This window comes from Phyllostomus hastatus, unplaced genomic scaffold, assembly GCF_019186645.2.
Source record: "Phyllostomus hastatus isolate PE091 unplaced genomic scaffold, TTU_PhHast_1.1 phas_scaffold_78, whole genome shotgun sequence".
In the NCBI taxonomy this organism is placed as follows: domain Eukaryota; kingdom Metazoa; phylum Chordata; class Mammalia; order Chiroptera; family Phyllostomidae; genus Phyllostomus; species Phyllostomus hastatus.
Genome location: NW_025334041.1, coordinates 70356940 through 70645297, shown reverse-complemented (window position 1 = coordinate 70645297; position 288358 = coordinate 70356940). Strand labels below are relative to the sequence as shown.

At 45.8% G+C, this 288358-nt stretch overlaps 2 protein-coding genes and 3 pseudogenes across 3 annotated transcripts; 3 read left to right on the top strand and 2 right to left on the bottom strand.

Annotated features, from left to right (window-relative positions):
- Positions 1-4133: 4133 nt before the first annotated feature.
- On the bottom strand, positions 4134-56123 carry TMEM87B (transmembrane protein 87B). 2 transcript variants are annotated; one of them, XM_045827650.1, is made up of 19 exons: positions 55871-56123; positions 52527-52587; positions 47061-47152; positions 42864-42995; positions 41942-41995; positions 40641-40731; positions 39122-39183; positions 38714-38897; positions 35636-35735; positions 32938-33031; positions 29786-29857; positions 23517-23625; positions 23371-23429; positions 21788-21891; positions 20323-20396; positions 19104-19177; positions 18590-18642; positions 9436-9466; positions 4134-7273 (listed from the first exon to the last, which is right to left on the bottom strand). In XM_045827650.1, the coding sequence occupies exons 1-19, from the start codon at positions 56000-56002 to the stop codon at positions 7214-7216; spliced, it is 1638 nt and encodes a 545-aa protein (XP_045683606.1). In that variant the 5' UTR covers positions 56003-56123; the 3' UTR covers positions 4134-7213. The 2 variants fall into 2 exon arrangements, with proteins under 2 accessions (XP_045683606.1, XP_045683607.1); XM_045827651.1 differs by lacking the exon at positions 29786-29857 and adding an exon at positions 25461-25532.
- A 22172-nt stretch (positions 56124-78295) lies between these two features.
- LOC123811278 lies at positions 78296-79603 on the top strand (annotated as a pseudogene).
- Positions 79604-89096: 9493 nt separating this feature from the next.
- MERTK (MER proto-oncogene, tyrosine kinase) lies at positions 89097-184997 on the bottom strand. Its single transcript, XM_045828689.1, has 19 exons — positions 184808-184997; positions 160453-160855; positions 151347-151447; positions 149271-149444; positions 136551-136637; positions 133819-133934; positions 130324-130507; positions 121459-121610; positions 111590-111743; positions 109075-109228; positions 106133-106218; positions 104544-104639; positions 103581-103661; positions 101705-101797; positions 100538-100656; positions 97778-97887; positions 96453-96612; positions 95701-95837; positions 89097-90148 (listed from the first exon to the last, which is right to left on the bottom strand). The coding sequence occupies exons 1-19, from the start codon at positions 184893-184895 to the stop codon at positions 89635-89637; spliced, it is 3009 nt and encodes a 1002-aa protein (XP_045684645.1). The 5' UTR covers positions 184896-184997; the 3' UTR covers positions 89097-89634.
- A 52020-nt stretch (positions 184998-237017) lies between these two features.
- On the top strand, positions 237018-238759 carry LOC123811277 (annotated as a pseudogene).
- Positions 238760-263849: 25090 nt separating this feature from the next.
- LOC123812134 lies at positions 263850-264333 on the top strand (annotated as a pseudogene).
- The last annotated feature ends 24025 nt before the right edge of the window (positions 264334-288358 follow it).

The following is a 288358-nucleotide window of genomic DNA, read 5'->3' as shown; positions in this document are numbered from 1 at the left end:
TGAAAACTGGACATTTTAAGAAATGTAACATGGAAACAATTGAAATCAGATCCCTTCCCCTTCCCAGGACTTTTCATTGTTGCTGCTCATTGATAATTGTTGATTTACCTGAATTAATTTTGTATTGTTTGTAATACATGGCTACCACAGTCTTGACTCAGTTTTCTACTGGTTGGCTAATTATCGATTTTCTTAAACTCTTGGAACCAGCAGATCTCCTGGTATTGGTCAATGTCCGAGTGTGTGCAGGGTGAGGCACACCCACGGCACTCATCCAGCTGGGTTGCGCCTCTGCCTTAGCCTTCACCTCCTGCTTTTTGCCGCCTTTGCTGAGCGAGCATAGGGTTCTCTGCACACTCGTGGCTTTTTGGATCCCTAGAAATGTGCTAGCGCTTTTCAATGTCTCTAAGTCATCACTTTCTTTAGTGTTTTCCTTTTAAGGTTTTTTTGTTGCTGGTCTACTGTTTGTCTCAATTTTTATTTATTGACTCTGGCAGCTCAACATTGAAACACTTGACTGCAAATGTTTTTAACAAACCCCACCAAGGAAAAGGGGTTTTAGTACTCTGCAGGCTCTCACCTGACATCAAATAAAGGCAAGCACTTTTAGTGGGGTTTCCAAGGAAGCACTAGGCAGTTTCCTTGGAGTTGAGGCTTTGAAAGATCTTCAGCTCCATTCTGCTCCCTTCAGTATTGGGAACGTGGGCTCCTAAGTTTGAAAGCCACTGCTGAGCCAGGGCTCCAGGAAGGGGAGTAGGACAAACTAAAACCAAGTTTGGTGTTCTTACTGAAATGCAGGCATTTTTCTTGAGTAAATGCCTCTTAGGTTGTTGCAAGACTGGTTCATTTCCAGAGTTCTAAAAAGGTTAATGCTGAAAGTTTTAATGAGTTTTTAATTATTTTTATGGAGGGACAAGCTTTCAGAGGTCCTTACTCCCCCTCCTCCCCCCATTTTCTGATGTTACCCTCAAATTATTTTTAAGCAGGAAGTTTACATGTTTAGATTCAAGCTAAACTTTTTCTCCTGTTAGCAGAAATCTTAGCTCTCTGTTTTCAGCTTTAGAAGGGAGAGTGGAGTCTGCACCACATATGCATGGTCCAGTGAACTGGGAGGTTATACACAGACGTGGTGTCTTTTTTCCTTGGTTCTCTCATTCAGGAATTCTTTCACTTTCTGGCCACTGTGGTTCTTCAAACCTCTGTCTTCAAGTTTAACAAAATAGCAGGCTTTATATCTGGGTTTAATTTCCCCATTTGACACAAACTCTGGCCTATCAGGTAAAAAGTCACAAAAATAGGAAATTCATTGAGTGCTGTTCCCTTCAACCAAGTGTTGAGTGTCTTCCAGTATGTTCCTGCTTTTTGTTTCTCTCGCATGTCTTTAAGTAGTGGTTATTTTAATTGTTTATAGTCTGTGGGGCAGGTTGGTCCAAGAGAAGGTACTTCTTCATTACCAGAACTTGAAATCCACAAGTGCATTTGATAATAATAAGTTCATTATTTAAAAAGCAACTCCATAGTTACTGAAAAGGCCAGCTTGTTCATTCTCCTCTTAAATGTCTAAAATAACTCTTTGGGAGCAGATCTATTAATGCCCAAAGTTGTTTTTTTTTTTTAAGGGAAGATAAAATATATGGAATATTTTATTTTCATTATGTTCATAGTGTCAAAAATAGACACCGTCCCTAACTTTCTGGACTCTACTCTGCCCCAGAGAAATCTCCACTTAGCAAATTAAGCAGTAGAGAATCAGAGGTAGGATTATTTACAGAGAAACAAGAATTTGGAGGCTAGACTGAAAGATGAGAAAGTCACATAAAATGATGTAGTAAGGACTAAAAAAGCATATAAAGTATTTTTCAAGCTGTGATGTACAGTTCAGCCAGCCCTCAAGGACCCAGAGGTGAGGAGAGCAACCTGGGAGACAGGCTTTAACTCTGGTGCGACGGACCTGGAGCGAAAGAAGGTTTGTGCTTCGCCATTTTCTCCTCTGTGAGACGATCTCAGAGGCCCCTTCCAGCTTTCAGGTTCAAATTCTGAGGGAGGCTGGAAATACACCAACACGATAAATGTTTTACCAGGTTGGTGGCACTCTGTGTGTACATTTTGGATATTTTGTTTCAACTCTAAATTTGTTTAATGGCATTTTAGTAAGTAAATGTAGATTTATGGTTTTTTTTTAAATGGAAGAATTAGAGACCAAAATTTTGAGTTAGATCCCTTCAGAAATGCCACTTTGGCACCATCTGCTGGGGAACTTTTAAAATATTTTCTGTATGTAACCTTTCTTACTACTTTACCGAAATGATTTAAAGGAAAAACTGTTGATCTTTACATCTAAATTGAGTACCCTGTCAGCTTGTGTTAGTAGAAATTTAGGTATAAATTCAGTATCACTTAAGGGGCACAGAACACATGTAAACAAATCTTAGAATGTATTTGAATTTTATGTGCATGCATCTGTTTCAGCTGAGTCTGACAATGTTTGCTGCACTTTTCATAATGACCTTGACTGTCTTTTGAAGGCCTGTGCACCAGGTACTTGATACACATTATGTTACTTGGTTCTCTAACAAGCAAACACTTTCTCCCAGGACATTGACGACTCAAGGATGCTTCACAGCAGTACTACACCAGCCTGTCACTTGCCAGGAGGGTGCTCTTGGGCAGGTTACTGAACACTGTTTTCTTATTGATAAACTCACTGGTGGACCTGCCACGGCACAATGAGACAATGGTTAGGAAAGCCTGGCCCTACGCACTCCACTCTCCCTAAATCACCGTCACTGCTATTCCAACTTGCTTTTCCTCTGGAAACACCCGCCTTGGCTGTCCCCAGGACCGGCAGCATTTCCATCCACTTGGGACAGGATGGGTTTCACTTACTAAAGGATTAAGCTGTGGTCTGAGACAACACTTATTTCTGGAGTTTCTGGTATCACATAGCCCAGTTATGGCACTATAACTGTCTACATAATTATTTCTCAATGTTTACCTGAAAAATTGGGACGGAACAGGCTTTTAAGTCTCCCTCAGTCTGTTGCCCCAAAGGAACCTGTGGTAGAAGCTCTTGGTTGTCTACCCAAATCCATCTACCCCTTGCGCAGCACTGGAGCAGCAGGCAGGCGCGGAGCTGCTGAATCCCCAGTGTGACTGGCAGTCTGCTGCAGCCAGGCTGGCTAAGCTTTTGCCAACAGAATACGCCGTGAAGTGATGTGCGCCACTGACAGTTTGCGCCCTACAAAACGTCCCAGGTTGGAGGAGTTGTCCCTGTCTGCTGGAGGATTGCGGTGACGGGCCCTGGAGATGGCGGCCCACAGACAGAAGTCAACCGTGGGTCCCCCGAGGGACTGGGGGGCAGGACTGCCCTGCCCACTTCTACACCCAACCTACAACCCCTACATAATTAAGAAATACCCTTTTCAGTCTTAACTACCGAAATGTTGTGATCAGGTTGCGACCATGGCCACGCTGAACCGAAACAGTGACCACAGGTGCCACTGTGAGGCATTTCCATTCAGCCCTTCCTATTACATGGAAAATAGTTCACGTGTGCCTGTGTACCGTACTTCTTACAGTAAGTATTTTTCTGTGTTACACATTCTTCATAATAATTTAATGGCTGCAGTGTTCTGTAAGTAGCTGGTTAAACTGTAGGTCACTTTTTACTCTATTGTTGACATTTGGTTTGTTTCTAATTTTGTCTCTAACTAATGCCATTATGAACATTTTTTGTGCAGAAGCCTTATTCTACATTTTGAATTACTTTAAAAACCATCATCAGAGTTGGCATTATTCCCAGGTTATAAACACACTGCTGAACTTCTTTCACAAAGACTGAATCAAATACATTGCCATCATTAATGTGCTAATTTCATCAGACTTTGAAAGCAAAAGGATTTTACAAATATGTAAGAGTGTACATTTAGGTCAAGTGGATTTTAAAAAATTTCCCAATCTTTTATTTTGCATTTCTTTGATCACCACTGAAGTTGAACACTTTTACGTGCTTGCTAATTAGCTGTACCTTCTCTTAAAAATTTTATGTCCTGCCATAAACTGGAGTCTACATTTTCTGTAGATTTACACAATCTAGCACTAATAGATATTATCAAGAATCAATAATCCAAAAATTCAGAAAGCAATTTATTAAAAGTCAGAACAAATATTAAGGCACAAAATACATCATCTTTTCAAACAAAAATCTTTGAAATAGCTTTGTCCTACATTCAAAGCAACTTCTTCCTTATACAATAATTTAACTTTTTTAAATAGAAAAATATAACTACTTAAGTCCCTAAATTTCTTCCCAAATACATTTTTCTATTTCTTAAGAAGTTTCTTAGTGCGTAGTTAAGCTTCAGTATTATAATGTACACTTTCTTGGAAGTCCTGTTTGCCATTTGCACAGCTGCTATGTTTAGGACTCTACTTGTCAGTATGAGACTGGTGTTCTGTGCTGCCGACTGCATGCTGTTGGCCGTACAAAGACACAAGCGCCAACACCAGGGACTTGGAAATAGCATAAGATCTCAACATTAAACCAGTCATGTGTAGCTTAGTGCAACAGACTCAAACCCCTTTTTTAAAAAGGATATAAAAAATCAACGGTATATGTACATTTTTATACTTTCAGCCTTGACATTCTAGTAGTGCAAACATAATGTACCATATTACAGGGGTAAAGCTGGTCTGCCCTACAGGATAGGGAAGATTAAAAAATTATTTTCTTTACAGAAAAAGTATGGAAACATCATCTCTCAGCCTTAAAAATTCATATTCATCTATTTTTCTAATTTTTGAAATAAACTTAATTATCCTTTAAAGTAGATACTAATACTAATCTAACCCAAATAGTGAAAATTCCCTTTTAAGCAAATTTCACACATCATGTAAATCTAACATGAACTGCAAAATGCTTTTCTAAGCCTTCTGTCTAGAAAAACATAAAACTGGACTATTATTCTCAGATCTCTTCATTAATATATTGGAAGACCCATCTGGATGGCATCCTAAGAATAAACTAATCTGACCTTGATGAGCAATTTCTGGAACCTTCACGCAGAAGCAGGATGACAGCTTCACAATGGCCCTGGGCGCTACTTGGCCATGTGTCCTTTCTATGAACAAGCAGTCCTAGGGCGCCCCCTCCTGTTCATAGGAGGAGGTTCAGAAGACCCTGCCCAAGAATTCTTGATTCGGGTCCCTGGACATCAGCAGAGGACACAGTAATCACTCACGGACAGTGACGGACACAGTGCAGGCCCTTTGAAAAATAGCATTTCTGACAGGCCATCGGGAGGAAACCCTACCTGCTTTGGATGGTGAGGGAAGCCTGCACTTCAGTCTACAGCTAAGCCACCTAGGTTCCAGCATTAATTTTTCTGGCCGCAGGAAGCAGCGTTTTTATAAACACTACTGAGATTACTAGGTCAGAGGCAGTTTGCTGCCTCACACTGACCATCAGCCCCCAATCTCACCCCACTAGCCGGCAGCTCCTACGGGCCAGACGCCCAGGATTCTACATTCAAAATTCAGCTATAGGAGTTGGGGTGAATCTTCCTTGAAATCCAGGCAGTGGTATTAGATAAAAATTGAGGAATGAGAGGGCAGTGGTCACCTCCTGATCTGAAACAACTTGGGCGGGGGGCGAAATACACCAAAACCAGAGAGGACATGAATGGTGGGACATGCACAGGGTGGGAGCCCCGGAGAGTGGGATACTGGGAAAGGACTGGAACCTACACCAGGAACTCGGACACTCTTCTAGGAAGGACACCCAAAGTGACAGCATCTTGACCAGCATGTCCTGTTCAGTACAACACCTAATGAAGGTCACTACTTTAAGTCACTACTGAAAATAAATTGGAAAGTATCTTTCAAGAGACTATTGGAAATAAATCCTTTTTTACTAGCCCTTGTGAAATAGGTAAATGAGAAACAAATTCCAAAGAAAAAATTTTGAAAAAATCTTTTGTGGCTTCACAATGAAATTAAAAAACAGAAAAGTTGTATTTAAGAGCTTATAGTGGGGAGGACTTCAATGCTTCTCAATCATAATTCCCTGGAGTCAGTCCTGATTTACAAGGTTAGATCTCCTTCCAAGAAAGACACACACGATCCCGACTTTCACTCCTGCTCTAAATGCCCGCCAGCCCTGCATCTCTGGTCACTAAAGCAGCAGGCAGCACATTTCCATCGCACTACTTTCAATGGCCTTTCACGTTTAGAATGTTCTGCATTAAAAATAATTAAAACAAAAAATTTCAAATCACACATTGCAATGTAACAAAATAATGTATAAACCATGGTTAAAGGTTAAGAAATTAGTTGCAAGATTAACAGTGATGTACTGTACAGTTAAACATATGTGATATCATGAAATCAAGTATGCCAAGGTTACACACAAGATAAGGTCCTAGCTTCCTCCAGGGTAACCCGGGAGGAAGAGCTCTGGCGAGCTGCGCGGCCAGGTGTCCACAGCCTGCCCCAGGCAGGTTCAGCAGCAGCACGTGCACATACAGCCTGAGTGAGGGGACAGTGGCAGAGCAAATCTTTGGAAGTGACCCTCAAGACCTCTCTCTCCATGTACTTGTGTCCACTGAGCTCAAAGAGAGAAGGTGTCCATGACTTGTGTGCACCGTGGTAATGAAAACCAGGTCTTTGTGCAAGCGTGCGCACTCTCACAGGACAGCCATGTAAATGTCCTATGTTCCAATGTAAACCAAATGTCACTTATTATCAAACTGCTTCAGTACAAAAGTAAAGGAAATTCTTACTGCACCCAGCTAAATATAAACCCAGGAGATGGAGGCAGTGTTTGACCACACTTCGTCTACCTCTAAAATCATGGAAAGAACAGTGGGAGTGTTTACGTTAAAAACAAACAAACAAACAGTTTAAAGCTGAAAGTGCCATATTTTCCAAGAAAAACATACAACCCAATCTACATATCTGCCACCCATTCGCTCAGGTCATTTGGGCATACACTGATCATAATACTTTTCTCACATTATTTCTAAGTCCAGGCAATTTAAAGGACAGGAACTGACATTCAAGAGCTGCTTAAAAAGGGTGTAGAACCCGTCCACCACTTAAATTCTTAATTTTAATACACAGATTTCAAGATAATGCAGTCAGAACTTGTCGCATGACTTCTTTGAGTCCTGGGGAGTCCTTCACTGGTAACTAGGTCTCATGCATATGGTTCCAATCACATTATCTTTTCTGAAGAGAACATTTTTTCTGCCATTTCAGATCTGGTCATGATTTCCTAAAAACAAACAAACAAACAAACAAACAAAGATACTCATCAAAGTGTAGATGCTTCTTCCAGAACCCACCAAATTCTCTAATCTTTCAATAGTCATGATTTTTGTGGGGACGTGAGTATATTCCACAGTATGCAAAGAAGTATTAGATACAGAAAATAAAACCATATAACCCATATTTCCTAGTGCATACAAGGGCGGGGACCCCCCAAACCCTGGAATTATCTTCTGGAGGGCAGGCCCCCTATAATACAGGCTTCCCCCACTAGGTGAGTGTTCTAAAGCCTGCGTTCAGCCTCAGTGAATTGTTTTTGAAGACTGTCAGTGTTTTTGCCCATTTCATGATGGGTGACTTTGAGTGCACCTGCCCACATCGCACTGAGTGGTCAGCAGTTTTTGACCAAAAACGGCATGACCCTTGTGCCCCATCCTCCCTATTCACCCAATCTTGCCACAAGTAGCCTTTTCCCCCCTCAAATGAAAAAAGTCCTGAAAGGGAAATGTTTTGCTGACATGGAAGAGGTGAAATAAGAAATGGTGGAAGCACTAAGAGGCATCAAAATTGACGAGTTCAAAAACTGTTTCAAGCAGTGGAAAAATGTTTTGATGGATGTACTGCATCAAATGGAGAGCACTTTGAAGGAGACTGAAGTTCAAACATGTAATAAACACACAATTTTTAATAAATAAATTCCAGGTTTTTGGGGGTCCACCCTCCCATATAGTCAATTAATTACCTGCTGAGTTCAGGAAGCATTAACGTCCCATTAGCTAGAGCACATTTTGAGCTCAGACTTACCAGGGAGCAGCAGGGACAGGAGTTTGTCTGGAGATTTGCTTCACTTTACCAACTAATGAACTTTTAAGTTATAAATCAATGATTTATCGTATGAATGCTATAAAGGCCCTTTTAAGAACAGTTTCACGGCAACGGCAGTTACAAATCCTGAGGCCTGGCTGCTTTTCACCCAGGCACAGGTGCGCTGTAGCCTCTCAGAACTCCCCACCCCAAGACAATCGGTCAGCAGGCTGACGCCAGAGCCACTGCCCTTGCCTCCAGGAACAAGCCGCGGCTCCCTCCTTGCAAGTCCCTGCTCAGCACCACTGACTGCCCTGGACTCTCTTTGCGGAAGCTGATGTTCCCGCAGCCCTCCTCGCAGCAATTCTTACACTTCAGACTCCCGCCTGTCTCGGGCCACTTTTCAATGTCCAGGTGATCCCTAACTAATTCCCTCCCCAAAGCCTTCCTACATCTGCATCCTCTATTCAAATGTCCTTAGTAAATGAAAATCAGTCAGAAATCCTAACACCCCAGCAAAATATCAGCAAGTATGAGATTATTTAGACCAAGCAGCCATCTTCTAAACTCTACCCATATATGAGATACTCAAAATTTCATAAAATAGTTCTCCCCTCTTTTAATGGGTTGGCCAAAAAGTTTGATTTTTTTCTGTAAGATGGCTCTAATAGCACTTAGTTGTTTTTAATGTCTTTCAAAACAATTTTGTTTATATTGTATTGTGACAGCTGTCATATCAGCCTGCATTTGAAAAAAATTTATCAAATTGATGAATTTTTGTGTAGCCGTTTTAATACTGAAGATGGAAGAAAATATACAACATTTTAGGCATGTTATACTTTATTATTTCATGAAAGGTAAAAATGCAACTGAAATGCTTAAAAAGATCTGTGCAGTACACGGAGAAGGTGCGGTGCTGATGGAACGTGTGAAAAGTGGTCTGTGCAGTGCTGTGCTGGAGAGTTCGCCCTGGGCGATGCTCCACCGTCAGGGAGACTGGTGGAAGCCGACAGCGATCAAATGGGGAATTGAGACGATCAACGCTGTACCACCTGGGAGACAGCCGATATACTCAAAATGCCAAATCAATAAAGTCCTCAGTGAAAATGAAAAACGTGTCTTTTATCTTACAGAAGAAACCACATGGACCTCTTGGCCAGCCCAGTCCACCAAAAAGCATTTATCTTGCTCCCATTTTACATGAAGATCCAGTTCCTTTAAGCTTTACCCACAAATCAACAGTGTCTTTTAGCCTGCTCAATCTGCACCTGTTTTAGAAAGTAACTTTCAGAATTTCTTTCTGAAATGCACTTCTACTTTGTGAAAAATAATAGCCCCAAGAAAGTTAGTGAAAATATATTTTACCTCATCTGAATCTACTAACACTGGAAGAGCTCTGAAAAAGAAAGAAAAAAATGTTGATGGTTACTGAAAGGCTGGTGTATCTATGGAAGATGAGTGGGACACACGTGGCTGCTCCACTACCCACCTCCCAGCCGGACGCAGCCAAGGAGCCGGTGGGGCTCCCCAGCTGCCATGGAGGACTTTTACTGCTGTTGTTTCTAAGAGCCCCAAAGGGGTGAACTGGCACATTCATATAGTGAAATGCTATGCAGCCCCCTAGAAGGTATGACTCCTCCAGGAACAAAAGTTTAAAAACTGATACGAGTCATCTACAGGTACATATTCAGGACAGCAGCACCTTTGAGAAAGCGAGGTCATGGCTTGGGAGGAAAACAAGGTGGTTCTTAGGACAGGCAGTGTTCTACTTTTTGATCTGGGTGCCGGTTACATGAGTGTGCTCGCATTAAAAATTTACTGAGCTACACACTCATTTAGAATGTGTACACTTTTACGAATGCGTGCTGTACCCCCACAAACTTCAGTAAAAAACTAACTGAAATGTGAAAATAATCATAACTTCAAAACGGAAACTACAGAGGCGGAGAGAAAGCGAGACCAGCAGCGCTGGAAGAGGCTGTGCTAGGGGGACGTCTGCGCCCGAGCTGCGCCAGCGAACGACCCCACACACGCGGCCCCAAACACTCGTTTGCCAGCCCTGCCGGTTTCTACCTCGACTGCACAGCCAGTGTCTGAGTGGCACTGTGCTGTCCAATTTGAGAACCCACGTGCTTCTGAGAGAACTCGGCAATGAATTAGGTGGACTTCAGTCATCACTTCACTATGTATGTACGTATCAAATCATTGCGATGTACACCTGATATGTACATAAGCCTTATTAAAATATACACATGCTTAAAAAAGAGGGATGAGCAAACATTATAAAAGGTGGGAAAATATTTATGGAATCAGGTGTTTGTTTAATTCCATGTCTTTATTGTCATTGACTGGGCGTAAGCTAACACAGTACACTGGAGAGAGAAAAAACTACCTAACAGAAGCTTTGCTTGGGAAAAATAATATGATAAAAAGACAAGTGTAGCCTCGATGTGTGAGAAAGCTTTGAGGGAGCACCTGAAGGGCACGTCTGTGCCAGGCCACAACCTGAAAGTCCCATCCACACTTAAGCCCAAGGGTGGATGCTACCTGCAGTGCAGTCCCTAGTGATGGAGGAACAGACACTGGGAGACAAACTGATGTGCGAACCTGACGTAATGAAAGGAGCTTGTTTGGAACAACATCACTAAGGAAAATCCAGGGGGAGACAGCTTCTGGGGAGACAGGAACCAGAACCCGAGAGTCTGAGCACAGTCATTGGGCACTTAGCTCCTTGTTCACAAATAAATACTAGCTGCCTCAAAAGTGGGTCTGCTAGGTAAGTAACTACCTAAAACTTATTCAGATGTATTCAGAGCCACGAAGAGGAAGGCAGATGATGCTAAGCTGAACTTTAAGGCTGGTCAGAGATAAGGAAAAGCCATAATGAACATGACCACATATGAGTAGCTCATGATACAGCAGATCACACGGTCATTCATCATCAGTTTAAACTTCCTATGACTTACAAAACTTTTGTTTTATTTTTACAGATGTATAAAAAAGGTTTCCCTGTGTATGAAGTCTAACTTCCACACATGCTATGTGAAGTGTACATTTATTTTGAGGAGCATTGCACTAAATTTCTTGTGTTAGTTTTCAGAAGTGAACAACACAGATTTCTAAGAATCTAAAACACTGGAAACTAATTTGGATTATACAGCTCTACTCATTTCACATAAACTGTTCATGAGAACATATGAGATCTCTAAGTCTTTTATAGTCCGAAAGAATTTTTGTAATCAAGCACATATTTCTATTTACAGGAAGAAGAATAAAGTGATGACTTCCCAAAACATGAAGAAAATTGCCAGGAGCCCTACTGCTTTCCAGGAAGTGGGGATTCTGCTGGGATAACTTCCTTCTGAAGTACTTAGGACCAAGTTACCAAATCTGGAAGACAACAGTTGTCACATAATCTGAATCTTTCCACACACCTTTGCTCAAAAACACCTGAAATCCCTAAAGATTGCAAATAAAGCCAAACACAATCTGTGGTTTTCAGCATTTCCAGCAGAGCACCACAAACTGGAAATTACATGTAAGCAGAGAAGTAAATGCCACTTCTAACAGATTCCCTGTTGTCACCACGAGCTCATGAGCACACAGTGGGAAAAGAGAAGTTTGAGGGATTGTGTGAAGAGTAGAGGGGAGGGAGGACAGCCAAAACAAAGACATAACCAACCTCAGCAAAAACCCCAACACTAAACACCAAAGCACTGAGTAAAGGCTGGTGACCTACTACAGGGACGGGGCTTACAGTGAGCAGAATCGAACGGAGTGGCTTGGACAGGCATCCAGGCTTCTGGTCAAGATGGAGGCGTAGGTAAACATGGCTCACTTCCTTGTACAACCATCAAAATTACAACTAAACTACAGAACCACCACCACTCAGAACCATCAGAAATCAAGCTGATGGAAGTCTCACAACTATAGAAAGAAACCACATCCATCTGGACTGGTAGGAGACACACAGACATGGAACGGGCAGGTGCTACACCCACATGTGGTGAATAAAAATTCAGGAGGGGATATCTCTGGAGTGAGAGAGCTCAGCTCAACACCAAACCTCCCAGCCCAGGGTTCCAGTGCCAGATGGATACATCCTGAGCACAGTTTGAGTAGGTGGGGCCCGCACATGAACTTACTCAGACTATGCCCTATAGCTCCACACTGGGGTAGCAGCTTGAAAGGCACCAGTGGCATATAGAGAGAAACCGAAGTGTCTGGCATTAAGGTGAGAACTGGGGGACAGCTTTCTCCCAGAAAGAAAGGCAGGCAGAGGCCACTGTTCCTTTTCTGAGCCTTCCCTGCACAAACCTTGAGGGCTGGCAGGCAGAGGCCATATCTGAGAATTCATCAACCTGGCTCACATGGTTTTCTCTGCCCTGGGGAATACCTGAAACTCTGACCCACCCAACTTATGACCCAGGCAAGCTGTTAACAGTGGCTTTTCCACACGAATGGCTGATCTCCACTCAACTTCACGTCTTTCTAAATGCACTCAAGCAACAACCAGCTTCAGTAAGTGCCCAATTCCTGTACCTCTGGCTAAGTGGCCTCAAGCCCAGCACTAGCAGCAGCCAGCTATGGATCAGTTTGGCATCGCCTGAGCTCCTCCAAGCTCATTACAAATAGCAGCTATCTGCAGATTGCTTTGTAGCTCGTGATGAGGGGCTCTAGGCAGAACACAGGCTGTGGCTGACCCTGGCCTGGACCACTCAAAGAACCCCAGAGCCTGTGGGCCCAGTGGATAGTTGCAGACCACATGGGAGCACCAGAACCCTGCCCCTACACAGCTGATCTTCCGTGGAGGTCAGAAGTTGGTGGTCAGTGGCCATAGCCAGTCCTTGCAGCTGACTGACCTGAGGAAATCCCTCCCATTGACCTGCCAACAGCAAGCCAGGCTCAGTTACAAGAGGAGGGTGTACTCAGACCACATGAAGGGCACACTTTGAGTTTCCAGCTTGGTTGATAGGGGAGGCTGTGCCACTGGACCCTATAGGATACCTACTGCATTAGGCCATGCTACCAAGATACAGAGTCACAGCAGCTCTACCTAATACATAGAAACAAACACAGGGATGCTGTCAAAATGAAGAGACAAAGAAACACAGCCCAAATGAAAGAACAGATCAAAGCTCCAGAAAAAGTACTAAACAAAATGAAAATGAGCAAATTATCAGATGTACAATTCAAAACACTGGACATAAGGATGCTCAAGGAACTTAGTGAGGTTCTCAACAGCATAAAAACAGATATAGTCAGAAACAAAGGATACACTAATTGAAATAAAGAACAATTTATAGAGAATCAAAAGTAGAATGGATGAAGCTGAGAATCAAAGCAACAATATGGAACATAAGGAAACAAAAAACAACCAATCAGAACAAGAAGAAGAAAAAAAATAAAAAAAACAAGGATAGTATAAGCAACCTCTGGGACAACTTTAAGAGTTCCAACATTTGCCTCATAGGGGTGCCAGAAGGAGAAGAGAAAGAGCAACAAATTGGAAATCTATTTGAAAAAATAATGAAAGAAAACTTCCCTCATTTGTTGAATGAAATAGACATGCAAATCCAAGGAGAAGAGAGAGTCCCAAATAAGGTGGATGCAAACAGGCCCAAACCGAGACACATCATAATTAAAATGCCAAAGGTTAAAGATAAAAAGAATCTGAAAAGCCGCAAGAGAAAAGCAGTTAGTGACCTATAGGGGAGTTCCCATCAGACTATCAGGTGATTTCTCAAGAGTCGTTGCAGGCTAGAAGGATTGGCAAGAAATATTCCAAGTCATGAAAAGGAGGGACCTTCAGGCAAGACTGTTCTACACAGCAAACCTATCATTTAGAACCAAAGAGTAGATAAGGAACTTCCCAGACAAGAAAAAAGTAAAAGAGTTAATCATCACCAAACCATTATTATACGAAATGTTAAAAGGGACTTATTTAAGAAAAAGAAGAAGATAAACTATGAACAATAAAATGGCAATAAACAACACACCTATTAACAACTGAATCTAATAAACTAAACAAACAAGAACAGAGAGAGAGAATCATGGATGCAGAGACTGTTTTGATAGTTGCCGGATGGGAAGGTGTTGGCGGGGAATGGGTGAAGAGGTGAGGGGATTAAGAAGTACATATTGGGCCCTAGCTGGTGTGGCTCAGTGGATTGAGTGCTGGCCTGTGAATCAAAGGGTCACTGGTTCGATTCTCAGTCTAGGGAACATGCCTAGGTTGCAGGACACGTCCCAGTTAGGGGGCACGCCTGAGGCAACCAGACACTGATGTTTCTTTCCCTCTCCCCTCCTCTCTCTAAAATAAATATATAAAATATTTTAAAAATAAAAAAAGAAGTACAAATTGGTAGTCAAAGAATAGCCAGAGGAATATAAAGTACAGTACAGGAAATAGAGTAGTCAAAGAACTTATATGCATGACCCATGGACATGAACAATGGTGTGGGGACTGCCTGAGGAAGTGTGGTATGCTGGGTGGGTGAGGGGAGGGGGAAAATTGGGACAATTGTATACTTTAAAAGAAAAAAAAACCAAATGTAGTAGCTTGAACAGTCATGGTTTTCAGGGGAAAGTCAAACACACAGAGGAGTGGTATTCCTCAGAAACATGACAGCACAGTGAATAAAAAAGGAAGAAAGCAAAGTTAAAGACTCTGCAAAAATAAAAGAAAAAATAAGATAACACCAACCTCTCTTCTCTCCAAACTTCCCATCTCAACCACATTACCCACAAATGAAACTATAATTTATGTAACTTGATGAAAGAAAGCACTCAAACTAGGCAGTCTCACCACAAAGTGCCTAGAAATAGGAAAAACAGAGAAAACCAACTCCATATAATGGTGGAGAAGAAAAAAACAAAAAGAAAAATCAAGACATTTTTCAGTGGAAGAGAGCTATAGCTATAATACAACTCTCCAAATTAAACAAATTAAAAAGAACATTTGGTGATATTAAAAACAATAATAAATTTAATTTTAAAAAAACAATAAATAAATTTAAATTTCTAGAGTAAGAAGTTTAAAAACCAAGAACAAAAATGGATAAAAACAAAAGAGGAAGAAAATAAAAGAATTAAACACCCGGAAATAATTAAAGGAAAAGACAAAATCATCCCTATAATGAAAAAATAGCAAGGTTGCTATGGAAGAATAAATATAAATAAAAATTTAATATGTGGTAAGGAGACAACTAAGAGAATGAGAATGATGAAAAGGAAGAAGTAAAAATAATCATAGAGAAACTGTTGAAAATGGAAGATAGTAGGTAAAGGTGAAAAGAAAAGATCAGATGATTCCTCCCACACAAAGATGTATATAAACATAGACAAAATTATTAAAAACAAGTAGTTGAAGGCACTGCAAAATAACCAAGGGGAGTGGGTATACTGATCCAAGTAGCTCAGCAAATTCCAAGGAGCATATGCAAAAAGAAAACCACATCTAAGCACATTACAAAGACACTGCAGGAAGCCAAATACTATAAAAAATCTGAAGAGCAGTAAAATAAATGACACATTACACACAAGAGAACAAAAATACAATACAACTGACTTCTCTACAAAAACTATACAAAGAGAAGGTACTGGAAGGACATGCTGCAAGTGTTCAAACAAAAGTCAACCAAGAATTTTGTATCCAGCAAAACTATCCTTCAAGAAAGGAGGGTAAAGAACCCTGGCTGGTGTGGCTCAGTGGACTGAGTGCCAACCTGAGAACCAAAGGGTCGCCAGTTCAATTCCCAGTCAGGGGACATGCCTGGGTTGCAGGCCAAGCCCCTGGTGGGGAGCATGCGAGAGGCAACTACACATTGATGTTTCTCTCCCTCTCTTTCTCTCTCCCTTCCCCTGTCTCTAAAAATAAGTAAATAAAATCTTTAAAAAAATTACTTTATAAACAAAGGAGGGCAAACAAATACATTTTCATATAAATAAAAGTGAGAAAATTTGTTTCTAGCAGAAATATATTATAAAAAATAATAAAGACCTATAGGAGATGGTGATAATTCAAGACATACAAGAAGGAAAGTACTAGTAAATGCATGGCTAAATATAAAGGAATATATATACACCTATTTTCCTTTTCTATCAAAAAATATAATAGTGTATTGTTAGTATAATATATATGTTGTCCCCACTTTGCATAAATCTGATGTGTGTGAATTTAAATTACTATAATTTAGTTAAGTAACACTGGTTCCTTAACAGGACAGTTCAAATTTCAGTTACTAAAAAGCACAAGATACCATAACCACTAAAAGAGCTAAAGCCAAAAAGGTGAGCAATAACAGGTGTTGATACAGATGTGGAGAAACGAAAAGCCTCATACATTACTATAGGAATAAAAACGGTTCAGCTGCTGGGAAAACAGCCTGGCACTTCTCCAAAATATTAAACATACACTCACCATATGATCTAACAATTCCATTTTTAGGTATATACCCAAGAGAAATGAAAATATATGTCCACACAATGCCAAGAATCACCATATTCACGGTGATGAAAACCAAAGATAAGGGAGAAAATCCTGAAGGCAGCCAAAAAACTAAACAAAACAAAAATTCCACAAATAGAACCCAGGTAATATATGGAGGAACAAAGAAGAACTAAACCAGACTTCTTTCTGAAATTATGAAAGCTGGAGGACATCAAGTAACAATCTTTGAAGTGTTAAGAGAAAAAAACTACGAATTCTATACCCAGCAAAAATACCTTTCAAAAAAGCTAAAACAGAGCCCTGGCTGGCGTAGCTCAGTGGATTGAGCGCGAGCTGCAAACCAAAGTGTCACAGGTTCGATTCCCAGCCAGGGTACATGCCTGGGTTACAGGCCATAACCCCCAGCAACTGCACATTGATGTTTCTCTCTCTATCTCCCTCCCTTCCCTCTCTAAAAAAAAAAAAAATCTTAAAAAAAAAAGCTAAAACAAAGACTTTTTCAGACAATAAAACCTGACAGATCATTGCCAGGATACCTGCACTGCCATGAAGGGTATTCTTCAGGCAATCAGAGTGCCATACTAACAGGAACTGTCTGAATAGGAAGCAAATGGGAACAGGAAAAGGAAGGAACAATAAGTGAAAACATCACATCTGTCTATCCTGACTACTTTCCACTGTGGAACTGGCTCTGGAATGCTAGGGTTAAACAGAACATTGATCAAGAAGACCCTGAATAGTTCAAAGTTCCCAAAGGGACTTCATCTGCACTCTATTTTTCCTGTGCTCACATTTTTCTTCCAAAAGCTTTCCTGCTATACGTGATTGTGTGGTTATGTGTTAAAGAAAAGTATTCTACATGTGTTTGAACTTTACCAAAATAAAAAAGTTAAAACAAAATAAAATGATTCAATCCTATAAACAAAGATCAGAAAAGGCTGGAGTTGGTAGTAGAGTACAAGTATTAAAATAGTTATTGTACAGTGGAAAAGAGTGAAGACAGACAATCCAATTAAAAAATGGGCAAAGGACCTGAATAGATATTCTCCAAACAGGACATACAGATGGTCAATAGACATATGGAAAGATGCTCAATGTCGCTAATCATCAGAGAGATGCAAATTAGAACTACAACAAGATATCACCTCACAACTGTCAGAATGGCTGTCATCAATAAATCAACAAACAACAAGTGCTGGTGAGGATTTGGAGAAAAGGGAACCCTTGTGCACTACTGGTGGGAATGCAGACTGATACAGTCACTGTGAAAGGCAGTAGGAGATACCTCAAAAAAATTAAAGATGAAACTGCCTTATGACCCAGTGACTCCATTTCTGGGAATTTATCCAAAGAAACCCGAAACATTAATTTGAAAGAATATGTGAATTCCTGAGTGCACTGCAGCATCATTTACACTAGCCAAGATCTGAAAGCAAGTGTCCATCAGTAGATGAGTGGATAAAACAATTATGGGACATTTACACGATGGAATACTACTTGGCCATGAAAAAAAGAAAATTTTACCCTTTGTGACAGCATGGATGCATCTGGAGAACATTATGCTAAGTGAAATAAACTAGTCAGAGAAAGACAAACACCGTACGATTTCACTCATCTGCAGTATGTAACGAACAAGCTGAACTAACAAGCAAAATAAAGACACACTCATAGAAAGAAAGCAGGACAACAGCTGACGGGTAGAGAGGTCACAGGGTGGGAGGACTGAGAAAAAAAGAAAAAGGACTCATGGACATGGACAGCACTGTGCTGGCTGTGAGGGGGAGAGAGGTGGGTGGATGGGGAAGAAGGTATAATGGGGATAAATGGTAATGGAAAAAACAGAATAAAAAACTAAATAATTTTTAAAAAGAAAAGGGGGAGAGAAAGACAGATCAAGGTAAGGGTGTGTTTTCTTTGCAATTCAACATGCACTAACTCGGTCATTTACTAATGAAAGGGGCTATAAAACCGTGGAGGTGTGAGGGCTTAAAAGCACGTGACAAAGTATGAACTTATTTCTTCACATTTGAGCCTAAATTTAGATTCAAACTCCAATAGGATATTTACACATCTGTGAATGAAGAGGGAATATTTTCTTCCACCCACTTCAAGTCTTCATCCTGTGGAAATATTTACATATTAATAAATATTTACACATTAATATTTATATATTATATAGATATTTGCATGTTGCTTAATATTACTTGAAAATGGAATTTTTAAATAGAATATATATAAAATTTAAGTATTTAAAATCAAATGCATGCCATTCTTTTAATTTCTATATATCCTAAGAAATTGTCACTCATGCCACAAAGAAATTATACCAGTATTTTCTTAAAGAGGCAAACAAACAAAAATTTGAATTTTTAATTTTTGTATTCTTGGTTTTAGTGAGATGCACAGTTGGTTTTGTCCTAGAAACAAAACAAAACAAAACATAAAAATACAAAGAATAGACCTATACAATAGAAAAATGCAAGAATATTGATTTGCATTGATTTTTTGCTCTCTGCATTCAGTCTGATACTCACATAAATTTCTGAATTATTAAAGACAATTAAATATGTACATTACTCACAAAGTTATCAGAAGTAGCAGGTTTAGCTGTTCCATTGGAAACAGTTTTGGAGGTTCTTAATTTTATTCCTTCAGCTATAATAAGAAATATTATAAAGATACATATATTAAAATTACAAAATATTTTCCTTCATGGCCTCATATTTAATAACTCCACAGGAGTAATATTATATATGTTTTTAAAGGAAGTGTTAATAGTATTTCTATTTGGTTCTCCTTCCTTCTCCTCGTTCTGGTCCTTCTCTTTTTTTTTAAAGTTTCCATGTTTCCTGAAATTTACCTTGTCTTCACCAATCTATCCCTGTTGAGTCTTTAATACATTTGTAATGCTTATTTTAAAGTTCCTTCCTTCTAAGTGTAATGTCTGTGCCACTTCCAGCTCCCTGCTGACTGGATGTTCCACTAACTACGGGTCACAGTGTCTGGTTCCATCCCCGTCTGTTACTTTGCCACTGCGCGCTGGGCACTGACAGTGGCGTCACACAGGTTCTGGGTTCTCTCACCTTCCTCTGGGAAGTGTTGTGTTGTGTCCTAGCAGGCATTCAAATAACTGATTAGAGTATTAAGGTAAAATTAATAAAATGATAAAATGCTTTGTAGGAATTAATAGAAAGATGAAATTAGCACCAAAAACATAGTAAGAAATGCTTTGGGTATGACCAGGAATTACAGATGTGCCTAATTTTAAAGAGCAAGAAGAGGTGACTGAAAGAAACTGAGTAATCACCAAGAAGATGAATATATACCAAACCATGCTTGTGAAAAGCAGTGTGCCTACCTCAATACTCAGAGCAAACCAGTAACAAAAAGCTCAAACTACATTAATCATCTTGAAAATTTCATTACTGACTTCTCTTCTTACAAGTATCTAGCATACATATAATAGTTTAAAAATATATATGTACCGCCCTGGCTGTCGTAGCTCAGTGGATTGAGTGCGGGCTGCGAACCAAAGTGTCGCAGTTCGATTCCTAGTCAGGGTACATGCCTGGGTTGCAGGCCATGACCCCCAGCAACCGCACATTGATGTTTCTCTCTCTCTCTCTTTCTCCCTCCCTTCCCTCTCTGAAAATAAATAAATAAAATCTTTAAAAAAAATAAAATAAAAATATATATGTTATAAGAAAAAAAGTATCTGACCTTGAGCATCACAGGTAAAGGTACAATAATTCTTTGTTATAATATATACATGGTCATTCAATAAGAAACACATCACTCACTTAAATTTTCCGATGTTACCGTAAATTCTTCAACTTCATCATCAGAATCATCTATTAAGGGCATGAAGGCATACCTATGTCATAAACAAGAAGTTGTTTTACTAGTGTGTTTAAGGTTGTTCAACCTTCAGTTTATGGCTAAAAGGGTTATTGCACACAAGCAAATCTAAAACTTTGAGTTTTTTCATAAATTAAAATAAAAATTTAATTATTTTACGCTCAAATAGAAAGGTTATTGTGAAGAATGGTGAACCTAAGCATCCGTAGCCCCGCTGGTAAGAGCAGAAATGAGAGGGATCAATCTGGAGAGCAGTTCTGCAACACATCCTGTTCAGGGAGGGGCCTGCCTGCCTGCGGTGCTCCTCCCCACCTCGGGTCTGCCTCCCTCCCTACACCTTTTAACTCATGCCCTAACAAAAGGGAAACTGCTAATCTGATAGGTGAGAATAAAGCACATGATTGAGCCACACTTACTAGGTCCAAGAGCACTCAGAAAGCATTGCTGATAGTAATAGCAGAAAAAAAAACCCCTAGAAACAAAGTGTCTAGTATTCAGGAACTGCTTAATAAATTATGCTACATTCATAACCTGGAATGCCATATAGCCATTAAGCCCTGGCCAGGTGGTTCAGTTGGTAGAAGTGCTGTCCCATACACCAAAAAGGCTGTGGGTTTGATCCCTAGTCTGGGTGTGTACAGGAGGCAACCAATTGATGTTTCTCTCTCACATCTATGTTTCTTTATCTCTCCCCTCCGACCTTTCCTCTCTCTCTGAAGTCAATAAACATATCCTCAGGTGAGATTTAAAGAAAAAAAGAAAAAAGTAATGTGGAAGATCTACATGGGATGATGTGGGTACATTCCAAAAAGGTGCAGAGTAGTGCATACATGTATGTGTGCATGTACTACTGTTATTATTGTATGACTGGTACATATTTGTACATTTTCCCCTCATAGTGCTTTTCTTGGGGAATAGGAATGAGGCGAGGGAAGGTGGGGTTCCCCATCACATGTGGTCTAAAGCACAATCTTCTGAACTTAGCATTCAAACTCTTCTTGATTATGGTCCCACCTTCCTTTGCAGTTTTACCTCTTTCCAGTGTAAGCATCATTAACCACACTGCATGCCTTGATGACCTCCAAAGCAGACCTCATTTCCCTACTACTCCAGAAGTGTACTTACACTCTTCCCCAGCCCTGTCTCTTACTGCCCTGCCCCTTTCCTTAAGGCGAAACATAAATGCTGCCTTTTGGAGTCTTCCTTACCCCACCTCTGTGTGCCCCCTGGACTCACTTTACACATTTCTGATTTCACCATCTTGCATCTGTTCTGTGTGCCTCCCTGCTGGACTATATACTCCCAGCAAGCATGGACTACTTCCCCACAGTCTCTATAAACATGGTGTTAAGTGTAGCAGGTGATCAACAAATGCTTGCCAAACTTGACTTTTCCTATGTTAGGTACCTTTGATTATTTGCTGATGGTCTCCACAAAAACATTATTACAATAAGGATAAGTGAAAAAAGGAAGCTCCAAAATGCACCATCAACCCAACTTTCCATCCAGTCCTATAAGGACAATTCAAACATGAAAAGTTAACTTTCTGATAAACATAAATACACAGATTTCTAATTCAAATAGTGTACAATCACAAGCACTAATGAAATTGTCCAATCAATTAAGTCTATATACATTTTTAAATGAAACATAAAAACTAAGAAATGTTATCTTTCTAAAATCAACATCAATTCGTGCTTCAGCTTCATAGCCAATCAGATGAATAAAATCCTAACATAAATTATATAGTATAGTATCATGAAAAGAGTAAGAGCTTAAAGGTACTTCAGAGATCATTTAATGTGTTTTCTATATGGGAACAGACACGGGACAGGTTAACAGCACAATGAGAATCAGGATGAGAACGGGTGCATAGTCCCCTCTCAGCTGCGCTTCTGCTTTCTATGGTTTTCATTACCTGTGGTCAATTGCAATCCGAAAAAAATAAAGTCCAGAAATAAACAATTCAAAAGAAATTTTAAGAGAAGATCATGTTCACATTACATATATTATAATTGTCCTATTTTATTACTAGTTATTGTTGTTAATCTCTTACTGTGCCTGATTTATAAATTAAACTTTATCACAGGTGTATATGTAGAGAAGAAAACATAGTGTATACAGAGGGTTTGGTACTATCCAGTTTCAGGTGTCCACTGGGGGGTCTTGGGATGTGTCCCCCACGGATAAAGAGGGCCTGCTGTATTTTTGACATTAGTCTCTCTGATGGAAAAATATCAATGCAGTATTTTTCCCAGTAGGTTGTTCTGCTTTTAGTGAGACAAGAAATTTTATCATATATGCTTGAAATGTTTCTAAAGGGCTGTTTAACATTATAAACATTCCCTTCCATAAACAGTTCGGGTTAACAGAAAGATCTAGAAAACAAAAATAAAAATCCAAAAGATATCCTTAGAACTCCAAGAGAAAAATACTGAGGTGAGGGAAGGAGAAAAAAGGAATTCTAAAAAGTCAGTCTCTTATCTCATTAACTCATCCCTAGGATAGCAGAGGTCCAGGACCCTCAGAGGGCTGTTTATAGCTGTTCATATGGAAGTGGAGACAAGCTCCTAATCAAGATGCCCTGAAAAGAGGGCCTTTTAGAGTTTTAGGCTAAGAAACAGATCTTCTTCTAACTTGAGAATTTGTGGCTTACAGTCCCATTAGATATAGAACAGTCCAAATTCATGGTTTGCAGGAAGAAAAGGATTTCCTGTTACCTTAAAATATACAGTAGAGAATCATCTTTCAACATCTACTTTGGAAGGTGAGAAAAGAGCATAGCTGGAAAAGCAGATTTAGGAGAAACTTTGCAGATTCATAGAAGGGGCAACAACAGTTTTTATAATTCTACATAAAATAATTCAAGGTAAACAGAAAATCTCCTCTAGAAGTACTTTAATTTACAAAGACAAACTAAATTCTTAAAAATGACACAAAACAAAATAGTATAATTAAAAACAAAAACCGTTTAAATAGATTATACTTACTGATCGACATTTTGCAAATCTAAATGTTTTAGTTGTCCACACCATAAACACTACAGAAGCTGAAACACACCAAAAAAGTCACATATGAAGGAAAAGAAAAGTCATCCTGAAATAATTTACTATAATAAGAAAAGTTCGATACTTACCCAGAACTGCAAAGATCAGAGTATTTGTAAAGTGCCTATACAAAGAAAATTTCACCATGTTCTTCCTTAGCCTCAGAGTCTTCATAGTTTGTGCTAAACTTATAAAAATGTGAAAAGGTTAAGGAAAAACATTTTAAATAGTAATAAACAGTTAAAATCAAAATCAAAATAAGAATCTTCTACATTTCCAAAACTGGTATCACTAAATATAGTTCCATTAACTTAACAGTAATAAAAACACAGAAAATGTCACCTGAGCCAATACTATATAATCATGATACTGATTTATTGCAATTTTGCTTTACTGTCTACTGCTGTCTGACCAGATAAACTCAGAGGAAAACACACGCAAGAAGCCCCACGAAGCCCCGCTCTTCCACGCGGAGCCCCTAGACCACAGGACAGAGCCACACAACCTGCCTGCCCCTCCAGCGAGGTTCTCTGATTTCCCACAGGGCTTGGGCTTTTCTGTCTCTTTCTTTTGTTTTCTTCTCGTCTATTCTATCTTTTCATGCCCATAATTAAGAAATCGGAACACCTATCAATTCCCTTTTATCAATTAAAATGGAAATATGTCAAATAAAACAAATCTGAACTTAGAAAAGGAGAGACTTCATTCAAGAGATGATTGCAAAAGGGAGAATGTTTGAACTGTAAGATCTTTAGAAGTGAAGTCCCAACCATCACACAGGAAAGGGCTTTTACAGGGAGAGGAAACAGGACTAGAAAGCTTAGGTGCGGGGAAGTGGGTGGCGTGAAGGACAATCAGTCAGGGAGTGACTTTCCTGAGATCTGCAGACTCTCGCAGGGCCTTTCCAGAGGGCTTGGGTAAACAAGAGCTCAGGAACCTGAGGGAAGGAGACAGCTCAGTTTGGTCCAGATTGGTCACTGGGTACATAGGTCTGAGCCTGGCCTTGTCACAGGTAAACCAGGGGCCTTGGGGAGTCTCACTAAGTCCTACAGAAGAAGGAGGTTCTTTGTAGTACGTTTTTTCCCAGAAGGCAAAAGGGTGGGGTCTTTCCTCACCACAGTGGTTCTCCAGGAGCACAGGCTCTGGTGAAGTTCGCTACTGTCAGGTACGAAGAAGTCAGAAGGGACTTCTTCACAGGCTCCTCAATAGCAAGCCTGGGCCGGAGCCAGAGCTCCGTCTGTCAGTGGGAGTTGCTCCTGGTGCACAGCACCAAGCTTTGATCATGAACCACACACAGAAATTACAGAGCACAGCAAAAGAATGCAAGGGGAAAATTTCCCATTTATGCCTCCTATTTGAAATTCCACATACTAGTCAAAAACTTCTCAGTACCTAAACCTACCAAAACTGCTTTTCAACTTTTCTGAATGAGCAAAATGCTGCAAAAGATCAATGTCTAAAATAACACAATCCAACCAATTATGGCTACTGTCAGAATTTACAAAAATGCAAATGTGCTATACATTCCTTAAACATTACCAAGACAAATACTTTTTAGAAATTCTTGATGAAAACCAATTTTCTATGTTAAAAATCTGGTGCCACTTTAAAATTCAGAAGTGCCCTGACTGGTGTGGCTCAGTGGATTGAGTGCCAGCCTGCAAACCGAAAGGTCGCCAGTTTGATTCCCAGTCACGGCACGTGCCTGGCTTGCGGGCCAGGTCCCCAGGCCCATAAGAAGCAACCAGTTGATGTGTCTTTCCCTCTCTTCCTCCCTTCCCCATTCTCTAAAAAATGTAAAATCTAAAAAAAAATATTAAAAAGTAAATAAAATTCAAAAGTGTTTTTAAAAGCCAAGGAATAAAAAGATCAAAAGCAAATTCAGAACTGCCTAAGCCTGCACTTACCAAGACACTGCTAATGCAGGGAAAGCTTAAACCATCTCTCACATTAGAGGGAAGTGGTTAGGAAAGCAGATGGCCCATCATCCTGAGTGAGCGTCCACAGGCCCCCGCTGCCGTACGAAAGGATATCCACCAGCACAAGCCAGAGTCAAGAAGAGACAGAGGGAGGCTGGCCAGAAGCACAAGATCAGAGTCATTTGCCTGCAGCAAAACAGCGAAAAAAATAAAGCAAGCAAAAAAAAGGAAGGGGGTTCATGAGAAAGGCTGTGCTTTGAACTTTTTAGGCTATTTCTGTTATCACTTTAGAAGTAGATTTGTACAGGATTAGCCTCAGTTAAGCTCACCAAAAGCAAAGGAAGCAAGGGTCCTTATGAGAGCTCTCACTTCTCTAAGGAGTCCTGCTTCTCTGCTTATCATTCGTGTCATTTAGGAAACCCACTCTCTTGTACAGACAGAGAAAGCAATTTTCAGTGCAGTAATGAAAATTACCAAACAGCAATCTAAAAGCAAGCACCAGGAATTCAGTTTTAAGCAGAAATAGATACTAAATTTCCTTCTCTCACCATGAAACACTAATGAAAATAATTTTAATTTCTGGATTTCTTCGTGACTTTTATCCCAAACATCTTTATTAAAAATATTAATAATTAGCCCTGGTTGGTGTAGCTCAATGGGTTGAGCATGGGCCTGTCAACCAGAGGGTCACCGGTTTGATTCCCCAGTCAGGGCACTTGCCTGGGTTGTGGGCAGGGTCCCCAGTTGGGGGCATGTGAGAGACAACCACACATTGTTGTTTCTCTCCCTCTCTTTCTCCTTCCTTTCCCCTCTCTCTAGAAATAAATAAGTAAAATCTTTAAAAATATATTAATAATCAATTCCATTTCTGGGATTATACCCTAAGAATCCTGAAACACCAATTCAAAAGAACCTATGCACCCCAATGTTCATAGCAGCATTATTTATAATAGCCAAGAGCTGGAAACAGCCTAAGTCCCCATCAGTAAATGAGTGGATCAAAAAACTATGGCACATTTATACAATGGCATACTATGCAGCAGAAAGAAAGGAGCTCCAGATGAAACTGGAGAGCATTATGCTAAGTGAAATAAGCCAGGCAAGAAAAGACAAATAGCATATGATCTCACCATTAAGTGGAAACTAATCAACAAAATAAACAAGCAAGCAAAACAGAACTAGAGATATGGAAATAAAGAACAGAGGGGAGGAGAGAGGGGAGTAACAGAGGGAAGGTAAGGGTTGTCAGGAACACGTATAAAGGACCCATGGACAAAGATAATGGGGGAGGGGAGAGGGCTGAAGACGGGAGGTGGGGGTGAGTAAGGCAGGGGAGAGTAATGGGGTGGAAATAGGGACAACTATAATTGAACAATAAAAAATTTTTAAAAATATATTAATAATCAACCCTGACAGATGTGGCTCAGTTGGCTGGGCATCATCTCCCAAGGTGAATGTTGCAAGTTCAATTCCCACTCAGGGCACATGCCTGGGCTGTGGGTTCAGTTCCACTGAGGCACGTGTGGGAAGCAACTGATGACGTTTCTCTCCCTCTTTTTCTCCCTCCCTTCCCCTCTCTCTAAAACTAAATAAGTACAATCTTTAAAAATGTTAAGAGTTGATATTGTTCCTTACTAATCTTTCACCTTGTTTTCCTTAACTTCCCACCCCAACCTGGCTCCTTCTGTGTTGGAACAGACAGAAGCCAATGCTGTCCATAAAGGAGAGAAATTACCCTCATTCGAATCCAGATGTAGCCAGAGCATCCGAGCTGCAGTCCTGCCCGCCTCCCAGGGCCGGGGAGCATCCCCTGCCGTGACGCACCTCTCAGAACAGGACCTGCGGCCCTTGGCCGGAACGTGGTTCATGTGTAGAACCAGGGATGGACTTCACCTTTTTAACAATCAAACGTCTTCAAATGTGTTTTAATGCAGAAAATATGAAAATTACTATGGTATTGTGTTTATAGCACTCTCAGAGAAGATCAGATTTATCTAATTTTATTCAATAAACTTGGATTCTAAACTAGTAGCTCTGGACAGAAGTAGAATGTGATTTTCATTCAAGTTTGGTCAGAAACAACTCTTTAAATCAAGTATTATGTCTTAGCTGGACACCCCTAGACACGAGGGGATCCACGAATATCTTCTGGGAGGTTTTTAAACGCCCCACTGCAGGCAAACACCTATGTGGGTGGGGAGCACGTCCACGGTCTGTGCAGAGAGGCTCTGGGCTTCCTTACACTTTCTAAGGTGTGTCTGATCCCAGGACCCAAGCAAGGCTGAGGACCACTGCTTTAGAGAATAAGGGTAACAAATTTAAAGGTTTCGTTTTGCTGTCACTTGGAAGCAAACTGAGAACCCACAAAGAGACGTTAAAGAACAGGTAGACCTGGCTTAGGGAAAACCGCCTACGAGGCCCTCAGAAAAGCCTTAGCGCCACGTTTGCTAGTGCAGCTGCTTCCTTGTAGAGAAAGGACACAGGCAAGTAGAGTCAATTCCCCTCGCCCTTCCCCTGAGGGACAGAGATGAGAAAATGAAAAAAAGTGCAAGGAACGCAAAAGAACATGCAATGTTCAAAGCTAAAATGCAAGTAGCAAAGACAATGGAAACAAAAACCTTGGTAAAAATAAAACCTGCCCTGACTGGTGTGACTCAGTGGACTGAACACAGGCCTTCAAACTGAAGAGTTGCCGGTTCAGTTCCCGGTTGGGGCACATGCCGGCCGGGGTTGCGAGCCAGGGGGCCATGCGAGAGCCAACCAATCAAGGTTTCCCTTACATACTGATATTTCTCTCCCACCCTTCCTGTCTCTCTAAAAAATTAAATAAGTAAAATCTTTACAAAAAGTAAACATAAAACCCATCTATAGGAAAGTTTCCGAGAGAACATAAATGTAGAAGAAATAAATGAAAATACTATTCTGGGATCTGCAAGACCCTACTTTCTGCTCTCACCAGGTCATAGAGTCTCTAGAATTCCTCCCATTTCCATGAGAGGCCCCAACAGGCAGAAATACACATTGGGGATCCCCAGGCTCAAATGAGTCCCGAATTAGTAAGGGGTCCTCAAGGATCAGCCCACACTGCCCTAGAACTTCTGCTGTACTATGATTTCTGCCCTCACCTTCGCCAGACCTGCTCTCCCACTGCCCCATTGCCACCTCTTCAATGACGGAAGCTGGTGTGCCTTGGGAATTCCTCTGTGGCACTGGCCACTGCTGACCACTCCTCCTTACTGAAGCTCTCCCCGCCCCCACTCTGTGACAATTCCTGGTTCTCCCACCTCCCTTCACCCTGGTGCACCTTCCATGAACGATCTGCCCACCCGGCCACCCGGCTCCTCTCCTCTCACTGGTCTACATGTTCTCCTTGGGCCACTACCATGGCCGCATCTTCTCCCGTACAAAGATGATCTCTAACCTGCGCCACCAGTTCTGACTCTTCCTCACACTAATTCGCCAGCAGCACAAATCTCATCCATTCCGGTCCCTTCTCCAAGATCACCACCTTGATAATAGCAGCGCTGCCTCCAGCCGCCCAAATAAGGCCCGTGAGACTTCTCTGGAGACTTTTCTCCTTCTTCTGCCACAGTTTCTAGCAAGTCTGTCACACGGAATTTTTTCTTCACTTCCTCTGCAATATTTCTAACCCTCACCATGTCTTCCTCGGACCACGGTAGATGACTTCTTACTAGACTTTCTGTATGTAATCTCTCCTTTTCCAAGCCATCTCTTTATGTCATCGCTGAATTCTTTCTCACAGAGATCCTGTGTTTTTCACCTGTGCAGCTTCAACTCCCTCTACTTCCTACCTTCAGAGGAAACTCTTAAACCCTTGAGCAAGTTGCTCTATCCTTCCCTCCGGCCCCACCTTCCTCGACTCTCCACACACGCTCCCCTACAGGCTGCTAGTCTGGGACATTCTACCACTGTCCCTGTATTTCACGCCTAACCAGAAGGCTTCTTCCCTGATTCTCAGTTCTCTTCCTTCTAGACCCCTATTTGTCCTCCCAGTCTCGATTTAAATGTCACCATCTCTATGAAGTCTTTCCTCATTTCACATCAGAATTATCTTTTCTCTTTCCTCTGCCTGCAAAACAACCCGCTAAAATGGAGATAACTATTTCCATGTTCCTTCTAGTTACGTGTTTGTCTCTTCTACCAGACTATGAATTCCTTAAATGCGGAGACTGTATCTTTTTCTTCCAAGCCTCCTCAGCACTGGGCACATAGTAAGTACTTAAGTTTGCTGAACTAAATAGAAAGAAACAAACATATTCTTTATTTGGGGAGTTGTTACTTTTTCACCTTCAACTAAAATTCCTGTGTTGAGGTAATAATAATGCAAAACTGTATTTCTTTCTATTATTATTACAAATAAAAGTAATATGATTTTAGTGCCATAATAAACTATTTTAGAAGGACACTGTAAAGGATATGAACCATACAAAAATGGAGTCAATAACTGCTAAAATAATGTCACCAAAAAGAACAGCTAAATGGTTAGAACCCTGAAAGATAAAAATGGGAAAAAATGCCGACAGTTTCATTATATTACAGGAATTATCTGATGAAGAAAAACAATTAAGGTCACAGCATCGCTTTACAAAGGCCATATAAAATACCTTTACTTACTCACAGAACTGTTTTTAGCACATAAAAATGATCTGTTTTGTCAACAACTTGTTTGGGGACAAGGTCAAAATGAATTCTGGAATGGCAGGTAACAAGCACCACGACCCAGCCCCACCAGGGCAACTGTGTGCACCTCTCCTCTCCACACCAGACCTACAGCCACAGATACTAGTGACTTGGACCCTCCTCTTTCCTACTGCATGCAAAGGATGTGGAAAAAGTAAAACAAGGAAAAGTAACTGAGTGGAAGGGAAAAACAAACTATAGGTTATTAGCCACTTATTTAAGAGCTGACAGAGAAGTGTATGTAAAACATTTATCTACAATGCTATGTAAAATTTTAAGGAAATACAATGTATACACTATATCTTACGTGTGAAATATTTATCTTTTCTGTTTTTTTCTGTAGATATTAGTTTCCTGTGAGTGACATGAAAATGCAGAGTTTTTCATTATTACGTAAAGATAAATACCGTATTTTGCTTTGTATAATGTGAACCCACATTTTCGGCCCAAACTTTAGGAAAAAAATCTTTCATTTTAATTTTTTTAATTCAATTTTTAATTTATTTATATTTAGATACTAGTTTTTTGTGTGTTATAAGGACTGTTAGCATTGAACATATGGTACAACAAATTTTATGTGACAGATAATTCCAAAACACAAAAACAGATATAAGGTACAAGAAATGTTATGTACTGGTGACAAATTTACGATATTTATGCATCATAGAAGGCCAAGAACTCTTCATCACTGTCCATATCAGAAGTATTGTCTTCTTCAATTTCTACATCATCAGTGTCTTCGGAAGAGTCACTTTCCTCATCCCGGTAAACTTCCTCAGTTCCCTTCGCAGCATTAGCAGATGCTGCATTTTTTAAACGATTTCACAACCACTTCCTTCTTGACACAGCTCCACAATCTTGAGATCTAATAACAAACATGGGTGACAAGATGCTTTCTTTACCCTGCCTGTAGGCATCAAATCATTACCAGCTGACGGCATCCAGGACGTCCACTCTTTCTTCATTAGGGCCTTAAAGGGCTCGTTTTCTGACACATCAAGGGGTTGCAGTTGGCTCGTTAGCCCAACAGGTATCACTGCAAGTTGGGTTTTCAAGTCTGCTGAGATTGTTTTGCACTTTCTGTAACATGGCTTTGAAGTGATCAAAAATAAACAAAGCTGGTTTTTCAAGTTAATTCTCCAGGCCTTTGTGACCAGGTTTTATTAACTAAGATTTTCACGCCTTCTTCATTCATCCATCCTTTTTCATGCACATGGACAATAACTCCACTTGGAGAATTTTCTTTTGGAAATGTTTTTCTTTTAAAGATGATCATAGGTGGCAGCTTTGTCCCATCTGCACGACAGGCTAGAACAACAGTGAAATGTTTTTTCTCCTGACCACTTGTTTTAACAGCCACGGCCTTAGTTCATTTGATGTCCACAGTTCTGCTGGCTTGCACATCAAATGTGAGTGGGACCTCATCCGTACTGGTGATCTGGGACAGCTCAAAGTTGTGAGTCTTTCGAAAGTTGGTCACATAAGAATGAAAGTTGATTCTAAACATTTCTAAAGTTGATTCTCATAGGCTGCTGGAAGTTTGGGGTAAGTTTCATTTGTGTCCTCGTGTTCAAACCTCTCTTCATAAAGTTAAAGCACCACGTAGGTGTCCCTGAGAGTCATCAATGTTTTTTCTCGTGCAATCCTTTTACCTTCTTCTTGTATCATGTTGGTCAAAACAGAGATCCCAGTTTGACGCTGCTCCCGAATCCTGGTCTTTGCCTTCTGCCCCACCTCCGGCCACTTCAGAGGCTTCCCTCTCGTTGCCTTCTTCTGTCCTGGCATCTGAAGGAGCTTTTCTTCCTGCTGCTCACAGTCTGATGACGCTCCCTGTGGGAGGAGGCCCGGTGCATCTCTCGGCAGCCCTGCTGCCATGCTTTTTAGCATACTAATACCTTTTAGCCTAAGGCTTACCGTGTATGAAAACTGTTTTGACATTTTCCAAGGGATTTTCCAATAATTTCTCCCACCTAAAGTGCATGAAGAGAAAAGCTGCACTGTTCACCCTATGGTAATAATGTCGCCATCACCTATCTCATCAAGTGGGTGACAATTGGCATTGTCTGTCTTACTCAGGATAACAATACATTGCTCTTTGTTTCATTTCTTTGACTCACTGGCCACAACTGCTTTCACTGCAAGTTGGTCACGAGTTCACCAAAACCGATTATTGCATTCCAGGGTATTATTTTGCATACAGATATTGTTATTGCTTTCTAGAGTTACACTTCCAATGCATAAGCATAAATTAAAGAATTAAAAATATTTATATACATATGGAATTAGTACTACCCATGTATAATGTGAAACCTTACTTTTCCCTCAAAAATTTGAGCATAAGTACACATTATACATGGCAAAATACGGTACCCCTTTCAAGAGTCAAAGACTTAAACAGCAGGTGCATCCAGCACAGAATGTAGGTGTAGTGAGACAACAGGAAGAAGAATGAGGCTTTCTAACACTATGCAACAAGTGTCCTGCTTCAGGGGACAGAGCAGACATGTGATGTGACCTCACAGGCAATATACAGATGAACCGCTCTGCGCAGTCATCTGATTTATAGATCTAAGCCATGACACTGTAGGCAAAAGTTACAATGTTCTTTAAACCAAGTAAAAAATAGTAAGTTCTTATACTATGAACATCTCTGAGGTGCAGCCAGGTCTGGGGCTGTTGGGAAGTGCTTCCTTCACAGTCAACCACATCACCTTAGGAAGTGCTCTGCCTTGCCTTTTACTTTCTGAAAGTATTAAGAATAAAAATATTCCATAGGAAATAAAGCTCAAATTGAGCCTTCTGTATCAATTTCCTGCCTTTAAAAATTCATCTTAGGAGATATTTGTTATCAACAACATAAGGGGTGGTGGTGGAATTATGCAGTTTTTACCCCAATGACTCTCATCACGCCTTCGACCACCGCGAAGATAAAGTAGAGAAGCCCCAGTCCGATCACCCGGTGCATGACTGTCCCTAAGCGCGGCCTGGAAGTGGGAAGAGAAAGCAGGAAACAAGAAAAAAAAAAGGCACAGTAAATCAGATGCATCTGAATAGTCACTGGCTCCATGTCCAACACCAGGGAGGCCACCACCTAATCAGGTCAGTCTGCTCCCACCCTGAGGTGCTTTATTTTAGGAAACACCACATTTCCTGGGAACCAGGCAGCAACAGGCCCAGAAAATGGGCCTCCTTCTCTGGCGCTGGAAGCAATAGAGGATTTTGCTGCTGAAATGTCAGGATATGATCCACCTTACCACACAGCCCAGGTGCGAGTTCACAGGAGGTAAGAGTAGACCAAAGAAACCCGGGAAGCTAAGGGCCAACTCCCCAGTGTCACTGGCAGAAATAATAATTTAACTCGTTTACTAACATTAATTAAAAAACAATTCTGGGATATGTTTTACTAGCCAGAATCTGCTGATTTATGACTTGGGCAGAGAAAGAGCAGGGATATGAAGAGACCAAATTCAATTACCTTCCTTCTCTCAATACCCCAAACCAGAAGAATTTAGTTTCCATTCTTTAAATTCAAAGGAATCAAAATAACAGTTTGAGTTTTCCAAAATATAAATGAGTGGGGAAAACACAAAGAGGGCAATTAACAATGCGAAAACAAGTGAAATTTCATGACACTTTCAAAGTCCAAATTTATTGCACATACATTTTAGCTCAATAATCCTCTTCTCAGAATTAATTAGAAGAAAATAGTGGTTTTGAAAAAATACTTAAGATTGTCATTTTAAAACAAAAATGTAAGTAAAAATTAAACTAGTATCCATAGCTCGTATTTCAGACCAGTTGCCTAATTCGGTTGATCTGAATTCTGACCCACAGCCTCTAACTGGACCCTCCAACAGCCAGAAGCATTACTGCCCTCCCTCTGGGGGAGCTGAAACCGCAGGCTGCAGTGAAGGGATGTGCTCCCTCCCTCTGGGGGAGCTGAAACCACAGGCCGCAGTGAAGGGATGTGCTCACAAAGGCTGTGCCCTTGCCACTGTACACCCACACCCAGGCACCTGACGTTCATAACTAGAACCGTGAGGTACATGAGATGCCACAAGAGGGGCTTGTGTTCTATATACTGTATCAAACCCCCGACCCCAGAGCAAAGCATTTGAGGAGGAATCTCAATAAAAGCCCAATGAAAATAAGGTCTCCTGGCTAAAATCTTCCTAAATATACCAACCCTGGGCTCACACGCATACATGTGTGCATTTGGTGCTATTTACTGGATGCCTGCTCTATACCAGGGACAGCACGGGGGCATCATGGCACACAGGAACAAAACAGGCAAAACTCCTACTCCACTCATATGGCAGGGGGAGGGCAACAAATACTAATGTATACATGGAGTAGTCTTGTAGAGAGGATGGGGGCTCTGTGCGGAGGGCGTGTACCATGCACCACAGTCGAGTCCTGGCAGGGGTCTCTTCCTGGGGAGATGACAGAGGAGCAGAGCTGACAGAAGTGAGGGGGTACAGCATGCTCAGGTCTGTAGAAGAGGCCTCCACTGCAAGGAAGTGTGTCGTGTTCAAGGAACAGCAACAGCAAGATAGCCAGAGGATGTGGCAGTGTTCAAAATGGAGAAGGTAGTAGAGGAGGTCAGCCATCAGAAAAGCCACAGAAGGAATTTTGGTTTGATTAAGTAAAATGAGCAAGAAAGTAAGGAGATCTGAGTTACATTTCAAAAGGATCACCTTAGCTGCTGCTGTCTGAACAGAATGACAGGAGACAAGGGCAGAGGCAGGGAAACCAGGCAAAGGGCCCCAGGTGTTCACAAGAATCCCTGCTGGATCAAGACTGTATGCTGACGGAAGAGGTGAGCACATGAGAGGGGAGGGCCAGTGGAAGGTGAGGATCAAAAAGCCAAAGGCCGCACCGGGTCCGGGTCCAAGGGCGACTGGAGCTGACAGATCAGAGTAAGTGAACAGGAAAGGGGTGGTGGCAGCTAAAAAGTGAATTGCTTAAAATTGTGATAAACAAGAGGGTGCAACTGTGCAGAGTAATAAAGTCTAGAAAATGGCCTTGTGTCTTATCTGAGGTGAGATAAAGGTGAAGAAAGCAGAGGTGATGAGGCGAGATCAGGTTCAACTGATCCTTCAACTGAAGGATCAACCCCAAGGATCCTGAATGCACAGGGAATGGAGGACCTGCTGAGGAAACAGGGAAGCAAGTGCTGAGGGAGCTAAGGGAGGAGAGGAGAAACCTGGGGCCCCAGTAAGAAGATGGAGCAGGTGGTCCAGCCAGGTGGCCTGAGGTCTAGGAGTCAGAGGGTTTTAGGAAGAAGGAAGAAGAATGGTCTAAAGAGGATAAACTCTTTCATATTCAGGCCCCATGATTCACAGGGGTGAGAGGAAAGACCTGCTCGAGAGAGCTGGGAAGCAGCCAGTGCTTATTCATGGAACTGTATAAAGCTGAGGACCATATCAAATAGTCAGTGTGTGGACACCCCTTCGGAACAGTTCCGCAGATACTTCCCCCGGGTGTTTGTATAATGCTACTGAGAAGCGCCCGCCTCACGGGTACCAGCAGAGAGGGGCGGATCACAGGACTGATGTCCAACATCTTTCCAGCACAGCAGGACTTACTTCACAATGCCGTATCCCAGGCTCATGATGATCACCAGGAGGCGGGCCAGCGTCCTCTTAACTGCAGATATCAACTCCGCAAATATCAACAAACCTTGGGCTGAGGAGAAAGAAAGAAATCCGCTCACTGTGTGTACATCTGGAGTCCTGCCACCAATCCTAAATATGTACCATGTATGACATCTAACCTCAGGCAGATTGGCCATATTTGATTTCAAAGGCATCTAATACAACTGATATTAAAAACCTCAGTTAAAGGGATTCATAACGTGCTAAAGAATTGACTCCATTTGTCTTTTTTTTAATCCTCACCCAAGGATATGTTTATTGCTTTTAGAGAGAGAAGAACGGAGGAAGAGGAGAAGGGGAGGGAGGGAGAGAGAAACGTCAACTGGTTGCCGCCTGTATCTGCCCAACCAGGGATCAAACCCACAATCTAGGTATGTGCCCTAACCAGGAATCGAACCTGGAACCTCTTCGTGTATGGGACAATGCTCCAACCAACTGAGCCACCTGGTCAGGGCCACTCCATATCTCATTAGCTCTATAGGGCACAGCTTTCTTGTATCAGCATAAAATCTGTCTACCTTAACTTCCCTCCATATTCAATCTTTCCCCTTGAGATGACAAAGAACAACATCCCTCTTTTTGTTCTATAAATATCTACCCACAATGTCCCCTAGAGTTCTCTGGATGTCACCATCATTTATTTATTTGTGCTCCTACAGTGTGGCTGTAACAGTAATAGACACATTATGATCCCTGCCTCCTAGAGCCTGTACTCTGGTTAGGACAGGCAACAGGCAACAGATGAAACCCAGCCTGGTAAGTGACAGAGGTAACACAATCTTGCCCCAGACTGTGAAGAAAGCCAACCTACTCCACACGTTGGGAGGTACATGAGGGTCCAGATAACTTTCTCAGTGGCAGTGACATCTAAATCAGGATCTGAAGGCAAAGCAAGAGTGAACTACCTGGGGGGAAGACAGGGGAAAACAGAAATAAATGGCACATGAGGGAGCACGGAGAAGACAAGAAGAAAAGCAAAATGTGCTCCAAGAAGTGGAGGGAGATTCAGCATGTCTGCAGCTGAGCTATAAGCGGAGTGCTTAGAAAAGAGGCTGGGACAGAGAAGGAACAATCACATGGGTTTGCAGGCCACATTCTGAGTCTAGACTTGAAGCTAAGGATTGTGGGTAGTCAAAGACAGTAAAGGGGGTAAAATGGAATCAATAAACCACAGCCCAGGCCCCAATCTGCCCCATACATGTTTCTGTAAATAAAGTTTTATTGGAACACAGCCATGTCCACTTGTTTGCAGCTGCTTTCATGTTACAAGAGCAGAGCTGATCAGCTGCAACAGAGGGTGTGTAGCCTGCAAAGTCTAAAATATTTACTATATGGCAGAAAGAGTTTCCAGACCCTTGAAATAAAACGGATAGCTTTATTTTACTTTGTAAATGCAGGACTGCTGTAGTTAATGGCTTAGACCGGAACTGGACCGCAGGTGAGGAAATGCCTAGGGGCTGTTCCAGAAATCTGGGAAGACAAGAGTGCTGGCAGTGAAGATGGAGAGAATCAGAAAGTACCCAGAAACCAGACATGAATCCACCTCATTACTCTTGTTTCAGCTCATGTTCTCCACCTTGTCTCCACCTTGAAGAGGTACAGACAGACGTACTTTACTCCACTTTCCCATGACCAATCCAGGGCACGAAGTCAACCTAATACACTTTTCATATGCTCCCTTTGGGTCTTAACAATCACCGCTCCCATCCCTTTAAAGTCTCTCCTTCCAGAAACAATACTGAGCAAGAGAGCCTAGGTGACAAATTCCCATCGGGGAAAATCACACATTAGCCCCTGCCTAGTGTCCTGGCACCTCTCCTCTTCCATGGGACTCCTCAGACACTGGTAGCAGTCTGGGGTCTGTCCCCAAGCCCTGCTGGGGTCATCCCAGACCAAGGGCTTGAAGCTCCTGAGGACAGCAGATGGATCACAGGCTTTGGTTGCCCTTGCCAGAGTCCACACCACCCTTGACCCTGTCACGTAAGGGACTGCCTCTAACAGCAGAGGGGCTTAGCTGCCCCTCCAGCATTCATGGGCACTTCAACCCCGGCCACCAGCAGCAGCCTCACCTTGCCTTCCTTATTTGGTTACAGCACAAACACAAAAAAGTCACTAAAACTCCTTGCAGAGTAGTAATACCTCTCATGGGCCTCCCTGGATCCTTGTCCTTTCTTTATTCTTTTGTACGAGTCCTTTCAAATTTTTTATTTGGTAAAATGAAAACATTCCCTAGCACAGAGAAGGTGGTAAATAAAATCCCATGTACCATCACTCGGCTTCAGTAATTATCAGCATTATGCCAGATTTGTTTCATCTGGATCAACTCCCTTTTCTTCCTCTAGAGTATTTTTAAAAATGCCCCAATAGACATAAGCTCACCCTTTGACAATCTGGGCCGAGCTCCTTATAACTAGACCCTCAGAAGCACATTCTTGAGTGCGTTTAGCCCTTCTGGGCTCTCTCCCTTCTGAGGTTAAGTGACTGCATCAACTGACTTCTCTAACTTCTTGACACCTACCTTCTAGAAGCCTGGGCACACAGTGCAGATGCCCAACCACACACCCTCCCTGCTAATCACACATAAATGTCACAGGAGGGCCTGCGTGTGAGAGAAGAGGTGGGACAATGAAAGAAGGCTGCGGGCACCACCCACTGTACTCCCTGTGGGCAAATTTTCTTTTTTGGAGGGGAAAGGAGAAGGGGGTAGGGGAAAAAAACCAGACATCTACTACAAACTGCACCTAAAGCTCCCCATCCAGCCTTTGTGTTGTTTTAACCCAGTTGCAGCAGCTGAACCTTACTTAGTGAACGGAATTTTCTTCTCCACAGGAGGAAAGGGAAGGTCAAGCAAGAAGAAAAATGAACAACGAAGAGGACACACGTGCTGGCCCAGGTCAGAGTTCCACCATGACAGTCTCTTCATGGCCTCCTTCCTCTTCACCCACAGCTTGGCTCAAACCCTGAGGACCCACAGATCACACTGTGTTTATGGAGAAAGTCACAACTTACTTGACAGCCCAGTGCTGTTGATGTTTTGGTATTCAGCATAAAAAACTGCTTTTTCGAGCATTCCCAGGAAAATGACAGCTGCAATCCAGAACTGGATTCTTAATATATCCTTCCAATAACAGGCAGACCACATCAGCCAGAGCACACCATAAAAAATATAGACAATGCACATCACCATGTAAAACTGTAGAGAGAGAAGCAATTTTAATCAGTTAAGTTTTTCTATTACTTGAAAAATCAACATTTGTACATTCAACTATCAATGCTTTATTTTCCAGTGACTCTGAAAATAGAGGGTTATATCAGGGCACTAGCTACTAAGGGATTACCATCACTGAGCTCTTAAAATTTTTAACTTTCCAATTAGGATACAAAATTCACTTTTAGAAAATGATGAAACATACTCACAATCATGAGAGGCCAATCTGAGGCAGAGAGATATCCTTTTGGTCCCATCATAGAGAGAGAAACTGATGAAAGTGAGGGTAGGATAAAGAAAGTAAAGAGTTAAATTTACAATCAGCTTCCTCTTAAGTTTTAAACATAAGCTCATTTCACAGAAGGCTCCAAGAATACAAACCAAGCTAACAAATGCTGAATTTTTACCTAGCACACACAGATACTGCATAGTTACCATTGTTTGATTATACCACCTCATCAAGATACCTAGTACACACTTGGTTATAAAACCTGGGCCAAATCTCACCTCATGAAGAGAGCAGACTTGCACTGGTCACGGTCTGACCCCTGCTGAGTCACCAACCTCCTGAGGACCTTGTCTCCCTTCATGTAATGGGTAAATGACTGACCTCAAGCATCTAATCTGGGTTGTCGTCTAAGTGATAATAAACAGAGTGTCCAGAACAGTGAAAAACTCACTTAGCAACTGTTCCAGTTTCTAACTAGCAGGAGCTCAACCCCGCCTGCTAGTGTTGGAGGGAGGCATACCACGTGGATGGAAGGGGGCAGCAGCGAGGTAGCAGAATGGCATCAAAGTCCCTGCTCCCTCCATGTGACATGGCCTGGCCCACATATCACCTCCAGAAGGAAGCTCTACTTCACATTACTCCAGATTGGCCACCGCCACCAGCTTCCCCCACAAGACACCAGCTCTTTGCCTATCTGCAGTGATGCCTGTTCATCCTACTGCTTTCTGCACCCTTCCCCAGGCTGGGTGCCTCTCAGAGGCGGAGCCTAGTTTCCTCACTGTGTCCCCAGTGGATGGGCCAGAGCAGAATGCAAATCCTCAGAACCCTCACATGCTGTTGGCTACTGTCAGCCCACCAGACGCCTGCTCTGGAAAATGACAGCCAAAGCAATTCCAGGACATGTGAGGCATTTGTTCCCTTGAAGCTGCTTATAGCGAGGATGCTCTTTCCCTGGGCTCTGAGAACCATGGCTTACTGAGCCACAGAGGGGCGACCCTGTTGGGGCTGGGGAGCTCACAGACTCCAGGAGCCACAGTTGCCAGCCATGCCACTTCTACTCCTTAGCTATACACTGATGTTTTAAAAAACTTTATTTATTTTTTATCCTCTTTTTCTTAAATAAGGCCCTTTAATATTTCACACAATAATGGTAAAAAAACCTTAAAGAACAACAATTTTTAAACCCTGATTATGGCCAGTTTCAAGAAACAATATAATCTACCTCATGAACAATTAAGATCTTGCCTGCCCCTTTGCTTTTTTCTAAAATCTGGAAGGATGAAGAATTTTCTATCCAACTATGAAGTTTAAAACTTTTCCATTTAACTTAAGATACCTAAGTATAAAGTTTTAAGTCCCCCAAATATATTCATTTTTGTGATGAACAGAAATGCATTTTTGAGTGATGTGTTTTTAACAGAGAATGGAGATTTGGGTCAAGACAAAAATACAAAATACAGTAAAAGCAGACAAAAAACATGCATGTAGTTTAACTGTACCATTCAAATTCCAGTTTGCATTGGTTTCTTCTGTTTTAAATGAAACGATAAGGAGATGAAACCCATCCCTCTGTGTTCTTGCAACAACATCCTGAGCACGAAAAAAACCCCTTTGTTATTTAATTGCTATATAAGATAGAGATAAATAATTATTTACCACATTTTAAAACAACTTTTAATAAGTAAACTGGGTTATTTTTTAAAAGCACAGATAACACAGAGAAAAGGAAGGGTGGGCAGTGAGAAGACCCTCCCCCTGCCATTTTTTACCATCCTCTTTTCAGACCTGAAGGGATGGAGGAGGAGAAAAGCCTTCTCCACTCTTTAATATTTTCTACTTCTTATATTTCTACAGACTTCCCCCTAATGTTACCATTCTGTGTTTTATTTAATACTGCCATTCAAATAGTTTCTCTTCCCTTATTTTATCCAAATATCATCAAGCATTCAGTTTTCAGTGTGTTTTTTAAACTGAACTGTGGGAGGAAGAAGTCAGATTAACACTGTGAGAAATGACTCATATTCCATACATAGCTAAATTATTTAAACCCTTCAAGGTACTAAGTTACTAGCAGTCCCACTGGTGACTCTAACTGCTGCTGTAATGTCTGTGACCCCTTCAATGACCCACATAACTGGATCAAACTTCTCACATTCCTTCTTGCTGAATATTTCCCCTTTCCCTTTTACTTCACCCTCCCCCACCTGTGCCAGTTTGTGCAGCGTCTGTGCCCCCCGACCCCACTGCAGGAATGCCTTTCTACTCTTGGGCTCTCTTTAAGACAGTGAAAGAAAACAAGAAATGTGAAGGCACAATATAAAAGCAAATATTAAGTTCTCCTAAATCTGTTCACCGTGCCTACACACAGCTCCTTCTAACCCTTTTGGCCTCTAGGTTTTCTGACTTTCAGTAATTCCCCAAAACACCAAATTTTCTCTCCCCTCCATGCTACATTCATGGTTTCTACCTATTTCTTTACATCCTTAATGACGATACATACCAGCCCATTGCTATGCTATCTTCAGCATTTGAAAGCAAATTTTATTTTGTGAAAGAAAAGGCTGCATATGAGTTAACCTTAAATTATAACTTTAAAGAGATTTTTAAACAAAGATGGAAATAAGGCTATACAAAATTCATATAGACATATTTATTATTTTAAATAAAGGTTCTTTTCTCTTTCCTAATTCTAATAACCCTACTTTACATCACTCTCCAAGTGGTCTATCCATTAGCAGATTCTTTTCAGTCTTTCTATAGCTTGTATACATTTGATTCAAAGACAAATAAAATGACTTACCATTGATTCTTCTTGGTTTGAAACATTTCTGATATTTGTAACTAGTTCTTTATTCTGGAAAGAATAAATTCTATTTAATATTACTGCATTTCTATGGGGATAATTTGAACAATTAAGAAAAAATGTGTTATGAAAAAAGTACAAAGGTGAACATCAGAGAACAAATTTCACTGTATCCCAAACATGAGTAACAAAATCCTGCTTCGGAAAAATTACTTCCTTAATCAGGAGAGTGGCTATGGTTGGTGGTGGCGGGGGGCGGGGGCGGGAGGCATGGGATACCAGGAACTAAAAGACAGCTCCAGGTGCTAAAATATTCATCAAGCTACATACTTGTGATATGCACACTTTGTTACATGTTCATTACAATATCATAAATTTTTAAGTAATCCCTTTAAAAATTCTACCAAAGATATATTTTCATTTCAGAATTTATAGAACAGAAAACAAGTTAAAATGACCCATAGGCTCACGACTCAGGAATGATTGCTGGTGACACTTTAGAATCTGACCTTCCACACTGGGAGGGAGCAAGTGCACACAGAAGGAGAGTGCCTTCCCGAGAGCTAAATGCTGACAGCCTGTGCTAAGAGCAGCAGACCACGGAGTGAGCGCCGTGGTCGCTGGTAACCCTGACTCGTGCTGCACTGGCAGAGCAATGGAGCTTAGAGAACAAGTGAGTTGACAGCAGGTCAGTGGAGGGACAGTGAAGGGACACTGCCACAGAGGGGTACAAAGAAATGGAACGATGGTGCCAACACCTTACTCCTTGGGCACTATGACATTCAGAAAGATTTAAGTCTAAAAACTAACAAATTAAGCACCTTAATGAAATGCCTGGTGAAACAGAATTTAAGCTGATATTTGTATACACTGGAAATAAAATAAATTCTGCTTTAACACGGCAAGACAAGGTACTCACGTATAATGAGGGAAACACCTGTAGGTTACTGTTGCAATCTAAGTTTTCATTTTTTGTTGTCCAACATTCGATGTTCTTGAAATAATTACCACAAAAGTCTTCACCAACACTTTCATGTTTTTGTGACAGCTCCTACCCAACGTAAAGTTTTGTTATAATGTATTTCCATACTTATCCAAGAAGATAAATAAAATTTAATATCTAAATAACACCTAAAATTTCTTCAGTTTGGACACTTGAAAATATGTAGAGCAAGGTACAGAAAAAAAGGTTTGAATATAATTTTAAGTAAAATTGAGAAACCATAACATTTTAGTCATTCCAATGTGCTCAGAGACAGTAATACATAATACAACCATAATCTTACAGTAAAAAGTGTTTAAGGTGTTTTGAAGTATACAATACTTTGTCCTGGGGCTACTTCCATCTTATACCAAGTATAAATGACCTTAGAGAGAAAGAAAGCAGCATTTAACAAGGAGGAAAGACAAACCAGATACTTGGCAACATGGAGCAAACGTGCAAACACAACTGAGGGCAGGGGACACATTCGTTCACACATGAGGACCTGGGGTTCTTCCTGCCTATATGCAGGAATAAAACCTAATGGCAACTCCCAGTCACCAAAAAAGGGTAGGTGGGCTTCTACCGGCCAACTATGGGACAACTTGAGCAAAATAAGTAAAAACAGTAATAGACTATAATTCACAATGAAGTAAAAACCAGTTGAGTCCATACTGATGACTGACTGCAAGGTAAGACTGAAGAAAAAAGAGAGAGGATCTCATAGCAGAATGCTAACACATGTAGGAGAAAGCAGATTAGAAAATCACCATGTAGCAAAGATCAGTGTAGAAACTGGAGAAAAATCAAAGGATGTGAAAATAAGAACTTATGAGGAACAGGATACATATTTACATACAAAGTATTTTTTTCCCAAATTACTGTTAATAACAAAGAGAAAAGCAGTCACTTTACAGTGGAGGAAACTGGCAGACACTTCCCCAACCAACTGACCAAACATGGGACAAACCTGAATTCTCTGGTCTGTCTGTCTGCTCAAAATATAACCTGAATCCAATCATGGGGAAACATCGGGAATACTCAAATTTAAGGACATTTTGTAAAACTAAATGGCTTGTACACTTCAAATATATCAATGTCATATCATGAAAGACAAAAACAAAACAAAAAAACAAAAAAACTACAGAAATGCAATGTGATTCTACATTGGTTCCTGTACCAAGAAAAAAAGAAAAGGGGGGGAAAAAAAAACCCCCTGCTAAAAGAGATGTTATTGGGACACTGGCAAAATTTTAATAAGGTCTATTTATTAGGTAATAGTACTGTTATCGATGCTAAATGTCCTGAATTTGACCACTATACTTTGTAATCTAACTGAATATTGTTGTTCCTAGGAAACACATAATATACACTGAAGTATTTAGTGTGAAGGGGTAAAATATTTGGGAATAAAATAAAAAAGGCAGTATTCAATGAAAATGACATTTTTCACCTCAAATGAAAAGATAATAGAAATGAAAGTATGGAAATCCACACATTATTCAAACTAGAAGCCAACAGACCCAGATCAGCTGAAAAGGAACCATGGGGAGCAGCACTGGGAGAAATGCTGGGGTGGAAACACTCGTGCCTGGGAAATACTGCAGGGCCCGGGCAGGACACACCCGGCTGCCCCTCTTCCCCTCTCTCACAGCTCCCCGCCTTCTCCCCACCCCCACCCCAAACTCCCTGATGGGTCCTTCCCTTCCTCACCTCTTTCTGAGACCTGCTCATACTAAATCTATGTATACTTAAGTAAGTTCTAGGTGTTATGTTACTAACTTTTTTAATAAAGTGAAACTTATACTTCTTTCCTAAATTAAGTTTATTTTGGTTTGTATGTGACCCACTGTCCTTTTATCAGTGGTTCCTACATGTCTGACTTAATAAACCTTTACTATCATTTTTTACAAATACAAGGAAACTAAAAGATTTGTATTCTAGCCCTGGTTGGGTAGTTCAGTTGGTTAGGCTGTTGTCCCAATATGTCAAGGTTGTATGTTTGATCTTTGATCAGGGCACACAAGAATCGTGTTGGGAACCGCCCTGCCTGGTTTCAGAAGCTGTAGGCCCCCATGGCTAAGGCTGAGTGAGAGACCTTGGGACCTTAAGCCACTGAGGAGACAAAGCTTGTTTCTGTGGCAGGGGCGCTGACTCTGCCCCCTTTACTTCACCCTGCTTGGCCTCTAGCCTGATCAGTTAGCCAATGACGGGTAAGAATCTTCAAGGGAGGGATGACCTAAGACAGGCATGGTCATGAAGGGGCCCCTAGGGAAGGATTTCGGGGACTATAGAAAAAAAGGGTGATGAATCCTTGCCCCTTGGCTTTGACATAGCCCGAGTCTTCATTCTGTCTGCGAGAAGTCTCCTTATCTCTTGGCTGCCTTACTTACCCTGCCTGACTTAAGTATGAAACAATGATAGAGGGTGGTGCAGCCCTGTGCTGGAAAGGGTGGGTTCTCCAGGCCATTAGACCTAAGAAAGAATGCATAAAATCCTATGAAACCTGCTTTGCTAAGAATGCCCTCAGTTTTTTCAAAAGGGTCTGAGCAGGAAATGAGTTTGTTTCCCAAAGTTTTATAGCCCTTTAGCTAACTGACCCTGACTCAGAATAAGCCCTCATAGTTCTTTGTATATTACCTATTGTTTGATCCTTACTGCCTTACAATGATTGATGAGCTTTACCTGTATTCCTGTATAAATTGAACCCAATAAAAGCCCATTGAGGAAAAGGCTCTTGGCCTTTCTCCTTTGAGAGATCGGCCACCTTTCTTCCCCAAGCACAGCATGTCTTGGTAGACTTATTCTCATCTGCGGAGGACTGGGGGCGGCAGGCAGAGCCCCCCCACAGAATCAACCAATGAACGATAAATAAGTGGAATAACAAATCAATGTTTCTCTCTCTCTCTCTCCCCCCTTCCTCTCTCTTTCTCTAAAATCAATAAAAATTTTTTTAAAAGATTTCTTAAAAAAAAAAAAAAGATTTGTATTCTTCTCAGAAAGCATATACTTTGATAGGATTACAGTACATATTATATAAGACCCAAAATATCTCTGTGGCACTATAATCTATATTTCTAGCCTCCTCACCAGATGAGCTAATAAATTTTTATACTTATAATTTTCCTTCATAGCTTTATATACACACATTAAAAATTTGTGTTAATGAGATATCATCTCACACCTATCAGAATGGCTATCATCAATAAATCAACAAACAACAAGTGTTGGCAAGCCTGTGGAGAAAAGGGAACACTCATGTACTGCTGGTGCAGTTAAATTGGGCAGCCACTGTGGGAAACAGTGTGGAGGTTCCGCAAAAAGTTAATAGGGCTACAGCATGACCCAGCAATTCCTCTTCTGAGTAATTTGTCCAAAAAATATGAAAACACTAATTCATGAATATATATGCACCCTTATGTTCACTGCATCGTTAACCATAATAGCCATGATATGGAAACAACCTAGTGTCTTTCAGTTGAAAGATTTGATGTGGCACATATATACAATGGAACATTAGCCATATAAAAGAATGAAACATTGCCATTTGTGATAACACAGATGAATCTTGACAATATTATGCTAGGTAAAATAAGTAGGACCAAAAACTGCGTGATTTCACTCACACTTGGAATAAGTAAGAAAAAGTAACAAATGAACTAACAAAACAAACAAAAACACACTAAAAAACAACAGTATGGTGGTTATCAGAGGGGAAGGAGGGATGGAGAAGGGCAAATGGGGTAAAGGGGGTCAAATATAAGGTGACAGAAGGAGACTAGACTTTGGGTGATGAACACGCTACAGAGTACACGGATATCAAATTATACTGTTGTATACCTGAAATTTATATAATGTCATTAACCAATATTACCTCAATATACTTTTTTATTTACTTTTAATGTTTTATTGATTTTTAGAGAGAAGAAGGGAGGAAAGTGGGAAGGGGAGGGGAGGGAAAGAAACATCCATTTGTTGTTCTGTTTATTTATGCATTCATTGATTGATTTTTGTGTGTACCCTGATCAGGGATTAAACCTGCAACCTTGGAGAATCAGGATGATGCTCTAACCAACTAAGCCTCCAGGCCAGGGTCTATAAATATAACTTTAAAAAAAACTGTGTTTTACTTACATTCAGCTGAGAATATTCATTTTGACAGGTATAATGCTTCAAATGCCACTCTATGGTAAACTTCACAGGCCCGGAACAATGGAATGACTTAACTGTTTAGGAAAAGAAAGTCTCAATTTTCAATAATAATATACATACTCCAATATAAACTTCAGGTTTCAAGAATGTCATTTAAAATAGGTTACCTCAATAAAAAAGTAAGTAAAACATACTTAATTTCTCTAAAAGTCACTGAAAAATGAGACAGGTAAATTCATCAAATTTAAATAGAATCAGTTAACCAAAAGTTGCTATACTACTATTGCATCTATATGTAAAGTCCAATGTCAAAAATCAACCGAGTGGCCAGACATGTTGACACTGCTTACCTCAGCCTAAAAGGTTCTCTTCACTGACTTACTCATTCAAAACATACTGAGCAAGCACCCCTTGTGCCAAGAAGGGACATAATGGGAATCTAGAACAGTCTCTGTCCTTTACATAAGAGGTATCAGGGGAACGGAGGGTTAACAATGAACAGGCCCCAGCATAAAGAATGGGGTGCTGCCAGGCTTGCTGGAGGAGGAGGCCTATAACTGAAGAAGGAGCAGGAGTTAGCAGGTGAGGAGGAGGGCGGAAGAGGACATGCGAATGCTCAGGGTAAGTGAGTGCCTGGCATGAGTACACCTGTCTGAAAACAGCGTGCTATGCTTAGAACACAGAGAAGGAGAGCTGGAGAAAAATTCATAAGGGTTATTATGCTCTGCTGGGGAGTTTTCCTTTTTTCTGAGTATTACAAAGGACCACCAAATGTTTCAGGTAGGAGAATAACAACACTACACAGACTGAAGAGAATTAAGTCTAGAATAAGACAAAACTCTTTTGAAAGTGCTGTTACAACATGGCAGCAAGTCATCAGAGAGAGGGCAAAGAAGCCACAGCATCTTTTATGACCTAGCATCTTAAGTGACATAGCACTACTTCTGCCATATTCCACCGGTCAGACCAACCTTGATATTATAACGCAGAGGACCACACGAAGTCATGAATACTAGGAGGCAGGGGCCATTGTGAGCCATTATGAAGGTAACCAAAGGGAACTCAAACTGAGACCAGAAACTGACTTCCAGGGGCTGTGACTGGTAGAATGTCAAAGGCACAGCACCCAAGAGTTGGGAGCTACATGGAGAAAAAGTAAATGAACTCTGCACAGATAGCCCGTTGAATGTCTGGCTGCATAGGAGCCTGCCCACGCACAGGGAGAAGCCCAACAATTCTGAGTAGTTCAGAGGCCTCACTGAATACATCAAGCCCTGGGGAGAGACACGGAAGGGTCACACCTGACAGGGTGCTAAGTCAGCCCTGGAATAAAGGCTGCTCCAGATTCATCCTAAAAGAATTTAAAATATAATTGGAAAGGATCTGATAGCATGTTAGATGACCTTTATCAGACTGAGGAAGTTTTTCTAGTTTTTTTGAAAGTTTTTATCATGAATGAGTATTAAGTTTTTCCTAATACTTTTCTATATATATATATAGAGAGAGAGAGAGAGAGAGAGTGATTATATAACATATTTTATTGTTAATATAATTACATTGAGAAATGTTCAACAGTAGCTCTATATGATGGCATCTTGAATGAGGCAGCAAATGAGTGGTCACCTAAGGGAAAGCCAGAAGACTAATCCACCAAACAATAAGGCCAGACACCAAACGACTCAATGCTTAGCTCGCAGGCACTAAAATCTGGCTCTGTGAGAACACTGAGACTCAGTCTCAGGCCTTCACCAAACCACCAGTGCAGATGTATAAACTAGAACATCCAATTACTCCCTTAAATGAACAGTAAATGAAAATGGAAGTATGACTTCTGGTCAAGATGGCAGCATAGGTAAATACGGTTCACACAACCACAAACAAATTACAACTAAAATATAAAACAACCATCACTCAGAACTATCAGAAATCAAGTTCAATGGAAGTCTGACAACTACAGAATTAAAGAAGCCACATCCACCCAGAGTAGTGGGAGGGGTGGAGATGTGGAATGGGCTGGTCCCACATCCATATGCAGTAGAAAAAACTCAGGAGGGACTTCTCAGTAGTGAGGAGTCCCAGCCCCACACTAGGCCCCCAGCCCAGGGTTCTAGTGCCAGGAAGATAAGTCCTCATAAGTTCTGGCTGCAAAAACCAGGGGAGGATTGAGTTAGTGGAAGAAACTTCTGGAGTCCCAAGCAGTTCCTCTTAAAGAACTCACACATGGACTCACACAGACACACACCTTCTGGCTGCAGCACCACTGGTGTAGTAGCTTGAAAGGCATACAGGGAGGAACTGAAGTGTCTGGCATCTAGGTGGGAGCTGGGGGACAGCTTTCTCCCAGAGAGAAATGTAGGCAGAGGCCATTGTTACTTTTCTGAGCCCTCCCCCGACAGATCCACAGAGCTATATCTGAGATTCCATCTACCTGTTGGCCCTGCCCTGGAGATCCCCTGGGAGTTTGTCCTACCCAAATTACTGGTCCACCAAGACTGTTAACCACAATTTTTCATACAAATGGCTGGTCTTGGCTCACGCTTCACAACTTCTTAAATCCTATCAAACAAGAAACAGCTAAGTGGCCCCAGGCCCAGCACTAGCAGCAGCCAGCCTAGATTCACAACTTGACTGTAGCTGGGAATCTCCAAGCCCAGCACAAATAGCAGACATCTCAGATTGCTTTATAGCTCAGGCAGGGTGGCCCTGAGCAGAACATAGGTGGGGGCTCACCTTGGCCTGCACACCAGGGAAACCCCATAGCTGGTGCACCCAGCAGACAGCTACAGACCACACTGGAGCACCATAACCTTGCCCCTGCACAGCTGACTCTCTAGATAGTGGAGGCTGGCGGCCAGTGGTTATAGGAAGTCCTTGCAGGTGACTGACCTGGGTTAATTCCCTCCCATTGTCTGCCAACAGCAAGCAAGGCTCAACTACAAGAGGGTGTACTCAGCCCACATGAAGGGCACACCTCGAGTGGCCAGCTTGGGTGAAAGGCGAGGCTGTGCCACTGGACCCTACAGGTCACCTACTGCATTAGGCCATGCTATCAAGGCAAGGGGGTTATAGCAGCTCTACCTAATACACAGAAACAAACACAGGGAGGCTGCCAAAATGAAGAGACAAAGAAACATAGTCCAAATGAAAGAACAGATCAACACTCCAGAAAAAGAACTAAACAAAAGGAGGTAAGCAATCTATCACATGCACAATTCAAAACACTGGATATAAGGATGTTCAAGGAACTTAGTGAGGACCTCAACAGCATAAAAACAGACACAGTCAGAAATGAAGGATACACTAATTGAAATAAAGAACAATTTACAAGGAAACAACGGTAGAGTAGATGAAGCTAAAAATCAAACCAATGATTTGGAACATAAGGTATTAAAAAATAACCAATCACAACAACAAGGAGGTAAAAGAATCCAAAAAAATGAGGATAGTTTAAGGAGCCTCTGGAACAACTTAAAGCATCTCAACATTCACATCATAGAAGTGCCAGAAGAAGTAGATAAAGAGCAAGAAATTGGAAATCTATCTGAAAAAACAGTGAAAGAAAACTTCCCTAAGTTGGTGAAAGAAATAGACATGAAGTCCAGGAAGTAGAGTCCCACACAAGACAGATGCAAAAAGGCCCACTCCAAGACACATCATAACTAAAATGCCAAAAGTTAAACAGAGAATGTTAAAAGTAGCAAGAGAAATGCAGTTGGTTATCTACAGTTGCTTACCATAAGATTGTCAGCTGATTTCTCAAAAGCAGCTTTGTAGGCTAGAAGGGATTAGCAAGAAGTATTCAAAGTCATGAAAAGCAGGGACTTACAGCCAAGATTGCTCTACCCAGCAAAGATATCATGTAGAATTGAAGGGCAGATAAAGAACTTCCCAGAGAAGAAAAGACTAAAGGAGTTCACCATCACCAAACCTAGATTGATTGAATGCAGAGACCTAAAAAAAAAATGGATGGGTAACAATGAACTAACTCTCTCCTGTTAGCATGCCACCCTGGATGACCAATGGTGATGAGAAGGCTGTTTGGTGAGCCTGGCACCAGAACCAAGAGGCTCAGGTGGATGCTACTTCCACACCTGCTAGCCACATGTCTTCACACTTTTGCTCCTAATTCCTGCTGCTCATTTTTTCTTCAGATGTCTTGACTGTGGTCTACTCTTAGGCTGATCTCTGACATTATGTATGGACTTTTTAAAAAAAGATTTTATTTATTTTTTAGAGAAGAAGGAAGGGAGAAAGAGATGGACAGAAACACTGATGTGTGGTTGCCTCTCGCAAGCCCCCTCCTGGGGACCTGGCCCACAACCCAGGCATGTGCCCTGACTAGGAATCGAACCCACAATCCTTTGGTTTGCAGGCTGGCACAGCCAGGCTGTGTTGACTTTTTTAAAAAAATCCAATTCTGTGTCTCACTGGTCTATATAACTTTTTTCCCCACATAACTTCTTTGCACCAGTCTTTTAAATCTTATTTGTCTAGATATTGAGACATAAATTCATTAAAGCAATCAGATGCCAAAGTTTTTTCTTCACCCACTTTGGACTTTAATTTCCTCTTAACCAGCTCCTATCAATGCTGATGATCTGATATCACCAGGCTGCTTTGAACCACCTCTGCTTTGTAGCTGATAGCTGGCCCACTTCCCTCAATAAAGACCCATGTATGGCAGACTTGACCAACAAATGACCAGAGCATGGAGTGACAGCAAAAGTACTCATGGCTTTGGATTCCCAGGAAGCCAATCTGTGTTACCACCCCCCAAAATTTCTCCTCAGCCCAAAACTTTAACCCTGGTAAACAAATTACCCAGTCAAGGTATGGAAACACAAAGAGGAAGTTGGACCACATTAAATATGATCCAATTTAAACTCATTAAAAACACTGAAAATCTCAAGATCCTCGCACAGCAGTGTTCACATGGACAACACAGTCCCTCACAAATATTTTCACTTTCATAAGCCCTAAAAGCCTAATGAAAATGTTAGCTTCTTGTACTTTTTATTTATACTATAATCAAATATATGTATTTTAAAAATTTTGAGGGGCAAAAAGGTTTTATCACAATTATGACATTTCATACACTTATAAAAGGAATTTATCTAGTTTTAAAAGCCGAGATCTAGAGTCAAATTTCACAGAAGTCAAATACTTTTTTGCTGAAGCCAACTTTATTGGACTTTAATTATAATTTTTAAAGAACGATCATATTACATGTTCTGAGACAGAAAAACCTATTCTTGAAAATAAGCAAGACTTGACGGAAACAAAAGAAACCCTTAAAATGTTAGAACCACTTAAAAACAAAATATTTGCCTAGCTTATAAAATACAATAGTATTATAAATGCTTACATTTATGTATTAGTTTATAACATATTTACATGTTACTTGTCTATAATAGAGTTATATTAGTATTGTTACTTTATAAAACTTACCAGAAAACTTGATATCAGTTGAGTTATACATAATTTTCCTAAATATCAAAGGCCCTGATTTCTAAAATGAAAAACAACATAGAAAAATCATGTTAAAATTTTCTTCCCTACTGTTTCCAAGAGTATAGCTTTACTCTGGAAAACATGTAGTTCTAATCCTTGCTGTCCTCCCTATGACCAGAGTGATTACTTTTAAAAAATATAAATCTGATCACATTACTCATTTGCTTAAACCCTTGCCCACATCTCACCTCCCTGCAGTTGGCAGGAGGCTCTGGAACACCCCTGCCTCCGCGTCCCAGTCAGGGGCCAGCAACACCTAGGAGGTGAGGGCTGCTGCCAGTGTACCACCATGTACCTGCAGTTGGTGTCTGTGTGACAGTACTTCTGATAAAATACCCAGCCCTTTCCCATACTGTGCATTTACAGCAGACCAGTGAGGAACTGCAGCTCATACAGCCCTCCATCATCAGGGCTACTCACTTCTCTAGGACCTTTCTTTCAGCTCCTCCAAAGTATGTACTCCTTCCACTCAAAAATGTACTTAAAAACCCTTCCCTGTCACTCTTTCTTCACCTCATCAATTCCTTCTTACCCTCCAAAGCCCAGTTCCAAAGTCCCTTCCTCAGGAAGTCTTCCACCATTCCCCACACCAGGCCAGGCCCTCCCTTACATGTTCTCTAGGACCCATTCTTCTTTACAACCCCTCCCACAACTAAAACTAGAAAATGTACGTGTTAGTTGTTAGATGTCTGCCCTCACCAAGAATAAAAATGCTGTGAGAAGGGACTGTGTTAAATCAACAAGTGGTTAGGAATGAAAGAAAAACAGAACAGGCAGCTCTTTCCTGAAAACCCCTCCACCTTCCCCAACATAGTTTCAACAGTAACTATAAATAACAGAATCCCCAGCCCCAGTCAACAATAAAACCCACAGCCCAGATCCCTCCTCTGAGTGCCAGATCCAGCTGCCTAAAGGTCATGTCCACTGGGATTTCCGACACCCATTCCATACCAACCTTCCCTAAACCATATACACTCCTCACCACCTCTTCCGGCACTGTTCATATTGGTTGTAGATGATGCCACCCAGTCACCAAGGCTCCTTCCAGTTACCTCACCTCCACTGCCCACCTCCCAAGACATGCCTATTTATCTCATAAACACTCCCCAAACTTAGCTCTTGCTCTCCATTCCTGCTACCACTGCCCTAACTCAGGCCCTCAACATTTTCTGCCTCCACTTCCATAATAAACTAACTCGTACCTTTGCCTCCAGATCTGATCCTGAGATACCAGCCACAGTGGAGCTCTCTTAAAGCTCGGGTTTACTAAATCCTTCAATGGCTCTCCCTCATTCACACCCAAAAGGTGCTACAAGTGGCCTGGGGGCATAACCCAACTTATAAATGGTTTTTTTTGGTTTTTTTTTTAGCAAACAAGGGGCCCTTTTTAAAAAAAGTCTTTAATTCATTCACATAATACAAATATGGATTCTGACTTTTAAAAAAGTAGACCTGGCAGTTCGTGCCTAGCCTGCCATATAGTATCCATCAGTGGGGCTGGATGGCAGTTACCCTTTTCATAAGGGGCATGCGACCTTAGTCCACTGCACACCCCCCACTGCTCCCCCCAGTCCTGAACCCAGCTCACTTCACTCACTAATACTATTTATCTCAGACCTCTCAGGTCCTTGAGTTTAGACCCCTGGCATCAGGTTCAAGGCCAAGCTACGACACAGAAGGCTTATCTTATGGTGGCCTGAGTCTCCTGTAACACTCCTGACAGAACAGCACTCAGCAGAAACAACAGCAATTTTTTTCAGTGCTGCTGCTCTACTCACTCCTTCTTTACCAAGGTGACACCTACTCATCTTTTAAGATCCAGCCAGCCACTGACTCCAGAAAGTGGGACTGGGTGCTCATGTAATATATCCCAAGAATGCCACCAGGTATGTAATTCCTACTCAGGAATCTGCTGTCCTTACTGTGTGGGCTTTGTGAGAAAAGGGACTGTTTTCTGAAACTCACCTTTGCAACAGCAATGGCCAGTGAAGTGCATGGCACACAGTAGGTGCTTAAACTATTTGCTGATCTTTACAATCAAAACCACCATTGGACAGATTTGTAGTACAAATGAAAGGAAGCTCTACTCTCAGGATCTGAAATTCTGAAAACTTGAAATAGGAAAAAATTCAGCCCATTCTTTGCAAAGAAGGGCTTTATGGGCTGCTCCTGACCTGAGTCACACAGGACTACAGATTATGTGGGACCAAGGAAAAGTGTCTCTTCTTCAGGCAGGAATCAAAGTCATTCTGTCTCCGTGGCCTTTGGAGTTTCGCCATTCAAAGTATCCTTGGCAAAGATCCTTATAGATATGGTTAAGTCATTTAGCAATCTGTATGCAGCTGATTCACTTCCAATATTGTTCACTGCCTTAGTTTAATGACACTGCCCATTCACTTCAGAAGCTGAGTATGGTTCTCCGAGCTTTGCTTCTTACTGATCAGAGAAACGCAACACACATGCGCAGGCTCTACCACTGCGGCACAAAAGAGGGCACTAACCCACTAGGATCCTGTTAGAAATGGTTGCCCTGGGTTGTAAAGATTCTTAAGATTGCTACTTTCGTTCTTATGTGCAGCTTTTATGTTGTGGGAAACATAGTTTCTGATACTACTTTTTCTGGTTGAGAACACCAAAATATGAGTTTTTGCCTTTATAACTTGGACATCATTTCCATGGGTGTGGGAAATGCGTCAAAGATAGTCGAGTCATCCCATCTAGAGATAACTCTTCGATTTCCGGTCCCTTTTTAACACGACTCTCCAAAATGCTACCTCCTGCGCTTGCCCACATCCACCCCCCATCCCACATCTGTCCCACACCCACTGGACGCCAAGTGCTGAGACGCCTATCCTGGAGGGAGAGTTCCCACAGACTGCGGCCTGCACACTAGCCCCCAGACGCTCTATCTGCACACCTAGGCTCCCAGCACTGCGGAACTCTGGGGCCCACTAACAGGGAACAGGGTGGGTGGCTCCGGCGGGTACCCCTCCCACAGGCAGAGAAAGCGGAAGCGGCATGCGCACTTTCTTCTTTCTGCCGGAACTGAACTGGAGTCTCCTGCGTGGCCTCACGGTGTGGCCTGCGAACAGCCTGGAGAGCGGTGCGGGATGTCGCTGAACACAGAGGCCAGGGTCGGTCCTCAAACGAGTCCTGAAAGGGCTACAGAGCAACCGACCCCCGCGCGGACGGACCCGTCACCCCCACTCCCCGCCTAGCAGAGGACGGGCGCCCGCGGGATGGAGCCTGCCTGGGCACGCGGGCCGAGTGGTACCACTTACGTCGCTGACCGTCATTGCCCAGAGCCCAGGCTCGGGGACGGCGCGCACTGCCACCGGGGCCCAGCAGAGCAGGCAGAGCGTGGCGCGCATCAGCAGAGCCCTCTCCGGCGGGCTGCGGCGCGCAGCGGCCATCTTGACGATGAGGCCACCAGGCTCCGCCGCAGCACCTGTGCCGCTCCGCCCCGAGGCAAGGGTGTTCGGTCCGGGAAGCCCGGGCCGGGTGGCAGTTGGAGGAGGAGCGGGAGCGTGGGAAGTAGGGCGGGCGTGCGGGGGGCGAGGCCATGGTGGGGGCGGGGCCAGGGTGAGGGCGGGGTCGGAAGGGAGCCTTGAGGCGGGGCTCTGGGCTGGTCTAAGTGAAGGCGGGTTCAGTAGGGAGCAGGTCTCTTGTCCCAGATTCCGCCTTGACACTGGGGTTCTCAGCCGTGAGAGTACGGGGTGGAGTTCCAAGTTAAAGTACTGTTCCGTGGGTCTCAGTTTCTTGTATCCGCTGCACATGCCCCTATCTGGGTCCTCTCAGCTTAGAGGAAACAGATGGCTCTGTAAATTCATGAAACGTACTTTGAGGTCGGGGTCAGCAGAACCCAAGGCATTGTGCTTTGAACAGAATAGTTAAAAAATTTCAGAACACATAAAATTGCCTTATCACTTTAAAGTTCAGAGGGGCAGGGGGTTGGGGTGCTTTGTCCAGCATTTTTGGCCATGAAGCTGAATAAATGTATTGTTGTCAAAGAGAACTATTTTTATTATTATTATCGAATGTAAATAATGTCAAGAGGGAGAATACAACCCTGGATTAACATTGTTATTAACGTACACTAGGATGGATTTATAGTTCAGAGTCCCTGGCTGTCTTATCAGTCACCCTGGCCACTTTCAGCAGGTAATTGAGGGTCTAGTGTGTACTGGAGATGACACGTTCTTCCGCCTTTCCCAGCAAGCAGTGCTGTGCCTGTGTCGGTGGGAGTAGCGGTGTCACAGGAACATCCATCACAATTTTAGAGGGTAGGTCAGGTGGGAAGAGAGGACATGAAATGACATTAGGATCTACAGAAATTAGAAGTGAGTTAGCTGTGGAAGTCAGGCGTAGGTTTGAAGGCGTTTTGGTTAAGCACAGCCTGTGCCAAGGCCTGGGGGAACTGTAAGACCTTCCAGATGACTAGATTTTGGTGTGAGATGGATATGGGAAAGACTGGGAATATTTAAACAGAACCAGAACATACAGGTCTTCTTAAGCCCCATTAGGAATATAGTGCTTTAGTCTAAGGACTTCAAACAGGCAATCATGGTTTTTAAGCAAGGTTGATGAGGTGACCAGAAACGTCATTTTTGTTGTCATATGAAAACTGTTAAGGTGGGCAATAGAATGACTAGTTAAATAATATTTCAAAAATTTTATAACCAGTTAAGAATAAGGTGCAGTAATTTAGAGTTGGTGATCTCAACCACAGAAGTAGCTGTGAAGATGGAGATTTGGAAGATTCTATAGACGTGGGGAGTGGAGAATTTAAATAAGAAAACCTGGTGATTGATTAGATATTGGGGCTTAGGAAGGAGAGGCTGGTATCATGGTTTCTGGCTGGAACAAGTGAGCTATGGAACTTCCAGAGGAGGAGAAAATGTGAACACATTAGGTCCAAGCTCTCCCTGGGAGCAATATAGTGAAAATGAATCTGATGTTGGGAAAAGCAATTGGGATTTTGTGGTCATCCTCATGTAGACAGAGTTTGAAGAGGGTGAGGCTGCCAAGGGAGACCAGAAGAGTGGGAGGAGAGGAGCAGTGGAGGCTGGATCCTGAGGAATAAAGGGTCATGAAAGGCATAATCAGCAATTGGGACTCAACCCCGGCCATGCAGGAAAGTCACTGAGGAGTTTTACAAAATACCCAGTTATCAATTCTAGAAAGATTGGAAGTGAATATAGTATAGTTTTTAGTCTACCTGGATATTCCCATAATCCTCCCCTAAGATAGCATAACCCAAAAACCACGGGCAATGTGCATAACACATCAAGACAAAGTATCCCTCATAAAGGTGCAAATACAAGTAGTTGTTATCAAGTAGGAAACAAGGGGAACAATGAGATATCCGATGGACCTGAGATAGGGAAATCCCAAATCCCCCCTAGGTACTCACTGGAAATCCAAGTTTGGAGGCAGAACAGAGGAGGAGCTCCCATACAATCTGATTTGCAAGTGAAGGCAAATGTTTGGAAGGTTCTGCAGAAGTCTGGGCCTTACACATTCTTGAATCTAACAAGTGTACACTTTCATACAGACATTGTTCCATGATGAAGAGAAACTTGGAAGCAGAATTCAAATTTAGCAGGACAGGGACAATATGAGAGAAAGAGAAGATTCTGATAAAAGTGGATGAGGTAAACAGAGCCAACAGATTGGAGCAAGTTCAAGGCCATTTTCTTAAAGTAGTTCATAAAAACAAGAGGCAGCTATAGAGGATGAAGCTAGAAATTGTATTCAGTACTTCCTAAAAGTTTAATAAAATTAATTTAATATAAGATGAGCAATAGTGAAATTTATGGAAATATAAAAGAGAATGTGGAGCAGAATATATCCCTTCTGGGAATGAAAGCATACCAGAAAGAAGTACCCACAAAAGAGCTGAAACTGCAAACTACTATTTCAAAATGAAATGAAAAATTAGTAAAATGAAAGGAGATAGGTGGTAGAATTCAGGAAAGAATTAGAAATGAAAACAGAGATAAAGACTGAGGTAGAAGGAACACGAAGGTGAATAAAAATCTTAAAAATATAGAGAGGTAAAAGTGAGATGAGTATTAAAATCCAAAATAAATGAAGATGTAAAAGTTTAAAACATTCAAATAAGAACTATGAGACTTTTTCTTCTTAATTCTCACCTGAGGAAATGTTTGTTGATCTTAGGGAGGAAGGAAGAGAGAGAGAGAGAGAGAGAGAAACATCAATTGCTTGCCTGCTGTACATACCCCAACTGATTAAACCTGCAACCTAGGTATGGGTCCTGACTAGGAATCGAACCTGCAAGCATTTTTTGGTGTAGGAACAAGTTCCAACAACTGAGCCACTGGCCAGGGCAAAATTAAGAATTTTTGAAAGAGAAGATCCTTTGTGCATTCAGGTAAAAAAAATGAAGAGTCTAAGAAAAACTCAGATTGTCATATAAAATTTTGATAATAATGCTTTGTACCAGAAGACAATGAAATAGCATCCTTAAGTTATGCTGTGAAAGAAAATGAGCTCTAAGGGCTTTTTTTTTAAAGTAAATACATTTTTTAAAGATTTTATTTACTTATTTGGAGAGAAGGGAAGGTAGGAAGAAAGAGAGGGAGAGAAACATCAATACGAGAGACAAACATTGCTCACTTGCCTCTGAGATCCCCAACCAGGGACCAGGCTGGCGACCCCAGCATGTGCCCTGGCTGGGAATTGAATTGGCAACCTTTTGCTTTGCAAGATGATGCCCAACCAATTGAACCATGCTGGCCAGGGTTCTAAGGGTTTTTTAAAATTCATCCACATGCCAGGTACAAAAATGTTGCCAATAGTATTATTTGTACTGGTCCCAAACTGGGAACAACCCAATTGTCCATCAGCACTAGAATGGATAAACTATTCTTCCAACTGAATTCAGCAATGAGTGAATGAACCTCAGCTATACAGAGTCACATGACTGAATCTCACAAAGCGCGACATTGGGCTGAAGAAGCCAAACACAAAAGGATACATATGGTATAGTTATGTTTTCATTTACAAAAAGTTCAGAAACAGGCAAAACTAACTTATGGTGTTAGAAGCCAGGATTATATACAGTGAGTTGGATTCTGCAGGGCCTCACCCAGTTTGAGCCATGGTTCTCATATTGGCCAGCAGTGCTTTCCAATGAGCAATGATGGGGACTTTGAGGTTCTGTAATTCTGATCTGTCAAATGCCCCTTGGTGGGGAATACTGACTGAAGAGGGATAAGAAGTTTTCTCCAGGGGCCAGCAATGTTTTTTCTCTTGATCTGAGTGCTGGTCTGTGGTGGATACTGGCCAGCAGTATTCATCCCTGCTGCGCATGCTCATCAAAACACGAGAAAAACATACCCAGAGACAACAGGGGCCTGTGGGGAAATAGGGACAAAAAGGCCACTCTCTCTAGGGGAGAGCATCCCCTCTTTCCACCCAAGCACGTTTTTATTAAGAATTACAGACACAGTTTGTGGATTCACAGTCTGGCAGGAAAGATCAAAAGGAATAGGTAATTTTCAAAGGGACTGACAGAACTCCTGCTGGGATTCTGGGCAGTTTGGAGTTTTATCATTTGAAAGGACTACAGGGCCCAAAAGTCTAGTTTTGTTTTCCTGTCTGTGCCTTCATATTTCTAATTTAATAACATTCTCCAGCAAGCAGATCTCACAGGATCTTGCATATTCTATGTTCCAGGCCTGATTACCCCGGGGGTCCCCAATTCTGATCTGGGCTGTTTCGCCCCTGCTATTTCTGCAGGCCTGAGTCAGGCAGAGGAGACAAAGGCAGCCAGGAGACTTGCAATACTCACAACTAAGAACAAGGACTCAGGCTTTGACAAACCCGAGGGGGCAGGGGTCGATGTCGATCACCCCTTCATTTCCACAGCCCAGAGTCTCTTCCCTGAGGCCTCCTCATGATCATACCTGTCTTAGGCAATTCCCCCCATGGGAAATCTTACCAGTCATTGGCTAACTGATCAAGCATAGGAGGCCAGGCACAGAACAGGCAGCGTTCATGCCAGGGAAGTAAGTTTTGTCTCCTTAGAGGCTCCTGGTCTGGAGGTCTCTCACTCAGCCTAAGTCATGGGGGGTTACAGCTTCCTGAGATCAGGCAGGGCGGACCCCAACACTGGTCACATAGGAGAGTTAGTTCAGTGTACCAATCTGTACACTTAGTTGTGTACTTTTCTAAATGTGTGTTAACCTTTAATTAAAATGTAAAAGAGAAGAGATAAAAGAAAATATATCCATATGCCTATTTTTGCAAAAATAAAGGAGAAATAAAACTGAAATAATGAAATGGGTTAGCTATAGATAGGATGGAAGGATTAGAAATAAGAGTCACTTCTATTATACTTTTTGTTGGTTTTGACTTTTGAATCTCATTAATGTTTTACATACTGAAAGAATTAGAATAAAGAGTTCTGGCCAACATGGAGGCATAGGTAGAAACACTTTGCTTCCTCGCACAATCAAAAGAGGATATCAAACAATCTAAAAACAATAAACAACCAGAAGTGCCAGAAAATCAAACTGCATGGAACTCCAGCAAACAAGGAGTTAAAGAAACATTCACTCAGACCTGTAGGAGGGGCGGAGGTGGGAGACCGACAACGAAGTGGAGACAACTCACAGCGAGGCAGTGGACCGCATGGGCCAGGCAGGGCTGACTGAATGGGAAACTAAGACTCAGAGTGGCTGTAAACTACTGTGGGGGTTACCATGGCGGGTGAAACCCTCAGTCTCACACAAGAGTTCATTGGAAAGTGGGGCTAGAGAGGAGCAAACAAGCTGCATTGTTCCCTCTCTCACCCTTCCCCCACAGAGACCACCACAAAGAAGCCAAGAGGGCTGCCCTGCCCTGCCCAATACCTAAGGCCCCGCCCCTTAAAACGTAACAGGCATGTGGAGACAAAGAAATATGGCCCAAATGAAAGAGCAGATCAAAGCTCGAGAAAAAGAGTTAAGTGACAGGGAGATAGCCAGCCTATATAATGCAGAGTTCAAAACACTGGTAATCAGGATACCCACAGAAATGATTGAACTTGGGGGTAAAATGAAGGATGAAATGAAGGCTACCCAAAGTGAAATAATGCAAAATATCCAGGGAACCAACAGTGAAGGGAAGGAAACCAGGACTTGACGATTTAGAACAAAAGGAAGAAATAAACATCCAGTCAGAACAGAATGAAGAAACAAGAATTCAAAAAAATGAGGAGGAACTTAGGAACCTCTGGGACAACTCTAAACATTCCAACATCAGAATCATAGGGGTGCCAGAAGGAGAAGAACGAGGGCAAGAAGTTGAAAACTTATTTGAACAGATAATGAAGGACAACTTCCCCAATCTGGTGAGGGAAAAAGAATTCCAGGAAATCTAGGAAGCCCAGGGAGTCCCAAAGAAATTGGACCCAAGGAGGAACATACAAAGACACATCATTATTACATTACCCAAGATTAAAGATAAAGAGAGAATCTTAAAAGCAGCAAGAGAAAAGGAGACAGTTACCTACAAAGGAGTGATCATAAGACTATCAGCTGGTTTCTCAAAAGAAACCTTACAGGCAAGAAGGGGCTGGAAAGAAGTATTTGAAGGCAAGGACCTCCATCCAAGATTACTCTATCCAGCAAAGCTATCATTTAGAATGGGAGGGCAGATGAAGTACTTCCCAGATAAGGTAAAGTTAAAAGACTTCGTCATTACCAAGCCCTTATTATATGAAATATTAAAGGGACTTATCTAAGAAACAGAAGAAGATCAAAAACTATGAACAGTAAAATGACAACCAACTCACAACTATGAACAACTGAACCTAAAAAACAAAAACTAAAAATAAGCAAACAACTAGAACAGGAACAGAATCAGAGAAATGGAGATCACATGGAGTGTTTTCAGTGGAGAGGGGGAGGGGAATAATGGAGGGAAAAGGTACAGGGAAGAAGAAGCATAATTGGTAGGCATAAAATAGATGGGGAGAGGTTAAGAATAGTATAGGAAACAGAGAAGTCAAAGAACTTACATGTATAAAAAATGGATATGAACTAAGGGGGGATACTGGAGGGCTGGGGGATGCAGGGTGGAGGGAGGATAAAGGGGAGAAAAAATTGGGAAAACTGTAATAGTATAATCAATAAAATATACTTTAAAAACCCCTATAAATAAAAATAAAAATTTAAGCCACTCTTCTGAAAAACAGAATTAAACTAAAATCAATAGAGGAGCTAAATGGAATAAAATTAGAAACAAGTGAACATACATAACTTTCAAATGAATAAACATAGCACAATGAAGGGAGAAAACAACTTTCTCAAGATTTTTTTTTATTTTTTTATTAAATTCATTGGGGTGACATTGGTTAGTAAAATTACATAGGTTTCAAAGTATACAATTTTAATATATTGTGTTGACCACCCTAACTCTCCTTCTATCACCATTTATCCCTCCTTTACCCTCGTCTACCTCCCTCCATACACCCTCTGGTAATCATCATACTGTTGTTTGTGTCTGAGTTGGGTTTTTTCTTCCTAATCCTGTCATCTTTCTCGCCCACCCCCACAATCCTCCTGGCCTCTGACAGCTATAAGTCTGGTCTCTATGAATCTGATTCTGTTTTGTTAGTTTATTTTGCTTGTTAGTTCCACATGAGTGAAATTATATGGAAATCATTGTCTTTCTCTGACTGGTTTATTTCACTTAGCATAATGCTCTCCTGGTTCATCCATGCTGTTGCAAAGAGTAAGATTTCCTTCTTTTTTATGGCTGAGTACTATTCCATTGTGTAAATGTCTTGGTTGCTCTGTCCACTCATCTAATAAGGGACACTTGGGTTGCTTCTAAATCTTGGCTTTTGTAAATAATGCTGCAGTGAACATAGGGGTACACATATTCTTTTGGATTAGCATGTTGGGTTTCTTTGGATATATTCCCATCAGTGAAATTGCTAGGTCATAAGGCAGTTCCATTTTTAATTTTTTTGAGGTAACTTCATACTGTTTTTACAGTGGCTACACCACTCTGCATTCCCACCCATAGTACACAGGGGTTCCCTTTTCTCCTCATCCTCACCAACACTTGTTTGTTGATTTATTCATGACCAACATTCTTACAGGTATGAGGTGATATCTCATTGTGGTTTTAATTAGCATTTCTCTGATGATTAGTGACATTGAGCATTTTTCATATGCTTATTGACCATCTATATGTCCTCTTTGGAGAAGTGTCTCTTCGTCCTTTGCCCATTTTTTAATTAGATTTCTTGTTTTTTTTTTGGTATTGAGTTTGGAAAAGGTCTTAATAAATTTTGGATATTAACCCCTTATCAGATGTATCATTAGCAAATATGTTCTCCTATTTAGTAGGCTGTCTTTCATTTTGTTGATGGTTTCTTTTGCTGTGCAAAAATTTTTTAGTTTGATGTAGTCCCATTTGTTTATTTTTCTTTTCTTTCCCTTGACTGAGGTGATGTATAAAAGCTGATGCAGACACTGGCCCGCAGTGTCCGAGTCATTATGGATGAAATGAGACATTCACATGGACTACTGAGTCCGGTGGAGGAAAAGAGACAGCATGCCTTTTCTCTCAAGGGGAGCAAAAGCCTTGGCCCTTGCCGTGACCTGCCTTTATTGGGTTTCTCAGCACATTACATGATGGTCCTCATTTACTGTGCACAGGTTCGCTTTAGGTGGTTACCTTTTACAGAAAACAAAGGAGCCAATGCTGCTAATCACATCACAGAAGAGGAATATTTGCAAATGAAAAGGCAAAAGTGGTTGAAGCAGTTACACTCATCCTTAGAAGGTTTCGCATGGATTTTAGGAAGTTACTTTGTAGTAAATGTCCTTAATTCAGGGTGAGGGAGTTTTTAGCAAAAAGCAAGACTCAAAGTGGCCTAGGCACATTGCAGGCCTGATTCCCCACAGGAGAACCTATCCATGGGCGTGGGTCCTGTGCATCTCTGAGTGGGAGCTGGGCCCACGCCACACAGAACAGTCTCCTACATGTTCTCCAATTTAGTAGATTGTCTTTTCATTTTGTTGATGGTTTCCTTTGCTGTGCAAAAAATTTTTAGTTTCATGTAATCCCATTTGTTTATTTTTCTTTTCTTTCCCTTGTCTGAGGTGATATATAAAAAATATATTGCTAAGAGAAATGGCTGAGATTTTACTGCCTATGTTTTCCTGTAGGATTTTATGGTTTCAAGTCTACCATTTAAGTCTTAAATCCATTTTGACTTTATTTTTGTGTATAGTGTAAAAAAGTGGTCTAGTTTCATTTTTTTTTGTGAGTACCTGTCCAATTCTCCCAATACCATTTACTGAATAGAGTATCATTACCCCATTGTATGTTTTTTCCTCCTTTGTAAAAAATCAATCATAAAGGTGTGGGTTTATTTCTGGGCCTTCTATTCTGGTTCGATTGATCTATGTGTCTGTTTTTATGCCAGTACCATACTGTTTTGATTACTATGGCCTTACAGTATAGTTTGATAATAAATAGTGTGATTCCTCCAACTTTGTTCTTCTTTTTCAAGATTGCTGTGGCTATTTGGGGTCTTTTGTGGTTCCACATAAATTTTTAGAATATATGTTCTAGTTCTGTGAAATATGCCACTGGTGTCTTGATAGAAATTGCATTGAATCTACAAATTGTTTTGGGTAATATGGACTTTTTAACTTTGTTAATTCTTCCTTACCATGAACATGGTATATGCTTCCACTTATTTGTATCTTCTACAGTTTCTCTCTTCAGTGTCATAATTTTCCAAGTGCACGTCTTTTACATCCTTGGTTAGGTTTATTCATAGGTATTTTATTTTATTTTATTTTTTGATGCAATTGTGAACGGGATTGTTTTCTTCCTAGTTCATTATTGGTGTATAAAATTCAAATGATTTCTGGATGTTTATTTTGTATCCTGCTACTTTACTGAATTCATTTATTCTAGTAGATTTTTGGTGGACTCTTTGGGGTTCTGTATATACATGTTGGGGACCATCACCTCTGGTTCTTGCAGCAATAACCCTCAGGCAGTATGGCCTGAGCCTGGGCGCAGCACCAGAAGTCAAACGTGGCTGGAGGGAAGTAGCAGCAGGTTCCCAGGGGAAGGCGTCCCAGAACATGATCCTTTGTACAAGGTAAACAAACCTATTAATCAACTTAGGCAATTGTATTCTGCTTATTGAAGCATTTAGCTTTGCAGCCAGGCTGACCTTTACATACGTAGTTTATGTTTAACTCACATCTTGCTTAGTAGTTATACATCACTTTGTTAGCTTTAGAGGACACTGTCTTTTTCTATAGGATAAGAAAATTGTGCAAAGATTTATGTGGCAACTGACACTCCCTGTTCTCTGTTTCACAAACTATGTATGCTTTTGTACTGAAAACCAATTTTCCAAGTTTAGGGGATGATTTACGGTGAATAAGAATCACAAGGTACCTGGGGAAAAGCGAATAAAAGCTCTGTGAGAAGATTGGTCAGGAGCACTCTCTCTCTACAGAGGGCTGCTCCCACTTTCTCTCTCCAGGTAAAAAAGTTCAAGTTGGGCCTGGATTGTCTTTCATATGCATCTCGGGAGACTGGCTGGACCAGAATCCGACATACATTCTTATGTCATCTGCAAATAATGACAATTCTACAGCTTCCTTTCCAATTTGGTAGTAGTTTTTGGTGAAATCTTTAGGATTCTCAATATATGTTATCATGTCATCTGCTAATAATGACAATTTTACCACCTCTTTTCCAATTTGGATGCCTTTTATTTATTCTTTTTGTCTGATTGCTGTGGCTAGGGCTTGTAGTACTATGTTGAGTAAGAGAGGTGAAAGCAAACACCCCTATCTGGTTCCCAATCTTAAGGGGAACGTTTGTAGTTTCTGACCACTGAGTGTGATGCTGGCAGTGGGTTTGCCTTTACTACATTGAGGTATGATCCCTCTGTTTCCACTTTGCTGAGAGTTTTCATCACAAATGGGTGCTGGATTGTATCGAATGCTTTTTCTGCATCTATTGATGTGATAACATGGTTTTTGTCTTTCATTTGGTTTATGTGGTATCACGTGTATTGATTTGTGAATATTGTACTAACCTTGCATTCACAGATAAATTTCATTTGACTATGGTGTATGATGCTTTTAATATGTTGCTGGATCCAGTTTGCTAATAGTTTGTTGAGGATTTTAGCATCTATGCTCACCAGTTACTGGTCTATAATTTTCTTTCTTTGAAGTATCTTTATCTGGGTTTAGAATTAGGATAATGCTGGCCTGGTAAAATGAGTTTGGGAGTCTTCCCTTCTCTTGCAATTTTGGAATAGTTTGAGAAGGATAGGTGTTAGCTCTTCTTGGAATATTTGGAAAAATTCATCTGTGAAGCCATCTGGTCCAGGAATTTTGTTTGTTGGTAGTTTTTTTGATCACTGCTTCAATTTCACTGGTTGTAATTGGTCTGTTCAGATTCTCTGATTCTTCCTGATTCAGTTTGGGAGATTGATTATTTCTAGGAATCTATGCATTTCATCTAGATTGTCCAATTTATTGGCATATAGTTGTTTGTAATATTTTCTTACAATCCTTTGTATTTCTTTGGTATCCATTGTTACTTCTCTTCTCATTTCTGACTTTATTTAATTGGGTCCTTTCTCTTTTTTTCTTAATGAGTCTGGTTACAGGTTCATCAATCTAGCTTATCTTTGCAAAGAACCAGCTCTTGGTTTCTCTGATCTTGTGTATGTTTTTAGACTCTATTTTATTTACTTGTCTGATGTTTATTATTTCCTTTACTCTACTCACTTTTGGGCTTTGTTTGTTGTTTTTTCTAGTTCCTTTAAGTATAAAGTTGGATTTTTTTATCTGAGATTTTTCTTGTTTCGGAGGTAGGCCTTAATGGTATAAATTTCCCTCTTTGTGCTGTTTTTGCCGTGTCCCGAAGAATTTGGTTGTTGTGTTCTTGTTTTCCTATGGCTCATGGTATCCTGTGATTTCTTCCTTGATCTCCTTGTTAACCCATTCATTGTGTAGTACCATGTTATTTAGCTTCCATGTCTTCGTGTATTTTCAGTTTTTTTTCTTGTAATTGATTTCCAGTTTCATACCATTAGGGTCAGAGAAGATGCTTGATCTGATTTCAATCTTTTTAAATTTATTGAGGCTTGTTTTGTGTCCTAACATGTGGTCTATCCAAGAAAATGTGCCATGTGTACTTGAAAGGCATGTATGTTCTGATATTTTGGTGAGAAATACCCCAGGAATATCAATTAAATGCATCTATCTAGTGTGTAATTTAAGGCCACTGTTTCCTTGTTGATTTTCTGTCTGGAAGATCTATCCTTTGATGTCTGTGGGGAGTTAAAACTCCCTACTGTGACTGCATTACTATCAATATCTCCCTTTATATCTATCAAGATTTGCTTTTCATATTTTGGTTGCTCCTGTGTTGGGTATGTTAGGTAGGATGGGTAGTAAACCAAGGCTGGGAGGAAGAGGGAGACATGTCTCATTCATTAACTCAGTAGTCTTAAGTCTGGTTTGAAGATTGCCAGGTGTTCTGAAAATCAGAAGAAAAACCATGATAGCACAGGAGGAGGGGAGCCCTTGAAATTCTGTATGTGTCATTTCCACTAGCTAAGACAGAAAGCCTTTGAAACTGTGTATTAATCTCAAGGTCTGGAGTGGGGATGAGAAGTAGGAACCTAGAAGCTGGTTGCAAGCACAAAACCCCTAAACTTTAATAGTCGGGACACTCAGACTTGCAGCTTTGTGTTAAAGTGTATAGTACAAACTTACTAACAAACTTCCTACCTTATTTCCAGTATACATGGGGCACTCAAACTAGCTGGGTGCTTGCTTACAGCTGCTTGCTCAATAAATTTGCTATCTCATTTCCACTATGTGTGTTGTCTCTCACCTGAATTCTCTTCTCTTGTGAGTGAGGCAAGAATTGAGGAGGCGGAGGCCCCTGATTTAGGTCTCCCTGGTAACAGGTACATAAATGTTTTCAAGAGTTATATCGTCTTGTTGGATTGCTCCCTTTGTCATTATGTAGTGACCTTCCTTGCCTCTTACTATATAACCTTTGTTTTAAAGTATATTTTTCAGATATACTATTGCTCCCCCAGCTTTTTTTCCTTTCTATTTTCGTGAAATATCTTTTTCTATCCCTTTACTTTTAATCTGTATGTATCCTTCCTTCTGAGGTGGGTCTTTTGTAGACAGCATATATATGGGTCTTGTTTACTTATCCATTCTGCTACAGTATGTCTTTTGATTGGAGCATTTAAGCCATTACATTTAAAGTGATCAATGATAGGCATATATTTATTGCCATTTTATTCTTTTAACTATGTTCCTTTCTCCTCCTCCTCAAAGACCCTTTAACATTTCTTATAATACTGGTTTGATGGTAATGAACTCCTTTAGCTTTGTCTTGTCTGGGAAGCTGTTTATTTCTCCTACAATTTTAAGTAATAACCTTGCTGGGTAGAGTAGTCTTTGTTGTAGTCCCTTGCTTTCACTTAAAATATTATGGGAGCTCCTTTGTAGGTAACTGTCTTTCTCTTGATTTTTTAAAAATTCTCTCTTTGTCTTTAATTTTTGCCAGTTTAATTACGTTGTGTGTTGGTGTGGGCTTCTTAGGGTTCATCTTGTTTGGGAATCTCTATGTTTTTCCTGGATTTGAGTGTCTTTCTCCTTCACAAGGTTAGGGAAGTTTTCAGTCATTATCTCTTCAAATAGGTTCTCAATCCCTTGCTCTGTCTCTTCTTCTGGTACACCTATGATGTGGATGTTGTTACACTTCAAGTTGTCCCAAGGTCCCTTAAACTATCCATATTTTTAAAAATTCCTTTTTATTTTTGCTATTTTTACTGTGTGTGTTTTGAACCTTGTCTTACAAATTGCTGATTTGATCCTCTGCTTTATTGAAACCCCTGTTTATTCCTTCCAGTGTACTCCTCATTTCCAATATTGTATTCTTCATTTCTTTTTTAAAAAAGACTTTATTTATTTGTTTTTATTGGGAGGAGAAGGGAAGGAGAAAGAGAGGGAGAGAAACACCAATGGATTGTAAATGGGCATCAGTTGCCAACCAAGGACCTGGCCTGCAACCTAAGCATATGCCCTGACCAGGAACTGAATTGGTGACCTTTTGGTCTGCAGGCTAGCACTGAATCCACTGTGAGCATCCTTATAATCATTGCTTTGAACTCTCTACCTGATAAATTGCTTGCCTCTACTTCATTCAGTTTTTTTTTCCTGGAGATTTATCCTGTTCTTTCACTGGTGGCATGTTTCTTTGTCTCTGCGTTTTGGGTGCCCCTTTTTGCTTACTTCTATATATTAGATAGATCACCAATGGCTCCCAGTCTTAGTGGGGTGGCCTTATGTAGTGGGTGTCCTATGGGGTTCAGTGGTGCAGTCTCCTTGATCACCTGAGCTGGGTGCTCCAGGAATGTCCCTTGTGTGGGTTATATGGACCCTCCTGTTGTAATTCAGTCTTGATTGCTATTGGCCCATTCATGCATGGGATCAACACTCAGAGTGGCTGATGGTGAGGCTGAACCCTGACCATGGCATGAGAGCTGCTGTGCTGCTGCTGACCACATGATGTGGAATTTGCCTCATTAGGGTCTATTCACTGCTGAGATCTCTCTTTGAATATGCTATTTATGAAGGCTATTGGATTCTGCTCTTACGCTGTCTGAAACTGGCCACTAGTCTTTATTATGGGCCTCTTGGAAGGGATTCTGGTGCAGACCAATGTCAAACATTGCCTGTGAATGGCCCTGGGCAACCCATTTTGAGCTATAAGCAATCCACAGTTTGTGGCTGCCTCTGCTATTCCTGGGTGCACAGGGGAAGGACCAAGCTGTGCGCCAAGGCTGACTTTTTACCAGCACTGGGCATGAAGGCAGATCAGCAAAAGTCCCAAGGCACCACAAGATCTGCCTCTGCCTGCCTCCACCTGCAAGCTACCTGTTAGGCCCAGTCACTGAAAGAGCCTCTGGCTGTACTCAAGTTGCATGAGGAAGGTTCTTGGTGAGTCACCAGGTTAGGGGCAAATGGTGTTCACCAGATTGATACAGGTTCAAACCTGGTGTCAGTGCTGGGTCTGGGGCCACATGGCTAATGTCCCAGGGTATACCAAGTCTATCTGCCACCTGTGGGTGCTCATACGCCTTTGGGTTTGGGTGAGGTCTCAGGGAGTCGTCAGGGTGAGGTCAACAGGGTTTATCAGTCCTAAACAGACCAAGGTTTGGCTGTGTGAAGGGAGGGCTCTGCTTCTGTTGGGCGTGTGAGGGGAAAAAATCAAGAAAATGTTTTGAACACAATGTTTTCAGCATAAAACCTCAGACTATGAAAATGATAAAAAGAAATATAAATAAATATTAAGCTCTAGATAGTGTATTTGTCTTTTACAGTGATATAGGATAGCAATTTTGAGACTCATTTCTATGTATCCCAGAAGTAATTATATGAAGGATGACGGGAACTAGGTTTCCCACTGACAAAGAAAATAGTTCAGATATGGAAATGAGAAAGACAAAAATGAACCCTGTAATACTGGCTTGTAACCGAAGCTGTATATGAATTCATCTTTTAGAATTAGATACATGAGTAGATGTAGATGTGTATGTACACTTATTTATATTTCCTTGCTTTGATTACTGAAGTGACCTAGTGACACCTCCGTGGCAGTGAGCACATCTAGCACTGTTCTGGTTCATAAATGCCCTTCTCCACTAAAATAAACAAGGGCTCCTTGGAGAAGTGGCTAATTGTGGAGATAGATAGAGAAGGTCACGATGAACTTGGAGCATCTTGTTTTGTTAGAAAGTAAGAACATGGTCAAAGAACAAGGAAAACATGTCAGAAGAACACAGGCACCAGTTTGAGGGGACTCCCACCCACTGACCAGATCTGGGACAATTTGAGCACCAAAACAAATAACGATAGCAGTAAATTGTAACTCATTGAATTGAGAAAGAATCCATGAGTCCATACTGATAGAAACAAGTAAATGACTAAGTATATAAATGGAAAGTAAGAAAATCTCTTCCATATAGTACACGGGTGTCAAACTGATTTTCACATCAACCTCGAAGTTGCCTTCAAAGGGCCGAATGTAATGTTAGGATTGTATACATGTAACTACTCCTTAATAATTAAGGGAGAGCTCAGCACTGCTGCAGGTAGAAACAAGGTGCTGGGCCGGATAAAACAAGGTGGAGGGCCAGATTCGGTCTGTAGGTCTTGTGTTTGCCACCTGTGGTATAGTACAATACCAACAAATAAATATAGAAGGAATGACAGCATTTGAAAATCATTTGGTAACTGTTATATAATTATCTGACAGTCCTAAAAATTGTCGAGGTCATGGAACAGACTTCAGGGAACACTTAGAGACCAAGGGTACTAAAGAAACAAGATCACTAAATGCGACTGTGATCTTAGATTGGATCCTGAATGAGAAAAATAAATTGTTTTGTTACAAAGGAAATTATTAGGACAATCGGTGAAATTTGAACAAACACTATACAACAGAAAATAGTTTTCCATCAATTTCCATTCCCTGAATGTGAAAACTATACCATTATCACCCTGTTAGAGAATGTTCTCATTCTTGGGAAATACACACTGCAGTGTTTAGGGGTAAAGGGGCATCTTGTCTGAACTTACCCTCCCGTGGTTCAGAAAGAAATGTCGGGGTCCAGCCTCAGCGGGTCTCAGGGTCTCCAAAGGAGGAACGGCTTGGTGAAGGAGACAGACACCAGATGGGGTGCTGGAGGACAGCCAGGCTCTTGGCCTGGCTGACTCTCGAGAAGAATCAATCTTTATTTTTATAGGGGAGGTTATACAACATTCAGTGGAGCAGGTGCATAGCGTGATTATTAAAACAAATGGTTACCATAGGAATAACTTCAAAAAGTCCAGAAGGTTTTACAGATCAATCATGTTAGACAAAGAAATAATCGAAAAGCACAGGAGGTCCCACAGACCAACAAAGGTTATTTCGACCAAGAGGGTTATCAATCAGATAGCCAACAAAGCTATTTGGGCACAACATTTCAGGTGCCAATTAATAACTAAATGTCTACTAAGGTTCTATAGATTGGGTTAAAAAGGGTGCAAGGGGTGATTTAAAAGTCAGCTATTATTTATTAAGGTTAGATTGTCTAAGTTAGATAAATGGTCTTTTGCCTAGGTTTGTTGACTTATACATCTTGGGGGGCGATGGTTTGTATTCGTTTCCATGTATTGAAATTACTATATTTAATTAAAACTCTTTCCTTCTTTACCCACCTGGTCCCATTAATAACCACTCCTGTCCAGAGTATGGAGGGGTAGTGGCTCTAATAAATCTTGAGCTTTTAAGTGGTGACTCCTTAAGGAGCATTCCTAGCAACAGCTTCCTTCAACGTTCTAGCAGCTGGTCTGCCCATAGTTTAATTTTGTCTTTAACTTTCCAGGTGGGGGAAGCAGGCAGCATTAGGGTTGCTAGGGGGCTCTATTCTGTGGTCAGCAAGTCATTTCATGCAGAATCAGAGGCATCATGCAGATTTTTTGTTATAAAGCACAGGTGTCCAAAAATCCTACCACCTATTGCTAGCAGGGACAGGCACACAGGAGGAGATAGACAGGAGATCCGGCCACAGTTGCCTCTGCTGTGCAGATGCGTCTCATCTGACCCGACTATGTCAAGTGTCGGCTCTTGGTCAGCTCCAGACAAAGAAACAATACACACACAGAGTAAGAGAATGACAAACCTGATGAGGTAAATATTAACCACTGAGAAATCTGGATCTTCTCCCTTCTTGCAACTTTTCCATAAGTTCGAAGTCATTTCAAATTAAAAGCTCACGTTTCCCAAACCCCATACAGGGACATTTACCTCAGTGTCCACATGAATGAAAGATTTGTGATTACTTGGTCAGAATGTATTGGCGATTGGTTTATTGCCAGTCTGCTTTGCTCATTCTCTTTTGAGTCTTATGGGGTATTTCTAAAGCTACAATATAGTTTCAGTTTATAATTCTAAATTATACAATATAATTTCCAAGGAACAACAAGTAATACAAAATTTATGAAGAGCTGACTGTAGGCTGGGGCTGAAAGATCCCCACCACCGGACACTGGACCAGCACCAGCTCTGGCAGAGTTTATTGCAACTGATGTAAAACATCATGGCCCAGTGACTGCCACAGGGGGAAACAAGGCAGCAGCTGAGGCCACGGGCATCCCTGAGCTCAAAATTCAATCCTGTTAATCAAATGTTTCTGGGTATGGTTAACAGCAAGAACAAATAGGTGCTATTTTTACATAAAACTGTACTTTTCTGTATTACTTTTACTTAAGATATTTGGATTATATGAGAAATATTAAAAGATTGTTACACAAAACCCCTTTTCACATACTTCCAGTTGTCTTTGACTATTTTCCTTAATCTATGTTCTCATAAATGACCTTAGTTTTGAGTCAAGGCTCACATATACATAAATGTGAAAATTGAAGCTCCGATAGTTCCTTTTCACAAGAAACTTGTAATCATATATCATATAAGTATTTTTGTGTCACATTTTCATTGTTTACTAAGGCTGTGCAGACCTCTCCTATGCCACCATTAAATTCATGGGCACTAAGAAACAGAATAATTTCTAAAACACTAGCCAGTTCTCACCAGCAGGTGGCAGTAGCAGACTGAACATATTTTATGTAAGAGAGTGTTTACACTAAATGTCTTTCTAACCCAGAATTTACTGTCTAGCTTCCATTGGTGATGCTATACCTGTATAGGCCTCTAATTTAAATCATTAAAACCTTAAAAAAAATTAACTCCAGTCATTGTTTCAGCCATGTTTTGCAGAATCATCCCCCATTCCCAAAGTTTATTGGGCAGATTACAGAATGCCTTGTTACTTTCAAATCTATGTGGTTTTAATCTTCAACCCCATCTTTACTGGAGCCATTTTTCCATCCTCAGACATCTGAAAATATCTTTGCTCCTCCACACTCAGGGGTGGAGAGACACGTCTGTCTCTGACAACATCCTCCCCTGACTCTTCTGCAGTGGGCTGGGGCTCATTGACAGCAGAGGGAAAGTTACATGCATTGTACATATGAAACTAATATAATATTTCCTGTCAACTGTAGTTGAAAAATAAATTTGGAAAAAGAAAAAAACCTTAATGCAGTCAACAAACAAGTGTGCCTTACGCAGTGCTGGGTACTGCACATTTGTGCATGTTGCCCATAATAGATTTAGCAGGAATAATACCTTATGAAAGAGCAATTATTTTCACTTCTTATTTAGGGAATTTTTCTATTCTATTATCACCTACTTTCCAAGGCAGATTAGAATTAACATCATCAACTGAACCAATCAAATAGAATTTGGTACCTGCTACATCCGAGGCACTTCCTGGATAGGGAGGGATAAGATGGACAAGTACAGGCCGTGCCATCACTACAAGGAGGTGCCTATCCACAGAGCTCGTGATGCAAGGCAGAATGGCTAAAGTCCTGAGTGTGGATATCAAAAGTGTGTTAGGCCTGAGCCTTCCGGTTAAGATGGCAGACATGGCTCACCTCTTGCACAATCACATCAGAATTACAACTAAAACATAGAACAACCATCACTCAGGAACATCAGAAATTGAGTTGAATAGAAGTCTGACAACTGTGGAATTGAAGACATCATATCTAGCCAGATACTGGCTAGAAGGGGCATGGATGCAGAAAGGGCTGTCCCCACACCCATGAAGATAAAAATTCGGGAGGGATATCTCAGGATCGAGGAGTCCCAGACCCACACCAGGCCCCCCAGTCCAGGATTACAATGCCAGGAAGATAAGTCCCCACAACTTCTGGCTGCGAAAACCAGTGGGGATTGAGTTGGTGGAGGAGGCTGCTGGAACCCCAAGCAGTTCCTCTTGGGGAACCCACACATGGACTCACCTACTCAGATGCACTCCCTCTGAGCTCCAGCACTGGGGTGGCAGCTGGAAGGGCACCAGTGGCACACAGGGAGAGGCTGAAGTGTCTGGCATCAGGGCGAGCAGAGGCAACTGTCCCTTTGCTGAGCCTTCCTGCCATAGAGCTGGTAGGCTGGTGCCATATCTGAGAAAATTACACTAAAGCACATCATGCGCAAATTGCACAAAATCAGTGGTAAAAACATCTTAAAAGCAGTCAGAGAAAAAAGACATGTTACATACAAAGGGAAAAATTATAAGGATGACATCTTTCTTGTCAGAAACAACGCAAGCAAGAAGACAATGGAGAAACACTTCAAATAGTACTCAAAGGAAAAAATCTTCTAACTTAAAATTCAACAGCCTGCAGAAACATCTTCAAAAACAAAGGAAAAATAAACATTTCAGATCTGTAAAAACTGAAAGAAGTCATCACGAGAAGGCCAGCCCTGGAGGTTATCAGTTCACAAGATGATTGCAGATGGAAAACTGGGGCACTGGGGATGGGGACAGTGTGTTGATACAGGGTGCGGCAAAAGGAGGTTTACAGCTGTGAGCACATGAAACATGGAGTTTATTCTTGTATTATCATTTATTAGTTATTATATTATTTTCCATATGAACAACTGTACACCTACTTTGCCCCACCCTATATATAAGATCTTTTCTTGTAATTGAAATATTTTAAGAAGATATTTTACTGTTTAAACACAAAAACACTATTCTGAGGTCTATAACATATAACAATATGTATATGGGGTGGACCCCCCCCCCCGACAAAAACACAATTATCTTCTGGAGGGTGGGCTCCTTGTAGTACAGGCTTCCCCTACTAGGTGAGGGTTCTAGAACCCATCTGTATCAGTGTAACAACTGGTGTTGTTGTGAGAGGCTGCATTCAGTTTCAGTGAATTTTTTTTGAAGATTCTTTCAAAGTGTTTATCCATTTCAGGATGGGTGACTTACGAGCGCACCTGCCCACACCACACTGAGTGTTCAGCAGTTTTGGACCAAAAGCAACATGACCCCCATGCCCCACCCTCCCTAGTCACCTGATCTCACCTCAAGTGACTTTTTCATGTTTCTCCAGATGAAAAAAGTCCTCAAAGGGAAACATTTTGCCAATGTGAAAGAGGTGAAGCAAAAAAACAGGGGAAGCACTAAAAGGCATCAAAATCTGAGTTAAAAAAACTGAGCAGTGGGAAAAGTCTCTATGGGTGTATTGCATCAAATGGAGAGTACTTTGAAGGTGACTGAAGTTTAAACATGTAAGAATAAATACACAGTATTTTATAAGTAAATTCCATTTTTGGGGTCCTTCTCATATATATATGTAAAACCCATGGCCCAGGGAAGGAGAAATGGAAATACACCATTGTAAAGTTTTTACATTATATTTGATGTGGTTTATCAATTGAATATAGACTGTGATAAGTTGAGCATATTTACTATTAATCATAAAGCAACCACTAGAAGAACAAAAGCAAAAAGTTGTCAGTAATGAACCAAGATAGGAGATAAAATAGAATCATAAAAAATATTTCATTTTTTTCAAAAAAGGCAGAAAACTGGATTAAGAGAATGAATAACAAATAGGACAAATAAAAAATAATTGCAAGATGACTGATTCAAAACCAACCATATCATAATCATATTAAAATGTAAACCATCTATCCTAATTTGAAAGCAGCAATGTCTGCCCTGGCTGAAGTGGCTCTTGATTGGTTGGAGCGTCATCCCATTCTGTAAACTGAAAGGTCTTGGGTTTGATTCCCAGTCAGGGCACATGCCTTGGTTGAGGGTTTGGTCCCTAGTCTGGGTGCATACAGGAAGCAACTGATCGATGTTTCTCTATCACATTGATGTTTCTCTCTCTCTCTCTTTCTTTCTCCTTCCCTTCCCCTTTTTCTAAAACCACTAAGATGTATTCGGGTGAGGATAAATAAATAAATAAAATGTCAGCAATGTCAGGCAGCAATGTCAGACTGGTTGAGAAAAAACAGTATCTCACTATATGCTACCTACAAAAAAGGTACTTTAAATATAAAGACACGAATAGGTTAAATGGAAAGAATGAAAAATGACATGACCTGCTAACAGTATAAAAAGGAAAGCTGGAATGACTATATTAACATCAAACTGGATTTCACAGCAGAGAATATTATGAAGGATTTAGGGAAAGCCATTTCATAATGAGACAGGAGTCACTTCATCAGAAAGACATAAAAATCCTATATATTTATGCTTCTAATAACAGAACCTAAGATGAATAAAGCAAAAACTGGCAGGAAATTTAGAAAAATCCACAATTATAGTCAGAGATATGAGTAGTCTTCCCTAAATAGCTAACAGAAAAAGTAAACCCAAAATCTGTAAGAATATAGTGGACTCGAACAACACTACTGACTGACTTGAACTAATTAATCATAATAGAATATTCCACTCCCATACAGCAAAGTACACACTCTTTCAAATTCACATAGAACATCTGCTAGATAGACCATACTCTGGGAAAATGTCCATATTGGTGAATTTGGAGCAGCGCATAAATGAGTGTTTGTGGGGGAGGAAAACAACTTTCTCCTCTATCTTCCTAGGTTCTCTAGCTGGGATCCTGTAAATTAGACTGACAAAAACAAGCAAACAAACAAACAAACAAACAAACATTAACAAGAGAAAAACAGGCAGCTTCAACCTGATTCTCAGCTTCTCATTTTCCTCTCTGAACAACATGAGCTTCAGCGCATGCTCCAACTTCTCCACAAGCTACTGGACACTGGGCTCCATGTAGTTGCCCAGCTACTGGATTTGGCTGGCCAGCAACGCAGCTAGCATCTATGCAGGCACTGGCAGCTCAGGCCCCCAGATCTCAATATCCCACTCCACCAGTGTGCAGGGCAGCTGGGGATCTGGGGGCCTGGCTGCAGGGATGACCAGGGGTCTGGTGGGCATAGGGGGCACCCAGAGTGAGAAGACTATGCAATGCCTGAAGGACCACCTGGCCTCCTACTGGAGAGGGTGAGAAGCCTGGAGGCTGATAATTGGAGACTGGAGAGCAAAATGTGGGAACACCTAGAGAAGAAGGGACTCTGGGCCAGAGACTGGGGGCATTATTTCAAGACCATCAAGGACCTGAGGGCTCAGATCTTTGCAAATCCTGTGGACAGTGCCCACATTGTTCTGCAGATTGACGATGCCCACCTTGCAGTTGATGACTTCAGAGTCAAGTGTGAGATGGAGTTGGCCATGCACCAGTCTGTGGAGAATGGCATCAATGGGCTCCGAAAGGTCACTGATGACCAATATCACTCGGCTGCAGCTGGAGACAGAGACCAAGGTTCTCAAGGAGGAGCTGCTCTTCATGAAGAAGAACCACGAGGAGGAAATAAATGGTTTACAAAACCAGATTGCAAATTCTGGGTTGACCGTTAAGTTGGATGCCCCCAAATCTCAGGACCTTGGCAAAATCATGGCAGACATCTGGGCCCAGTATGATAAGCTAGTTCGGAAGAACCAAGAGGAGCTAGACAAGTACTGGTCCCTTCAGACTGAAGAGAACACCACATTGGTCACCTTTCAGACTGCTGAGATAGATGCTGCTGAGATGACACTAATGGAACCGATACGTACGGTCCAGTCATTGGAGACTGACCTGGACTCAGTGAGGAATCTGAAGGTCAGTTTGGAGAACAGCCCAAGGGAGGTGGCAATGTACTATGCCATTGGATGGAACAACTCAATGGGATCCTGCTGCACCTGGAGTCAGAGTGGGGCCCAGACTCAGGCTGAGGGGCAGCGCCAGGCCCAGGAGTATGAAGCCCTGCTGAACATCAAGGTCAAGCTGGAGGCTGAGATTGCCACCTAGTGCAGCCTCCTGGAAGAAAGGGAGGACTTCAATCTTGTTGATGCTCTGGACAAAAGCACCTCCTTACAAACCATCCAAAAGACCAGGATTGTGGATGGCAAACTGGTGTCTGAGATCAACAACGGCAGAGTTTTGAGGCATGAAAGGCAGCAGAAGTCAGGCATCCCTTGTTAGGGCAAGAGGCCAATAAAAAGTTGAGACTTAAAAAAAAACAAACAAGAGAAAAACAAGTGGTTAATAAACATGTGTACATGTGGGAGAACTCAGTGATGAGTAACTCAAAAGGCTGGTTAGAACTTGGGCTTATACAGTTTCCTATCAAAGACCAGTACATTGTAGAGAGGTGACAATGACGAAAGAAGAGTGGTTTTAGTCTTCCACGGGGGCAAGCTGTGACACGGTAAATGCATGGGGGAAACTAATGGGATCAGATTTGTTTGTGAGGGTCCATCTTGGCTGACTTGCCATCTTCTTTATCATCATAAAATTTTCCCAGCAGAGAAAATTTATGTTAGTCTTCATTTGTCAGAAGTTTCTGCTTTGGGTCAGATAGGGGAAGCTTGGAGAAAGTTTCTTTCTGCATCTGTTGATTCTCAGTTGCCTCCAGCTCAAAATAATCCCTATGCCACAGTGGTATATCTAGAGGTGGCACACTCTAATGTCCTACATGATATTAATATGCACACTTTTCTATATATCTGAAATATGTCCTAATTTAAAACATTGTAAAAACCAAAAGTTTTGTCTAATTTTTTTCCAAGGTAATTACTCAGATTTAGTGTTTTATCTATTGAATATATTGAAGTAGAAATGAAGAATCATCTATTGATTATATTAGGAATCCTTAAGGGAGAGTTTACTTTTCACCATGTTCAGAAAGATACAAGATAAAGGAAGATTTCAGATATTTAAAGGGGAAAGTAATACTTTTTAAAAAGCAATTTTATTGTGGTATAACTTGCATACCATAAAAACCACCCATTGTAAGTTGAAAGTCAAGAATTTTTAGTAAATTTTACAGAATTCTGCAACTAACATGACAGTCTAGTTTTAGAACACTTCCTTTGCCCCTTTGTGACATTTCACAACATGAATGACACAATACAGTATGTAGTCTTTAGCATTTGCCTGCTTTCACTTAGCATCACATTTCTGAGACTCAATAGGTCATAGTACATACATATCAGTAGTTCTTCCCTTCTACTGCTAAATAGTGTTCCATTATGGGATATACCACGCTTTGTTTATGCACTCACCAGTTGATGGACGTCTGAGTTGTTTTCTGTTTTATATTGTTATAAATAATGCTGCTATGAGCATTCACATACATGTCTTTGTGTGGACATAAGTTTTTATTTGCTGGGTAGTTTCCAAGAAGTAGAAATCCTTTGGATTATGACAAGTTTGTTTTTAATTTTTTAAGAAACTTCCAGTCCTTTCCTGGCCAAGATGGAGGCATAGGTAGATATACTTTGCCTCCTTGAACAACCAAAAGAAGGACAACAGCAAATTTAAAAACAAAAAATAACCAGAACTTCCATAAAGCTGAACTGTAAAGAAGTCCAAAAACCATGGAGTTAAAGAAGAAACATTCATCCAGACCAGTAGGAGGGGTGGAGACAGGCAGCTGGGTTGGAGAGGACAAGCAGCAAGGAAGCCAGCTGGAGGACCAGGTGGGTGCGGTTGCTGGTGGACTGGGCAATGTCACATTTGTGGGCGGATAAACTGGGAGGAACAACTGTGGAGCAAGATAGACCATGCAACCCAGGGTTCCAATGCATGGAAATAAAGCCTAAAAACCTCTGGCTGTAAAACCTGTAGGGGTTGCAGTAGCAGGAGAAACTGCCAGCCTCACAGCAGAGTTTGTTGGAGAGACCCACAGGGTCCTAGAATGTACACAAATACACCAACCTGGGAATCGGCACCAGAAGGGCCCAGTTTGCTTGTGGGCGGTGGGGGAAGTGACTGAAAGCCATCTGAGAGCTGAGCAAGCAGCATGATTCTCTCTTGGACCCCTCCCCCACATACTACAGAGCCACAACACAGAGATGTGGGTTGCCCCGCCCTTGCAAATACTTAAGGATCTTCCCCTTACTATGTAACAGGCACACCCAGACAAAAAATATGGCCCAAATGAAAGAACAAATCAAAGCTCCAAAAACAGAACTAAGTGATGAAGAGCTAGCCAATCTATCCAATGCAGAATTCAAAATACTGGTAATCAGGATGCTCACAGAAATGGCTGAATATGGTCTCAAAATAGAGGAAAAAGTGAAGGCTATAAAAAGTGAAATAAAGGAAAATGTACAGAGAACCAACAGTGAAGGGAAGGAAATTGGGACTCAAATTAATGATCTGGAAAGAAGGAAGAAATAAACATTCAACTGGAAGAGAATGAAGAAATAAGAATTCACAAAAATGAGGACAGGCTTAATAACCTCTGGGACAACTTTAAACATTACAACATCCAAATCATAGGGGTGCCAGAAGGAAAAAAGGAAGAGCAAGAAATTGAAAACTTATTTCAAAACATAATGAAGAAGGACTTCCCCAATCTGGCAAAGGAAATAGACTTCCAGGAAGTCCAGGAAGCTCAGAGAGTCCCTAAGAAGTTGGACCCAAGGAAGCACATAGCAAGGCACATCATAATTACATTACCCAAGATTAAAGATGAGAAAATCTTAAAAGCAGCAAGAGAAAAGGAGATGGTTCCTTACAAAGGAGTTCCCATAAGGCTATCAGCTGATTTCTCAAAAGAAATCTTGCAGGCAAGAAGGGGCTGGAAAGAAGTATTCCAAGTCATGAAAGGCAAGGACCTCCATCCAAGATTACTCTATCCAGCAAAGCTTTCATTTAGAATGGAAGGGCAGATAAAGTGCTTCCCAGATAAGGTCAAGTTAAAGCAGTTCATCATCACCAAGCCCTTATTATATGAAATGTTAAAGGGACATATCTAAGGAAAAGAAAATTAAAACTATGAACAGTAAAATGACAACAAACTCACAATTATCAACAACTGAACCTAAAAAAACAAAAACAAACTAAACAAACAACTAGAACAGGAACAGAATCACAGAAATGGAGATCACATTGAGGGTTATCAGTGGTGAGAGGGAGGGGGAAATAGGGGAAAAGGTACAGGAAATAAAAAGCATAAATGGTAGGTACAAAATAGACAGGGGGATGCTAAGAATAGTATGGGAAATGGAGAAGCCAAAGAACTTATATGTATGACCCATGGACATGAACTCAGGGGGAGGGAATGCTGGTGGGAGGGTGGGTGCAGGGCAGAGGGGAATAAGTGGGGTGGGGGGAGTGGGACAATTGTAATAGTATAATCAATAAAATATATTTGAAAAGAAGAAACTGCCAAACTCTTTTCTAAAGTGACTCTGTTTTCTCCAATAGCAATGCACCAAGTGTCTCAGGCCTCCGTATCTTTGCCGACACCCGGTGTTTGTCTTCACTACAGCCATCCCAGCGTTCATGAAGTGGTGTCTCACTGTGTGGTTTCACTTTCATCTCCCAAATGGCTAATGACGTTGAGAATTATTGTCATTTCATTCTCTTAAGAGCATCTTTCACAGAACAATATTCTAAAATTTTGAAGAAGTCAAGTTTATCCATTTATCCTTTTATGGACTGTGCCTAACTCAAGGTCACAGAGATTTTCTCCTGTGCCTTCTTCTAGAAGTTTTAGCTGTTCCATTTAGGTCTATAATCCATTTTGAGTTAATTTCTGTGTATTTTTCTTTTTTCTTTTTGGCTGATGGATCTCCATTGTTACAACTACATTTCTTTAAAAGTTTTGAGTCTTTGTTCTTTTTCCAAAGTATTTTTGTTGCAGAAGATCCCTCCACCCCTGGTGGTCTTGTTACTCTGCTTCTTTTTGCCCACCACTGATTAAGAACTGTGGCTCTCAGTGCCAGCGTCTGGTGAAAAGGAAAGGAACTATTTATTCAAAAGTTCTACAGGTTCAGAATAATGGTGGGATGTCACCATTAAATCCCAAAGTCCCTTTAAAACACCCACAAACACAGTCCTGCCTCCCCTTGCCAAACCAGTCCAGTCCGGGGCACCATATCCCAGGAACGGAAATAGGAGGTCCATAGCTCAGCTAGGCTCCTGTTCTTAATCCAGAATCACGTGGCACTTCCTCACGGTATGCCAGTGGGAGTCCTGCATCCTTTTAAACCACGTGACCAAGACCCCCCAGGACTGCTACACGGTCAAGGGGCTTCTCCTTCCCCAGCCACATGGTCAAGAGCCCTGCACAGCTGCTACATTCTTCATTTCTGCTTCTTTCTAAGCTGTGTGGTCAAAAGAGTTCCCTGTGTGCTCCCAAACCACATGGCACAAAGCCCCAGATGGCTACCTTGCCTGGGTTTACGTCCTGGCACAAATCTTCCTCCATAACCTCATTTCCGACTCCTCCCACATTGGCTACACCTGCCAGTAGTCTGGTTTTTTCTGCCTTTCTCCCCGCCATTGTTAGTCTGGGCAAGCATGGCCCCTTGATGTAGGAGCTGCCTCCAAATCGCTCTTGCAGGCGCCAGATGCCCCTCCGACTATACCACATCACAGGTTAGAGTCACACCCACCTCTCTGGCTCTGAGTGCAGGCACAGCTTTTTAACGTTATTAAAACACTGGCCAAGGTTTACACACACAAAGCAGCTCTCAGTGGCCCTGCTTCCCTCATCCCCCAAGTGATAGCTGTGGGGGTTTTCTCTGTTTTAGGGGATCTGCAGCTCAGCACCCTTTTATGTTTTGGTTCTTTGCATTACTATATACATATTAGGGTCAGCTTCTCAATTTCTACAAAAAAACTGCAGGGATTTTTATTGCAATTATGTTGAAATTATAGATCAATTTGGGAAGAACTGTCAGCTTGGCAATTTGGGATGTTTCCATCCATGAACATGAAGTGTCTTCCCAGTTCTTCAGAGCTTCTTCATTTTCGTCAGCATTTTGTGTTTTTCAGTGCACATGTCTTGCACTTCAGATGTTAGATTTGTTTCCACATATTTTATTCTTTTAGATAGCATCGTGACTAGAATTTTTCTTCATTTCATATTTTCATTGTTCACACTACAAATGGCAATGATTTTTGCATGTCGATCTTACATCCTGTGACCTTTCTAAAATCACTGGTTACCTCTCATTTCTTTGTTCTGCGCATGGATTACTTGGGATTTTTCTACATACACAATTATCTTATCTGTGAGTAAAGAAAGCTTACTACCTCTTTTCCAACCTGGGCACCTTGCTTTGTTTTCTGTAATTTTATATCCTACGGGGCAGGACTGTGAGCACCTGATCTCTAGTGCTGGGGTTTGTCAGAGTCTCAGTAGCACTTGAGACTCAGCTGATCTGCTTGCCGTGGCACTGATGAACTTGGTGTGCAAGTCAGGGCATCCTGAAGATATTCTTTAAAAGAGAGGGTGCACTGGAGGCCGTCTGTTCCCTCCTCTGGGCTGTGACTCATGACAGCAAGGCCTTGATGGCTATTGTTGGAAAGCCCCGGAACAGAGCCTTCTTCTCTGTGAAATGTTGGGAGTGGGGGAGTTGATTACATGTCCTCATGCGACTTGTTCCCATAGAATTTATAATTGTGCAGTCTTAATAAACCCATGAATCAGTTTATGGTTATAGCATCCTTAAGGGGCATCTTTCAAATTTCTGTATGTACAACCTATTCTAGTAGAAGAATTGTACACGAAAATATCCTGAAGTAGTGGTCTTTGGGTTACAGTTTGTAGAAGCAATCATTACATTTAAATACAAAAGAGCTAAGTCATTTAGACATGCTTTTTAAAGCTGAAAATAAGGGAAGTTTTACTTCTGTTCTTAGAGCTTTAAAAGAGAGAAAATCCACATGTAGAAACACTTCATTACTGAAATGTTCATTAAAGAAAACAAAACTTCCTTTTTCCATTTGTCACCCAAGATTAATAAAAGGGCTTTAGAGAAGTTAAGTTGCTGTTGTAGCTGATTTACTTTGTGGTTAAGTTACTTTCCCGTTGACTCAGCAAATGCTCCAGCTTGTTTTGCTGATGACCAGAAGTTGCAAAGGTCAGGACTAGTCTGGCAAGAGTCAATCTGGTTTCTAAGATAAGAAACTGGTGTTTGGCCTGTTTCCTCAGCAGGGAACCTCTGCTTGGTGGGGAGGAGATGTGGAGGTGGAGGGAGAACCTCACCCTCCCCAGAGGGCACTGACTCCCCTCAGGTACCCAAGTCCTGTTGATGAAGCCATCACTGCTCGCCCTCACGCACATCTGGGGAGGGGCGGGCCCTGAGGCTGACAGTAACTGAACTCAGGGGGAGACTGACAGGAGGGCATCTTTGGGCATTGGCGTGTCCAGATCTGCCCACCTCTGAGCCCAACAGTCATTGGAGGTGAGCGATGGGGGCCAGTCCTCCCCGCTGCACCCCACCAATTGCCCAACTGTGAGCATCACTGGTAAAGATGAATTTTTTTCTTCTCCAGTCAGTTTGTATTATTTTGGAGTGAGTTGGTAACAGAATCAGGGTAAATATTTCTAATGTGACAAATGGTGAGTTTGTATGCCATAAGGAATGAAAATGTGAGAAGCCTCTAAGAAGTGTCAAGTTCTCTCAGCCAGCCTGCTGCCCACTTCCTACACAGCCACCCAGGGGTGCAGGGGAAAGCGTGGCCATGTTTACAGTGCACCCGTGGGAACTCAGGCTCCAGGCCAGTCAAGCAACCTGCCCTATTGCTCAAGGACGGTGTGTGGGACAGGGTCCTGTCCAGCCTTTGCCGCTGGCTATGTCCCTGATCCTGAGACCCTGCCCCTCACTTCTCCTTCCTATTCAGTAAAAAAAGTCAGGAAAACGAGGCAGGGTGGGGTGGAGGGAGAAGAGGGGAGAAAAGGAAAAAAAGCACAAAGAACCCTCACAAGGCACATCTAGTCTCCACCTGCAGGTCACGAGTGTTTCTGTATTTCTCCTGCCTTGTTGGCCGACCCCCTGGCCCTGGCCAAGCCTGGCTGAAGACAAAGACCCAGCCTGTTCCTCTGTTTTCTCTCCCCCATTGTTGGCCTGTAAGAGCCACTTACGAAAGCACTTAGAGTTTACACAAAAGAGAACTTGAAAGGCTATTTTTAGTTCATGCTCAGAAGACAGTACCCGAGTTTGCTAGCGTGGAGCCCCTGAACGTCCGTTCTTTCAAAACTTTCAGACATTCAAACATGGCTGAGAGGACACTGGGGTTGCAAAGTTCTGTGAGATTTCCAGTGTCTGAATGATGGAGATCCTGCTTGTTTTCCTCCTGGGAAAAGCACATGGGTTGTGAAGGGGCTGCTCCTCACACCCCGGGTGACGCAGGCCTCAGTGCATGGCTGCAGGTGGACGAAGGGCCTTTCTCTGTTTGCCGAGGTCTCAGGAAAAGCCAGAAGCCACCCCTGCCTCACTTCTCTACTTTCCTTGGCGGACCTGGTCCAGGCATCCCAGCCCTCCTCAGGCCACGCAGCACACACGCAGCAAACAGGACAGGGCCCGGGCCGCCGTGGGGATCTGATGAACTACTCATTATATATTTGTTGACATTAAATAACTAAAAGTGGAACTATGAAACAGAGTACAGTAAGCCCTCACTAAACAGCCTCGATAGGTCCTTGGAAACTGTGGCTTAAGCAAAGCGACATACGATGAAACTATCTTTACCAGAACTTTACCAGCTAAACAAGAACGAAGTTCCTACATCTTACAACCTTCTAAATAAAAGACCCAAAACACTCCTAATATTAAACACGGAATAAATGAGAGCTTTACATACATTTAAGAGAAAAGAATAAAAACATCTAAGATGACGATTTTCCAGCCCACTGATTCCAGTGGATGGACCCTTCCCCAGCTGCGCAGGGCACCAGGCGGGACCACCCTGGATGGGACCTGCTCCCTCGCAGGTCCACTCACCCACACTCCCTCCGCCTGGGACGGTGCAGCCCACAGACTCGCCTCACGTCCACATCTCTGTGATGCGATAGGAGACCAGGGTCCCTGGAGAAAACCCACACAGACCCGGGGAGACAGTGCCAACTCCACGCAGAGGGTGACCCTGGCCCCAAACCAATTTTATTCTCATTAATGTTACAATGAAATGATGTTATTCAAGGACCTGCTGTATATTAGCTGGTTAATATGAAATTTATATAAAGCTTCCAAATAAGTTTTTTTAATTTGTTCACAGACATGAACACGCCTTTAACGTTAGGCTTGTTTGTGTGTTTTTGCTTGAACTAACCAGGCAGCTCCTGATTGAGACTATAATGATGAGTTATTCACATTCTCCATAGTCACCGTCAACAAGAAACTTTGCTCAAGGAAAGAGCATAAAAAACAACTGATTTTGATTTTTTAAAAACAACTATTCAAAAATTTCTAACAGTAGAAATGATTTTCCTATTCTTTCACTGATAAAATGTGATGCTGGCATTTCTTGTAACAGTGCAGATTCTTTTTCTACCCTCAGAACTTTCTAGTATGGGCACTTCACAGTAACAGGGGAGCTGCTTACCCTGGAGTCAGGGACACCGGGGCTGGCAGTCAGGACCAGGATCCACGCTGGGAAGGCCACGGCCCCGGGCCTGGTGCAGAAGCTGATCCTCACAGGCTGCGGTGGCCTGCATGAGGCTCCGGCAGTAGTCCCAGGCCAGTCGTGCTGCCCCGAGGGCTGAGGAATCAACTGACCGCATCAGGCTGCTGCTCTTGTGAGCAGAGTAAGGTAGCCGCTGCCTGCCTCAGTCTGCCCGTCTGTGATGTAGAGCTAATAGTACCTGGTAGGGTTGTTGGGAGGACTGAGTGAGAGCTGTGCCTGGCACATAGTAAGTACCATCTCCGTTTTTTAATTACATTAAAAAGGTTTGCCCCTGGCTGGATAGCTCAGTTGGTTAAAGCGTGGTCCTGAAACACCAAGGCTGCAGGTTTGATCTGAGGTCAGGGCAAATACTAGAATCAACCAATGAATGCACCAATAAATGAAACAACAAATTGATGTCTCTCTCTCTCTCTTTCCCCCCTCCCCCCTTAAAAATCAATAAGTAAAAATACTGGAAAAAAAAAGGCCGAGAGGCCCTGGCACAGACCCTGCAGTCCCATGCTTGGAACCAGCCAGAAGCAGATGGTTTGGAATTGTCATTCCTGCCTCCTCTAGGTGTGGGCCACCACAGACCACTCTCATGAAGTGAGACCTTGGCAGCCTCACTTCATGACCCGCACAGGACAATGGCACTGGCACCGTGGTTGTGATGCAGATGCACAGGTTAGTCCTGTGAAGAGCTGGGAATGCGGCGGGTGCTCAGAGACAAGGCTGCTGCGAGGAAGGCCCGGGACGCGGGCGCAGGCGGTGGGGCACCAGGCCTGCCCCCTGCCGCGCCTGCCGCCCAGGCAGCAGAGTCCTCCCCTGTCCGACGCTCTCTGACAAGTCATCTGAAGTCCTCCCATTCACGCTGCACTTTTCAGCCTCTTCACATTTTCTGTTCTTCACCTTTGGTCTCTTCAGAATGTTTTTTCTGATTTTTAAGGAACACCCAAGAACTGCCAGAGCAAGTGCCTTAAGGGTCGGGCACCAAGGGAATGAATTCCTTCGCAAAGACACGAGGCTACCGGCGACCTGTCTCTCCAAGTCAACCAAGCACAACCCATCCTTCCTCATTCGTATTTTATTAGAGAGTTGTATCAAAGAATTAATCAGTTATGAAACTTTAAATATCAAAAGTCATTCTTATCAAACAGATGATTCACAAAAGAATATCAGATTTTTCTTAAGACCAGAAACTGTGTCAAATGTGACATTTCATTTTACAAATAGTTTTACATTTAATAGTCAGAAAAAAGATAGAGAACTTTAAAAAAAAACTTTGTGCAAATGTTAACATCAAGGAGCAGCTCTAGAGATGAAGCTGTTAAAGCTTAAATTTTAAAATCTGCAAGATAAGTGACATAAAATAAGTCTTCTCTTATTAAAATATAGTATCTATATCTCTTTCCACCATATACATACATATTTTTCTCTTTAAATAAATACTGTGTGTTTTTAACGACGACGCACTTAACAACAATCATCGGGTGCTTCCGGGCCGTGGCGTTCACTTGGCGAGGAAGACAGACACCAGAAACTCCGGGTGCAGGAGGGTCTCGGAGGCAGAGGAAGCTCTCTGGTTTGGGACTGTCAGTCGGATCTCCTTACACAAGGGCTTCTGAGGCTTCCAAGGAGTCGTCCGCAAACAGAAGTTCATCTGGCGGTGGGCTCCCCAAGGGTAGCGTGCTGCACTGGGACCAGGAGACCCCATTCCTTACAGGCCTGTCCTCCAGGAAAACACCGCTGGTGCCCACTGTCCCTGTTGCTGAGGCGGCAGAAGCCAGGTCTTCCCAGTTCTCGCTGCCCGCATTTAGAATGTACCTTCCCTCCTGAGGTCCATTCTCGTGCACCTGTGCCGTGACCACGCTGACTGCAGCTCGGGACGTGCAGGCAGCGATGATGGAGTCCGGGTCGATGTCCATGTCCAGCTGCGTGAGCGCGGGGCCCTCTGCCAGGCCCTCGCCGCTCTCTGGAAACTGGGTGTTGATGTAAACGACCTCAGCTTTGTCCTGCGCTTCTGGCAAACTTTCTAAGAGCTTTTCCAGATGCAGCCTCAACATAGAAAAGGTGGGCCGGTCCAAGGGCTCCGCCCTCCAGCAGGAGTGCATGATTCCATACCTACGAGCAGAGAGCACGAGTTACCTGAGTTACCTCAGCACTGAGCGTAGTCCACCCTGTTTCCCCCTCGTCTTGGGTTTTATCGCAGTTTAATCTACACTAAGTTTGCTTTTTGAAAATTACTGAAGTTCTCCTTGTGCCATAATATTTGGTTGGCTTGTATCAATGTTCCATGGTGTGTGATAGTACTCCTCTGTCTGCAGGAATACAGGACATACTATGGCCTATGGACCAAACCTGGCCCATGGTCTGTTTTGTGAATTAAGTTTTAGTGGACTACATACAGGTACATTGATTTGTTTCTGTGTGGCTGCTTCCACTGCAAAGGCAGAGTTAAGTAGTTGCCACAGAGACCATATGGACTCAAAATCAAAATTGTCTACTACTTGGCCCTTTACAGAAAAAGTGTGTTGCCCCCCGTTCTGCACCATCTGACTGGACTTGTCATCAGGAGAGCTGAGTAAGAAGGGCCTGGGGGGGGGGGGGATGAAGGAGTGTGTGCCTCACCAAGTGGGTGTTTGTGGGCACTGCTACACTTAATCTTTTCAACAGTCCTTGTTACGATGCAATGAGAAGGAGAGTGGGCTCAGGACGCTACAGAACATGCCATGGCTATGTGGGCAGCAGCGGGCAGTGGGGGAACTGGCTTCCGACCACCGGGGCTTGTCACCACACCCCTGCTGTGCTCAGCAGGGAAGGCTCCCTTCAGGGGCGTCCTCACTCCCTGTGAAACTAAGAATTATGGTGAAGGGACACTGACAGGAGCACCGCAAAACAGGGAGCTGACCGAATTGGGAAGACTGAGCTTCACCACCATTTCATTTGGATTCTTTTCTGTTTCCAGAAAATTGATATTCGTGGGTAAGGAAATGATCCAAATCTTAATCATCTGACACATGTAGTAGATTGCTGCTATCTTGTGAACCTAAATATGCAATTCCTATATTCACAAGTAATCACATCCTGTAGAACTTTGGCTAATTCTACTCACACACACGCACAGATAGATCTCATTCATGCAGATGCATGACAATCAATATCTGCACTTCTTACTTTTCAGCTTCTACCAACAAGGCATGGGCTTCTGGGAGGCGGTGAGCACAGGACCCTGAGCCACCAAACAGCAGGCCCGTGTCCCCGACAAGCCCAACTTGCTCCTGCATATCGGCTCAGCCTTCTGACTCTCCGTTTTACCTTCACAAGACAGATGCTAAGACTTGGCAAACAGCTTCTGTGTCCATGATTGAGGTTTTTATGGTGTAAATTGATTTGTATGGCTTCCTTGATTTCCACAGAGCCTTGACTGTTTGCAGTCTGAGATGAGCTTGGAGAAATTCTGTTCTTAGAGACACTTCCCTTTTATTAGGCCACGAAGGCACTGTTACTTAATTTATCATCATTTATTCCATGTCTTAGGAGAAAGTGTTTACACAGTCCAGCGATTTTCAACTGTGCGCTACAAGAATTTTTAAAACATGCAGTACCTGACTATTTAGTCAGGGGCACTGACCTCTTTTTCCTTAGGTTGTCAAATAAAAAAAATGACAACAGTCAACACAATAATAGGCATCTGATGTGAATGAATCAAAATTATGCCCATTTATTTTTGTAGGATTGGCAAAAATATATTTTTATGGTGCCACCAAGTTTTAGTAATTAGTTTGTGTGCCATGAGATGAAAAAGGTTGAAAATCGCTGACACAATCTAGATTCTTCTTCATACGACATTGTAACAATGTTACTTTCAAAGTTCTTTTCCTTTTCCTCTCAGCCCTTTATGAAACACATAACCACGTAAACACGACCTGCAGACACGGCAGCGCATGCGCTGCCTGAGCCACTCCCGCGGTGGTGGGCCTAGGGGGGCGGCAGCAGGGCCGTCCTTGGCCGGTAAGGGAGGCCTGAGATGGTCAGTGATTTCAACTTCAGATACGGGAAAAACCTGAAGTTTGGCAGGTGCCTTTGTAAATGGTCACGTTTGTTTTTCTAGTGCGACTTTTGTAAGAGATATAATCACAGAGGGTGCTGGGGCCGGGGGAGCAGAGGATGAGGTTATTGTGTCCCTGGGGACAGAGCTTCAGCTTCCTCAGATGAAAGGGCTCCGGAGCTGATGGTGGTGATGGCTGCACAGCAAGGCAAATGTACCTGCACTACTGAACTATGCATTTGAAAATCGTTAAGATGGTAAACAGTAGTTTTTTTTAAAAGGAGTTGAAAACATGCAATCATACAAATCTATACAATGTATGGACTTATGAATTTACCCACATTTGTCGGGCACCTGCTTTTCCCTGGCTCTGAGGGTGGCCGAATGTGTCACATCGGCTCAGAGAAGGGCCACCAGAGAGGCCGGCGTCCTGTTCGCAGCACATGTCTCTCTAGCGCTACTCGGGGTCTGAGCTCTGACAGCTGGTGCAGGGCAAGCCCCCCTGCCCTGCTTCCCGGGGCCTGAGATGCCACAGGTGGAAGCGGAGGGACTGATCAGTAAGTGCAGGAGGGTGTCCGGGAGGGGGAAGGCGGGTGCAAGCTGCGTGATGTCGACGTGCCACCATTTCCTCACGCACGGTGAGGGAGTGCAAGCACACGACGCCAGGCCCCGCCAGCCTGGGCTCCTCTGATTCCGTGGTGTTACTGGCAGGGCTGGAGGGCAGGGGCACTCTGAAGGATATCTGCCAGTTGATGTGGCGCAGTGGGATAAAGAAAGACCATGGTGGCTCCTGAGTGTCCCTGGAGGGTGAGGGCAGTGAGCGCCAATGCACGAACCACAGGGGTCAGCTGGTAGGGATGTCTGGCAGCAGGGAGGCCATGAGCTCAGCTGAGGAAATGCCCTACAGAGATGACGAGGGCATCGTACAGAGTGGCCTCTTGGGCCAGGGGAGAAGACCAGCCATCTGGTCAGTTGGAGGTGGGCGACACCCCGAGAAGAGGCAGCCTCGGAGGGCAGGATGGAGGAGCAGGGCACGGAGTGCGTTCTGTCACACCGTTACACTTCTTAGAGCTGGCCTCAAAAACACCGAGGGGCAAGGACCACAGGTGTGAACTCATCTCAGCTAAGGCTGGACAGCAAATGAAGGTGAGAAGCTCAGAAGTGTGTCTCATTTTTAAAAGAAAATGTCCCAGGTATGGAAAGAGAGGCCCCTTTGTTGGCCAGCATGCAGATAGGATGGGGGCCCAAGAAGGAGGCCTGGTTCCAGCCTGAGGTACAGGGCCAGCGGGAAGGGGGCGGCTCCCACGGGGCCACCCGACCCTCCTGACCACGTGGCGTGTGCCGACTCTGCAGCTCTCACCTAATTGCTCCTTCAGAAAACCGAGTCAGCGTTCTTCCTCTGGCTCTGCGCGAGGCCCCGAAAAACCACAGTGTGACACAGCCCAGACCTTGTTAAAGCCTCAGATAATCGCTGCGAATACTAACTGCTTGTGGTGCCAAACAGAAGCCAAGAAGGAAACAGCCACAAAACTCTTCATTCAGCATTGTTTGGGTAAAGCAGCTTCCCCCTTTTCAGAAGCAATATCTCATTCACGTGGCCTTTCAAAAACTACCACGAAACCCCAGATCTAACTTAATTAGGATTTCAGAATGTTTTTAAAGGGCTTCATGTTTTTTCTTTCTGTCGTTAACATTAGAGTTTACAACCTCAGTAACGACAGCCCCAGCCGCAAGGCAGGCTGAGGCCCTGACCAACGAAGCTCCCTTCTGGGAATGCCCACGCTCATGTGAGTTCTCCATGTGCATGTATTAAAATTTGATATCCTCCTGTTAAAAAAATAAAATAAAAGTAAAGCTTCCTTCTGTTTGGCTTGGATGAGGTCTGAGAGGCCTGCATGCCGCCTAACTTGGCGCTCCCCCGTGTGAGGGAGCAGGGCCAGAGTGGGGTGTGCGTGTGACCGTCGGGGGGGGGGTCCCACACATGCCCCCGCCCAGCAGTTCCGAGCCTGAGCCCACGCAGGCCTAAGGTCCTAAAATCTTGCCGAATATGGAGAAAATGTCTGTAACCCCTGTTATGTGGGGAAGGTACTCAACACTAGGAAGTTTTATATCACAAGCTGGAGGCAATGCCACAAGCAATTATTTTAAGAAGGTCAGCAAATGCTTTGGGCAGATGGGCCTGTAACGATGCTGTTACCAATCAGCACCACATGTGACTCGTGCTGTGTGCCTCCCGCAGGCTGAACACACCCTGCACGTTCTGGGACCCTCCCAACACCTCTGACGAATTCGATACTAGACTATAGGGAACCATTCCGAGTGGTGTGGCAATGTAGCCCAGCCCCCACTCAAGGCCAGTGGGGAGCGAGGTCCGGCACACCGGAGCCAGGCCCACAGATAGGTTCTCCCGTGGAGAATCCTAGGTACAGGCCTGCATTGTACCTAGGCTGCTATGAGACTTGATTTTGCTAAAACTCCCTCACCCTGGATTGAGGCAGCAATGTTTACTGCCTATCTCTAAAGTAACTTCCTAATGTCTGTGCTAAACCTGCCAAGTAAGGAGTGTAACCAGTTCAACCACCTTTCCCTTTGATCTGTAACATCCTTCTCTTTGAAGTAATCAGCAACATTCTTTCCTTTGTTTTCTGTAAAAGGTAATCACCTACAGCGAACCTGTGCATAGAAAATGAGGACCATCCTCAATGTAATGTATCCAGAAAAGCAATAAAAACCTGTCCAGGCAGGGGCTGGGGCCCTCTCTCTCACTTAGAGAGTGGCCATGCTGTCTCCTTTTCCCCACAGGACATCTGTAGTCCATGTGAATTTGTTCATTGTGGCCACAACACACGGATCCTGCCAGCCAGGGTCCGCATCACTACACTGTATCTGTGGCTAATAGTGAGGCACAGAGAGGTCAAGTCAGCTTCAAGGCCTCCTCCATGGGTAGCTGGAGGCAGCACCTGGCCCCTGCGCCTTGTGAGCCTGGGCCTGTCCCGCACTGCCCGCCCTGGAGAGGAGGGGCCTGTCAGGAACGGGCTGTGCACTGTGGGCCTGCACACCCAGAGCTGATGCTCTCGCACCGGGCTGAGAACCCGGTCTCCCGCAGAGTGCTTTAAGACATACACTCCTGGGCTCACTTTGCTCAAGCGGACTCTCAGTGCCCAGGCACAGAGCTGAGGAATCGCACAGTGAGGACACCCCTCGTGCGATTCTGACGGCCAGCCTGACCTCAGACCTCGGAGCCGTGGGCTTAGGTGTCTAGACTTCCTGAGCACAGACTTTACTGCAGTGTGTTTGTTTGGAACACTGCATACTCAGGGGGAGAAGCACGACAGCCGCTCAAGAGGGCAAGTGGCCATTCGGATTCCCACGTGCAGTACATCAGCCCATTCACCCAGGGAGTATTTCCTAGAGGTGCCTGCAGACCTGTGGGACGTGCTGGCCCACTGCACACGTGCACGCACCTCCTCTCCCACCAGGAGAGGCTCCAGCCTGGATGTGCCGCCTCTGTGCACACGGTCTGGCTGAAAATGGCCCCACTCCCTGTGGCTGTGTGTCCCCAGGTCTTCGAAGACCCACTGGCTGGCCCATAGAGGTGCCTGGTGACATGGAGAAGCTCACTCACAGTTCGTCCAGGCAGTCCTCTGGCTGCTTCAGCCTGTGGCCATGGAGAAGATAGTCGTATATCTCATGGTTCTGGATTCCGGGGTAGGGCATCATTCCCCGAGTTGCAATTTCCCACATGGTCACACCAAATGCCCACTGAGAACAAAGCAACAAGAAGTTCAGATGTGAGTCCTTTCAGAAAGGCTGAATGGACTTTTTCATTTGGAAAGGTCATTTCCGAAAGCCCTGATGACTGCACAAAGCTGACAATTGTGCCTGGGATGCTGCACTCCCAACACAGCAGCGACGTGGGGTTGGAGCGTCACAGCCCCTGTTTTCTGCTGAGGCTGCTCTGGGAACTCTGACAAAGCAGAGAGAGTCTCTTGAGTGCTTTCTTTCCTCATCTCTGGATGAAGGGGCAACCACACAGCACCTTTTCTATAGCATTTCGGTCCCACAGAGCCACTGCATGAACCTACTGAATTTAACATGAATATCTTAGTTGTGGGCAATACATCACTATATAGTAGCAAATGAAAATGGGACTACATTACGGGCTCATGTAAAGACAGATCTTTTGAATGTCAGGGGACATCACCAGAATCTAGGATTCCATCTGAATGAGTATCTAGCAATAAATATGAGAGATGTGAGCATGCCTCCAACAGTCGGTTTGTCAGAGTAAAATGTTTGGCAACACCAGCTAAGTCACTTCATTTAGCGTGGTTCACCTCTGAAACTCAAGGTCCTGAATCAAAATTTTGTACCTACCACGTCACTTTTACTGGTGTAGACTCGGTCCGCGAGGCTCTCTATTGCAATCCACTTCACAGGCATCTTAGCGATGCGGCCCTGGCGGTAGTAATCACCACTGTAAATCTTCTTAGAGAGGCCAAAGTCCGCAACACACACAGTCATGTCATCTCGCAACCTACAGAGAGGGAATTCGAGCCCTCAGACACGTCACAGGCAAAGCTTGAAAGCACAGGCCTGCATCACACACAGCTGAGAACAGGCATGCTAAGTGGCCCAAAGGCACAGACCCACCAGCCCGGGAGGGTCCTGCTTGGGGACCAAGGGCAGAGGGCCTGTGTGGGGATCTGGACCAGCAAGGCTGCCTGTGCACAAGGATGGAGATGCCCGGACGGGGGAGCGGAGCCACACAGGACGAGCAGAAGGAGCCCAGCTCAAATCCAAGCCTCTGTGACTTGAGTGCCTCAGCAGCCTTCCTGCCTGAACTTTGGAAGCGGCACTGGCTCTGTGGACCAAGGGAGCCTCCTGGCAGCTTGGGGAAAGTGGGGACGTACACTCCATGAGAGAGGACCCCGGACTCCCTGCAAACACGGCCAGGTGGTACTTGAGGAGTTACTTGAAAAAATTAAAGACATACAATCACATTTATAGCCCAACTTGTTAAAACACACCCTACACAAGAAGGAGAAGGAAGAGAAGAAATGAGTGGTCTGGAGGGAGGGCGGTGACTGTCCCTGCTTTCCCGACACTGACTTTTAAAACTAGATGTCCCACTCCCTGGGAGACCCTCAGTTCAGGGCAAACTGACAGCTGGTCACCCTATCTGGGAGGAAAAACATGTAGGAAATGTTAAGGGGAATAGAGATTTTCACAGGTCTCCCTCCACTGTAGAAAAACCATTTAAATAAAGAAAAACAAGACCCTTCCCGGCTTTCAAAAACTGGGGAACGTGTTTGGGGCTGGTCAGGAGGCGGGCAGGCCCCACTGCCATGGCTTCAACCACGAAGAGCGAATAAAAGCAACAAATTTCAGGAACATTCCCTCTCCTTGGAGCAGCAAATTAAAATCAAGACACAGCTATTCTCTTGGAGATTCACAGCAGACAGTGGCTCTGTTGGGGCAGGGTGAAGAGGGGAGAACATAAGCTCAAGGTCCTGCGTCCGTCCTGGTCGCCCTGGTCGGTGCAGAACAGAGCGTCTTCACGAGGCAGCACCACGAGAACTCAGGGACAGACCTTCCCGAGTTTCATTACTGACTGCAACAGCGACAGGCCACCCCTGCACCCCTGCCACAAACTCCAACACGGCGCAGCCCAACCCCCCAGGACGCAGCAGGACCCTTACATGCAGTTTCGAGCAGCTAAGTCTCGATGAAGGAAATTCCTGTTGCTCAGATACTCCATCCCCTGGGCGATGTCCACCATGAACTTCACCAGTGTCTGCACAGGAATATACTGGCAGATGGAGCAAGAAAGAAGATTACTTTTTAAAGAAAAACTTGCAAATTATCTCTGCCTGGGGGAAAACAGTGTTTTTACATCTTAAATATGTGGCTGTGAAACATGGAAACAAACCTTTCATTTCTGGATCACTAATAGCACAACTAAGGTTTTAAAAAAGGAATGAAAAAAAACAAGAAGACAAAAAACAAACACTAAAACTGATTGGCAGACATCACATTTTTTCCTCTCCCCACATTTAAAAGTACTGACAGTGAAGAACATTCGTTCCCAAGTTCTGAGATCCAGTGGGATCCTCTGTGTCCAGAGTGGCTGTGGACCAACCACGTGAGCCACACAGAGAGGGGACTCAAGGGTGGTCTGCTTTCATGGAGGGGGAATTTGTGTGGGGGCAGGGGGCAATGTTTTGAGGCAAAAAGTCCCCGTTAAAGGAGCTGTGCACCTGCATCTGCTATCACTTTAATTTGAAATGTTTTCAAAGATACTTTTCTATTAGAGAGAAATTAGGATGGTCTTTGCTCCTTATCATGGAAATTCACATTTTTGTTCCTCTAGGACCCTCCTGTAAGTTTCAGCAGTCTGGTGTTCCCTCCACGTGGTGGAAGTACACCAGGCTGCTGTGTTAGAAACCTCCCAGGTTGGAACTGATTCTAAGGGTCGCGACAAAAGAAGCTCTCTCTCGCCCTGACTGGCTTGGGCATTGTCCTGCAACTCTTAAGGTCGCTGGTTTGATTTCTGGTCAGGGCACATGCCTGGGTTGTGGGTTTGGTCCCCGGTCGGAGCACAAACAAGAGGCAACTGATCAATATTTCTCTCAAACATCAACATTTCTCTCCTTCTCTCTCTCCCTTGCTTCCCCTCTAAAAATAAGTAAATAAAATCTTAAAAAGAAGGAGCCCTCTCTGTAGTGATGCATGTGCGAATGCAGCCAGAGCCCAAGAGAGAAGGGTTTACAGGCTCCTGGCAACCACAAACGTATCCATCCATGACATCCCTTCCTCCACACACTGGATTTGTCATGTTTAGTCTGGGCGGCGTGAGTCCTCTGAGTGGCAGTAAGAAAGCCATTGAAGCCACATAAACACTTTAATGACTCATGTTTCCCAGCTAAGATCTGTGTCAATCACCCGTGGTCTATGCAGCCAAATGCTTTTGTTGTCCTTTACCTTTACATGATGAAGTTGTTAAAAAAAAGTACACAGGTCAGGAAGGAAAGTCATATGCCTGTGTTCTGTATATTCAGGGCTTTAATTTCCTGGGTGCTAATTTCCAGAGACAGATTTGGATACCAAGAAATATCAAATCTGCTCACATTCATGAAGGTATAATGAATATCAGGAACTACTCATTTGTGTATTTTTTCTTGCAACAATGATTTTATTCTTGCAAATTGTGACCACAAGTCATTTAAAAGATAATTGCGTGGTAGAACTAATAAATGAGTTCAACAAGGTTGCAGGACACTAGATTGATATACAAAGATCAACTGTACTTCTAGACACTAGCAGTGAACAATGTGAAAATGAAATCAAGAAAACAATTTTATCTGCATAAAAATGAAAAATGAAATCTTTAGGAATAAACTTAACAAAAGAATTGCAAAACTTATACTTTGACAACTACAACATGCAAGAAACTAAAGATCATCTGAACAAAGGAAACGACAACCTGGGTCCATGCACCGGAGCCCAGGGCAGAGGGGCACTGAGGCCCAGCTGCAGGGACACGGTGTGCAGCTGAGACCTCATCCTGGCCCACACAGGCAGGAACAGATGGTATTTATTCCCCCAAAATGGACGGAACCGATAGCAAGGAAAAAGTCTGAACAAAAGCTTGATTTTCCAGTTTCTCTGTGCACTTTGTGACTTTCAGCTCTATTTATGGCTATAAAAGTATTAAAATATGGAAATATATTCCTTTTTCATGTTAATAAGACATGGAGTCAGTTTCCAACATTGGAGATATACTTGTATTTTCGCAAATAGAAACTGTTCACTAGTCAGTGAAGCGCTGTGTGGTTGTTGCTCGTTACTTTGTTGTTCACAAGAATGGGAGATGACATCAGCATGTTTGGCCGGCACAGACAAGCCGCTTCTGAGATCGTGTGGAAGGGCAACAAAACTAGAAAAGCAGAAACAATTCTGGAAAGTAGAATGAATCTGGAGGAATCTCACTACGCGATTTTAAGAATTACAATAAAGCTGCAGCAACCAGCACGCAGATTCTGCCGCAGAGGGGCTCAGGAGGAAGAGAAAGATGGGTGGGGCAAGCTCGCCCGCTGTGTCTCCGTTAGACAGCTCAGGGCACCTCCCTCTGAAAACTGAGTGGGGCCCTACAGCCAGCCATCTCAGAGTGAACAAGTGAAAAAGAGGTGACTTCAAAAGAAGCAGGCCACTCTGATAGCGCTTCGATAGACCGTGCTCCCCGCTGCCCCTCCCCCCACAAATAGGACTAACAGGATCTGGGAGCAGGCCTGCTGTGAGGGAGGACACCCCATTTCAGCCTCTGGGGTGCACAGTGAGCACCAAACAAAGGCTAAAGTCCTGGCTTTCCCTCATTTATTTTCTGGGTTGGACTCCGAGGTCGTCCAGGCCTTGTCACGGCTGGGAAGTGCCCAGAGGCCATGCACCTGGTGATGAATTACCTTTGATCCCGCCTCCAGTCGGGAGTAGAGTAAATAGGTATGCAGGTCCCCGTACTTCATAAAGGGTAAAATCACCATGGGCTTTGGGCTGCCTTGAGAGCCCATTTCTATACAAACACCTGAAATTAAGAGCAGAGTTAGTTACAAAGAGCCCTTGTCAGCAGTGGCCAGAAAAAACACGGCAGCAGCTCGGGCCAAATCGAAACCACGTGCTGCTGAGTGAACAGCAAAGAAAACAAACGTGCTCAGACTCACACACCATGTTCCAGAACATGGAACTTGAACTGAGTCCACATCTTGGCGTTTTTTATCTCTCAGATTAGCGCCAATCTCTGCATGAGAGCTCTCAAAGATTAAGGTATAACAAGTTTGGCTGCCTAGAAACCTGGGTTTTCGTTGTGCTGAGTCCAAGTGAGAGGCAGTGACTGCATTAGAATTCAGGAGCAAAGCAGTTCCACGTGTGAGTTAAACACTGGCTCGTGTGAAGATGTGCACTGAAACCAAATGCTTAAAACTCCGAAAGGTATTCTGAGGGCCTTTAGATAAAATCCACCCTCCTGTTGTAACGGTGATACAGAGGGAAATCTGCAACCCCGTTTACCATGGAATTCCAGAACTAGAGCCTGCCTGTCACCTGACACCAAGCTTGAAAAGCCAGTCTGGCACATTTGGGTGCAATTACAAAGCATGATTGTTCTCAGTCTGCTGAAGACAATAGTTGCAAACGAGTAACAGTAGTTTCTTTGACAAAATATTGTATCCAGACATTAGTATTCACATCTCCCTTAAGTGTCAAAGACACTTTGAAAGTTCCCCAAAGAATTCAGTGCTTATTAAATTGCAGGAGAGCAAACATAAGTCGTCAGAATATCCCCTTATTTTTAGGCTGCTCGCCCTCCTGGAATGGTGTGTTGCTTACACAGCAGCCCCTGGAACCTGACCTCCCTTTTGTGCTTTTTAGCTAGTGGTGCTAACAGCCAAATTCTAACATTAAATCCTGTCCCATTTTTACCCATTTTGCCATCAGCCTCCAAAAGTGTGACTGTAAGGAGAAGCCGTTGGGGTGAAAAGCCCCACATTTTGAATCACTTTGGGTTACACCAGGTAGCCCCTGGGCACAGAGTGGATGAGCCAGCCCTGGCCCCAGCCCCGCCTCTCTTGAGGTACCTAGGAGCCGGATGACATTTGGGTGGCTGAAGTCTTTCATGCAGGCGGCCTCGCTGAGGAACTCCTCAATCTCTCGCTGAGAAAAGCTGTCCACTGAAAGGAGAAATGGGAAATCTCAGGCATGAATAATGTGCTCCATGAAGGGAAGGGGCAACAGCAATTTTGTTCTCTAAGAGTAGAATTGGTGAACACATGAGTGCTGGTCAGGGGCTGGGTGTGGGGACACAGGGTGTGAGACGTCTGCAGGACACTGTGACCGTGAGGTTAGGTACTTGTCAAACCCACAGGCTGTACATACAACACATGTGAACTAATGTAGCCCATGGACTTCAGTCACTAGTGTTTGAATGTGGGTCCGTCAACTGTAAAAAACACACCACGCTCGTGCAATGTGTTAACATAGGAGGGCTGTGTATGGGGGGTACACGGGGACTCTGTACTGACTGCCCAGTTGTTCTATAAACCCAACACTGCTCTAAAAATTAAAGTGTATTAGTTTAAAAAAATCTTAAGCAAATCCAATTGATCTGTTGCAATCCGTTTGGCCTTAAAAAAAGAAGGAACATATGCCCTCTCTCTCTGTGCCATGCAAGCCTGCTTGCTCAGTCCTGCGTTGGGAGCTGGATACACTTTCACACTAAGTTTCTGGAATTAATCCAACTTAAGAGGCACATTTAAAAGGCTACACTAAGGGACATAAGTCAGTGACAAGAGGACACACAGTGTGGGGCCCCACTTGTACGAGGCAGGCAGACGAGTCACATTCACAGACAGAAATGGAAGGGGCCGTGCTGGGGGCCGGGGGCTGAGAGTTGTATAAGGAACCAAGTTTCAGTTCTGCAAGATGAAGAGGTTCGGGAGATGATGGTGGTGGTGGTGGTTGCACAACAACAAGAATGCACTTAAAGCCACTGGAGTTAGAAATGTTTAGTTTACCACAATGAAAACTAAACAAAAACACACCTAAAGCCAGGTGTGCCTTAGGGAGTCTGCTTCAACAGGGTACAAGGATTAACTAAAATTACTTGAGAGCATCTAGAAGTGTCAGTACATCCAATGGGTTTACTATATATTACTTTTCCTATAACGTTTAAAAAATATAAAAACTAATTCTATAGACCTGCAAAATGTCTGCCCCTTGGTCCTCACCTTTAGCCTTTGCTGCAAACAATGTGGGCGGAACAAAAAGGGGCAGGGGGTCTGCCTGCAAACCCCTCCCCCAGCGGCCAACAGCCAGGCAAAAGCAGAGAAGCCCACAATTAGAGGCCAGAGACTAGTCTTTTGATCTTTGATAATTAGCATGAATCCAACTTGAATGCAAGTTATTCTAATTAAGTTGAAGAAGAACAGAGCCAAAGCCAGAGACAACAGGTCCCAGGCTCAGCTCCTCTGACTGGGTCCCCTCAGTAAGTGGGGACGATGGGGGGGGCCTCCCCTCGGACACACTGGGAGGTCCCAGGGCAATAATGCGAGGCAGCACCAGTGCTGAGTGTGGCTCCATGCAGGATTCAGGGGACATGCCACACAATCGAGGTGCACATTACGGGTGCCCAGCTGAACAGCCAATGAATTGAACTGAGACAATCATGGGGCCACCTGCTGCCACCACATCAGCCCTACCCAGAGATTCATGCCTTACCTGGAGTCATTAATGAAAGAAAATGAATGACATGTCATTGCCTTGAGGGTGACGACTATGCAGTGCAGGTATGAAGAGCTCATTAGAGTAACTGTAACGAGGCAGCACCCTGGGTGGCCCTCTGACCCATTGGCGACCATGATTGCGACCCTCGAACTGCAGCCTGGTTTCACGGAGCCCCAGACTGTGGAGTGGCTGTCCACACCCAGAAGGATGGTCTGATGGGTGATAACTCACACTTCATGGTCTTCACGGCCACTTTCTGGGAGGTTCCGTCTTGCTGAGTAAGACTTCCTTCCATCACAGACCCAAACTCTCCTGTAAAACCAAATGACACCTGTGTGGGCCTTGTGCAAAATCTCCCCTGACCACAGAAACACCACGGCACCAGGGCCTGTTTTCCCTCGGCCTAAGTGCCCCCCACACGGCGGCTGGGAAGAGCGGCCAGGCCACCCACACGTGCAAACCAGGGCACAGCCCAGGCAGTGACGTCCTGCTTGTCACCACCATGGTTGGCGTGGACTTAGCTTGGTTCACTTTACTACAGGACAACACAGAAAATGTTTTCAAAATTCATAAAGTAGAAACTCTGAACACTGTCACCACTCATCCTAGTATGAGGTTGACAAATTAAATGTGTTTTCATACTGAACTAGGAAGGTGCTAGCAATGACAAGCTTGACAATGAGAGGAATAAATGCACGTGAGAGAGCAACCCCCAGTGAATTAATTACGTGCCTTCCAGGGGAGGCAGGGCATTCACATTCTCAGGGCCTGCTCTGCACCAGGCAATGCAGAGCCTCACCCGTGTGCCAAATCTTCGTTTCAAAAGCACTATTTTTTCATTTTAGGTGATAAAACAGACTACTCGTATTATCAAAGTCACAAAATAGTATTTATCTAATAATATGCACAGGGTCTGGCAGAAGTGACACCATGGAGCGTGGCTGGTAGGCTCGTGTCCGTGTCTGGCGCGAGAAGGAGAGCAGTTTGAACCTCTCACCTAACATGTCCCCGGGTGTGCTTGAGTGTGATGCTGTCATGTTACAGAATTCCAAGTCAGTGATTTTGTAATAAAAGATTTGGTATAGATTACCAGCTCGTAAAGAAGGGGTGTTATTTGTGCTGGACCCTGAGTTTTAAAAAATTACTGTGAACTGCTTTCTTACCCCATCTGTTAAAAGAATTAAACTGCTTTACCTTCACCCAGAATTTTCCCAAGAATTAGAAGGTTCCTGTCAATCACAACATCTTCCAGCTTATTCTGCAGCTCCTCGCTGACTCCCAAGCTGCGTACTATAAAAGAAGTGACAGGGGACATGTGAGTTGTCACAGTGTTTCCTTTCATTTGAACATAATTCAAATTATTTAAAAAGTCCATAAAATAGCTAAACACTTTTCCCATTTTATACCCCATAAATCTCACCACTGCCCCACAAATTGCCAGTAATAAAATACCACACTTAATTCTGCTATGATTAAAGTGAGTAAAATGAATCCTTTGGAACAAGATTAATTCTGAGCGTCTACAAAAATCTGAACCATATTTCTCCTTCTGGTGTGTGCTATCAGCAGCTGGAAACCCCATTCCTGTTGGGTAGGTTCTCCCCTGACCAGGAGGGCAACAGAGAAGTCAACAGATTTTTTCCAGTGCAGTGTTTACTGTTATATCCCAAGGACGGGGTACAAAGGAGCCCCCGGGCAGCTCCCATCCTGCCTGCCAGGGCAGGAGGCGCAGAAGCCACAGGAAACACAGAGCAGGAGCGCCTGCTCATGCTTGGGCTCGGCGCGTGGAGCCCCTTGTGCCCACACGGACAGTGCTACACTGAGCACTGGGGGAGGATTGGAGAACCAGACCTGGTGCCACGAGGCGCAGATATGCAGCACTGGCAGGAAGGGTCATCAGTGAGCGCAGTTGCCCAGGGGAGGGAGACCCATTCAACGGCTACCTGGCAAAGAACTCAGTTTGTGCACCAGCAGGCAATGCGCACGGCTTTGAGAGAAGAATAAAACTCAGATAATCTGGACACTTTAGCTATCAGTGAAAACACTACCCAAATGGTCCTCCAATTAAGGAAACAAATTGGTCTAAATTAAGAATTTTTTAAAATATAAGAACATCTAAAAGCCAAAACTTCTAGATTAGAAAAGTAAGGAAATTATAACATTCTATATCACATGAGTGTTTATTTCATAGCAACCTGTATTTCATCATTCTTGTATCTGGCTGGTTGTTGTGGCTGTTCTGCCAAACACACAGTTTAAACTTGGAAGTCATACTTTCTACACAGCCTCGGAAATTACCCGAGAACATACAATGATCTGTTTATTCCCCCTTCAACTAGGAGAGTGCCCACTCTGATGCAGCAGAGCCCAAACCACTATTGGTACAAAGTGTCTTAGCAAATCGTTCTCTGACTTGAGTGCCAGCAAAAACAAAAAATAACAAGCTCTGAAACTGTGACATGTTTTGTTGTTTTCTTTAAATCCCTGACTCCTGCACACATCTCCCGTCACCCAGGAGTTCCTTTGCCCTCCATGTTTCACGCATTTGGAGGCCCTCACCCGGCCACTTTGCCCCACATTTCCCGTAAACGGGCCGGCAGTGAAGCACAGGACCAGGTCCGACCACATCCTTGCTGCTTGCTGAGGGCATGTTGCCCATTAAAAATATCCATTCTTTGACTTCCGTGGCTTTTGTGAGATATCTGTCACCGAACTTGTGTTTCTCTCTTCACTCTCAACTATTTTAACTTTTACCCAAAAAAGGGAAATGGAAGAAAGCTTACAGGTGAGTTGGATGGCTCGCCGACAGAAGGACTTCTTTGCTGTGTAATTGACGACCAGTTCCAAATCCTCCCCCGTGAAGGCGGTCCTGGGTGACAGAACATGGACATCTCGAGTTCTCCAACGGCAGGTGCTGGCCCCCTGCCTTGGCTCTCCCAGCTCATTTGCTCTTTGACCTACATTTTTAAATCAGCTTGCCAAGCGATCAACAACCCTGCAGCCGATTAGATTGTGATTATACCGAATTTATGGCTAACTCAGGGGAAAAAACCCACTCTCAGACAAAACTGAGCCTTCTCATCCATAGGCATGCTACACATTTCCCATTTACTCAAGTCATCTTCTGCATTTTTGGTAAAGGTTGCTAATTTTTCCCCACAAAGTTCTTGAACATCTATTGAGTTTATTCCTATGAACATGATAGTTTTCATTGTGTTGTGGGTGAAATCTCATTCTAGCACTTTGTCTTCCATGTATTTTCAAACCAGAATCAAAATATTTTTATAACATGTGCCCGGCTGGTGTGGCTCAGTGGATTGAGCACCGGCCTGCGAGCCAAAGGGTCACTGGTCTGATTCCCAGTCAGGACACATGCCTGGGTTGCAGGCCAGGTCCTCAGTGGGGGGTGTGTGAGAGGCAACCATACATTGATTTTCCTCTCCCACTTTCTCCCTCCCTTCCCCTCTCTTTAAAAATAAATAAAATTAAAGAATATATTTTTACAACATGTAATGGCCTAAAAGCATTTCCTCCTAAAGGAAAGCAGGAAAAGAGGGTGCCTAGGGAAGACTTCAGAGGAAGTGAAACGGTGCTGAGTTTCCACAGACTGGGGAGGGCAGCACAACTACACGCAGTTCTAGGTGCTTGGCTAAGCCTCCAAAGGCAAAGCAGCACCCTCTGCTTCTGTGCCTGCCGCTCCCGATTCCTCAGCTGCTTGTCCAGGGGCCCCCAGCTGGCCCCTGGGGCTCAGGCCCACCACGGCAGCTTTGACCAACATCCCGAAGGCTCTGTCTTTACCGAGCCTACCTTTGAGGGGCCTGAGCAATGTGTCCATGCATTATTCTCTTTAAGTCATTGTTTCCTCAGCAATAATGATGTATGCCTCCTTGATGACACAAACTGCATGTGGCCACTACTTTTGAGGACACCAACCTCTTCGACTCGGCACCTCTCCATTAATGACGGTGTCTGAATGTCTCACAGTGAGAAAACTGATAATAACCTTGGAGAGCACTTAGAGCGAGGTAACACAACGGAAACCTGGATACATTAGAAGACTCATCTAAGGGACAGAATGAATGCCAGACCCCAGGCATCACATTCTGCAGCCTGGTGCTGTCCCTTTGTGGGCCAGACTCCCAGCACCACGGGGCCTTTACATGTGTTGTCCTTTTTGGCTGAAATGCTCTTCCCTCCCTCTCACCTAATCAACACTTGTGCTTTCTCCAGCTTTTACCTCAGGTGTCAGCTCTGCAGGGAGGCCCTTCCTTCCTTCCTTCCTCTTTTAAAAAAGATTTTACTTATTTATTTTTACAGAGAGGGGAAGGGAAGGAGAAAGAGAAGGAGAGAAACATCAATGTGTGGTTGCTCCCATGCACCCCCTACTGGGGACCACAACTCAGTCATGTGCCCTGACTGGGAATTGAACCTTTGACCCTTTGGTTCACAGGCCAGCACTTAATCCACTGAGCCACACCAGCCAGGGCCTTTCCTGCCTTTCTTAATGCAATCAATCTGCTGCTGTATACTCATAAAGTTCCTTTTATATAGAATTTTTCACAGCTGCCATTTGATATTAAGTTTTGTGATGACTGCCTGATTCCCTGCTAATGGGAGTCCCACAAAGGCAGGAGCAGTGCCTGCTTTGTCCCATCGTGCCCCAGGCATTCCCAGTCCCCAGCACCTGGCAGGCCTTCAGCGAGCCACTCCTGCACCTCTGCAGAGGGTCTCTGCAATAAGCCCGAACTACAGACTCTGGGGTGTACTTCAGTCAACCCAGGATGTAGGTGAGATTTTGTCCATGCCTTTAAAATTGTCACTTTTAGAATTTACATACTAAGATATACTCATTACAAGGATAGAGTTGTTAAGCACAGTGAGTACCTGACTACAAGACTGAGGTGGACACACGTAAACGACAGCCCGGCCTCCATGTCCCCGGGAGTTTCTGAAGGAACGCCCCATGCTAAGGCTGTGGAGCCAGGAGAGGGGCCGCATAGCTCCCTCCCTCCTTTATCCAGTCCCACTCCGAGCTGTCAACAACCTGCCTCTTTTATAAAACACCTCCTCCACCCTGAGAGGGACAAACTGGATCTCACGGAAACCCACACTCTCTGCACAGGCTGGAGTGGAGCGCTGAGTTCCGGAAACAACACTGACACGTGCAGCCTGTGTGCCCAGGCTTCTCTGCTGGGGCTTCTCGTTTCCCTGACTCCACTGCTGTTTGGCTGTAAAAGCCATATGCACAGAAAATAAGAAAAGAGCTTATAAATTTGACTGTGAAAATATACAGTTTTTCTCTATTGGAAAAATAACTGATCATTACAGAAAATGTGTAAAATACAGGAGAAAAACAGAAAACAGAATTGCTAATGCTTTGGTGAATTTTCTTCTAGTATTTCATTTGCACATGCATCTGTTTGATTTTTGTTAGTGATTCAGATCATTTAAAGACTTCTAAAAAAGTCCTCATTTACAGCAACCGAGTTTGGTTACCGAAGGCCCGCTGATGGCCTTCTCTGCCAGTGAGCCCTCCAGGCCGGCTCTCCCTGCCGGCTGCCGCTGCAGCACTGGCCTCGTGAGGACACTGTCTGCCCAGGGGGAGTGCAGGACAGGGCACCCAGCTGGAACCCTGAGCAGCTGGTCCAGCAGGACAGGCATTGTCACTTGGCATAACCACCTCATCAATACCACTGAAGAGAACATTTTTACCTGGGACACTTACCCGAACCGTGTCTCTTGGACTCTTTTTCTGATGGCCAGAGAAACATACAAAAGCAGCCCAATCAGAACAAGTCCGCAGAAGCAGCCAAGGATGATGAGCACGGGGTCTGTGTTGCCAGGTGCTGGAGTTGACGAGGGGGCAACGTCTACCCAACCTGGTAAAAGATCAATGAAAGTGACTCAGAACATCTCTTCGGGATCTGCAACACACACAAAACACTGGCTTGTAACAGGGAAGGGCAGAGAATCATGAGCTTTATTTGGAACTAGTCCTTCTAGATTCCGTGATCCACAAACACAGGCGGTCCCGCTGTGACAGTGCAAGCTGAGACTATGCAGGGTGCTCTCAGGGACCAGTGGGTGACTGTCAGCCACAAAGATACAAGGAAGTGAAAAAACGATCAAATTAATACGACTGGCACACTGTAATTAAAATACTAGAACACTGAGAATTAGAATGCTTATTTCTTTGTAAACACTTATCAAGAGTAGTGTGAACATGGCTGCCTCCTTCCAGTCGTATAACTTATGCTGTGGACAGAATCTACTTTCTGTGCCTGCGAATCGTCACGCTCCATTCTCAGTGTGGATCCACTTCCAACATCTTATCCTTTGTGCCTCCAGTGCTGTGCAGTGTCTCTCAGAGTTCCTTCATGGGAAGGTCTCTGCTGGCATGCCTTCCTCTGGAACATCTCCATCCTTTGGGGCACGATCACTTCATTCATGTGGGTAAGCTCACCTTCTCTGAGTCCCTGGTTACGTATCTAGAGTCTGTGAGCTATTTCTCCCATAATTCCACACATATTCAACCCAAATTTTACTGTGACACTCCTCCTTTCTTCACTACACTTTCATCTCTGTTGGCCAACTCCCTCTTTCAGTTACCCATTTTTGCAAGATGTCACATGGGTCTGTCACTTGTAGACAAGACAGCAGCACAGTGACATGCCTTAGATGTGAGTGAACTGAATAACAGAAGTGCAGTGACCAACCACCACCAGACTTTGAGATGCAGTGCACTGGGCATGGTCGCAATGAGCCTGTTATTTACGTGGATTTGTGGACCGAAGAGCTGGTGGTGCAGTGTATATGCTCCGCAGTTCTCACAGTTAATACACCATAGCTCACATTTGAACCATACTGTTAAGGAATGGGTTTAACTCAAAGGGGTAACAGAAATGTATGCATACTGGAATCATGCAAAGCGCTGACTGCAATTATGGCAAAGCTCTTTAATAATTCTGGACAGTTTATTATGTATCAAGGTAAAAGCCCTACCATCCTTTAAAAATTTTTTTGTTTTAATCCTCATCCAAGGACATGTTTCATTGCTTTTAGATACAGGAAGTGGGGTAGGGGAGAGAGAGAGAGAGAGAAAAACACCGATGTAACAGGGAGACAAAGACTGGAAGGCACCAATCTTTTTGTAGGCTCCCCGAGTGGGGACCAAACCTGCAACCTAAGCATGTGTCCTGACCAGGAATCAAACCCATAACCTTGCAGTGTACAGGATGACACTCCAACCAACTGAGCCATCCAGCCAGGGCCAAAGCTCTGTCATCTTAAAGTCTGATTTTAAAAACTGTGCCTTTAGAATCAGAATGTCATTGTCTTTGAATTTCTACCAGGCAGACAAGCCTGTGCCCCCATCGCCAGTTACTAATGGTTCCAGGTACACAGCCTATGGGCTGCAGGACCTGTAAAATGGCTCCACTTGTTCACTAAAGAGACAGTTTGTGAGGGTCGTTGACAGAGACCGCCTGGAACCCACTGGTCTACTCACAAGTCCTGTCTGCTGTGAGTACAAAGGCCGTGTCTGCAAGGACTTGTGAAAGCCCAGGGTGCACTGATACAGATGTCTGTGCATGGAGCTGATCACAGCAGTTTAGCATCGAAGAACCAAACCCAGAGCACCATCAGAACAGAACTGCCTCCCCTTGTCTATGAGGTGAGCACAGCGTTGGGGCCACTTGGGGCACCACGGTGGCACCTTGCCGAAGGATACTCCAACAACATGGAAAAGCCAGCACGCAGCCTGGGCACTTAGCTCAGGGAGCCTAGGGCCGTCTGAGGGAGGTATCTGCAGGAGATACTGTGTGTTCTGGATTGGTCAATCATGGAGCATGCTGGCCAAGGCCTGAATGGGCAGTAACTTGGCAAGCGGCACCGATTAAAGCAGTAAAACAAGCACTAGCTTAACAGTACCAATTCTAGAGAGTGAAGTATCTGCCTTTCCAACATTCAGTCAGTATACATCATTTAACTGTACTTGGTAATCCAAGTCAAACAAGGCACCGTGAGTGGACCAATCCTAGTAAGTTAGAGCCATTCACAGTCATGCTACTGGGAAGACTCACATGTTGGTGAGGGATGTTACCCTATCAACTCTCTTTACCATGGCAAAAATTCCCTTTGGCCCCTAAGTTTCAATCTTAACCCAGCCATCCACTCTCTGGCAACCTGTGCACGACCTGGGCAGACCTGCTCCAGCAGCCCACAGGGAGCCCGGCTCTCACCGTGTACAGGGACGAATGTTTTCACTGGGGCACTGAAAGGTCCGACCCCTCCTGTGGTGACAGCGGCGACCCTCACTGTGCATGTGGCATTGTGGACTTGAACAGGAATCTGCGCATGGCTGCCATTTTGACCGACTTCTTCAAACAGCTCTTTCTGGGAATGAACAAGAAGGAAAGGAAATGAAACATGGCACTGCCTGGGGAGTGTCACCTGCTCCACCACAGTCCCTCCTGAGGGAAGTCACCACCCCCCCCCCCCACACCCTAGGGCCGTGGCCATGCCTGCACACTGTCCCTTCCCTCACTCAGGCCACAGCCTGAGAACAAAAGCGCAGGGACGCAGGATGGGCTGGCAGCACCAGGGCTGTGAGGGCACAACCCTGAGTTGTGAGTGGCAGTGAAGGCGCCTCTGCAAGAGGGGGGCACAGAGCCCAGCAGCCAGATGACGCGAGCGAGGTAACTCCAGACTCCCCGGGACTCCCACAGGGCACTGCCCAGGAGCCTTGCTGCACCTGACACTGGTCGCCTGCCAGCCTCCCTCAGACCAGTGCAAGTGGGCTTGTTCCTATAAGAATTCTGACTAAAATCTCCATTAAGGAAGTTACTGACAATATTTTTTTGCTACCAGTGTTATAAATGCACAATTTGCCCAATTTAAAAAAATCTGGTTTTATTATTAGTTGTGTTTGAAAGCCACTGCCAAGTAACATGTGCCATTATGACACAGAAGAAAATGACTTTTGAAAAAATAACCAAGACCTGCACCACCAGGGGGCTCAATTGGTTGGGTGTCATTGTGCAAACCAAAAGGTCACAGGTTCGATTCCCGGTCAGGGCACATGCCTGGGTTTTAGGTTCGGTCCCCAGTTGGGTATTTACAGAAGGCAGCCATTCGATGTTTCTCACTCATATCAATGTTTCTCTCCCTTCCTACTTCTCCCTCTAAAAAAAACGAAACAAAGAAAAAGTAACCAGGACTAAGTGTTTATACAGCTCTCTACCCTTTGTTTCCAAACCTCAGATGTAACGCTGGTCTCTGCGGTAGGAAACTAATTGTGTGTCTGGGGCTGGCTTTTCAGATGGAAACTGGATGGATTCTGGAAATCTGATTTCACAGAGAGAAAGGAGGCTGTCATATCATATGGGGCACAGATGTCACGGGTCCCCTGTGAACAGAGGGGCCTGGTTTGGGGGCAACATCATCCCCTGGTCACTCAGTCACATGCAGTCTCTTCTAACCATCACCGAGGGGGCAGCCAGGGAGAGGGCCATCCCACCCTTGTGGCCAGAGGTGGGGGGAACCTGGGTCAGCCCCCAGAGGCTGTCTCTAAATCTGACAGGCAGTGGCCATCAGGTCCCAGAAACGCCTCAGATAGTGATGATAAGGGAAAACACGGACTGAAAAGTTATGGGTTTTTCTATCCCATTGGACTCTGTTGTTGCAGAAAGACTTGTCACAGGTTTTTTTTTGTTTGTTAATTAAGTGAACAAATTAATAATTACAATTTTGGGGAATATTCAGGCAATTATCTTTTTAGAAACAGCATGTATTTATGGCAAACACAGTTTTTGTCTAAAATTGAAATATATTTGACATGTAAATTGGGTGAATTTAAGATGTATAACATGTTGATTTGAAACATTCATATATTACATAATTGCTATTGCAGCCATAGTTAACACTTCTATTACATCTTGTAATTACCATTTCCTTTTAGTGGGTGTGGTAATGAAGACCAGGTCTCTTGGCAAGTTGATGATCACACTATAACACTGTTGTCTGTATTCGCTGTACTGTGCATTAAATCTGCAGGACTTATATGCTGACGTGCGGCATGTTTGTCCCAAACCCAGTTCTGCTTCTGGGTCACCTGGTCATTCTCTAATTTGTGGGGGACAGGAAATCCCCAGGCAGCGTAACTCCCTGGCCCCGCCACCCTGCGGCGAGTGAGGCGGGCGGCCGAGGACACCACGCCGGTCTCAGCGCTGGCCACCTGGCAGCTCCTCAGGCGCACAGCTCCGGGCCTTACCAGGGCACAGGTCTGTTTCCAGTTCCACATTTCCGCCTGCACTCAAATATGAGACCTCACTTATGAGAGAAATTACCTCAAAATAGAGAAAAATGGATAACTGTGAAAGAATTAAATCTCTAGAAGGAGAGAAATCCTAACAAAAACAGAATTACCCTTTTGGAAATAAATGTAAAAGCCCTTTATGATACCGGTTGGCTTAGGGCCTACACCTGACTATGAAAACCTAGAGAAGTGACTTTTTAATTTCCCCGTCCTACCCTTAAACGACTAAAGAGCTAATCCGTGTGCAGTGCTTGGCAGGGCGCCTGGCCTGCAGCGAGCGTCGGCCAAGTGCAGCGATGGCACCCTTCACAGCCGCGGCCCTCGGGCTGGACCGAAGTGCCGCTGTGACTGGTGCGGGGCACCGCTTCCTGGACACACGTGTTGAAAAGACATAAAAACTATTCACTCTAGGAGTGCAATTATAATACATTTTGAAGTAGTGATTAGAAAGATGCATGATAAACATTTTAGTGGAGATTTAACAATTTTTTTCTAAAAATAGCCTTAAATGGTAACCTCTAATATTGTCTTAAAATGATCAGTGTTTTAAAAAAGTAATGTCCTCAATCCTTTCTGTTTTGATGCCAAATGTGTAAAGAGAGGTGTGACCATATCCACATCCTCAAATATTATTTTAATTTTGATTCTGACAGCTGACAGAGAAACTCATTTAATAATCACATACACGGTCCCGACCAGGTAGCTCAGTTGGTTAGAGCATCGTCCTGATATGCCCAGGTTGTGGGTTTGATCCCTGGTCCCCAGTCAGGGCACATACAAGAATCAACCAATGAATGCGTAAATAATAAGTGGAATGACAAATTAATGTTTTTCTCTCTCCCTCTCTCTTTCTCTGTCAAAGGCAATAAAAAAATTACACACATGTGGGAGCTGACCTGTGTGCATACCCCCCGTCGTGTCAGGTGCCAAGTGCAGAAGGTGGGGCTGCGTTGCTGGCACGACACGGTCTGGCCGTGGGCTCACGGTGTGGGCCGACTGCACATGTCTCGTTTACGGCTTTCATGTTCTCCAACACAGGCCGATCTCCTCAAAGACTTAAAATACAAGAGCGATTTCAGGAAATGGAATTGGAAATACAGTATGACATTGATTACAACTTGACTCATGGATAAAACAGGTAGACCTTGCCTAGTGGGGAATGTAAAAGCACATCTTCTGAAACAGTATGACTTGTTTCTCATGTGGGCATTAGTTCATTAGGGTGATCTCAGTGGTGTTTGTGTTATCAAAAGGCTTTAATATCTTCACCTCGGTGAGAAGGTACAACCCTATCTTTTTAACTGTATTTAAGAATATGACCCTTTTTATTGCCTCAGAGAACAGCAACATTCAGTTGGGAAGGACTAGCAGATAAAAGTTTCTGTAATGTTAGCTGATACATAGAAACAAACACAGGAAGGCTGCCAAAACGAGAAGACAAAGAAACATGGCCCAGATGAAAGAACAGATCAAAACTCCACAAAAAGAACTATACAAAATGGAGACAAGCAATCTACTAGATGCAAAGTTCAAAATACTGGTTCTAAGGATGCTCAAGGAACTTAGGGAAAGAATAGGTGAACTGAGTGAGAACTTCAGCAAAGAGAGAGGAAACAAAAACAGAACTAGAAGACATAAAAGAAAACCAGTCAGAAATGAAGAATACACTAACTGAAATGAAGAATATATTATGTCCTGGTTGATGTGGCTCAGTGGATTGAGTGCCAGGCTGCACTGCGAACTAAAATGTCACTGGTTTGATTCCCAGTCAGGGCACGTGCCTGGGTTGTGGGCCAGGTCCCTGGTTGGGGGTGTGCAAGAGGCAACCAATTGATGTTTCTCTTCCACATTGATGTTTCTTGCCCTTTCTCCCTCCCTCTCTCTGAAAATAAATAAATAACATCTTAAAAAAAGAGAATATATTACTACAAAAAATCAGCAGAGGAATAAATGAAGCAGAGGATCAGAGATTTGGAAGATAACAAGGGAGAAAATACCCAATCAGAATAGCAAGAACAAAAAAGAGTCCAAAAATGTAAGGATGGTATAAAAAGTCTCTGGGACAACTTCAACTCTGTCTCTGTACCAACATTCACATCATGGGGGTGCTGGAAGAAGAAAAGAGAGAGCAAAAAGGTGAAAACTTATTTGAAAAAATAATGATGGAAAACAGGGGCCTTGCAAAGGAAATAAACATACAAGTCTAGAAAGTACAGAGAGTCCCAAACAAGATGAACTCAAATAAGCTTATACCAAGACATATCATAATTAAAATGCAAAAGTTTAAAGACAAAGAGAGAATCTTAAAAGCAACAAGACAGAAGCAGTTACTTACATTCAAGAGAGCTCCCAAAAGACTGTTACCTGAGTTCTCAAAAGAACCTTTGCAGGACAGAAGGGAGTGGCACAAAATATTCAAAGTGATAAAAAGCAAGAACCTGCAACCAAGATTACTAACCTAGCAAAGCTATCATTTAGCATTGAAAGATAAAGAGCTTCTCAGACAAGAAAAAGCTAAAGTAGTTCATCACCACCAAACCAGTATCACATAAATGTTAAAGGGACTTCTTTAAGAAGAAGAAGAAGAAACTGATAAAAAATATGAATAAAATGGCAATAAAAACATATCTATCAACAATTACTTTAAATGAAAATGGACAAAATGCTCCAATCAAAAAACATATGGAAGCTGAATGGATAACAAAACAAGACCCTTACATATGCTGCTACAAGAGACATACTTTAGATTGAAAGACACACAAAGACTGAAAGTAAAGAGATGGAATCAGATACTTCATGAAGTGGAAACAAACAAAAAAGAGCTTTGGTAGCAATACTTACACCAGACAAAATAGATTTTAAAACAGAGGCTATATAAGAGAGACAAAGGAGGCCTCAGCAATTCCACTTCTGTGATGCAGACACTGGCCCGCAGTATCCGAGTCATTATGGATGAAATGAGACATTCACATGGGCTACCGAGTCCGGTGGCGGAAAAGGGACAGCATGCCTTTTCTCTCAAGGGGAGCAAAAGCTCTTGCTGTGACCTGCCTTTATTGGGTTTCTCAGCACATTACATGATGGTCCTCATTTACTGTGCACAGGTTCGCTTTAGGTGGTTGCCTTTTACAGGAGACAAAGGAGAGAGTGCCGCTAATCACATCACAGAAGAGGAATATTTGGAAATGAAAAGGCAAAAGTGGTTAAACTGGTTAAACTCATCCTTGGAAGGTTTAGCATGGATTTTAGGAAGTTACTTTGCAGTAAATGTCCTCAATTCAGGGTGAGGGAGTTTTTTTAGCAAGAGCAAGACTCAAAGTGGCCTAGGCACATTTCAGGCCTGATTCCCCACAGGAGAACCTATCCGTGGGCATGGGTCCTGTGCATCTCAGAGTAGGAGCTGGGCCTACACCATGCAGAATGGTCTCCTACACTTCTGGTTACCAGTATTTTGCTGTGTATAATGTTAACTTTTTTGCCCAAATTTTTGAGGGAAAAATAAGGATGCACATAACATATTAGTATAATAACTACATATCATGGGTATAATAATGTATATACTAATCATGTATAATGCAAACAGAAACATGAGTGCTCATTGCACCCAGCAAAATGGGGTACTTACCTGAAAAAAACCCAGAACACTAATTAAAAAAAGGCATATACATCCATATGTTTGTTGCAGCATTATGTACAATAGTCAAGATATGGAAGCAACCTAAGTCTCTATCAATAGATGAGTGGGTAAAGAAGAAATGGAGCATGTACACATTAGAGTATGGCTCAGCCATGAAAAAGAATGAAATCTTGTCATCTGCAACAATGTGGATGGACTTAGACGCAATTGTGCTAAGTGAAGTAAGTCAGACAGAAGAAGATAAATGTCATATTTCACTTACATGTGAAATCTAAAAACCAAACAACTGAACAAGCAAAACAGAAACATATTCATAGATACAGGGATATTCTGATGGTTGCCAGGTGGAAGGGGAACTGGTGATGGGTGAAAAAGGTGAAGGGATTAAGAAGTATAAATTGGTAGTTACAGAATAGTCACGGTTGTAAACTACAGCACAGAGAACACAGTCAACAATATTGTAATAACCAAGTATGGTATCAGAGAGTCTAGATTTATCAGAGTGATTATTAAGTTATATAAATGTCTAATCACTGGCTTGTACACATGAAACTAATATAATACTCTTTGTTAACTGTAATTAAAAAATTAAAAATTACTTAAAATAAAAAACAAAGCAAAAGAATTGTCCCATTCAGAGAAAAATTCTCCCGGTGGTTGAAAGGTCTGCCAGGTCCATGTGTGGAGTCCACAGTGCCGTAAACACCTACAGAGAAAGTCCAAGGTCCTGCATTCAGACAGTGCAAAGGTAGGCAAGACATGCTCCAGTGTCAAGGAGAAGGGACCACGCTTGCTCCTGACTTTGGACTTTTATTGAAAAAGCAAAGGGCATAAGAAAAATAGAACAAAAAGAAAAGAATAAATGATGTCTGCATGGTAAATACCAGAAGTTTCTTAGTCTGGAAGTGACACAATAGTTGTGATAACAAAGGTATAAACTTTGAAAGCCAGGTTTTCAGCATAACTGCAATAATTCACCCAAAGGCCATTCCAACAGAGTCCCAAAAGTGCATACAAAAACTACTCTTATTAGAGCCATGACTGGGAATCTCTTTGAAAAATATCCAGTTCTGTTGCCTTCATAAAGATGATAGATGTGGATTTAGTAACAGTTCTCTTAAAATGGAAATGAAAGGACAACTTTGAGAGATGAAGTTGTGCCCAACTCTTGCTCCTTGGAAATGAAGGGCATCTGAGAAATAGATGTGAAGGGCAGAGGGCGTTTCAACTTCACTTCAGGTTTCAGGCTCCTCCCAGGGTTGGCTGTTCGTGTGTTTGTATTTGCCTCCCGTTGCAGCTCATGAGCAGGAAGCTCAGCGGCATCAGAGGATTTGTCCAAAGTAAAGTGAGGCCACTAACTCTTCTGTTGTCATAAACCATCACAATGCACAAAGTATAGCATGATTTCAGGGCAAGTGACCTTCTCATTGGGATGACCCAGCATCTCCGAGGAGGCAATGACTGGAAAGGTCACAGCCCTAACTGTAGCAGCACTGTTCTTGCTGCATCATCTCTCCTGCCCTTCAGCTTGTCTCCCTTTAAAGAAGGAGCTGCCACCCATGCCAGAGGAGGAGTACAAAGGACCTTAACTGTCTACCAGTAATCACTGCCCTCTGCCAACCAGAGGGGAAAAAAAATTCCCACTGAATTGAAACAGAATGATTGTCCTTCCTATACTATCGTAAGGATTTAGCATTATGAAAAGGAGCCGTCCTCTAAGATTTGATTCTCCCGACCCAGCCACAGTGCAAACGCCGCTAATCCACAGGCACCCGCACAAAGCCCTTGGACAGGAGTCTGGGGAGGTGAGGCTCCTTCTGTCACAGCTGCAACTCTCTCACTCAGGGTTTGACTGGTGCCAAAAGCAGCCTGTAATGCTTTACTATGAGACACGAGAAATCATGGACTTCTAAGCCCTCTTCTGTCCCCTCTATTTTCATCAGCTGCTTCCTGGTAGGTAAACTGAGGCAACAAAAGGAAAAGAATGACTTTCAACTGTCCTATTGGAAAATAGCAGTTTTGGTAAAAGTTGAATGACGGGAGCTTGAAAATGACTCTAACAAGCTTGGATGTCCTCGTGCTTTCTCCTGCCAAGAAGCTGTGCTACTTCCATCTACCCCATCGCAGAGAAGCCAGCATCTCCTCAACCCTCCTCCTCTCCCAGGTGAGAAGGGGGCCTGTCTGGGGCCTGCCCGGCCTCTCCACCCAGGCCTCATTGCTCAGCCGCGTCCCCCACTTCTGTCCTCGACCAAGTGCTCCCCCCATAGCCGTGACTGGTACACCTCACAGCAATCAAGTCAGGGTGTCTGTCTGGCTTGACTCTGTCTGGCTTGACTGGAGTCTGCCCTAAAAATGTCGCTCCACTGGAAGGGCACTGGCTGGTACTTAGGGGGGCAGTCACAATTTCACACGTAGACCTTTCTGCTTTTTGTTTGCTACTGTGCAAAGAAGCTAGCATTTACACCAGACAGTCCTTACTGTACTACAGAGGATGTGCCATCTCTGTTGATAAAATGGGGGGCACCTGACATTCTGACACATTGATGTACCCCCAGTTCCAGCACAGATTGCTATTCAGTCAACACTCACTGACTATGTCCATCGTTAATTTTATGTAGCAATGGCACTCAAACATGTGGTCAAACACTCACCTGGATGTTGCTGTGAAAGGTATTTTTTAGATGAGATTAATATTTATATCTTGAGCTTAAGAGGAGAAATCAGGGTTGCCTTCAGGGATGAGGATGCCCTCAGGACCCCTGCCCTCTTCTCCCAGCTAGTGTGCCCCTCCCCTAGTCACACTGCAGGGGTCGGGGACAGGGTCATCCTTACATTCTCAGTGAGCAGCAGGAGTGAGCTTCTGAGTGACCTGCCAGTGGGCAGTATGCTCTGGTGGAAAGAAGGCAGATTGAAGGCTGCTTTAAACAAACTCAACTTTCTCATTTGTGGAAGGGTAATAGTCATATTAGCCACCTCAGTAATATACATCTCTCCAACTGGACTCCTAAATTCCAGGTGCCCATTGGCTCCCTTGCCATCTACCAAACTCTGTCTGATGCCTTGACCAGCTCTCAGGGCCCTGCAGACATGGCCGTGACTCTCCGGTCCAGCTCCCCCTCACACCTCGCCCCTAGACACCCCTACAAGCATTCATGTTCCAGGGCCTTGAGTGAGTCACGATCCCTGAAAGCTGTCACATTGTGCCTCGTCTCTTGTTATCTTTCTCCCTCTGGAACTCCTCCATCATCTGGGATTACTACAAACCCAGATTAAGTACCACCTTTACCGGAGAGGCATGCGCACGGGCCGAGCGTCCTTGCACATCCTTGCTGAGCAGGCAAACTGCAAGGCCTAACCAACCCTGACCCTGAGCCATACTGGGCCTGGTCACAGAGGCAGTGAAGTCAGTCATGGTGGCAGCGGTGAGACCACTGCCAACTGTACAGCGCATGGGCTGTTTGTTCTCGCCGCACAGGGTGCCGAGCTGCCGGCCTGAGAACCCTCAGTAAATGGGCCCATCGCACAGCTCCAAGGAGCTTGGGGCCAGGGAACCCACACACCAGGCTGCCGCTGCTGCTGTCTGCTGTGCTGTGGGTGACAAACACTTTGCTCTGATTGGTTCAGACTTGTGTCTAATTTCATCTCCTATGGAGATGTGTCAAGGCAACGTGTTGTTTGCTGAGCCCCCTTCTTCAGGGTCTGGTACCCTTTGCTATTTTCTGTGTGGCTGGTTCTTCCCTGATAGTCTTCTTAAGAAAAGTGTCCCCTGGAATTTTAAGAGGTTATGAATTGCTGGCCTGCTAAGCCCTGAAGTTTCTCAACCACCTGCTTCGTTTATGTGGGTAGTGTACACATCTATCTACAAGCGCCCAAGCTCCCTGAAGGCAGAAATCAGGTGATAACAAAGATGAGTTCCACAGATATATACTGAGTAAATAAATGAATGGATAAATGAGTAATGAGGAAATGCCAAAGATTCCTTGACATTTTATTAACTATTCAGTCACCTCTAACTTATGATCTCCATACCCCACTGAAAGTTGCCTTGCCTATCTCAGTAACACTTGGAATTCTCACAACAAAACGAAAGCTTCTAATACAGTGTTAAGCCAGCAAATCAGAGGAGACAGACACGCTCTGTTGGCGCTCAGACTTACGGAAGCATCGGCACTCTGCCACACGTGGGACACCCGGTAGCCCACCAGGTCCCCGTTCTGCCGCTGAATTGGAGGCTTGATCCACCTGACATCCAGCTTGTTAGCAGATTCATTCAGAAACACAGTGACATTCAAAGGTGCTACCGATGGGGCTAAAAGGAAACGGAGAGAAGGATGAGGAACCACAAAGAAAAGCACACAGAGACTCAGTCTCTTCTTGGTTTCTGAATGTTTGGTTTTCACACGTTCCAGGAAGGCACTCAAATGAGATTGAGACAAACAGCACATTTTCACCCCCTTTTCAATCAAGGGCCATTGAGATAGCACATGAGTTTGGAAAAGTCAGCCCTTTCCAAACTAAAAGATCAAGGAAGAGGAAGACAGGGAAGGCAGTATGGGGCAGGGGGTGCGGGCACCAGGACTCCCCCGGGGGAAGCAAAGCAGACACACTTGAACAGGGTCCTCCATCAGAAACCTGAGGGGCAGAAGGTCAACCAGACCAAGTGGACATGAAGTCTGTGTCATGTGAGACGCACACGGCAGGGAACTCCGCATACCTCAGAAAGAAACCACCACTTTAACGTCCAGAGGCAGGTGACCGATGGTCTGAAGAGAACTAGTCAGTCAGGACATTACTGTCTGTGTATAAGACGTCTCATTAGTGCAGATCCGAGGCTCAAATGTTAATTACTAGGCTAGGAGTCAGGGCACAGCGTTTGGCCTGGTTTTCACTCTCCTGTTTATAGTAGATTCTGCTAAGGCACACACCTAGTTATGTCAAGACATCATCTTCTCACAAGGATAATGAAAGTTAAAGCACTTTGGAAAGTATGTACATACAATGTATATTGGGAAACAGGTCAAGGTCACTACTACATTCTTTTTGGGAGGGAGGAACCTTGACTATATTTATCAAAATGGAAAATAGTATGTTCTTTTACCAAGTATTTTATTTCCAGGAATTTTATCTATAAAAATTCTCTTGTGGGTAGCATTATATTCATTGAAACAAAACAGTGACAAAAAGGAATAAATGTAGTTGTCAATAATAGTGATATAATGAATAAATTTTGATACATTTTTCCAATGGACACCTTACAATTTGGTTGGTAAAGAAAAAAAGGTAGATCACGTGTATTGATATGAAAAAATATCTAATGGAGGTAAAGATCAAATGGCTAAAAAGTATAACCAATGAGTATTTTAGAAATTTAAAAAGTGTTTTATATATATAAAAGAATAAAGACAATTGGAATAATATATACCACATTGTTGCCTGTGGTCGTATATTTCTAATACGCCTGACAGGGAAAGAAGAGGGAACCCTAACCTTCATCTCTGCTGGCCCAGGAGCAGTTGGGAGGAATTTCAGCACAGGACACATCATACAGCTGAAGCTGCATCTGTGAAATGACTCACACTTCCAAATCTGCTGTGGAATTTATGGATTAACGTGGCCCACTCAACATGTTCTTACATCTGCTCCTCTAAAGATCCCTCTATGATGATAGTAAGGAATTTAAAACAGTATAAACTCGTAAGGTTAAGAGGAGTCAATAGTGGAAGAGAAATTTCAACATATAATTGAAAGCTGAAAAAGAAACAAAGAAGGTGTAATTAACTCAGTAAGCTAATTCTCCCAAAAGCACCAGGAGAGACTCAGAAGCTGTGGGCCCAGGTATTCAAACTGGAAGACTGACAGTTTGATACAGAAGTTGTTAGTCCTTGAGATTCCTCTAACCTATTCCCACACACCTGGCAGTATCTCCCTCAAATTCCCACAGGAGGCAGGATACCTTATTGTATGAACTGAGATGCCTATGGACTCAAGAGTACCAATAGAATGGAGGCAGGAGAGGGGCTAGACTGGCAAGTGGGGAAATAAGTAAAAGTCTGTGCCCTGAATGAGGACGACTCCACCTTACCTGTCCTCCTCACCTGGCTGCTATTCATGAGGCAGCGAACAGGAGACTTCTTTTCTAGAGAAAGTGAGAAGTCGCAGAGGAAAGAAAACCAATATTGACACTTGGGGATACCCTAACCCACTTAAGGTCACTGCCCAATCACCTGACAGTGATGTCTACAAACCCCACCCACAGTCTCAGAGCATCCAATCAAATTGCTGGTTCTGCACTTTTCAGTAGGAGTGGACAGTGGACGATCAGCAGAGGTCAAGGAAGCGAGGACCAAAGGACACACATGGGAGGGGGTCAGAGGATACAGAGCCAATGTAGGGAACTGGAGAAAACTGAAGCAACAAACACATGATAATTAATATACCCAAAGATAGGTAAAGGTTCTCATACATGAGAATGGAAAAAGAAATTGTCAGTGAAATAGAAAACTCTTGAAATTAGCAATATGATAAAATAAAGTATTTAATAGAAGAATTAGAAAAGAAATCTAGCCAACCTCCAAAAGAGTGGAATAAAAATTTAAGAGGTCAATTTGAGAAAAGAAAATTGAGGAAGCCATCAAAGAGGTCCAACAACTGTCTAATACAATTTCTGGACAGAAAAACAGAACATTTTCAAAGAAAAAAATGTTTCAGAAAAAGTCTCAAAACCAAAACACTTGCATTTCTAGGTCAAAAGGGCCACTTAAAGGTCATGATGATGACAAACGAATTCCACATCACAGCCCATCATGGCCCCACAATTAGAGAAAAAGTATTTTAAAAAACAAATTAAACAGTTCATGGAGAAAACATATCAGAGTTCTCCACAGTAACTCTTGAAGATCAAAAACAACGCAGAAATACTTTTCAAATTTTGAGAGAAAATAATTTCCAACATAAAATTCTGTATTAGGAAAAACTATTACTCCAGTATGACATAAAGACATGCAAGTTCCCACAGTTTTTATATTTTATACATACTTTCCCTGGAGCAATACTTTCCCCTTGACAATGCATTCCATGAAAATGAGGGAGTGAACCAAGAAAGACAAACTCCTGGGAGAAGGCTATGGAGCCACGAGGATGACTCTGGAGGGAGACAGGAAAGCAACATATGAGAGAATTAAAGATAACAGTGCCTGGGCCTCACTCAGGGCTGGGAGTCGTGTCTGTTCTCCACTATCAGATGGGGAAATCTGACGAGTCAAGGAGAACCGGGCAGAGCACACACAGTGGTCTCATCTCACCAGTGAGTAAGAGTGGACTCAACAGAGTGAACACTGTTCTTGCCCTGCCTCACAGGTCTGAAAAGCAAGATCCAAAAGGATCAAACTCTTTCCAATAGTTTAACAATGTCCCCCCAAACAGCTTAATACTTACAGGAATATAAAAATACCTAGTACCCCACAAGGTTGAACTCACATTGTTAGGAATTCAGTCAAAGATTACTAGCTACACAAAGAAATTGCAAAGTCCTCTACCTAACACGAATATAAAATGAATCCATTAAAACTGCCCCAGAAATAACACAGATGTTAGAATTAGTGAGGACATTAAAATAGTTATTACAACTGCATTCCATGTGATCCAAAAGTTAAGTACAAACATGAAAGATACAAAAATTACAATGTGAGAGATGAAATACACACTAGGTAGAATTAATGGAAGATTAGATACCACAGAAGTCCGATAAATTTGAAAACATCATAGAAACTATCCAAAATAAAACAAAGAAAACCAGGGGAAAAAACTGAGTATCAATGAGTTATGAGGCAACTTCAAGTGATCAAATTCGAGGTCTGCCCGGAAAAAGTCCAGCCATTGTTAATATGACGAGAATAGTTTACATGACGTCAGTGTAACCTCGCAGCAAGGAGAATGGACCGGAATGCACGTGCATGAAAATGACGACTTCACTGTACTAGTCAGTGGGGGTTGTAGGCACCATTGAGTGACCATGTGTACTGTGTGGCCATCACATTCAAAATGACTAAGTGAGTAGAGCAACAAATATTCATCAAATTTTGCGTTAAGCTTGAACATTCCTTTCCAGAAACTATTTGGATGATTCAGAAGCCCGCAGCTATGGTGATTGGCAGCTTCATCACAACATTGCGCCTGCTCCTGCATCAGGTCTCATGCAGACTTTTTGGCAAAACATCAAAATCACCTATGTGACTCAGTCCTCCTACAGCCCAGAATTGGTGGACTATGACTTCTGGCTTTTCCAAAAACTAAAATAATCTTTGAAAGGGAAGAGCTTTCAGACTGTTGATGAGATTCAGGAAAACATGACATGGTAGCTGATGGCAATTAGGAGAACTGTGTGAGGTATCAAGGTGTCTACTTTGAAGGAGACTGAGGTGTCATTGTCCTATGTACAATGTTTCTTGTATCTTCTTCAATAAATGTCTCTTTTTCATAGTACATGGCTGGGTACTTTCTGGACAGATCTTGCATATATGTGATTGGAGTCCTTTTAGAAGGAGAGGGGTGGGAACAGAAAAAATATTTGAAAAAGCAATTGCTAAAGTCTTTACAAATTGGATGCAAACCATAAACACAGAGATCCAAGAAATTCAATGACCCACAAGTATAAGCACTATAAAAAAAAATTATGCCAGCTGGTGTGGCTCAGTTGGTTGGAGCATCGTCCTGTAAACTGAAAAGTCGTGGGTTTGATTCCCGGTCAGGGCACATGCCTAGGTTACAGGTTTAGTCCCTGGTTAGGGTGCATGGGAGAGGCAACCAATGATGTTTCCCACATTGATGTTTCTGTTTCTCTCCTACTCTTTCCCTATCTCCCTCTCTAAGATCAATAAGCATATCCTCGGGTGAGGATTAAAAAAATTATACCAAAGCACATCACAAATTGCTCAAAGTCAATAACAGAGGGAAAACCAGAGACAAATACATGCAGATACATTGCATACAGAGGAACAAATAAAGACTACTATAGATTTCTTAATAGAAATAATTCAAGCAAGAAGACAGTGATGCAAAATTTTTAAAGTACTGAAAGGTAAAAAAGAAAAATGAACCTAGAATCCTATATCTAGTAAAAATATCTTTCAAAAACAAAGGCAAAGAAATATATCAAAGGTAAAATAAAGATTTTCCTCAGACATGCAGAAGCTCAGCCTCACCAGATCCATAGTGTAAAAAATGATGAAGGCCTTTAGGAAAGAAAGTGATGCTGCATGAAAATGTGGGTCTATATCAATAAATGAGTAAAATTAGAAATAGTAACTTTATGGGTATATATGTTTTTTTCTAATTATATAAGTCACCCTAAAAAACTTACTGATTGGAGTTCTAGCCAAGATGGAGGCGTAGGTAGAAACCCTTCACTTCCTTGCACAACCGAAAGGAGGATAACAACTAATCTAAAATCAATAAACAACCAGAAGCACCAGGAAATCAAACTGCATGGAACTCCAACAACCATGGAATTAAAGAAAAACTCAACCAGAACAACCAGACCAGTAAGGTCGAGGTCAGCTCGGGGCAACTCAGAAAAACCGAGGCGAGGTGGCTGAGGGGCAGGGCTGGCTGCTGAGCTCTGTGGGTTGTGTGGGCAGGGCTGACTTAGGGGGAAAACTGAGACTCAGAGTTGACTGTGGGCTAAGGCTGGGGTTGCTGCAGTGGGAGTTTCTCCCAGTCTGACACGAGAGTTCGAGAGTTCCCTGAAAAGTGCACTAGAGACGAGCACTGTTTCCTCTGTGGCCCCTCCCCCACAGGCAGCACCACAGCAAGGAGGGTGGCCCCATCTGGTAAACGCTTAAGGCCCTGCCCCCTTACAACCTAGCAGCTGCATGGAGACAAAGAAATATGGCCCAAAAGAAAGAACAGAGCAAAACCTCAGAACTAAGTGATGAGGAGATTGCCAACCTATCTGATGAAGAATTTAAAGCCCTGGTAATCAAAATGCTCGCAACACTGATTCAGCTTGGTTGAAAAATGAAAGAACAAATAAAAGATACCCAAAATGAAATAAAGCAAAATATTCAGGGGACCAACCGTGACAGGAAGGGAACCAGGAGTCAAAGCAACGATTTGGAACAAAAGGAAGAAATAAATATCCCACCAGATCAGAATGCAGAAATAAGCATTTAAAAAAAAAATGAAGAGATTCTTACAAACCTCTGGGACAACCTGAAATGTTCCAATATCTACATTATAGGGGTGCCAGAAGGAGAAGAACAACAGTAAGAAATTGAAAACTTATTTGAAAAAATAATAAAGGAAAACTTCCCCAATCTGGCGAACGAATAGACTTCCGGGAAGTCCAGGAAGCCCAGAGAGTCCCAAAGAAGTTGGACCCAAGGAAGCACACAGCAAGGCACATCATAATTACATTACCCAAGATTAAAGATGAGAAAATCCTAAAAGCAGCAAGAGAAAAGGAGACAGTTAACTACAAAGGAGTTCCCATTAGATTATCAGCTGATTTCTCAAAAGAAATCTTACAGGAAAGAAGGGGCTGGAAAGAAATATTTGAAATCATGAAAAGCAAGGACCTACATCCAAGATTACTCTACCAGCAAAGCTATCATTTAGAATGGAAAGGCAGATAAAGTGCTTCCCAGATAAGGTCAAGTTAAAGGAGTTCATCATCACCAAGCCATTATTATATGAAACATTAAAGGGACTTATCTAAGAAAAAGAAGATAAAAAATATGCACAATTAAATGATAACAAATTCACAACTATCAATAAATGAACCTAAAAGAAAAGAAAAACAACAATAACAAAAACTAAGCAAACAACCAGAACAGGAACAGAACCAGAGAAATGGGCATCACACAGAGGGAGTTCAGTGGGGAAGGGGAAGGAAGGAATAGGGGGGAAAAGGTTCAGGGAAGAAGCAGAATAATTAGTAGGCATAAAATAGATGGGGAGAGAGAAAAATGGTACAGGAAACAGAGGACTCAAAGAACTTATATGTACAACCCATGGACATGAACTAAGTAAGGGAATGCTGGAGGGGGGATAAAGTGGGGGAATTGGGAAAACTGTAATAGCATAATCAATCAAAAATACTTAAAAACTTACAGATTGAACAAAAATAATCACAATGTCATGTGGATTTATAACGCATGTAAAACTAAAATGGATAACAGCAATTGTACAAATATCAGGAGGAGCACATGGAAGCATATACTGTTTGAAGGCTCCTGCACGACACGTGACGAGGTGTAACGTTGCTGAAGGTAAACAGTGATAAGTTAAACAGGTATGCTATCAACCCTAAAGCAACCACAAGAAAAACAGGAAGCAAGAGTCACAGCTAATAAGCAAACAAAGGAGATAAAATAGAGTAAAAATATTCCATTAACCCCAAAGAAGGAAGAAAAAGGGAACGATAGATAAAACAAATAAAAATGTGATAGATTTCAACCTAACTTTTAAACATAAAGTTTAAAGATGTAAATGAAATTTGCTATGAGCAAGACAATATGAATAATCACATTACGTTTTAATGGATTAAATACCCCAACTTAAAGGCAGAGATTGTGAATGGATTCAAAAGCAAGACTCAAGTACATGTTTCCTAAATGAAACCCATTTTAAATATGAAGATAGAATTAAGTTAAAAATAAGGATGAAACAAAGATATACCATGGAATGAGAAGCTAAAATGGCTATTATAATATCAGACAAAGTAGACTTCACAGAGGATATTACCAAGGATAAAGAAAATAATTTCATAATGATAAAGCAATTTATTAGGAGAACATAGCAATTTTAACATTTATGCAAAAAATAACAGAGCTTCAAGACATTTAAAACAAAACCTGCTAGAGAACTGCAAATAGATATAGATAAAACCACAGTTATAACCACAGATTTCAATGCTTCTTTCTAAGTAATTGATAGAAGTAGGAAGAAAATCAATAAAGATACAATTTGAAAAACATGATCAATCAACTTCAACAAGATGACATTTATAGAGTACGCCATCTAATACAAGCAGAATACACATTTCTCTACACGTGCACAGCAAACATTTATCAAGACAGACCATATTACGGACCATAAAATGAGTTTCAATGAATTATGTTCTCCAGACCCAACAAAATAAAATTAGAAATCAAAATGCAGATCTCCAGAAAACCCCCTAAATATTTGAAAACTAAGATACACACCTGAATAACTAATGGGCAAAGAAGAAATCAGAAAGTATTTTGAACTTACTGAAAATGGAACTCAGCGTATAAAAATTGTTCTCAAAGGTTTTCCTTTCTCATTTGAGAAAAGGAGACAACTTACTATTTAGGCACTAGCGTTCCATTTCTGCGAGCACTAAGCCCTAACAGTCTCTGATCTGGAAGTGTCACACAGTCTACGGAGACCAGCTCACTGACCGTGCAGGGCTGGAGTTAAGGGCACAGAAGAGGTGCTGCGTGCTCTAGAACTCTCACTGGGAAGAATGAAGACTGTGTGGCTCGAATGTAACAGAATTACAATATTTACTCCACTATTCATAGACAAGGAAAAAAATCTCGGAACTCAAAAACAGCACACAGAAAATTTTTTAAAGTGTAAAGATGTAAATGAAATTTGCTATGAGCAAGAAAATACAGAGATAACATCACCTACTGTGTAGGGCTGCTATGAGGATCTAATGAGACAATGCACACAGTGTCTGGTGAATGTTAGCCAACTTCAAATTCATTCGTTTTCTTGAGTTTGATGCTATGAGTAATAACATTTTTTGTTGTTATATTTTAATTGAAATAATATATGCTATAAAGAATGTGCTGCTATTAATATCTTCTTATACCAAAACATAATACCTATATGTAGTGTTTAAGTTTCTTTCTTATTTTCACTGGCCACCACAATAAAAATTTCCTCTGGAAACAAAGACCAAAGAAAGCAGTTTAAACTCTAAATCAGGCCACTGGGAGGGACTTGTTTAATCCCATGCCATTAGAAGCAATATACTGAATGCCAGGAATTACCTCCTTCGGTCGTGCTGGCCAGGATCCAAGGGCTCCACGCAGACCAGCCAATCTCATTCCTGCAGGACACGCCAATGCTGTAATTAGCCAGAGCTCGCAGCTGCTTGATTTGATACAGAGGTGGAGAAGCAGAGGTGTTAAAAATCATGATGGAGCCATTACTCAGAGGATCAACTTCCTTGACCTAAGTGAAGAGTGAAGAGGTGGACCCGGCATTAGTAAGGTAGTGGGAATGTCAGACGTGGGGCTCTCAGGCATCCCGAGCATGTGGCCCTTCCTGTCACAGAAAGGAAGTACTTGCTTCCTTCCAGGCCACGCACCAATGTCCCCACCAGCATTACTGACTGTTACTCATGCTGCCGGAGCAACAATGGAGGACCCGAGGAAGGACCTAAAATAAGTGTTCTCAGTGTGGCAGACAACAAAGTAAATAATTATCATTATATTAGGATTATTATAATACATGTTATGAAATAGCCCTTCCTTTCTCAGAACCACCTCAAGTCTTGGTTTCTTACAGCTGTTTCACAGAACACGCACAAAGTCAACAGACATGTGGTGACACGGCCTCCAAGGTGCTATTCAGACCTTTAAAGGGAACCTTTTCCGAACCTACTTTAGAAGATGGGATACTGGATTTTGTTTTAATCTGTATTTCTTTTCATCATGTGTCCTGAGGACCCTCTGCTCTTCCTTGAGGAGAATTTTAGTGTGTTTATTATTCTTTCCCCCAGTCCACCCCAGTATAAGTTCACTCCAAAAGCAAACACAGATAAGGTAGGCTTTATGACATTTTTTGGTGTGGAGACACAGGAAAGAGCCATTTATACCTCACCCAACAAACTTTTCTCCAAATCATTTTAAAACATATCAGCTCTCTCTCTGAGTTCCTTCTCTTTGCTCTTCCTTCCATAAACCCTGCCATCTCCCCACCTCCCTCTCTAGGTGCCCTCTGTCTGCACAGGCAGGGGAGGGGATTCCCAGCAAAAATCTCTCTTGGTTTCCTGAAGCATACCTCCCGTCTGGGAATGGGGAAACTGGGGAGTGTTTTTTCACCACACATTTAAAAAATTTCTATAAAATAGAGCACTTATAAAATCAGAAAGACAAAATAGTATTGAATAAAAAAAATAACCAAAGGCAATTTGGGAAAAAAATCATAAACCCTATATTTATTCCTGATAATAATAGGCTGGCAATCGTGGGGCGTGGATATACAATGCTGTCATTTCAGGATATAGGTGCTGAAATTTAGGCCAAGGAGCCACAGATAACATTTCTGAATTCCAAATCCACTAGCGACACCTCATGGGAGGTGCTGGGGCTGAGCCTGACCTCTGACTAACAATCAGAGACCTCACTGGGTGACAAGAAGCACCAGCTGGCCCGAAGAGCTACAGTGAGCTACTAGTTCATCTTGGTGGTGGCTATTGGCAGAAACCACTTTGTTTCTTCACTTTAGAGTAAGCACTTCCTTTCCGGTGACCAACCACATAAACTAAGGTGGAGGAGACCTGTGGTTCCCAGCCACCCATTTTGGGAGCAATGTGTAGAGCATTTCCAGGCACAAGACACCCCTTGAGAGCACGTTCCTGGAAGACGACAAGGTCTATTAACAGTCCTGCTCAGTGGGTCCTGGGGGAAAAGAGGGGATGAAACAGCAAGAAGTACATGGCAGAGTTAAAAATAGACCTGGAATATGCAGCCCAAAAATGGGTGAAGAAAGGGATTGGTGTCAGGACCTAAGGAAGTGGGAGGGCGTGTCCTGCTGCGGCATGGATCTGAATCTCGGCCAGAACATTCATTTGTTACCGAGTCAGAGTTTAAAACTGTAATGGACTCGGAACTTACTACAAAACTATCCTTGGTTCCTTTAGAAATGGAATATATTATTAATCTGCAGAATATAAATTTTAACTTCTCACAACAGTCCTGACTAACCCTGTTAGCAGTGCAGGAGAAAACAAAGGGCCCAGTTATATTAGGACCAGATGGCTTCTCCTGTGATTTCTACCAGATATTTAGAAAGAAGGAAGAACAACCTTCCACAAACTCTTCCAAGAAATAGTAAAGGAGGAACACCTATTTCACAAGGCCAATATCACCCACATAGTGAAACCAGAAGCAGCCAACACAAGAAAACTACAGCCCACTATCTCTTTTTGATATAGACACAAAGAGACAGCAGCGAGGGCTGCCCAGTGCTGTGACTAAGAACCACCAAACTGTATGCTTTAAATGAGTGAATACTATGGTATGTGAAATATACCTCCAAAAAAACTGTTAAGAAGTATTCCTAGTGAGGACTTTGTAGACACACCAGAATTCCTGACACTTACCAGGACTTGGGAGGTTTACAAGTGACGCTGGGCAAGGACTAAGCAAGGCTGGGGGTGGCAGGGTGCGGGTGCAGACTACTGGGGGGACAATGCGTGTTTTCCTTCTTCAAAGCAAGGGCAGCTGTTAGACAACAGTGGGAGGCAGTGAGGGGCGGGAAACTGATCCCATTTGGTATTAAAAACATCTGGCTGTCAACCCAAAATTCTTTGGAAGTCACTTCCTTAAGGTGAGTGGGTATAAATGGCCTGTGTCAGATTAACATGTTTTTGACTAATCAGACCAGACATTTATGAAACTAAGAACAAATCCTGACCATACTGTATGATAAAGTACCAGGCAGAACACATTTACGTTTTTAGCAGATAATCAGCATGCATTCACTACCTGTCCCCACACCCAATGTCTCTCCTGACACACGGAGGTGCAAGTGGCTCTGAGTACTGATAGTGGCATAAGCATCCCAGCCTCAAACCTGGTCCTGCCCCTCCGGTCTCTGGGCCTGCAGTGCTATGTGGGTTTCAGTGAGACAGCGTCTGCAAAGCCCCTAGGCTGTTTTAGGCACTCAGGAAACAAAGAGCAGGGTTACTTTCCAAGTTTACAAAACTAACACTCAGAGCAGAGATTACATCACGGCACGGAATCATTGTAGGATGGCTAACCTCTATTTTATACCAGTTTTAGGTAGTGTTTAAAAATGGGTGAACCCTTTGCAAGGCTTGTATGGCTCAGATTTCCCGGGCAAGGGGCAAAGTGCTACATTCAGTAGCAAAGATAACCCAGCTCTTGCCTTCATGCCTGTCCTTTATGGACACCAGCCCAGGAGAAGCCAGAATGACGAGTACCTGGCTTCCTGAACTCCTGGTCACAAGCCAGTCCTACTTTAGGGGTGTGTTTTTGACCTGGCCAAAAGTGATGTTCCCTGGCCTCACAGTTCCCCCTGGTTGGGCCCTGACCACTCATAGGAGGGAGGCAGCGTCCTGGGGCAGAAGACCATAGATGGTGCACACAGGTGAATGGTGAGGTGGGAGGAGGTCAAAGACTCTCAATAGAGGTGTTGAGATGTCCTCAGCGCCCATCCACAGGAGAAAGGAAAAGTCAGGGAGACCTACAGGACACCAACAGTGACTCCTTTCTGTACTCTTGAGGTTCGTTTACCTGAATGCTGCAATTGCTGAACTCAGAGTATCCATCAAAGCCCGGGACCCAGGAGATGAGGAGGCCATGTGCGCTCTTGTTGTGAAGGCTGACTTCAGCTGGTGGGGAAGGCAGGACTGCGTGAACACAAAGACACGCGCGCAAGCACAGTTAGAAAACACAGGAGGCCAGGCGGCCAAACAGGCACATTAATACAAAGCCTCTTTCCATTTCTTAAGATTAGAAAAATTAAACACAAGTTTTAAAGAAGAGCCACCCTATGCCTGAGGGCAACTGTATTAACCTACAGACAGGCTTTCCAGTGATGGGGTGGCTCTGCCTGGGGTGGGTGGGGGGACACAGGCCCGTTTCTCTGCCCACAGACGAAGGGAGAGCTTTTAGCTGGAAAGGATGTGGAGACGTCCATCTCCTTGACTGAGCTCACACCCACGGTTCTGCAGTGTGCAGGTGCCTTGCTGGGCGCTCCGTGGAGAAGGGACACAGCCCTGCTCTTGCGGAGCTCTTGCCTGAGTTGGGGTACCTATTGAGCAGAGGATAAGAGTGTCCTGTGCAGAGAAGAGATGGGTCCCAGGAGTATGTGTGTGCGTGTGTCTGTGTGTGTGCATGTGTGTTTAGGGGGACCATAACGAGTGTGCGATGACCTCGACCACACATGGGATGTGAACACGGATTTCAATTAGAATCTAAGAAGAATCTGAAGTTTGGGGGGGTCTTACTTTTTTGTGCTAAATTTAATTTTTTTTTTAGATTTTATTTATTTATTTTTAGAGAGGGAAGGGAAGGAGAGAGAGAGAGAGCGACATCAATGTGTGGTTGCTGGGGGTCATGGCCTGCAACCCAGGCATGTACCCTGACTGGGAATCAAACCTGCGACACTTTGGATCACAGCCCAAGCTCAATCCACTGAGCTATGCCAGCCAGGCTAAATTTAATTCTTAATTAGTCACTTTTAATAAAACATGATGACTGATGTTGTGTGCCTACTATGTACCCCACTTTATGGTCTCCACCTCATCTCATTATTATTGGAACCCTATCAGAGAGGTCGTCTTACCATCTCCATCCACAGACTCAGAAACTGAGGATCACAGAAATGAAAACTTGATAAAGCTCACAGAGCAGGGGAATGCAAACTGGAATTGAACCAGGTCTGCCTGATCCCAGGGCTAGTGTCCCTCAACAGGACACGGGAGGCTGGTTGAGGGGCAGTAAGCTGACCAGTGTGAGCACCAGCAGGGACTGGGCATCTGATCACCATTTGGCCGGCCGGCCGGATGGCCCAGGGCACAGCTGGGTGCCCTCTAAACTCAGTTCCCTCTTTCACTGCTGGGGCAGTAACACCACTCTTCCAGGGGCTGTGGTGCAGGTTCAAGGAGCTGACACGCCAAGGGCTGAGGGAGGCGTGGAGGTGGGGAAGGAAGTAACAGGATGGGCGGGAGGCCTGGGCCATGCTAAGTGCACACTGGGTGGCATGTTCAGTAGTTTCAGTTTTACCAGCAGATATGCAGCCTGGTGAGTGGGGGAGGGGGAGCATTTTGTTTGACTCACTCCCCCAAAATAGGTTAGCTGTAGAACTGCCATAAAATGCCTGCTTTCCCACATCAAAATTTGGCCACAGGCACTATAGTTAATAGCAGATTAGAAGAAGGGAGTCTTCGTTGCTTTGACAGAAATTTTTAAATAAATAAAAGCTGAGAACTTAAGTTTTGGAAATAGGGTTTATTTTTTAAAAAGCTGCGATCCTGTGAGAAGCAAAAATGAAAAAAGTATTCCACTTTTTCTGGATTTTTAGGATGTTTATACTTGATGAAAATGGCTTTATATATTTATGCCCACTCATGCATTTTTGAAATCACCGACATTTCCTCTAAAAGTGGCAGTGATGGGATTCGGAATAGAGGAAGGAAGTCATACAGCTCCTCCAGCGGTGATGTGCGATGGGCTCATTTTTTCCTCCCAACGAACTTTTAGAAAATGCCCCCTCATTAAGAACAAATACCGAAACACAGAATTTGCCTGAATTTCTGTGAGAGTGGGTAAGGCAGATGATTTGAAATGGGATAAAAAGGCAGTATTTACATTTGGGTTTTCCTTTCTTTTCAGGTTTCAGCTTTAAATGCCTTTCATCCCACAGAAACAGGAGGAAGAAGCAGCTGATTGGATTGGACTGTCTCCACATAAGCCTTCCATTACCTTATGTCCCAGCTTAAAGGAAGCAAGGGGGACTGGGAGGCGAGGAGAAAAAGACTGGAGCAGGAGAGGGACCCTGCCCTGCTCGCCCCCCAGCTCTGAGCAGCAGCAGCAGCAGCTGCCCTGGGGAGGGCAGAGCCCACTCCTGGACCAAGGACTCCAGCCGCCCCCACCCCAGGGGCTCTTCAAGGAGTGACCAGAACTAGTTCAGGCTGGAAGAGGGAAAAATGAAAACGGGGGCTGAGGTGCTGAAGGTAAACATTTCAGCCTATTTTCTTCTCAGACTGAGCAGAGCTAAACTGGCCAGTGTTTACCAAACTTATGTGCCAGGCACTGGTGTGAGTGCTTTAATGATATAATCTCATTTAGCCTTGAGAACAGGTAGGTTCTGTAATTACCCCATTTTACAGAGGGGACACAAGCCAGAGAGGTCAGGTGACTTGTCCAAGTTCACAGAGGCAGTCAGTAGGGACGCCCGGGCTTTAGCTGTCCCCCCGCACCCAACTCCCAAACACGCTCAAGGGACAGGCTCTGCTTCTCACCTTTGATGTTGACCTGTATGCCCTTGGACACGGTCAGCCCCTTGTCATTGTGGGCCTCGCAGCTGAAGACTGCCGTCTCGGTCAGACCTGAAGCGGAAGGAGACCGTGAGACCACCAGCAGAAAATCCGGCCACCGCTCCACAGAACCCTGCGGGTGTCTGGGCATGCTTTCACTTCCTGGTTCATTGCCTCAAGCCATACATGCAAAATTAATTTTAAAAGTGTTCTGATGTTTTGAAAAAGAAAAAAAAAAACACCTGGGATTAAACACTGCATACCAAGGCGCAACCAGGGGCCTGAGAGGCAGTGGTCCTCCATTCAAAGCCTTTCTTTTTCTCTGAGGGGGAGACGCATCAGGCAACAAAGCACTATCATTTAGAGTTTTAAATTTCTACAAGGAGGTGTGGGAGTCGCAAACCCCAATATCAAGAAAAGTGGTCTCGGAGGCTCCCTGTGTAATCCGCTGGGCTTTAGCTGCCCAGTACAGCACGGACACTTCACAGTTTCAAAAACAGCAGGATAAAACCCACAGTTTAAAGAATTTCAGATGATCTGTTGTAATGAGTCCTTATTTAATAGTAAAAAGTCACTCAACTCATTAGGAATTATTATACAAACATGGTAACAGTGCTAAATAAAAAGAAATTTTAAATTATTTCCAAAGCATGAAGATTCTGATTCATTAATTTTAAGTAGAAAGGAAGAGAGGTGATCCAGATATAATCCCACTTTCCAGTGAAGGAACCCGGGGAAATGGCTGATTCTCGGATGGGAGCAAGGCTGAGCCCGGGGCACAACACAACACAAACAGAGCATCACAGACATGCAGGCCCACCCACGGAGCGGGTGCGACAGACACACAGGAGCAACTGAAAGCACTTCCAGCGGCCACAACTGGAACAACATGAGCAAGAACAGAGAAGTGCCATTGGATTGTAACCTAAAGTGTAAAACAAATGCCCATGAGTCTACACTGATATAAATACACGATAAGAAGGGGAGACTAGGAAAACCTCCCCAAGAATTAACATGGGTGCTCTGCCCTCAGGAGGGAGCGTAACTCACCCTACTAAAGCGTGGGCCATGCACAGTGACTTCCTTCCAAAGAGGACAGTGTGGAAAGGAAAACAAAAGAAAAACTTTAGCCTGGAGAAACTGAAAAACACTGACTCACCCAGATGATCGAGGTCAATGCCAACGATGATAAGTCACGCTGACAGAGTGTCTCCTGGATACCCTGTGATGCCAGTGGCACTCCCCCTCTGCAGTCTTCCTCCTCAAACAGATTACCCAAGTCTACTCACAAGGAAAACCACGGGCAGGTCCAACTGTGGGCCAGTCTACGAACCTGTCCTTCCTCCTAAAAACTGTCAAGGTCACTCTGACAGCTGTCAGACAGGAGAGGGGTTGAAAAATGCAATGGGAGTAAGTAAAAAACACAAAACTTCAGAGACACAGACAATAGTATGGTGATTGCCAGAGGGAAGGGGGATGGGGGTGGGTAGAAAGGGGGTGTGAGGGGGTAAATGGTGATGGAAAGTGACTTCTCACTTGCAGTGATGAACACACAATACAATACACACATGATGTATTATAGAACTGTACATGTGAAACCAGTGTCATCCTAATCAATTCAATTAAAAAATACATTTAAAAAAACTGTCAAGGTCACTGAAAACAAAAACAGTTGGCGACACTGTCACAGCCAAGAGGAGCCCAAGCAGACCTGGCAACTAAACCCTGAATGAAATCCTGGAATAGCGAAAGGACTTAGGTAAAAACAAAGGAAATGTGAATGAGGTATGGACTTCAGTTAATAACACCGCACCAGTATTGGCTCATCAATTGTAACAAATGTGCCATATTAAGGTACAACAGGAGGGGATGGTGGGGGAGAGAATTCTCTGTCCCATTTCCACAAGTTTTCTGTAACTCTAAAAACTATTTTAGAAATTAAAAAGGTTACATTTTAAAAACACAGCCATATATACCCTCTGAAAACTTCTGTCTCTGGCAGAAAGGACAATCATGAAGTGGAAGAAGACAGCCAGACAGAATTCCTGAAAATACACCACCATTTGCTTCTTGCCTGAAAAGCTTGTTTTGTTTTCTTTTATGGATCTACTTGCATAGGCAATGTTCCCTCTGATATTTTTAAAATTCAAAGCTTGACAGGAATGAAGTAGTTAAATATTTAAAAAACCAAAAGGAACATGCTGCCAGGCATGAACCAAGAAAGGCCAGTGGCCAGAGGGCGGGAGTGGATCTAGGAAGAAATGCAAATCCAATCCCTTCTGTGCTGGTGCTTTTCCAGAGAGAGTTTGTCCCGAGTCTAACGCAGCCCCTGCGGCGGGGAATGGACCTCTGGGCCTCTGTCCTACTATCCTGTGGTGACCATTCACTTGCTAAAATAATATTATATCAGAAGCAGACATTTCAGGTATTTTAACTTAGAGAGTTAAAATGCATGCCTCCAGCCTAACGGAGGAGTATTTTCATTGGAGGAGTATTTCTGTCTGGCTGGAGGAAAACCCTATGGACTGCTAAGCTAGATCCTGCAGACAGCTGCAGGTGCCCAGAAGCTACAGCTCCAGGTAGCATCCAGGCTCTTTTCCCAGTTGGTCAACTCCTCTCAAGTCAGGGATGAGGCCACTAACAGCCTCTGTGGTAGTTTAGAAAATATTTACTGCACTTCGGAGACGTATTTCTTTCAAATACGCGAAGGCCTTGCCTCTGGGGTCTTTGTAGCTGCTGCTTGATTTCTGCCCAAAGAATTTTAAAAAATATGTGTAGCCTCTCACACATTTTCAAGTTTGCATGTTAAACTGTTCCTAATTTAAACAGCTGCTAAGAATGTAATTTCAGGTACCCTGAATACATCCTGACATTCTCTGGTAAAGCTCCTCTGAAGGGTCCGTGCACAGGAAGGCATGTGCTTTTCCAGAGGCTGTGTGCTGTGCGATGCCGTTAGGTCTATTAGCTTTTGAAAGAGCTTGTGTATCCTTGTGTTAGAGAAGTTTTCAGTTTTGATTTCTGATTCAGTACGTATCAACCGAGAGAATTCACATAACCCAAACTCACATAACCTGGGTTCTCAATAATTTTTAAACTTTAATTTCACAGGTATCTTGAGACCAAAGCGTCTGAGAACTGAGGCCCCACAGTGACTTGAGATAAGTCTGAGCGGGTCTCTTTTCTTTTGTGAAGTGAGGGAGCAATGATATGGATGCAGGAAATCAGAGGGACAGAAGAGGTGGCACAGCACCTGGACTTAGGCACTTTGTTGAGCTTGGATTTTAGGAAAGATGACACCCTGGGTGAGGATGAAGACACAGACCCCTCTAAGCCACCTTGGGGCCCCTGTGACACTTTGCTTCTCATGCTGAAGTATCACTTTCCACTTTCCAGTTGTAAGCTCCCAACCAACATGTGCATGTTGCAAGGCGCCATGAACTTGCAACACTTGACTTATATTTAGAAAAATCAGCTTTGGCTCAATCAGAAGACACAGGGAGTAGCTTTTTTTTGGGTGCTTGAGCTGACATTTGCAGGCTAAAGCCAGTCACCAGAATTCAATGACTGTTGCAAGTTCCCAGGTTCTCTTGGGAAACACTTGAGAACAAAGCACCAGTCACATTCTGGCCGTGAGGGAAAAGCTGGCCCTTCCGTAAACCAGGGGGACGAGTGGGTTTCACTGAGATGCAACCTAGCGTCCTTCAGGCCTTCAGGGTTTATCGATGCAGGAAGTAGAAGTGTTTATCATGGGACATGACTCCAGGTTAAACGGGAAGTCCATTTTCCTCTTTGTGTTTCTTGTCAGAGTGAACACAAAGTCAGGAAAACCATCTGTAGCAAACTCCCTGCCCCCCACCCCCTTTCAGAACCACCCAGACAGAGCCAACCACTGATGACAGCAGTTCCCAACAGATGCTCCGTACGTAGGTGCTGGCAGAGAGAGTGGAAGCTGGTCCAAACCAGTGAACTTTCTCCAAAACTAGATGGGCACTGGGGCCAAGTACAGTCTTCTTTGCTTACTGTATGTTACACTTCTTTTGGCACAAGCAGCCCAACGAGAGAGACTCACTCAGCCTGGGGTGGACACAGCAACGGGTGTGCCCAGGAGAGACAGCTCCCTCTCACTGTCCGGCCTTCCCTCTGGGGGAACACAAACCACCAGACTGGAATAGACCTGCAAGTTCTATACCCAAACTCTGTGGCTTTCCACGGAAAAAATGATCCAGCCCTCAGTCTCTGCCCTACCACCCACTCCACCCCCTGCCACCATGCCCCCCACAGTGCCCCAGCCCCCTGCACATCCTCTGCCCAGGCTGTCCCTGATTCCATTAAATTGCACCCAACCCCAAGATGGCTCAGGCCCCTCTTGCCTGGTTTTCTGCTGGTTTAAAAGAAAGAGAGCCTCTGACACAAAGTCTGAAAGATATTTTAAGGAACATTCAGTCACAGGATGTTCCCTTGAGGAAAGGACATTCAGAACTGCTGAGGGAGCAACTTCTAAGAGCACAGTTAGGCCAATTCCTTGAGTTCTGGTTTAAGCAATTCAGTCCTTTCATCCCCGCCGCCCCCCGCCCCCCGGGGTCTATCTTTCTACCAAAAGAAGCAAGAAACAGAAGAATATGCTGCATGACGGAAGGAACTTATGCTCACTAACTCTGAACGCACTGTTTGCCCTGAATTCATTCACTTACCTAGTTCTTACTGTGTACCAGACATTTTTCCAGGCATTGGGGGCGTGTCCACAAATAAAGCAAAAGCCTCTGCCCTTACACATCTCACATCTCATGTAGGACGTGGGCGAGAAACAATAACCTCTTCAGTAAGTGTGCCCTTAGAAGGTGATCAGTACTATGAAAAAGCAGGAGGGGCTCAGAAGGCCCGAGGTGAGTGGAGCAGTGGGCTGTGATTTTAAACACGTGGGTCAGACTGGTTTCTTGAGAAATGTCCTCTGAGGAGAGTCAGAGTGAGGGAATGGGCCAAGTTTTCACTGGAGGCGACGGCACGGTCTCGGTAGAAAAGCAGGTAGGGCAGGCCTTTGCGCTGTCCTCTAAGTAGAGTGGGAAAGCTGGAGCTTTGGGCAGAAGATGGACATGATCTAACACGTTTCACTGGGACCATGCCAGCTGCCATAAAAAGACTAGAATAATAAAGCATGTGGGTCCCTAACTCACTCCAGTTTTTTCCTGGTCTGTAAAACAGGTATTAAGAGTGACTATCACACCTTGCTATAAAGTTCAAAGTAAATCTTTATAGAAAGCACTGTGAGAATAATGAACTGATTTATGTAAGGACAAGAGTCTCAAGGGCTGGGCAGCTCTAAATGCTATCCTGTCCTTGCTAAATGTTAAAATGTAGTGCGGTATTTTGCAGACCAGCTGTAAACAGGGTAATCTTGGAGGGGGAGGAGCAAAACCCAACCTGATAAATGTAACTAAAAAGAAGAAATCAACATGTTATTGACCAAACAGTATACATAAGCAATGTTGTAAATACCTTTCAAGAATCATGTCTGGTTCTTGAACAGAACGCCCTGAGCAGCAAACCCCTTGAGTTCAGTGACATTACTATTGCTATTACTATGAATATTAATTAATAAGTATATCCAACTAACTAAAAAACTAGCTTAGGTGTGTGTGTCCTAAATGTAGATTTAAATATAAAATAGGTATGTAAAAAAACAGAAAGATCAGCATAAGTCTACCTACCACTCTTATTAGGAAGGTAGGTCACAATTGATAGTAACTACTGCATGTAAAAATTTGTAATAGAACAATTGAGTCATTCCTGAAGGCTGCTTCTGTACCAAGGACTTTTCATTCATTATTTCTCTGGAACCTCATAAATGTTCCATGAAGTAGACACAGTTATTATGCCCACTTTATACAAAGAAGTTGAGTAGCTTGCCTTGGGGCACACGACAGTGAGGGAGCATTAGTCTTGAATGTCGAAGCTGGGGAGCTTCACCTCTAGCCTAGAATAAATACATCCTACCGCTAAATACCATGCAGCAAATTCTTTTCACAGTTCTTCTCTGTTGGCGCAACTGAGTTTTGCCCTGACAAAGTGGTTCTTTAAAAAGAAAAAAAACCCTTTGTTTTGAAATAATTTTGACTCATAAGAAATTGCAGAAATAGTACAGAGTTCATGTCCACCCTTCACTCAGCTTCCCCTGCTGATAAGATCTTACACAATTATAGAACATCCACTAAAACCAGGAAAGTGACCTGGTGCAATAGCATAACTAAAATACAAATCTGAAACTGATTCAGATTTTGCCAGTTTCTGTTTTGTTTTGTTTTGTTTTGGGAAGGACGAGTGTATATTGTAGTTCTATGAAATTTTATTACAGGTTGTGCAGAGAAATAGAACTGTTCCATTACCGAAAAGAAGCTCATTTCTGCTAACCCTTTTGGGAACATCCTCCTCCAACCTAAACTCGGCCAGAGCTGGTCCATCTGCCATCACTACAACCCTGTCATTTTGAGGCTATTACATAAATGAAACCCTACAGCATGGAACCTTTGAGATTGGCTTGTTGACTCAGAATAATGTCCTTTATCTTAAAGATAGCTCTTACATCACTAGTCAAAAAAACTGGTATCAAGGACACAGTGTGTGCCCTTCCTGTTCATAAACTCGCTAGTTCAGAGCAGCATCCACAATCGAGGCTCTTCACATGCTTCCTTAGGTCAAACTCTCTCAGTCAGGGATCAGGAAGGTTTACCCGAGGGTGAATTTCAAGGCAGAACTGTGCCTCCCTGCACACACCCTGCTTTACATCAGTATGCAACCCTCTGCAGGCATCTCAGGTCAGAATGGCTTATTGACTTTAGAGAGATGGGAAGGGAAGTAGAGAGGGAGAGGAACAGCAATGCGAGAGAGAAGCATCCATAGGTTTCCTCCTGTATGTGCCTTAACCTGGACCAAACCTGCAACTTGGGTACGTGCCCTGGCAGGGAGCTGAACCTGTGACCTTTTGGTTTACCAGACTATCCTCCAAACAACTGAGCCACACCGGCCAGGGCTATGTCACTCTTCTCGATGTTACAAAGTTCAGGTGCTTGGGCATAGCCCGACCGGCTGCCTGGGTCTCACGGACAGCCCGGCACAAGCCCTGCATCAGAAGCCTGCACTCAGGGCCCTTCTTCCTTCTGCACCTACAAAATGGATGTAGAAAACCCTGTTCTATCCATTTCACAGAACTGGTTAAAGATGGAAATGAGAAAAGAGATAAGACTTGAAGTACAAAAATAATCATGCAAATACAAGTTACTTTATAGTATCACTGGGTCTCTTTGTTCCAGTGAAGGGACCTAAGACATGGGACTGTCATTCGTTTGTTTGTTCACTAGTTCATTCATTTGGTCTCACAGTTCTACCAGGCACTGTGTTGGGTGATGGGGGCTAAGCTAATTAATAATTGATATATGATAATCACAGTTATTAACAACTAAGGGGGCAGACAAGCAGATGGTTCTGCCTCCATGTGGTGGGGAGGTACAAGGGCTTATGGAAGAGGCTCTCTGGGGGCACAGACAAGCCCAGGGTGTCTAGCAAGGTGTTCAGAGAAGAATTACGCAGGGGTTCAAAGATGTTTACATAAGCAACAGAAAAAAATTAAAACCTACATGTTCATCAACAAGGGAATGGTTAAGTAAATTATGGTCCATCCACTCACCATGGCCACTTCACAAACGACAGGGCAGGTACCCGAGCGCACACTCGGAACTCGCTACTTGCCTGGCTGTCAGTGCGCACGCGTGCGAAGGCAGTTTAAGAAGTGGGAGAGGCCTGGACGCAGGGGAGCCAAAGGCTGGCGGTGGGTTCAGTCCCGTAGGGCGGTAAAAGCATACAGAAAAAAGGGAGATTTTCACTTTTTGTTTTATGTTTGTGATAGGAATGTTTTGGAGTGAATATTTGTTCACATATTATTCATGTATTAACAAGGCTGGAATTAATCTGCACAAGCATTATCATTCACACTTGAAGGAAAATCACTTATACACACACACACGTAGAAAAGAATAGGAAGAAAACACATTAGTATTTTCATTGTAATTGTAAATGTGTAATAAGCTGTAAAAGCAGTTTTCTGAATTTTCTACATTTTCAACATATGATCATTTAATAACTATGCGAAATAAAGGTTTCAAAAGTCTTATCGTGAATTAAGTATAGATTCACAGAAAGATGTAAAGAAATACACAGGGAAGATGCTGTTTCCTTCACCCTATGTCCCCAGTGTGAACGGTCCATATAACCTAAGTCTCTTGTCAAAACCAAGAACAGAGCATCCAAAACACAGGAGCCTTCCCTGTACCTCACGCACGTCCTCTCGATGCTTCCAGAAACCAAAGGAGGTGGTGAATGTTGAGTTTAAGGTTAACTGAAACCCCCAGGTCTTTTTCCTCATTAACTTGACGCAAAGCCAAAGCTCTCTCACTTCTGGTCTATTTAATTAATTTTGGAATCATATTCTACCATGTGACATTCATCCTTATAAAAGTTTAATCCACTGTCCCAGCCTACTGAACCTATTTTGAACCTTGACCCATTGGACCAGCAGATTTTCTCCCTGCTTTGTGCCAGCTGCCATTACGTTGTTGGTGGAAATCCCGACTCTGATCCAACCCACAGCGGAGCCAAAGACCTGTTAATAAAGGCAGCCTCTGAGTTGATATCAGTCCATGAAATCAGTGTTCTTGGCTACTGTTCAACCCATGATAAGTCTGTTTACTTTTATTTTTTCCACTTATTTCTCCATCTTGTCTCCTGACACATCCTCTAGTAACTATCACAGAAAGACTGGAAATCAGTTTGGAATTGATTTTGAAATCAGGCCTGACACTGCTAGTGAGCTAAACTCCTGGATAAGATCGTTTTCCACATCCTTATAGGCACCAACTGGATATGCCCTTTTCAAGTTTTGCTGTGTATTTCCATGTCTCATGATTCCATACTTAGCAGGATCAATGTCATTTCCTTATGAAAACAGGACACTCTGTCCATTTCCATTTATCTAGAACTTTTCTTCTTCTGTATGATTTCAGAGTAATCAGAAGTGTATTTCTGTGATATGATCTACGAATTCTTTTAACACCCAAGGCCACAAGTGATTTATCTCAGCTCAGAGATCTGATTTATTTACAAGTGGCCAGATACATCCTTACAACTGCCACCTACTTGGGGTTCCACGTTCTGAGGTCTATATTTTACTCTCTCTAATTTGAAGATTTTTTCTTCAGTGGAGAAGATAGATGCAAAATAGGAATTGAGAAGTTAATAACCTAATAGCATGCTTTTCAAAATAGCCTTTATGTGATACTGTGATTTCACAAAACTACGTGTGATAAATTTACATAGAGCCACATGCGAGCCACACACATACTCACGAGTCTGTGTAGAGCTGGTACCAGTGTCAGTTCCCTGGTTTTGTTTTGTTTTTTAAAGATTTTATTTATTTATTTTAGAGAGGAGAAAGGAGGGAGAAAGGGAGGGAAACATCAATGTGTGTTTGCCTCACAAGTATCTCCTACTGGGGACCTGACCCACAACCCAGGCATGTGCCCTGACTGGGAATTGAACCAACAACTCTTTGGTTCACAGGCCGGCACTCAACCCACTGAGCAACATGAGCCAGAGCAGTTTCCTGGGTTTGACAGTAGACTTATGCTATATGAAATGTTCATACTGGGGATGTAGGATGTGGATGGAGCAACTGGAACGCTCCTCCATGGCTCTGGGGAACATACCATGGTTCAACCCCTTTGGAGAACAGATTCCTAATTTCTTTAAAAGTTAAACATATGCTTACATATGATTCAGCTGCTGCTTTCCCAGCTATTTATCCAAGGGAAATAAAAATATATGTCCCCCAAGAGACTCACACATAAATATTCATAGTTATCCATAGTAGCTAATAGCCATAAATATCTCAAATGTTCACGGAATGAATGAATAACAAAATACAGCACTTTCCTACAACAGAGCACTGTCACAATAATAAGTAATGCACTGCTGACAGAACAATGTGGGTGAATCTCAAACACATCACACTGAGCCAAAGAATTCTGACACAGAAGAATACACACTTTCTGACTCCATTTATTTAAAGCAGGAGACCAGGCAACACTAATCTGAGGACAGACACCAGGACAGGGCTGCCTGTGGGAGATGGGGCCCAATCAGAAGGGAGGAGGGGGAAGCTCCTGAGGTGACAGCCACCTTATGCATCTTAATTCACGTGGTCGTTACAGGCGTCTCTACACTTATCAAACTCACTGAGGTGTGCGCTCAAGTTCTATGCATTTCACTTACTTGTAGGTCACCTTTACCTCAATGAAGGAAATCTTTATGAGACTTCAGAACAACCAACTTAGAGAGGATGGAGTATATTTTTTAAAACCAACTTTGAAAAGAAGTTACTGATGGTCAACTCCTTGGAGAAACTCAAAGGAAACTTAGATGAAGGCAGAGGAAACCATAATGTTCCTGGTGGAGTCAGGAGTTAGAAAAGTGATTCAATACCTATAGGCAGGCATTCACTTGCTGATCCATTCTGGCCAGAATATTTAGTGACTAACACTACCGGTCAGGCACTGCCTTGGGAGAGACCAAGCCCTTGTCCTTACTGAGCACATACTCTCTAAGAGAGATAATAAACAAACAGGGTCATTATAAACAGGGCAATAAGGAAGTCCACAAGGATTCGTGATTGGAAGTCAACAAAAAGGTGGCAAAATCTAAAACAGCTCAGGGTGACCAGGAAAGGCTTCACTGAAGAAGTGTTATTTGAGTTGTGTCACAGAACAAAGGGCAGATGGCCGAACGCTGCAGGCAGACAAAAGAGAGAGTGCAAAGGTCCTGAGGCAGGAGGAGGGCGATGCGCTGAGGAAATGAAAGACAACCCGTGTGAGTGGTGCTCAGAGAGAAGGGAGAGTGGGATGGGGTTGGCTTGGTGAGTTGGGCGGAGGCAGGAAGGACTCTGAGTGACCGTTTAAGACAACAGCAAGCCACGGAAGGGCTTCCAGCAGGCAAGTGACATGATCTGCCACACGGAGGAAGATTTAGAGTGAGGACAAGGCTGAGAGCAAGACCAGCTAGGAAACTACTGGAGTGGGGCTGACAAGGGCTGACGGTGACGAGGACCAGGACGCTGCACCAGAGATGAAGAAAAGACAGATTTTGGATGTACTGTAGAAGCAAAACTGATGGAACTTGCTGTACACGCGTGTGAAAAATGAGAAAAAGAAAGGACAGGCAAATGGTGGTATCTCTTACTAAGATGAGAAATTCAGGGCAGAACAAGTCCAGGAGAAGATCAAGAGCTTCATTTTAAGATGCCAACAAATCCAGCAAGTGGAAATGCCAGCGAAACAGTTGGTTACATGAGCCTGAAGTGTAGGAGAGAGGTCTGGGCTAGAGAAGCAGTTTGAAGTTACCATCACACAGATGGGGCTGAAGCCAGCAGCCCAAAGGAGCTGTCCCAGAATGGGTCTCAGGAGAAAAGAAGTGGGTCCAGGACTGAGCCCTAGGGCACCAGCTGCCCTAGGGCACCAGCCATTCAGAACTCCTGCCACAGACACAGAAGGAGCCCTGAGGTTCAAGGAAGCAAAAAGACAGCTTCCAGGAGCCACCGCCACATCCTCAGTGCCCAGAACATCTTCTGCTTACAGAAGTCTGAAATGCATGAACAAAGAAAGGGTTAGGGGTGTGGGGTTCAGAATGAGTCATGCCAAGATGTGCCTCTGTGAGAAACTTCTGGCCCTCCCTTCACTGCCTGGATAACTTGAATTAGAGGGCCTGCCCATAAGAAGAGATTACCAGAGATAACCTCTTTTGACCTATGTGCCAGGACAAACTTCCATCTACCGAACACCTGGTTCTCCCTGCAATGATCCTCTGAATCCCCAAGGCACCTTACCTCCTCCCTAGTTCAAGATATCTTACTTACACTATGGTTTCTGTCTCTGAACCGCTCCTGTCTGGGGGAGGGGAGGGTCTCTAACTCTATCATGTATGTGTGATTCCCACACACACGTATGCATTAAATTTGGTCATTTTCTCTTGCTAATCTGCCTCATGTCTATTTGATTATCAGACCAGCAGAATAACCCTGAAGATACAGAAGAAAGGTTCTCCCTCCCCCACAGGGGTGGTACCCTGGCCAGAGGTTGCTGAAAGACGCAATGGGAAGAGCAAACAGGAACATCAACGGCGTTGACTCTAGAACATAGTTAGAGCGATGGGAACCAAGTTGGGGCACTTCCCTTTGGATGGACATCAAGACGACCACTGACCAGCAATGCAGCCCCAATCCCATGATGACTCACTCACTTGGCCCACAGTGGCCTCTGTGACACATGCGGTCACGCCTTACAGTCACACCCCACTGAGGTCTTCCCATCACTGACTCCTGAAGTGCCGGACCTGCCAGGCCAGTGAGTCCATGGCCCCTATGGGAGATGTGAGGAGGCTCCACTGCCTGGCTGGCGGATTCCAGCCGCATCTCCACCTGAACCACCAACACCCTTGGGAAGGGAGAGCATTCAGCTACTTCCCAGCTCTCACCAGGGAGTCCCGCCTGCCTCCCCAGCTACTGGTCCCGCACCTCAGCCACCACACCTGTTTCCATCCTCTCGGTTCACGGCACGCTCACCAAAGCTTTTCTCCTGAGAGGAAATAAAGAAATCAGCACAGACTCACCAGGAACAGTTAGCACAGATGGGGATTTTTCAGGCCATTCATTCACACGGCTGCTGTTTTGAATCCAGAAAATGCTGACAGGCTCTGGTGGACCCACGGCCTGACAGGTGAGGTTGAAGGCAGTGTTTCTGGTGACGTTCATGCTCTCAGGCTGCCTGGTAAAGTGAGGAAGTCCTGCAGAGAACGGATTAACAGAAGGAATGCTTCCAATCCACAGGCAAAGGCAGAGAGAGCCCTAGGGGGAATGGAAATTACCAGAACTGGGCTACCTCAGGTCCAAACCCCAGTTCTCACCTGAAAGCTGGGTAAGAAAGAAAACAGAGGCTAATCTCCATCAGTCTAGCTCCAGCTGACCTTCCAGGACACTTTCCCAAAGGGCTTGTTATGGTGACTCGGAACTGGTTTGACCAGCAGAGAGGCCTGGCTGGTTGGAAATCAGGCCGTGCTCACACTCTGTGGGCAGGCCGGCAGGTTCAGCACTCCTCACCAGAACAAACAGTGAAAAACCAAGCCACACAATAGGTCTGCTGCTTTTGAGGACAACCTACTGTGTGTGAGGCTGCCAGATGGGTTACATGAATTTTAAGTTCTGTGCACGTGTGGAGGGCTGAACGCCTTTCAAAGCACAGTCTTGTGAAAACACTGTAGATGCAGTTACACAGCCACAGCCCTAAGACCTCCGACTGGAGTTCCAGGATCAAGGCCGTGAGGAAAGGCACTTCAGGAATGTCTCAGAGGAACGCAAGCAACTCACTTATTTGGGACGTGTGCCAAAAATGCATCAGGTGAACTAACTGTCCTCACACATGGAAACTGTGTTCTTTTGGGACTGGGAACTCACGGACCTACCTGGTCCCAACAGGAATAATGTAAAGAGGTAAAGGGAAAACATTTTTCCTGCTTCAAAGTTTTGCAAAACTCTATCTGGACCTAACATGAACCTGTCCGGGCATTTTTCTGAGATTTTGACAAGTTAAATGTCCTGTAAATATTTTTCCCAGATAAACAGCAAATGTACGAGCCACCCCTACCCACAATGCTGAAGTAACACTAGATTTCAGTGTGGAATGGCCCAGAACAAAGCTGTAAGAGAGACTGCTGAGGGCCTGCCTCTCTCAGGCCTCCTGCAGCATTAGTGCCTATACGGTGTGTGTTTATAAAAGAATGGGTAGCAGGAGCCTTTTTGTGGAAGATGTTTCCAGTTGAATTTCCCCGAAAAGCTATTCACTTGCTCTACAGCCTGTATAAATGAGGGTCCGGAAAAAAGGGCCCTCATAGGAAAGAGAGGTGTTCCCATAGTCTGCCAGCACGGAACCCTAGGGGGCAGCACCTGGGTGGTGAGGAGTGACCACCAGGGTGGTCAAAATAAAGTCACTTCCTCCTTGAAGCCTCCCTTGACAGACCCTGCCATTGCAGAACCAGGCATGTAAACCTGGAGACCCAGGAACCTGGGCTCACTGGCTGGCTCACTTGTGCATTCCCCACAGGAGTTCAAATTCCTTCAGGGCAGAGACGGCTTCTCCTCATCCCGTGTCTCACTTCTCACCCCCACTGAGCCCAGCTCCTCTCATGGCCTGGAACTGCACAGAACCAAGCCCCGACAAGTCCCAGGGCCCTGAAAAAAGGCCTGGCCGAGCTGTCGGCCCTGTCCAGGGAAGCCACTCACCCTCCCTGGTCTCACCGCCCACATACACAGGTCGGGAAGAGATGCTGGATAACAAGCAAACTGCCACCTGACCAGGTGAGTGGCACCTGGTGCCAGCACTGAGAGCTGGATAATGACATGCATTTGCTGTCTTTAAAAAAGTCATCAACTCTCTTTAGTGTATATAACCTCAGGACAAAAAAGCCAATAATCTCTTTAATTTCAGGCCTATTGCCTAGGCTGGAGCTAAAACTTTAACAATTGAATTCATTTCATTATTACCTAAAGACTAAAAAGAAGATTGGCTCATATAAACTCAGTGCTTCTGGATCTGCAGCATTTGCAAATGGAGTCATAAATGGGCCTGCCGCACTGTAGAGTACTACAGGCAAAGCAGTTAATACTGGCCACTCTGCCACCTCTGTACTTACGTTGTACTTCAACGTAGATGGGGTCAGACACAATATCTTCGTTGTTTATGTTCATCTTACAGACATATGACCCACTGTCTGAATGCTGCACGCTGGTTATGCTTTAGAGAAAACACATGAAGACATTTACAGTCACTACCCTTCGAGCTCCAATACAGAAACAACATTCTTCAACTTCTATGACATATGCTGTGATGTTAACCTTACATATAGACATGGCTAGGTCATGGTGCCTAGACATTTTGTCTAACACCACTTTAGATGATTCTGGGAAGGTAGCTTTCCGATGAGATTAAATTGAAATCATCAGATTCCAACTAAAGCAGATGACCCTCCATAATGGGGGTGGGCCTTATCCAGTCAGTCGAAGGCCTATGAACAGAGACGGAGGTCCTCTGAAAAAGAGGAATTCAGCCTCCAAACAGCCTTGGGACCCAAAACCGCAGTAGTGATGCTTCCATGGGCATCCAGCTGACATCCTGCAGATTTCAGATGTGCCAGCATCCAGAGTCATGGTGGCCAGTTCTTGACAACAAATGACTCTAATCCCTATGTTACTGGTCTTGACTTCTATGGTAGACTCCAGTTGGAGTGCTGGCCCTTCAAGGCATTTTGCAAATCTGAAGTGTTGTTTGGGTGTTCGCCATGGCTTTTGGGGGCCAGGGGCAACTGTTCCATATCCCAAATGACCCTCTGTGATCAGAACACATTTCATTATATATACACATACAGAATCTTGCCTCGTTTTAACATTCACCTCATTTCTCAGAAGAGCAATTATCATGAAAAGGGAGGGGGGTGAGGGGGTGGGCCGGCACTGGCCCTTTGGCCTGTTTGGACTTAGCGGGGACTAGGTCACCATTTGGAAAAGGCATCACTGACATCAGACGGCTGTATCTGCAACAGCCACATGGAGGGGAGCGTTACAGGGGGCAGGGTGCAAGTCTCTGTATCGCTGGTGTGGCCACGCCCCACTTTAACAAGTTCACATTCATATTCTTTTATTATAAAGCAACATTTTTTTTGTTTTTCTTGTATTATAGCATGGACACTATGTTATAATATATCTGAGAGTAAAAGATGGCCTTGGCTCTAAAAGGCTAAGAATCCTGCTTTCCACCTTTCCAGTGTGTTTACAAACAAGAACTACACAACATAGGTGAACCCTACAGTTTGTGGGCAGTGGGAAGGGTGAGGGGAGGAGGGACACTGTGAAATGCTCTCAGATGTTCTTCCACAGAGGGTGCTCTACTCACCCTCTGCTCATCAGACACAGCAAAGACTGTGGCTGGGGGAGAAAAAGAGAAAAGGAAAACATGGAGGGGTCCACATACTTAGCAGTTTACACCTGATGCAACTTATTTATCCAAAGCAAAATAAAAGCCACCCTTCAACTGGTCAGGGGCTGAGGCTTAAGGTTCAAAAGAGAAGAGGAAGCTGACAAGGTCAAGGGGGCCCCACCAACCTTGGCAACATTTGGCAGCCGACAGAGGGTAACATGGCGCCATCAAGGCAGTGAGGCCCCTAGGGCTTGAGGGGCCACGGCTGCCTTGGGTCAAACACATGGTTTTCAGAACATATACTGGACATTTTAAATACAACTTCCCTCCAACAACATCATTTTGCAAATCCCCATTGGCCTATGCTAAACATAGCAACTAAATTCCATGTCCAGTGTGGTGTCAGTCCGAAGCAGGGGACCAGGCTGCTTGGGTTAACATCACCTCCATATTGCTCCCAGGACCCAAGTATGTGACTGTCACCTGTCACCTGCATTTCCTGATGGGCCAATGTGAGTGGCACCCCACTGACAGGATACTCTGACTTCCCCTTTCCTTTCATGCTGTGTAGGAGAAAATTAATTCTTGAACACACCTGATGAATGAATGTTGAATGTGGAGAGGACCCAGAGTGAAGGAAAGACCAGATCTCTCCATGTTTTAGGGCAGGAGCTGAATGTCACAATGTCCAGAGGTCACCAGGAAAACAGACAAGACAGAAAGAGACCTCACAGGACAAGTATCTCCACATAAGGGGCTGACCCTCCCCTGGTATCTCCCTGGATGTCATGGTGACAGGAAGGAGCTGGAGAAAGAGGGAGAGAAACGTGTCTGCCGTGGTGTCCTGCCCATAGTAAGTAAGTTAAGGGGCTGGATGGTGCATCCTGGTTTTAGCAGCTCCTAAAAACTCTCCCCAGCTGACTGGTCAGTCTAGTCTTCTTTGCATTTCCAAGGGAAACCAAGGTTCATAGCTACTGCAGAGGGAGTTCTTTCCACATGGTTCACAAGTTCACTTTACAAGATGTGTCACTTTTTTCAGGCAAGACCTGGGATTCCATGGAGTGGAGGACAAGATCTGATAGGCTGAGGACACCCATGCCTTGGGACCCCAGTGTGGCAGCAGGCTTGCCAGATGCCACGAAGAGCCAGCAACCAGGAAGAAAGTGACAGCCAGAGAGGGATGTAGTGCAGGACCCCAGGAAGGCACCTGAGGGGGATGCAGAACACACCCAAGTAACCACCAGGCAGCACACCCTGGGACACAGAAGTCAGACTGCACAGAACGCCCAGGAGGACTTTCAGCCAACCAGCAAGGAAAATTCAGGTCAGGACTAGAAAAGGGGACAGAGGGAATGTGACCAAACTGTCTTCAGTCATTTGTAGACGAAAAAGGGGGTCTGTGGAAAGTAACTTTATAGGATGATCTGATTCTAAATTCTTAACCAGCTGGTCATGGTTGGTAGGCATGTGCCAGGTATATAACTTTTAGTAGAAGGTTTATCTTTGCCTTCAAAAAGCATTGTGTATTGTTTCTGTGCATCCAGGTTAACACACCTTAGAAATAAACTGTGACCACCCTCAAGATAGCACATAGTCTTGCTAATTATCCCATAATCCCATCCCCTCCTTGATTTCCCTGTCCTTCACGTAATCTTCCCTCCTTTGCCTCCTTAATTTCAAATGCCTAAAAGAAGCTGTAAAATTGTTATTCTTGGGAGCATTTGAGATCTTGCTCCCAAGTTTATGTCACCTGTTTGCCTCAAATAAATTCTTATAAAAATTCTCAGAGTTCTGGTAAAGATGGCTGGTGTAGGTAAATGAAGCACTTGAATCCTCCCACAATCAAAATTACAACTAAACTACAGAATGGTTATCATTCAGACCACCTGATATCTAGCTGAACATAACATAAGTCCTACAACTAAGGATATAAAGAAGCGGCCAGGGAGACAGGTAGGAGGGGAAGAGACATGAAACGGGCAGGCCCCACACACACATGGCAGATAAAAACCAGGAGGGATATCTTGGATGTGGAGGTCCACCCCCTGAGGAGTGAGGCACCCCAGCCCCACACCAGGCTTGCCAGCACAGGGTTCCCGCGGCAGGAGAAGAAGTCCCCATACCCTCTAAAGACCAGCAGGAATTGTGGCTGAGTGAGATGCAAGGATTCTGCAGCCCCAAACTTTCCTCTTAATGGGCCTGTGCATGGATTTACTAGTACTCATGTGCTCTGATCTCAGTGCTGGGGCAGCAGGAACTATTGGGAAGAATGGAAGTGTCTGGCATCAGGGCAAAAGGTGAAGAGATAGCTTGCTCCCAGACAGAAGTGCTGGCAGAGGCCATTGCTCCTTTTCTGGGCCCTCCCCGCACAGATTCATGAGGCAGGTGTCAAGTATAAGTCTCCTTCAACCTAGCTAACACTGTTCTCCCCACCCTGGTGATTTCCTGAGACCTCACCCCATCCAACATGGGGCCCACATAAGCCATTTCTAGTGGCTTTTCCATACCAATGGCCTTGTGTGACTCATGCTTTGGACATTCCCAAACTCTCTCAAGCAAGCAGCATCTGGCCTCAGCATATCCCATATCTCTTGCTAAGAGGCCCCAGGCCCAGCACCAGTGGCAGCCAGGAAGTTTGCAGCTTGGCCTCTCCAGGGCACCTTGAAGCCCAGCACAAGGAGCAGCCATTTGCAGATAGCTTTGTAGATTTTGCCAGGTGGCCGTGGGTAGGGCACAGGCAGTGGCTGACCTTGGTTTGCACTTCTGGGATGTCTCAGAGCCACTGTAACTGGTGGACCTCAGACCATGCAGGACTACCACTCGACCACCTCTCCAAGTGACTCACTCAAGAGGGGGGACTTGGCAGGCACCAAAGCCCCACTGAAGCATATCCTGTTCTGTGAGGTTAGCCCCTACACAGCACTCCTCCACTGTAGTTCCAGCCAGTCCTCATAGCCAATAGACCTGGTGGTGAATCCGTAGTAGCGATATGCCAACAGTAATGAAGGCTCAAGTATAAAAAAGGGTGCACATAGCCTCTGGGGGTGGGGGAAGGAAGGGCCCACCTGCAGCCCTGCCTCAAGTTACTTTGGAGGTTGGCCATTGGGCCCTACAGGACACCTTTTGCATAAGGCCACTCTACTAAAACCAGGAGATCTACTAGCTCTACCTAATACACAGAAACAAACACAGGGAAGCAGCCAAAATGAGGAGACAAAGAAACAGGCCCCAAATAAAAGAGAAAGCTCCATAAATAGAACTAAATGAAATGGAAGCAAGCAAACTAACGGACACAGAGTTCAAAACGATGGTTATAAGAGTGTTCAAGGTACTTAATGAGAACTTCAACAGCATAAAAAAAAAGAACATAAAAAAACATAAAAAAGAACCAGTCAGAAATGAAGAATACAGTAACTGAAATGAATACATTATAGGGAACCAACAGTAGAGTAGATGAAACAGAGGACCAAATCAGCACTTTGGAAGATAAGAAAGCAGAAAACACCCAATCAGAACAGTAAAAACAAAAAGGAATCCCCAAAATTAAGATAGTATAAGAAGCCTCTGGGACAACCCCAAACATACCAACATTCACATCGTGGGGGTGCCAGAAGGGACAGAGAGAAAGCAAGGAATTGAAAACCTATTTGAAAAAATAATGACAGAAAACTTCCCTAACCTGGTGAAGGAAACAGACATACAAGTCCAGGAAGCACAGAGAGTCCCAAAAAGTATGAACCCAAAAAGTCCCACACCAACACACATCATAATTAAAACTCAAAAGGTTAAAGACAAAGAATCTGGAAGCAGCAAGACAAAAGCAGTTACCCACAAGGGAGTTTTCAAATGACTGTCAGCTATTTTTTTTAACAGAAACTTTGCAGGCCAAAAAGGATTGATGTGAACTATTCAAAGTGTTGAAAAGCAAGGACCTACAACCAAGACTGCTCTACTCTAAAAGCTGTCATTTAGAATCAAAGGACAAAGAGCCTCCTAGATAAGAATAAGCTAAAGGAGTTCATCACAACCAAACCAGTATTACAAGAAATGTCAAAGGGCCTTCTTTAAGAAGAAGAAGTAAACAAATGATTAAAATATGAATAATAAAATGGCAATAAATACACATCTATCAATAATCATAACACTTTAAATGCAAATGGGTTGAATGCTCTAATGAAAGACATACAGTGACTGGAAGGATAACAAGAGTCTTACTTCATATTGAAGGGCGCACAGAGACTGAAAGTAGAGGGGTGGGAAAAGATATTTCATGAAAATGGAAACAAACAAAAACGTGTGGTAGCAATATTTATACCAGACAAAGAATATATAATTTAAAACAAAGGCTATGTAACAAGAAACAAAGAAGGACTTAGTAATTCCACTTCTGGGTATTTATCTGAAGAAACCCAAGACACCAAATCAAAAAGATGCTAAATCAAAAGACATACATCCATATGTTCATTGCAGCATTATTTACAAATAGACAAACTATGGAAGCGACCTGTGTCATCAGTAGATGAATGGATAGAGAAATGGTGCATGTGCACAATGGATTATGCCTCAGCCATGAAAAAGAATGAAACCTTGCCATCCGCAATGATATAAATAAACCTAGAGGGTATTGTACTGAGGGAAATATATCAGACAGAGAAAGACAAATGCCATATAATTTAACTTATATGTAAAGTCGTAATGAAAATAAATGGACAAGCAGAACAAGAACAGACTCATAGACACGGAAATCATTTTGATGTTGTCAGATGGGAGGGGCCTCAGGGGGATGAGTGAAAAAGGTGAGCAGATGAAGAAGTTCAAATTGGCTGTTACAAAATAGTCACGGGGATGTAGTACAGAATCAGGAATATAGTCCATAATGTTATAATAATTACGTATGGCATCATACAGGTACTAGATTTATCAGGGTGATCACGTACTTACATAATGACTGGTCACTGGGTTGTAGACCTGAAACTAATGTAATACTGAATATCAACTGTAATTAAAAAATAAAACATTATTTAAAGTAAAAGAAAATTCTCTACAGATTTGGACAGTTCTTATGCTGACACATCCGTGTCAGGAAGAGCTTAGGGGTAAGAGAAGGACTGTGTGCATCAGTTAGCAAGTCCACATCCGTGGCATCCTTGCCCTACAGCAAAGGCCAGGTTTTTCACAAAGAACCCTAAGTGTTATTTCCACACATTGAGGAAAGGCTCCCAAGCTGAAGGCAGGGGAGGGTGGGCTGGAGGCAAGAAGGAGTGGTGTCCCCGGGGCCCTCCCTGCCTGCAGCAGCAACAGCGGCAGTCTCCATGCAGACTCAGCAGGAAAGGCTCTGGGCTCACAACAGCAATGTGCACGTTCCAACAGCCAGGAACTGTCCCAGCGAGAACACAGAAAGCGGGGGCATGATTCAAGAAAACGCCCAGTCCTGGAAATCTGGGCCAGCCCTCAGCAGGCCCCTCAGTGGGCAGCACAGTGGGAGAGAAAAGACCTACTCAGGGGCTTCACCAGGGAATGTCACAAGCCCGAGGCAAAGTGGAGATCCCAAAGCTTCCGGAGGAAAGAGAAGCAGGTCATTTACCCATGAACCAAAGTAGCAAGAACAAATTTGAGAGTGAAAAGGAAGTATATTGATGACCTCCAAGTGACAGCAGGAAATTATTCTGTATCACACCAAATTCCCTAAAGGTGAGGCTAAGAAACAAAATGGTGTTTTCAGAGATGCAAGCCCCAGGATGCCAGTGAGGATGGGTTCAATGCCAAGCGAGGGAGTGAATGCCAAGAAGGGGCCTGGGCTCCTGGGAGCAGCAGCTGGGAGTCAGGAGGACTGAGGGTCCCCGTGAGGAGCACAAAGATGGCTCAGCTGGGCCCCAGACCACAGCAGGAGAGGGGATGGCTTTCGGACAGGCGTTGCCAGAGAAAAACTCAGGCTGATCATTTTGTGACTTTGAGGAGAAATGCCTATTTTCATGTAGAGTTCAGAGAAGTGACTGAGAAGTGATTTTCTAAGTGATTGATGCTTAGAAAATTAAGCAAACTAGCGAGCAAGGAAACAATATTTACTTCAGGGAAATAAAAATGCTAAGAAATAAATGTGATTACCATCTATGACATGATTCAGCTGAAAGCAGCATTCATACAGCCCCAACGATGTGAGCCACGGGTACTGAGTCACCACAGCTGCGAGGAACGCTCTATTAGCTTAGTCCACACGCTGGGGCCTGGCACACACTCAGCCCAAGCACTGAACCTCTGGGAAGATGCCCGAGGAATGGGTGACTTCAGCTCCCCATGGGCAAAGGGTTGGAGGTTGAGTGGGAGAGAGAAGTTTTGAAGAGTTAAAATATTCTACTACATGAATGCACTGCTTTCAAAAAGGTATAAAAATCCCCTAAAATTTTGGCCAAGTACAAACATCTGAACCAGGTGGAGCCACAGGATGTATACAGATCGGCCATGGCGTCTACACAGGAGCCACCTGGACAGACCACAGGGCAAGCAGCTGCAGAGCCTGTCACGCCATGGCAGCCTTGCCTGTGCTGGCCCCAGAATGTCCTCAAGGGACAAGCAGTGCCTCTGTGTCCCTAGGACCTGTCCTACCTGGGCTAGGTGGCTCAGAAATGGCTCTTATGTAGCAGGTAAGCTCTAAAGCCTTCTTAAAAGAAATACAAAAAGGACAACTATTGTACATTTTCACTTATATGAGGTTCCTAGAGAGGAGAAATTCACAGAAAAGGAATATAGAACGGAGGCTACAGGAGGTGGGGGAGAGGGATGGGGAGTTAGTGCTTCCCGAGTGAGGAGTTTCTGTTCCGAAGAATGGAAATGCTCGGAGATGACGGTGGCGATGGCCGCACCACATGTGAATGTGCTCAATGCCACTGAACTGCATGCTTGGAAAGGGTTAAAGTGGTAAAGTTTACTTACATATATGTCACCATGATTAAAAAATGAAAAATATAAAACAATTTTAAAAGAAATGCAAAGATGCACTGATATGTGTCCTGTCTACCTGTCACAGACCAAATGGTGCTGGTGGCTTGCCTCTGGTTACTGGTGTGAAAAGTCTTGTCTAAAGTGAGCTGAAAGAAAGTCTCCTGAGTATGAAGCAGGTTACAGTGTCAGTGATCTGTGGCCACTGGTAACTTTTCCAGCTGGTGGTTTGACTTAAGAAATTGTGTCCTTGTTTTCTACAGATGTTTTGCTACTTTGTCATGTATGATTCCATTGGGGGCCACCAGAAGCAGCAGGTGTCAGACCTTACAGGGCAGCTGTGGGCATGGGTGTGTCAAACACCAGCTGCTTAGGGTTCAAGAAACCCACAGGGTACAGGAAACCCAACTGACCACTTCACATCTTCACAGAGAAAATCGACTAAGAAAGCAAGGTCCTCTCAGCTTTAGTGATGGGAACCATCAAAAAGCCCTCAACTACACAGAAAACAAACCACAAAAATGTTCCCTTTGCCAAGAAATCACTGATCTGTGGGCCTACCAGCCATAGGAGCACCAGCTCCCATTTTGCTGAGAGCTGCCTCCCAGTCGCTGGGCTGATGGCCAGTGCCCCCTGGGATGCTTCACCTGGAAGGACACATTCCCAGCTCAGCACCAGGTCACTCTCACACCAGGCCCAAGAGCTCATTATACCCAGGGGGGCTACAACCAACTGGAAAGAGATCTTCCATGCAGACTCTCTGATACTAGTCTACATTCTGCATGGACCTGTGGAGCTGCAAACACAGAGCAGAGGCTGTTCTGTACTGAGGAGGCCTTTGTTTTAGAACCATCAACCTCAGAATGTTGAAAGAGAGGGGAAACACGTACCTGAAGGACGCAATCACTGCTGTGGCTTCCTCATCTGGATAAAAGTGAGTCACTGCATGATGTGCCCCAAGCAGCTCCTTCCCATCTTTCCACCAAGAAATATGGGTGTCCTGGTACGTGTTAGGTATGCTGATTGAACAGTTAAACTTGACATCTTTGTGTTCAGAAAGTATTATATGGCTAACTGTGTGATCAAATGCAAGAGGTGGTATGAGCTTGGAGCCGGCTGAGGTCACGCTGGGAAGGGCTGCGTTTCCTGTGTGGGATCTTCCAGGGAGAACTACTGGCAGCACCATAAAAGGCTGGGTCCCATTGGTGGGGGGAAAGGCAGGTGGCACAATGTCAGCCAGGTCTCCTGGGGATGGCAGGCTGGGCATGGATTCTTTCCTCTCCTCGGCCAGAGCTGCAAAACAGAACAGCGACTTTTAGCCTTTTAAATATACTGGAGTTCTCCAAGTAGGCTCTCAACTTATGAGGCTCCGATGAGGGAGAAGTGGGGCACCCTCACTGCCCTAGGAACGCACATGCAGGAGGTTCAGAGACAGAAAGTGAATGTGGATATAAAAGACTTCCTGAGCAAAGGACAAGGAAAGGGGCCTTGGGGGCTTCAAAGGGTGGGACGATAAGAAGAGTGTCTGCTTGGTAAACAGAAGTTTGTCCTTCCCTACAGATAAGTTAAAAGAGGTTATGGCTGATAATCTCTTATTATGGGTTAGGCTTCTAATACAAGTTCTTCTAGGCAGTTGAGAGGGGCACAGTGACCCTTGAGCCTGGAAGAGACTAAAGTTGTCTTTAATCCACATGCCACAGGCACATTTTGGAGTAACTTCTTCTGAACCATACACCCCCATCAAAGACATTTTTTTTTGTGAGTGAGTCATCCCCAAGTCCTTCTGTTGCCAGTGGAAATTGGGGTTCTTCCATGAAGTTGCAAGAAGAGCATTTCAGGGATGCATGCATGGGAGAATGAGGGGTAGGGGTAAGATTTATTGGAGCTGGCTAGCTTAGTCTCCGTTTGCAGCTGGCTGGGCCCACGTGGCTGCAATGGACCTGCACTTGGAGCGTGCAGCTACGGAGAGGGAATACAGCAAACAGGTGAGCAAATGGGGCAATGTGTGCCCCCTGAGAGGGTCCTTTGTTAAGCTTTGATTGTATTTCCTTGGGCTTGGGAAGGGATAAGATTTCTACTAAAGTAACCAATCTCATTCCTGGTTCTTCCCAGGATTCTCTTGAGTCCTCCCTCTATCCAATTTCTTTCCTAGATCTTCTGGATGTGAGGGTTTCATGCCCTCATCTAATCTGATTCTCTTCCCAGATTAGGCACCTCCCCTTCATGGCCACCATCTTGGCACCTCCTGTGCATGCTCCTAGGTTGACACTGAAAGGCTGGTCCCTCCTCCCTACGATGAGGGTGTTGGGGGGTAGAGGGATGCCAATCCCCTTGGTGGGGATGCAGTCGTTCCCTGGGGTGTCTGAAGCTGTGACTTCCAGACTGAATCAGGCCCCAACAGTTTATCTTTCTCTTTTATTATCTCCTAGCTGCCCATGCTAACACTTCATAGCCTCAAGAGTATGGCAGGAAGGTGACTGCACCGGAGATCACTTTCTATCTGCCTGGTCACAAGACTGTGCCACAAATCTGGCCAGCAGCCTTGGAAGGCTTCTACTGGTCACAGAGAGACCCATCCCTAGGTATGCTGGCAGGGAGGGGGGTTCAATGTATCCTCATGTCACCAGCTACAGAATGACTTGGGGCTTCTAGCAAAATGCTTGCCAGCTGGAATGGACCTAGAGAAATTTTCATTTCATATGGCTCATAACTATTTCTAAAATTATAGCCTCATAATAGTTGTACTTTTTGTTCTTTTAATGGTGTTTTTGGAACATACATTCTATGCTGGTTGCTACATATTCAAACACACTGACCATAATTCTGCTGAAACAGGCAGGTAGGAGAAACACAGGACTGGCATTCTATAGGCAGTGACTGAAGTACACCAAGGCCCTGATCCCTGCTCGAGGGCTGTGCCTCCTGTCATGTTCAAGATATCACACCCTCCTGAGCTCCTGAGTGCGTGTGTGCAGAGTGGAGTGGTCTCTACTTAGGGTTGTTCCAGATTTAGTAAGAATGTGCAATGCCAGACTTGACTTTGGGAGATGAACAAACAATACAACATACAGATGATGTATTATAGAAGTGTATACTTGAAACCTATATAATTTTATTAACCAATGTCACCCTAATCAATTCTATAAAAATAAAAAAACACAAGAAAAAAAGAAATAATTTAAAAAAAGAATGCATGACACCCACTTAAACTTGAATTTCAGATCAACGGCACGTAATTTTTAGTGTAAGTATCCAGCTAAGCACTTATTTGGTTAATTGAGCTACAAGCAGGAGACCTGGGGGCAGAAGGAGGGACCTGAGAATGTACTCCTCCGGCCTCCTCCCTGCCAAGTCTCTCTGGACTGCAAACACGCCTCAGCTGAAGGCCATAGTTCCAGTCACTGAGCCATATCCACATGACTTTCTCCCATGCCAGGTCTACTCCCCTGGCTGCTGCATTTGGGAACGTCTCAGGATAAAGATCAGGGTGGAAGAGAAGAGATTTCACTGGAAGGAACTAGGGAACACTCACTGCCTGTCCTTACACTGAAGTTTCAGGGGCTGTGGGGTACAGGGCCCTCTGCATGCTTTGGTGGAGGGTTGTGTGGGACAGCCTTGACCAGTCATGCAGACAGGTGAGTGTGCCGGGGCTGGGGTGTCCATTTATCCCAGGGCCAGGAGATCAGGGTGACTCAACTCCCCAGGCAAGCCTGACATGTGAGTGTGGGCCTGTGCTTCCAGTAGGAGGAGGAGAAGCCCAGTGCCTGGGGCCCTTCCAGCCCCCACCTTGCTCTGATTTGAGGTGCTTTCTGCAGTAATGAAGGCTCTAGCTGTTTACCTATGCCCTGCACACTCTTTTTCTTCAGTCTTTGAAGTCCTCCCAGCCCACCTCTGCCCCTTACACTGCAAACTTACCTCCAGTCCCTCCAACTCACTGAGCTCCAGCGAGCCAGGTTTTGCTCAAATTACTATTTTTTTCTTTAAATATATGAAACTTTCATAGAAGGCATTAAGTAGATTGAGGAAAGCAAACAATACTTTTTTTGGTTTGTTCAATTTACTTAAAAACACTTGACCTTTCTTATTACAAATGTCACACAGTCTGTTGTGAAGAATTCAAATATTTATAGAAGCATACATAGACAATATAAAATAGAAACCTGTTTTGTAATCCCAACCCTGCAATTTAACCTCTGATTACAGTTTGGGGTATAACCCTCGTTTTCTATGAGCAGAGCTCACTAAGCAAACTGATGGCAGGGCCTCGCCCATGCAGATGACGTCACTGGAGGTGGGAGGCAGCCACACCCACCCCATAATCACTGTGCACCGCAGAAAAGATAACTGGTCTCCACGAGGTCATCTGCCAGAAGTCAGTAAAATGACTTAATTGCCAACAAACATTTATATAACACCTCCTGGGACTCAGAGTTACTGTGATAGTCTATTGGGGTCACAAAGGTACCTGCCCAGGAGAGAGGAGCAGAGGATCCCAGGATTAAACAGGAAAGGACATGGCTCCCTGATCCCTCCCCATAGCAACTGGTCAGCCCTCCCAGGTGGGTGCTGGGCCCCCACCTTTGATCACTCATTCAGTTCCTTCTCCCTGCTGGACCCACTGAGAGCCCCCCTGAGCCCTCACACACACGCCATAGCCAGTTCAAACAGGTGCTCAAAATAGGTGTGTTGTATGAGTAAGTAAAGGCATAAATGGGGAGAAGGCAGGGATGCACAGGGTTTCGGGGGGCAGAGGTGGCAGGAAAATGGAGAGAAAGAAGAGGTCTTAATGGTCTGGGAACACCAATTTCGCTGTCAAGTGGTACCGCTGTGAGCCCTGAATCCCGGGAGAAGCAGCAGGATTTCTGAAGGTATCTGTGCACGGGAGGGGAGGAGCTGTGCTGGACCAGAGCACCAGGCAGAAGGAGGCCTGGAAGTGGGGAAACCCACCAGGAAGATACCAAAGACCCAAATTCAGGAGCAGCCAAAAAGGGTGAAGGACACAGGCAGCAGAAGAGGCTGACCACGTCACCATTCTCTCCATCACCACCATTTCACACAAGAAAGTCGGTCTGACCCAAATACTGAGGAGGGTCATAGTCTCGAAGCACAGGGCAGTTCCCCGGAGTGGTCACTCAGCATCTTTATCCTGCCTGCTGCTTGAAGAATGCAGGGTGTGAGGCTGTTTGAGGTTCAGTCTCCTTACGGTGAAAATGGGGATGGATAAAGGGTCACTGCTTTGATTCCCAGTCAGGGCACATTCTTCAGTTGCAGGCCAGTTCCCCAGTAGGGGGCCCGTGAGAGGCAACCATACATTGATGTTTCTCTCCCTCTCTTCCCCTCTCTGTAAAAATAAATAAATTCTTTTTAAAAAATGGAGATGGAATAACAGTGCTGCCCAAGACAGCCATTAGAAGAAAAAAAGTATTGTTATGTTTGGGTCATAGTAAGCACTTGGTCAATCTTGGCTATTGTTTATACTGTTTTCTCATTTTATTATGAATCAGTGAAAACCTGCCACGGTGCAGTCCTCAAGAACTGCTGATGTGTAGGGTGGGGGCTGCAGTCCACAGGGTTGGTGAGGCTCCCTCTGGAATTTTGTGTTGGGGAGTAGGGTATTGCCATTCACATGGTGGCCTGCATGAATGGTGCTTGAGAGCTGAGTGAGTGTGGATCATGTGCAAAAAGGCAAAATGAAAGTCATTCCAAAGCTTTGAACCCAAGGGCAATGATCCATTAAGAATTTCATCGTAAGCTGCCAATTTTTCACTGTTCTTACTACTTCAGTTGTATGATGTCTTTCCTGTTTTTTTTTTTCCTCCCAAAGTGGATTACTTTAAAATTACTCTGCGGAAAGTGATGTAGGGGAAGGTCACACCAAAAAATTTAAAACTTTCCACTTTCATTATTAACCTGTTCTCATTAACTCATCTTCAGGGTCACAACAGCGAATGTGGGGGCCCAGCTTGCTCTACAATCACCATTGCAGAGACAATGATTAGCCAGTGTGAGATGTGCGAAAATCCAGAGACTTCATGAGAATATGTGCCCCTTTCTGCAAAGCACCTTCTCTTAGGTTATTTCCTTATGTGGCTGGGCTAGTGGCTAAAGTGAGAAGTTTAACCTTATGAGTGACCTTGGATAAGTGGCTTCCCACTCAGTTCCAAGAGAAGCTGCCCAGGTGTTCCAGCAGCTGGAGGTCAACTATAGGGGGCCACACCCATCCAGCCCTGGAGAGACACTATGGCAAACACTTTTTCTGCCCAGCACAGAGCAGACCCATCAGGTATGAGTAGCAAATGTGTATTCATCCAACAAAGAAATAGGTCAGGCATACTACCCATTGATTCATGTGACTTTGCCTTGTTCTCCTGAACAAATTTGTCTGTAGCTTTCTTGAAGTCTGGAGGTAGCATCCTGTGAATTCAATATGGTGAAGGGAATGGAGTTGACATGCAGTGAACACCTATGCAATAAATGGGTGTGATGTGGGCACTGTGCTGAACAGTGTGCCAGCAGGGAAAAAAGGTGGTCCAGGCAAGAACACTGCTGCATTGGGAGAGGCAGTGTGGTGGGACTGCCTCTGAAGCAGCATTGCTTCTGCCAACCACAAGCAGCCACAGTGGGTCAGATGTTTAGGGATCTTAGTCACTTAGACTCAAGACTGGTCAGTTAGGGGCTGCTAGTAAAGAAGCTTTTTTCTGAGTGATGAACTTGCACATCCTAGAGACTTCCAGCCAAGATGGAGGCAGAGATAGATATGCTTTGTCTCCCTGCACAACCAAAGAAGGACAACAACAAATTTAAAAGTGAAAAATAACCAGAAATGCCAGAGAACCTAACTATATGGAAATCTAACAACAAAGGAATTTAAGAAGAAACATTCATTAGGATGGTATGGGGGGGGGAGATGGGGAGTGGGGTGAAGAGGACACATGGCAAGGTGGTGGCTGGAGGACTGGGCAGCTCTACGTTTGTGTGTGGATAAACTAGGAGGAACAACTGGAGAGTGAGACAGACTGTGCTACTCAGGGTTCAAGTGTGGGGAAATAAAGCCTAAAAACCTCTGGCTATAAAAGGCTGTGGGGGTTGCAGCAGTGGGAAAAACTGCCTTCATCACAAGAGAGTTCACTGGAGAGACCCACAGGGTCCTAGAATGTACACAAACCCACTTACCTGGGAATCAGCACCAGAAGAGCCCAGTTTGCTTGTGGGTAGTGGGGGAAGTGACGGAAAGCCAGTGAGAGGCGAGCAAGTGGCATTGCTTCCTCTCAGGCATGGGTTACCCCACCTTGGTGAATGCCCCTAAGGCTCTGCCCCTTACAACATAACAGGCAAAGAACATACCCAGACAAAGAAATATGGCCCAAATGAAGGAACAGATCAAAGCTCCAAAAATAGAATTAAGCAATGAAGATATAGCCAACCTATCAGATGCACAGTTCAAAACACTGGTGATCAGGATACTCACAGAAATGGTTAAGTATGGTTGCACAATAGATGAAAAAGCGAAGCTATGCAAAGTGAAATAAAGAAAAATAAAGAGGGGACCAATAGTGAAGGGAAAGAAACTGGTTCTGAAATCAATGATTTAGAGCAGAAGGAAGAAAAAAACATACAACCAGAACAGAACAAAGAAACAAGAATTCAAAAGAAATGAGGAGAGGCTTAGGAACCTCCGTGACAACTTTAAACGTTCCAACATCTGAATCATTGGGGTGCCAGAAGGAGAAGAGGAAGAGCAAGAAACGGAAAACTTATTTGAAAACATAATGAAGAAACTTCCCAAATCTGGCAAAGGAAATAGACTTCTAGGGAGTCCAGGAAGCTCAGAGAGTCCAAAAGAAATTGGACCCAAAGAGGAACACACCAAGGCACATCATAATTACATTACCCAAGATTAAAGATAAGGAGAGAATCTTAAAAGCAGCAAAAAGAAAGGAGACAGCTACCTACAAAGGAGTTCCCATAAGACTATTAGCTGATTTCTCAAAAGAAATCTTGCAGGCAAAAAGGGACTGGAAAGGGGTATTTGAAGGCAAGGACCTCCATCCAAGATTACTCTATCCAGCAAAGCTATCATTTAGAATGGAAGGGCAGATAAAGTGCTTCCCAGATAAGGTCAAGTTAAAGGAGTTCATCATCACCAAGCCCTCATTATATGAAATGTTAAAGGGACTTATTGAAGAAAAAGAAGACCAAAACTATGAACAGTAAAATAACAACAAACTCACAACTATCAACAACTAAATCTTAAAAAAAAAACAAAAAACAAACAAAAACCCAAATTGAACTAAGCAAACAACTAGAGCAGGAACAGAATCACAGAAATGGAGATCACTGGAGTGTTATCAGCAGGAAGAGGGAGGGGGAGAATGGGGGAAAGGTACAGGGAGTAAGAAGCATAAATGGTAGGTACAAAATAGATGGGGGGAGGTTAAGAAGAGTATAGGAAATGGAGAATCAAATAACTTATATGTACGACCCATGGACATGAACTAAAGGGGGGAATGCTTGTGGGAGAGGAGGTGCAGGGTGGAAGGGTTAAAAGGGAAGGAAAAAAAGCGGAACAACTATAATAGCATAATTAATGAAATATATTTTTTAAAGATTTTATTTATTTATTTTTAGAGAGGGAAGGGAGGGAGATAGAGAGAGAAGTATCAATGTGAGGTTGCTGGTGGTCATGGCCTGCAACATAGGCATGTACGAAATATATTTTAAAACAATGAAAGAATTTGTGCATCCCAAATCCAGAAATGTCTGCAGAGTGCATGCTGAGCATGCATGATAGCTGGAGGGTTGGGGCAGTATTGGCTGGTGGTTGGCCAGCAGCTCTTCAGTTAGAGTGTGCCCAGTCCCTCACATGGAGATATATCCTCAGGGGAAGTGCTTTACCCTGTGGGATCCCCTGCCGGGATCAGAGTCCCTTGGTGGAAGGGGGTGATGAGATGTACAAGTCCACCAGCACACTGCGCAGGTCCTGGCTGATGTGGGAACCAGGGCTGGGATTACCAGGAAGGTGTGTTTTAGACAAGGCACAGGCAATGGCAACACTGGAGCAGCGCAAGCACCAGCCACAAACCAGAGGAAAATATCTACTTCCAACCTGTGGCCAAAAGGCTCTGGGCTCTGGGGAACTGGTCTAGTGCTGGCCTGCACACCCTCTCCTAGCAGGAACACCCGTAGGTCCTCCTGAAGACTCCTATCTCAGGAGGATACAGGGAGCAGCAGCTGCTGAAGTTGCAGGTCCCAGAGTCCCAGAGTTGCAGGTACAGTAGCTGCGCTGAGTGGCCTCCTGGCCCTGGAGGGCTGGGCAGGTGGAAAGTGTAGGCTGGTGGCCCTGTCTGATTCCTCTGCCCTCAGGTATCAGGTGCCCTCAGCCTGCTTCACAGCCCTAAGAACTGAGTGGCAGGATAAGGGCAGGGCTGAAGCATCGGTCTGTGGGACCTCTGCCCTGCTCTTCCTCAGACAGCACAATGGGCAGAGGCATGAGCCCAGGTCTCTGAACTTCAGCCCAAACATCAGCAGGCTGAGGTGGGGGGACATGGGGGTGCTGTAGAAATGAGGAGTGTCCTTGTACTCCCAGGGGTTCTCTGCCTCCACCTGTGGAGCATGTGTGGCCAAGGATCAGGATGGCAGCCTGGGGATGGCACTGCCCGGTCACACCAGCCTGCTGCCTGCCTGGCTTTGCTGTCCAGCAGCCCTGCAGTGGAGGACAGAGAATCCTGCTGGGGTGGACCCAAAAGGCTCTTGGCCTCCAGAATCCCATTTATGTCCACGCCCCTGCCACCCAAGAGAGAGGCCCTGCTTACACTGGTGCCTCTGCCTGCGATTCTGGCTGATATTTGCTATTCACATTGTGTCTGTAGGCCACCTCCCTGTCACAGTTTAAGGACTCCTCCCCACCTCTACCCCTGTTGGATGTAGCCAAACCCAAAACAAACAGAACTTCCTACTTAGTGTTACTTCACTTTATGTCAAAGCCAAGAATTCTCCAGTGATAAAGAGCAGCAACAATAATGAAGGAGAGAAAACTTTGACCTGAGCTCGGGTGACGGAGGTTCTCAAGTGGTAAATGGTAAACATTAACCTCTGGAGCAACTGCACTCAGCCCCTTGGAGTTAGCTGGCCTGACAGGGGCTGTGTGCGCCCGAGGTGGTCCCAGCCTCTGTATGGTGGCGGGGCTGCCAGTGGGAACCCATCGAGATGTCTGCGCAGTGAAGACAGTGAAGTCAGGGACAAAACAGGGTCCTGGTGCAGGTTTTCCACAAGAGTCCCAGCAGGCACGGGCTGCCAGGTGAAAAAACAGGACGCCCAGTTACACCTGCATTTCAGATGGATGTGCAGGATGATATACTCAGTCAAATAAACCTAACTTGGTATCACTTTGCAGAAGTAGCCCCAGGGAGTTCACCAGTAGGGCACAGGCTAGGGGAAGAGTGGGTCTGGGGGGCACAGAGAAACCACAGCACACCCATCTCTCTGAGTCCTCACCTGGAGGTGTGAAGTGCTCTCACCTCTGAGCAGGAACGATGATTATCAGGTGTTTTCCCACTTACCCGCTTACTGGGTGCCCATACACTAGCTTATGAGACAGAGAGAGAGATGGACCTGGGCCTCTCCCCAGGCCTCGTGCACACACACTTCAGCAGTGGGAGCCCCAAGGGCCTTCAGGGGCTTTAGGCAGCTCCTCACCATCCCCTTCGGCCCGAACCCCACTCAGGGTGGCATTTTCTTGGTAGAAGTACTTTGCAAAAAAAGCTCCCCAAGCAAGCTGCAGTCCTCAGTTATCTCTGTGGGGGCACCAATGCAACCAGAAAAGAGAATTCCAGAACCTGACCCTGACACTCCACCATGCTCTCCACTCTCCCCCAACCTCTCAAACCAGTGGAACACCAGCTTCCCCAGGGAGGGTTGTAAAGCTCTGACGCCTGGGCTCACACACAACTGGAGTCCATTAGCCAGGGGTGCAGCTGGGCATCAGAGTTTTAGGAAATCTCTTCTAGTGATTCTAACGTGCCAGGACCAGATACCCTGCTTTAAGGAATGAATCACATCACCTTAGTTGGGGTGTCCCTGAGGGCCTGGCCGGAGAACCCCCATGCTCAAGATCCAGGTTTGAATGCACACAAGTTGGGAGTGTGGTGAGTGTAAGGACTCAGGGTGAGACAGATAGGGGTACCCCAGCTCACCCTTACTGAGGCCAGGGGACCTTGAGCAAGTCACCTGAACATCTAAGACTCAGAGTCCTCATACAGAGCCAGAAGGTAACATCAAGTGTCTCGGGTGAGAGCAGAAGATGCACACAGAACACTGTGCACAATGCCTGTTGTGCACAGACATGCAACACGTGGCAGTTACTATTTCATAACACAAAACGCACGATCTTACTTCAAAGGTGCCACTAGGCATGCACAGACTATCGATGCTAAACGTATGGAACTGATTATGCCTTAGACGGACTATTCAGCCTCTTGCAGTGAAAGAGGAATATATGTTTACTTAGCCAAGGGCTTTCCCTCTCTTTCCCCTTTGGCAGCACGCCAAGTGTCAGAGAAAGACACTGAAGGAACACTTTCTGGCCAGGGTCTTGCGGCACCTTCCCCTTGTGAGTCTGAGGCTGGTTCTCCCTGAGGGCCAGATGTGACTTTCCCAAGACCCAAGAGCAACTCTCAGACTCACCATTTCTTTCCTCCACAAACCACCCCCAACACAGACCCTAGCCCACCAAAGAATTACCTCCAAACACAGATGTAGGACTTCCAGTCAAGATGGAGGTGTAGGTAAAAATGGCTCACCTACTTGCACAACCACATTAAAATCACAATGGAACCATAGCATAACCATCACTCAGAACTGCCAGAAATCCGACAACTATAGAATTGAAGGCACCACATCCACCCAGGCTGGTAGGAGGGATGAAGACAAGAACAGGCTGGTCCCACACCCACCGGCCCACACCCATGTGTAGTGGATAAAAATCCCAGAAGAATATCTCAGGAGAGAGGAGTCCCAGCCCCATACCTAGCCCCCACCTCAGGGTTCCAGTGCCAGGAAGATAAATCCCCATAACTTCTAGCTATAAAACCCAGCAAGTACTGAGTCAGTGGAAGAAACTTCTTGAGTCCCCAGTGGTTTCTCTTAAAGAACACACATACATAGATTTACTCAGACTCACTCCCTCTGAGCTCTAACACCAGGGTAGTAGCTTGAAAGGCACCAGTGGCATCCAGGGAGGAACAGAAGTGTCTGGCATCAAGGCAAGGGCTGGGAGACAGCTTTCTCTCAGAAAGAAAAGCAGGCAGAGGCTATTGTCCCTCCTCTAAATCCTTCCCCAGCAGAGCCACAAAGCCACAGAACCAGTAGGTGGGTACCACATTTGAGACTCCATCAACCTGCCTAACACTGTTTGCCCTGCCCTGAAGATCCCCCTTAGGCTCTGCCCCACCCAACTTACAGCCCACCAAACTGTTAACAAGCTTTTCCATATCAATGGCTGGTCTTGGCTCATGCTTCACAACTTCTTAAAACCTCTCAAACAAGGCACAGCCAGCCAGAGTGAGCCCCCAGACTAAGTAGCACTTGCTAAGTAGCCCCAAGCCCAGCACTAGCAACAGTCAGCCTAAGTTCACAGCTTGGCTTCACCTGGGAACCTCCAAGCCCAGCACAAATTGCAGCCAACTCAGACTCCTGTATAGATCAGGCAGGATGGCCCCAAAAAGAATGTAGGTGGGGGCTGACCTTGGCCTGCACCATCTGGGAAACCACAGGGCCTGAGCACCCACAAACTGCTACAGACCATGTTGGAGTGCCACCACCCTGTTCCTGCACAGCTGATCCTCCACAGATGGTGGAGGGTGGTGCTCAGTGGTCACAGCCTGTTCTTGCAGCTGACTGGACTGGGTAAATCCCACCCATTGATCTGCCAACAGCAACCAAGGCTCAACAACAAGAGGAAGGTGTACCCAGACTACACAAAGGGCCCACCTTGAGTACCAAGCTAGGATGACGGGGAAGGCTGTGCCACTGGACCTGACAGCATACCTACTACATTAGGCCATACTACCAAGACAGTCATAACAGCTCTACCTAATACATAGAAAGAAACACAGGGAGGCTGCCAAAGTGAAGAGACGAAGAAACATGGTCCAAATGAAAGAACAGATCAAAACTCCAGAAAAAGAACTAAACAAAATGGAGATAAGCAATCTATCAGATGCAGAATTCAAAACACTGGTTATAAGGATGCTAAAGGAACTTAGTAAGGACCTCAACAGCATAAAAAATATAGTCATAAATGAAGGATACACTAATTGAAATAAAGAACAATTTATAAGGGAACAACAAGAGATTGAATGAAGCCAAGAATCAAATAAATGATTTGGAACATAAGGTAGCAGACAATAACCAATCACAACAACAAGAAGAAAAAACAATTAAAAAAAATGAGGATAGTGTAAGCAGCCTCTGGGACAACTTCAAGCATTCCAACATTCACAGCATGGAGGTGGGCCAGAAGGGAAAGAGCAAGAAATTGGAAATCTATTTGAAAAAATAATGAAAGAAAATTTTCTTAATTTGGTGAATGAAATATCCAAGAAGTACAGAGAGTCCCAAACAAGATGGATGCAAAGAGGCCCACTCTAAAACACATCATAATTAAATCGCCAGAGGTTAAAGATAAAGAAAGAATCTTAAAAGGAGCAAGAACAAAGCAAGTAGTTACCTACAGCAAATCCCCATAAGACTGTCAGCTGATTCTCAAAAGAAACTTTGCAGGCTAGAAAAGACTGGCAAGAAATACTCAAAGTCATGAAAAGCAGGGACTTATTGCCAAGGTTGCTCTACTCAGCAAAGCTATCATTTAGAATCAAAGGGCAGGTACAGAGCTTCCCAGAGAAGAAAAAACTAAAGGAGTTCATCATCACCAAACCATTATTATATGAAATTTTAGAGGGATTTATTTAAAAAAAGAAGATCAAAAACTATGAACAAAATGCTAGTAAATACATATTTATCAACAACTGAATCTAAGAAAGAAATGAAACAAACAAAAACAGAGTAGATAAATAAACTATGATATATTCACATATTTGCCTATGAAGATAGATGAACTAGGGCAACACTTTTCAACTCAGATAAATCTAACAAACTTAACACCGAGTGAAAAAGCAAGCTGAAGAAGACAGTACACCATTAATGTGAAATTGTCTAACAGGTGCATGGCAGCAGCTGCCAGTATCCCCCTCAATGCTCATACACCCTCTTCCTACAAATGGGACCTGATCTCACTCAGGGTAGCAACTTGTCTAACATGCTTGATTTGCCCTCTTACTTGTAGCTTGAAGTGGTCAGGGAAATGTAAGCACAAGTCAACAGCGTGGAGCTCCACATAAAGTTATCACCCTCTTTCCATGGCTGCGTAGCTCAGTTGGTTAGAGCATCGTCCCAACACGCCAAGGTTACAGGTTTGATCCCGATCAGGGCATGTGCAAGAGTTGACCAGTGAATGCATAAATGGGTGGGGCAACAGAACAATGCTTCTCTTTCTCTAAAATAAATAAATTAAAAATAAAAAGTTATCATCTTCTTGTGTCCTAAAAAGAACAGACTTGGCCCTGGCTGGTGTGGCTCAGTGGATTGAGTGGCTGGTGTGGCTCAGTGGAGTGAGCGCTAGCCTGTGAACTGAAAGGTCACTGGTTTGATTCCCAGTCAGGGCACAGGCCTGGGTTGTAGGCCAGGTTTCCAGTTGGGGGCACGCGAGAGGCTGCCCATCCATGTATCTCTCACACATTGATGTTTCTCTCCCTTTCTCCCTCCCTTCCCCTCTCTCTAAAAAAATAATTAAATAAAATCTTTAAAAAAAAGAACAGATTTTGTTCGTATAAAAGTTTGCCTTTTGTGCTTCCTGCTTCCTTCTGTTTGGAATGCAAATGAAATGCCCAGAGGTGCAGCAGCCATCCTGAGGCAGTGGGCTCCAACACCACATACTAAAGATGCCAGGTAAAGAGGCAGGAAGAGTCAGGTCCCAGGCCACATCCTGGAGCCTCTGTCCCAACGCCAGCCTGGCAGTCCTCAAACTGCTTGTCAAATGGGAGAAATACCTCTCTTTGGGTTCACTGAAGTGAGGTTTTCTCTTACATGCAGCCAGACGGAAACCCAAACTGACATTCAGGAAAACCACACTGTAGAGTGCTGCCAGCACAATTTTATCTAGTCAAAGTATAAAGAGGTGCCTGGGAATTAAAGCACCTACTATGGGGAAGCGGCTTTCTCTGAGGGAGAGGAGGCAGGGGATGAGAATGGCGAGAGGAGAAGAGGGTACTACCTCTGTACTGCTGATGGTCGGTTTCTTAGGCTGTGTGGTGAGTACAGAGGTAAATTTTATTACCCTTTATGTCCTTTTGTGTATCTGAAATATTTCATAACAGGATATGAATATAAAGAAAAACAGCAGGTGAAAAAAACAAAACATAATGGTAAAAGAGAAAGTTCACACCCTGGTTGGTGTGCCTCTGGACTGAGTACCAGCCTGCAAACCAAAGGGTCGCTGGTTCGATTCCCAGTCAGGACACATGCCTGGGTTGCAGGCCAGGTCCCCAGTTGGGGGAGCATGAGAGGCAACCACACATTGATGTTTTCCTCTCTTTCTCTCTCTCTCCTTCCCCCTCCCTTCCCCTCTGTCTAAAATTAAATAAAACAAAATCTTTTTTTAAAAAAAATAGAGAGAGAAAGTTCGGCCCTTATGTTGACCAGCTGGCCCACTGGATAACGATGGCAGGATCCCTCCCCAAGTGGGTCACATGAGAGGCTTCAACCTTCCTTCCACCCATCAGTCCAAATAGCATAACGGCACTTGGCTTGAGGAACTGTCCAGCCCTGCAGTTGTCACCTTGGTCAAAGATTGCCACCTTCCTTGGGTAAACATAACCATCTCATTTCTACCCTCATTGTCAGGGTCTAACGGGGGAAAGGGCCTGAGGATCTCCAGCCCTACTCAGAAGTTGGATGCACTGGATCTGTGGAGGGTAATGTGTGTACCCCAAAGACTGAGTCCACGTGTCCTGGGTGGGGCCTGGGCATCTGTATTGTGAAAAGCTTCCTCATTGACTCTCTCCTCATCCTGGAAGTTCATATCAAACCTGGGATGAGAAGGTACTTCTCTGGACGCCCAAAGTGTTTTGTTTTTCTTCCTAACTAATGCTTCAGATCTAATGCTAACCCTAATGAGCTTCCTTTTTTCTTCGCTCCAGAACTTTCAAAGAACATTGTTCTCATCCACAAATCTGCAAATCACATGCTAGAGCTGTAAATAGCCTTACAGGCTACTTCCCCTTCCTGTGTGGGGACAGCCAACCAGGGGTGAGTGAAAACCCGCCTGCAGGTGTGGCTGCATTGGGAGCCACTGACACAAATCAGCTGGCCATGGGCGGGGCAGTCAGTCCTGGATGGGAACCACATTCAGCAAGGCTGGGTCCCTGTTCTACTATTCTGCACCAAGACAGCCTGCTCTGACTTCTAAAAACCATCATTTTCCAAAACCATGATGCGGCCAGTCTACTAGCAGCTTTAACAATCCTTAAGCTTAAAACAGCAAAGCAATTGCTTCTCCCCAATAAGCAAGGCTTTCCCTTGTGAGACGACCAGAGGCAAGACTGCAGCTAAGGCAAAGTCTCAGTAAGGTGTTTATTGTTCCGGAATGTGGAGGTAACTGGACACCCCTTCCCCGAAAAGAAAGATCTGTCCCATTTGCCTGATTATAGGTGCCAGCTGCCTCAGTCCCGAAGATGGGCCCCTCCTTGAAGCAGCCAGGGCAGGAACTACCCCCCGTGACCAGAGCTTGCTGGGAACTTGGGCAGCTCGGCAGATGCTAGGCAGCACCTTTGAAGGGAGCAAGAAATATCTAAGACATCACTAGTGACCAAGTACAAGGAGAAACACGAGAGCATAAAAAGAAACCCTACACACTGAGATATGAAATGGGTTTTCTCCAAGGTAAGTCTCTCAAATATTCTTAGCTTTTGGTGTCAAAATTTTCTTATATGACCTTGTCCAAACATAAAGTCAACATTTGTTTCTCTCCCTCCCTCTGTCCCCCCAACCCCTGCTCCTTTCCCATCCCTGCCACCCAAGACTCAATGGAAAATCCATTTTACCTTTAAGGAAAGAAAGAAGCACTGACAGTGGATAAAATGGACAAAAGGATGAAATAAAATGCTTTAGAATTGAGTGCAGGTTTCTCGGTGAAATGTGGAAGGCATAATCACCCTTCATCACTTTAAAACCCAAGGCCTGCAGGCGGCAGGGCCCACTGGGTGCTGCTGCGTAGGAGCGGCTCAGGGAGTGGGAATGACACAGCTACCAAGGAGGGCTGCCCGGCTGCATGGTCTTACAAGAGTGGGGAGGACCTGGACCTTGGCTGCAGTCAAGAATCTCCCTCACATGTAGTTCAAAGCCACGGTTCAGATGAAGCAAACTCAGGACTCCCCGGAGGGAGAAAGTGGGAGTTAGCTCCTGCCCCAAATCCTGACGGGATCCCCAACCCTTGCGAGGCTGAGGCAGAGGGCCTGAGCAAGGAAGGGGTAACAAGAGGGTACAGGTTCCTTTCCTGTCAGGGATCAGCAAATGACTGAGTGCAAGAGGCAGGTCAGGACTTCCCCAGGTACACCTAAAGGCCCGCTCACACCTGCTGCCAACAGGCAGTATCAGGTCAGGAGAGCACCTGGGCATGCACACTGGACACAGGCACACCAGGTACGCACAGATCAGGCAGAAGCACACACGTACCAGGCAGGTACACAGAGGCTGATCTAAGAAACACTGCCATATTTTCCATCCACTGCAGCCAAAAGACTTCACTTGATAAACCTGGTTTTGGCTGGTAAGAAGGAAATTTTTGGATGTTTATACTCAAAAAACAAAAACAAAACAAAACAACACACCCACACTGACGCAGTTATGTGGGAGAGTAGAGCAGGAACTGGCCTTCGTTTTTAACCTCCCGGAGAAGCACATGACAGGAAGCTATTCCTGGACTGAGTTCAGTCTGAATGCAGCAAGTGAAGGTAAGGGGGCGGCAGGGCGGGGGCGGCAGGGCAGGCCCGGCCTGTCCGTGACAAGTGTGGGCTCTGCAAGGGAAATGCCAGGAAACAAAATCCTAAAGGACAGAGCCAGGCCTCAGGCCTTGTCCCAGAGGGAACTGGGGGTGGCCCACAGTTCTGCCCTCATAGTTCAAGGTGCAATTTAGGGTACATTTTGATGAGAAAAGAACTTACCCTTTAACACTGTCTGTCCAGGTAAAACAATTACCCCAAAATTTGAGTTCACTCTGGCCAGGTAGATCAGTTGTTTAGAGCGGTGCCCCAATAAACCAGGCTACGGGTTTGATCCCCAGTCAGGGGACATGTAAGATCAGCTAATGAGTGCGTAAATGAGTGAGACAGCATATCCATGTCTGCATCTGCCTCTGTCTCTGTCTCTCACCCCACACCTTCCCTCTCTCTGTCTAAAAATCAATCAATAAAAAAATTTTAAAAATATTGGCCCTGACCGGCATGGTTTAGTTGGTTGTGCCCTGACTGGAAATGGGACCAGCGGCATGGGTCGCTGGTCCCATTCCCAGTCAGGGCACAGGCCTGGGTTGCAGGTTCAGTCCCTGGCTGGGGTGCATGCGAGAGGCAACCAATCAATATTTCTCTCTCACATTGATGTTTCTCCCCCTCCTTTTCCCTCTCTTCCCCTTACTCTAGAAGCAAATAAATAAAACCTTTTAAAAAACTGAGCTCAGAAGAATGGAGGAAGCCACTGGTAGTGATGGCTAATATTTCTGCAGCACATACTATGTGCCAGTAGCTCCTTTCATCCCCCCACAATTCCGTGAATAACTGAGAGTCCCAATGACCAGAGAGGAAACCGAGGCTGGCCAGGCAGGACAGGGGTGAGCTTGATGGCTACTCATCTGTGAGCCAAGCCCCTGTTAAGCACTTCATTCCAGGCGAGTGCTTTCTCCAGTTTCTACGATAGATAGATCGTTAACCTCCTGCTAAGACACATACCAACCACAGCCTCCTGCTCTGGGCTGAGATGAAGTCTGTGATCCTGGGCCAAAGCTAAGACGCTCAGGGCCACCACCGCCTGAGCGTTGGCAACCTGCCCCTGCTGAGGAGCTGCTCAATCTGCGTTTTCAACATAAAAACCTCAGCTTCTGACTTTTGTTCTAGTTGGAATAGTTAAGAGAATATAGAACACACTAACATGCTATAAAGGGGTTAATGGAGTCCAAAAATCTATTTTCTCTTAATGTCCTAATTTTTCTAGTAATGAAATCACTTTGGCATCACAGTGAAATTAAAGGTGATTTTTCTACAAACCAAGACCCTGCCACCCACACCTTCCAGAAGAGGTCACAGGAGCTGCAGCAATTCTGTTCCTGGGAAAATCAGCAGAGAGAGGGACACGGGAGTGTATGTGAGGCCATGGAGGCCTGGCCCTGGATGTTATCTGGACAATCACCAACTGAGCACCTGAGATGGGCTCAGCACTGTGCCATCTGCCACCAGGGGGTCAGAAGCATCATCAGGAATTAAAAATGGGGGGGGGGGAGAGAGAGACTGGATGGGGAAGGAGTGAGAGAAGGCCCCATCAGAAAATCTGAGCTGAAACCACAATCAGAAGGGGCCAGCAAGCAAAGACCTTGGAGAAAGACTCAGCCCGAGGACACGTCCACTGCAGAAGTGCTGGGAAGGAGACCCTGTGGCTGAGGTATCCTGAACAAGAGAGGCAACTGGGAATGAGTCAACAGGAGTGAGAGGCCCCGTGAGACCTTTCAATCCCTGGGAAGGAATGAAAAGCCACCTGAGGATTCTAAACCAGGACAACACAGCCCGACTCATCTTCAAATCTCACTCTGGCTACTGAGTGGGCCATTTGCAGTAGTGCTCATCTGCAGGTGGGAAATGGCCGTTACTCTTGTGTTCACTTCCAATGGCCATGGTTCAGCCTGTCTACCTGGCAGCATGTTCCCAATTCACAGGCATGCAAAGAGTCAACTTGTTCAGGAGCAACTCCGGCTACTAACTCCTTGGCCCTGGCATAGGATTATCTGGAAATTATTTCTAAAACTAAGATTGAAAAACCACATTATTGTAATATAAAACATTATTATACTGTGTTCAGCACTTTAAGAAAGTGGATCAGATTCTGGCCAAGATGGAGGCATAGGTAGATACGTATTACTTCCTTGTACAACTAAAAGAAGGACAACAACCAATTTAAAAACAAAAATCAACCAGAACTGCCAGAAAATCAACTGTCTGGAAGACAGACAACCAAGAAGCTAAAAAAGAAACATTCATCCAGACTGGTAGAAGGGGCAGAGATGGGTATCTGGGACAGAGCAGACACATGGCAAGGTGGCTGTTAGTGGACTAGGCAGTCCCACATTCACATGCAGATAAACCGGGAGGAACAACTAGGGAATAAGACACACCATGCAACCCAGGGTTCCAGTGCAGGGAAATAAAGCCTCAAAACCCCTGGCTATAAAAATCTGTCTGGGCTGCAGCAGAGAGATAAACTTCCAGTCTCACAGGAAAGTCCACTGGAGAGACCCATGGGGTCATAGAATGTACACAAGTCCATTCACCCAGAAATCAGCACCAGAAGGGCCCAATTTGCTTATGGGGCAGGGGGAAGTGACTGAAAGTGGGGCAAGAGCCAGACAAGTGGCATTGTTCCCTCTCTGACTCCTTCCTCACATACAGCACGGCAGTACAGTGACGTGGGTTGCCCCACCCTGGCGAGTACCTAAGGCTCCACCCCTTACAATGTAACAGGTGTTCCAAGACAAAGAAACATGGCCCAAACTAAAGAATAGATCAAAACTCCAGAAAAAGAACTAAGCAATGACGAGACAGAAAACCTCTCAGGTGCAGAGTTCAAAACACTGATAATCAGGATGCTCACAGAAATGCTTGAGTACAGATGGGAAATAAAGGAAGAAGTGAAGGCTATACATAGTGAAATAAAGAAAAATTTATAGGGAACCAACAGTGAAGGGAAGAAAACTGGGACTCAAATAAACAATTTGGAATAGAAGGAAGAAGGAACCAAACACTTAATCAGACAGAATGAAGAAACAAAACTTCAAAAAAAATGAAGAGAGGCTTAGGAACTTCTGGGAAACTTTAAATATTCCAACATCTGAATCATAGGGGTGCCAGAAGAAGAAGAGGAAGAACAAGAAATTGAAAACTTATTTGAAAAAACAATGAAGGAAAACTTCCCCAATCTGGCAAAGGAAATAGACATGCAAGTCCAGGAAGCTCAGATAGTGCCAAAGAAATCGGACCCAAAGAGGAACACACCAAGGCACATCATCATTAAGTTACCAAAGATTAAAGATAAAGAGAGAATCTTAAAAACAGCAAGAGAAAAGGAGACAGCTACCTACAAAGGAGTTCCCATAAGACTATCAGCTGGTTTCTCAGAAGAAACCTTACAGGCAAGATGGGGCTGGAAAGAACTATTCAAAGTTATGAAAAGCAAGGACCTACATCCAAGAGTACTCTATCCAGCAAAGCTATTATTTAGATTATTGGAAGGGCAGATAAAGTGCTTCCCAGATAAGGTCAAGTTAAAGGGGCTCATCATCACCAAGCCCTTCTTGTATGAAATGTTCAAGGGTCTTATCTAAGAAAAAGATCAAAACTATGAACAGTAAAATGACAACCAACTCACAACTATCAACAATAGAACCTAAAAAACAAAAACAGCACTGGCTGGTGTAACTCAGTGGATTGAATGCTGGCCTGTGAATCAAAGGGTCGCTGGTTTGATTCCCAGTCTAGGGCACATGCCTGGATTGCAGACCAGGTCCCCAGTAGGAGGTTCCTGAGAGGCAACCATACATTGATATTTCTCTCCATTTCTTTCTCCCACCCTTCCCCTCTATCTATAAATAAATAAAATCTTAAAACAAACAAACAAACAAACAAACAAACTGAGACAGCAACTAGAACAGGAACAGAATCACAGAAATGGAGATCATATGGAGGATTATCAGTGGAGAGGGGGAGGATGGAGAATGGGGAAAAAGGTACTGGAAATAAGAAGCATAATTGTTACATACAAAATAGACAGGGGAAGGTTAAGAATAGTAGGAAATGGAGAAGCCAAAGAAATGATATGTACAGCCCATGGACATGAACTAAAGTCGGGGGAAGGGGGGGACAATGCTGAAAGGGAAGGTAGTGCAGGGTAGAGGGGGATAAAGGGGAGAAAAAAAAGGGCAACCGTAATAGCATAATCAATAAAATATACTTAAAAATACAAATTAAAAGAACAGAAAAGAAAAAGAAAGTGGATCACAGTAACTTCTCTAAAATTACTCACTTGGCCCCGATAGTGAACTGTGGTTCAGTGGGTTGAGCGCTGGCCTATGAACCAAAAGGCTGCTTGTTCGATTCACTGTCAGGGCACGTGGCTGGGTTGTAGGCCAGGTCCCGGGTTGGGGGGTGCACCAAAAGCAACTGGTCAATGTTTCTCTCCCTCTCTTTCTCCCTCCCTTACCCTCTTTTAAATAATAAATAAAATCTTTACAAATAAATAAATAAAAATAAAAATCATTTATGTGTGACATATGCCCTGCTTACTTCCAGAAAGCACTTCAGGCCATTGTTAATAAAGCCTAAGAAACAGGACAAATTAAAGTGTTCCCTGGGAAGTGGATGGTATGTTACAGTATCAGTTTGAGAGGAATACACTAACATTTAAGAGCTTTAAGTGTAGCTGTATACACAGCTTTGTCATAGGCCAGGCTCTGGAAATGCCTCCACTGTCGCCTACTTTTACATTCCTCCTCTACCCCACCCCCCTCCAGCACCCAATAGGAACCCCGCCCCCTTTGCCAGGTTTTGTTGTACACTAGCACCCCCACGGGAGACTGATCAGACAGGGAGGACTGAATGCCTCTAGGTCAGCAGTTTCACTACTGCTTCCCTACAGTTTTGAAGGATGGGATTTGTGTTTATGCGGCTGGGAGGATTCCTGGGTTAGAGTGATGGGTAAATGTGAATTATTTATCCATTCTTCCACAGTGCAGAGTCCACACACACAACCCAGTAGACCCTGTCTCATAAAGATACCACGTGGACCCACAATATGAAAATCTTAAAACTAGATGGAGAATCTAATTTCCATTTTAAATCTCTTCGCTACAGCACTCTTACTTTTGCACTGAGTCTGACAGTGAGAATCCCAGTCTTTAAGCTCTTTTTAAGGTAAGTGCTAACAGTGTCAGACATTTCCCAAGTAAATTCAAGGTAAAAAGCAAAATTAGAACAAGAAAAATGAAAAAATGTTTCATTTTTCCTGCTGTGTGGATTGTAACAGACCTTTGATAATCTGACTAAAGCTAATTGTCAGCTATGAAAGCTTTTCTATTACAACTTTTTAAAAAATTCAGAAAAACTCTCTTTAAATATCTCACACCAAAACTAGCATTCCCATTACTTTTCCAATACTTTTCTCCAGATTCACTAGTTCTAAGACTACTTACAGCCAGCCCTCACTAGTAAAAACTAACAGACTGGCAGGTGATGAGAAGTGGGTCTGGCACAAATGCCGAGGAATTTGTGAGGGTTTGGGGGTGGGGTGGAGAACGGGCTCGTTTTAGTTCTTTGACTGGTTGTGGCTTCTGATGTTTGTTTCAAATTGCTTGTTGCCCCAAATTATGAATTGCTTAGATGTAATTTAATGTGCAAAAAGAGGCACTGCTTAAGAATTTTTCGTTTGGCTGTGATGAGTGTGACTCAGTGGGTTGGGCATCACGTGGCAAATCACAAATCCAGAGGTGGTCCATTAGATTTCAGGCCAGGGCACATGCCTGGGTTGCCCACCAACTTCCAAGTTGGGGGCCAGCCAGAGGCAACCGATGGATGATTCTCTCCAATGTTGGTGGGTATTTTCCTCTCTTTCTCCCTCCCTTCCCCTTTATCTGAAAGTAAGTGAATAAAATTTTTTTATAAGTCTATTTAAAAAGTAATTTTTTATTTGACCAACTGACCTTTCAAAGGAAATCATCAAAGGAAAAGTTTTAAGTAAACTGCCTAACAGTAACTTGCACTTTCCAGGTATTCTTAAAAAACACCTTTCACTCTAATAGGTGAAAGCGACTCACCCATACTCATCATCAAAAAAATCCGCACACTGGATGGAAACAGTTAGCCTAGGAAAAATGCCTGCCGTGTGTTTATTTAGCATACCTTTCACACACAAACACGCCCCCCCCCCCGCCCCTTTTCTTTGTCTTTTTTGCGAAGGCCTGGTTAAGTTTCTCCCTGCTTCCAGGAGAAGTGGATCCCGACCAGACTTCTACCCTTCCTCCTTTTCCCCTCACCCCCGAAGCAGCCGTGGGTGCAGAACCGGCCCCGCAGATCGCGGACCGGCCTGTGCTCGCCCAGCCAGCGACTACACTGGGTTACCTCTGGGCACATGTGGCTGAACAGGGGTGAACCTAGACCACATCCTGTGGGACAACACCAGGAATACAGAAGGCGTCCCCGTTCTCCTGGGCCTGCACAGGCCGTCCTGCAGAGGGGCGGTAGCATTGCCCACGGGGACCCAGTGACAGCCGCTGGAAGGCCACTCCTCCCCGGCTCCGGCCTGGGTCCAGCGGGCCAAACAGCCACCCCAAGTCTGCAGCCTGCGCGTGTGTGGGCGCAGATCCCGGGGAAGGTTGCTGGGGGACCTCAGACCTTCTGCCAAAGCTGGTCCAGCCACACAGAGGGATGCAGGAAAGTTCCCCCCACCCCCACCCCCGCCATTCCTGCCAGACAAGAGACCACGGGCCCCTCCGCGGAGAACCTGGGGACTTAGAGCGCGCCCGCGAGCGCCATTTCTTCCACGCAGAAAGGGGCTCCCAGTGACCCCCACCCGTACCACGGGACCTACACGGCAGGCCCTGGCGCTCTGGCTCTGGTCTGCTGTGCGCCCTTCGGTCCCAACACTGGGTAGGAGGAGTATTTGCAAACTTACCCAGTAGCTGGCCGCACTCCCCCTCACTGCCTACTGAAGCCCCCGCCCCGGGCCCCGATCCCGGTAATCCTAACACCGGCCCTCCTCCACCACCTTCACCCAGGTCCTCGACTCCGTCTGCTCTCTCCCTTAGCCACAGCCCACAGCCCCCACCCCCGAGCCTGTGGGCCGCATGCCCCTTCTCCCAGACCCCGTGCCCTGCGCACTCACAGCCCAACGAAAGCCGAGGGATGAAGAGCCAAGGAAGCAGCAGCAACCAGAGCAGCCACGGCGGCGGCCGCAGCAGCACCTGCCCCATCCCGGGGCGCAGTTCTGGAAATTCTTCCCAACCTGTGGGCCACCGGGCCAGCGGAGTTACGTAGCCTGGTGGTGGGCAGCGGGAGCTGGACGCTCAGCTGGGAGGTGCCTAACTCGGACAGGGGTGGAACGCTGGAAAGGGGCGGGACCGGCAGGAGAGCAAGGGGCGGGCCCAGGGCAAAAAGGGGACCCTAGGGCCGGAGCTGAGAGGAAGAAAGGGGAAGGAGAGGGACTGGCGTGGAGGCTCATCACGGGGAGGCATGGCGTTGGCAGGGGTGAGAAGAAAGGGACCGGTCTCCTGGCGCCCTGCGTCCAGCTGAGCTCCTGGGGCACCGACCAAAGTTGTGGCGCCCGCCAGGCGCGGAGCAGCTGGTGCCCCAGGGAGGCAGAGCAGGAGGAAGAACTCGATGCTGCAGGAGCAAAGAACAACAACGAATGCAGAGCAGGAATGCGAAGAGGCAGGTACTGACTTCAAGGTTTTGTACCACTGTGCTAGCCAGCTGCTTTGACTGGGATCCCAGCTAGTCACTGCATACTCATTGGATTGCCCACTGCGCTTCTTGTGCCTGGCCCATAGGAGGCGCACAACACACCCCAGTTGAAGGGAGGCGGAATGAATTCCACCTAACCTCTGACACTAAATTCTGAGACTGGAAAGTGTACTTTTTCAATCATAGACATTTCACTTGCAGGAAATTATTGTGAAATAATTGCATAAATGTTCAGAGATACTGATACAAAGATGATCATCACGGAATTATCCATAAGGCAGAAAACAAAACAATGTTAAGTCCATTCATTAGAGCTAAATTTCACACTTTATGGCAGACCAGAACAAAAGATCCTAGAAGGTATTTTTCAGAAATATCTTTAATGTTATGCTTCCGCTCAAGATGGAGGTGCGGGTAGGCATGCTTCGCCTCCTCGTGTGACCACAAGAAGAATCACAACTAAGCTCAAACAAAAATCACCCAGAGCTGGCAGAAAATGGAACTGTATAGAAGTCTGACAGCCAAGCATTTGAAAAGCCACACTCATCCAGATGGGCAGGAGGGGCAGAGTCTGGGGACCGGGCAGAAAGGCCACGGAGTGGTGCGGGAGGTGGCAGAGGGCAGAGCAGGTGGCCCCACATTCTCGTGTGGTGGGTAATACTCAGGAGGGATGCCTTGGGAGCAAGCGATCCCAGGCCCAGGCCAGAGGGCACAGCCCATGGCCCCAGAGCCGGGAAGACACAGCCTCATATTTCTGGCTGTAAAAACCGGGGGGGGGGGTGTTCAGGGGGCAGAAGAAACTGCCAGTTTCCTTTAAAAGGCCCACAGGAACTTAGAACATTGGCAAGCCCACCCACTCTGGGAATCACCACCAGGGCCACAGCTAGGAGGATGCCAGTGGCATAACGATGGGGGTGCAGTTACTGGAAATTGGGGTGAGTGATGGACAAACCTCCAGAAGCCAGGCAGAGGCACTGTCCCCTCTCTGACCCCTCCCTGCACACAGACACCAAGTGGTGAAGTGGGGGGGCCCACCCTGGCTTACCCCACTTAGCTATTCACCTAACGCTCTGTCTCATGCAAGTTAACAGGTGCGCTCAGACAAGGAGTCAAGCAGCTCTACCTCATACACAGAAACAGCACAGGGAGGCTGCCAAATTGAGGAAACAAAGAAATATGGCCCTCGAGGAGGAATAGGACAACACCTCAGAAAAAGAGCTCAATGAAATGGAGAGAGCCAACCTATCAGATGCAGAGCTGAAAACACTGGTGATCAGGATGCTCAGAGAACTCACGAGGTACAGCAGAAGCATAGGGGAAGAAATGAAGGCTACGCTGGGGGAAACAAAGACAAATGCATGGGGAAGCAACAGTGGAGGGAAGGAAGCCAGGATTCAAATCAATGATTTGGAACAAAAGGAAGAAATAAACCTTCAGCCAGAACATAAATAAGAAACAAATTTTTTGAAAAAGGAGAGTATGAGAAGACTCTGGGACAACTGCAAAAATGCCAACATCTGAATCATAGGGGTGCCAGGAGGAGAAGAGGAAGAGCAAGAAATAAAAAACCCATTTGAAAAAATAATGGAAGAAAACGTCCCTAAGTTGACAAAGGAAATGGATATACAAGTCCAGGAAGTACAAAGAGTCTCAAACAAGTTGGTCCCAAAGATACCACACCAAGACACATCATAACTAAAATACCAAAAGTTAAAGAGAGAATCTTAAAAGTAGCAAGAGAAAAGCAGAGTTGCCTACAAAGGGGTTCCCATAAGACTGTCTGCTGAATTCTCAAAAGAAACCTTGTAGGCAAGAAGGGGCTGGCAAGAAGTATTCAAAGTGATGAAAAGCAAGACCCTACAACCATGATTGCTCTATCCAGCAAAGTTATCATTTAGAATGGGAGGGCAGATAAAGTGCTTCTCAGATAAGGTCAAATTAAAGGAGTTTATCATCACCAAGCCCTTATAGTATGAAATGTTAAAGGGACTTATTTAAGAAAGAGAAGACCATCAAGTATGAACAGGAAAATGACAACAAACTTACTACTATCAACAACTGAATCTAAAAAAAAGCAAACAAACTAGGCAAACAACTAGAACAGGCACAGAATCATAGATATGGAGATCATTTGGAGGGTTGTCACCTGGGAGGGGATGAAAATTGCTTCTTGAAACTGATAGCTTATTCCCTGGTCTTGTCCTTGCAAACCCCAGTACCGGGCCTACCACTTTCACAGGGTTTCTGCTGGGAGGGATGCCTCCGACCATCTCCCTGCTGGTTCAGCCTGCTCTCAGGGCCCGGGGACACCTGGCTCTGAGGCAGAACCTCATATTCGGTCTGCCCTCTGGTGTGAGGATGCTCGGCTCTGGTGCAGACCTCTAGGCCGTTTGAGTTGGGACCTCTTTCTCAAACCTTTCCCCCACCCCTGCCCCCTCAGTTGTTCTCCTGCCTGAGATATTGTTCCCTTTTCTTTTTCATAGTTCTCATCATGGGCAGTGCTCAGTTGACCCCACCCAAGGATTCCCTGTTCGGTTGTCCACTTAAGAACTTGAAGGCTCTGGGCCAACCTCAGGGCCAAGCCCTGATTTTCTATGGTGACATGGCCTGGCCTCAATACAAACTGGGTGACTAGGAAGTCTGGCTCATGAACAGAATCTCATAACTATAATACTGTCCCCCATCACGTGACTCTTCAACACCCCTTCTATCTCCTCTCCCTACTTCTCCTTCTGGAGACCTGAGAGCTGCTAAATCCTGGGAAAAATTGGGCCTGCATCTCAATGCAGAGAAAAAAGTGGCATTTTAAACTCAAGCTGATTTTCTACCCATTTGCCTGATGCTTGCTTTTCCTTCTCTACTTTTTTGAAGTGCAAACACCTGGTCTTATTCAAGAAGTCTTGTCTAGGGCATTGTTTAAATACAAATTTGGGGGAAGTAATTCTTATCAAACAGGGGAAAACCTTAGCTATATCTGAGCAAATCAGTTTAGTTTACTGCAGCTATTCCTTTCTAAATCACTAAATTCTGATAAAAGATATTGAATATCAAGGTGTTTTGAAATAAAACATAAAATACCAAAACACAGATGGCTAGACCTGCTTTTGACTTTTCATTACAAAGAGGCTGTGGAGTGGCTTTGGAGCTGTAGGTAAATGTCTTGTGCTTTATTGGAGGTGCATTTCCTGAAAGTGAGGGTGTGTTTGCCAGCAGAGGAACTTGTTTGTAACGACCATGAGAGGTGTGCACAAGCCAATCTAGGGAATGCCGTTGCTTACTTTTTAATCATTATGTGAAATTAAGGCTTCCAAAAGTTAAGTTCAAATTAAGTTGGAAAGAAATCGTATGGTGTTAATAATAGAAGGCATGAACATGGAGATACAATTTTAAAGGACAGGGGTTGAAAGTAAATTACTATAAAGAATGGCTATTTCTAAAGGGATAAGAAAGTTTGTGAAAGTTGCAGAAAGGTTTGTGAAGGTTGTGAAAGTTTTAAATTTATGAAAAAAAGAAAGCTCAGGCTCCAGTACCCCTTCCTCCACCTAATTTCTCCCTGGTGACATTCTGTGATGACTCTAGTAGCACCTACAGTTATTTCCTTTACACTTTCTCCTGCCCTCATCGGCATGGGGAGTAAATCCCGTCAGCTGTGGAATAAATCCTTCATCAAAATGTGTTTTGTCACCCTGGCTGGTATGGCTCAGTGGATTGAGTGCTGGCCTGTGAACCAAAGGGTCACTGGTTCAATTCCCAGTCAGGGCACATGCCTGGGTTGTGGGCCAGATCCTCAGTTGGGGGCCTGTGAGAGGCAGCTGATTGGTGTTTCTCTTGCATATCGATGTCTCTCTCTCTCTCTCTCTCCTTCCCTTCCTCTTTCTCTAAAAATAAATAAATAAAGTCTTTAAAAATGTGTTTTGTTAATGCTGAGATAGAAAGTAAACCTGCCCTCTGGACATGGAGTCACCCTACATGACTGTCCCCAGGTGACCACTGGGACATGAGGTCCAGTGAGTCAGGAAAACATCACCCCTAACATTTGAAGGTATATATTTCTTCTCTTTTGTTCGATGCTCTGGTTGTTGGTAAGGCCACCCTCAGGGCATGGGGTAAACACATCCACGTGTCAAACAGCTTTCTCTCTCAAACATGCTTTCTTTCTCTCTGCCCCTGTGGCTTTCTCAAATGGGCTTCCTATTGAGTGGGGTAAATCTATTCCCAGGGCATCTGCATAATGCTCCCGTCATTGGGAAGGCTACCTTCAGACACAGGAAACACATCAGTCTCTTTGTATTTCTCAACTAGTGTGGACTATAACTCTTGGTCCTGCATCTGGAGCATATACCTATCTTCTGTTACCAAGTTTCCAACCTTTCAGGGGGCCAAAGCAGCCATGCCCTGCTGCTAGGCTATTTCCACCACTCACTACCAGTGAGCTTTTATTGAGAGTCTCATGTATTCTTGCTTAGTATTTAGGACCTTCCATCCCTTTTCCAGTCTTCTTGAAAGCAGTCAAAAGCAAATAGGAGAAATCTTACACTTTTTCTGCAAATATTAGTAATTCAAATTATGTGTATGGTCTTCATGTGTTCGGTCTTCATGCGCGTGGTCTTTGCATGACATGCATTTGTCTCTGTGTCACATGTGGTGCACTTTTTGCCTCCAGATGGCCTAGCTAGGGTGAGTTAGGGTGTAATGTTCTATTGGCCTAAAAATATTAAGTACTTATATAAATTAAGCAGAATCCTATGTTCTGAACAAAAATATTTGATATTAAAACTGGTTTTAAGTTTGATTAATGTCTTTTAGGGTTATTACCAAAAATGTGTTGTTTTTCCAAAAGTTTATATTATAATCTTTTGGTTAAGTATATTTGACAACCTTCTCAAAGTTTCAACTTTAAAAAACTGAGAAATAACTTTGAGTTATTCCAGTGGGTCCCTGGAATACCTCAAGGATTGGTTCTCTCCTTACACAAAAAAAATTTTGAATTAATTAGGCCAATTTATTATGTTCAAGATTACATGGGAATCTTTGCCAAACAGAATAATAATAACTATTTTATTCATATGCATATATTTTTATCAAAATAGATTTTCTAGGAAAGTTTCACTGTCCTAGTGTCACTGTCCTGCCCCAGGGAGAAACTTGCAAAGATTCAGAATCAAGTTCAAACAGGAAGTTCTCAGGGGTGACAGGTGTCCTGTCAGTGACGCTGGACAAGCCAAGAGTGATGTTCCCTGTGGGGACATTAAGCAGCAGTGCTCTGGGTGTTTGTAACTCACATGTTGGGATTATGTGAATTGTTTCCAAGGCTCAATGCACACTTCTGGTAAGTCCTGTACAGCGTTTTAAAGCCTTGCATACTCTTAGGTCTTTATATATATTAAGATTATATATGTATAATCTTAATAATATTTATATTACATTATATATAATATATCACCTACTATATAATATATTATATATAATAAATATAATAATATACTATATATTAATATATATTAATATAGTATATGTATAATGTTAAATCCAAGAAAAATGGGCTTTATATTGTTATGTCATCCCATAGTAATTCTTACTTATCAAGAAATTGTTATCTTGAAATATTATATTTTACAAAGAAGCAAAGTTATTCATTAATTGCATTTTAATTGGATCTACAACCATGCCATTTTAAATTTGGTAATTTATAAACTGTCACTGTTTTACTATAATGCATTTGCAAATGTATCTTTGAATAGGTTCATGAAAAAGACACTGACTTACTCTAAATTATAGGTATCTAAGTAGTTCATAGAAATACCGGCTAATAATCAAGACAAACAATATTGGTTATATGGAACTAAAGGAACTAAAGGTAATTGTTCTTATGATTTTGTTCAAAACATTGTTAATTTTAAATCTTTTTGTTTTATAGATATAAGGAAACGTTTTCCCCAGGAACAATTGGTGAATTATACCTTTGTTTGCAATATTGAGACATTTATATTTTTCTCCCTACCTAATCCCTCCAGAGTTTGGCAACTCTCAATGAGTAAGTGTTATTTTCATGGCAACTTGTTTGCATAAACTCAGTAAGAATCTGGTCTCTTTATAACAGTGCCAGTTTCCAAAAGTGGCCTTATTAGCCAAGTCTTTGTCTGGAATGTCGTGACTGAAAGAGTCATGCCTGGAATCTGCATGTCACCAGAAAGCCTGAAGGAATTAAGCCCCTTGGAGAAACGGCCTGGTGCCTTGCTTTGTTACGTGGTTCATGGCAGTCTTTCCAGGTTAGGGACAAAGATTGCTTCCCTGACAGATGACAATAAAAAAACCTCAGGATATTTTGGGGGCCTCAAAAACTTGAGGAACCCACTCAAACTAATAGATATTTCAGACAAAGCCAGATGGCAACTGTGTGGCTTGGCTTCCTTGCCCTGAGAGGCTGGCTGAAGCTCAGTCCACAGGTTCTGTGTAAAATTCCAGCAAAGCAAATTTGAAAGAACCTATATGATCAATTACTGTTCTTGTTGTGTTCATGCAAATAATCAGGCCAAACTGACACTGGGCTTAATGTAGTCTCTTTGATAGAATGAGGGTGATTTGAGGGAGAGAAATTGTGTTTCAATGGAAATCGCAGCATCCAACTGTCACCCACAAATGGATTGAATCCTACTTTTTCTAGTTTCCTTCCAAGCTGATGCTTCATTTTTTCATCCTGTGACTTGCAATCATTGACAGCTACTGATGCAGTGTCAGCTGTACAAAATTCACCTACCATATTTTTTGGACTATAAGACGCACGGTTTCCCCCCAAATTTGGGAGGAATAATGGTTGTTAATGCTGCTGTTGAGTTCTGTTTACATTTACATTGGTGAAATATGTTATTTATGTTATTAAATATTTTACCACATTTTTTGCTTCAAAAATGTTTTCTCTATTTTCCTCCTCTAAAACCTAGGTGAATGTTATGATCCAAAAAATATGGTACTACCCTGCCTCTCCCTTTCTGGGATTTTAAGTTCAATATCTGGTCTTGGTTTTCCTGACTAATTCCCTTCCTAGGACCTGTAGCAGCCTTTTTCTTCTTGTTTTTAGGCTATGTGTCCTCAAATAACTCATATTCTTCATTCAACAGAACATTCAGGCTCTGGAAGATTCCCTCCATAATTGACTTCCAGCCATAGCTCTTGCTTTTTGGGCTGCCCAATTCCACCCTCTTCTCCTTAATAACCCATACGTGGACCCATAGCCAGGGACAGCTCTACATTCCTAGCCCGCCTGAAGTAGTAACAACAAGAGGCCTTTGTTCCTACTCCCCAAAACCAGGGCTGGGCCAGGTCATTAAGAATACAACCAGAGTGGGCAATGAAAGGGTAAAGCCAGAGCCATTAGCTCTGGTGGCACCATTTGCTGAGCAGACCTGTGACCTTGTTAAACATGACTCCCCTTTTACTCTTCTGAGTTTATGTCCCCAGGACTGGAATTACTGGAAAGCAAGAACAGAACTAACCTCTCCCCACAGACACAGGCAGAAGATAACATTGGAACAAACTGCAGTCTCCTGTTTCCAGCAGCCCAGGGGCCACGCAGCAGCCACCCCCACCCTTTTTTAATCCATTTATAATCCAGTAAAAACTTAAAGCCCCACCCCTCAATGCTGGTGTCTCTCTCCACACCACCCCCCTCTCCTTTCTTGGACAGTGAATAAAAACTTTATTCTCTATACTTTCTTCTCTTTGTCAATTCTTTCACAGCCCACGTCACTGACCACCCTAACATTAATCCAAAGCTATGGGCATTTGAAAAGCAATTGGGTTAGTTTTGGTATACAATTTGTATGAGCACTCATTTGTTTTAAGCCAATTGAACAGGGCTCTTTGCCAATCCACATTTGCATTGCCAGATGAATTTTGGCAATACTATCTAGCAATAGAAAGACACCATTCTCTGCAACAGACAGACAAAGTCACACACTGGCAGATGGACCACGTGGAGTGTTGGCTGAGATGGCCAAAATTTTTGCATGCCCTATGAATTCCTTCAAGATGTTTTCATAACTCAGTTGGTTAGAGCATTATATTGATACAACCAAGGTTGCAGGCTCATTCCCTAGTCAGGGCACATACCAGGCTCAATCAATGAGTGCATAAATGAGTGTACCAACAAATCAACTTCTTTTCTCTCTCCTTCTCCCCATTTTCTTCCTCTCTAAAAATCAATAAATAAAATTTTCAAAATGTTGCAACATAAAAAAAATACATAAAGATGTTTTTTGGAATCAAAGAATGCATTTCATTGTCTCCAAGAGGTTTGAGAGTCTGTCCTCCAAGGTTTCCCATTAAGGTGGACTAATCCACAAACACACTGAAAGAAAATGGAAAGCATGGGTTCACAATCAAGGCGGGCAGTTCGGAAAGTAAAGAGAGTGGTTCCCCAAGGCCTGAGTTTGGAAAGGGGCATATTTTTCCAGGAGGGGGGAGATAAAGAAAACGGCTGCACGGGCACAAGGAAAGTGCAGAGGGCAGGCAGTTGCGGTCGGCAATGGGGTGCCGGTAAGTGAGGGGTCTTGCCAGGCTTTTATTAGCAAACCTGGCTGTAGAGCCGCTAGCCCATGGGTCAGAGGACAACTTTTCCAACGATCCCCCTTTTGTTCCAGTTTTGCAGGCACTGGTATTCTTTTTAATTTATCAAGGCATTTACCCAATTTTTTAATTAGCTTTACTTTAAGGGAGTCAATAGTAGCCTCTTGATTTTATTCATAGCTCTCAAGTCACCAGTTTAAAAAAAAAAGCAAACAAAAAGCGCTCATTATTTATGCATAGTATTTTCTTTGTTCCAGTTGAAAACCCAATGAAACAAGCTTTGGGGTTTCAAAGGAATCTCACCTTGGCCAACAAAGCCTGAGATCATCGTGTGATTTTTGTCCAAAGGTCTAGCTAATTGCAGTTCTATGGACCACCATTTTCTCACATGTACTTAACCTAAGTCCAGACAGTGGCTGATTAGCATGTGAAAATTTGGAGCATAGGTCCACCGTCTTTTACTCTTACGAAGGCGTCCTTTTGAGTGCCTGTTAGCATGAGTGTCCTCACACACCTTATGGACGAGGCCTAGTCCCCACCTGGAGGATAGCTTGCTGGTACCAAAAGCAACCAGGTGATAACCTTCCTAGGTACAAGAAGCTACAGAGAAAAGCCCTCCCTGGGGCATGCTTTCCCTCTTGCCAAGCAAGACTGAGGGATACCCCTCCTCAGCAACAAACCCAAATCACATGGAGGGGCCCTCTCTGTCTAAACTCATGAACCAAGGACACCAAGTGAGGGTTCCCTACCTCAACCTAATGAAGTCGCTGAGACCTCAAACACAAGCATGGGAGGACTTGGATCTGAGAGACTTACCTGGGACCCTCAGGTGCCACTAGGAAGACAACTGGAGCACAAGTGCAAGTTCCAGATGCTTTGGTTTCAGGAAAAGGTCAGGATATCAGATCAAGTATGAAGCAGAACAGTATGACTGTGGGAGAACCCCGTGTCCAGGCCCTTCTCCAGCTAGACTGCTCTGCTCTGCTTTGGTCTGCTGCACTCACTGCAGTCTGGCGAGGGGCGCTCCATTCTGCCCTGCACTCCTTTCCTCCGCTCTGCTCCAGCAGACATCCTCAGTGTTTCATCTTTGGGATTACAATTTTGTCATGAGTGTATGTTCATGATATGGTGTTTCTTGTAAGTCATCCAGGCAACTACTCGGCTGGCTGCCTGCTGAGCAGCCCAGCACCAGGGAATAGGCAAGAGTCAGTCACACACAGTAACTCTGTTATTCACTCAGCTTTTATTGAAGGCAGGTTCACTCAAAGTAGAACATCAACTTACATTAATATCCTATTAACACTGTAATGGTCTAAGAGAAATATAACATACACACCCAGCACTAAATGGAGGATAACAAACCTGAGTCCCAGAGTCTCAGTCTGCAGGTATAGAAGACAGCAGACCGGGGAAGGGAAATGTCAGCATCTTGTAAGGAAGGATCTCCAGAGCCAGGTGGGCAGCGGGGCAGCCCCAGTACCCGGGGCAGCAGGGTGGAGCCGCCGGAGGCCAATCCAAGGCAGCTCAGTGTGGCGAGGAGCAGCACTCTGGTGTGTGGGGCTGGGCTGTCTCAGCAGTGCTCTGGAGCCTGCCTCAGTTATGCTGGAAAGTGGTGTGTTCCACCCTTCTGGGTCTCTTGCACAAGGGTCTTGGCCCCCTGACGCCAAGTGTGCAATTTGCTCACGAGGACATGGGTGTGTGCCGTGGCTGCTGTGATCGGCACCCCTGCTGGCTGCTGTGGACTTTCCCCAGGAGCCTCTCTATGGGAGGTCCCGCTCCGCACACACAGCTCTTCTGAACATCCAGAGTGTGTCCCCTTACCAGAAGTGTCCAGCATGATGGGAACTGAAGTGTCAGGCTGACTGGCAGGCATCTTGTTGCCATAAGCGACTCCATTTTCTTTTGTATCATTTATGCCGTCTGGATCGGACCCTGCCATTTACTGGTCCTGCTGTCCACAAGTTTCGGCCTAGAAGCACCATATTCAGTGCAAAGAGACAGTGTGCTCTCCCAGCCAGGGGGTCTGACTTATAAACACAGAAGTCCGTGCCCCTGGGGTTTTTGCCAATCGAGGACTCCAAATCCTGCTTAAATAAATAAACATCGCCCCTCCCATGGACAAATAAGCCTTGGGGAGAAATTGTGAGGTAGGTGGGGGTGTTTTCCCTCCCTCCTGGCTTTCAGGGCACATTCAAAAGAAGCCTCCAATGGCGTTCTCCACCTAGAGCAGAAGGAGCTTGCCCAGGGACCCTGGAGTCCCAGCTGCGTCCCCACTGGTGATGACGAGGTCGAAACGCCCACCTGGACACTCAGTCACGCCTGATGTTCTTGGCCTTGAGTGCCCTGCAGGCCAACTTGGACCGGGGCTCCAGCTGGCAGGACAGGGTGTAACTACAGGACAGAGAGGCACCTGTGAGCTCCCAGGAGCCACACCTCAGGTGTCCTTCCCGTGTCAGGTGCCCCAGGAGATGCTACAGCACGAGATCTGGGGCTGAGCAGGGAGCCACAGACACAGGTTCTCTGGACTGGCCAGCAGGGGAGTCCACCCTCGCCCTCGCCCACATCCTGCCCGGCCTCACCTCTCCTTCTTGCTGAGCCGCTCCAGGGCCCAGAACCAGGCCCCGAATCGCTCCTCGGGCTCTATGCTGTAGAGCTGAGCAGCCTGCTGCAGGAGCACGATCTCCTCCAACACTTTGAGTTCCTGGGGCCCGAGGGAGGGGGAGGATGCAGACAGTGGCAGAGCAGGGGGTGAGGGTGGGGCAGGGGACTGCTTCTGGGCCTTTGCACACATAGCACCCTCCTCCCCCGAATTCCACCCAGGCCCTGCCTGTGCTCACAGGTGGGCCTTGCCAGCCCCTCCTGCTGGAAGTTATCCTTGATGCCATCCTGCTATGCCCAGCCACCACCTTGAAAGGTTCCCCACTTCCATTCTCAGATTCTCCCAGCAAATGTCAGATGTAGGGGATGGAGCCAGCAGTATGCTGGCCAGGGTGTCTCTGACTCCCTCTCCCATCCCCTGCCCCCCAGGGAGTGTCATAGCTACTCACCTTCCTCTTCTTTGCTAAATTTTTCACGTGTCCCTGGAAGGCAGACAGCCAGGGTCCATCAGAAAAAGACCCCCAGCCATGACTGCCCCCATGCCCACTCTTTCTCAGGTAAAACTTGGTCAGGTCCTAGGGGGCCCAGGACACACACAAACACAGCTCTAGGACTCAGGACAGGCTCTGGGCTCCAGAGGAGAGGGGACGTGGATGGATCCCTGTTATGGGCATGCTGCCCCCACTCCTGGGGGTGGCTATGCTCTGAGCTCAGGGCTCAGGACTGAGGCGGGGCGCTCTCCTCCCCAAATATCAATCCTGGTCACCCCAGCCAGGGCCCCAGGGCACAAACCTCAGGGTAGTCTTATATGGCAGTGTGCAGCATCCCCAGGTCACTGACATATATTCCGAGGAAGGGGACACACTGGGCAATCGGGGAGAGGGGGGCGTGAGCTCCTGCTCTCAGGTGCCCCCACAGACCCTCCCCTGACAGGCTCCCCCCGTCAGCCTCCAGGCCCAACCCCTGGTAACCACAGGCAGCAGCCCAGGACCCTTCCAGCCTCCCCTCAGTTCCCCCTTCCCTCACGCTCTAACACCAGGCTCCTCCTAATCCAATCTCAGGACCCACTTTGGGCAAATCACAGGGTCTGAGAGCCCAGGCCCAGGCCCACCCCCAGGGCCACCCTGCACTGGTCTCCGCCAGGCCCTCCTTCTGGTCACTTGCTAGGGGAGGGTTTCAGGGTCTGCGGGAGCAGGAGGCGGGGCTGCAGGAGAAAGGCCTCCTTCTTTGCCCTGGAGGCCTCCAGCTGGGAGGGCAGAGCCCCCTCTCCTCTGACCCCTTGGAGCCCCCAGATGGGCTCACTCACTTTCTTCTGCTGCCTCTTCAGAGCTCCCCGGAGGTGCATCAGCAGAGTGGCAAACCTGGAGGGCCGCTTCTGCCAAGGTCAGGACAGGGTCACTGAGGCCATACTGCCCTCACCCCAAGTCACCCCAAAACTCCTCACCCCAGACCCTGAACAACTGGACCCAAGTCAGCTGGTACCGATGCTGCTCTGCCCCCCAGCATGCTCTGATTCCAGAACACTCCCAGCCACGACACTCACTCAGTGCGGGACCTGGGGCCCGGGGCCCGGCCTCCCTGAGCCCATTTCAACCTCTGGAAAGGGTGAGAGCTCCACCCAGCTCAGGGGCTCTCTTGAGGACTCACGGTCGTACTCCTGTTGGCGTTGTTCTCACCCTCCGCCCTTGGGGTGGACCGGGACAGAGAGCTCTGCACAGTCCTTTCCTGCCTTGACCTTCATGACTACCCTGGGAGGCCTGCAGTGCAGGATGGTCAGCCCCATTTCACTCCCGAGGACACAGGGACCAACAGGGGACAGTGACTGGCTCAGGGGCCCACAGAGGAGAGGCCTCCTGTGCCTCCCAGCCAGAGGCATTGTGCCACCTGCCTGCACCTCACCCCAAGCCTCCCCAATGACCAGAGCTCAGGTTGTGCCCACGCTCCCGTCTGGGCGGAGCCCAGGATGCACAGGGTTCCCCGCATCCTGGTTGAGCACATCCTGCCTGCCCCGCCCCACCGGTTCTGTGTCCACCAGGTTGCGACCGCGGCCATACCGGCCTCCACCTCCCCCCCAGGGAGCCCAGGACCCTCCCCTAAACAGCAGTCTTCTGCATCCACTCAGGACGGCACCCTGATGTCCCCCAGTGTCTGTCAGGGTAGGGGATGGCAGGAAACCTTCACTGGTCCTTGACAGGAAGCTACTGAGGTCTGTTCGAGGAAGGATGCACTGAGAATCCGTCAGTGCCCCAGACACCTCTCAGACGCAATCTGGCCTGTGTTGCCGCCCCCTGGGCGCTGGGGGAGAATCCTGACTCTGACTGACTAGCAGTGAGAGCTCTGGGGCACAGCGGGGAGTCACAGAGTGCACTCCTCTCTGTCTCTGGTCCTGCAGTCGGGACTGAGGCCCAGCAGCCCCTTGGTGCACCTGGCGGGCTGGAATCCCTGCAGTGCCCGTCCCCGGGGCAGGCGGGGTGCCCTCCTCTTGGAGATGTGGTGAAGACTGAAGGAGCCCCAGGGATTTGGCTTCCTGAGGACACTCTGGGCTAGTTTAGGGAAGAAGGGACCCCATCCACCCATCCACCCAACAGCCTGGATGGCCCAGCAGCCCGGAAGCCAGAGACCCACTCAGTCTGCCAGGCCGGCACCCCTGTGCTGGAGCTGCCCAGCCTCCACCAGTTCATGCTGTGACCCGGGCCTCCTGCGCCTTACACTGCCCCCACCTGCCCATGGACCACACAGCTCCATCTTCCTGTTAATCAGACGCATAGCAGGGCCATTTTCAGAGAATCTTGAAGTGACAAAGCAGCAAAAAAGCCTCATCCCGCACAGTCCACCCCCTCACACCCTGCTCCCTTCCCACACCTCCAGCCCGGGCTCTGTGTTCCTGAGCTGCTTGGTGGTCATCCCATCCACGTCTTGAAAGAGTTTTCTCAGCATAACTGAGCTCCTCCTGAGGGTGTGGGAGAGGGAAAGACACGTTGAGGAAGAACGGGGGAGATCAGTTAAGGGCAAACTGCTTTTGACAATGTAAGGTTTTAAACTCCCTGGTGAGGGTTTTCCCTGGGTCCTGTGAGCAGGGAGGTCTTTGGGGAACCGGGGCAGAGTCCCCTATGGGCCACCTGGCCTTCCATTCCCATTTCTGTTGAGCAGCTCTGCTTTGACAAGGTTTGGGTCAACTGGGCACAAAATCATGTTGCTAGAAACACTTGAAACTCTCCAGGTGTTTCTTGCTCTGTCTGTCACCCTGAGGTGCCAGGGAAGCTCAGAGACCTCACCCAACCACCCAGTCCGTGTCAGCAGGGTGGGCTCCTCCCAGGAGGTGGCAGCTGCTGAGGGGACATTGGGACACATATGGGAGGCACCTCACCATCCGTCCTCTCATGGGGAGGGGCCTACATACCGGGAAACTTTCTCCCAGGTCTTTTTTAGCCGATGGAGTGGCACGCTCCTGAAGGCCGATACTATTGCGTGCAGTGAAACCATGTTGCCCAGGGTCTTGCACTCCTGTGGAGGGAAGCGATGAGCTGTGAGGTGGGGGCTGGATTTCTCCCTTCAGTGCCCCCCAGGGACAGCCCTCCTGGGTGGGACAGATGCTCAGGGTGGGCCCCTTTAGGCACCAAAGGCCAACATTCACTGAGAGGAGGATCTTAGCTCAGCCCAGGGGGGGAGCCAGCTAGGAAGTGAGCCTCCCACCCTGGGACCTGAAAGTCAGGTCAGCGTGCCCCTGACACTAAGGACCTAGTAAGTGTGCTGGGGCTCAGACCTCAGACCTCAACCCTGAGAGCTGGTCCAGCAGGAGAGGCACTTTCTAAGGCTCGGGAGAGGTGCTCTGCTGGGCCTCCCATCACATACCTGGGCCACCTTGATCCAGTGCTCCACCACTTTGGCCCTGTCCCTGGCCTTCATGCTTGGGTCTCCCAGGCAGGTGGTGACCACACAGGAGACCAGAGAGTTATATTGTGTGATGGTGGCACTGACAGTGTGCGCCCAGTGCTGTCTTCCGGGCTTGTTCTTCAGGGGCCAGATGGAGCCCAGGTACTAGTGGGGTAGCACCTGCTTGAACAGCTCCTGGGGAGGAAGGGGAGTGTCACCCAGCCCTGCCCCACCCTAGCTCAGTGTCCCCAGTCCCCTGACAGGATCACACTGGTCAAAAAGCAAAAGCTCAGGAAGCTGAGGATGTGGCCTGAGCCTTCTGGTGTCCCTGGGATTCATTCTCTGTCCACTGAGGACATCCAGCACTGGATGACCCAGGACCCAAGCCACGTGGGGAAAGGGTCAGGAGCATCTTCCCCAGCCCGTCCTCACTGACTCTGGGCTCCAGAAAGCAGCTTAGTGTGCTCATCCTAAGGGGGCATCTCCCAGCATCCCGGTCAGCGCTGAGCTCCGAATTCCTGTTCAGTGCACACTCCTCTGTGGCCGCTACAACCATGGGCTTTGTTTGTCTGTGTCCCTTGGACTTAAGTACGCCTCTGGTGCCTAATCAGGGCTGAAGCTACTGAGTCTCTTGGGCAAGTGAATGGTCCATCCATGTACCTGGCTGCCCACAGCGAGATCCCCTCCTCGCCTACTGGGCCAGGACCCAGCCAGCTTTCTGTGTGATGCTGCATTCTGAGCAGCAGGCCCTGCGAGTGTCCACACACACTGTGCACAGGTGGGCAGGGAAGGCTTGGGCATTGACAAAGTTGCCCAGGACCCATGGGTGGTGTGTGCTGATGGTGTGGTTTGGATCCAGGTCATGGGAGTGTGGGCCAGGAACAGGCAGGTGGGGCGCTGACAGCACAGGGAAGGCTTGTACCCCCATCCTCAGAGGCCCAGTGCTCACCACGTCCATCCCTGTCAGTTGCTCTGCCACCAGCCTGGGAGGGAAGGTCAGGATGTTCTGCTTCTCCTCCCTTACAAGGGGCTTAGTGGTCACAGCCCCTGGGGTGTGTGGTCCTGGGGGTGGAGCAGGCGGTCCAGCTGGCTCCAGCTCATGAGGTGGCCCTGGGGCTGAAGGTGGGGTTGGTGCCGGCCCCAGGTCTGGTGGAAGGGCAGGCGGAGGTGACACTGGCTCCAGCACTAGGTCGGGTGGGGCAGGATCCGGGCCCAGGACAGGCCCTTCCAGTGGCACTGGAGTGCTCAGGAGCTGTGGAGGTGGATCTGGAGCAGGGAAAAGAGACAGGTTCATATACATGCCTGTGTTTTCCATGTCTTTCCAGAGACAGGAAAGGAGCCAATGCCTTTAAGGGAGCTCTGGCCTTCCCCTCCCACCCGTACCCCCCAGTCCTCATCATCTCCCAAGGCTGCAGTCCCCTCACCTTCCAGCCTCGCCTCACTGGACTCTGGACGCTCCAGCTCTAGCCGAAGCGTCTGGGTGAGGCTCACCAGGTTTGCAGCAGGGAAGCTGACCTCCACATAGGCCTGCCTCACAATGAGCCAGGGATTCAGCAGGGGGCTGGCCCAAGTGTCTTATCTGGTGTGGCCAGCGTCCCCACACAGAAGCCAGACTCCTGGGGGAGGTAGGTGGGCAGCAGAGTCAGGTTCCTGGCTTTTCCTTCCACACACCCTCCCCTGGCACCCTTGCTTAAACTTGGGACTTCACGCCTTCCCCTGCCCATCCAGGGGACGGCCCCATGCTACCCTGGACTCCTGTGGTTGTCCTGGGAGCAGCAGTCCTGGTGATCCAGCAGGTTGAACACAGAGTGTGCGTGGTCTCTTCTTCCCCCTGACAGTTCTCCCGAAGGTGCTGTGCCCGGCCCACCCCCGCCTTCCATGCACCTGGGCATCTGGACTGAGGACTGAGACACACTTGTGAGCAGCCTGCTCACCACAATCCTGCTTTGAGCCTGCCAGCGGGGGTCGGGTGAGATGGATGTGGAGAACAGCAAGCAGAGTGGGATGGGTCTCTGGTGCAGAAGGGGCTCTAGGGCGCAACTCGTCCCAGCCTCCCTCTGCTTCTAAGAGAACTGGGACCCCTTCCACAAGTCTCCTTGAGTCCTGACCTCTGGGAGTGGAAGCCACCAGAGCTCAGCCCACCCTTGGGAATGAGCAGACCTGTAAGATCACAGTTCTGCCAGGCCCTGGCCAACTACAGTCCCCACTTTGCAGAACCAGGAGGCCCTCCTTCTGGACCCCCAAGGCCACTCACTGTTTCATCTGGTCGTGTGGGGGTGTCTCCCTGGTCATTATAAGGAGGTAGGCCTCCAGACGTTGAAGAGACCCGTATGCAGTCAGGTCTGGATGGTGGAAAGGACCTGTGAATGATGTCTAGTGTGACTGTCTCATTCACTCACTACAAGTGAGGCCTAGGGATCATGTCTGTTCCATTCATTCATTCAGTTACACTAAGTATCTTCAAATGTGCCTGCTGGGTGTCAGCACTTAAAACACATTGCCAAGCATATGAAGTTTGACCAGAACCATCCCACAGATCTGAGTGGGCCTGGAACCCCTTGCTACCCAGAGAACCCTAACCTGGCTACACCAGAGAAAAGGACAAAGATCAGCTAAGTGGATTCCAAACTCCTTGACAGGTTGTTTTCCACGTGCCTTTCCAAACTCAGAAATGCCACAGGCCACTGATGGGCGAACCTGGTGACATTTCATGCAGGGGAGAGAAGTAAGTGCCATGAACAACCACAGGGTGACCAGCCCTTTGTGCAGAGCTGGGCAGCTGCTAGGACCTGCCAAGGCTGGTCTCCAAATGTAGTCACTTCAAACTCCTGTGGGGGTTTATCCTCTACCACCCCAGCTTTCAGAGGAGCACACTGAGGCTCAGACAGACTTGGGGACCCTTTCAAGACACAAAGCTAGCGGTGGGCAGAGTCAGCACTGTGCCAAAGTGGGGGCATGAGTTCACCCAGTAAGCAGCAGGTCCAGGAAGCACTGGGCTGTGGAGAAGGCCGGGTGGGTGGACACGAAGGTGGAGATGTGGCGGGTGTATCCACCCAGGAAAGCCGGTACCATGAGCTCCATCACCTTCTCCAGGGTGCCTCCCTGGAGGGCCCGCATCCTGCAGGCCTCCTGCAGGTCAGGTGTTAACTCGGGTGCACCCTGAGTGGGACAAAGGAGGGACACACAGTCAGTGGCATCACCATGACTCCCAGGAGGACTGAGTTCTGTCTCAAGCTCACCCAGGAACTCCCGGGCTCTCAGGGACATGGGAAGGAGAGACACAGGTGTGCCCTCCCCGAACACTTGTAGGTTGTAAAACGACCATTTAACTTCGGTGGGTGGGTGAGGGGTGTGGTTGTGCAGTTGTACTTTCTAGGCAATTTTTTGGGCAGAAGAATGTCAACCCTCCTTGCATTGAGTCTGTATTAAGAGTGTCGTCCCCACGAGTCCTCAACAGACATCTCTGGCATAGAAATGAGAACACAGAGGATTCGGGATGTCATGTGGCTTCTCAGGGTCCTGCGGGTCAGAACTGGGAACGGTCCTGCGTGACGTTCCCTGCAGCTCCCTCAGACGTCTGGCGTGGATGGAGAGTGTCTGGGGAAGCTTGCCCCTGCCCAGTTTAGACATAGTGCACAGGATAGACACGGCCCATGAAAGGCAGGGACTTCAAAACAGACATTTAATTTCTCCTCCATTGACTTGAAAGGTGTTTGAGACCCTCACTGTAAAGGTCCCGGATTCCAGAAAGGGGGAAATGCCTGGAGACTGCAGACTGGACAGAGCCAATCACAGGCAGGCATCTGGGCAGCAGCCTTGGGAAGGAGCAATCCATGTGGCAGGTGAAAACCTGAGAGGTGACTCAAAGTACCAGGGAGGGGATTACAAGTCAAGGAACACTGCGATTGCCTTGGACAGCTTGGCATCAGGTGGGTCAGAACCCACAAGAGTGAGAAATCCCCAGGCCAGGCTGGGCGCAAGGCAGCAGCTATCCTGAGCAACGGCTGTTGGCACTGTCGCTGCTCCAGCCTCTTCCATTTGGAATCTGTCTGCACCTGTTAAATTATACATGTGCACGTCCTTACTCCAGCAGTCCCGTCCCTGGCCACTTATCTCCACCTGGGGACAGTATATATCGCGGTGAATTGTGTCCCCCAAATTCCATGACTTTGTAACCCGTGGAACTTCACTACATGCCTGTGTTAGGACTTAGGGTCTTTCAGGAAGGAGTGAAGTTTGAGTTCACTGCATCATGGGACCTGATGCAGTGTGACTGGTGTCCTTTGAAGAGGTGAGGAGGACACAAGGACACGTGGAGCCCAGAGGGGAGTCCATGTGACTCAGAGATGGCCGACAGCCATCTGCCAGCCAAGCAGAGGCCCCTGTGGAGAAGGCAGCCCAGCCGACATGCTCCACTCTACCATCTAGGCTCCCGAACTGTGAGGAAAGGAATGTGTGCGGTTTACGCCTCCTGTCGTGGTCCCGGGTCACAGCAGCCTGAGAAACTGACATAGTCCCCCCGTACACACTTCAGTGTTTCCCGCGGCACTGCTGAAATGGCACTGAATGGAGTTTGTCGAGGCCCAACAGCACTGAGAGGCTGCATCGCTGAGGCCGAGGTCCTCCCTTACAAAACAGTAAGAACATTCGTGAAGCCACAGCTCCAGGCCTGGCTAGGCCTTGTCATATGTTGTGGATGACGAGCAGCAGAGAACCATATAGAAGAGCTTCCTCCCACCCTTCCCTCGTGCATGTGTAAACCATGATGACACGTGTGAGGATGTGCAGACTTGGTGATGGTGTCCACGGACAGTGGAGCTGACTGCTCCCTAGCATCTCTGGGCTGGGTACTTAAGACAAGAAATAGCAAAATGCAGATGTGCTCGTGCTCTGCTGTGAGGGAAACAATGCACTGTTCTCTCTAATATTCCTTCAAATATGGGAGCAGTGTCTCTACCACCCCGTGGAGCTGGTGGGATGAGTGGAGGTCCAGGTGGGGTGTGCATGGGACCGTGGGAGTCTCCAGTGGGGACGCTCTGCAGGGTCTCAGGGGGCTCCCAGCTTTGAGTGTGGATTCTTGTCCCTCCCTGCTCGTCCTGGGGTCCTAGATGCAGAGACCCCTCTGGACCAGCTCTCACCTCAGACCAGGGCTGGATGGTGTTGTTGGCCTCCTGCACCTGCCCCTTAGCCCAGTAGGTGGTGTAGTTGGGCCCATGGCCTGGTGCCTCCATGATGTCCTGGGTGGAGCTCTGCAGAGATAGAGCTGGGCACTGAGCTATCCCTGTAGGCTCAGGAAGCTGTGCCTCTGTGTAATGGCAGGTCTAGCAAAGTGGTACACAGTCCCCCAGGCCACAGTGGGGATGTCCCCTCAGCCCTGCCAAAGAGACAGCACAACTGAATCCTGTCAGCAGGGAAAGGCTGAATCACTGCGGACAATCACCTCCTTCATGAAATATTATGGAGGTGAATATGGCCACCGCTCCTCACCTGGCCGGCCTACAGCGGTTCCCTGTGCTTCCTGAGGATACAGATTGCAGGAAATGTACCCCATACCATACTCCCGCCTCCTGTGTTTTTGTGCAAACCACCGTATCAAGAGTGATGGTACATAAGGCTCTGGGAAGGTCTGCAAGGACCCTGGAGGTGGCTGGACCCCAGGGTGCCTGGGCAGGCAGAGAAACAATAGAAAGCAGTGAAATGCAGAGACAGCAAGGATTTTGTTTGCTCTGTGCTTCCAAGGGAAATGGTAAAACTCTATTCATATTCCTTCCCTGCCAGGAATCGGGTGAGGAGGATTGGAGGCAAAGATGTTATGAGGGGAGTGGTCCTTTGAAAGGTTTGAAGCCCCAGATTTGAGTCTGGCTCCTAGTCCCACCCCAGTCAGCCTGGGGTCCTAGGGGTGTGCCCACTCTCACCTCAGACGGGCACTGGATGGGGTTCCTGGCCAGGCCCTCTTGTCCAACATACCGGTCGATGGTGTCGGGCAACCCCTCAGCCAGCTCCTCCATGATGTCTGGGGTGGAGCACTAGGAAGACAGAGATGGGTCCCAGACCAGGAGGCATCAGGGGCCTCCCTGGGCACGGCCCCTGGGGCAGACGCCCACCCCGAGTTCTGCTCCCGACAGCAGACACAGAGGGAAAGACCTCCAGCCAGTGAGGGGACACGATTACAACTTGAGGACCCCTGATGAACTAGGGGGCAGGGCAGCCTAGGCCCCAGCACTCAGCTTCCCATCCTGCCAGCCATCAGCTGGGCAATGAACATGACCGACCCACCAGGCTTTCAACCCTTAACACTCTGCTCTGGCCCAGGGTGAGTGCCCCTCCTCCCTCGCTTTCCCTCAGCACACCAGACACACTCACACAGGCAGGATGGGAGGGAGGGGCGTGTGGCTGCCCGAGTGGGGCCCAGTTGGGGCCTGGTCTGGAATGGCCTGCCCTGGGCTGCCCTCTGTTTCCTGAGGGTGCCTCGGGCCAGAGGATGAGAGATGTTTGAGGCGAGGTCTGTGCCAACGCCTAAAACAAGTAAGACTCTGGGCTTTCTTCTGCCCAGAGCCTCGGGAAGTTGGGAAACACCACGGAATCATCCTCCTCTCTTAACTGGTTACTGTCAAGTGAATGGATAGGGATGCCTGGTTACCAGAGTTCTAAATTCCCTTGTGACCTGTCCCGAATGAAATGGTGAGGTGCCCCCTCCAGGTTCCATTACCTGGGGCCCTTCCTACCAGGAGAGCCACCCACAGCCCCCTGGGGGCCGTTGACCGCTACCTGACCTTGCCCACGGCGTCTGCATACCTGTGTGATGATGTCCCACACAGCCCTCCCCACAGCCCCCTGGGAACTGGCCAGGGTCCCAGCCCTGGGCAGAGAGCTGAGTGCGGACCTTCTGCACTTGAGCTCCTTTGAAAACTCAGCCTCCTTACCGAGGCTCACGGTGCCTTCCCTGTGAACTGAAACCGGGTTCTGCTGGTGGCCCCGAGTGCAGAGCAGCCACCTGCAGGGGTCACCAGTCTCCTTCCCGCCCTGAGGGGATGTCTGGGTGCAGAAGCCACGTTTCCCACCGGCAGGTGCTGTGACCCCCGGACAAAACCTTTGGCATTCATCACTCCCCGACAACGTAGCGCACATTAAATCTTCATGTTTTACTTTTGTCCCTCAAGTCTCCTGCACCCTGTAGGTGGGGATGGGTCCTGGTCAGGTTTTGTGTTTTCACTTCCATTGCCCAAGGACGTGGAATACATTGTACTGTGGCAGGGCCTTAACAAATACGTGGTGAATGCATGCTTGAATGAGACTGGTGTTTTTAGCCCATTTTGGAATCGGGAAGACGAAGACTCAGAAACATAATGAGTTGGGACCCCTCGCACAAGCTGCAGGAACCACACACAGGTGCTCCCTCTGACCCCGAGGCTCACTACGCTCACCTCCCCCAGGTCACTGACTGACTACAACCCCAGAGAGGGCTGTCTGCCGGAACGCACACCAGTCTGGGTGCACGTGGCCCCCGAGCATCAGTCCTGGCTCTTCCAAATCTGAGGACTCGACACATCGTCTCTGAGCCTGGGAGGGTTTATTGGAGGTTGAATGTGGATGGAAAGCCCCTCCTGCCCGAATAAACCAGCAAAAGTCAATTACCTTTCTCCATCCCTCGAATTCACAGCCAGTGTTTCCAGCACGCTTCTCCTTTCAATGAGACTCCTCCCCTTTCAAACCTGCCTTCGACTTCTGAGCCAGTGGAGCTGGCAGAGCTCACTGAGGTGGGCACCGCCTCAGAGAAGCCACGCTCCTGGCCCACGCCTGGGAGCCCACATGCCCAGGGGCCTCCTTGAGAATCACCTTGTGGAAAGGGCATGGTAGTAGAGAGGAGTACCTGGAGGAGAACCAGCAGGGGTTCCTAGAGGAGTATTCAGAGGAGTTCCCAGGGGAATGCCCAGGGGAAGACCTGGAGGAGGACCTGGAGGAGCAGTACTAGGCTGCACTGAAGAGGGGGTGGGATGTTGCTCAGCCTGTCCCTTGCATGGGACTCCCACCCCGGCTCCCCTGGCTTCTCAGAGAAAACCCATTAAGGTCCCCATGGAGGTGGCTTCCCAGTGGCAGCTGTGCACCCCGTCTACTTTGGCAGTGAACAATTACATGCCTGTTGGGGGATTGGATAAAAATAAAGTGGCCACATCAGTTTGGTTTGGCTGCCTGTGGCTTTAGCACAGGGACAACACTGTCCCCTCACTCAGCACTAACCATTGTCCCTTTCTATCCCCATTCAGCCAACACTGCACCCCCAGTCAGGACCCACTGGACCCCTGTGCAACTGCCTGTGCAACTGTTCAAGGAGCCAGGGTCTCTGTGGTTTCTGATCTTCCAGGCTCAGTGGCCTCAATTCTTCCTCAGGAGGAATGCCAAGGTCAGTCCCTCTGGGCTCATGACAATGACCTCTCTGAACCTGAGTGTCCTGCCAGGGTCATGGACCTCTCTGTTCCTCCCAGAGCCAGGGCTGCTCTTCCCACGCACCCAGCGCCCCACCCTCGTGGCAGCAGGTTCACCCATTACCTCCCTCCCTGCCATCCCAGGAGTCTCTTCCACTGACCCTCTGCCCAGGCAGCCCCAGGGGGCAGTCTCCCTTTCTCTCTGACCTGGCTTCTCTTCTATGGGCCCCACGCCCAGTTCACTTCTAGCCTGGGGCCATCTCACCCTTCAGTTCTGTGGCAGGAAGGCTCCGGACTTTGTTGAAGCTCCTCATTCTCATTTTACCTAACCTGACCTTTCTTAAGTTGGGAGAAGGAGGACAAGTTGAAAGGAAGGAGAGCAAAGTGTGGCAATAAACGTTAGTGTGAGAGATCAGCTGATTATCTGTTGCGCGTGGGTCACCAGCCAGCAGTGACCACAGAACACTGTGGACGGCTCGACAATAAACACGCAAGAAAAAACGACACATGCACAGAGACAGACTAGTTTCTGTCGGGAAGTAGGGACGAAATGGCCACCCCCCCTAGTGGGGAGCGTGCTGATTTACCGTCCATACCTGCTTTTATTGGGATCATTTTGCATAATAATTCAGGTAAAGTACAGTAGTCATTAGGGGGAAGTAAGGAACCATAGAAAATAAAGAACTCTGCCGGTCTATTGAGTTGGGGGTCAAAGAGCTGTAAGACTGAGGAACAAAATAACTTCCTCCTAAGACCCTTCTCATTCAACTGAGAGCATTCTAAAAAAAGAAGGTTTCACAGTAATTGACATGTTCTTTCTTAGGCCTGATCACCCTGGGGAATCCGCACTTCTCAGTAGAGCTGCACCACCCTGTCAAGGGAACTAAGGCAACTGGGAGACAAGGAGGTTTTTTCCCAGATGCTGGGAACTCAGGCTATGTCAAAGCCGAGGAGCGAGGGTCCATCACCCCCTTTTGCTGCAGCCCCCCAAGTCCTTCTTTTGGGGGGCCTCCCAAAGTGATCGTGCCTGTCTTAGGTCGTTCCCTCCGTGGGGAATCTTACCCGTCTTTGGCTAACCGACCAAGCTTTTTGGGGTTCAGTCATGAATAAAGCAGCAGAAGTAGCATTCCTGCCAGGAAGATAAGCTTTTGTCTCCTTGCTGGCTCACGGTTCCAAGGGCGTTCCCTTAGCTTTAGCCTAGGCGGGGGTTTCAGCTCCTGATACCAGTCAGGGCGGTTCCCAACAATTATCTAAATGTTGTCTTTGCCGCACCCCGCTGTTCCTCTGAATGAAGCCAAGGAACGCACCTTGAGGCATTTTTAAAATCAGGATTTTATTACAGAGGAGCAGAGTTTCAATCATCACATAAACAGTTCACACAGACACTTTCTGGAAAGTGACAATCATACAAGCTGTCTGTGTGGAGGGGCGGCATCAGTGCCATCCCTGGGCTTGGCTCTGCCCTCCATCGTTCCTGCCCACCCCATGAGCTTTGTATGCATCAGGGGACAGGTTTGCAGATGTCTGTGATCTCTCCAAGGACACAGCGTGGGTGAGCGGAGGTTCCCTGCTTCGCACCAGGTCTGGGGGGCCTGGCCCTGTTCCCCTGGTCTCTGAGGGTGGAGCCCCACTCAGACCAAGGCACACAGCCAGAAAGTCACATGGAGCTGCCTAGGGCACCAGCTACAGCCTCGAGCAGCTCTGACCCCCAGAGCTCAGGGAGGACACCGGGGGATCCCCACGTTTGGCTTCTGTTACCCATTTCTGAGCTTTCCCCTGGATGAGGGCTGTGACCACATCACAGCACGTTTGCTCAGCACAGTCTGAATCAGAACCTGGTGAAATGGACACGTTCTTGTGAAAACATAAACACACTCTTCTTCTTCTTCACCAAAGGGTGTGGGGAACCAAGCCCCCAGGAAGGGGTCAAGAGTTAGGGTCCTGCATTGTGAGAATGATGCTTGGGCCTGTTCCTTGGCCTCGGGGGAGGTGACCTGACACTACCCCGGCCTTGTGTGTTATCGGATTGTTCCCAAGAGAAGGACGGGGAGGTGCCGGAGCCTTGGGGCGATGCGTCGTGTCCTTGGAGTTAATCTAAACCAGGATGTTCTGTACGTGACCTGAAGGGGTGTGTAAACTTTCTTGAACAAAGACTCTCTTCGTGTAGCAAGCATTCTATTTTTAGAACATCTCACTATATAATGACAGGAGTTTTCAATAAACTTGCCTTTTGCCACCAGAGCAACTGGTCGCTCTCTCTTTTCAGTCCGTCACTGCGCGTCTCGAACCCACTGCCTCGCTGGCCGCGGCAAGTGGCGCCCGAACAAGGGACCGGAACCAGAGGTCTTCGGGGGACCACCAGAGTCCTGAGATTGACGACAGCAGAGCCTGACAGGACCGCTGCTACAGGGGCCCAGTAAGTATACGAAACAAAAAGAAAAACGGAAGTAGCAGGGAGCAGACGAAGAGAGCTAATAAAAATGGGGGGTTTCACTTTCTACTGAGAGGGAACTTTTTGAGCAGGTATTATGTTCACTATTGAGGGGACGGGGAATTTCCACGTCGAAAGGGCAAATCCATCACTTTGTAGATTTCATTCAGCAGATCTGCCCGTGGTTTCCGGAAGAAGGGACTATAAATATAGATACGTGGAAGAAAGTGGGGGAGCGCATCAGAGAACATTATCAGACTAATGGTCCTGAGAAGACACCTGTAGATGCGTTCTCTCTTTGGTCTCTTGTTCGAGACTGCTTAAGGGGGGATTCTGAACTTGCCAAGTGGGAGCGCAGCACGCGGGGCAGTCTCCGTGCTGCTCGCTCGGCGGAGAATCTATATTCCCCTCCACCTCCGCCCGACCGCACCCCCCTAAAATGAGAACCGCCAAGTATGATCAGTCAGAAGTGAACTTATCGGAGAAACCGCGGGTTCCCGGTCCAGCAGAAGTTGATTGGGGGGACCTTGCTGACCAGACAGCATCGTATCACCCCCCTCAGGAGGTGTTCCTCGCCTCGGCTGAGGATGAGAAGCCGGCCGGCGAGGCGGATCTAACCCTGAAAGAATTATTGTCTGTGCTTAAAGAATTAAGGGATGAGCGAGTTCAAGAGGGCGTGAAACCGTTAAGAAGTAAACGGGTGCGGTCCGCGCAGTCCTCACGGAGGATTCAACCCGGCGGCGGGTCCCGCCGTGCCGGCGGCCCGGCGGATCTTTCCCGCTTCCCCGTGCCTCCCGGTCCCTCCCCCCCGCCCTTCCCCTCCCCCGCCACCCGGCGGGTGCGTGGGGCCGGGCGGGCGGGGCCGGGGGTGGGGTCGCCGGGGGACCGCCCCCCGGCCGGCGACCGGCCGCCGCAGGGCGCATTTCCGCCGCGGCGGTGCGCCGCGACCGGCTCCGGGACGGCTGGGAAGGCCGGCGGGGAAGGTGGCTCGGGGGGCCCCGTCTCGTTCCCCCCTCGCGGGGGGGTCGGGCGGGGGCCCGCCCTCCCGAGTGTTACAGCCCCCCGGCAGCAGCGCTCGCCGCATCCCGGGGCCGAGGAAGCCGAGACCGTCGCCGCGCTCGGCCCTGGCAGTTAATTATCATTCCCACCTCGCTGACACCAACAGGCGTTCTCTACCAACAGGGTATTTTGCAATGGCTCCATGGCTCTGCCACCCCGCGGAAAGCCCTTCTTTCCTACCCTACCCTGGTGGCGGAGCGCGTTCAGCAAGGCCGTAAATTATCTATACAAGTCCTAGGTAAGGATCCTCCCACAATTATTATCCCCTATACTGCAGAGCAATATTCTTGGTTGATGAATTTTAATGACTCCTTTGCTCTTGCCTTTGAAGGGTTTGCAGGTGAAATAGCTCATCACCTCCCGCATGACAAGATTCTACAGTTCGCGCACGTTGCCTCTTTCACTTTTCCTAAGGTTGTCGTCAGTGACCCCATCGCAGGAGCCATTTCTCTCTTCACTGACGGCTCCTCTAATGGCAGAGCATCTTTAGTTACTCCTGATAAAACTTATGTATGGTCCACCTCCTTTTCATCTGCACAGGAAGTTGAGCTCTATGCAGTGTCCCGCGCGTTAAAGCTTTTTCAGCAAGCAATCAATCTTTACACTGACAGTCAATATATCGTTCAGTGCCTTATCTGTCCTTGAAACAGTCCCTCTGATCCATACTCACAACCCTACTATTTTCCAATTATTCCTTACAATTCAATCCCTCCTTCAATCTCGTTCTTCCCCTTGTTTTGTCGGACATATTCGAGGTCACTCCCGGCTCCCCGGTCCTCTTGCGCAAGGTAATCATTTTGCTGATCTTCATACACAAGTCTATCTGTCACAGGTACAGCAAGCTACGGATTCTCATGCCCTTCACCATCAGTCAGCCCGCTCGTTACGATATCAATTCCGCTTGACCAAAGATGCCGCACGACAGATTGTCAAGTCATGCTCTTCCTGTGCTCCCTTATCCCCTGTTCCTCATTTTGGCGTCAACCCTAGGGGCCTTCGCCCTAACGATCTCTGGCAGATGGATGTAACCCACCTTCCCTCCTTCGGGAAACTTCAATATTTACATGTTACGATTGACACCTGTTCTCATTTTTTATGCGCTACAGCTCTTCCCGGCGAAAACACCCGTAACGTTATTCTTCACCTCCTTTCCTGTTTTGCCGTTTTAGGAACCCCTCGCGTATTGAAAACTGATAATGCTCCCGCCTATACCAACCATACTTTTCACAATTTTTGTCTCTCTTTTCGAATTATTCACAAAACCGGTATCCCTTATAATCCACAGGGCCAAGGACTTGTTGAACGTGCCCATCTTACTTTGAAACACCAGCTTACTAAACTAAAAAGGGGGGAGATGGTATGATCCTCGGTCCCCGAAGTTACTGTTAGCCCATTCCCTTTTCGTTTTAAATTTCCTCACTCTAGATACCGAGGGGCGCTCTGCAGCTGACTGTCATTGGAGCCCACGTATGAGTCAATACCCACAAGTTTATTGGAGAGATCCCATTGACGGGTCACGCCATGGCCCAGACCCAGTATTAATATGGGGAAGAGGGTATGTGTGTGTTTTTCCTACAGACGCTGAGGCTCCTCGTTGGCTGCCTGAACGCTGTGTTCGTCATGCCCAAGAGCAAAATTCGCAAGCTGATGAGAAGGATAGAGAAGATGTCGCTGACGACACAGCCTCGGATCAGGAGGCCGGAGAAGAAGCTGCGCCGGCTGGCGCTGTTACTTAGCCTTATCTGGCTCTTGAGGCTGTCGGTGAGCGCTGAGGTGTATTGGGCTTTCGTCCCGAACCCCCCTGTCATGCACCCAGTCACTTGGGAAGACAACGAGTTCATTCCAGTTTATGTCAACAACACCCAAGTACTGGGCACCCCTTCCGTCGGACACGTGATACCAGTGAGTGCGATGGTCAATTATTCAGGCATATCTACGACGCAGCCGCTTTGCTTCTCCACCTCTCTGGCAAACTGTACTCTTATTCAGAGGTATGAGGACTGGGACAGTGACTTTAGTAATGGGACTCATTGGGGTGTTGATATGCTGTATTTGAAACGCAACAATACCTCCGCCACGATTGGCGTAGGAACTCCCCCTGCCGACATTCCAACTTGCAGAAGTCGGACCCCGTCGCCCAGCCAATGGGGACCGGCCTGGAGAATTTGCCATCTCAATCAAACAGTTTGCGACCAAGGGGTTTGTGACTGGAGTGACTTTCGCAACGGCTCGTTGCGGCCTCAAAAATCTTCTCTACGGAATTTGGACCAAAAAACAATAGAACCTATCAGACTATGTTGTGGAAAGCTGTGGCCTCTCTTCAGTATATTACCATAGCAAAGAGAGCGGTCCAGTGGATGCACATAGGAGCCCAAGACGCCATCTCTTGGTCTGGAAATCAGAAGAATGTTTCTGTGATAGCTTGTGTACCCGACCCTTTCGCGTTCATTGCTGGAGACTTGCAGGTCTCTCATAATACTGTATATAACCTAACCTGTGATCAGTGCTATCTAACTAACTGCCTTAATTTATCTATGAATGTTAGTTCATTTGCTGTATTGAAACAACCTTCTTTTGCCTTTGTACCTGTTAACCTTTCCACCCCTTGGTATGAGGACCCTAGTTTTGCTATCATCCAAAAGGTTAATGACTTAATGTTGGCCCGCACAAAATGGTTCGTAGGAATGCTCATTGCAGGAATATCTGCCTTAATTGTCCTAAACAAGAAAGGGGGAGATGTGGGGGAACCAAGCCCCCCAGGAAGGGGTCAAGAGTTAGGGTCCTGCATTGTGAGAATGATGCTTGGGCCTGTTCCTTGGCCTCGGGGAGGTGACCTGACACTACCCCCGGCCTTGTGTGTTATCGGATTGTTCCCAAGAGAAGGACGGGGAGGTGCCGGAGCCTTGGGGCGATGCGTCGTGTCCTTGGAGTTAATCTAAACCAGGATGTTCTGTACGTGACCTGAAGGGGTGTGTAAACTTTCTTGAACAAAGACTCTCTTCGTGTAGCAAGCATTCTATTTTTAGAACATCTCACTATATAATGACAGGAGTTTTCAATAAACTTGCCTTTTGCCACCAGAGCAACTGGTCGCTCTCTCTTTTCAGTCCGTCACTGCGCGTCTCGAACCCACTGCCTCGCTGGCTGCGGCAAAAGGGAAGCTAAGCCTTTCACTGGTTTGAGAGATTTCCATTTTCCTGCCTTTCATCACCTTTTCTCAGCTTGTTTTGATGGCCCATAACATTGACCTTAAGAAAGAAATGAAGGTAAACAACCTGGCAAGTCCAAGCATGTGGTTCCCGGCTGCACCAGCAGCAGACCCTGGAGAGAGAGAGAGAGAGAGCTGGAGGGGAGGCCTGGGTGGGCCTCACGACCACCCCACACCTGTCCCGTCCTCATGAGGGACAGAGTGCCTTGCGGGCTCCTGTCTCTGTGAGCCTCCCATACATAACCATGTGGGCTAATTCTTTACAAGAAGTTTCTCTCTCTATCTCCCTCTCTGTCTCTCTCTCTTCCTCTCAGTCTCGTTCTCAGTCTGTGTCTTTTTGTTCCCCTGGAGATTCCTCAGTAACACAGATGGCATTGAGAAGGCAGGAACTGAAACATTAAAATCTTTCCTGAATCCATAACCTGACCAGATCAGCCGTGTCCTCATTGAGAAAAAAAGGGGCCCCGAGTCTCCAAAGTGTTCAGAATGAGGCCAGTGCCCAGAATGCTCTCTGGCCCCCACCTCTCTGCCTGGGAAACCAGAGCTGTGAACTGTGTGAATGGAAACAAGGCAGAGGGACATGAAGGACCAGGAAACCTGCAGAGCCCTGGACCCTCTCACCTGCTTCTCCCACCTGGAATCTCCTGACTCCTCCCACTCAGAATGCTCCCAGAAGAGCACAGGACCCAGGCAGAGTTGGCCTGATACCCAGGCCCAGCGCCACACACCCGACTCCCAGCCTGACCCCGGCAGCTTGGTAGTTCGGCCAGTCCCGTGTTCCTGCTGAGCTGCTGGGAGCCACCTAACATTATCTGAGAGCATCAGGATCCCTCTCACTGTGACTGGGACCCAGGTCCCTGAAGGAGTTTCTCCCACCCCCTCAGACCTTGTCTGCTAAAAGGAAAAACAGAGGTCCCTCCAGCAGTCTGTGGTAGCCATCCTCTCCTCCCTGCCTCTCTGCTGATGGCCCTCGGCCCCAGACAGGTCCTGACTCCTTCTTACCAGCACAGCTGTTACAGAACAGACAAGGGGGGCCTGGTACTATATACTATTATTTAAGAGGCCCCCAGGTCTGTCATGTCCGCCGCCCGAGGAAAGACGTCTCTCAATGCCAGAGATTCGTGAAAAGGAAAGGAAATGTTTATTTAGTGCTATACTAACTTAAAGTAGTGACCTAATGTCTTTATCAAAAATCCTAAAGTCCCCTAAAACACCCACAAACACAGTCACAGTCCTTCCTTCCTTCCCCCTTTGCCCAGTCCAGAGTACCGTATCTCAGGGAAGGAAAACGAAGTCCATGGCTCAGGCAGTCCTCTGGTTCTTAGTTAGTCCTCCTTCTCAACTGGGAGACCTCCCTGGGTTCCCGGCACCCTCGGCTGAGTTGCCGGGGTTTCTGCTAAAACCAGGTGGTGGTTCCCCTTCTAAAGCTGTGGGGGTCCGCACTCTGTCCAGGCCTCGTGGTTCTCCCTCTCAGGGCTGCGGGAAGGGGAGAGTCCCCACTCTGCCAAAGCCGCGTGGTTCTCTCTCTCAGGGCTGTGCATGGCTCTTCTTCCTAAAACACCACGGTTCTCTCTCTCTGGGATGCGCATGGCTCTCCTTCTCAGGGCTGCGCATGGCTCTCTCCCTCTCAAGGCTGCACATGGTTCACCTCCTCAGCGCTGCGCATGGCTTTCCTTCTCAGGGCTGCACATGGTTCTCCACTCTGTTAAAGACGCATAGTTCTCTCCCCTATGGCTGCGGGAAGGGAGAGTCCTCACTCTGCCAAAGCCGCGTGGTTCTCTTTCCTAATGGCCACCAAGTCTGGGTTTTAAATCCCCGCAGCCAATCTTCCTCTGCAGCCTCATTTCCGACTCCTCCCACACTCGGCTTCACATGCCGGAACTCGTATCCTTCCAGCTTTACTGGGCTGCCATCTTGAATCTGGGCAGGTGTGGCCCCATGTCCTGGAGCCAATCTTCTCGGAGCTCCCAGGCAGGCGCTGTAGCTTGGGGGATCTGCCCCCAGTCACTTGTTGGTGGGGAAGTTATTTCCATTCCCCTGGCTCAGAGATGATCACAGCTATTTAACATATCCATACAACCAGCCAAAGGCTATAGATATGTTAAATGACCACACCAGAGGGTAGCTGCAAGGCTGTTGCTATGCAAAACAGCTCTCAATGGCCCTGCTCCATTTGTCCCTTCCCTCAACCCACACCCTGGGTGGGGGGTTGGAGACATCTTAAATCTCCTGGACACCTTAAGTTCTGGACCCCATTTCAAATGCCTATTTGGGGTCCCCCCTCTTGGCTGCACCCTGTAACACAGCCTCTGTTTCTGCCTGTCGATTTGGTCCAAAGGGCTATGCCATCAGCCTAATTCCTCACGGGTAGGGGCATCTTCAGATGAGCTGAAAGTTCGGGGTTGTTTCTCCTGCAGTGCTAAGTGCCTGGTCCAGGCCTGGCCACAGGGATTACCTGAAGAGTCCAGGGTCTCTCAGAGGGGTCTGGGGCCTCAGTGTGATTGGGGGGTGGGGGTGGGGAGGAGTGGATGAGGGAAATGGATGCACTGCTGCAGGGCCTGGCTGGGCTGCTCTGGAAATCCAAGCATCCCAGTGACAGGAGCACTGACACTGATGCTAGAAAGCCCCGTCCCATGGCCCCGGAAGCTGGCCATAGTCTGTGATGACAGTACGGATACAGTCTACAGGTATGTTTATTATTGTTGGTTTTCAATGTGGAAAGAACCAAGCATCCCTGGAATCAATCTCCCCTAGTTTTTGGCATAATTGTGGGTACATGCTTTTGAATTTTATGGGCCAGTGTTTTTATTATTTGTTTTTTAAAGATTTTAGTTGTGTATTTTCAGAAAGGCAGAAGAGAGGTAGAGAAACATAGGTGTGTGAGAGAAACATCAGTGTGTGGTTACTTCTCTCAGGCCCCTAACCAGGGACCTGGCCCACAACCCAGGCATATGCCCTGACTGGGAATTGAACTGGTGACGTTTTGGTTCACAGGCTGGCACTCAGTCAATCCCCTGAGCCACACCAAATAAAGATATTGGCAAATACTTTTAAATGAATCTTTCTCTATCTTCACGAAGGATATTGACTTATGGTATTCTTGTCGGGCAGCATTTTCTTGCTATGATTTCAGGTTCTACCTTTTAATATATTTTGTCTGCTCTGGCGGTTACTAAGTCCTCTGAATGTCCATACAGTTTAGCTTCAGTATATAATTTTCTTCATAATTTTCCACAAGGAAATCTCAGCCCCTGAAAGCTACGCTGATACTTTTCTGCTCAGTATTTTAGGGAAAAACATCACCAATTGTAGATAAGCATTTCAGAACACAGAGGGCTAAGTAATATTTTCTACTTCATTCTTTGAGGACAATAACCTGAAATCATAGGACCAATTGGAGGACCTACACTACATGACCTCAAGGTTTCCTATAAAGCTAGAGCAATCACGAGTGTGTGCCTGGCATAAAGACAGACCTACCAGTATGGATGAATGGAATAGAGTAGAAACTCTAAGAAATAAACCTTGATGTCTCTGCTCAAGAGATTTCAAATAAAGGTTCCAAGGTTACTCAAAGGGAAGGAATGAGACTATTGCCAACAAATCATGCTGGAACAATGGCTAACCATATGTGATGTCAAAGGAATTAACTTATTTGCAAGAAAATACTTGTATATAGAATACATAAAGAACTTTCAAAGTCCAAAAGTAAGCAAAAAGCTACAGTTTGGGAAATAAGGGAAAGATCTGAACAAACGCTTCATCAAAAACTATAATTGGGTGGACAAATAGCACCGAAAAGATGCTCAGGTCATTTGACATAGGAAACGTAAATTAAAACCACAGAGTTTACCACTGCACGCCCACTGGAATGGCTACTACAAAAACGATGACCAATACCAGTGTTTAAATGTGGAAGACTTGGGAGTCTCACACATTCCTAGTGAGCATGTCAATTACTCCACATTGGAACAGTAAACAAGATTGATACAGCTTTACTCAGACTCATTAAGAAAAAAGAGTCAGAAAACACAAATAAATAAAATCAGAACCAAAGTGCAGAAGTTACAAATGACAGCAATCAAGTCAAATCAGTAACCAAAAAGACTGCCAACAAACAGAAGTCTTGGATGGAATCGCTTCACAGGTGAATTTTGTCAAACATTAAAAGCAGGAGGAACACCTGTCCTTCTCAAACTCTCCCAGGAATTCAAGAGGAGGGAAGGCTGTCAAGCTCATTTTAAGAGGCCACCATTACCCCGATTGCAGAAAGGACAAAGACATTACCAAAATACTACATATAGGTCAATATCCATGATGAACTTAGATGCAAAAATCCTCAAGAAACTATCAGCAAAATGAAAGTGGCAATATGTGACAGAGATCACACAGAAAATTCAAGTGGGATTAAGGCTGGGAGGCAACACTGGTTCCATACACACAGATCAGTGAAGACGGTGCACCACACTAAAGACAGAGGAAGGGTAACGGGCATGTGCTCCTATGAACACATGCAGAAAAACATCTGACACAACCCCGATGGCCCCATGTGTGATTAAGAACACTCAGCAAATTGGGATGAAAGGAAACGTAGCTCAACATAATAAAGGCCGTGTATGGCTAACCCACAGCTAACTTCATACTCAAAGGGGAAGAGCTAAATGCGTTTTTACTTAAGATCAGTAACAAGACAGGACTGTCCACTTCTGTCCCTTTTATTCAACATAGTACTGGAAGACTTAGCAACAGGAATCAGAGAAGAAAGAAAGGGCATCCAGCCCTGGCTGGTGTGGCTCAGTGGGGTGAGTGCTGGCCTGCGAACTGAAAGGTCAATTGTTCGATTCCCAGTCAGGGCACATTCCTGGGTTGCAGGTCAGGTCCCCACCTGATCCGTGAGAGGTAACGGATCGATGTATCTCTCACATATTGATGTTTCTTTCCCTCTCTTTCTCCCCCCACTTCCCCTCTGTGCAAAAACAAATAAATAAAATCTTTCTAAAACAAATAGGGCATCCAAATAAACATGGGAGAAGTATAACCGTCATTATAGCAGATGACATAATACTTTATATAAGAACTCTCAAGAGTCTTTAAAAAATAGTAAAACTGACGAATGAAGTCCGTAAAGTAGCAGGATACAAAATTAATATTCAGAAGTCAGCTGTGCTTCTATACACCCCCCCAAAAATCACTAATTATCAGATAATTAGGAAAACAATCCTGTGTAACAATAAAGTAGCTAGAAATAAGTTTCACCAGGGAGGTACAGGCCTGTACTTAGAGAAATATAAGACAGTGGAGAAAGATGCTGGGGAAGGCATCAACAGATGGAAGCCCTTACTGTGTTCATGAAAAGGCAGAATTAAGATTGGTAAAATCCCCATACTTCCCAGAACAATCTCTAGATTCAAAGCAATCTTATCAGAACAAATGGAATTTTGCATAGAACTAAAACAAATAATCTTAAATTTTATATGCAACCACAAAAAGCTGCAAATAGCCACAGCAACCTCAAGAAAGAAGAACAAAACTAAAGGTGTTATGCCACCTGACATCAAACTATACTCTAAGGCCATAGGATTCAAAACAGCATGGTACTGACACAGCAGAACATAGATCAATGGAACATAATGAAGAGACCAGAAATAAACCCAGGCTTATCTGGTCAATTGATGTGTGACAAAGCAAGCAGGAACATAGAATGGGGTAAAGAGATGCCAGTCAATGAATGGCTTTTGGAAAATTGGAGAGATCCATACCTAAAAATGCATCTAGACTTCCTGCTTATACCATGTACAAGGAGAAAGTCTGAATTAAAGACTTAAATGTGAGGCATGAAAATCCTAAAAGATAACACATGCAGTAAACTCTCTGACATGTCTCTTAGTAATATTTGTTCTGATCTATCTCTTCAAGCATGGGAAAGAAAAGAAAAAAATAAACAAACTGCACTAAATTAAAAAGGTTTTGCCAGAAATAAACATCAGCAAAACAAAAAGATAAGATACTGAATGGGAGAAGGTATTTGCCAATGATATGTCACATAAGGGGTTAATATACAAACTTGATGAAGAACTCACACAAGTCAACACTAGAAAAACAAACAAGCTGATTAAAAAATGATCAGTGGACCTGAATAAACACTCCAAAGAATAAGTCCTGATGACCAATAGAAAAGTGACAAGATGCTCAACATCGCTCATCATCAGAGAAATGCAAATTATAATCACAGTGAGAGAGCACCACACACCTATCAGAATGCCTATGGTCAATAAAACAACAAACAATGTTGGTGAGGATGTGGAGACAAGGGAACCCACGTGTCCTGTTGGTGAGACTGCCATTGGTGCAGCCACTATGAAAACCACTATGGAATTTCCTCGAAAAATAAAAAATAGCACTACCTTATGACTCAGCAATTCCACTTCTGGTCATATGCCTGAAAAAAACAACAAAACACTAAGTTGACAAGACCTGTATACCCCTATGTTCACTGTGGCATTATTTACCATACTTGAGAAGCTGAGGGAACCCAACTGCCCAGCAACAGACAAGTGGATAAAGCAGAAGTGACTTGCATATAACAATGGAATATCATGCAGCCTTAAAACAAGAATGAAATCTTACCATTTGTGAAAACACGGGTGGACCTAGAGGGAATTATGCTAAGTGAAGTAAGTCAGACAGAGAAAAACAAATGTCACATGATTTCACTTCTCTGTGAAATTTAAAGAACAAAATAAGTGAACAAACAGAACACAAATGTATTAATAGATACGGAGAACAGAGTGAAGGGTGACAGAGAGAAAGGCAGTTAGGGGCACTGGGTGGAAAAGTGGAGAGATTAAGAAGTACAAATTGGTAGTTCAAAAGTTGTCACGGGGGCAGCCCTCACTCAGGCACTCCTGAGCCTTTTCTCTCCCCTTTGTTTTCCCCCATGTGCCCTGTATTTCTTTCACATACCTGCCCTTCCCCTTTCCCTTTCCCCTTCCCCTTTCCCCAGGTGCCTTCTGTCTGCCTTTCTCTCTCCTAAGCTCCGAGGGCCCTCTTGTGCCCATGCAAAAAGAGAACTTGTTTTCTGAGCCCACCCAGCCCAGTTGGCTCACTTCTTCCATGGCTCACTTCTTCTGCCTCAGTGAGTTTCTAAATTAACTTGTGCTTGTAAAAACTACTCAACTATATAACAAGTATTTTTGCATGGGAATAAGGTATGATCTAAAGTTCTGTTTTCTTTAAAAATTAAATTCCATGTTAATATAATTCTACAGAAAAGAATTTGGATTCCTGTTAATATTTGCTTTTTTTCCCTTTTGGAATGGAATGAGGTTAGGAAAAAGGGGACAAAAATGTAACAAAACATCTCTATTCTATTAGTAAATCACTAGTAGAGACTAAGTAATAAGATTTTTGGAAAAAGTAATCTAGGGAAGAAGGTAAAACACCAGACAGCAAAAGATGCTATAAGGTTCCAATATAATCAAGACTTCTGGTCAAGATGGCAGCATAGGCAGACATGTCTCACCTCTTCACACCATCACACCAAAATTACCAGTAAAATGTAGAACAACTATCACTCAAGAATGTCAGAAATTGAGCTGATGTAAGACTGACAACCACAAAATCGAGTTGAATGGAGGCCTTAAAACTATGGAATTCAAGAAAGCACATCCATCCAATCTGGAAGGAGGGGCACAGACATGGAAAATTCTGGTCCCACCCCCACTAGTGGTGGACAAAACTTCAGAAGGGATACCTTGGGATTCTGGAGTCCCAGCCCCACACCAGGCCCCCAAGGTCAAGGTACCAGTGCCAGGAAGATAACTCACCACAACTGCTGGCTGCAAAACCCATCGGGGATTGATTCGGTGAAAGAAACTTCTGGAGCCCCAAGCAGTTGCTCTTCAAGAATCAATATATGGAATCACCCACTCAGACTGACTCCCTTTGAGCTCCAGCTCCAGGGAAGCATCTTGAAAGACACCAGTGGTATAGAGGGAGCAACTGAAGTGTCTGGCATGAAGGTGAGCAGAGGTTATGGTCTCTTTGCTAAAGTCTTCCCTCACAGAGCCAGCAAGCTGGTGTCATATCTGAGATCCATCAAGCTGGCTAACACTGTTTGAACAGCCTTGAGGATCCCCAGAGGCTCTGCCCCACACAACTTATGGGCCCACCCACCCACTTTGCCGTAAGAATGGCTGGTCTTGCCTCCTAAATGCCATCAAACAAGCAACAGCTGGCTTTAGTGAGCCCTAGGGAAGCCAGATTAGATTCACAGCTTGGCTTTACCTGGGAACCTCCAAGCCCAGCCCAAGAAGCAGCCATCTCCAATCAAGGTGGCTGCTTTACAGCTCAGGACATCTGAGCTGAAACCCAAATCAGAAGGAGCCAGCAAGCAAAGACCTTGGAGAAAGACTCAGCCCGAGGACACGCCCACTGCAGAAGTGCTGGGGAGGAGACCCTGTGGCTGAGGCATCCTGAACAAGAGAGGCAACTGGGAATGAGTCAAAAGGAGTGAGAGGCCCCGTGAGACCTTTCAATCCCTGGGAAGGAATGAAAAGCCACCTGAGGATTCTAAACTAGGACAACACAGTCCGACTCATCTTCAAATCTCACTCTGGCTATTGCATGGGCCATTTGCAGTAGTGCTCATCTGCAGGTGGGAAATGGCCGTTACTCTTGTGTTCACTTGCAATGGCCCTGGCTCAGCCTGTCTGCCTGGCAGCATGTTCCCAATTCACAGGCATGTAAAGAGTCGACTTGTTTAGGAGCACCTCCAACTACTAACTCCCTGGGCTTGGCCCTAGGATTATCTGGAAGTTATTTCTAAAACTAAGATTGAAAATCCACATTATTGTAATATAAAACATAATTATACTCTATTCAGCACTTTAAGAAAGTGGATAAGAATAACTGTCTAAAAATTATTTATTTGTCCCTAGCTGGTGTGGCTCAGTGGTTGAATGCTCCCAAAAGGTCACCAGTTTGATTCCTGGTCAGGGCACCTGTCTGGGTTATGGGCCAAGTCCCTGGCTAGTGGCCAACCAGTCTGTTTCTCTCCTTCTCTTTCTCCCTCCCTACCATCTTTCTAAATAATCAATACAATCTTTAAAAATAGCCCAGGCTAGTATGGCTCAGTGGATTCAGTGCCTGGCTTGGGAACCAAAGGGGGGCTAGTGTGGCTCCCAGTCAGGACACAAGCCTAGGATGCAGGCCAGGTTGCCACTAGGGGGCACTCCAGAGTCAACCCCACATTGGTGTTTCTCTCCCTCTCTTTCTCCCTCCTTTCCCCCCTCTCTAAAAACAAAGAAAGAAAGTCTTAAAAAACAAATCAAAACAAAATTAGACCAAGGGTCTAATTTCTCTGTTGAATCTCTTTGCTACGGCACTAACACGTCTACTCTGGTTCTGACAGTGACAATCTCAGTCTTTAAGCTCTTCATAAGGTAAGTGCTAACAGTGTCAGACATCTCCCAGGTAAATTCAAGATGAAAAGTAAAAATAGCACAAGAAAAATGAAGAAATGTTTCATTCTACCTGCTGTGTGGACAGTAACAGACCTTTGATGACTATGTGACTAAAGCTGATTGCCAGCTATGAAAGCTTTTCTATTACAACTTTTTAAAAGTTTAGAAAAACTCTCTTTAAATATCTTACACCAAAACTAGCATTCCCATTACTTTTCCAATACTTTTCTCCTGATTCACTAGTTCTAAGACTACTTACAGCCAGCCCTCACTACTAAAAAAATTAACAAATTAATTTTAACAGACTGTTAAAATTAACAGACAAAAATTAACAGAAAATTAACAGATGATGAGAAATGGGTCTGGCACAAATGCTGAGGAATTTTTGAGGGCTTGGGGGGTGGGGAGAAAATGGGCTCGTTTTAGTTCTTTTGTTGTGACTTTTGATGTTTCTTTCAAATTGCTTGTTGCCCCCGATTGTAAATTGCTTAGATGTAGTCAGCGTACACAAAGGGGCACTGCTTAAGAAGTTTTTCATTTGCCTGAGCCTGACGATTGTGGCTCAGTGGGCTGGGCAGCCTCCTGCACATCCCATGTCCAAAGGTGACAGGCTGGATTCCGAGTCAGGGCGCATACCTGGGCTGTGCGCCAGGTCCCCAGGTGGGGGCGAGCGAGAGGCAACCGATCCCTGGGTGATGCTCTCCAACATCAGTGTTTCTCTCCCTCTCTCCCTCCCTTCCCCTTTCTCTAGGAACAAATAAATTATTTTTAAAAATATCTATTTGAAAAGAGGATTGTTCATTTGACCAACCCGGCTTTCAAGGGAATACTTTTAAGTAAACTGCTTAACAGTAACTTGCACTTTCCAGGAATTCTTAAACAACACCTTTGACTCTAACAGGTGAAAGCGACTCAGCCATATTCACTGTCAAAACGACCTGCACGCTGGATGGAAATAGGCCAGACAAGGGAAAATGCCTGCGATGTGTTTAGTTAGCACGGCCCTCCGCCTTTTCTTTGTCTTTTTTGCGAAGGCCTGGTTAAGTTTCTCCCTGCTTCCAGGAGAAGTGGATCGCGACCAGACTTCTACCCTTCCTCCTTTTCCCCTCACCCCCGAAGCAGCCGTGGGTGCAGAACCGGCCCCGCAGATCGCGGACCGGCCTGTGCTCGCCCAGCCAGCGACTACACTGGGTTACCTCTGGGCACATGTGGCTGAACAGGGGTGAACCTAGACCACATCCTGTGGGACAACACCAGGAATACAGAAGGCGTCCCCGTTCTCCTGGCCCCGCACCCCACAGGCCGTCCTGCAAAGGGGCGGTAGCCTTGCCCACCGGGACCCAGTGACAGCCGCTGGAAGGCCACTCCTCCCCGGCTCCGGCCTGGGTCCAGCGGGCCAAACAGCCACCCCAACTCTGCAGCCTGCGCGTGTGTGGGCGCAGATCAGGGGAAGGTTGCTGAAGGGCCCTCAGAGCTCCGGCTGAAGCGGGTGCAGCCCTACAGAGGGATCCGGAGAACTTTTCCCCGGCATTCCTGCCCAGACTTGCGATCACCGCCCCTCCGCGGAGAACCTGGGGACTTAGAGCGCGCCCGCGAGCTGGCTTCCTCCTCGCAGAAAGGGGCTCCCAGTGACCCCCACCCGTACCACGGGACGCGCCTAACACGGCCGGCCCTGGCGCTCTGGCTCTGGTCTGCTGTGCGCCTTGCGGTGCCGGCCTGGGTGGGTGGACTGGGCATTTGCAATCTTGCCCAGTAGCTGGGTGCACTCCTCCTGGCTGCCTACCGATGCCCCCGCCCCGCGCACCCTCCGGACCTCCCACCTCCCAACACCCTCCCTCCCTCCCGCCTCACACTGGGTTTCCCGAAGAGCCCCGCCCCTCCCACAGCCCCAGCCCGCAATCCTCTGAGCCTCGCACACCTCTCCCAGACCCCACATCTCGCGCACTCTTCGCCTCTCTGAAGCCGGGGGATGAAAACACAAGGAAACAGCAGCAGCAGCGGCAGCGGCGGCCGGGCCTGCCCCATCCCAGGCCGGGGGTCTGTGAAGTCATCTCAGAACCCTTGGGCGGGCCACCAGGCAGAGCTAGGCAGTGGGAGGTCAGGGGCTCCAGGAGAACAGCTGGGAGGGGCGGCACTCCGGCAGGGGCTGAAAGCTGGAAGCGGGAGGGACCAGGGGTCCAGGAACAAAGGGGACTTGCGGAGCGAAGGGGACCAGCCATAGCTGGGAGCTGAGAGGAAGGGAGAAGGAGAGGGATGGGATGGAGGCCCATCGTGGGTAGGTGCGGCCTAGGAGGGGGTGAAGAGAAAGGGACCGGACTTCTAGCGCCCAGATGTCCAGCTGAGCTCCTGGGGAGCCCGCCAAAGTTGTAGGGTCCCCCAGGCGCAGAGCAGCTAGCACCCCGTGTTTCCCTGGGAGGCAGAGTGGGAGGAAGAACTCGATGCTGCTGGATAGATGAACAACAAGGGAAAGCGCAGAGCTGGAGGGCGAAGAGGCAGGTACTGACTTCAAGGTTCTGTACTGCTGTGCTCCCTGCTTTGACTGGGATCCCAGCTAGTCACTGCACACTCTTTGGATTGCCCACTGCGCTTCTAGTGCCTAGCCCATAGGAGGCGCACAACACACCCCTGTTGAAGGGAGGCGGGATGAATTCCACCTAACCTCTGACACTAAACTCTGAGACTGCAAAGTGTACTTTTTCAATCATAGACATTTCACTTGCAGAAAATTATTGTGAAATAATTGGATAAATGTTCAGAGATACTGATACAAAGATGATCATCACGGAATTATCCATAAGGCAGAAAACAAAACAATGTTAAGTCCATTCATTAGAGCTAAATTTCACACTTTATGGCAGACCAGGACAAAAGATCCTAGAAGGTATTTCTCAGAAATATCTTTAATGTTATGCTTCCACTCAAGATGGAGGCGCGGGTAGACATGCTTTGCCTCCTCGTGTGACCACAAGAAGAATCAGAGCTAAGCTCAAACAAAAATCACCCAGAGCTGGCAGAAAATGGAACTGTATGGAAGCCTGACAGCCAAGCATTTGAAAAGCCACACTCATCCAGATGGGCAGGAGGGGCAGAGTCTGGGGACCGGGCAGAAAGGCCACGGAGTGGTGCGGGAGGTGGCAGAGGGCAGAGCAGGCGGCCCCACATTCTCCTGTGGTGGGTAACACTCAGGAGGGATGCCTTGGGAGCAAGCGATCCCAGGCCCAGGCCAGAGGGCACAGCCCATGGCCCCAGAGCCAGGAAGACACAGCCTCATACTTCTGGCTGTAAAAACCGGGGCGGGGGTGTTCAGGGGGCAGAAGAAACTGCCAGTTTCCTTTAAAGGGCCCACAGGAACTTAGAACATTGGCAAGCCCACCCACTCTGGGAATCACCACCAGGGCCACAGCTAGGAGGATGCCAGTGGCATAACGGATGGGGGTGCAGTTACTGGAAATTGGGGTGAGTGATGGACAAACCTCCAGATGCCAGGCAGAGGCATTGTCCCCTCTCTGACCCCGCCCTGCACACAGACACCAAGTGGTGAAGTGGGGGGCCCCACCCTGCTTACCCACTTAGCTATTCACCTAACGCTCTGTCTCATGCAAGTTAACAGGTGCGCTCAGACAAGGAGTCAAGCAGCTCTACCCCATACACAGAAACAGCACAGGGAGGCTGCCAAATTGAGGAAACAAAGAAATATGGCCCGCAAGGAGGAATAGAACAACACCTGAGAAAAAGAGCTCACTGAAATGGAGAGAGCCAACCTATCAGATGCAGGGCTCAAAACACTGGTGATCAGGATGCTCACAGAACTCACGAGGTACAGCAGAAGCATAAGGGAAGAAATGAAGGCTACACTGGGGGAAATAAAGGCACATGCACGGGGAAACAACAGTGAAGGGAAGGAAGCCAGGATTCAAATCAACAATTTGGAACATAAGGCAGAAGTAAACCTTCAACCAGGACAGAAAGAGGAAACAAGAATTTTTTTAAATGAGGAGAGTATGAGAAGACTCTGGGACAACTGCAAAACTTCCAGCATCTGCATCACAGTGGTGCCAGAAGGAGAAGAGGAAGAACAAGAAATTGAAAACTCATTTGAAAAAATACTGGAAGAGAACATCCCTACCTTGGCAAAGGAAATATATATACAAGTCCAGGAAGCACATAAAGTCTGAACCAGTTGGACCCTGGGGTAACACTGCCCCTGGGCTCATGAGGCCTGCTGGGTGGGGAGGATCAGGGAAAGAGGGCAGGGGGTGCACAGGGGGTCCACCCTGGGTGGGTGCGCAGGTGCTGGAAAGGTTTGCCTGCATCCACCTGAGTAAATGCAGGAAGGCTTGCAGGAGGAGAATGATGAGCCTGCTCAGACCCCAATGACAGCAGGAGTTGCAAAGAAAAAAGATCTGGCCTCAAACATGTTTCAAAAGATGAACAGGGAAGAGCCTTCACAGCTCTTTGGGGCCTGGAGTGGGGAGCAGGGGGCAGGTTCCCTTGCAGGGCTGTGACCTGGATACTTATCCCCCTGCTGGCCACACCCCCTCCCCTCAGGACTTGCTGTTTGCTGGCTGGAGGTGGGTTCATGTGGGATAGCTTGGTCCCTGCTTTGTTGTTTTCCTCCCCTGTTCTGTCCCCTCCTTCCTGGCGCAGGGAGGCAAAAGGGTGGGTGTGGGGCAAGAAGTTCTGCTTTCGATCTCTTAGGCCTTTCTTCTCCTAGAGTGGCTGCTGTCCCCAAATTCATGGCACCCCTTGATTTCTCAGTCTTCCAACCTTCTCCTCTCAGCTGATCTGACCAGACCAGCAGATGACACATCTAGGGGACACAAAGTAGTCTCTAGGCTTATAGGGAGGGGTTTTTGTGAGGTCAGGGACTTGGGGAGGGAGTGGCCTTTGATTTATTTTTTTTTTTCAGTTCCTGTCCTTGCTTTCTTCTTGGGCTGTGGGTCTTCCTCAGCTGAGCTGTTTATGCCTGAGGCCCAGGTGGGCCTATTCTCACCAAAGACAGCTCCCCTTGGAGAATCTCACCTGCCACCCCTGGAGCTCCATGGGAGCCTGAACTGACTTGCTAGAAGTCATATTCCCACCAGGACCTTTCCACATCCAACTTGCTGCCTGACTTCTGATGCATGAGCCTGGGTGATTTCTAGCACTCTGAAGGGGCAGAGAGGAGAGGGACACTTGTGGTAGAGAGAGGAAAAGTCTCTGAAATCGGCTTTCTAGTACGCTGGCCCCCACAGCATGCCCACCAAGAGAGGGTGAGGGCTGGTGTCCCCTCCCCGGTTCCCTCCTCCCCTCTCTGGCTCTCATGGCCGCTCCTGGTGGCCTTTCCGGGAGCACTCTGGTGTGGGCTGCTAAGACAGGGAGTCTGCACGTTGCCCAGTGGGGAGAGGGCAGCATGGAGAGGACCGGGCTGTACCCTCCTCAGGGGCAGATAATGGTGGGAAAGAACAGCATGACACTTGAACTCGGGGAACCAGATGTGGTCTCAAGGAAGGCAGGTGTGGTAGCTTTGAGTTGCTGAGGCAGAACCTGGCTGGGGAAGGGCAGCCTCATGGTTGAGAGGAGGGGCCTGTGGAATGGTTCAGCCCAGGAGCCAGTCCCAAACCTGCCAGCTTCTGGCCAGTCAAGTAAACTCTTGTTTTCTCAGTTTTCTCATCTGTAAAATGGGGCAAACTTACACCTTGACTGTTGTGGGCAGACAGGTTGACAAAAGGGATAAAATGAGAATGCAGTTCAAGTGTCTGGAGCGGTTCCTGGACGTGGTTGTTGTCAGTGAACAGCAGGCATGATAGAGGGAGGTGTTGGTAAGAAGTCTGGCAGCTCTGATCTGGGAGACATCCCCTACCCTAGATGAGCCTCTCACATGATGAGGGGATACGACCTAGAACTCAGAGTCTGGGTAAGCCCCAGGATTGTGGGTGGCAGGGTGCAAGCAGGAGTATGAGAGCCCCTGATGTAACGGGCTGGCCCTTGGCAGCCCTCCACCGCTCTCTTCATGCTGGACAGTTGAGAGCTATGGCTGGCTTGGATCAGCCTGCAGCTCTCTTCCCCAGCAGCCTTGCCCCGAGCTGCCTCTGCCCTCTCAGAAAGGCAGGGCAGCACAGGGTTTAAGGACCTGCACACTGGGCTTTCTCTCCCAGTTCTGAGACTTCTTAGCAGCAAGTTACTTAAATGTTTCCTCATTTCTACAAAGGTCCTGATAATCGCAGAAGGTCCTGATAAACTGGGCCCTGGCTGGTGTGGCTCAGTGGGTTGAGTGCCAGCCTGTGAACCAAAAGGTCTCCAGTTCCATTCCCAGTCAGGGCACATGCCTGGGTTGCAGGCCAGGTCTCTGGTTGGAGGCATGCGAGAGGCAACCACACATCGAATTTTCTCCCTTTTGCCCCTCCCTTTTGCCCCTCCCTTCCCCTCTCTCTAAAAAGTAGAGAACATCTTTAAAAAACATAATCATAGAATTGTACAGATAAAATGAGACAACACCTACAATATCGTCCCCAAACCATAACAAGCTGTGAAAATAGCAGTGTTGGGGTCCCTCTCAGGCCCGGCTCTGTGTGATGATGGTCATGGTGGTGGCTGGGGTGCGAGGCATGTCCAGAGCCCCCAAAGGTCCTCTGTCAGTGGGGTAGTCTTTGAGGTGAGGATTTCATTGCAGACTTTCCAAATAAACGCAGAAGGAATTCTCACAATGCAATGTAACATGATACACCAGGACATTGGTACCGGCCCTTTCCCCTCAGTAGAGCCATATGGGACCGTCAGGGGTCTGAAAATCCTGAGAGCTCCTCCACTGTTTCCCTCTGGCTTTTACCTTCAGCTCCCTTCCTAGAACACCAGCGTGTGCTGTGAAGAACCCGCCCAGGGCTGGTGGGACAGTGCCTAGACCCTGGCCCTGGGAAGGCAGAGGCTGTGGGCTCAGTGTGGGGTGGTACCAGTGTTCCTTTTTTCATCCCAAAGAGGAAACCTGTTGTGACCATGGACAGGCTGCTCACTGAGGCCCCTGAGAGGCTGTCAGCCCTGGTCAGACAGAGCCATTGTTTTATGGGGAGCCTCTGGGAGGCCTGTGGCTGAGGAGGACTTAGGTTTGACAGCAGAGTCTTCTCGCCTGAGAACTCTTGAGGAGGGTGGGTTTGTGGGCATGGGAAGGCACCCTGAGCAAAATGCAGCCAGTGGCACATGATGTTCTATCTCAGGTCATGAATTAATTAATTTATTTATTTATGTATTAAATATACTTTATAGATTATGCTAGTACCACTGTCCCATTACCCCCCTTCATTCCCCTCCACCCTGCACACCCTCTCCCACCCACATTTCCCCCATTTAGTTCATGTCCACGGGCTATACATACCAGTTCTTTGGCTTCTCCATTTCCTATACTATTCTTAACCTCCCCCTGTCTATTTTTTACCTACCATTTATGCTTCTTATTCCCTGTACCTTTTCCCCCATTCTTCCCCCTCCCCCTCCCCATGATAACCCTCCATGTGATCTCCATTTCTGTGATTCTGTTCCTCTTCTAGTTGTTTGCTTAGTGGGTTTTTGTTTTTTATTTTTAGGTTCAGTTGTTGATAGTTGTGAGTTTGTTGTCATTTTACTGTTCATAGTTGTGATCATCTTCTTTTTCTTCAATAAGCCCCTTTAATATTTCATAGAATAAGGGCTGGGTGATGATGAACTCCTTTAACTTGACCTTATCTGAGAAGCACTTTATCTGCCCTCCCATTCTAGATGATAGCTTTGCTGGATAGAGCAATCTTGGATGTAGGGCCTTGTCTTTCATGACTTGGAATACTTCTTTCCAGCCCCTTCTTGCCTGTAAGGTCTCTTTTGAGAAATCAGCTGACAGTCTGATGGAAACTTCTTTGTAGGTTACTGTCTCCTTACCTCTTGCTGCTTCTAGGATTCTCTCCTTCATTTTTACCTTGGCTAATGTAATTGTGATGTGCCTTGGTGTGTTCCTCCTTGGGTCCAACTTCTTTGGGACTCTTTGAGCTTCCTGGACTTCCTGGAAGTCTATTTCCTTTGCCAGATTGGGGAAGTTCTCCTTTACTATTTGTTCAAATAACTTTTCCACTTGTTGCTCTTCCTCTTCCCCTTCTGGTTCCCCTATAATTTGGATGTTGGAACGTTCAAAGATGTCCTGGAGGTTCCGAAGCCTCTCCTCATTTTTTTGAATTCTTATTTCTTCCTTCTTTCCTGATTGTATGTTTCTTTCTTCCTTCTGGTCCACTCCATTGATGTGAGACCCAGCTTTCTTTCCATCATTATTGGCTCCCTGGGCATTTTTCTTCGTTTCACTTATGGTAGCCTTCATTTTTTCATCTAATTTGCGACCAAAGTCAACCAATTCTGTGAGCATCCTGATCACCAGTGCTTTGAATTGTGCATCGGATAGGTTGGCTATCTCTTGGTCGCTTACTTGTATTTGCTGTGGAGCTTTGATCTGTTCTTCTGTTTGAGCCTTATTTTGTTTGTTTGTCCAGGCTGTTACTTTGAGGGGCAGAGCCTTAGGTGTTCACCAGGGCAGGTCAACCCAGTTGTTGGGTTGTGATGCTGTATGTGGGGGCAGGTTCTGAGGTGAAACAATGGCCCTTGCTCCACTCTCTGCCAGCTTTCAGTCCTTTCTGCTGCTTCCCCCAAGCAAACTGGGCCTTTCTGGTGCTAATTCCCATGTGCGTGGGCTTGTGCATATTCTAGAGCCCTGTGGGTCTCTCCAACAAACTCTCCTGTGAGGCTGGTAGTCTCTCCCTGTGCCTCAACCCCCACAGGTGTTTTCAATCAGTGCCCCGAGGCTCTATTTCCTGGCGCTGGGACCCTGGGACTGCCCAGTCAGCCACCTGCCTTGTGAGCAGTGCCTCGCTTCACGATCGCCGCCTCGCTAGGTCTGCCCATTGCCACCCCGAGCCCGGGGTCTGCCAGCCACCACCCGTGTGCCCAGGGTCCACCCGCTGTGGTCTTGCATGCCTGGGATGCTTGCTCCCAGTGCCACTGCTTTTTGTGCTGTGACCCCTCTCCACCCAGCTGCCTGACTCCATCCTTCCTGCTGATCTGGATGAACATGTCTGTTTTAACTCCTTGGTTGTCTGACTTCCATACAGTTCAATTTTCTGTCAGTTCTGGTTGTTATTCTGTTTCTAAATTGTTGTTGTCCCTATCTTGGTTGTGTGAGGAGGCACAGTGTGTCCTCCTACACCTCCATCTTGGCCAGAAGTCCTCAGCTTCAGGTCATGAAGTTTTAACTTAGCATTTTTTTTTTTGGTGATAAGAAAAAATTTCATTTGATAGATTTCACAATGCAGATAGTTTTTTCTCATTTTATGACTATTAGACATTTCTAAATGCTACTTAATGAAGTTTTCTGTTCTTATATAAAATCTAAATGATCTAAAAATGTAAATTAAAATCTATTCATGGCCAGAGATATAACTCAGGCTATTAGTGCCATCCTAGGGACTCATCAATATTCTGATGAATCTGACTTCATTTTGAAACAATTACACAGGACAAGGTGGCAGCCTCTGACACTGGACCTGAGGCTGAGAGTGGCTCTCTGTGCTGTGATGGAGCTCTGGTGCGGTTCCTGCAGAGCATCTAACTGAACACCCCTGGGTCTCCTGCAGCTTCCTGGATTCAAATTAGGAACAAATTAAAGTCAGATTCAGATTCAGTGCTGACTCAATCTGAAGACTTTTGTCCCAAGATAAAGATCAGAGTTTGGGCCAAATTTGCTTTGAGCTATTCTCTCCAAAGCATTGAGCAGGAAAAATTGTACTAATTCTGGTCTGAAAAGTAATGGTTGTATATGAAATGTTTTTGCAACCTTTTCTGGGAAAAAAAATTGAATCCCTGGTAAAATTGTGAAGTAGTTTTCCGGTAATCTTTAATAAGACTAAGATTCTAATGATCTTTCACCAGGAATATTTTCTTAAACCCAACTTAATAACAACTATCTGACCATGTAGATTTCCCAATAAAATATCCCCACCAAAGTGCAAACTTTCAAGAGGGCTGTTAGAGATCTCTTTTCTTGCAGCTAGTTCCTTCAAATAAAAATATAAAGGTGGTAATTGAAGAATTTAGAAACTATTTTTAACAAACCTTAACCTTTTCCTAAGGCTCTCCCCAAACCCTGTTGATGCCATTTGCTTTGAACTCTCAGCAGAATGGGTATAATCGTTTGTCGTACCAAAAGAACCAACCTCCACTTTGTTTTTGAGAAATGTGATCAGTTATTTACTAAGAGGAATAAAAAGAACAGAGAGATAAGAGGAGGCAGAAGGAAGTTAGGAAAAGGAAAGGGAAGGAGAAACATTTCTGCTCACAGTAAACCATGGCAGCAGCTTTCTCACAGAGCTCCATCACCCTTCCTGCACACAGAGAGTGGTGGGATTGGGGTGAGTCAGGAGAATAGGAGTAGGAAACCAGAGAAGTCCTGGGAGTGGAGTCACATGGAGTCATTCTATAGGATCTGAGGATCCTATAGGCCACTGTGAGGATCTGAGCTTCCAATCGAATCCCGGGTGGAGGAGTGACTGTGAGGAGGCAGGGAGATGGGTTAGAAGGCTGAGGCTGATACAAACAGTCCAGGTGGGAGATGATGGTGGCTGGACCAGAGGGACAGCATTGGAGGCAATGAGAAGTGGCAGCCCTGTGTTGTATTGTGAAGGTAGAGACACCGGCCCACATAATTGAAAACCAAGAGTTACGTGGGCATGTGTTGCTGAAGACAAGGGGCTTTACTCCTGGAGTTTCAAGTTTACTTTATTGTCAAGGTAACAATGGAGTCTTCTAACAAACAAACTGGGCATAGTGTGCATAGCTTTACCATAAGGACCTTGTAAAGTACTGTACTTACCCTTTGCTTAGCTTTTTTATGTTTGTTTTATTTTCACTTAAAATTTAATTTCACTAACCCCTTTGTCTGTAGTCCCCTGGTATAATGTTCTTTTTAAAAATAAGACTTCAATTCTCTCTTTGGAGTAAATATGACAATAATGACAACTGCTAACTTAACTGTGGTGAGGTGCTCTTCTAAACTGCCCCAGTAACTACTGTCACCCCATCATGAGAGGGGAAAACTGGGTGCAGGCAGTTAGTTTGTGTGAGGCTCAGACCTCCTGAACAATGAGGGACACCACCACCTCCCAGACAGACCTGCCTGTGTTTGCACCCTCATAATCTTGAAAGAGGTCAAACTGTACATTGAAAAAGTATAAACAAGCTCCAATTTGAACATGATAGGAGTGGATTTGATAAACAAAACTACAATGTGGAGCTTCAGTTTTCAATCTTTCTGACCGTTACCTCCATCTGGGGCATCAGGGCCCAAAGGAAGACATCATAACTCTCTTCACAGTGTTGTCACCAGGAGCCCAGTGCCAGGAGGAAGCCAAGCCTCACAGGAGCAAGGGAGACAGCAAAGCTGATGGAAAGATTTCAGGCACCAGCATGATCACTAGGGCAATAAATTTGCATATGAACAAGGCCAGCTGCTATGGGGGTTAAAGATCAAAATAAACAAACTAGAAAGAGCAACCCTGGATTTTAAAGTTAAACAAACTTGTGTGTGAATCCTGGATCCAACACATGCTCCCTGTTTCCCCCTGAAAATCACCCTCTCAATAGCCCTATAAAAGGAAGATAAGAACCCCTGCCTCCTAAGTTTGTTGAGATGTGTACTTGAAAGTCTGTTGCCAAGTCAACTCCACTACCTCTTATTCACCTATGTCGGCTAAAGGAATAGTCAAATCTAGAAATCGTCCTCTTTCTTTATTCATACTTCTGCCAGCTTAGCCCTCCAAACTCACCGTCTTGAACCTGTCACTGAACCCCCTCCCTCAGGAGTCTCCTCATTCCATAAGTGAAGCACACCACTGCCAGAGGCCCTGAGTGGTGTGGGCCCAACCTTCTCAGGGGCAGCCCTGAAGGACACACCTGAACAATATCTGCTATTCATAGAGTGTTATGCTGTGCCTACCATCGTTATGTTTTACACAATTCATAACAATTCCATGGGGTATGTACCATTGTCCTCCTTTTGCAGACAAGGAAATTGAGGCATGAAGATATTGAATGAATCACCTAAAGCCTCACTGCCACTATGTGACACATAGGTACCCTGCTCCAGATCTGGACTCTACCACTCTCTCCCTACAGATGGAATTAACTTTCTAGTGAAGTAGAAAGACATACACACCATTCATTCTTTTAAAAAAAAAGGTGGTGGGCACAATGTCAGTCACATGAAGATGTTAACATTGGGGCCCAGAGGAGAGACTTGGTGGGCAAGGAAAGACTTTCTAGTGCGATGAGGGTTAAAAGAGGAGCCCTCCAGCACTGATGCACAGGAGACACATCCGAAGGGCGACTACGACTGTGACACTTTCTTGTTTCAGCCCTGTAATAACTTCCCATTGGAGGCACCATACAAACCCCAGTCACCCCCAGATCTGGCCTCCACATACTTCCCTGATTTTACCACCGTTGTCCACAAGTTTACCCGTCTCTATGTCCTGGACCTGCCAATCTTATGCCAGAACCAGGGCATTTGCACTTACTGTTCCCATTGCTTGGGATTCCCTTCCCTCCTCCTCCTCCTCCTCCTTTGTAGCTGAGCCCTCTTCACAACCAATTCCCTGATCACTCAAGCTAAAGTTTTCTCACTCAAAGTTATTCTTTATCACATTGCCCTCTTCATCTTTTTCAAACCACTTTTTAGTATGTGAAATTACCCATTGTCTGTCTGTCTATCTATCAATCTATCCTCTATCTCTTCACTAATCCTTCCATCCCTTGAGTGTAAAACTTGGTCTTGTGATACTGTATTCCAGTGTGTAGGTCAGGGCCTCTGTATATGTTGAATGAATGATGGGTTGCCTGTGAGGCATCAGAGGGGAGATTTCTGGATCTCAGGGGAGAATTCCTAGAGGGAGAAGGATTAGAGTTGGATTCAACTGAGTGACATTTAGAAAAGAGGAAGGAAATTCATACTGGAGTAGAGGTTGACCCTCTCTTCCCTCTAAAATAGCAATTCAGATTAAAAAAATTGAACTTCACAATGAGCTGTTCTAATGTACTAGAATGACTAAATGTCAGACAAGGAGGACGGAAATCTGGGCTGTTGTCCTGATTCTTCAACTAATTTATCTCAAGACTCCCCATCCCTGGATTTCAGATTGCCCACCTGAGAAGTGAGTGAGTGGGACTCGATTGGTCTCTAAATCCCCCTTCACCTCTCAGATTCCAGAGGATAAATTTTCAGCATCCATTTTTTCATGAAGATGGTGCTCAAAGCAAAGTAGGAAGCCCTGCCCCTCCCAAAGCTGAAGCCAAGGCAAAGGATTTGAAAACAAATAAAGCAGTGCCAAAAGGTGTCCACAGCCACAAAAAAAAAAAAAAGATCTGCACATCACCCACCATCCAAGGCCTAAGACACTGTGGCTCCTAAGGCAGCCTAAATATTCCTGGAAGAGCACCCCCCAGGAGAAAGAAGCTTGATCACTATGCCACCACCAAGTTCCCCCTGAATACCAAGTCAGTCATGAAGGAGATGGAAGACAACGGTACACTTGTGTTCATTATGGAGGTCAAGGCCAACAAGCACTAGATCAGATAGGCTGTGAAGAAGCTCTATGACAGTGACATGGTCAAGGTCAACACCCTGATCAGGCCTGATGGGGAGAAGAAGGCATATGTTTGATGGGCCCCAGTCTATGATGCTTTGGATGTTGCCAACAAAATTGGGATCATCTAAACTGAGTCCAACTGGCTAATTCTAAATATTAAAATTTTATACCAAAAAAACAATTTTTTTCAGCATCCTTACCTAGTCACTGTCTATGTGAGGAGTTGGACTGATGCTTCTACCCGTGGCCATACACACTCTGCCCTGCTGCCCTTGAGCAGACATCCTCCAGGTTGAGAATATTAATATTAACTTTAAGTGGCCAACAGGTGGAGCCACTCTCCGAGGCACTGAGCTTTCCAATTAGAAGTTACTTTGAGTGTTCTGGGAGCCGGATTATGCACAAAAAATAGCCCAGGCTGATGTTTGTAAATACGTTTTAGGGCTGGTGCTGGCTCACATGGGATGAGAAAGAACTGACACATAACCAGCTACAGAGACAAAGAGAAATATGGGAAGGGAGCTGAGGAGAGCAGTCTCCTTTCAGAGAGTTTCTGCAGCCAGTCTCAGCAGGGGGCTGGGTCTGCAGCACTCACTGTGGCCCAGTGGTCCCCATGTTTTCATCCAGCTCTCCACCCCACTGTGTGGCCTCCCACAGCCCTGAACTCAAGGCCATGAAGATGCTACAATCCTCATTTTTGGAGAGAATAAGGGACAGTTGTTTCTCTGACCCAGGGACTCTGGCCTGGGGGCCCTGCAACTGTCTCTACAGGAGGCAAAGGCAGGTGGCAGGTGGGGACTAGGGAGAAGACCGAAAAGACTGTCTCCTCTGAAATCTATTCTCATTCTCTGACAAACTCTACAAATGTGCATTGAATCCATAATCTGTGCCAGGCCTCCCCAAGACGAAGCTGACCTGGCCTTCAAGAACTCTGAGGCCAGCAGGCAGACAAGGGCATAGACGGGGTGGTAGGGCATTGTGGGTAGTGGAACAACTGATCTACAGTGGCTCACTCTAATTCTGACGGGGATACAGCTTGTCAGGACAGGCTCATGAAGGAGGTGACACAAAAGCTGAGAATTGGAGCAGATGAGGAAGACAGGGGATCCAGGCAAAGGGAATTGTTGGAACAAAGGTATGGGCCACAAGAGAGAGCCTGGATCTTGGGGGCTGAAAACACTTGGTATGGTTGGGACTTTGATTTTAAGCAGATAGCACAGAGGCAGGAAGGAGAGCAAGTCTGCACATAAAATCTAAAGGGCTACATGTGCCATGGTGAGGAGCCTGGCATTATTCGAGAGTAATGGATAGTCACCAAAGGGTTTTAGGCAGGACAGTGGTGTAGTCGGACAATTTAGAAGAAGGGCCGTGGCTGTGGCATTGTGCTGAGATTAATTCGAGGGCTATGTGAGGTAGGGCCTGAGCCACACTGACAGGGCAGAGCTTTGCAGCAAAGTGATGAAGACTGACTCAGGGCTGAGGCCACAGGGACGGAATGGAAGCAGAGAATAGGGGACACTCTTGGAAAAAGGAGCAGCTGCTCTGGCAGCAACATCAGCCAAAGAACAATAAGCCCCAACAATGGGTCCAAAATCATCCTTTTATTAATTCCACAAGAGAGAATAATGTATGTGTAAATCAGGTTGCATCTTCACTGGGTGACGGCCGAGGATGTTTGAAGACCTTGTTGTCCACTTTCTTTGTTCTCTCACTTCCTCTGATGAAATCATTTGAAAATCACAAGTTTCATGTGACTTGGATTGTCCAAACCTCAGCTGTATGCACAGTGTCACTTCCAGTGTCTCCTAAATGCCTGTTCTCAGTGAATGAGATGAAGCAGGAATCAAAGCCAGAAAAACTTCGATTATGAAGCCGCATGGGTCGTGGAACTGGTTCCCCCTGACAGCTGTTTTCATTTATTGTTTGTATTAATTCCCCCAGCACATTGATTGGGCCTCTCCCCACCCATACTCATCCTGACCAGGCACAGCGTGGACTTGGGGAGGTGAGTCAACCACTGGTGGGAAGAAGGACTCTTCCCAGAGTCCATTGCTGTGCATCTGCTGGGTCCATCTTCTCTCTGAACTCTTTACAAAATCCCTGCATGGCTCCTGGCTGCTTGCCCAGCAGCAGAATCCCAGAGAGGGAAGGTGGGGTGGGGTCCATCCTGAAGAGGGGGCTGGCTGTGCCCACTGCCATCTGCAGCTCCATGACCCACAGCCACACCCATAGCGTGGGAAGTGGCAAAGCACCAATCCCAGCCCCCACACGGGGCTCTGTCCTTGGTAAGGTCCCACTGGTGTCCATGGACAACATGACACTAACAAAAGTCCCCCAAACTCAAGAAAAAAAGAACATAGTCTTAAAAAAGCCCAATTCAGGAGCTAAGGTACAATCCAGGGTTCTCCTTGTCATGGGCTAGAGGTCAAAATTGTTGGCTGATAGTCACGAATTTATTACCAACCAGCCATGAAAATTTCAGCCAGTTACTTAAATGCTGAGCCTAAGGCATCCTTTTTTTCCCCTCCCGAATGACAAATGAGAGAGTTTAATGGCTGGTCTCCAAGTTCCTTCTATCTGTAGGGGGTCTCTGGCTCTCGTACAGTAGTTTTACTTACTGATTCAGTGCGATTATTGGGCTGAGCAGAGAACATTCCAGGGAAACTTAGGGGCAGGACAGTCCTGAGTTTATACCAGGGGTGAGTTAATGTGGTAAACTAATAACTGGGTTCCACAGCCCTACAGATAGATCTAGAAAGAAATGGAACTTCTTGATGCTCACCAGGGCCAGAGGTGGGACACTCAGGGCAGTGGACATAGGTGGTCTAGTGGACAGGGCTACCAGAATGGGAGGAAACACCATGCAGCTTTGCTGCGCTGTGTTCCCATGGAGATGCTAATGCGTGGTTTTCCCCTCTGTAAAACAAGGCCAATACTTCCTTCCTTGCAGGGTTATAGTGAGTGTTAACTGTGACCATGGATGAGTGGCAGAGATGGCTGGCTGCTCCCCAAAATGCATGCTGCAGAAAGTGGGATCCCAGCAGGGGTCTGTTTTCTGGACCCTTTTATATGGCGGCTGGATTATGAGACCAAGTTCCAGCCTCAGAATAAGGGTGGGAATAATGTTACACTTTGAAGTCTGTTCTGTAAAACTCTCAGGTGATCCTTTATCTTCTCCACTACTCCATCCATCAACAGGAGGCTGGTGACTAGAGAGGCCTTGGAGTTCAGGTCCTCAGGATGGCAAGGTATCTTTCAGCCTGGCTCTCTGAAAATGCGTGTCCCAGCTCCCCTGCCCCATCCTCACTCCCCCACCAGCAGGAAATTAGTTACTCCTACATTAAGTCAATGAAATTCACATCAGTCTGTTATAGCAGTTAATGTTACCTTATCAACCCAGTGTTGGAGGACCTAGCACTGTGTCTAACATATAGGAAGTGTCCAATAAATGACTCCCTTTTACCATCATCTAAGCCTACAGCAGGCAGTGTACTACTTGTTAGAAAAGGTCTGTGAGCAAGACACATCCATACTCAAGGAGCTTGCAGACTGTGGGAAATCCAGACAATAACCAGGAGTTTACATCCCATTGTGATAAAGGCTCTGGCAGGGGTGGGCCCAGAATGGCATGACCTGTGGAGGGGGCGCCTCCCCCAGTGCAGGAAACTTAGTGAACATCATGTAACAGCTTCACTCTGCTTTCTCTGGGCAGCCCTCCCTGGACTCTCAAGTGCAGTCAGGAGCTCCCCACTGTGCAGGCAGCTGAGGGCTGACAGTGGTTAGAGGGCATACCGTGGGTGGTGAGAAGTGACGCTGGAAAGAGAGCAGCTATCAGATAAGGAAGATCCCACACACCGCCTGAAGGAGGCTGGAGCTGATCCTCCAACGCTGGTGAACCACTGAAGAAATGTAGATGCGAGAGATGCAGAAATGCCTGCTCTTCAGACACATCCCAGCTGAACTGTGTTGGAGTAGGGCCTAGCGGGGAGGAAGGGAGACCAAGGATCCTGGATCCTGTCCTAATCCATAGGAGATGGCTGGTAATTAGGAACAGCTAACATTCTGACCACTCTATGCTAAAAAACACCCTTTAGAGTGTTTCACAAGTATTAACAACCTATGTCGGTACAATTGCATCCCCAATTCAGAGGTGAGGAAACTAAACTCTGTGATGGTAAATAAATTGCTGAAGGTAGGTCAGGCCACCCAGGAACTCAAATTCCAGAATCCGTACCTAGGCCCTCAGGCAATGATACACTGCTATGCACTTGGGTAGGAACTGAGAGAGTGGGGATGGAGACAAGCAGTGAAGTGAAAAGCGGTGAAAAGAGCCCAGGACTCAGTGGGGCCCTGACAGGGAAGTCAGAGCAGTGCACAGCCTCCCGGTCTCAGCAGCTTCTGGGGATGGGGGCACCCCGCACTGTCTTAGCTTCCTAGGGCTATTGTAACAAATTGCAATTTGTTACAATTGCAATTGTAACAAATGGTGGCTGAAAACAGCAGAAATGTATTCTATCACAGTTCAGGAGGCCAGAAGTCGAAAGTCAAGGTGATATCAGGGTTGGTTCCTTTTGAAGGCTCTGAAGGGGAATCCATTCATGCCTCCCCCCAGCCTTTGGTGGCCACTAGCAACCCTTGGCATTTCTTGCCTTGTAGTAAGGTTGCACCAGCCTCTGCTTCCATGTTCACATGGCCTTCTCTTTTCTCTTTTCTTCCCAGGACACGTCATTGGATTTAGGGCCAAATCCAGGATGATCTCATCTAGAGATCCTTACATTAATTACATCTGCCAAGACTCTTTTCCCCAATAAGGTCACACTCACAGGTCCAGATGGACAAATCTTTTGGGAGAGGACCATTTAGCCCGTTACACCCACCAAGGTCAGGAACCCAGAAGGAGAAAGATGTCTTACGTAAGCTAATGTGAGTTCCCTTTTTAGTATGCTGGGACTGAACGTTTTGTGAGACTTCTGAATAGCAATATCTGGTAGATGGTTAGATAAATGAATCTCAAGTCTTGTCTGAGAGCTCTCAGTTCTGGGAATCAGAAATCTTCAATAAGAGGGTGGGGGAAATGCCCCAGGGAACACATATTGGGACAAAGAGACGAGAATTAGGGCAAAAGAAAGATGAAGCTTTAGATCCAGAGGACAACAAGGAGCTCATACAGGAGTCTGAGAAGAAATGGCCCAAGTGGCTTGAGACTGGTGTGGGGAGTCACAGAACAGAAAGGAGAGGAGAGGTCAATGTGGGTGCAGTGGGCCTGGCAATGAAAGGAAAGGAGCAGCTGGTGAAGGTCCTGGGCAGTGGCTGCATTGTTCAGCTTCACTGAGATGTTTTGGGGCCTTAGGGACACAGCTTCAGATGATGGAGGGAGGTAAACTCCAGAGGGCACGGACAATGCTTTCACCAAGCTTCACTGTAAATGGGAAAGAAAGGATGAGCTGTGTTCAGAGGTGGACAGGATGAGATGCAAGAAACTAGGGGAGAGGGAAGATCTGGGGAAAGAAGGCCGAAAGGCAAGGGAAGGAGTGGGTAACCAGGATGAGAATGGCTGTAGGTAGTCTGTTGTTTTGAAAGCCGGAAGTAGAGGCAGGCAAGTGCCCAGTGCCACCTGTTTTCTCTGTGAAGAAGGAGATAAGGCTTCCTGTAGGAAAACAGTGGGAATGGAGGAGGGGAAGTTTGAGGACCATCAAGAAGATTTTAAATAGCTACTGTGGGAAATGAAGATGACTCGGGGACAGAAGGGTGTTTCGGCAGTATCGGGTGGGGTTGGAGACCATAAGTGTTCTCTGGCAGCATACGGCACAGTGTGTGAATCAGTCAGTTGCACAGGTGCCTAGTTAGAAGTATCCAAGGAAAATGCAACAAAAACATCACAGGGCAGAGACTGAAGGACATTGGCAAAGAAGGTTGAAGGCACAGGCCCCAAAGCCCATGTCCAAGGAAGAAGGAGGGAAAGACAGATGGATGGATGGGAGACCAGAGGGTCAGCACTGGTGTACACAGATTGGGGGGAGGGGAGGAGTAGGCAGCCGGGGGCACAGGGGACCATGAGCAAAGAATTGTGTGCCTGTTTAAATCAGGGACTCTGTTCCAGATGGTGGCAGGATCCAAGTGTGACAAATGGTGGCTCCAAGGAACAGAGAGCATGCCATTCTTTGTGGGGTTCCCTAGAAGCAGAGCTTAGGCATGGATTCTTTTTTGTTTTTTAATCCTCACCCAAGGATATATTTTCAGTGCTTTCAGAGAGAGAGGAAGGGAGACAGAGGGAGGAAGGGGTTGGGGATAGAGATAGAGAAAGAGAGAGACAGACATCGATGTGAGAGAGAAACATCGTTTGGTTGCCTCCATATATGCCCTGACTGGAGACTGAAACCACAACCTACACATGTGTCCTGACCGAGGATTGAACCTGCAGCCTTTCAGTTTACAGAACAATGCTCCAACCAACTGAGCCACACTGGACAAAGCAAGGTAGGGAGGTAGGGATTCTTGTGTAATTATTGTGATTTAGTACTTTATCGAGGGGGTGCTCTTAGCAGAAGGGAGGCAAAGGAAGAAGATGAAGCCAGGGAAGAAAGGTAAACAATGATGTGGTCTTGCCTGGAGACGATTCAGCCAAGGGAGCTCTGGGGCACTAATTGTACCAATTAATTGGCCCCAACCAAAGGCAAGGGGCCAGCCTTTTGTGCTTCCCACGCCAGTCAGCTGTTGGTCACTGGCACAAGGTGGCCCTGTTTGCTTGAGGGTGATTCTGCAGAGAAAGGGGCAGCTGTGAGCAGCTGGGTCCCAGTAATACAGGTGCTCAGATGATGCTTTTGCTCATGACAATGAAGTCATGAGGACTGCTTCCGAGACACGGATATCTTTGTATCCCTAGCACTGTGGCCAGAGGCAGAGCAGCCTATGGCTGAACCAGCAGGAAAGGGACTCCTGTTTTCGTTTTCATCCTTGGCTGTGGGTTTGGTTTCATTGGACTTCCCAATGTAAAGGAGGGCTCATGGAAAGATAGAAATCTCACTTACTTGCATACCTTGCCCTCTTTTCATTGAATGAGTGGACAAATGAATGGAAATCCTGTACTCAGTGTCATGGTGATGGCCAGAACAGGCTCTGTGGCCCCTTGCAGGTCTGAACCCTGTGGAGAGGCATGAAGAAAACCCTAGGAAAAGCATTTTCAGGATTTCTGACAAGTGGAGGAGGGCTGTGGGTCTAGGGTTCCTTTGGTTTTGGTCTTGGTTAAGCTTGTCCATCTGCCCTGAAAGACCATGGCACAGGCAGCCTCCTAACTCATCAACAGGGAACCTGCTGTGACAGTGAATTCCAGTCCTGAGATGCAGGGGAAATGCCAGGGACTTCTGTACCTCTGAACCCAAGTCAGTGGAGGAGCCAAGATCCTAGTGCCATGACTCAGGTAAAGGAGACATGACTGGAGCACTGATTCAAGGGCTGGGATGGGGGGTGTGGGTAGAGAAAAGAAGGCAAACCTCAGGTCCCTCTCAGACTTGAGAAGTCACAACTTTGCAAAGGCCCTTGGAGGGGCCTCTGTTCTCTTCAGACAGGAAACTGAGGTCCCCAAAGAATCATAGCCACTGTCTTAGGTTACGAGGGCTGTCATGACAAAGTACCATGGACTGGGAGGACTTAAACAACAGAAATTTCTTCACAATTCTGGAGGCTAGAAGTTTGAGATCAAGGTGTCCCTAGCAGGGCTGCTTTCTCCTGAGTCCTCTCCCCTCAGCCTGTAGATAGCACCTCCCCCTGGGTCTGCAAGTGGCCTTCTCTGTGTGCCTGAGTCCTCATTTCCTTGTCCTATAAGCAGACCAGTCATGTTGGATTAGGGCCCATGCATCTGACCTCATTTTACCTTAATCGCCTCTTTAAAGACTAATCTCCAAATACAGTCACATTCTGAGGTCCTGGCAGTCAGGGCTTCAACACACAAATATTGAAGGGATGGAGTTCAGCTCACACCCCCATGACCCATTTATTGCAGAAGCTGGCATAGTAGGATACAAACAGCAAACCACCTCATTCTTTCTTATCACACTCATTCAGTGTGCTATGGACATTCCCCTGCCCCCAACCCGGGGATGAAGTCTCAGGCTGGTCTCAGCTCTTCCAGTTGTCCTCAATAAACAAACAGACAAAGAAATGTATTTCTGTCTAACATGAAAACTTCCAGACTCTTTGTCCCATCTAAACCTTCTCTCTTCCATGGCAGCACTTGGCCATGACCCCTGATCTGAGTCAGGTACAAGTTCTTAAGTCTCCCTCCATCCCAGAGGGCCATGGATAGAGCTCCCCATGTGAGTTTATTTCCTCCTCCCTCCCTGGATATTAGGTGGCAAGTGAGCAGGGAGCCATACTCAGCAAAATGAAGCTCTCCAAAGAAACCTTCCCTGTCCACTCTTCAACCTTTCTTCAGGCTGAGGACTGAAGAATTATTGTACCATTTTCACATGCTCTGCATACACAGTCTGTCACTATGTTATTGGCGTCAGCCTTTGGGGTCTCAGCAGAAATAGAGAAAGCCTCTGTTCAACATCCTATAGATTTTTCCACATAATTTCTTTCTTTTAATTTCTTTTTATTTTTTTTAGGGAGGGAAGGGAGAGAGAGAGAGAGAGAGAAACATCAATGTGCGGTTGCTGGGGTTATGGCCTGCAACCCAGGAATGTACCCTGGCTGGGAATCAAACCTGGGACACTTTGGTTCCCAGCCCGCGCTCAATCCACTGAGCTACGCCAGCCAGGGCTTAGATTTTTCCACATAATTTCAATGCCATAATTTATCTGTGCATGTGTGGGAATAGTAGTGGGGTGCACAGACTGTTGGGACAGGGCCTGGGGCCAAGAAAGAAATGGGATTTAAGAGTAGGGAGAGGTTATGAAGGCCCTTAAATATCAGGGTGTGGCGTGGAGGCTCTTCTTTATTTAATTTTTCTAAAAGATTTTAGTTATTTATTTTTAGAGGGAGGGGGAGGGAGGGAGAAAGAAAGGGAGAAAAACATCACTGCGAGAGAGAAACATTGATTGGTTGCCTCTTGCACACACCCCAACTGGGAACCGGGCCCACGACCCAGGCATGTTCCATGGCCAGGAATCAAACACGTAACTTTTTGTTTTGTGGGATGATGCCCAACCAACTCCATCACACCTTCCAGGGCAAAGTGGGAGCTTTTCAAAAACACTAGTGATCCCAGATATTTTTCAGTGGTGGCTTTCAACTTGAAAACAAAATGCAAGAGAATCTGATTGCATGCAACCAATTAAAGTAGAGGTTCTTGAGTAGCAGCCAGGATGAGAATCTGAAATTTCTGGTCTCCTTGGCCTCCTCTGTCCACGGCTGGTCCCTCCACAATACTTCTAATGCTCCAGGAGTCTGTGGAGCACAGGAAGTAGCCACCTTTGTAAGGAAAGGTTTTGGGGACACAGAAACCAACTTTGAAGAAACCACTACTCCACATGCACTGTGCTGTGTGCCATCTGTAGGCACAGGATCCTTGGGATCCCTATAAAGTCAGAGACAGGATCCTGAATAGTGGCGTCTTTGAAACCAAGCAGCTGATACTCTTTCAGGCTCCTCTCCATCTTGTGCCCCAGCCCATAAGAGAAGTTAAGGTGCTTCACTGAGTTCATCAATGATTGAGAGCAAAGGTATATTATTCAAATACTGCTGTAATAATACTGGGTAATGCACAATTCCCACAGTCTCTCTGGTTCATTAAAACAAAGACTTAGGTGATGTTCACAGGTGGGTAGGTTCACTGTGACACTGCTGGTATCTGCCAGGTTTGGCTTGAGTCAGCTGGGATTGGCTGAGGTTAGCTCTAGACAGTGGGCTTGGTTGATCTCTACTGCACATGTCGACTTACCCTAGGAGCAGCAGCCTCCTGGATGTTTTTCTTCTCATGGTGAGTGGAGGCATAAAAGGAAGCTGGTGGAGCCTTGCCGCTGCTCTGGAAGTTTCAAGTCAACACAGGCACCTGTCACTTCCACCCACATTTCACGAACCAATGAAAATCATATGGCCAAGGGCAAAGTGAGATTGATGGGAAAGCTGAGCAGGCACCAACCCAGATGCATATCTCTTCTTCTCATTCTCCAAGCCGTGCCCATAACCTTCCAGGGCTACTCCAGTTGGTCGGTCCCATCCAGTAAGAGTTCTGCTTCTCAGATCTTCACCAAGCTTGACTTTTGTCCTTCTCACTCAGCTGTCTCCTGAGTGAGACTGCAGGTGCCTTAGACACTGAGTTTCCTTTGCTGCCCAGGTGGCAACAGCCATTGCTTGGTCAATCAATATACACTGCTTGATGGATGGATGGAGAAAGGACCCAGAAAACTTCCCTGGAAGGGTGAGGCAGAGTGATAAACTCAGGGTCACCCCACCATTTTTTTAACCACCAGCTGCTGCCTTGAAACATGGCATGTGATGGAAAGAACAAATGCCTGAGAGTCAGAGACACTCAGGCTGCAATTACAACTCTACCAGCCTCCAGTTCTGTGACCTCAGACAAGTTGCTTGGCCTTACAATGACTACAATTTCTTATCTGTAAAAAGGGAGGAATAGTAATTACTTTGCAGGATGATTACTATTTTTCAAACATACTCACACAGCCCTGCCTCAAGGCCTTCATGCTTGCTGTTCTGTCTCTGTAAGTCATTATTCCCATTTCACTTACGTCATGTCTCCGCCAAAATGCCATCTGGTCAGAAGCCTTCTCCAGTTTTACATAAAACAGCACACACCTGCTCTTACACTCCATCTCCTTGCCCTGCATGCTTTCCTGTTGTGTTTATCAACACTCAATCTCTGTTTATCTGCTTCATTACTGTCTGTGTACTTCTCAAACATAAGGTACACTTTGCAGGGGACTGGGACTTGGTTGTTTTAACCATTTTAATAATCCCTGTATGCCCGTGGCCCAGTGTCATGCCTGGATGCTGTTTATTAAATAGTAAACATGGATAAACTGTAAGGTTTGAATGGGACTGTGTCTGCATAGTTCCAACCTAGTGCCTGGCATGTGGCACACAATCAGTCAATGGTAGCAATGTCCTGTTCCAGCTTGTCCCCACTCAGAGTCCCACCTGATCTCTCTGCCCTCGATGCAGAGGACACAGCTCACCAGAGGAGGGAGCTGATCATCTGGGGCACCAGCCCATATGCAGACTTGGGCACATACTTAAGACTTTCCCATTCATTTTCTTTCTCCACCTGTAGCAAACAGAAGAGCCTTGATCTTGTGGGAGCCTGGGGTCTGCTCCATTATTGGTATTTCCAGCGAGGGTCTATGACGTGTCATCACCCAGATTCACCATGTGAATCACAGGCATTCAGCTCATTCCTAAATGCCGTCCTCTGGGTAAAGCAGAAAATCAAGCCAGAAAACTCAGCTGTAATGAAACACAGGCATAATTCCATTTTGATCTTTTAAAGAAGCCTCTATAGTAGAATGTGTCAATATGACTTGTGAACCTGAAACTCTTCTATACAGAAAACTCAAGAAATCCCTTAGTGGTGACTCTGGCCCCTATAGTATGAAACTTATAAGCTCTGAAGGAGTGGGATAATGCTGTAAAAATGAGGGATTAAAGCACAGATAGTTCTGTAAAGGAAATTACTGTCTAGCTTAAAGTTCAAAACCCTGGTGTCATTGGTGTTTTCAGATTTGGGGTGCTTTGCTTAAAATCAAGAGAAGTGAGCTTCAGAGGTTCATGATGAAAAAGTCTGTGGGTTCAAGGTGAGCAGGAATCCTGTGTGCTGGGCTGTGGGATCTGTCCTTTTGGTAGCTTCCCAGCCATGTTCATACATGGGGCACTCAGTGAGGGTGTTCTGACAGGGGAGAATGCGGACACATCAAAGACCAAAGGAGGGAGGGAGTACTGAGGGGAGGGTGCAGGAGAACCTCCACTGGAGGCACTTGAACTGCATCTTAAAGAGAGCAGGTGCTCAGCAAGTCAGCCACACAGAGAAAGGCATGCTGAGTGAGGGAACCAGCCTGCGTGAAGGTGCATGGGACCCAGGGGAGCAGCGCCAGTTCAGGAACTGTCCCACACTTGGTAAGATGAGATTTTTCTTTCTTTCTCTCTACCGAGGACAGTACCAAACATTGTCACATTGGGTATGAGACAAATTTTTTTTTATTTGTAATTTTTTACAAGGGCCTTGAGAAAGTGTACTGTACGGCCTCTGCTCCTAAAAGTGACTTTGTCAGAGGCTCTGCCTTTCAGGCCAGCGGAATGTCTATGGAAGAAAGTCTATTGGCCTTCAAAGAGGGCCCAGAGAAGCATAACTACCCTCTAGCCTCCCCTGGAATAAGTTTGTATGTGCGCACACACACACACACACCTTGCTTCCTGGCCTATCACAATTTATACATGTGTTTCCCTGTCCTTGCAATCTGAAATCAGATCATCTATTCTCATTCTGAACTCCCTCTTAAGTTCGGAACGGCTCGTCCATGACCAACTTCATGCTACTAAACTGACCTAGGAGATTCGTAACCATCTGGGTGCCTCTACCTCCCCAGCCCCATCTCTGACCATCCCTGTTTGGCATTTTCTACTCAATCATCAAACCACTAGTTCTTTGTACTCATGCTCCCACTTCTTTCTTCCTAATCTGACACATTGTTCTTCCCCAAAGACCTTCCTGTCTCTGTCTGCCTGGTCACTTCCTGCTCCACCTCAACCCTTAGCTCAAGCTTTGTGTCCAGTTGTCCTGCCCAGGGCAGGGCACACGCCTGTTTGAATCAGGAGACCCCACCCTGGGCACCCAGAGCATACAAGGCATAGCACCGCTGGGACTTGCTACCTTCTTTTTATACAACCTCTCCCCTCCCCAGGGTTGACTTTCCCACTGGGCTGGTGCTCGGGACCCCAGTATTTTCAGAGGTAGATGAAAATGTTTTAATTCCTTTAAAAATCAGAAGAGAAAACTAATAAGATATGGTCATGTAATCATGAGTGCAGCCCAGATGTTATTCCTCTTTATACCAATGCAGTCATAAAATATAATTTTAAATGAAAAAAGGGTTTTTTGTTTAACAGAAGAAGAGGCCCATGAAGAGCAAAATTCCTTGGGCCTTGAAAGCCTTAAAGCAGCCTTGCCTCCTCCTCTCCATCAGGTGATGAGTCCTTGAGACGCTGCTCTCCTAGCTCCTGGTGCCCTGGTGCCCCAGCTCAGCACCTGGGCTGCATGCTCAGTAAAGGAGTGTTGAAGAAACTGGGTCATTGGGGATCAGGGGCAAAGGGAAGGCTGCTTTCAGTGTATCTGTGAGGGACCTGTGACACTGAATCCAAAGAAATTAGTCCCTGTGACCGCTAAAGTCCACTTTTAAGGGCTAAGACAAAGGAACCAAGGATGATCTGAAATATTGGGGGAAATCTAAATACAACAGGCTTCCAGGCTAGTCTGTTTGTAGGTTTCAAAATCAATGAAATGGTTCTGCATTGTGATGATATGCAAGAATTAGTTCTAGCTGGGTCTTCAAAAGCAATCATGTAAAAAAAGCAGGATTCCAGAGGCAGCCCTCAAGACCAAAGGTACTAGCTGAGTTAGATAGATCCACAGGAAGGAGTCACAGGTGATACATTTTCATTTGGTTGTGATTGTTCAATTGTATGGTTCCTGGGGTAATAATCACTGGTAGTGAAAGTTCTCATTTCTGTAGGCAAATGACATAATAACAGATAAATTCTAGCCTATAGTAATAGAATCAGGAAGTAGAAAGTTCTCAGTCACAAACTCCTAGGCTTGGTAAACTAGTAAGCTCTTTAGAGAGCATTTTATGGCCTCTGCCATTGTACAGATGAGGAAACTGAGGTCCCCAGTCAAGGAATGACTGGCCCAAAGAGAGAGGATGAGAATGAACACATGGCTTCAGTCCCTGACCATCTGGCCATGCTGCACACCCTGCCACATGAGAAAGCAAGAGAAAGGACCATGCAAATACTCCTTCCCTTTAAAGCTTTAAGCTACTTAGGATTCTCTGGTTGAGGGCAAAGGGTAGCTGTGGCAGTACAGAGGGCTATTGATGTTATGAAATTTTGGTGTTATTTGGAAGAAGTTAAATATATTGACTAATTATAGAATTTAAGGTAAGTGTGCATATATGTAAGTATGGATATGTATGTATTCCTTCGACAGTGATTAAAAAAAATTGAGGGATGGGGGAGGGTGTGAATCAACCCAAAAGGAGGCAGAAGAGGAATAAAAAGAAAGACAAAAAACTGGACATTATGAGTAGAACTGAAAAAAGGATATATTGGTATAATCACTTTTGAAAATGATTTTACATTGCCCAATGGATTGAAATGGATGTGTTTTTGACACATTACCATATATTAAAGACACTTGTAATCTATGTTAGGAAATATGTTAAAAACTATGAGCATTTCTTGTAAGAAAAAATACTCTGTCATCAGGAGAATGGATACATAAATTGTAACAATTTATACAATAGTGACAGAATAATGGACTTAAACTTCATGCATTAGCACAGATGAACCTCAAATAAATGAGGTTGAGTGAAAAAAACAAGCCAGGAAAATAAAAATTATTGGATTCAATGTATATAGTGTTCAGATACAGACAAAACTGTGTATTGTGCTGTTTTAAGTGTGCAGACAAATAAGGTCAAGATCTACAGAAATAAAAAAAAATTAACAACTCAGGAAAGTAGTGGCCTCTGGGGGGAAGGGAAGGGAAGGGAAGGGAAGGGAAGGGAAGGGAAGGGAAGGGAAGGGAAGGGAAGGGAAGGGAAGGGAAGGGAAGGGAAGGGAAGGGAAGGGAAGGGAAGGGAAGGGAAGGGAAGGGAAGGGAAGGGAAGGGAAGGGAAGGGGACTAGGGAGAGGTACACAAAGCTTTCAGAAAAGTTGGTAATTAAGCCAAATGATGGGTATCTGGGTGCTCATTTTCTTACTATTCTTTAAAGTATAGATATGTGCCATGTACAATTATTTGCGTGTTTTAAAATGTTTTTTTAAAGTAGTAAAAGGAATAGGAGGTGCACGAATGACGAGAATGTCTGGGGAGAAAATGATGGACCATCTCCAGTTCCACAGGGAAACGGTGTGCAGGTTTCTCAGAGGACAGGATGCCCATTTTGGAAGGGTGAATGGAAGATCTCCAAAGGAAGGGGAGACCAGTACCAGCAAGCCCAGAGGCCATCCACATCATGGACAGTGGAAAAGTACAAGGTGTTGCGAGTGTGTAGCACGGAGCCTGTGCTTTACACACACACCTGGGGGTGGTGAGGCTGAAAAGGAGGCAGGCATGAGGGCTTGTTTAGAGCCTTGCTTGCGCTCCTGTGTCATAAACAGGAAGACATTAGCAGACTTGGAAATTCCCCTTAGTGATGGTCCAAGATGTCTAATGTGGGTGACAAGAATGAAATTCATTTTAAGTGAAGCACAAATAAATCTTTATTCTGAATAGCCTTGCAGCATGCTCTTTCAGGAAGCTAGAATGTGAATCTCAACTCAGGTAGGACTGGAAGGATTGATCTCTTGGGCAGGAAGGGAACTGATGTTTCAATAGGCACAGGCTGTCAACATTACAGGAAAGCAAACATACAAAACCTCTTTCCCTGTGACTGGAAAATCATGAAAATATTAAATCCTTTACTTTTTAAATTTTTTTGCTTTCACCTACAGCATCAAATGTTAGATGCTTTAAAATTCAGATGGAGCTCTAACCGCATGGCTTGGCTGGGGCATTGTTCTGTGAACCAAAACATTGCTGGTTCAATTCCCAGTCAGGGCACTTCCTGGGTTTCATGTTTGGTCCCCGGCTGGGGTATGTATGGGAGTCAACCTATCAATATTTTTCTCTCTCCCTTCCTTTCTCTATAAAATCATCAATCAATAAAAATTAAAAAAATAAAATAGTATTTGGATGGAGAGATCATGGCTAGGAAAGAAGGAAATTGCCCAGAATCAGTCACAGTAGGGAATGCCAGGGCAGTGATTAGAACCCAGGGTTTCTAGGAGCTCTGAAAGAGATTATGAACCTGGAAACCTAAAGTCCATGAATGGTGGGTGTGAACATGAGGGCCAATCCCCTCTATAGTGAGGTCTCAGGCAGAGAAAGTGAGAGCTTTCATTTGTGGACACTGGTGCTTATAAGATGTGAAGTCCTCCTTATATACAAGCTGACCTTAGAGGAGGAAGTGTTACAGAACAGCAATTGGGGTTCTGCTGCCAGCCACCAACCTCTAGGCAAAAATTCCAGAGGCAAAGGTTTGGTGACAAAGGAAAGGAGTCTTTATTCAAAATCAGTTACTTAAGCCTATCGAGTCACAACTTTAAACACTTAAGCCTGTCAGTTAAGGCTAAATTCTAACACCTGAGTTCTCCTAGCTTTTTCCCTGTTAGTATCTATAGGGCTAGGTTACAAACTAGAACAACATAATACACAAAAGCTACGCAATTCCAGAATGGCAAGCTTCTGCCTTAGAGCCTGTTCCATCTAGAACATCCGAAGAATGAGCCTGCCACCCTCTCTCTGTCAGGCCAGCCCAAAATTCCTTCCCATACAAAATACTATCTGGTGAGAAATGCAGGCAGCTGAGCACGACCACCCAGGCATCCTCCAGGAAGAAGAGCCTGAGAGCCAGAGCCAGAGCCAGAGCCAGAGCCAGAGCCAGAGCCAGAACTAGCTCAGGAGCCAGACTGCTCTCTCTGAGCCAGCCAGCCCTCTTTTTATTTCCATTGGCTCTGGAGGCATTCAGCTTCTCAGCCAATCCCACACTAGATTGTCCACAATTGCCTTGGTAAACTCCTATGGCTCCTCCCTACTTCTCCCCAGTGATCTGAGTCATGTTAATCAGATCTCTTTGTATCAGAAAGAGGAAGGGATCTGATGAGAAGGGAGGGCTGGGAGAGGGTATGCCAGGCTCAAAGTCTTTCTAAGTGGAAAATGACTGAATCCCAATCTATTACAGGGGTAGGGCACCAACTGCCTTAAAGGGGTTGTGGGATCTCTGTTCAGGGAATTCAGAGGCCAGTACCTGTGTGGACAAATTCCTCCAGTTTTCCAGTTTTGCTAACCATGGCCAGCTCTCATCTGACGGTTTAATAAGGAGTGTGTTTCAATATTGAGTGCTCACTCTACAGGCAAATGAAAATGCAATGCTCATTTTCATTTAAATATTCTGTCTAGGAATTACATTCACTTGTGTCCAAGTTAGGGATGACCTGACATAAATTTCTCTCCTTTTGTGGAGCCATAGGTGGTGTCAGATCTATTTTCATTTTTATATGTATAGTTTTTCTTCATGCTATGAGATGGGTGTATGCCCCTTGCAATGATGCTGTAAAACAGTATTTATTGTTGCATCATTCTGCCATGGGTCCTCAGATGCAACAGAGTCAAACAATGACCCTTGAAGTAGATTATCCACGCAGAGTAAAATTGCGGTGAGATCCAGTGAAAAAGGATATGATGAGTCCCAACCAGCAGAGCTATGTATGCAGAAGCAGGTGCTTCACAATAAATAGACACACAGGAAACATCACAAGATGACACCAGGAAAGAACCTGCTTGTGAAGTTTAAGGAAAAGAAATAGAACCTGAGGTTTTATGAAAAAAATTCCTTTGATGCTTGAGGTTTTATGAAAAAAAATTACTTTGATGCTTGATGTAAGCATTTGTGTGTGTGTGTGTGTGTGTGTGTGTGTGTGTGTGTGTTTACTTATAAGTTGTAAAACTCAAAGGAATTCTTTGGTTTTTGTTTTGTTGTTGTATCTTCCCTGTTCCATTAGGAAAAATGATCAAAACAGAAGTACTTGAGGAGATAAAGCAGTTAACTGAGTTGTTGAAGTACCCCCCCAAGCCCCTGTAGAAGGGTACAGGATACCCTTGAGAAGCATCTCAAGGGTGTCATGCTGGCCATTGTAATAGGAAAGGCGTTTGAGAGTCAGTGAACAGATGGCTGCTTAGTCCCAAGAAAATTGTTCCTGGGACAGGCTAAGAATCTGGAAGTATTCTGAAGATGCCTGAGAGTCTGGGCCTTTTCACATTAAATATTTTCTTACATAAATTGAATTGTTCATATTATCTTGAAAATCAATGTAATGTTGAAATTATTCCCTGGGAAGAGGATGATGAAGCATTCTTATTCTTTTAAAGTACACCCCACTCTCCTCTTCCCATTGGTAAGATTCTTTCCTGTCTTCCTGGTACACTTGCCAAGCTCCTCAGTTGAGTGCATTTTTAGGATTCATTTGTTGTATCTCTTAGGCTTTTAGATATTGAGCAGGTTTGCCTTCTCCATAATGTCTTGGTTGCAATTATACTAATTATACACAGTTACTCTATTCCATTCCCTACCTTCACATATATATTTCACAGTCTTTCTCTTGGACAAAATTCCTATCTTTTGGGTATTTTTTGTCCCCAGTACAATCCTTTGTACTAATATTTTGGTTTTCCAGTAGTTTGTAGACTCCCTCAGCAATGTTGATATGAAGAATTCCCAGACAAGCAAATCCTGGTATGCCTCTATTTCTCCAGAAAATGGTATTGTATATTCAACAAACAGTGTACATTTTTCATCTTCCAAAGTCCACCTAACAATCTTCTTAAAAATATTCTATTTATTTCTAGAGATATGTTCCCTGACTGGGAATTGAACCGGGAACTCTTTGGTTCTCAGTCTGGCACTCAATCCTCTGAACTACACCAACCAGGACCCAGCTAACAATCTTTATCACCTTCTGGCCTCTTAGAAATTTAAGGGTCATCCTAAATTAAATGTAACTTTCCTTAGGCCACCCAATGAGTTAGAAGAACTCTTGACAGTTGTTGCCTCAGTGGTGCTAAGATCATGGGTATTTCACAAGGAATCTACTGGGTATTTGATTAGGGGATTTTGAGTCTATGGTCTCTGGTCATGTCAGATCCTGATGTTAAATGACCCATTCTCTGCTCTGGGTTTTTGTCACTCATGGCTTCCTCCCTGCTCTTGCTGTCAACAAATTTATGTTCTCCATTCAGAACAAATGCCACCTGTACACTCAAGTGTGCAAACACAGACACACACAGACCACACCTTTCACCTCCTTTGACCATGCTATTTTCCTCCTCAAACATCAAGGGAAGCATAAGACAGATGAGCAAGGCGACTTGGTGTCCCTTTGCTGCAGTTAATTGCTTCCCATTCTGTATCTTGTGCTCAGTGCTCCACGGAATCCAACCATTATTTGCTGGAAACTGTACTAAAGTGTTGAGGTTGCAAATTTGAACAAGATATTGCCCATGCCTGCTGGTTGTTCACCAGTGGTTGTGTAAATAAATACTTGATCAACAAGAGAAATGAGAGATTATATGACTTCCCAGGAGTCCCAAAGACAATGACTATGAAAAGATGACTAGAATACAGGTTGCTTGCATTCTAGTCAGGGACTTTAGAAAACTTTTGCGGAATGAAAAATATGCATTAATTTTTATTATAATAAAGCAAAAGATGGCTTAGTAAATAAATTTAATTCCCATATGTGTGAGGAGCTCCCAAATGTCTCAAGGAATAGATAGGCAAAAGGAAGAAGGAAAAAGAGAAGGAGGAGGAGGAGAAGAGAGGGAAGGGAAAGGAGGGAAAGAAAACTATAAAAAAAATAGATGGTAGGCCCTGGCTAGTGTGGCTCAGTGAATTGAGTGATGGCCTGCGAGCCAAATAGTCACCGATTCAATTCCCAGTCAGGGCACATACCTGGGTTGAAGGCCAGGTCCCCGGTAGGAGGTATGTAAGAGGCAACCCCACATTGGTGTATATCTCCCTCTCTTTCTCTGTCCCTTTCCCCCCTCTCTAAAAATAAATAAATAAATAGGATCTTTAAAGAAATAGATGCTAGAATATACTATTCTAGCATTCTACTTTAAGAGGATGAATACCAAACTGTAATTGCCAATCAATCCTGCTCCAAGCTTCTGAAGGAGGCTCCCAAGTCCTCTGGGTCAGCATTGCTTCTGGACTAGAAGTAGGAAATATGGGCTGTGAGAGGCCAGGTGTTGAGCATCTCAGCAATAACAGTTCATATTGGATTTTCTAATCAGGGAATGTAGGATCCTTCCAAAAGACTCAGAAGAGGCAGGAGTTGGGCATTTGTGGTGGTGTCCCCAACTTAGCTCTGCCAGATCCCCAAAGACACAAAGGATATGCAAACCAATTGACTCAGTCGATTGAACATCATCCTGAAAAGTGAAGGGTCACTGGTTCCATTCCTAGTCAGGGCCCATGCCTGGGTTGTGGGTTTGGTCCCCAGACAGATGAGGTGTGTGTGAGAGGCAACTGATCAATGTTTGCCTTCCACATTGATATTTCTCTCCCTCTTTCTTCTGCCCTTCCCCTCTAAGAAATAAAAACAAATAAAATAATATCTTTAAAAAATTATGATGAAATGGAAAAAGCCTAACCTTCAGGTCCAAGTACCTCGTCCTTGTCCAAATTCCTAATGTGCAACCTCAGTCATGTCACTTTACTCCCTAGCACATGTTTTCTTGTGTCAAACAGCAGAATAATGATGCCTTGAACTAGAAGACAGTGTTTCTGGGGCTCTATCAGAACCACCTTGGGCTTCCTGCTCTTTCTTTTCCAGGTTCTGGCTCAAGCAATGAGAGATGTATGTCCTTCTATTCCCCTACAGAAACTGGGGACATAAAAATGGACTCTTTGTTATTGATCCCAGTTCACTGAAATCCTCAGGTGTGTTAGGAGGGCAAAAATATTTTGAGAGTTACTGAGCTTAAGTGATTCCTGTGCAAAACATCTATGAATGTGTTTTTGTGTATGCTATGGATAAATGTAGTTTTGAACAAGATTTTTATTTTATTTTATTATTTTATTTTTGTTCTATTACAGTTGTCCCAATTTCCCCCATTTCTGTCCCTTGTCCTGCATCCCCACTCTCTCTCCCTCAGTCAATCCCCACCCTGTTGTCCTTGTCCATGGGTTCTTTATACATGTTCCTTGACTAGACCCTTCCCCTTCTTTCCCCCATCCTCCCACTTCCTTCTCCCCTTTGTCACTGTCAGTCTGTTCCTTATTCCATGTCTCTGGTTCTATTTTGTCATTTTCTGTTTTGTTCATTAGGTCCTACTTATAGGCGAGGTAATATGGTATTTGTCTTTCACCAACTGGCTTATTTCACTTAGCATAATGGTCTCCAGTTCCATCCACGCTGTCACAAAAGGTAGGAGTTCCTTCTTTCCTTCTGCTGTGTAGTATTCCATTGTGCAAATGTACCACAGTTTTTGATCCACTAATTTACTGATGGGCACTTAGGTTGTTTCCAGCATTTGGCAATTGTAAATAGCACTGCTATGAATATAGAGCTGCACAGGATCTTTTGAATTGGTGTTTCAGGATCCTTAGGGTATAACCCCAGCGGTGGAATCACTGAACCAAAGGCAGTTGCACTTTTAGCTTTCTGAGGAAATTCCCTACTGTTTTCCACAGTGGCTGCACCAGTCTGCATTCCCACCAACAATGTACTAGGGTTCCCTTTTTTCCACATCCTCGCCAGCACTTGCTCTTTATTGATTTGTTTATGATGGCCATTCTGACCAGTTTGAGGTGCAATCTCAGTGTGGTTTTAATTTGAATCTCTCTGATGGCTAGTGATGTTGAGCATCCTTTCATATATCTATTGGCCATCTGTATGTCCTCCTTGTGGAAGTGTCTATTCAGGTCCTTTGCCCATTTTTTAATTGGATTGTTTGTCTTCCTTGTGTTGAGTTGTACGAGATCTCTATATATTGTATGAGATCTCAAACCATTGTCTGAGGTATCTTTGGCAAATATGTTTTCCCATATGGTTGTTTCCCCTTTCATTTTGATGATGTTTTCTTTAGCTGTGCAGAAGCTTTTTAATTTGATGCAGTCCCCTTTGTTTATTCTTTCCTTTATTTCCCTTGCCCTAGGAGATATATTGGCAAAAAGGTTGTTGCGTGGGATACCTGAAATTTTACTGCATATGTTTTCCTCTTGGACTTTTATGGTATCACGGCTAATATTTAAGTCTTTTATCCGTCTTGAGTTTATTCTAGTGTATGGTGTAAGTTGGTGGTCGAGTTTCATTTTTTTTGCATGTACCTGTCCATCTCTCCCAACACCATTTTTGAAGAGGCTGCTTTTCCTCCATTTTATGCTCGGGCCCCCTTTGCCAAGTATTAATTGACCATAGAGACCTGGGTTTATTACTGGGCTTTCTATTCTGTACCACTGATCTATTTGTCTGTTCTTATGCCAATACCAGGCTGTTTTGATTAACATGGCCATATAATGTAGTTTGATATCAAGTATTGTGTCCTTTCTACTTTGTTCTTCTTTTTCAAGATTACCAAGGCTATTAGGGGCCAGTTTTGGTTCCATATAAATTTTTGAAATATTTATTCTAAATCTGTGAAATATGTCATTGGTATTTTAATAAGGATTGCACTGAATCTATAGATGCTTTATGTAGTATAGACATTTTAATGATGTTAATTCTTCCAATCCATGAATATGGTATATGCTTTCATTTATTTATATCTTTCTTAATTTCTTTCTTCAGTGTCGTGTAGTTTTCTGAGTACAGGTCTTTTACCTCCTTGGTTAGGTTTATTCCTAGGTACTTTATTTTTCTTGTTGCTATGGTAAAAGGAATTTTTTCCTCTAGTTTCTGTTTCTGATACTCTTTGTGTACAAAAATGCCTTTGATTTCTGAATATTGACTTTGTAACCTACTATTTTACCAAATTCTCTTATTAGGTAGAGTAGTTTTTTGGTGGAGCCTATAGTGTTTTCTATGTACACTATCATGTCATCTTCAAACAAGGACAGTTTTACTTCCTCCTTTCCAATGTGGATGCCTCTTATTTCTTTTTCTTGTCTGATTGCTGTGGCTGGAACTTATAATACTATGTTGAATAGAAGTGATGAAAGTGGACACTTTTGTCTGGTTCCTGATCTTAGTAGGAAAGCTTTTAGTTTTGCCCATCGAGTATGATGGTGGCTGTAGGTTTCCCATATGTGGCCTTTATTATGTTGAAGTATGCTCCCTCTATTCCCACTTTGCTAAGTGTTTTTATCATAAACAGGTGCTATACTTAATTGAATGTTTTTTCAACATCTATTGATATGATCATGTGATTTTTGTCTTTCATTTTGTTTCTGTGGTGTATTACATTTAATGATTTGCAAGTACTGTACCATCCTTGCATCCTTGGGATGAAACCCACTTGATCATGGTATATGATCTTTTTTAATGTATTGTTGGATCCAGATTGCCAATATTTGGTTGAGGATTTTTGCATCTATGTTCATCAGTGATATTGGCCTGAAGTTTTCTTTCTTTGTTGTGTCTTTCTCTGGTTTTGGGATTAGGATAAAACTGGCCTCATAGAAAGAGTTTGGGAGTATTCCCTCTTCTTGGATTTTTTGAAATAGTTTGAGGAGGATAGGAGCTAGCACTTTACTAAATGTTTGCTAACATTCTCCTGTGAAGCCATCTGGTCCAGGGCTTTTGTGTTACAAGATTTTTTTAATTACTGCTTCAATTTCACTAGTTGTTCTATTCACTCTTTTCTTCACTAGTTGGTCTATTCAGGCTTTCTGCTTCTTCTTAATTCAGTTTTGGAAGATTTTATGTTTCTAGAAATTCATCCATTTCACCCAGGTTGTCAAGTTTCTTGAAATATAGTTATTCATAGTAATTTCTTACAATCCTTAGTATATCTATAGTATAAGTAGTAATTTCTCCTCTGCTGTTTCTGATTTTACATATTTGGGTCCTCTCTCTTCTTTTCTTGATGAGTGTGGTTAAACACTTGTTTTGTTTATCTTTTCAGAGAACCAGTTTCTGGATTTTGATCCTTTGAATTGTTCTTTTAGTCTCCATGCCATTTAATTCTGCTCTGATCTTGATTATTTCCTTCTTTCTCCTCACTTTGAGCTTTGTTTGTTGTTGTTACTCTGGTTCTTGTAGATGTAGGGTTAGGTTATTATTTGAGATTTTTCTATCTTTTTTAGGTAGGCCTCTATTGCTATGAACTTCTCCCTCCTAAAAGCCTTTGCTGTGTCCCATAAATTTGGAGCTGTTGTGTGTTCATTTTTATTTGTTTTGAGAAAATTTTTGATCCTTCCTTGACCTCATTGTTAACCCATTCATTATTTAACAATATGTTATTCAGTCTCCATGTTTTTGAATTTTTCCTTGAAGTTGGTTTCTAGTTTCAAGCCATTATGATCCAAGAAGATGCTAGATAGGTTTTCAACTTTCTTGAGTGTGTTGAGGTTTGTTTTGTGTCCTACCATGTGGTCTATTTTTTAAAATGTTCCATGTGCATTTGAAAAGTATGTATACTTTGCTTCTTTGGAGTGAAAATTTCTGTATATATCAATTAAGTCCATTTGATCTAGAGTGTTGCTCAGTGCCACAATATCCTTGTTGATTCTTTGCTTGCAATATCTATCCATAATTGTTGACAATGGGTTATTAAAATCCCCTACAATGAGTTGCTATTCATTTTTCTTGAAGTCCTCCAAGATTTCCCTTATATATTTGGGTGCTCGCTCCTATGTTGGGTACATATGTATTTATGAGGGTTATATCTTCTTGATGGATTTTCCCTTTAGGATATGAAATGTCCTATTTTGTCTCTTTTATGGCCTTTGTTTTGAAATTTATTTTCTCTGATATAAGTACTGCTATCCCAACTTTTTTCATGTCTGTTTGCTTGGATACTTCTTTCCAAGTTTTTATTTCTTTATTTTTAGAGAGAGGGGAAAGGAGGGAAAAAGAGAGGGAGAGAAACATTAATGTGTGGTTGCCTCTCACACACCCCCACTGGGAACATGGCCAACAACCCAGGGATGTGTTCTGACTGGGAATCAAACTGGCAGCCCTTTGGTTTGCAGCCTGGCACTCAATCCACTGAGTCACACCAGCCAGTCATTTCATCTTCTTAAAGCAGTCCCTTTAGCATATCTTGCAATGCTTGTTTCGTGTAGATGTATTCTTCTAGCCCTCCCCCCCCCACACACTTTTTTTGGTCTGGGAAACTCCTATTTCACCTTCCATTTTAAATGAGAGCCTTGCTTGTTGGAGTGGTCTTGGTTGCAGGCCTTTGCTTTTCATTACTTGGAATATTTCTTGCCATTCCCTTATGGCTTGTATTGTTTCTGTTGAGAAATCAACTGATAGGAGCTTCTACTTGTCATTTCAGAAATGGCAGCTCTGCTGGGAGGGATGTTCTCTGGGCAGCCATCTGGGCCCCTGTCCACTGTTGGGACTGCCTGGCCAGGCTTTGCTTCTTCAGGCCATGCCAGGTGTTCAAGGTCTTCTCTGACTACCTTGGTGGATGAGTTGGAGTCATCTTTCGAGGCTTGCTTTGCTTCTCTGGTGAGTCAGGATTATATTAATGGCACAGATCAGAAAGAACTATGAACTGGTGTTGATCAGTGGATACAGAACTTTCTGGGTATTGTAAGACAGACACAATGTTTTTTTTTCTACCAAAAAATTGCAGTTAGATGTCTCAGAGTTGAGGAACAAATTACAGCAGAAACACTTGACAAAGCTGCGACATTGGCAGTAGGTGCTGAAGGACATCAAAGGGCAGCACAAGAAGCAAGCTGACATCCCTCAGGGCTCCTTGGCCTACCTCATGCAGGTGTCTGCTAATACCCCTGCACCCATGAAACACACCTGAGGAAAAGTGGCATGAGAGTGAGCCTACATGTGAGTCAGTGCAAACAGTTCTTGCCAAGCTTCACTTCTGAGTGGCATGGCATTTTGGAAGGACTCTGTCAGAGAACGAGATGACTTTAGTTGCATGCTCTTACTAAAATGTTCCCCCTATTTTTATAAGCTCTTATTTTTTATTACTTTATAAAATGCCCATAGCATAGCTTAGGTAAACTGTGTGTGTGTGTGTGTGTGTGTGTGTGTGTATTTTTAAACATAAGTTAGTGTAGGGGAAATGGAGTCAGTCTGGCTCCCTCATCACCTGATACACAGTGTTCCCATAACCTTGAGAATGGGCCCATATGCACAAAATCCACACTCTGTTATATAATATCTTGACACCTTGCCAGCTTTGTGTGCATTTAATATATAAGGTGATGCAGACTCCAGGAGTCTGTGGGTTGTGGATGAGGTAAACAAATTCACATGGACTACTGCATCCTATGGAGAAAAAGGGATGGCCAACCACTCCCTCAAGAGGAGAGCAGGACAAACTTTTGCCTGGACAAACTTTTATTGCTTTCCAGTTTCATTACATCAAAGAAGATTCTCATTATTTCAAGATTTAGTTAAGTGATTACTTATTACAGATAATGAAAAAAGAAAAAAGTTGCAAATGCAAGGGAACGATAAAAATGATTGGTTTGGTTACATTTTGTCCTTGGGACATCTTAGCACAGACTTTAGGGAGTTGCTTCAAAGATATAGATTAAACATCTGCAGTCTTAACTCAGGGTGAGGGAGTTTTAGCAAAAGCAGGTCTCATACCACCCTGGGTACAATGCAGGCCTGATTCCCCATGGGAAAGCCGATCTGCACACCTGGCTCCTGTGTGCCACCTTGCATTTGATTGGTTTTCCAGATCAGTACTGGGCTACATTTGCCACTGCCATGCTGATCGGTTCTCTGTAAGGAGGGAGTTGGGACTTCCCGAGGTGTGACACACCGTGCAACACGAGGCTTGCGGCATGTATGGATTGCTCCACCCTTGAATAAAGGCATGTCAGGCATTCCCACGGCTCCATGAATTCTCTTCTGTCTGCCTGAGTCCTGAGTGAAACTTCCCGGCCTTGAAAGGCTGTAAGACAGACAGTATGATGCTATTAACATTCCTTTTTGTGTACTGCTTGTTTTTATTTTTAAATTTTTGTGTAACTTTTAATTTCTTTGTATTTCCAGTTTTAGATTAGTTTGTATCATTTGAGGGAAAAACAATTTGAATGATATGATCTGTGAATCAGGCAGTGAGGGTTTGGGTTGTAAGTCTTTTATGTTAATTACCACCCCTTCACCTAGTGGTAGTATGTAAAAATATGTACACATGCCATGTTTCAAGACTTTGAACTACCTAGGAAGAGGAATCTAATGCAACAATGTTTGTAATGCTTTCAGAGCTCTCAGAATGGGGATACTTTGTAAACAGGTTGGAAGAGGACAGTGATACCCTAGGTTAGTGTAGTAACGTTGCAATAGAATCCTTAAGTTGATGTTGACTCCCGTTTGGGGTAAGTTTATATCTTGTGTGTTGCTTATTTACTTGCGGGGTTTGGGGATGTAGTACAAGCAATAATATGCTAGGTTTTTTAATGTTCAGCAGTAATGAATCAGTTTAAGTAACAGACTCACCATGCTCTCAATGATGTGACTTGGGCAGTGGTGAAGGGTAATGGTTAAAGCTCCCTGTGATAGCCTTTTTTTGTTTTGACTTTTGTTTGCTTGAGCCATTTGTGTTTTAGGGTTTTGGATCAGAAAATTTCCATTAAGGAAGGCTCTTGCTAATGGATTGTACTGATTCTAAGGGACAGGGCCTTGGGGTGGGGAAAGGCCTGCAGAATGACCCTCGTTGACTTACTCTCCACAAAGCACATATTTGGGAAGACATTTTAGCCTCTCGTTGGTCACACAGGCCAACACATTCTTTACTGATCTGCTTCTGAGAAATACACTGGTGCTGTGCATGGCTCTCCCTAAATGAGGGAGACAGCTTTCCTTTCTTGGCTGCTTAGTCTCCAACTAGATTACATCTCTTTACACTCCACTGTCTTCTGAACAAGCAGTACTTCCAGGGCGTGGTTTCTTGATTCATTTTTGTTTTCTCCAGCCTTGAAGGCCTCTCCCCCGCCACACACAGGCACCCACTCACAGTGCCATCTGGCCTGGCTGCGTCCTGGACCCTGAAGCCCCCAGATGCTCTCTCTACTGCACCAGGACACAGGACTTCCTATCTCCTACCAGCCTTACATGGTGCTCCCTCGAGGGTTAGTAATTTGTATCTGACTCTCTGAAATTGTCAATCTATCCATTTTTTAGGCTTCTTGCTATTCTCTGTCCTTTCTCTTTTTTTTTTACGTTTTTCTTCTCTTTAAAATCTCATTCTAACCTAGCTGAAGAAAAAATCTATTTTAATGTCCTACGCAAAGTTGTACCTTTCCAAATTGTTTCAGCTGTTAAAGTTTTTCATTGTTTATGTGTTTTACTTCAAGTTTCTTTTACCTTATCTTTAAATTTTAACTTTACTTCACCCTGGCTGGTGTGGCTCAATGGAATGAGTGCCAGCCTGTGAACCATAAGGTTGCCAGTTCAATTCCCAGTCAGGGCACACACCTGGGTTGTGAGCCAGGTCCCCAGCTGGAGGCATGTAAGAGGCAACCATACATTGATGTTTCTCTCCCTCTCTTTCTCCCTCCCCTCTCCTCTCTCTAAAAATAAAGAAATAAAATCTTTTTTATTTTAATCATTGTTCAAGTACAGTTTTCTCCCTTTTACTCCCAATCTAGCCCACCCACCCAGCCCTCCCCACTTCCCTCCCATTACCATCCTCCCCCTAGTTTTTGTCCTTGTGTCCTTTAAATTTGTTCCTGTAAACCCTTCCCGTTCTCCCCTGAAATTCCCTCTTCTCTCCCCTCTGGTCACTGTCAGCCTGTCCTCTCTTTCAGTGTCTTTGGTTATATTTTGCTTGTTTCTTTGTTTTGTTGTTTAGGTTCCTGTTAAAGGTGAGATCATATGGTATTTGTCTTTCACTGCCTGGCTTATTTCGCTTAGCATAATGCTTTCCAGCTCCATCCATGCTGTTGCAAAGGGTAGGAGCTCCTTCTTTCTTTCTGCTGCATAGAATTCCATTGTGTAAATGTACCATAGTTTTTTGACCCATTCATTCACTGATGGGCATCTACATTGCTTCCAGCACCTAGCTATTGTAAATTGTGCTGCTATGAACATTGGGGTGCATAAGTTCTTTTGGACTGGTGTTTTAGTGTTCTTAGGATATAGTCCCAGCAGCGGAATTGCTGGGTCAAAAGGCAGATCCATTTTTAGTTTTCTGAGGAAGTTCCATACTGCTTTCCATAATGATTGTACCAGTCTGCAGTCCCACCAACAGTGCACTAGGGACCCCTTTTCTCCACAGCATCTCCAACACTTGTTGTTTGTTGCTTTGTTTATGATGGCTATTCTGACTGGTGTGAAGTGGTATCTCATTGTGGTTTTAATTTTCATCTCTCTGATAGCTAGCGATATTGAACATCGTTTCATGTGTCTTTGGATTTTCTGTATGTCCTCCTTGGAGAAGTGTCTGTTCAAGTCCTTTGCCCATTTTTTAATTGGGTTGCTTGTCTTCTTAGAGTGAAGTCGTGTAAGTTCTTTATATATTTGGAGATTAAACCCTTGTCTGAGGTATCATTGGCAAATATGTTTTCCCATACAGTTGGTTCTCTTTTTATTTTGATACTGTTTTCTTTAGCTGTGCAGAAGCTTTTTATTTTGATGAGGTCCCATTTGTTTATTCTTTCCTTTATGTCCCTTGCTCTAGGGGACATATCAGTAAAAAATTTCTGTGTGAAATATCTGAGATTGTCTTACCTACGTTCTCCTCTAGGACTTTAATGGTGTCATGTTTTATATTTAAGTCTTTTATCCACCTTGAATTTATTTTTGTATGAGGTGTAAGTTGGTGCTCGAGTTTCATTTTTTTTGCACGTAGCTGTCCAGTTCTCCCAACACCATTTGTTGAAGAGGCAATTTTTACTCCATTTTATGTTGCTGCCTCCTTTGTCAAATATTAATTGACCGTAGAGACTTGGGTTTATTTCTGGGCTCTCTGTTCTGTTCCATTGGTCATGTGCCTGTTTTTATGCCAGTACGAGGCTGTTTTGATTACAGTGGCCTTGTTGTATAGTTTAGTGTCAGGTATTGTGATCCCTCCTACTTTGCTCTTCTTTCTCAAAATGCAACAACTATTTGGGGTCCTTTATGATTCCATATAAATTTTTGAAGTGTTTGTTCTATGTCTGTGAAATAAGCCATTGGTACTTTAATAGGTATTGCATTGAATGTGTAAATTGCTTTGGGTAGTATGGACATTTTGATGATATTAATTCTTCCAATCCATGAACATGGTATATGTTTCCATTTGTTTGTGTCTTCCTTGATTTCTTTCCTCAGTGTTATGTAGTTTTCTGAATACAGGTCTTTTACCTCTTTGATTAGGTTTATTCCTAGATATTTTATTTTTCTTTTTGCTATTTCAAATGGGATTTTTTTCTTGATTTCTGCTTCTGCTGTTTCATTGTTGGTGTACAGAAATGCCTTTGATTTCTGGATATTGACTTTGTATCCTGCTGTTTTGCCAAATTCATGTATTAGATCAAACGGTTTTTTGGTGGAGTCTAGGATTTTCTATGTATACTATCATGTCATCTGCAAACAGTGACAGTTTTGTTTCCTCCTTTTCGATTTGGATGCCTTTTATTTTTTTTTCTTGTCTGATCACTGTGGCTAAAACTTCCAGTACTATATTGAATACAAGTGGTGAAAGTGGACAGCCTTGTCTTGTTCCTGATCTTAGTGGAAAAGATTTTAATTTTTGCCCATTGAGTATGATGTTGGCTGTAGGTCTCTCATATATGGCCTTTATTATGTTGAGGAATGCTCCCTCTATTCCCACTTGGCTGAGTGTTTTTATCATAAATGGGTGCTGTACCCTATCAAATGCTTTTTCTGCATCTATTGATATGATCATGTGGTTTTTGTCTTTGCTTTTGTTTATGTGATGTATTACATTTACTGACTTGTGAGTATTGTACCATCCTTGCATCCCTGGAATGAATCCCACTGGGTCATGGTGTATGATCTAAGAAATAAAATCTTTAAATAAAATAAAATTTACCTTTACTTCTTTTACTCTTCGACCTTCCCTTTATTACCCTACTTTATTTTCTTTTCGCTATTTCTTCCCTTTCTCCTGTCTCCCTCTCTCCTCTCATCACTTCCAAAGATCTCCCTGTGTGGCCTCAGGTGTGCTGTGGAATTCCCAGGCCTGTAAGTAATAAACCTTCCCTCCCCCAAGCTCCTAATGAGTTTTCCAGTGGTTGTCGCTGAAAAACTGTCTTGCAATCACAATAAGGACTTCAAGGTCTGGTCCAGCCACAACATTTGTTATTGATAGGCTGAGACAGTATAGGAAACAGTATTAGGTAAGATACTTGTCCAAATTAGGTGAAAATCACAACACATAAACATTCTACCAATCATCCCCCACTGGCATCCATGGCCAAGCCCGTATTTTTAGAAGCCTGCTCTGGGCATCTCAACTTTTGCAGCTACCTGCCATTGCCAAGTGCGTTTCACCCTCCCTCGCGTTTGAAGTCCCCTTGCTCCCTATGTCGCGTACCTCAGAGGTCTTGCCTCTGGTTCAGCTCTATCATTATTATCTTCCTAGTTTCTTATCCTTCAAACAAGCATTAAAGATGTTTCTACTCATTCTGTGGGAATGTACATTTACACAGCAAAATGTGTGTGTGGTATTTCTTGCGCTATTCTTAAAAAGAATGTTTTGTATTGTCTTACTTTAATAAACTTTTACCTAAGAGGTGAAGAGTTTCCAGGAAGGAAGATCTTGTATACAAACATGTTTTCCGTAAGGACAAACACCATGAACGCGAGACGGCGGTAATCTGATAATTTTAATAATCTTTTTCACTTGTGCTGTCAATCAGAACCCCCTGCCCAGAGGAGAGGCGGGGTCTAGAGGCTGGGCGGGGTCATTCTGGCTGGAGCCCAGCAAACCTTGAGCTGAGCTCCCCTGCCTTCAGTGCGGAGGAAGTGGGCTTCAGGAGGAAAAGGGCAAAGAGTCTTGACCAAAGTGAAACTGGGGCGGGGGACAGGACCAAAAAGGAAATGTACCAAGGGTGAGGCGGGTGGGAGAGCAGGTAAAACCGTTAACGCCTGCTGCCTGGCGCTCCAGAGTGTAAACCGACCAGCTGGTTCTGAGCATTTCTGGGTCGCCTTCCCGTTCTGACACAGCGCTGTGCTGGGCTTGGCTGCTGGTGGGCCTTGGGAGGCCGGGGGAGGGGTGAACAGTGGCCTAGCGTTAGGGGTGAATTGTCAAGCAAAACTGGGATTAGGAGAGCCCCAAGAAGAAAAATCTTGAGGACATTCTTAGGGCCTGAGGGCCTCTCCCACTTTCCTGAAAGGGAAAGGGAACTGCAGGCCCCTGACCCAAGAGGAGTCCCCAGGGCAGTGGAGGGAAAGGCACTGCCTCACCGTGCAGGGGAAGGAAGCTGCCCCGTTGTCCTCCAGGGCCAGGTTGAACCGAGGTGCGCCCACCAGACCAAGAGACTGCAAGGGCATCTGCTTCTTGCCTGCACCTGGGAGGCCCTGTGTCACCTAGGGGCACCTGCCCGACCCTGTCCCTCTGTGTCCCTGTGTGAGAACAAGGGTACCTCTAGGCAAAGGAAGGGAACACTTAAATAGGTCTTCAAGCTCCTGCCTGTGCTGCCTGAGGTGGTAACAGCCACAGGGCTAATGCACAGCAGGAGCTGATCCCCAGTCACTCCACCTAGAAGGGCCAGTGGGGGGTTTGCAATGGTTTCTCTGGCAGCGTTTAACCTTCAAGGCTTCAGACCTGGAGCCTCACATCCTGATTTGGGCTTGGGCAGCATCTGGAGGCCAGTCCCCAGGGCTGACAACCGGTGGAGGATATCTCAAGTGATACACGGGAGTGACAACCTCCCCTGGGCTCATGAGGCCTGCTGGATGGGAAGGATCAGGGAAAGAGGGCAGGGGTGCATTCTGGGTGGGTGCACAGGTGCTGGAAAGGTTTGCCTGCATCCAAATGAGTAAATGCAGGAAGGCTTGCAGGAGGAGAATGATGAGCCTGCTCAGACCCCAATGACAGCCGGAGTTGCAAAGAAAAAAGATCTGGCCTCGAACATGTTTCAAAAGATGAACAGGGAAGAGCCTTCACAGTTCTTTGGGGCCTGGAGTGGGAAGCAGGGGGCAGGTTCCCTTGCAGGGCTGTGACCTGGATACTTATCCCCCTGCTGGCTACACCCCCTCCCCTCAGGACTTGCTGTTTGCTGGCTGGAGGTGGGTTCATGTGGGATAGCTTGGTCCCTGCTTTGTTGTTTTCCTCCCCTGTTCTGTCCCCTCCTTCCTGGCGCAGGGAGGCAAAAGGGTGGGCATGGGGCAGGAAGCTCTGCTCTGGATCTCTTAGGCCTTTCTTCTTCTGGAGTGCCTGCTGTCCCCAAATTCATGGCACCCCTTGATTTCTCAGTCTTCCAACCTCCTCTCAGCTGATCTGACCAGACTGGCAGATGACACATCTAGGGGACACAAAGCAGTCTCTAGGCTTATAGGGAGGGGTTTTTGTGAGGTCAGGGACTTGGGGAGGGAGCGGCCTTTAATTTATTTATTTTTTTTCAGTTCCTGTCCTTGCTTTCTTCTTGGGCTGTGGATCTTCCTCAGCTGAGCTTTTAATGCCTGAGGCCCAGCTGGGCATATTTTCACCAAGGACAGCTCCCCTTAGAGAATCTCACCTGCCACCCCTGGAGCTCCATGGGAGCCTGAACTGACTTGCTAGAAGTCATATTCCCACCAGGACCTTTCCACATCCAACTTGCTGCCTGACTTCTGATGCATGAGCCTGGGTGATTTCTAGCACTATGAAGGGGCAGAGAGGAGAAGGACACTTGTGGTGGACAGAGGAAAAGTCTGTGAAATCAGCCCACTCTTCTAGTACGCTGGCCCCCACAGCATGCCCACCAAGAGAGGGTGAGGGCTGGTGTCACCTCCGAGGCCCCTACCTCCCACCTCCGGCTCTAATGGCTGCTCCTGGTAGCCTTTCCAGGAGCACTCTGGTGTGGGCTGCTAAGACAGCGAGTCTGCAAGGTGCCCAGTGGGGAGAGGGCAGCATGGAGAGGACCGGGCTGTACCCTCCTCAGGGGCAGATAATGGTGGGAAAGAACAGCATGACACTTGAACTCGGGGAACCATATGTGGTCTCAAGGAGGGCAGGTGTGGTAGCTTTGAGTTGCTGAGACAGAACCTGGCTGGGGAAGGGCAGCCTCATGGTTGAGAGGAGGAGCCTGTGGAATGGCTCAGCCCAGGAGCCAGTCCCAAACCTGCCAGCTTCTGGCCAGTCAAGTAAACTCTTGTTTTCTCAGTTTTCTCATCTGTAAAATGGGGCAAACTTACACCTTGACTGTTGTGGGCAGACAGGTTGACAAAAGGGATAAAATGAGAATGCAGTTCAAGTGTCTGGAGCGGTTCCTGGACGTGGTTGTTGTCAGTGAACAGCAGGCATGGTGGAGGGAGGTGTTGGTAACAAGTCTGGCAGCTCTGATCTGGGAGACATCCCCCACCCTAGACAAGCCTCTCACGTGATGAGGGGATACGACCTAGAACTCAGAGCCTGGGTAAGCCCCAGGATTGTGGGTGGCAGGTTGCAAGCAGGAGTATGAGAGCCCCTGATGTAACGGGCTGGCCCTTGGCAGCCCTCCACCGCTCTCTTCATGCTGGACAGTTGAGAGCTATGGCTGGCTTGGATCAGCCTGCAGCTCTCTTCCCCAGCAGCCTTGCCCTGAGCTGCCTCTGCCCTCTCAGAAAGGCAAGGCAGGGCAGCACAGGGTTTAAGGACCTGCACACTGAGCTTTCTCTCCCAGTTCTGAGACTTCTTAGCAGCAAGTTACTTAAATGTTTCCTCATTTCTACAGAGGTCCTGATAGTCACAGAACTGGGCCCTGGCTGGTGTGGCTCGGTGGGTTGAGTGCCAGCCTGTGAACCAAAAGGTCTCCAGTTCCATTCCCAGTCAGAGCACATGCCTGGGTTGCAGGCCAGGTCTCTGGTTGGAGGCATGCGAGAGGCAACCACACATCGAATTTTCTCCCTTTTGCCCCTCCCTTTTGCCCCTCCCTTCCCCTCTCTCTAAAAAGTAGAGAACATCTTTAAAAAACATAATCATAGAATTGTACAGATAAAATGAGACAACACCTACAATATCGTCCCCAAACCATAACAAGCTGTGAAAATAGCAGTGTTGGGGTCCCTCTCAGGCCCGGCTCTGTGTGATGATGGTCATGGTGGTAGCTGGGGTGCGAGGCACGTCCAGAGCCCCCAAAGGTCCTCTGTCAGTGGGGTAGTCTTTGAGGTGAGGATTTCATTGCAGACTTCCCAAATAAACGCAGAGGGAATTCTCACAATGCAATGTAACAGAATACACTAGGACATTGGTACCTGCCCTTTCCCCTCAGTAGAGTCATATGGGACCGTCAGGGGTCTGAAAATCCTGAGAGCTCCTCCACTGTTTCCCTCTGGCTTTTACCTTCAGCTCCCTTCCTAGAACACCAGCGTGTGCTGTGAAGAACCCACCCAGGGCTGGTGGGACAGTGCTTAGAACCTGGCCCTCGGAAGACAGAGGCTATGGGCTCTTTGTGGGGTGGGACCAGTGTTCCTTTTTTCATCCCAAAGAGGAAACCTGTTGTGATCATGGACAGGCTGCTCACTGTGGCCCCTGAGAGGCTGTCAGCCCTGGTCAGACAGAGCCATTGTTTTATGGGGAGCCTTTGGGAGGCCTGTGGCTGAGGAGGACTTAGGTTTGACACCAGAGTCTTCTGGCCTGAGAACCCTTGAGGAGGGTGGGTTTGTGGGCATGGGAAGGCACCCTGAGGAAAATGTAGCCAGTGGGCCTGAGGGTGGGGTGGTCTTTGAGGGCGCCCACCTCTCCCCCTCAGCCTCCAGATGCCCGGCACAGCACTGTTGTGGGTAGATGGCACATGATTCCGAAGCCTGCTCTCCGGTGTGACTTGCGCTTAGGAAGCAGCTGAGGCCACAAGGGCCCCTGGCTTCTTCGGCTCCTGTCCCAGCCCCTGACGTGGAGTTGGAGGCCTGCGGGACTGTGTGGGAGGTCTGCTCTGGCTGCCAGCGCAGGGTGTGGCTGTGCTTAGAGCCAGTCAGTGGGACACAGGTGGCTCCATCTCCCTAGCCATGGGGCAGTTTTTATTTGGGTTGCTTGAGCAGCAGTGTCTCTGTCCCCTGTCAGAGTGCAGGGCTGCCCCAGGCAGGCACAGCAGCTTCTGCTTCCCTCCACAGCTGGCACTGGGCGTGAACCCCACCTCTGCCCTGTTCTCCCCTCCCTAGGGGCAGTTGGGGGCAGGCACTACTCAGCAGAGCCTCCATCTCGGGTGACCTTGAGGGCTGTCCCTTTCCTCTGAGGGAGGTTGCCCCCCTCATTTGTCATTACTGCCACTGGGTGCTGTGACTCTCTGGCCTTGCCCAGATGTTCCCCCCCACCTCCCCTCCCTGCTCAGGGCCAGACCACGAGCACAGCGACAGGGGCTCTGCGTGTTCTCTGGGCCACAGGACTGCTTCCTCCCACTCCTCTGCAACACCCTGTGGTCGTGAAGAAGCTCTGTCCTTCCCCACTGCCAGGCAACGAGAAGGAGTCCTCAGTGTGGACCCGCAGCCCCATCAGGGGAGAGTCTGATGGCATTGCTTTTCACTGAGCTGCCTGAGGACCCTTAGGTTCCCTCCTCCTCCAGGGCGTGGGGCTCCCCAGGCCTAGCTCAGGGAGCAGGAAGTGAGTCCAGAGCCCAGAAAATTCAGCTCCCAGGAGGTGGAGTTTCACAGGAGCTGCACAGGGAAGGGCTTTGTCCCTGGCCACCTTGACCTTCAGCTGACCCTGGGGTGGGGACTGGAAGCACAGCCCTTAGTCCTGGAATTCTAATGTGAGAGCTGCAAGAGCCTTAGATATGTGGAAATTGAGGCTGGGGCAGCAGGAGGACACAAACTCCACAGTCAGGGAGGGCAGGCCTCGGTGTGGCCTCTGTTACGCCCTGGCACCAGAAGAGATGGGATTGGGGCCCTGTGTGCAACCCAAGGCACTTTCTGTGGAAGCACCCGTGGAGTGTACTGAGAGGGGGACACTTCAGCTGGGATGGGAGAGGGGGCCTTGAGACTATGTAGGGGCCCGGTGGGCATCTAACCCAAAGGCCTTTCTGGAGTGCCTGGGCAGAGGCTGAGGGGGCCACAGGGGATATGGCCTCGCCAGCCTCCATGGCGGGAGGACGCAGTCTCCTTAGGAGGATGGATGCCCCCATTTGGAGGAAGGGCCACCTCCAGGGGCTCTATTTTGGCACCTAGCCAGGGAGCACTGGCGATGTTCAGAGCAGCAGACCCATTAGAGTCGCTGTGGTGAGGGAAGGCCTCCTGGAGGAGGGGCACACCCCACAGACCTGTGAGGCCGGCTGGCTCTCAGAGAGCCTGTCTGCCACTCCTCCCCTGTGAGCTCCCACACCGACAGCATGCGAGGCTGTGTGTAGGGTTTTTCTGCCCTGTTGGCCTCGTGTCCCACCCATTAGGCCCCTTTTAGGTGCTGCCACTGTTCTGAGGACTTAACTTAGCTCACAGCTGTCTCTAGAGACACAGGTACTGTTACTGGGTTTAACAGACGGGGAAACACAGAGGAGCAAAATGACCTGTGTAAGACACGCAGTACATGGCAGAGCCAGTAGTCGGACCCAGCGCCTGGCTGCACATTCTGTGTCCTTCACCAGCCACCCAGCCCTACCCCCATCTCTGATCCACCGCAGCCCCCACAGTTCAGCTCAGCAGGGACCCGTGAGCTCCCGCTGTCCCCCCAGGGCTCCCGGCTCCTCCCCAAGCAGACCTGGGGGTGACGCTGGGGGCCCTGTGGGCATAACCTGCTCTCCAGTGTGAGGCTTGTCTGTGGCCCCTGCATCCATTGTGTCTGTCTTGGGAAAAGGGTGTGCCTGGCACTTTGCAAAGGGAAGGGATTGCTGCCACCAGGGTGTTTCTCAGGAGTCCGGGGGAGGCCTGGGAAACTGCCTTGCAGCCCCTACTCTCCCCCCAGCACAGGGAGATGTGCTCCCATTGGCTTCTGCACTAGAGCAGGGCTAGGGGCATCAGCAGATACTGGACCTTTGCCCTTTCCCAAGTCCTCAGTGCTTGTTTTGCTGTGGCAGAATGCTCAGGAGCCCTACAGCTCCTCCCCTGCAGCAATGTAGGTGCAGGTCCTGGCCTTTTTTCTCTGTTGACAGGGCCATGGGGTCAGGGCTTTAGAGGAAACAAGGTGGAGAAAATATATAGAAATTTTCCTAAATGGGTGAAAGTATGTTTGAGACAAGACTTACACAGGAAGGATATTTAACGTAGAAAGCAGCATATACAAAGTGTGAGAGCCCTGGCTGGTGTGGCTCAGTGGATGGAGAGCCAGCCTGTGAACCAAAGGGTCGCCAGTTACATTCCCAATCTAGGGCACGTGCCTGGCTTGCCAGCCAGGTCCCCAGAAGGGGGCACGCCAGTGGCAACCACACATTGACATTTGTCTCTCTCACTTTCTCCCTCCCTTCCCCTATCTCTGAAAGGAAATAAATAAAATGTCTTTAAAAAGTTTTTTAAAAGTGTGCAAGAAAGAAATGGCCAAAAAAAGGGCAAACTCACTGGATTTGGGGTGATCTGGGTGGGCTTCCTAGGAGAGGGGGTACTTTCAATGACCAGTGGGATGTGTATGGGGGGCTGGGCAAATTTCTGGGAAGGAGGCTGTCCCCCTGGAAGGGCAGGCGGGTTTGGTGGGGAGCAGATGGGAGCCAAGCTGAGTTTCCAATGTGCCTCTGCCAGCAAAACAGCCTTTACTTCCTGCTTCTGGAGTAGTTCCCCTGGTTCATTCCAGAGGGACAGAGGATGCACAGTGAAAAAGCTCCCTCACCTTCAGCCAACACTACCAGCTCCAAAGCTGTTCCAGGCATTTAAAAGCCAGTGCGTTATGTACCTTCTCCTCCTTTTTATTTTTGTTTGCACACATGTACCATTCTCCACACACAGGTCTCTACTTATGGCCAACCTGACCTCCCACAAGGGGATGTTTATTGTTCGTCTGTACCTGTAGTGAATCTGAACCGAGAGCTGGGCAGAGGGGACAGCGCTACTTAGGCTTCCCCTCTGTGCCCCAATACTCCTCTCTGGCGTGAATATGGGGTTAGGAGCAAACTCGGGTAGGGGCGTGGTTAAGCCTTATTCTGCTGTCTGCCAAAGAGCCCCTGGGAGAAGTCATCTTGCTGGTTCTTTCCTCCCTCCTGGGCGGGGTCCTCACTGCTTGGTCCTCGGCCTCCTCCCTCCCATGGGGCCCATGACAGCCTATAAAAGGCCCTCGGCAGACAATAAATCCAAATCTTTATGTGTAATTTGCCTGCTTTTCAGAGTGCTGTCCCAGCATCACCTCACTTTGTTCTTCCTGGAGGCAGGCAGGGTGACCCTCACTTTTACTGGGGTCTCAGGTAGAATGACCTGTCCAAGGTCACATGACTCCTTCGTGGCAGCCAGATTTCTGACCTGCAAGCCCAGGGCTTTCCCCCTACCTCGTGCTTTTGGTCACACATGCGTTCTGTTGCTGTCTGTGGTGGTTAGACTGGTGTCCGGGCACTGGTGCAGCTGTTCCTCCTGCTGGGTGGGTGCGGTCGTGGCCATGTCTGAGGCAGCTGAGGGCCGAAGCCTTCAGAGCCTTCTGCTGTAGGGAGGATAAGGAGACGACTATGAGCCAAGGTGCTTCTGCCCAGGAGGGAGGGAGGCAGACCTGACTGGGTCTGCAGGGAGCTGAGTGAGCCATGAGCAGGCAGACAGGGTCCACTAACAAAGTGAGGGCTCAGGGCTACAGGGACTATGGGTACCAGGCAGAATGGCAGAACTCAAAATCCAAGACTCACTGACAGGAGGATCTTAGCTCAGCCCAAGGAAGGAGCAAATTGGGAAGTGAGCTGCCTACCACTGGAACCAGAGAGTCAGGTAGCATGCCCTGGCACAAAGGACCTAGTAAGTGTGCTGGGGCTCAGACCTCAGACCTCAACCCTGAGAGCTGGTCCAGCAGGAGAGGCACTTTCTAAGGCTCGGGAGAGGCGCTCTGCTGGGCCTCCCATCACATACCTGGGCCACCTTGATCCAGTGCTCCACCACTTTGGCCCTGTCCCTGGCCTTCATGCTTGGGTCCCCCAGGCAGGTGGTGACCACACAGGAGACCAGAGAGTTATATTGTGTGATGGTGGCACTGACAGTGTGCGCCCGGTGCTGTCTTCCGGGCTTGTTCTTCGGGGGCCAGATGGAGCCCAGGCACTGGTGGGGTAGCACCTGCTTGAACAGCTCCTGGGGAGGAAGGGGAGTGTCACCCAGCCCTGCCCCACCCTAGCTCAGTGTCCCCAGTCCCCTGACAGGATCACACTGGTCAAAAAGCAAAAGCTCAGGAAGCTGAGGATGTGGCCTGAGCCTTCTGGTGTCCCTGGGATTCATTCTCTGTCCACTGAGGACATCCAGCACTGGATGACCCAGGACCCAAGCCACGTGGGGAAGGGGCAGGAGCATCTTCCCCAGCCCGTCCTCACTGACTCTGGGCTCCAGAAAGCAGCTTAGTGTGCTCATCCTAAGGGGGCATCTCCCAGCATCCCGGTCAGCGCTGAGCTCCGAATTCCTGTTCAGTGCACACTCCTCTGTGGCTGCTACAACCATGGGCTTTGTTTGTCTGTGTCCCTTGGACTTAAGTACGCCTCTGGTGCCTAATCAGGGCTGAAGCTACTGAGTCTCTTGGGCAAGTGAATGGTCCATCCATGTACCTGGGTGCTCACAGGGAGATCCCCTCCTCGCCTACTGGGCCAGGACCCAGCCAGCTTTTTGTGTGATGCTGCACTCTGAGCAGCAGGCCCTGTGAGTGTCCACAGGTGGGCAGGGAAGGCTTGGGCATTGACAAAGTTGCCCAGGACCCATGGGTGGTGTGTGCTGATGGTGTGGTTTGGATCCAGGTCATGGGAGTGTGGGCCAGGAACAGGCAGGTGGGGCGCTGACAGCACAGGGAAGGCTTGTCCCCCCATCCTCAGAGGCCCAGTGCTCACCACGTCCATCCCTGTCAGTTGCTCTGCCACCAGCCTGGGAGGGAAGGTCAGGATGTTCTGCTTCTCCTCCCTTACAAGGGGCTTAGTGGTCACAGCCCCTGGGGTGTGTGGTCCTGGGTGTGGAGCAGGTGGTCCAGCTGGCTCCAGCTCATGAGGTGGCCCTGGGGCTGAAGGTGGGGTTGGTGCCTGCCCCAGGTCTGGTGGAAGGGCAGGTGGAGGTGACACTGGCTCCAGCACTAGGTCGGGTGGAGCAGGATCCGGGCCCAGGACAGGCCCTTCCAGTGGCACTGGAGTGCTCAGGAGCTGTGGAGGTGGATCTGGAGCAGGGTAACGAGACAGGTTCCAACACATGCCTGAGTTTCTGAGCCTTTCCAGAGACAGGAAAGGAGCCACTGTCTCTGAGGGAACTCCAGTCCTTGTCTCCCTTCCCCGCCCCCCCCATGCCCTTGAACATCTTCCAAGACTACAGTCCTCTCACCTCGTAGCTCAGCCTCATTGGGCTCTAGATGCTCCAGCCCTAGTGGAAGAATGTGTAGGTGGCTCACCAGGTTTGCAGCAGGGCAGCTGACCTCCACCAAGGCCTGCTTCAGAATGAGCCAAGGATACAGTAGGGTGGCTAAACCATTGTGTGTGCTCTGTCCAGATTCCAGACATAGAAGCAATGGGCCGACGGGGAGGAAGTGATTCACCAGAATTACATTTCTGGCTTTTCCTTCCACACGACCTCCCATGAGACCCTTGTTTAAACCTGAGCTTTGATGCTTGCCCCTGCCCATCCAGGAAACAGTCCCAAGCCACTCTGGACCCCTGTGGTTGTCCTGGGAACAGCAGTCCTGGTGACCCAACACGTTGAACACAGAGTGTGTGTGGTCTCTTCTTCCCACTGACAGTTCTCCTGACAATCCTGTACCCGACCCACCTCAGCCCCCAATGCACCTGGGCATCTGGAATGAGGACTGAGACAGACTTGTGAGCAGGGCTGTGGAGAAAAGCAGGCAGGGCATGAGGGTCTGTCTTGGGAAAGGGACTCTAAGGGACAATTCATCCCAGCTTCCCCACCTGTTCTAGGGGCCCTGGGAACCCATCCACAATTCTCTTTGACTTCTGCCTTCTGAAGTGGAAGCCACCAGACCTCAGTGCACCCTTGAGAATCAGCAGTAGTATATGGTCAGGGTTCTGCCAGGCCCTGTCCACATACAGCCCTCACCCTGAGACACAGGACGCCTTCCTTCTGGACCCATCAACACTCACTTTTTATCTGATCTTGTGGTGTGTCACCTTGGTCATTATATGGGAATATGTCTTCAGGTGTACAGAGACATTGATGGCATCAGATCTGGTGGATGGTAGACAGAACCTGAGAATGATGTGACTGACTCTCCTGCTAGGACTGAGGCTTAGACCTTGGGTCTGTGTCATTCACTGAATAATGCTAAGTGTCTCCAAAAGTGTTTGCTGGTGGTGAGGGCTTAATACACATTGTTGAAGATATGAACTCTATCCGGAGCCATCTCCCATATGAGAGTGGGCCTGGTGCCCCCTCCACTTCCCAAAGAACCCTAATCTGGTAAGACCAGGGATCAGGAAAAGACGCATCTAGGTAGAATCTCAGACTGCTTGGCAGGTTGTTGTCCATGTGCCTTTCCAAACTCAGAAATGCCACAGGCCACTGATGGGCGAAGCTGGTGACATTTCATGCAGGTGGGAGAAGTAAGTGCCATGAACAACCACAGGGTGACCAGCCCTTTGTGCAGAGCCGGGCAGCTGCTAGGACCTGCCAAGGCTGGTCTCCAATGTAGTCACTTCAAACTCCTGTGGGGTTTATTCTCTACCACCCCAGCTTTCAGAGGAGCACACTGATGCTCAGACAAACTTGGGGACCTTTTCAAGACACAAAGCTAGCGATGGGCAGAGTCAGCACTGTGCCAAAAGAGGGGGCATTGGTTCACCCAGTAAGCAGCAGGTCCAGGAAGCGGTGAGCTCTGGAGAAACTCGGGTAGATGGACATGAAGGTGGAGTTTTGGTGGGTAAATCTTGGAAAGATTCCACCAAGGAATCTTGTACCACAGATGCCATCACCCTCTCCAGGGTGCCTACCAGGAGGGCCCATGTGCTGCAGGCCTCCTACAGGTCAGGTGTTAACTCAGGTGCACCCTGAGTGGGACAAAGGAGGGACACACAGTCAGCGGCATCACCATGACTCCCCAGGAGGACTGAGGTCCGTCTCAAGCTCACCCAGGGACTGGCGGGCTCTCAGGGACATGGAAAGTGGAGGCATTGAGGTGCTCTTGTGGAATAGTTCTAGGTTTCAAAACTACGATTTAAGATTGGTGGGGTGTGTTTGCATGTGTATTTACATTGTACTTTCTAGGCATTTTTTTTAGCAGAACATCAGACCTCTTTGCATTGAGTCTGTATTAAGAGTGTTGTCCCCACAAGTCCTCAACAGACATCTTTGGCATAGAGATGAGAACACAGAGGCTTCGGGATGTCACGTGGCTTCTCAGGGTCCTGCAGGTGAGAACTGGGAAAAGTCCTGCGTGATGTTCCCTCCAGCTCCCTCAGACGTCTGGCGTGGATGGAGAGTGTCTGGGGAAGCTTGCCCCTCCCCAGTTTAGACATAGTGCACAGGGTAGACACGGCCCATGAAAGGCAGGGACTACAAAACAGACGCTTAATTTCTCCTCCATTGACTTGAAAGGGTATTTGAGACCCTTACTGTAAAGGTCCCAGATTCCACAGAGGAGGAAATGCCTGGAGACTCCAGACTGGACAGAGCCAATCACAGGCAGGCATCTGGGCAGCAGCCTCGGGAAGGAGCAATCCATGTGGCAGGTGAAAACCTGATAGGGGACTCAAAGTACCAGGGAGGGGATTACAAGTCAAGGAACACTGGGATTCCTTGGACAGCTTGGCATCAGGTGGGTCAGAACCCACAAGAGTGAGAAATCCCCAGGCCAGGCTGGGCGCAAGGCAGCAGCTATACTGAGCAACGGCTATTGGCGCTGTCGCTGCTCCAGCCTCTTCCATTTGGAATCTGTCTGCACCTGTTAAATTATACATGTGCACATCCTTGCTCCAGCAGTCCCATCCCTGGCCACATATCACCACCTTGGGACAGTATATATCGGGGTGAATTGTGTCCCCCAAACTCCATGACTTTGTAACCCGTGGAACTTCACTACATGCCTGTGTTAGGACTTAGGGTCTTTCAGGAAGGAGTGAAGTTTGAGTTCACTGCATCATGGGACCTGATGCAGTGTGACTGGTGTCCTTTGAAGAGGTGAGGAGGACACAAGGACACGTGGAGCCCAGAGGGGAGTCCATGTGACTCCGAGATGGCCGACAGCCATCTGCCAGCCAAGCAGAGGCCCCTGTGGAGAAGGCAGCCCAGCCGACATGCTCCACTCTACCATCTAGGCTCCCGAACTGTGAGGAAAGGAATGTGCGGCTTACGCCTCCTGTTGTGTTCCCGCGTCACAGCAGCCCGAGCAAACTGACACAGTCCCCCCGTACACACTTCAGTGTTTCCCGCGGCACTGCTGAAATGGCACTGAATGGAGTTTGTCGAGGCCCAACAGCACTGGAGAGGCTGCATCGCTGAGGCCGAGGTCCTCCCTTACAAAACAGTAAGAACATCGTGAAGCCACAGCTCCAGGCCTGGCTAGGCCTTATCATATGTTGTGGATGACGAGCAGCAGAGAACCATATAGAAGAGCTTCCTCCCATCCTCCCCTCGTGCATGTGTAAGCCATGATGACACGTGTGAGGATGTGCAGACTTGGAGACGGTCTGCAAGGACAATGGAGCTGACAGCCCCCAGCATCCATGGGCCGGGTCCTTAAGACAAGAAACAGCAAAATGCAGATGTGCTTATGCTCTGCTGTGAGGGAAACAATGCAGTTTTTTCTCTAATATTCCTTCAAATATGTGAGGAGTGTCTCTACACCCTGTGGAGTTGGTGGGAGGAGTGGAGGTCCAGGTGCGGTGTGCATGGGACCGTGGGAGTCTCCAGTGGGGACGCTCTGCAGGGTCTCAGGGGGCTCCCAGCTTTGAGTGTGGATTCTTGTCCCTCCCTGCTCATCCTGGGGTCCTGGATGCAGAGACCCCTCTGGACAAGCTCTCACCTCAGAGCAGCACTGGATGGTGTTTTTGGCCCACTGCACCCGCCCCTTGGCACCTCATAGGTGGTGTAGATGGGCCTGTGGCCTGACGCCTCCACGATGTCCTGGGTGGAGCTCTGCAGAGATAGAGCTGGGCACTGAGCTATCCCTGTAGGCTCAGGAAGCTGTGCCTCTGTGTAATGGCAGGCCTAGCAAAGTGGTACCCAGTCCCCCAGGGCACAGTGGGGATGTCCTCTCAGCCCTGCCAAAGAGACAGCACAACTGAATCCTGTCAGCAGGGAAAGGCTGAATCACTGCGGACAATCACGTCCTTCATGAAATATTATGGAGATGAATACGGCCACCGCTCCTCACCTGGCCGGCCTACAGCAGTTCCCTGTGCTTCCTGAGGATACAGATTGCAGGAAATGTACCCAATACCATACTCCCGCCTCCTGTGTTTTTGTGCAAACCACCATATCAAGAGTGATGGTACATAAGGCTCTGGGAAGGTCTGCAAGGACCGTGGAGCTGGCTGGTCCCCAGGGTGCCTGGGCAGGCAGAAAAACAATAGAAAGCAGTGAAATGCAGAGACAGCAAGGATTTTGTTTGCTCTGTGGTTCCAACACAAATGTTAAAACTCTATTCATATTCCTTCCCTGCCAGGAATCCGGTGAAGAGGATTGGAGGCAAAGATGTTATGAGGGGAGAGGTCCTTTGAAAGGTTTGAAGCCCCAGATTTGAGTCTGGCTCCTAGTCCCACCCCAGTCAGCCTGGGGTCTTAGGGGTGGGCCTACTCTCACCTCAGACGGGCACTGGATGGGGTTCCTGGCCAGGCCCTCTTGTCCAACATACCGGTCGATGGTGTCAGGCAACCCCTCAGCCAGCTCCTCCACAATGTCCGGGGTGGAGCGCTAGGAAGACAGAGCTGGGTCCCAGACCAGGAGGCATCGAGGCCTCCCTGGGCACGGCCCCTGGGGCAGACGCCCACCCCGAGCTCTGCTCCCGACAGCAGACACAGAGGGAAAGACCTCCAGCCAGTGAGGGGACACGATGACAGCTTGTGGACTCCCGATGAACTAGGGGGCAGGGCAGCCTGGGCCCCAGCACTCAGCTTCCCATCCTGCCAGCCATCAGCTGGGCAATGAACATGACCGACCCACCAGGCTTTCAACCCTTAATACTCTGCTCTGGCCCAGGGTGAGTGCCCCTCCTCCCACACTTTCCTTCAGCACACCAGACACACTCACACAGGCAGGATGGGAGGGAGGGGCGTGTGGCCGCCCGAGTGGGGCCCAGTTGGGGCCTGGTCTGGAATGGCCTGCCCTGGGCTGCCCTCTGTTACCTGAGGGTGCCTCGGGCCAGAGGCTGAGAGATGTCTGAGGCGAGGCCTGTGCCAACGCCTAAAACAAGTGAGACTCTGGGCTTTCTTCTGCCCAGAGCCTCGGGAAGTCGGGAAACACCAAGGAATCATCCTTCTCTCTTAACTGGTTGCAGACAAGTGAGCCGTTAGGGGTGCTTGGTTACCAGAGTTCTAAATTCCCTTGTGACCTGTCACCAATCAAATGGTGAGGTGCCCCCTCCAGGTTCCATTACCTGGGGCCCTTCCTACCAGGAGAGCCACCCACAGCCCCCTGGGGGCCGTTGACCGCTACCCGACCTTGCCCACGGCGTCTGCATACCTGTGTGATGATGTCCCACACAGCCCTCCCCACAGCCCCCCTGGGAACTGGCCAGGGTCCCAGCCCTGGGCAGAGAGCTGAGTGCGGACCTTCTGCACTTGGGCTCCTTTGAAAACTCAGCCTCCTTACCGAGGCTCACGGTGCCTTCCCTGTGAACTGAAACCGGGTTCTGCTGGTGGCCCCGAGTGCAGAGCAGCCACCTGCAGGGGTCACCAGTCTCCTTCCCGCCCTGAGGGGATGTCTCGGTTCAGAAGCCACGTTTCCCACGGGCAGGTGCTGTGACCCCCGGACAAAACCTTTGGCATTCATCACTCCCCGGCAACGTAGCGCACATTAAATCTTCATGTTTTACTTTTGTCCCTCAAGTCCCCTGCACCCTGTAGGTGGGGATGGGTCCTGGTCAGGTTTTGTGTGTTTTCACTTCCATTGCCCAAGGACCTGGAATACATTGTACTGTGGCAGGGCCTTAATAAATACGTGGTGAATGAATGCTTGAATGAGACTGGTGTTGTCCACCCATTTTGGAGTCGGAAAGAGGAACCTGAGAAACATAGTGAGTTGGGGCCCCTCGCACAAGCTGCGGGAACCACACACAGGTGCTCCCTCTGACCCCGAGGCTCACTACGCTCACCTTCCCCAGGTCACTGACTGACTACAACCCCAGAGAGGGCTGTCTGCCGGAACGCACACCAGTCTGCGTGCACGTGGCCCCCGAGCATCAGTCCTGGCTCTTCCAATCTGAGGACTCGACACAACGTCTCTGAGCCTGGGAGGGTTTATTGGAGGTTGAATGTGGATGGAAAGCCCCTCCGGCCCGAATAAAACCAGCAAAAGTCAATTACCTGTCTCCATCCCTCGAGTTCACAGCCAAGGTTTCCAGCACGCTTCTCCTTTCAATGAGACTCCTCCCCTTTCAAACCTGCCTTCAACTTCTGAGCCAGTGGAGCTGGCAGAGCTCACTGAGGTGGGCACCGCCTCAGAGAAGCCACGCTCCTGGCCCACGCCTGGGAGCCCACATGCCCAGGGCCCTCCTTGAGAATCACCTTGTGGAAAGGGCATGGTAGTAGAGAGGAGTACCTGGAGGAGAACCAGCAGGGGTTCCTAGAGGAGTGCCCAGGGGAGTGCCCAAGGGAGTGCCCAGAGGAGTTCCCAGAGTAGTGCCGAGGGGAGGACCTGGAGGAAGACCTGGACGAGCGGTACTAGGCAGCACTGAGGAGGGGGTGGGATGTTGCTCAGCCTGTCCCTTGCATGGGACTCCCACCCCGGCTCCCCTGGCTTCTCAGAGAAAACCCATTAAGGTCCCCATGGAGGTGGCTTCCCAGTGGCACCTGCACACCCCGTCTACTTTGGCAGTGGACGATTACATGCCTCTTGGGGGATTGGATAAAAATAAAGTGGCCACATCAGTTTGGTTTGTCTGCCTGTGGCTTTAGCACAGGGACAACACTGTCCCCTCACTCAGCACTAACCATTGTCCCTTTCTATCCCCATTCAGCCAACACTGCACCCCCAGTCAGGACCCACTGGACCCCCTCAGTTCTTTGACTAGCCAGGGTTTCTGTGTTTTCTGATCTTCCAGGCCCAGTGGCCTCAATTCCTCCTCAGGAGGAATGTCAAGGTCAGTCCCTCTGGGCTCATGAGAATGACCTCTCTCAGCCTGAGCGTCCCTTCAGGGTCATGGGCTTCTCTGCTCCTCCCAGAGCCAGGGCTGCTCTTGCCAGTCACCCAGTGCACCACGCCCGTGGCAGCAGGTTCACCCATTAACCCATTACCTCCCTCGCTGCCATCCCACGAGTCTCTTCCACTGACTCTCTGTCCAGGCAGCCCCAGGGGACAGTCTCCCTTCCTCTCTGACCCCCAGAGCTCAGGGAGGACCCCAGGGGATGCCCATGTTTGGCTTCTGTTACCCATTTCTGAGCTTTCCTCCTGATGATGGCTGTGACCACATCACAGCACGTTTACCAAGAGCACTCTGAATCAGACCCTGGTGAAATGGACACATTCTTGTGAAAACATAAACACCCTCTTCTTCTTCACCAAAGGTGAAATAAGCCTTTCACTGGTCTGAGAGATTTCCATTTCCCTGCCTTTCATCGCCTTTTCTCAGCTTGTTTTGATGGCCCATAACATTGACCTTAAGAAAGAAATGAAGATAAACAACCTGGCAAGTCCAAGCATGTGATTCCCGGCTGCACCAGCAGCAGACTCTGGAGAGAGAGAGAGAGAGAGAGCTGGAGGGGAGGCCTGGGTGGGCCTCACGACCACCCACCTGTCCTGTCCTCATGGGGGACAGAGTGCCTTGCGGGCTCCTGTCTCTGTGAGCCTCCCATACATAACCATGTGAGCTAATTCTTTACAAGAAGTTTCTCTCTCTATCTCCCTCTCTGTCTCTCTCTCTTCCTCTCAGTCTCGTTCTCAGTCTGTGTCTTTTTGTTCCCCTGGAGATTCCTCAGTAACACAGATGGCATTAAGAAGGCAGGAACTGAAACATTAAAATCTTTCCTGAATCCATAACCTGACCAGATCAGCTGTGTCCTCATTGAGAAAAAAGGGGTCCTGAATCTCCAAAGTGTTCAGAATGAGGCCAGTGCCCAGAATGCTCTCTGGCCCCACCTCTCTGCCTGGGAATAACTGTCTAAAAATTATTTATTTGTCCTTAGCTGGTGTGGCTCAGTGGTTGAATGCTCCCAAAAGGTCACCAGTTTGATTCCTGGTCAGGGCACCTGTCTGCGTTATGGGCCAAGTCCCTGGCTAGTGGCCAACCAGGCAATGTTTCTCTCTTTCTCCTTCTCCATCCCTTATCCTCTTCTAAATAATCAATAAATTCTTTAAAAATAGCCCAGGCTAGTATGGCTCAGTGGATTCAGTGCCTGCCTTGGGAACCAAAGAGGGGCTAGGGTGGCTCCCAGTCAGGACTCAAGCCTAGGATGCAAGCCAGGTTGCCACTAGGGGGCACTCCAGAGTCAACCCCACATTGGTGTTTCTCTCCCTCTCTTTCTCCCTCCTTTCCCCTCTCTCTAAAAACAAAGAAAGAAAGT

Bases quoted from the DNA above. Each gene is read 5' to 3' on its own strand.
- MERTK (XM_045828689.1), bottom strand. From the start codon at position 184,895: ATGGGGCAGGTGCTGCTGCGGCCGCCGCCGTGGCTGCTCTGGTTGCTG. The intron at 149,445-151,346 runs GTAAGTACAGAG...CGTTCTCTGCAG, and splicing joins CATCTACGTTGAAGTACAAC to GACTTCCTCACTTTACCAGG. The intron at 111,744-121,458 runs GTAAGTCTGAGC...GTTCATTCCCAG, and splicing joins GGCAGAGTGCCGATGCTTCC to AAAGAGCTGTTTGAAGAAGT.
- TMEM87B (XM_045827650.1), bottom strand. From the start codon at position 56,002: ATGGCCGCTGCGCGCCGCAGCCCGCCGGAGAGGGCTCTGCTGATGCGC. The intron at 33,032-35,635 runs GTAAGTCCTGCT...TCCCACTTCCAG, and splicing joins CTGGGATACGGCATTGTGAA to GCCGCGCTTAGGGACAGTCA. The intron at 21,892-23,370 runs GTAAGTATAATC...TTGTCCTTATAG, and splicing joins GATTTGCAAAATGTCGATCA to GACTGGATGGAAAGTTGGGT.